At 41.5% G+C, this 228909-nt stretch overlaps 1 protein-coding gene and 1 long non-coding RNA gene across 2 annotated transcripts; both read right to left on the bottom strand.

The window, feature by feature from the left end:
• Window positions 1–23501: 23501 nt before the first annotated feature.
• On the bottom strand, window positions 23502–28590 carry LOC148145440 (uncharacterized). Its single transcript, XR_015761311.1, has 4 exons — window positions 28465–28590; window positions 25717–25839; window positions 24987–25085; window positions 23502–24037 (listed from the first exon to the last, which is right to left on the bottom strand). It is a non-coding gene; the product is annotated as an uncharacterized LOC148145440 (long non-coding RNA).
• A 4115-nt stretch (window positions 28591–32705) lies between these two features.
• Window positions 32706–146987, bottom strand: sppl3 (signal peptide peptidase 3). Its single transcript, XM_088000129.1, has 10 exons — window positions 146915–146987; window positions 129317–129405; window positions 106653–106772; window positions 101642–101720; window positions 89057–89169; window positions 61177–61283; window positions 53692–53855; window positions 44180–44367; window positions 42663–42772; window positions 32706–34321 (listed from the first exon to the last, which is right to left on the bottom strand). The coding sequence occupies exons 2-10, from the start codon at window positions 129393–129395 to the stop codon at window positions 34250–34252; spliced, it is 1032 nt and encodes a 343-aa protein (XP_087856255.1). The 5' UTR covers window positions 129396–129405; window positions 146915–146987; the 3' UTR covers window positions 32706–34249.
• Window positions 146988–228909: the final 81922 nt, after the last annotated feature.

Genomic DNA, 228909 nt, shown 5'->3' with positions numbered 1-228909 from the left:
AGATGCTTCCTTCCAAAGCCTCAAGCTCTGCCAATTCTTTAGACTATTTACAATGTGTTAAATAACAGGGTGATCTTACCAACAGAGTCTCTCTCTGGATTCGACCAAGCAGCAGCAAGTTGGTCAAACTAATTAAAAGCTTGATTAATCTGAGGTGGTAGCTGGGGAGCAGTGTAGCAGCCTGCTGGTCACTGTCCCTCAGCAGAGCCATGGGACCAGTGCTCTAGGCAGGATTACAGACCTGCCTGCGTTTAGCTGCAGCAGCAGGTGTGTGGTTATGCTGCTGAGCTCTACTATTTGCCCTTGGTTTATATAATTGTGAAAATATTTGTTCCCTCCAAGTTTTAATGTTTCTGCATGAGAGTGTTAAGCTTGTCCAACTCAGTGGCCACTTCAAATGAGTTGCAGAGGGTGGCTAGTGTCTGTTTCTCTTCAGTGGGATAGCAGCAGCAGTGTCCATTCCTGGCTCATGTGGAGATGCTGCTGGTGAAGAGGGAATGTGAACTGTGAGCTGAGCTCCCCAGGCGGTAGAAACACTGAATTTTAATGGACTCCGAGCTACCATTGTACACCTGTTATTTTGCAACAAGCCATCTGCTGCTCCCTCAGATGTGATTGGCAGAAATTCCACCCACTATTTAGCTCCGTGGTAACCATCCAAGTGCCCCAACGAAGGCTTGGACGTTGATGGATTTGAAGAGGATCGTGAGACGTGCTGAGCTGGACTGAATTTCTCACGTTGGGCAGAAATGGTGACCTGAGGGAGGATGTGATGGGGATGTTGGGCGGCGATGGGGGCAGATGTAGGGATGGGAGGAACATGACAGTGTCGGGGTGGGGTGAGTGTGGGGGTTTTGGGGTAAGTGACAGGATGAGGGGAGAATGTGAGGGTGGGGGTAATGGGGTAGTTTCACAATCTGAGGGGTGTGTGAGGGTGTGCGGGCGTTGGGACGACTGTAGAGGGGGAGTGAGAGGAGATGGGAAGAGTATGGGGGGGGAGAAAGAGTGTGAGGCAGTGGGGATGAGTGAGAATGTGTAGGGAGAGTGTGAGGCAGATACTTATCAGGGCCTGACCAATACAGCCCCTGGTGAGTGATAGTCTCCGGCAAGATGTTCAGTGAGGACCATCTCAATGTCAAGATCATCTCGTCTCATCAGGCAAACTTTCTGAGGAGGCACAGTGAAATACTCATCAGCAGTGGAGACTTTCTCACGGGGCCATGGACAGTTTCTCACTGGACACAGTTTGTCAGTGGGCCGTGGAGATTCTCATCATGCTGTGGAGATTCTCATCATGCCGTGGAGATTCTCACTGGGCTGTGGAGAGTTTCTCACTGGGCTGTGGAGAGTTTCTCACTGGGCTGTGGAGAGTTTCTCACTCCACCACATCAGGCAGCTCATTCCAGACTCGTACCACCCTCTGCGTGAAAAAGTTGCCCCTTCGGTTTCTTTTATATCTTTCCCCTCTCACCCTAAACCTATGCCCTCTAGTTCTGGACTCCCCGACCCCAGGGAAAAGACTTTGCCTATTTATCATATCCATGCCCCTCATAATTTTGTAAACCTCTATAAGGTCACCCCTCAGCCTCTGACGCTCCAGGGAAAACAGCCCTAGCCTGTTCAACCTCTCCCTGTAGTTCAGATCCTCCAACCCTGGCACCATCCTTGTAAATCTTTTCTGAACCCTGTCAAATTTCACAACATCTTTCTGATAGGAAGGAGACCAGAATTGCATGCAATATTCCAACAGTGGCCTAACCAATGTCCTGTACAGCCGCAACATGACCTCCTAACTCCTGTACTCAGTACTCTGACCAATAAAGGAAAGCATATCAAACGCCTGCTGCACGATCCTATCTACCTGCCACTCCACTTTTAAGGAGCTATGAACCTGCACTCCAAGGTCTCTTTGTTCAGCAACATTCCCTAGGACCTTATCATTAAGTGTATAAGTCCTGCTAAGATTTGTTTTCCCAAAATGCAACACCTCTCATTTATCTGAATTAAACTCCATCTGCCACTTCTCAGCCCATTGGCCCATCTGGTCCAGATCCTGTTGTAATCTGAGGTAACCCTCTTCGCTGTCCACTACACCTCCAATTTTGGTGTCATTTGCAAACTTACTAACTGTACCTCTTATGTTCACATCCAAATCATTTATGTAAATGACAACAAGTAGAGGACCCAGCACTGATCCTTGTGGCACTCCACTGGTCACAGGCCTCCAGTCTGAAAAACAACCCTCCACCACCACTCTCTATCTTCCATCTTTGAGCCAGTTCTGTATCCAAATGGCTAGTTCTCCCTGTATTCCATGAGATCTAACCTTGCTAATCAGCCTCCCATGGGGAACCAAGTTCCACACTGGGCAGTGGAGAGTTCCCGATTGATTTGCCATGCGCTGTGATCTAGTCAGACTCCACTGCGCAAACTAGCTGTAGGGAAAACTCAACAGAAACTTGAGTGGATTCTTGTCATATTCAGCTCACTGCTTGCTCCAAATGATCTTCATGATGGACATCAAGCACCAACATTTATGGTACACTTCATGGCAACTCACCATACCTGGTTATCAGCTTCCAACACATGCCAATCCATACGAACACTCATGGGCACATCTTCAATACACTTACACTACAGCTCTGCATTTCAGTGCCGCACCTAGGGCTGTTCTGACAATTATCACAGCTATACTGCAGCAAGGACGGTCTACACTGAGGGACACAGCCAAGGACTGGGTCAGGGAGACAGCGTATACTGAGGGACACGGCTCAGGGACTGGATCAGGGAGACGGCGTACACGGAGGGACACGGCTCAGGGACTGGATCAGGGTGACGGCGTACACGGAGGGACACGGCTCAGGGACTGGGTCAGGGAGACGGCGTACACTGAGGGACACGGCTCAGGGGCTGGGTCAGGGTGATGGCGTACACTGAGGGACACGGCTCAGGGACTGGGTCAGGGTGACGGCGTACACTGAGGGACACGGCTCAGGGACTGGGTCAGGGTGACGGTCTACACTGAGGGACACGGCTCAGGGACTGGGTCAGGGTGACGGCGTACACTGAGGGACACGGCTCAGGGACTGGGTCAGGGTGACGGCATACACTGAGGGACACGGCTCAGGGACTGGGTCAGGGTGACGGTCTACACTGAGGGACACGGCTCAGGGACTGGGTCAGGGAGACGGCGTGCACTGAGGGACACGGCTCAGGGACTGGGTCAGGGTGACGGCGTACACTGAGGGACACGGCTCAGGGACTGGGTCAGGGTATATCTCCAGGCTCTCCACCTGCTACCACGTCACCCACGTACTCTGAACCCAACTCCATGCCCGCAGCATCCTTGCATTGCATTGCCTTTCTGCGCATTACTCCTGCACCCAGAGATCCCAGGGTCATTCTGCCCTGCCATACTGTTGAACACAGACACAAAGCCATGATGTTTGTTACAATAGTCAGTGTGCCTCAGTCCCATCAGGGCCTGGCGGGGCTTCCCAGCACGGATCGAGCAGCCTGTCTGATCAGAGTCAAGATTCACTGCTCAGAGTTGAATGATAAACCCGTGCTCCACTCTGCCCTATTGTGGTTTGCTCCCCTGCTGGGTTGACGAAGACATGGCCATTATTGGAGATGAATAGCTGTCACAGTTGGTGCAGGGTGGGGAGGTGTTCTGGGCAAGTGAATGGGCAGCACAGAGGGCTAACAGGATGGTTGGGGTTGGGTATTGAGGTGGATAACAGCGAGCGAGAGAAGATGTTGCAGACAACAGTGAGAGCGAGAGAGCATTGGCCTTGGCAGGAGGTGGGTACAGCAGCAGGTTTTGAGGAGAAGATGGTGGCATTGCCAGTGGCAGAGTGGAGAAGGTCAATGACCGCCACTTTACAGGATTGGGCATTACTCCGGGAAGTTGAGCGTGGCACTGACCCAGGAGGCAGCTGCTAGTTCAGGGTGGTATTTTCTGCCTGTGGCCTCCTGTGCTGTCCCTGACTCTGCAGCACCTCAGCCGAGAGCAGTCATATCCAGGGCAAGTATCAGAAAGAATGCAGGACAACTGCCAGGGCTTACCCAGGGCTACGGCCTTTAAACTGACCCCAGGGCCGGGGGTGCCAGTCAGTTCCCGAATCTCTGAGTGGTCAGTTGTTTCTGGGGAAGTACACGGTTAGCTGGGGTGGAAATTGGACATCACAGGGGCTGAAACGTAAATAATTACGGCACTGCTTATTCTAAACTTTGACATAAAATAAATCATATGGAATAGACATATTAATATAATGATTTATATAGACGATGCCGTTCAGTAGATTACACTATGATGGCCACACATCTCCTCAAGCTACACCTTTCAGTTAAATCTCCAACATGACTCTTAATCAGGTTAGAATTACTGCTGCAGCACCTCCACCTGCAAGGTCAGAGGTCACACAACACCAGGTTTTAGTCCAACAGGATTATTTAAAATCACAAGCTTTTGGTGCTTCACCTAACGAAGGGGCAACACTCTGAAAACTTGTGATTTCAAATAAACCTGCTGGACTATAAACTGATGTCGTGTGATCTCTGACCTTGTCCACCCCAGTCCAACACCGGCACCTCCACACCATGGCTATCTGCAAAACCAGTCACTGTGGATGTTGGCCTTTGTTGGTGAGGCATATGGTACCCCACAATGGTCAAATAGTCCATGGACAACATAACTGTATCACAGTAGCATCGTCTTTGGGTAAGAAGGGCATGTAACTGGAGAGCTTTGAAGTGCCTGAATTAATTGGAAGGAGCAGAGTAGGAAATTGCTTTTGCTGTGATTAATTTGGGAAGAACTGTTTCTACTTTTGCCAAAACAGTTTAATTATTGCCGTCTGAATCCCTGGATGAGGTTTTTAATGTAACAACTTATACATGTCCCAGTGATATTTGGATTGCAGGTATTTCCATTGCAAGGCCTTTTGTTTGTGGATGTCCTTTTATGTAACTATACTTTCCTGTTGTTTATCATGGATGTTGCCTTTAGCTGGTTCCTCATGACACTCTCATTACATTAAAGAGAAATTCAGTCTGCAAGAGATTGCCACACTCTCCATTTTTTAATCATATAGTAATAGTGGCTTAGAGAGTTGAAATATGAGGAAATGTTGCATAAACTTGGCTGGTCTTACCTGAGTTTAAAGGATTAAAGAGTGATCAGATCAAGGAGCATGAAATGTTAGAAGAGTTAGATAGGCACAGAGAAGTTACTTTCCCTGGTGTGCAACAAGAATATATATACACTCCCTTCTCAGGAGCTTGGCCAATCAAAGCATTTATCAAACAATAAGTAGTGGAAAAGAGGAAATCTCATCCAATCTTGGTTGACATTTGCAGCTTTTGAGATTGAGACTGAAAGGTTTTTGTTAAGTGAACCTACCCTGAGATAGGTCACCTCGAAAATATGGCTAACTGAAGTTCAGGTACAGATCACTGATGATCTAACTGGTGAAGCAGGCATCAGCGTTAAATGGCTTAATCCTGCTCCTAATGTTCCTACATAATGCATCGTTTCGGGCACAGGCCCTTCTTCAGGAATGAGCAGAGAGTGTTCAGCAGGAGAAGATAAAAGGTAGGGAGGAGGGACTTGGAGGAGGGGCGTTGGAAATGTGATAGGTGGAAAGAGGTCAAGGTGAGGGTGATAGGTCGGAGTAGGATGGAGGCGGAGAGGTCAAGAAGAAGACTGCAGGTCAGGAAGGCGGTGCCGGGCTGGAGGGATTCGGCTGAGACAAGGTGGGGGGAGGGGGGATGAAGAAACTGGTGAAGTCCAAGTTCATCCCCTGTGGTTGGAGGGTTCCCAGTCGGAAGATAAGACGCTCCTCCTCCGACCGTCGCGTTGTTGTGGTTTGGCGGTGGATGAGTCCAATGACCTGCATATCCTCGGTGGAGTGGGAGGAGGAGTTGAAATGCTGTGCTACAGGGTGGTTGGGTTGGTTCGTCCGGGTGGCCCAGAGGTGCTCTCTGAATCGCTCCGCAAGTAGGCGGCCTGTCTCCCCAATATAGAGGAGGCCACACCGGCTGCAGCGGATGCAGTAGATGATGTGGGTGGAGGTGCAGGTTAATCTGTGGCGGATATGGAAGTTTCCTTTGGGGCCATGGAGAGAAGTGAGGGGGGAGGTGTGGGCGCAAGTGTTGCACCTCCTGCGGTTGCAAGGGAAGGTGCCGGGAGTGGAGGTTGGGTCGGTGGGGGGGGTGTGGATCTGACAAGGGAGTCGCGGAGGGAGTGGTCTCTACGGAAAGCTGATAGGGGAGGGGAGGGAAATATATCCTTGGTGCTGGGGTCTGTTTGGAGGTGGCGGAAGTGACGCCGGATGATGCGCTGTACATGGAGATTGGTGGGGTGGTAGGTGAGGACCAGTGGGGTTCTGTCCTGGTGGCGGTTGGAGGGACGGGGCTCAAGGGCGGAGGAGCGGGAAGTGGAGGAGATGCGGTGGAGGGCACCGTCGACCACGTCGGGGGGGAAATTGCGGTCCCACTCCACCGAGGATATGCAGGTCATTGGACTCATCCACCGCCAAACCACAACAACGCGACGGTCGGAGGAGGAGCGTCTTATCTTCCGACTGGGAACCCTCCAACCACAGGGGATGAACTTGGACTTCACCAGTTTCTTCATCCCCCCTCCCCCCACCTTGTCTCAGCCGAATCCCTCCAGCCCGGCACCGCCTTCCTGACCTGCAGTCTTCTTCTTGACCTCTCCGCCTCCATCCTACTCCGACCTATCACCCTCACCTTGACCTCTTTCCACCTATCACATTTCCAACGCCCCTCCTCCAAGTCCCTCCTCCCTACCTTTTATCTTCTCCTGCTGAACACTCTCTGCTCATTCCTGAAGAAGGGCCTGTGCCCGAAACGTCGAATCTCCTGTTCCCTGGATGCTGCCTGACCTGCTGTGCTGTTCCAGCAATAAAGTTTCAACTTTGATCTCCAGCATCTGCAGACCTCACTTTCTCCTCCTACATAATGCATCCACTGCTCCACAATAAAATTAACATTCACTAGCTCCCTGATTGCAGACCACATACAATCTCATTTGTAACCTTTTCTAACCTTGTAGTTGGAAGTTCCGTTTGTGGTAGCTGCGATACTTTTTAAAAGCAATTTATATATCTAATCATCCTCAACACTGGATAAGAATGTTCTGCTGGTTTGTTTTTCCCACCATTTAGGACAATGTCGTTCATTCGTTGTACTGTAAATTCCTGGCCTTGCTCCTTAGATTCTGTGATGTACATGGATGCTCTAAGATTAAAAACTCAGCAGGTCTTGACTTTATAATGATTTATAAAATCGTAGGGTGAATAAACAAGGTTTTTTTCCTGCGGTAGGGGAGTCCAGAACTAGAGGGCATAGGTTTAGGGTGAGAGAGGAAAGATATAAAAGGGACCTAAGGGGTAACTTTTTGACACAGAGGGTAGTACACGTATGGAATGAGCTGCCAGAGGAAGTGGTGGAGGCTGGTACAATTACAACATTTAAAAGGCATCTGGATGGATGTGAATAAGGAGGGTTTAGAGAGATATGGGCCAAGTGCTGGCAATAGGGACTAGATTAATTTAGGATATCTGGTCGGCATGGATGAGTTGGAGTGAAGGGTCTGTTTCTATGCTGTACAGTGCTATGACTCTATCTGTGGAGAGAGAAACACAGTCTTGTGTGACTTCTTTGGAACTGAAGACGAATCATACTGGATTCAAAGGTCAGTTTCTGGCTCTACAGATGCTGCCAGACCTGCTGAGTTTCTCCAGTAATTTCTGATCTTATTCCAGATCTTCAGCATTCACAGTGTTTTGCATTTATCTGGTTGCTCTGAGACCTTTATATCCAAAATCCCATAGTCTCTCTCAAGGTATAATCTCTGCTACTATCAAATTATTTCTCTCACAATGGGAATGCTCGCTGACACTGAAATTGTATCTTGCTGCATCGAAAATAGCTACTCCTCTCAATCAGCTGGCAGGAACGTCAAATCCAATAGAAACTCTCAAGAATTTGGAACAAACTTTCTCTTCTTGTACAAAGGAAACTATGAAGGAATGTAAATGATGGAATGAGGTGAGGAGCCAAGTAAGAAATTAGGAGTTGAATGATCAAAGTTAAACCATCCATCTATTTACAGTGAAGTGGTCTTTATCCTCGAGAATAGAACTCTGGTTAGCATAGTTTAGGAAGAAATTGCCAGCAGTACAGGCTGAGGAAAATGTTTCTTCCCAGTGAAAAATCATGGCCAAACTTCATAGTCATTGCAGAAAATATTACATGTATCTCCTGCCTTTCACAACCTGGGGATGTCCCAAGGTATTTTACACCGCAAATGTATTGAAGTGTTCACTCACAATAATGAAGTGCTTCGAGATGCTGGTCATGGCCCACATCAACTCCAGTTTCCCAGCCTGCCTCAATCCCCTACAATTTGCCTACCAGCATAACAGGTCCACACCGGATGCCATATTGCTGGCCCTGTATCCATCCCTGGAACACCTGGACAATAAGGACACCCACATCAGACTCCTGCTCATTGCCTACAGCTCCACCTACCACTCTAGTATTCCCCCCCCAAGATTGATCTCAAACTCTGTGAGCTTGGTTTCAGCTCCGCCCTCTGCATTAGGATCCTCAGCTTCCTGACCCACAGACATCAATCAGTGAAGATAGACAACAGCACCTTCTCCACAATAACACTCAACACTGGAGCCCCCAAGAATGTGTCCTCAGTCCTCTACTGTACTCCCTGTACACCCACGACTTTGTCGCCAATTTCTGAAAGAACACCCTCTGTAGGTTCACTGACAGCACCACCATAGTAGGACAGATATCTAACAATGACGAGTTCAAATACAGAAGGGAGATAGAGGGCTTGGTGATGTGGTGCAATGAGAACAACCTCACTCTCAATGTTAGCAAAACTAAAACAAAACTGATCATTGACTTCAGAAAGAAAAGGTGAGGACACGTTCCCATCTACATCAATGGAGCTGAGGTGGAGAGGGTGGATAGCGTCAAGTTCCTCGAAGTGACAATAACAGACAACCTTTCCTGGACTTGCGACAGTCAAGGCGGCGCAACAATGTCTCTTCTTCCTCAGGTAGCTCAGGAAGTTTGGTATGTCCATAAAGACCCTCACCAACTTCTACAGATGCACAATTGAGAGCATACGGTCCAGGTGCATAATGGCCTGGTCCGGTGACTGCTCTGTTCAGGACTGTAAGAAACTACAGAAGGTTATGTGCACAGCCTATGCCATCACAGGAGCCAACCTTCCATCCATGGACTCCATTCACATGGCTCATTGCTGCAGAAAAGCTGCCATCGTCAAAGACCCGTCTCACCCCGGTAATGCTCTCCTACAACCTCTTCTATCAGACAAGATACAGAAGCTTGAACACATGCACCAACAGGTTCAGGAAGAGCTTCTTCCCTGCTGTTACTATACTGATGAATGGACTCTCTAACTTCAAGTAATGCTGGTCTTGCTAATGTTGGTGTCACCTAAGCACGCCCTTTGCAATGTAACCCTCATGCCTCTGTCTAAGTCAATTTGATCTGTCTGTACAGCTCGTAAACAAAGCTTTTCACTTAATTTCAGTTGGAGAGGCTGCCTCCTGGGTGGAATATTAAACTGGATGCAACCTGCCCTCAGGTGGACAATAAAAATGTCAAGGTATTTTTCAAAGTAGAGCAGGGAAGGTATCCTTGGCCAACAGTATTTCCTCACACAACAGCACAAGAGCATTGTTGCATTTGATTATGTGGGAGCTTGCTGCCTGCAGAATTGGGGCAATGTTTCTGACAATTACAACAGTGGCTGTGCTTCAAAAGTGGCCATGAAGTGCTTTGGTATAGCCTTGTATGGTGGCTCAGTGGTTAGCACTACTGCCTCATAGCACCAGGGATCTGGGTTTGATTCCACCCTCAGGCGACAGACTTTGTAGAGTTTGCACATTCTCCATGTATCTGCGTGCGTTTTATCCCACAGATGTGCGGATTTGGCTGTGCTAAATTGCTCCATAGTGTCCAGGGAGGTGCAGGGTTAGAGGATATTGGGTTGGGCTTGGTTGGAATGTCTTTGGGAAAGTTGGTATGGGCCATATGGCCTGCTTCCACACTATAGGGATTCTATACGCAAGCTTCTCCATCCCGTCACACAGAACAAACCAACAGAATGCTGAAGAAACACAGGGGAGAGTCTCAGAGGGGTCTGAATGATGTAGCTATGGTAAGATTTGTGGCAGACCTATCCCTACACTGGGAGTAATTCACTGCCTCCTGGAACTATGTTCCACATGTTGGGGGCGTGATTCTCATGAGGAATGGTGAGTCATTGATTACTGGTCATTATTGCTTGTTAAATTGCTTGTACCTGTGTATCTCACCTCAGTAATATCATGTTTAACCACCCGCTGTGAGGGGACAGGATACTGAGAATGCTCATCATGGAAACCAGGGCACCTAGCAACATTGGCACACCATCTGTTCCAAAGGACTGCCATGTTAAATACTGGGCACCAACAGCTCAGGGCACAATGTATGGACGGGTATTAAAGGGATGCTTTTACTATTGGATCACTGAGTGATGGAAGATGTTGCAGGCATTAGTGAGAGTGATAGAAGCCTCAATGGGGTCGGTGCAGACTGGCTACAGTATCAGAGATGGAGTGAGTGTGAGGTATCAGATAGAAGAAGGTGGCATTGACTCTGACAGAGTGGAGATGGTCATTGACCCCCCTTCCTACAGTGCTGGGCATTCCTGCAGACCCGGGTTGCAACCCCAGACCAGGCTGGCATGGAGTGGCATCATGATCTGTTCTGCCAGTCCTGGGAGAGGATGATGTTCCTCCCTCTGTAGCACCCAGTCTCTCAGGCCCCCTGCCCACAAAATGGTTGCTAGTTTCCCTCTGTCCTGCCATGTTCAGGGGGAATGTCAGAGACCAGGCCGGGCAGCTGGGATTAATCCTGCTTGCCTCGGTCTACAGGCAGGCTTTAACAATGGCCAGGGATACTAGTCCATTCTGGAATATGCCTGTTTTCCCAGGAACGGTAAGAATTGAGTGAGGGGGACACCACTGGGACGGGGTGGATGGTTAATGAGGCAAGTTTGGTAGTGAGGATCTCACTACGCGTTGTAGCAAGAATCCGTTCAAAAAGTTCAATTAACTGACAGCCAAAAAAATGTAAGATTCAGTTCATTTCTCCCCTGGGCCCTGCAAGTGGGCATCAGAGTCGCCCTGCTTTTGCCACGGGACTATGCCTACATCAGGAAACTATAAGAATTCATTTTGTGTTTTAAACAGCAGTCGCAGCTTTAAACCCACAGAACTCAGCAGCTGCCGGTCCGCCCACGTGACCGGGAGATAGGAGACAGAGGACAGATAAAATCCACACTATACCAACACTACCCATGACTCATAGACCAAAACTCCGGAATTAATTAATATGGAAACCATCTCCTAATCACATCAAGAGACTGATATCAGACCAATACACACCAACACCCCAAGGGAACAAAGGGGGGTGCTAGGCTCCTGCCCTCAGAGAGAGAGACAAGCAGATAATACCCGGACCCGTTTTACATAAACCAATTAGCACCCTATTGTGCGTGCCCTGCAACTCTCCTGGGACGGCAGGAAACATTCTATTTGCACCTACTCCAGTGATGATGGGGAACTATCATCCCATTCATCCTCAAATTCCACACATCCTGACAACTAAAAGTATATAATATGGAGCTGTGCGCGGGAACAGCAGAGCAGCCGAGATTCGGACCTCGGTTGGTCTCCGCCAGCGTTACTGTAGCAATAAACGTTACCGATTGTTGAACCGCACTCTGGGCTCGGACTGATATCATTTCATCTGCGCTAACAATTGGGGGCTTCATCCTGGTTAACGACGGCTGCTGGATCCCTGCGACGACACTGGGTGAGTATCTTTACTCTTTTACTTCTCGTGTAAAAGTGTCCCAGTGCCCCGCAAGGGACTTCACTGCCGGCCGTTATCTGAACCTGTGAACAGAGTGAGTCCGGCAGTCGTGTAACGGTAGAGTACTCTTTAAAAGTGTGTGTGTGTGTGATCCTTCGCGGGTGGGCGATTGGGGTCGTGGAACACTAGTAAAAGTGTGCGTGATTATTATTATTGTCGTTTATTGTCAATGTGCTACTGTGACTGATGGACTATCCTTGGACTGACGACTTTAGGTACGAGACCCCGACAGATTGACCTTCCTGTTTAAAAACCGACCAAACAAGCCTTCCTGGTTGACCTCTGCAGTGGGAGTTAGGGGACCCCATTGTACGTTGAGCCCGGTTTTAGCGCCTTCCTTGCGTACGCGGTAGAGGCTGGGAGGTCTACGCACTACAAGAAGGGAAGTCCTCCAAACCAGCCCGAGACGCGGGGCCTTTGGGCCAACCGGCGGTTATATGCTCTGCCCATTGACCTCGCGGTCCTGAGGTATTGGCCTCTGCAGGATCAGGCGCGGTTAGGTCTGACTTCATGCCCCCCCCCCCCTTGCACTCGGGCCCCTGGTTCATGCCCAGTGTTTGTGGGGTACACACGGCCGCTGAACGTCAGGCGGTGAGAGAGAGACTCACGGAAACCCGGGGTTTCGCGCTCGGGAATCGACACGCACCCAGTCTGTTACTATCCCCCCCCTGCCCAGGTTGACCCGCGGGGCTAGGGTTCGACTTACAGGGAGTGGGCTCCCCGACTGGGAGATTAATAAGCCAGTGCCAGCAACATCCCCTAGCACGCCTGCTAGCTTTACTTTAAAGTAGCTTCTGTTAAGTTACACCCGCTGCGCCCCTACCATGGGTGGGAGCGCGGCCGAAGACCTAGATTGGGGGCCAGAGGGTTCCCTTACCTGTTTTATAGCCGACAAGAAGAAGAAACTTATTAAGGCTATGCTTCATTTCAATCCTGATGAGTGCAAGCCTAAAAGCTTCAACCTCATGTCTCTTTTTAGACATGTTTTAAGTTCAGTACTACCAAACAATTATTTTTACAAGGTGGTTACATTTTGGGGCTGTCAGTAAATTAGGGTAACATAGAGGCAGATTTGAATTTCACCGACAGCAAACTGGATTGTTAAGATTAAAGGTGTCCCTTAGTTGTTTTCGTGGGAAGGTATTCACACTTGTAGACAATGGTAGATTGTGTTAAAAGTGAATAGACTGTTAGTCTCCAAGTCTCAGGTATTGAGAATGCCAGACTATAATTTTTTTTTTGCTTTAAATTAGTTACTTGAGTCCAATAGTTGGAAACTAAAGGTTAGCTAATGAACATTTCTATCTGGCTGGATACAAGACATCCCAGAAGTTCACAAGTTAATCTGCCAGAATCGCAGAGGAAGCCAAATAGCAAAGTTAACAAGAACAAATTTCTATGTTTACCTTGTGGGAATGCAGATGGAACCTCATGCTCAAATTGGAAAGGCCAAATTTTTAAGGATTTAAAATGAGGCTGCAAGATTTGCTTAACTTGAGCTGGGGAGATAATGTCCAGGAATCTGCTGGAAAGGAAGACTATTAGCAAAAATATGACAGAACAATTAGAATTTGAGCATGAATTCCACATTGATTAGACCCAAATACTCCATACAATGAAGGTGATGAAGGGTGATTTAATTGGATCGTTTAAGATAACTAAAAGAGTTGAAAGGGCAGACAGAGAGAAACGATTTCCTCTGGCAGGAGAATCAAGAGCAAGACTGTGTAAAATTAAAGCCAGACAACAAAAGGATAATGTCAGGAATCATTTCTTCACACAAAGAGTAGAAGAAACCCTAACCTTTCACTTTGTAAAAAGCCTTGGACCCTGCAGGTCAATTCAAAATGTTTCGACTCAGACCAGGGCACGCACTTCACCGGACGCGCAATGAAACTGGCCTGCCGCCTCCTAGGCATCAGACAGCGCTTCCACGTCCCGTTCCATCCCCAGAGCTCCGGGATGGTCGAGTGCATGAACCGGACCCTCAAAGCTGCGATCGCACAGGCGATCGCCGAAACAGGGCAGGGCTGGGTTGACGTTCTGCCCTGCATACTGATGCGCTTAAGGACCACCCCAGGCCGCTCCACTGGCCTCACTCCCTTCGAGCTCATGATGGGGAGGGCCATGCGACTACCAGAGAACGTTATGGTCGGGGGGGGAAGACATGGCCCCACTGAGGGACAGGGTGACGTGCTATATCAGGCAGCTGGACACGCAGCTGCGGGCCCTTAGACAAGCTGCGCGTGACCAGCAGGACATTAGGGACCAGGCAAAACTGCAGCCGCATCTGCCCGCCCAACCCCTTCCTGGCGTTGGGGACAAAGTCCTGGTCAGGGCCGCCCCTGACCGGCCTGGCTTCGCCCCCCCGGTGGCTGGGACCGCACGAAATCATCCTCATCAGCGACATGTGTGCCTGTGTCGACATGAAGGGAAAGGGCAGGTGGAAACACTGGTCCCAGCTTAAACCCTACCCTTAAGCCCCGACCAGACAGATACTCTCTCCCCCTTTTGACTTGACTCTAACCGTCCCTCTTTCTCCTTACAGTGCAACAGGTGGACCGGTTCCAGGGAGACCTGCTCCTACACACACTAACCCTACACCCTTGGTAAGGGTGCCCCTCTCCCTCTCTTCCCACAGATCATGCTTCACCGGTGCACCACTCTCCTCCCTGCTCTCCTCTTCGCCCTACGACTAGTGCCTTCCTTCCCCGAAATATATGACAACTTCTACCGCTGCGGTGTTGCCTTCAACGCGTCCGACGCCATCTGTATTCCTGCAAGGGACATGCCTGATGTGATCGACGCGTTCTACAACGCCTGGCTGGAAGTTCTCCCGGGCGTACAGACACTGTTTATTCTGCACGTCGGAGCGCGACCCGCGGCCGACCTGCCTCTGGCGTGCTGAGGCGATGGACTTGTGGGGTTACATGTTCGGGACAATGTGTGCCATGCCAGAGGACCTCTCCTCTGCCCCGGCCTTTGATGCCTTTACTGTACGGGATCTGTCTATCTGCGGATATTATGAGCCTACTAATGCCGCGGTAGTCTCTTTGTATTTGTGCTTTCCACCCGCCCCAACCACACCGCCCCCGACCACGACTCCCGAGATATTGCCATGCCCCTCTCTGGGACTGGGGCCCACGGGGGGAACTGGTATTGTGGGATGAGGGAGAGGCCCTTTATGGCAACGTCCGACACGAGGTCATGCCTCTGCTGGTCAATATATCGGGCATCCGGGTACCGGACTATTGCACAGCACAGGTACACAACCTATACGTCATGATGGGGAAGGCTTTATAGAGAGGGCCATAGATGCCATGGGAGCAACCCACTACCGAAATGACATACATAACACGCACACACAACGACACAGACGGGACATAGTCAACGATGCTCTCACAGGACTCAACACGGGGACATCTGTAGTAAACTCCCTAGACATCCAGGGCCTTAACGAAAAGGTCGAGCAACTAAAAGGGGTAATGAGGGACCTGCTACAGAGGTCTCTCTCAAATCAGGCAGACCAGGCACGCCTGGGGGAAGAGGGAGCATACACCCAGCTCGACGGCATTGCAGTCCTGGAGACACACGCCCACACCATTAACCCCCTTATAGACCGGGCCATGCGTATGGCCTGTGGATGGTAGCCCAGATCCGGCATAATCTTGACCAGGTCCAAAGGGGGGAGGTGCCCGACTGGATCGACAGTGCCAAACTGGCCTCACTCGCAGGGTGCTCCGGGCCGCTCGACAACCGGACTCTGAAGGGTATGACCAGAGTATACCCAGTATGCGCGGCTTTGAGGTCAGTGAGGCGACAGGAGTCGGGATTGTCCTCCTGATCCCCGTGGTCACCCCAGATTCGGGGCCATTTCCCCTGTTTCACATTGAGAACATCGGAGTCATACGGGAAAACGCTTCCCTCAAATATCGATTAGCTCACCACACAGCCATATCTCGAAACGGCGCTGTGTACGGGGTGCCGCTTACAGGCTGCAAGCAGCGAGGGGCGATTACCATCAGCCCTCACCCCTTACGAAGGAGTGAAACAGCGGAATGCGGGTTCAACCGGACACAGGGCTGCACCCTTGAAATCGAACCCACGGGCCCCCACTTCACTAGGGTGGTGTATGGTGGTGGTGGGGGGGGGACGATATTGTGTCTCCACTCTTGAAACCTCATTTTGGTATAATGGACTGCAGTGCCCGATTCCCCAGCACGAGTTCTGCTTCGCCCCCAGGCGCCCAGTCACGGTTGGGCAAGCTCACAACTCAGAGGTCCGACGACGGAACCCCGAGTCCATACAAACTACTGATAAATTCAGGGACACCCTCAGGGAATATCAGGAGCCTGAATGTAAACATCCATCCCTGGATCCGAATCATCTCGCACACCATTGTAGGCATACAGTTACTGCTGGCTCTGGCCTGGCTCCTGCTGGCGTGTCATTCATGCCGCCAGCACAAGAAACGAAAGGCCAGGAAGACCATGCTCCACACCATCGACTCCTGGCGGGCGATCAGGCACCATGAGCTCACAGGGCTCACGTTAATGTGACCTTCTCCCGGGACTATCCAAAGGCCCCATGACTGCAGCATGACGGCCGGCGGAATGTACCGGGCGAGGAACTGACTTTTAAAATATCGGCATCGGGGGTGTGGACGTGTCCAACCCCTTGCCGAAAGGGGGGACTGCAAGCGGGCATCAGAGCCGCCCTGCTTTTGCCACGGGACTATGCCTACATCAGGAAACTATAAGAATTCATTTTGTGTTTTAAACAGCAGTCGCAGCTTTAAACCCACAGAACTCAGCAGCTGCCGGTCCGCCCACGTGACCGGGAGATAGGAGACAGAGGACAGATCAAATCCACACTAGACCAACACTACCCATGACTCATAGACCAAAACTCCGGAATTAATTAATATGGAAACCCATCTCCTAATCACATCAAGAGACTGATATCAGACCAATACACACCAACACCCCAAGGGAACAAAGGGGGGTGCTAGCCCCTGCCCTCACAGAGAGAGACAAGCAGATAATACTCGGACCCGTTTTACATAAATCAATTAGCACCCTATTGTGCGTGCCCTGCAACTCTCCTGGGACGGCAGGAAACATTCTATTTGCACCTACTCCAGTGATGATGGGGAACTATCATCCCATTCATCCTCAAATTCCATACATCCTGACAACTAAAAGTATATAATATGGAGCTGCGCGCGGGAACAGCAGAGCAGCCGAGATTCGGACCTCGGTTGGTCTCCGCCGGCGTTACTGTAGCAATAAACGTTACCGATTGTTGAACCGCACTCTGGGCTCGGACTGATATCATTTCATCCGCGCTAACATCCCACTGTGCCATTAATGGTAGATTAGTGAACAAGTTCTATAAATTCACATTGCTAACTCCCTTAACACCTCTGGTTAATGAAAATATGTCAATCTCAGATTTAAAATTTGTGGAGGAGAGCACAAACCTCCTGCCCCAACTCCCTTTTTGTGTGTCATAATGTCACTCCTGAAACGTTTGGCTTTCATATTTAGATTATGTCCCCGGCCCTGGATACTACAATCAGCAGAAACAGATTTTCTCTAATCATCCTCTCTGCTTCTGATAATATCATGGAAACTCCCCCTTAACTTTCAAAATACTGGGAACTACACCCCAAGTTTAAGTAATTGTTTATCACAAGAATTCTCCAGAGACCGGTGTCATTCTGGTGAACAATGCTGCAGCCTCCTGCAAAGCCAAGAAACCCTTCCTCAGACCTGCTGCCCAGAACTGTTCACGGTCCTCCAGATCTAACCTAATCAGAGCTTTCCAGAGCGGAACCATAACTTCTCCCCCATGGCATTCTCCAGTTCTCAAAATCACAAAGCCAGCAGGAAATGGCCTTTTGATCTCTTCCTGCGCTGGTTTGTGATATTTTAATTTCTGTACACTTAGTCTCCAAAACTCCTGCACTGTTTCCTGCTTTTCGCCGGGTGGATAGTACTTAACTCAATCCCCTTTCGGTCTGGGCTCTTGACCGTGTATTTTTCTACTATGAATCCATTTGCTTTTCCCAGTCTTTTAAGTTATCAATGCCTGTTTGTAATTCTACACCAAATCTACACTTTCTGCTTCATCATTGCAGTTGGAATAAATACAATGATTAGTTATAACTCAACACAGATGATTAGGTGACACCACTCATATTCCACCCATTAGACATCTCACCAATTATCCTTTACTCTGTGTTTCCAACTGAGTCAGTTGTATTGACCATCTCTCATGGGGAACATTCTCAAAGGGAGCTCCGTAAAAGCAGCTTCAGTAGACAGTCTCCTACGCATTGCTTTAGTCATCTCTTCAAAGGCTCACCCAAATGATCAGGCCCTAACCTTTACCAACCCAGGCTGGTCCTCTAACATCAACTAACAAGGCACTCAAGACTCTCAGGGATAGGTTGTTGTCTTTCGTTGGGCGACTGGAGTTGGAAGTCTTCCCAGAAAGACAGACTTGCCTCAGTCGATGTTGCCCCATCTGACTTTGTTTTCATCCTAAGAGCATGGGCATGGGGCAAACAGTTCAGAAGTGGTCTGAGGTATGACCAAGAACTAAGGCAGGCTGTTTAAACACCCCTCTGCAACTCTGTCCCAGTTGTTTACATAAATTGTAGACCCTGTCACCCTTGGCCCTCATTGTCCCTCCACAGTTCCTCCACAACTCTCACACTCCTCACTCCGTCCACATCTTCCTAACACCTATTCACACTCCCTCTCACAGCTCCCCAAACCTCCTCACTCCTCTGCTTATCTCCTCATACATCCTCATGCCTCCCCTCAAACCCCACTACATCCTCCAATACTCCCTCACCATCACTCACCCTCACTTACCCCATACCCCTCACTCCCCCCACCAGTCTCACTGTCCCTACCCCGAACTCCCCCTCCCCTCCCTACGTCTGCCCTCATTCCCACACACACCCCTCACAACCGCCACATCCCTCACCGCACGCACACCCTTCACTCCCTCCCACACACCCCTCACTTCCCCATACCCCTCACTCCCGCCACAATTCTTACTCCGTCCCCACACCTCTCACTCCCTCCCCACACCCCTCACACTCTCTCCCGCACCCCTCGCTCCTCCTCTCACTCCTCCACACCCCTAAAACCTCTCCACTTCTGCCCTCACTGCCTCCCCTACCTCTCACCCTCCACTCCCCCATCACATCCTTGCCACCTCATGCTCCCACTCATTCCTAATGGACCGTATACACTCATGTCAATTTAAAGCACTTCTAAGCCCATTCCCATATTCAAATTTTCAGGAGGAATTTGAAGGTTGCAAGAAACTCACCTCAAACACTGTCCAAAATACCTCAGAAAATCCAAGCACATGGGCACACAGTGGGAGTAAAGTTGCCCCTTTCAGTCGAGTTGAGAGATTTGGTGAATGTTTTGTTGCTGACAGACATTTAAAAAAAGTTCCTTGCTATTTTATGCCAGCTATCAGGAAACAAAATGAGTGTGGTTGGGAATTATGTGGCCTCTTGGTAACTGATATGGAAATAGAGTCATTGAGTCAGAGATGTACAGCATGGAAACAGACCCTTTGGTCCAACCCATCCATGCCGACCAGATATCCCAACCCAATCTAGTCCCACCACTTTAATGAAACTAAGAAAACAGAGGGCATGCTGAATAATTACTTTGCATCAGTGTTTACACAACAAGGAGAAATCCGCTGCTGGACGAAGGAAATTAACCAGAGACAGGGACTCACCAAAATTTACAGAAACAAAGCTACAGGAACAAAGAAATTATTGGAATTAAAGAGTGCCAAATTCCCACGGCCAGATGTTTTCTCGACTAAGGTTTTAAAACAAGCAGGTGAGAATATCGAAGATATTATAAAGCATTCATTTTCTAGACGCCTAGGAATCTAAATTGGTACAAGATGTCAGGCATGGACATTTCAAGGTGGAGGTAGGTGGGTTGCTGTTAATCAGGGGAATCAAAGATTATTGGGGTAGGTGGGAAAGTCAAATTTGGAACACAAACTGATTAGTTACACAGATGTACAGCACAGAAACAGACCCTTCAGTCCAACTTATCCATGCCGACCAGATATCCTAAACTAATCTAGTCCTGTTTGTCAGCACTTGACCCATATCCCTCTAAACCCTTCTTATTTATATACCCATCCAGGTGCCTGTTTAATGTCATAATTGTACTCCACCACCTCCTCTGGCCTTTCATTCCATACACACACTATGCTCTGCGTGAAAAAATAGCCCCATAGGTCCCTTTTAAATCTTTCCCCTCTCACCCTAAACCTATGCCCTCTAGTTTCTGATCCTACTTCTGCTAATGCATTGATTCTTATATATACACTTATACAGTTAAAAGTCAGGGCCTTGGGTAGTGTCATAGAACAGAGAGACTGAGGGGTTCAGGTACATAATTCTTTGAAGTTTACCACATATCCTCAACAGGACAGTTAATAAGGCATTTAGCACGCTTGCTTTCATTGCTCAGACCTTTAAGTACGGAGTGGGGAGGTCATGCTAAGGTTGTACAGGACCCTGGTGAGGCCTCTTCTGAAGTACTGTGTCCAGTTCTGGTCACCCTGTTATTGGAAGGATATTATTAAGCCTGGAGAGGATTCAGAAGAGATTTATCAGGATGTTGCTGGGATTGAGGGTTTGAGTTACAAGGATAGGCTCGGACTTTTTCCAATGGAGGGTAGGAGGTTGAGGGGTGACCTTATAGAGGTTTATAAAATCATGAGGGGTATAGATAAGATGAATTGCAGGTGTCTTTTCCCTAAGGTGGGGTATTTCAAGACTGGGGGAATATTTAAGGTGAGAGGAGAAAGATTTAAAAAAAAAGTCATGAGGGGTGATTTTTCTTTTACACAGAATAGCTTGTGTGGTGGAATGAGTGTCCAGAGGAAGCAGGTACAGTTAAAACATTTAAAAAACATTTTGATAAGTTCATGAGTAGGAAATGTTTGCAGGGATATGGACCAAGTGCAGGCAGATGGGACTAGTTTAGTTTGGGATTATGCTCAGCATGGACTGGTTTGAGCAAAGGGTCGGTTTCTGTGCTGTATGACTCTATGACTCTAGTTAGGGGAATCAAAGGTTATTGGGGTAGATAGGAAAGTGGAATGTGGAACACGAACTGATTAGCTACAATCTTGCTGAATGGTCTACCTCTTAATGCACATATTCAGAATGCAGAGAAATAATAACTTTAATAGAACAATGTGGTAGATATGTATGCATAAGACACAACTAGTGAATTCGAATCAGGATAAAACGGCCAGTCGCTCTGACAATCAAACCAGTTTGACAATTTAAAACAGACAGCTGCATTGCATTCCCATTGATCTGAGAGCCTGTGCCAGATCCTGCTGCACAAAGGGCAAATGGATTAAACATCGAATGGTGTTCACCAACAGTTATATAGCTGAGAGACTGAGGTCAGACAATGGGAGCTAGCTTTTTGACTGCCTCAGACTCATTGTTACTTTCAATCTTCCTTTCCCCCACCCCCCCACATTGTGTTTCCCTGCTCAATATTAATTCAGTCTTTTCCCTGTTCCCTTTTCTCATCTGGTTCTTGTTGCTTTTTCATCTTTTCTTCTCAATTTTGCATTTTGATATGACCTCATTCCTCTCCTGCCTCACTTTCCAATAACAGATGTCCTGCCAAGAAAGCAATGTTTAACATTATAAAATAAAATGATCACGATCAATCCAAAAACATCACTGAATTTTTCCAACTTTCAAACTGGAAACAAAATGTTTGCACTTCCTAGTCAGTTCCATTTGGGATCTAGGATTAGGATGAATTCCAGATGATTTTGGTTGATTTGTGAATACGGAACTCAAAGCAAGAGAACTGGAAATGTATAAGTGGGATTTGAAATGAAACTATTTGAATGTTTAAAAACACATTTGTATCAAAGGAAATGGAAAATCTGAAAATCTGTGGACAAGGGAAGGAATACCGGTGTTTATTTTGGTGAAACGGTGAAAATAGACATTTACAGATTTGTGAGGGGGGCCAAAAAGATTTTGTGTTTGTTTATTCACAGGAGGTGGGCAGCATTGATCATCTCCAATTGCTCTAGAGAAACTGGTCATGAGCAGCCTTCTTGAATCTCTGCAGTGTGTGGGGTGCAGGTATACCTGCAGCACTATTAGGGAGGGATTATTAACCAGGTTATTTACCCAGTGACAGTGAAAGAACAGTAATGTACTTCCAGGTACGAGGGTTTGTATCCTTTAGATAGTAACACCACTACTACTGCATGCGCAAGCAGGCTGCTTTGTCCTGGATGGTGTCAAGTTTCTTGTGTTGTTGGAGCTGCACTCATCCAGACAAGTGGGTGGTATTCCATCACATTCATGACTTGTACCTTATAGATGGTGAATAGGCTTTGGGGGAATCAGGGGGTGCATTACTCACTGCAGGATTCGTAGGCCCGAACCTACTGTTGTAGCCACAGTTTATCAAGGTATTTTCTAAGTGACCTGTTCAGAAATGTTAATTCACAACTCTGCAGGAGGAGGAACATTGACTGCAGAGGTTCAAGAGGGCAGCTTGCCATTGTGTTCTCAAGGGCAATTAGGGATGGACAACTGCTGTTTGCCCAGCCAACGATCTCCACATCTCACAAATTAATAAAACAAATGTGTGCATTATGTTCGGTCATCTCTGCGTTCCCTCCAACAAGTTTCCAAGTTGGATTCCAGAGAATGAAGCAGGCTTCCTCTGTGGTTCAGTTGCTTTGGCAATGAGTCATTGAACCAAAAAGACAAGAGTATGCTCACTTCATCTGCATTGCTAAGTCAGTGCTACTTAAATTTGAGGTGAGCAGGAACAAGAACCAACCAATGCACCTCCTTCACAAATCTTCACAGAGCCCTGCTGATGATGCACACGTTCAGACGTTGGATGAAGGCTGACAATGACAGTTGTCATTCTCATTCACTGTCTAGGAAAGTGTTTTCCAACTGTGGTTGGCAATCAGTTTCTTCACAAGATCTCCAACTTCCAACAATCCCACACATTCAGAGAGTCATAGAAATGTACAGCATGGAAACAGACCCTTCAGTCCAACCTGTCCATGCTGACCAGATATCCCAACCTGATCTAGTCCCACCTGCCAGCAACCGGCCCATATCCCTCCAAACTCTTCCTATTCATATACCCATCCAGATGCCTTTTAAATGTTGCAGTCGTACCAGCCTCCACCACTTCCTCTGGTAGCTCATTCCATATATGTACCACCCTCTGTGTGAAAAAGTTGCCCCTCAGGTCTCTTTTATATCTTTCCCCTCTCACCCTAAGCCCCCTAGTTCTGGACTCCCCAACCCTAGGGAAGAGACTTCATCTATTTATCCTATGTCTGCCCCTCATGATTTTCATTTACAATATTTATTTTCCACTAATAAACAGAACTTCCCAAAGGTATGAAAATAAAACTTATTTACTGTCACAGTGATATTGCCTGGTAGGGGATTGGTTGCAGCAGTGTTCGGGAGGTTAACCTTAGATTCTTGGAGGCTCTCAAGCATTCCTGATGAGAAATCCATCCGGTCTTGGCTCGCACATGGTTTGGCTGAGGGAGTGGAAAACAATGGAACAGTGGGGTGGGAATAGAACGATGATTCAGCAAAAGCAATTCAAAAAGTTTTAAGTTCTTATCTCAACTGCTAATCAAATAATTGCAATTGAGTTTTTTTTGCATTGAAATACATTTTTACACAATTGCATCACAAACCTTTCAGTTTGACTAAAAAAAAATGCCCTGCAGTCAAAATTCTCCACAGTCAGATGGGAGCTGGTGAATGGCTGTCTGTTGGCATAGCCACATTGCAGTCCACAAGCAAGATGGAGTCACATTTTAGACACCAGTGATGAACTTCTTGTTGTTTCATTATCTTCACATCCGTTCTCATCTTGGAAAGCCAGTCAAAAGAAGCATTAAGTCGCTGATTGCAGCAGGAAAACCCTTTTTGGAATTCTTTCTGAAAGCACCAGATGTCAGAAATTAACATCCATTTACAATCACTGGAGAGAGGCATGGCAATGCTAGACAATCTACTGGAATGAAACAATAGATAATGCTACCTAGTACGCAGATGGCACATTTACAGTAATTTTTTTCCCTTTTCACATAGCTCTGAGAATTCTTAGTCCATCAACAGTAAATGATATACTGCTGAATGAATAATCTGTTAAGAACTAACAATTGCTGTTCCTGTGGAGTTCTGTAGCCATTAAATGCAGGTTTCAGAATCTGAATATATTTTCAGTAGCACAGTCTAGGTCCATTCACCACAGTGAGGGAGTGGAAATGGCTGGTATCTGTGGAATTGCAGCATCCCAAAAAGAGTTGAGACTTCCAGGAGAGAAGAAAAACTTGAGAGTAAAATACAATTTTTAAACATTGTTAAAAGGTGAGTGGAAATCGAATTTTTATGTCTTGCCTGCATCAGAAACAGAATACAAGTAAAAGACTTAAAAAAGAGATGCCATTTTATACAGAACGAGAGGAGGATGCTAATTGATTGGGCCATTATAGGCACAGAGGTATCTCTCAAGCAAAACTATTTCTTGTGTCCTAACTTTGATACGTACAACTCTCCTATCTCTCTCTGCAATGTTTTAAGTTCTGTGCTACCAAATGTTTATTTAAAATACAGGTTAAAATGTTCTAAGTGTAGTTGTTGGCTTGCAAATGATACAAGTTATAACCAACAAAATCACCTTATGGACTCAACATTTAACACTATACAACTTCCAGTGAATTAACTGAAAAGCCTTTAGAGGGAAAGGGACTTGAGGTTTAAAAGAGGTTTTCATAAAATAACTTCAATACGTCTCTAATTATTATTGATCCATGTTAGAATATACAATATTTACTCACATAAGACCGTGGTTTATGCTTTAGTCAATGCAAAAGTGCTTACTGACCCAGGGTCTAATAATTCAACCAGGATCTTGGAAAACCTTGCTTGATTTTCAACTTGATTTTCATTATCCCAACAGTTCACCAGGCACAAGAATTACAGCCTAAAAATTTACAAAACGGTTTATAAGCACATGAAACAGAAGCAAACACACTTTGAAAAACCTAACAGGAACTAAAAACACATTCTTGGGTTCAGAAGATTCTCCCTTCTCTGTTCACTATAACTGGTACTCACGTTCCCTTCTGATCTATACCTCCCATCCCTAGATGTTTTACAATTGTACATATTTCAACTTGTATAATTGACACTGAATTGCAGCCTGTCTGAATGAAAATTTATTGCGAATAGTTACTTTGTGTTAATAGGAAAACACCTTTGTTCCTCTGTTGTGATTACTTCTTCAATGGATTTGATAGCTATAAACATGACACAATGCAATTAAACATAACTCCAAGGGATTCACCTAATTCTGAAGGTCTAGCAATAATCCAAATTCAATCCTATAAGGACCTTTAATTTATTCAGATATCATGCATCATCACTCACTTAATATGTAGGAAACATGATGATGATCTGACCTTTATAGCAATTTTTAATGTAGTTTGTCAGCTTTCTCTGACAATATTCAATTGCAGCAGTCAAGTAAAATAGGGTCAAAGTAGCATATAACTTGACCAGTGCTATTACGTGCAATTCAGTCTGCATTTTAAAGATATATATCTTGCACTCACCTGTAATGTCATTTAAAATAAAACAAATGAAGCATTCGGTAGAGTTGAATAGCGAAAGGTCAGACAATTTGGGAAGCAGTTAGCTGGTGTTCAGGACTTTCTTTGGTATCATCATTGACAAGTCTGTCGAGAGCAGTTTAAGTAAACAACTATGTAATAAGAGACAGATATAATATTTTTACTATTATATAAAGCTAGCACTTGCATGTAACAAAGATACAGAAATTGACAATTTGTATAACCAGCTTTTACTTGACCAATTATTTTAAAATGGCTGGGTATATGTTTTATACAATGTAGTTGATGGGATAACAGATTTAAAATCTGTCCTTTGAAAGTACAAGAAATAATAGCTTCTGAGAACACATTTCAGTTCCAAGATTATTTGACTAAATATGATACTGCTTTTGGGGGGTGGGATCTCATTTAGTTAATATGGACAAAGAATCAATCAGAAGCAATTGTTGCGACATTACCTTTCCTAGTCTTCAATCTTTTATGTAAGAACATTCAATTAAGATTTTATGTATTGTAACAAACATTTTCTATTGGAGTTAAATCCAGGATCAGGTGACTGAGTTCACACTGGGTGAACCTGGGTATTTCCCAACAGGAAGCCTGGATGATTCAGGACATACACAAGTTGCTAGAAACCAGGCGTGAGGCTTTCAGATCAGGAGACCCACTCAAATATAAGGAATCCAAGTATGACCATCGCAGAGCCATTAATACAGCCAAGGACCAATACCAAATGAGAGACCCGGACAGATACCCGGCAACTATGGCAAGAACTGAATAACATCACAGGTTCTAAAAAGAGACAGTGCAAGATAGCAGATGATGACACACCCCTCCCAGATTGTCTCAACACCTATGCTCTCTTTGAGCAGAATTTCGGCGGAGAGGTAATAATCCTGATGAACCTACCCCAACTGCATCAGAGGTCAGATCAGTTTTCCTTCATGTGAATCCAAGCAAAGGTATGGAACCAGATGGAGTACTAAGCCGTGCACTCAGAGCATGCACACATCAACTGGCAGAGGTCTTCTCGGACATCTTCAACCTCTCCCTGCAGCAGGCCACTGTCCCTACCTGTTTCAAGAGGCCAACATCATCCCTGTGCCTAAGGCAGCTCATGCAGCATGTCTCAATGACTACCACCCAGTGGCCCTAACTTCAGTGGTCATGAAGTGCTTTGAAAGGCTGGTCATGGCATTAATCAACTCCAGCCTCCCCCTACTCTTGCCCTACTTCAATTTACCTATCGGACCAACAGATCCATGTCTGATGCCTTATCACTTGCCCTTCACTCCTCCCTAGAACACCTTGACACCAAGAACAGCTACATATGAATTCTACTCATTGACTACAGTTCAGCCTTCAACACTATCATCCTCTCAAGACTGATTACTAAACTTAAGTGATCTCAGACTAAGCCCCACTCTCTACAACTGGATCCTCAGTTTCCTGACCCACAGGCCACAATCAGTGAAGATTGGGGACAATATTTCATCCTCACTAAAACTCAACACTGGAGCCGCCCTAGGGGTGCGTACTCAGCCCCCTTACTCACTGTATATCCATGACTGCATTGCCAAAAGCCAGACTAATGCCATTTACAAGTTTGCTGATGACAACACCATAGTCTGTTGAATCTCAGATGGTGACAAACTAAACTACAGACGAGGAGTGAAAGACCAGGAAAAATGGTGCACTGAGAACAACCTAGCTCTCAATGCCGGCAAAACCAAGGAACTCGTTATTGGCTTTCGATAGGATGTTACTCATGCCACCCTATACATTAACAGCATAGAGGTAGAAGAGTGGAGAGCGTCAAGTTCCAGGAAATGGTCATCCACAACAATCTTTCTTGGACTCTTCATGTTGACACATGGTTACAAAATCCCAACAATATCTTTTCTTCCTCAGGCTGCTGAGAAAATTTGGCATGACAGCGAATACCCTTGCCAACTTTTATAGGTGCGCCATCAAGAGCGTCTGTCTGGGTGTATCACTATCTGGTATGGCAACTGTACCTTTCAAGATCGGACACGGTTACAGAGAGTGGTGAACTCGGCCCGGACAATCACAAAGGCCAACCTCCCATCGATAGAATCCATCTACCAGTCCCACTGTCCAGCATTCTCAAAGGTCAATCCCAACCTGCCAATATTTTTCTAGAATCTCTACCATCGGGGAGAAGGTACAGAAACCTGAACACACACACACACCAGCCTGTTTCGAAACAGTTTCTACCCAACTATTGTTAGAATACTGAATGGACTCAAACTCTTAACACTCACCTATACCTATGTTTTTGCTGCTGCTTACCTATTATTTACTATGTCACTTAACTCTGTGATCTGCTCATATTGCTCACAAGACAAAGCTTTTCACTGTGCCTCACTGCACATGACAATAAATTCAATTCAATTCTGGATTTATTCTGCATAGTTATGCAGTTCTCGCCCGACAATCAACAGCAACAAGATATTTTTACCCCTAAGAAACATTCTTTGCATAATCACACTGGAGGTTTGCTTGAATACTTTCCTGCAGCTATCTTTGCATTGACTCAATAATCTCTTCTCAACAACATACCATTTGATCAGTAATGACCAGAAGTCTTTTTGGAGTTAGCCAGATGTAGAGAAACCATGATCATGGAAGCACTCCAATTTTAGGAATGGAAAATTGGAGAATTTTGTTTCTCGTTAATCAAATGTCAATATAGAACTTTTTTCTTACCTTTTCATAGCAACACAACAAGTAGGATCCCAAGTACATCACTTGATTTTTCTGGCAATCATTCTAAACGATCATAGAAGCTGCTGAAATAGTGACTAATTTAGATCATACCAACTAAGCAGGTCAATAAAGCACTTTATAATAAACAATAGTTGCTTAATGTTCTCTTAGGCTTTAAGTATTGACTGATAATTCACTATCCTGTCACAATGTTATTGTTCATTATCACCACTATATTCTATATTGTAAACATTTTATAAAACTGAACAAGTTTGAGCTTGATTAATTTTAATATTTATTAAGTGTCACATAGACATCTCAAACTTCCCACAATTTGGAAAAGGGATTTTTAACCTGATAAAGTTTCATAGAACAATAATTTAGGGTCAAGTTTAAAAAGGTGAGCACTAGGTTTTGAAAAACATACCACAGTAAGTCACGTGCTAATGGTCAGCCTGGGAGTCTGAAGCCATTGCTTATGGTAAAGCAACAATGTCCAAAGAAACCAAACTCCTAGTTCTATCAAAAGTCAACAGAGCAGCCTATGAAAAGTATATACCTGCCTGCTTTCAATTACTATTTGCGGTTTCTTTTCTGTAATGTATGCGAGAGGTATGGTATGAGAGATTATGTACACATGAGACAGAAATAACATGCAATTATCTGAAGCCTTTGATAATGTTCCAAGAACATGATTCAGCTAGTTTTGAGAAAAAAAAATTGGGATAAATATTTCGCAAGGATAATGTCCCTGCTCTTCAAAATAGTGCTGGGATATCTTTGACATCCACCTGAGAATAAACATGGCCTATTTAAAAGGCAGTGCTCGAATAGCATGACACTGCTCAATGCAGCATCAGCCTAGATTTAGTATTCAAGTCTTTAGGTGGAACTTGAATCATTAACTTCTAACTCAGAGGCAAGTGGAGTGGCTACACACAAGGTAAACAAGCATGGAATTAAAGTATGTAGACCTTTAAAGACAGGATCAGTTTAGCTGTGACATCCATCATTGCCAATGGTTTATCAACACTTCTACTTCACTAAAGGCAGATTCCCGAAACCTGGCGCACTGCACGAGGAATCATTGCCATCCTGAGAATAAAAACAGGAGGCATGAGATCAACAACAGCCAATGAGAAAATATCTTTAAAGTCAGACAGTAGTGGTGAAATGCTAAAGGTTGGGCTATTTTTTCCCCCCTAGATGATTGTTAATTTTAATAGTTTTCTAATTCATTTCAGTAGCACCCCTTACACACTTAATATTTCAGTTGTACAGCACTGCAAGTTTAATAAAAAGCATATACTGACAAACTAATTTTGGCATATTGATGGCATGGGTAATAGTCCTTTCAGATTGCTGTATAATGTTTCCTGTTCCTTTTTATTGAGTACTAGAAATTCAGAGCTGGCATACTAATTATTGAAAACAGGAATGAAGCTGAAACAGCATGGTAGATGACTGAGGTGCAGTGTTCTTCAATTCTTTGATTGCAGTATATTTACAGAGAGATTATATTTGGATTAGTTAAATAAAGGTGGCAGAGAACATCACTTAGAGTACTGCTGTTAAGAAATTTCTCCTATACCAGAAAATACAGTTCCTGAAAGTTTTTGTATTTTGCTAACTGAAAGCTATACGTGTTCAAAGACAACATTAGTTGTGTCTTTTTCAGAATGACCTTTTATGAAATAGGAAAAGGTTTATAACCTCCACGCCCAAGGAACCGAAGGCCCTCCACAGCTCTACGGTGTACTGATCGGGAATGAAACAAGAGGGGACCAAATCTAATGATTTCTAGTTTGTAGAGGTCATAATGAGGTTGCATAAGAATATAAATGGAAGAGTAGGCAAGATCATGGGAGTTAGAAAATAATGTGAGGAAATGTAAAGTTATCCACTTCAAGAGGAAGTAGCAGACAAAACAATATTTAGAACAGAATTGGAAATGTTGGTAATGAGAAGAACCTTGTACACTAATCATAAATTTGGCACAGGTACACCAACCACTTCAGAATACAAATGTCAGCGTTTGTTGCAGACGATTTGAATTCTAAGAGGGAGGATATTTTATTGCAGTTGAAAAGGGCTTTGGTGAGACCAAAGGTGCAAGTGTACCTGAGAGTGCAATTCTTCTCCTTACCCAAAGGGAGTACTGCGAAGGCTCAATGAACTGAATAGTAGAATGATAGTATCCCTGGCTCAGAAGTCTGGAAAGATGGGTTGGCTATTTCAGAGTGGTAGAGGAAATATTGCTTCATTCAAAAAAAAGCTATGAATCTTCAGAATTTTCTACACCAGAGAGACATGGATCCTCAACTGATGAATATATTCAAGTTGCAGACTGATAAATCTTTGGATATTAAGGTAATTAAGAAATTAGCAATTTGAGAATCTGGAATTAAGGTACAGCACATCAGTCATGATTAAACTAAACAACAGGACGAGTAGGCAGGGCACAGCTCCAAAACTCTGTCAAATATTAGTCTCAGGCTAGGTCATGTCTTGAAAAAAAACATTTCTTTATGACACTGGAGGTTTGATGAACAACCATGTTCACTCAGCTAGTCATCCCTTTCAGTGGGAGAATGGAAAAGATGTCAGATAACATTCGTTACTTCCAAACTATAATGTGATATTCTCTGCAGCAGTGTTTGGGAGTAAGGTAAGTGTTGTTTTAAGCTTTTGCTAGGAGTAAGGAAGTCAGAAATTACAGTATGTGGAGCATCAGGAAGTTAAGATTTAAAAGGTCTGAACAAAAGCACAAATCCTCCACACTCAGAGGTGGCAAATGCGGCTGGACTAGTTTAGAATGTCTGGTCGGCATGGATGAACTAAACCAAAGTGTCGGTTTCCATGCTATGCCTCTCTATGACTGAACGATCTGCTCTTCAACTTAAGCATTTTTAATTTATTTCTAACACATTTAAAGATGGACTGGTTGCATGGACTAAGTGCCGGAATGTTTGAAGTTAATAATATGCTTCATTAAGATTCAGATTGCCTTTGAAAAAAAATCACTAAAGTGCATTAAACCCTTTCCCACAAAAAAAACTGGACCAGGATTTTGAGATGCAGGGACAGGTCATTCTGCTATAACACACGGGTCATTACCACAACTTCGTTATAACACTATAACGAATTGGGGACACAGTTTCTAAAGCACAAAGTGTGCATTGGTTATAATGAGATTCCAACCCACTAGTTTAAACAGAGCTGCTATTACGCAATTTTCTTATAACACAGGATTGTTTGAGAATGGAGCTACTGCATTATAGCAGAACTGACTGGATTTTAGTGACATTTCCTATTTCAGTGAAACAGCAGTCCTGGCCCTCAAGTTAGTTTTGCTTCATGTGCCTTTCTCACTTCCTACATTTGCCCTTTAACCAAGTACATAGTCTCATTTAATCAGTACTTTCCTCTTTAACTCCAAGTAATCCTGATAAATATCTCAAGAAACTACACATAAAAGATAAGCTAAAACAGCTGAATTGTGTTTTGGCATGTCATAAATCATTGCCAGAGGGTGGTGATTTTGTGGAACTCATTGCCATGGAGACCAAATCATAGAGTTTTTTTAGGATTGAGATGGATAGGTTCTTGATTGGCAAGGGGAGCGAGGGTTACAGACAAAAGGCAAGAGAATGGGGTTGAGAAACTGGAGCACTCAATGGGTCTAATGGCATAATTCTGCTCATATGTCTATGGTATCATGCAGGGTTTGACTAAAAGCAGCGTCATATTTTGAGGGGGAGATATGGAGAAGGAGGAATGCTGCTAGAATTGTTCACAAATTGAAATTGCAAATGCTGGAAGTTTCTGCCTCAAAGTTCACACGCATGAACTCTCATCAAGTGGGTGAAACACTCATCAAGAGTGCACTTCTCAACAACCACTGCAAACTCAGATGTCTTTTATAATCTGCAGAAAAGTAACTGACAAAAATGTTTCTGCAGTGATTTAGCTTTTTAATCTAATGCAATTCTGCTATATTGAACATGTCAATAGTAACTTTTATGATCCATCGTTTTCAGCACAGTCAGGTTCGCAGGGTGAAATGTGTTCACATCATCATCATTCCTCCAGCTGATTCCCCACTGGTAGCACATCAACTCCACTTAATAATGCCACCCCAACAAAATCCTTTTTGAAGAATATTTGCAATAAACAAAGATAACCACTTCTCTTAAAAAAAAAAGTAACCTTGCAGAACACTGCAAAATAAACCACACAGGTGCACTTAAACTTTTGGTTTTATTTACAAAGGAATCTTGACTGCGCATGTTATATAGAGATGAAAGATATTGTTCATTTCCAGGGCCAGAAACACACACCTGATGTACAAGGATTGTACAGTAATCATTCAGTCCATCTGACTGATTTCAGCAAAGCCAGAATCTATAAAATGGCTTCATCAACTTGTCTAGTCTACGGCACGATAACATTACTGTTGTTTTCAAGAAAACAATACCATCTTTAAAAATAATAACCTGACACTCTGGGAGAACACGTTGGGGGCTGGGTCAGGGAGAAGTGGGCATGGAGGAAGAACTTGAAGCATTGTTTGTATTAATTCATTTTGGTTCCAGGCCTTGCACTCTATTCAGAAATCTCTAGGTCTGAAGACTACAATTGCCATCTTGATCGTACAATGATGACAGGAATTCTAGAGGCACACAAACCTTCAGTTTGGATTCACGTTCTATTGCATGTTAAATTGCTGCTCCCACAGCAGCCAAAGTCAATGCCTATCAGAAACAATTCTGCGAACCAAATACAAACCTAAGGTACAAAACAGATACTGCTTGTAAACTTGGACAAGATTACACTTATCAACATATGTAGAGCTAACAACGCACATTTGAACAAATGTATACAAAAAAAGAAATATTTACAAGGATACACCACTACAATCAAGAGGGTTTAGGTAACGAGTACCGCTATGATACATGCATTAGCTAAATTAATCAAACCAAAAAAAGAAACGGGGAAAACCATAAAAAGTTAACTTTTTTGCTACACCAATCTTAATTGTGCAAGATCAACTCGGGTCATGAACACAGGTACAAGTGCAAACTACAATTACGTTTCTAAAGTCACATATTATGGTATAAGAGCATCTTGGAAGAGGGAACAGTGGGTCTTATACTGAAGCAATATTTAATGCTATACATGCTAAAATTTACAACAGGCCACTCAAGTACACAACATGATTCATCTTGGCGTCTTAACCTTTCTGGATCATTGCAACAAAACATCAGGTGTAAAGTTAATTACAGCATAGATTTTACTGCATACTCAACTCGTGTCTGTGGGGGGAGGGGAGGAAGTATGAGTCACCGCACAGATAATTACTGAACTCAAGATATGTCGCTGCCTTGTCGTCTTCTTCAGGCTAAAGTTCAAGACAAACCAAACAGTCATTGACTTGGCGCTGGTCCCTTTAAACAGGCTTCTTCAAGTTGCGTCTTCTATATGGCAGCTCTATGTACAAGATTAGATTTGAGATCTTGTCATTAAAAAGGTGGGCTTCTTGTTCCTTTTTCATTTGTAATATACATGGTACGGCGTGAGTCTGTTGCTAATCCAAAGACTGCAGATGGGTTGGATTAATTGTACAGGGTCTGCATTCCATAAAAGGAAAAGGAAATTCCTCCACAACCATTTTTGTTAACACTTTAAGCACCAATCTTGCTTGATGAGAAGAATGAAACCACATGACACAAATCTTCTGGTGCCCACCGTACGTCATTCCTGCTCTTAGCTCCACTTCATGCCATCATACTTCCAGGAATCGAGAACTGTTTGCCTTGGAGTGGAATGGCTCTGACCACATACGCCGTAGATCACCCTGAGGAAACACACATACATGACAAGTGATAGTGACAACCCAAACAATCACTGGCATTTAAAAGATGTCCCAAGGCACTTGAGTGCTGGCAAACAAAATTTAACAGCAAACTTCACAAGCAAACACTGGTGAAAGATTGGTTTAAAGGATTATTTTACAAGGGAATTTCAAAATGAAACAACATCTCAACCCCATCAACAAAAACAAGCTTCCATACAACCTGTGCTCAAAAGAAACCAATAAATTCATAGCAGGTGCTTCTTAGAAATGGACATTAATGCATCTTATGTTGCCTTTATTAGATTACTTTACAGTGTGGAAACAGGCCCTTCGCCCTAACAAGTCCACACCGACCCGCCGAAGCGCAAACCACCCATACCCCTACATTTACCCCTTACCTAACACTACGGGCAATTTAGCATGGCCAATTCACCTGACCTGCACATCTTTGGACTGTGGGAGGAAACCGGAGCACCCGGAGGAAACCCACGCAGACACGGGGAGAATGTGCAAACTCCACAGTCGCCTGAGGCGGGAATTGAACCCGGGTTTCTGGCGCTGTGATGAAATGTTTCAAGAGTCATCCAGTAAAACAATCTGGATATCTGCCTATCTGAACACACAACAGTCTCACACTTGTGGGCATTTTAAGCTGCTTTTCTGCTTCATTAATATAGCTGACTGCATTATATCATACAAATAATCCTCACATCTTAGACCCTGACAGCGTGAAACTATGATTCTGCATCAGATTGGATTAAAGTAAAGACAAGGAATTTGTCTCACACATTTGATCTCTGTGACTACATTAACAGCAAACAGCGTGCATGCCCATTGATGGTATAGGACACAATACACAAGGATTGGCCTTTCATGCCCTCCAACCACAGTCCATTGCTGGTGCACTCTAACTCTCTCAAATCTAAGTTTCTTCTAATTTTCTATTTGGCTTTAAGATTTTTTTTTAAAGAAATAACTTGCACTGAAATCTGCTTTCAGAACATCCTAAAGGGTTCCACAAAATGTAAAGTTTAAAGTTCATTTGGACAGGACAACAGCAAAGAGGCAGATGACTGGGTAATCGGTTTCCATGGCTTTGGTTAAGAGACTCTCTCATCAGCCAGAATATACAGAGAAATTTTTCATAAAGTTTTCATAGTTGTACGAGATGACACAAACTCCTGATTTGATGTCTCATTAAAAGAGACAGCACCTGTCCTAATAATGTAGAATATATATTCAAAACTTGATTGAAATGTATCAGATCCTGAATGGCATTGGTTGACAAGGTGGAGAAAGTGAGGACTGCAGATGCTGGGGACCAGAGTTGAAAAATGTGGTGCTGGAAAAACACAGCAGGCCAGGCAGCATCCGAGGAACAGGAGAATCAACGTTTTGGACATAAGCCCTTCTTCAGGAATGAGGCTGGTGTGCCAAGCGGGCTGAGATAAAAGGTTGGTAGAGGAGCGCTGGGAATACGATAGGTGGAAGGAGGGGAGGGTGAGGGCGATAGGCCGGAGAGGGGGTGGGGGCGGAGAGGTCGGGAAGGAGATTGCAGGTCAAGAGGGCGGTGCTGAATCCAGGGATTGGGACTGAGATAAGATGGGGGAGGGGGGGAAAGAGGGGAAATGAGGAAGCTGGAGAAATCTACATTCATCCCGTGTGGTTGGAGGGTTCCTAGGCGGAAGATGAGGCGCTCTTCCTCAGGCGTCGTGTGGTCAGGGTCTGGTGATGGAGGCGGCCACAGACCTGCATGTCCTTGGCGGAGTGGGAGGGGGAGTTAAAGTGTTCGACCATGGGGCGGTTGGGTTGGTTGGTGTGGGTGTCCCAGAGGTGTTCCCTGAAACGTTCCACAAGTAGGCGGCCTGTCTCCCAATGTCTCCTCTACATTGGTTAAAGGGTGTTATTTTAAAATTTGGAGACACTTGAAGGATGTAAGTAGAAATTTTCTGAGGGTTGAGCAACTTTGTCTCTACCTCAAAAAACAGTGGAGGCGATGGAGTCACTGAATATGTTTGAAGTAGAGATGGATAGATACATGCTTGACAAGGGGATGAATGATTAGCAGAGTGGATGGGAACACAAGCAGATCAGCTATGAACCTACCGAATGGCAGAACAAGCTGCAGCGGTCAAATGGTCCAACTATTCTGCTCCTATTTTGTATAATCATATGACTCTGGAGTAAATTTGCCACATTCTGCAAAAACTAATTTTGAATTGATTTGATCTTTCTAGGACTCATGTACAAGTACTAATGTACAAGAATTCCCAGATATTTCTATGTAAAAACTTACCAGTGAAATACATTTGAAAGCACTTCTGTCACTTGGTTCACTGTCAATGCTGCTTCTCCAGTCCGACTGGATATCTTTGTACTTGGCACACTCTGTCTTCAGTCATTAAAAAGCCCTTTTTGGAGATGGGATGACTTCTGACTTGCCTTAATTTTTAAATTACTGATATGACTTCTGTATTGTAATCTGGTTACTAACATCTTTACTGAGGCAAAAATGTGCCAGAGAGCATAACTATTAAATACAAGGAGTCCCAATCATTAATCCACTGCATTCCAGAAAGAAAAAGGAGCTTAAAACATTCATGGCAAAACTATACTAATTATACTATTAAAAACAAATATTCTTCCATGCTGAACAGCAGTATAGCTTATAAAACATGTTAAACATTTGAAACAAACAAGGGCTAGATTTTCCTAACACATCAGAATGCGTGCTGACTAAAGTCTCCTTTTCCTAGTGTACAGGACTGCAGCTAACCCCATTTTTCACACACACCAAGGGTAATAAAATTAAAATGCACATGATGATTCTGATCACCTACAATTTCCCCTTTCTTACGCTGAAATCAATTCAATGAAATTTTAAAATTAAAATAGATTGCATATCACAGCATCATGCCAACAGAAATGACAGTTATGGGATGTTACCTGACAGCTGTAGGGCACAAACAGCACTAGTCTATTCTGAAAACGTAGCTGTCAATTATAATTCAGATTTACATTGCACATTTAATGTAATAAAACACTCCAAGGTGCTTCACGAATGTTCCAGTACAAACCCTGAAAGCAGACTCACAAGACAGATAGCCAAAAGCTTTGTCAAAGAGGTCTGTTATACGTTGCTACTTAAAAGGAGAGCGCAACTGGGATGCAGCAAGGTTCAGGGAGGGAATTTCAGAATTTCAATCCATACCAGAGGCAGCTAAATGTATAAATATGAACAGTGAGCAATTCAGACTGAGATGAAGAGTCCAGAATTAGAGAAGTACAAATATTCCTGAGAGGTGTTGCTGGAAGTAATTAGAGAGGGTCAGTGTCAAGGCTATAAAGGATTTTAATAAGTGTGGCAGAACTAATGGGAAAGCCAGAAATAAGGGTCCAAATGGCAGATTTCTGAAATTCGAATACAAGAAATTTCTAATCCCAAGGCAGCTTAGGAAACTTAACTAGCAGTAGGCGGTATGCCCTGTAATTTCTTTTGTTTAAATCAGCTACACGGACCTTCGAGGCTGGTGCTGGAAGAAACATGTAGAACTGGATGTCAATGACATGTTTGGCGTGCCAATGCTGATCACTATGTCTGCAACATGGGAGTGGCTGTGTACACATGCAGCTCACAGGGAATGCAAGGGGCAGGAATTGAAAACAATGACTGCAATCTTATCAAGATGTAATTGCAAGAAATTTCTGCTCGTCTAATGCTGGACATTGGATGTACAGTCAAATAGTTAGCAACAGTGAAGGAGCTGAGTGAGGCGGAGAGATAGAACTGGGTGTTAAGAATGCAACCCAGCTGGTGAAGGTGTTCCCATCCAGCTGGATTACAGGGGAGAGCTGTTGGGAAGATAATGGTAGCAGTCAATCTCGTCAAAAGCTGTGGTAGATTGAGAAAGAATGACAAAGAAATAGTTTACAGGGAGTGGGATTAAAATGGACAGCTCTGTTGAACATGGTTGAATAATCTTTCTGTGCTCCATTCTTCTATGAACATATCTTGGAATGCACATAACTTGCTAACAGTTTATAAAGCAGAGTCTGCATATTTAATCTCCACAGTATGTGTTAAATAGCACATACCTAACTGTGATCAACTGTGATTATGCTAAATAATTTAGTGGAGGAAATATGAGATTGCACAAGTAAAACAATGATCCAAATTTACTTACTAATAAAGTTGCTTAGCAGCTAAAGACAGGAAGGATGCTCCTTTTCATAAGGCAGTTATTTTTTTTATTAGCCTTTTAAAGTGTATTTAAATATTGGGATAAATCAATTGGAAAGCATATTCGTCCTGTGATGAGATATCGCAGCTACTTTTTCTTAAGTTATGGATGGAGATTAGATGCCCTTAACAGAACTTAAAGCTGTTGAGGAATTGTCTTGCCTTATATTGCATTGCTGGCAGTTCACTGGAGGTTTACTAGCCTGATATCTGAATCATGACAAGTATTGAACAGGCTGGAATGTTGCATCTGGAGTTTAGAATAATGAGAAGCTATTTGACTGAAATGTTCAAGTTCCTGAAAGGTCTTGACAAGGTCGATGTGGAAAGGTTGTTTTCCCCTGTGGGTCAGTCCAGAACTAGGGGGCAGAATTTTAAAATTAGGAGTCGTTCTTTTAGGACAGAAATTAGAACTTTTTTTCGGAGAGTTGTGCAATCTGAAAACTCTGCCTCAAAAAAAAACTGGGGAGGTGGAGGGGTTGTTAAATATTTTAAAGACAGAAGTGGACAGGCTCTAGTTTCCTTTGGAAGGGGAATTGAGTTTTCAGCAGTGGGTGGAATTTGAAATAGAAAAAGGTCAGCCATGATCTGACTGAATGGTGGAGTAGGCTCAAGGGACTGAATTGTCTACTTCTGCTCCCATTTTCTATGTTCACATAGTTAATCACTTTGAAGAAGATTTCACAGAATGCTCCAGTTATATAGAACATTGGTGAGACCACACCTGGAGTACTGCGCACAGTATTTATTTAAGGATGCAAGTGCATTGGAAGCAGTTCAGAGAAAGTTTGCAAGCCAAATATCTGGAATGGGGTCAGTTGACTAATGAGGCAAGATAGGACGGACTATGCTTTTATCCACTGGAGTTTAGAAAAGTAAGAGGTGATGATTGAAACACTAGTTCCTAAGGGATATAAAGGTTCGATGTGGAGAGGGTGTTTTGTTTTTGAGTGTCCAGGACTGGGTTCATCATGTGAAAATATGAGGTCACCCATTATAAAACAGAGATAGAACATAGAAAAATACAGCGCAGTACAGGCCCTTTGGCCCTCGATGTTGCGCCGATCCAAGCCCACCTAACCTACACTAGCCCACTATCCTCCATATGCCTATCCAATGCCCGTTTAAATGCCCATAAAGAGGGAGAGTCCACCACTGCTACTGGCAGGGCATTCCATGAACTCACGACTCGCTGAGTAAAGAATCTACCCCTAACATCTGTCCTATACCTACCACCCCTTAATTTAAAGCTATGCCCCCTCGTAATAGCTGACTCCATACGTGGAAAAAGGTTCTCATGGTCAACCCTATCTAAATCCCTAATCATCTTGTACACCTCTATCAAGTCACCCCTAAACCTTATTTTCTCCAATGAAAACAGCTCCAACTGCCTCAGCCTTTCCTCATACGATCTTCCTACCATACCAGGCAACATCCTGGTAAACCTCCTCTGCACCCGTTCCAGTGCCTCCACATCCTTCCTATAGTATGGCGACCAAAACTGCACACAATACTCCAGATGTGGCCGCACCAGAGTCTTATACAACTGCAACATGACCTCAGGGCTCCGGAGCTCAATTCCTCTACCAATAAAAGCCAGTACGCCATATGCCTTCTTCACCGCACTATTTACCTGGGTGGCAACTTTCAGAGATCTGTGTACATGGACACCAAGATCCCTCTGCTCATCCACACTACCAAGTCTCCGTCCATTAGCCCAGTACCCCATCATTTTGTTACTCTTACCAAAGTGAATCACCTCTCACTTACCTACATTGAACTCCATTTGCCACCTTTCTGCCTAACTCTGCAACTTGTCTATATCCTGCTGTAACCTGACACATCCTTCCTCACTGTCAAAAACTCCACCGACTTTCGTATCATCCGCAAACTTGCTCACCCAACCTTCTAGCCCCTCCTCCAGGTCATTTATAAAAATGACAAACAGCAATGGTCCCAAAACAGATCCTTGTGGAACACTGCTAGTAACTGCACTCCAAGATGAACCTTTACCATCAACTACTACCCTCTGTCTTCTTCCAGCCAGCCAATTCCTAATCCAAACCTCCAACTCACCCTCAATGCCATACCTCTGTATATTTTGCAGTAGCCTACCAAGGGGAACCTTATCAAACACCTTACTAAAATCCATATACACCACATCTACCGCTTTCCCCTCGTCCACCTCCTTAGTCACCTTCTCAAAGAATTCAATAAGGTTTGTGAGGCACGACCTGCCCTTCACAAAACCATGCTGACTATCCTTGATCACATTATTCCTATCCAGATGTTCATAAATCCTATCCCTTACAATTCTCTCTAAGACTTTGCCCACAACAGAAGTGAGACTCACTGGCCTATAGTTACTAAGGTTATCCCTACTCCCCTTCTTGAACAAGGGAACCACATTTGCTATCCTCCAGTCTTCTGGCACTATTCCTGTAGACAACGAGGACAAAAAAATCAAGGCCAATGGCTCTGCAATCTCCTCCCTTGCTTCCCAGAGAATCCAAGGATAAATGCTATCAGGCCCAGGGGACTTATCTATTTTCACCCTTTCCAGAATTTCCAACACCTCTTCCCTACATACCTCAAAGCCTCAAAGATGAGGAATAGGATTCTCTCACAGGAAGACGTGAGTTTTTGTCAATTGGAAGTGATGCTGCGGCTTTATACAAGTTTGGTTAGGCTGCTTTTAGAGCATTGCGTTCAATTCTGGTGGCCACATTACAGGAAGGATATGGAAGCTTTGGAGAGGATGCAGACGAGATTTACCAGGATGCTGCCTGGATTAGAGGGTATGATCTATAGAGGAGAGCTGGACAAACTAGGGTTGTTTTCTCTGGAGCGGTAGAGGAGAAACCTGATAGAAGTTTATAAAATTGAGAGAGGCATAGATAGGGTTGTCAGAATCTTTTTCCCCAGAGTTGAAATGTCTAAAACTAGAGGGCATGCATTTAAGGTGAGAGGGAAGACGTTCAAAGGAGAGGTAAAGGGCAATTTTATTTTTTTTAAACAAAGTGGTAGGTACCTGGAATGCACTGTCAAAAATAGTGGTGGAGGCAGATATGATATGGATATTTAAGGAGCCTGGAGATAAGCACACGAATAAGTGAGGAATGGAGGGATATGGACCATAGCAGGCAGAAGGGATTAGTTTAACTTGGCATCATGTTTGTCACAACATCATGGGTCGAAGTGCCCATTGTTGTGCTGCATTGTTCTATGTTCTTGCTCAAAAGGCATTGCAATCAGTGTCTTTGCATTATTTTATGGTAAACAGACAACTTCTTGGTAAGCAAAGGGGTGAAAAGTAATTGGGAGGTAAGCTAGACTATCATAGAAACTCTACAGTGTGGAAACAGGCATTCGGCTCATTGAGTCCTCACCGACCCTCCCAACAGCATCCCACTCAGACCAACCCCCCGCTCCCCTATCCCTGTAACCCTGCATTTCACATGGTTAATGCACCAAGCCAGCACATCCTTAGACACTATGGGACAATTTAGCATGACCAATCCACCTTTGAACAGTTGGAGGAAATTGGAGCATCCAGACGAAACCCACACGGACACGGGGGAAATGTGTAAACTTCACACAGACAATTGCCTGGAGTGAAATTAAACCCAGGTCCCTAGTGCTGTGAGGCAGCAGTGCTAACCACTGAGTCACCATGCTGCCCATATGGCGTGATCAGATCAGCCATTATATTATTGAACGGTACAGCAGGTTATAAGAGCCTAATAGCCTAGTCCTGCTCCCAATTTGCATGAACCAACTTGCTTTCTGCAGGAAAAGTCTTTATTTTGTTCTGCACTCCTTCCTGAACATAAGACTAAAGATTTCCCACATTTTCCCAAATATTTGGAATTTTGAGGTAAATTGGATTTCACTATATTTAAATTCTCAAGACCTGATTGGTTCACAGTTGTACAACATTAAATGGGAACACACAGCAGGCAAGTACTGACAATGCAAAGGAGCAATATCAGATGGAGTTGGATGAAGGCTGAGCAAAATCTATTGAGCATGCAGAGTGGAAAAGTAACCAAGATTAAACCACAGATTGTAGGTTTATTTAGGTTTTTACATTCTACTCACCTTTAAATAAGCCATGGTGAGCAGTGGTAGCAGCGTAAACGGAACGAGGTACAAGAGTGCAGGTTGAGCAGCCCGGTGAATTCTAGATGCTACAGTGGCTGTCAAAAGACCTAAATCAAGAGTCAGATTATCAGGAAACAAAAAGGACAATTTCTAAAATGGAAATATCACCATAGAAGATTTTATAATTTATTAAAAATGCATTTATACAGTTATAGTTCATTTCACAGTCCTGATGCATTCAGAAGAAAACTTTTAAAATCAGGAAAGCTTATGTTGCTGATTACAATTTTTACATTAATCAATTTATTGGCTTGAACATAACTGGCACAAAAAGTCTCTTAGTTATGCTTAATGACTCAAGTACTTAACTGTCTCAGTTTCTCTCTTGCTCACTGCTTCCACATCCAACTCACCTGTCTCTTCTGTTTGTTGCTTTCCCCTCACCTCACTTCTTGTTGACCCCTTGTACCATTCCTCTCCCAGTCCACCTGTACACTGCTTCACTTTCCAATTCACCCAGTCCCCATTTCCTTTTGGTTTGACTTTCCATGTGCAAAGGACAGAAGTGGCAAATGTGAGGGAAGCCACAGCAAGCAGTAGAGGAGGGGAGACAGGGAGCAGCATTTTGTTTTAAAAAAAATACTGGAGAATTTCAGTAACTACACTAAAACAAAAATAATCAGCAGTGTTTAGAGGAGGAATATCCTTAATTTACCAACCGTGCTACAAAGAAAATGGATTTTATATGGTGGACACTTGTATACTGCTGCATCATACTACTATTGAAGTAAGAATGCCCTTGGATAATTCTTTACAATTTCAAAACACTGCACTGCTATACAGCATGAATAACTTTTGCAAGTGCAGTCGCTGCTGCATTGGCATTGCAGCAACCATTTATATTCTGTGAAGTTCTACAGATGTTAATGAGATGGATGGGAGTATTGGTTGTGGTTAAAAACTCTGGACAGAACACCAGATCGACCAATACTCTTCCTCTTGTTAATGCTACATTCAGTAATGCAGTGATATCTGTTAGGGCACAGCTTGAAATCAGAGGGTAGTGACTCAAGAGGTACCGAAACCAAAAATCTCAATATGAAATTCCTTGAAGCAATTGATGCAGAGCAGCAAAACATCTTCGAGATTTCAGAGGTCAGCTATAACCAAGAAAATCAGAAAGAGGCAATGCAAGTCATGCTAACTGGTTTAAACAGTAAAAGGAATAGGTCGATTTCTAGACCTTAAAAACATCAAAGTATATGAGGAGGGAGCGTTATGGCATTATGATAGAGGATCAGCCTTATCATACTGATGGCCTACTCTTGATCTTATTTCCTACATTTCTACAGTTATCTAGTTAAATAATAAATTTAATACATAAATGAACATTTTAAATTTCAGTATTGTAAATATTGCAAATAACTCACATTGTTAGTTGGGATAAACTGCCTGTGCCACTGCGAATCAATTTTCAACAATATTCTTATTTCTACTGAATTGCTTCCACTTACCTACAAAGTAACCGATCAAGGTACAATGGAAGTATGACACCTTCTGCATACGACCAGGTATATTAGGTGGAATAGCCTCACTGTTAGAAACTTTCTTATAGTTATCATATCGAAGCACAAAGCACAACAGAAGTCCTGGCATGACAATGTCTCCAATTCCTAGCATTGAAAAGTGGGTGCCTGTGGAACTGCACAAAACAAAAAAAGGTAGACTGTGTTTAGTATCCTTCAATTTTTTTTTTTTTTTTTTACACAAAAGCTCCACTTTGCATTTCTAACTTACTTTGAAGATTATAAATATTAAAGCTGTGTGTTATTCTTAACGTTTTCTTCAAAAGCACCATTTTTGTAACCTCTGAAGCTGTACAAATTTGAATTAAATAGAATTGATTTTAGCACCAAAATACTGTAAACTAACCTGTCAAAGGCTTAACCAATATTATCCTACAGTAACTAATGCCTTAAATGCAACTCTGGTTTGTGTACAAAGCAGCAAAAATACCATGGTCTGATGAGAATGAATAGGAGCTACTTAAAATACATGTCACCATTCAGTTGAGTTTGATATTAGTAGAAACCCTACATTCACCAGGCCTCAAGATGATGCCAATTCATGTTCATCCATAAGTTGTGAAACAAATATCGGTGACTGAAGTAATGCTTAGACTTGCTAACATTTGGAATTATACCTTTAATCTGAAATTTTGGACAGACCAAAAATATGGCAAATTTGGAAATAAAATTCACTTTAACTAGATTTATTCTTTAAAAATGCCTTTAAACAATGCTGGAAGAGACAGTGAGTCAACAATCTCTAGTGATGGTCATTAGTTTCAAAATGAGGCAGAAGTTAGCATTTGTTGATAGAAATGCCTGCGAGAAACTAACCACATCAGATTGGTCAGATAATATTCCAAGATTTTTGTGAATATGTTTGCAATTGTTAGAGAAGCTAAAACAAGTTAGTGATTGCTGCAATCAAATCATAGAATGGTTACACAGCACGGGAAGAGATCCTTCTGTCTGTCCAGTCCATGTCAGTTGTTAAAATAGTTCTACTCATCCTTTCCCAACAATCCTACAAATCATTTTCCTTTTAAAGCCACCAGTGAAGCTGCCTCCATCACCCTTTCAGGATTCAAGATCACAACCAATTGCTGCATAGAACAAATCTTTTTCTTCATGCTACCTTAGATTCTTTCGCCAATCACTTCCAACGTGTGCACCCTATTTGTGAGGTAGCCTTGGGGGAGATGCTCCATCACCAGTCTACGCCACTCCATAAGACCTGGGGATTTTTCCAACATCCAATTCATTAAAATGTTCTTCCTCTCACAGTGGGTAAGAATGTTACACAGTCTCTTCCCATGTTCCACCAGAGGGGGCAAATTTGGCAACACCAGAAGAAATACCAGATCCACTTTAACTCTGATCTTGAGAATGTACTTCAGCTCCCTTACTATAGCACTCCAGTATGTCTGGATCTTACAACATGACTAATAGCAGTGTGTGTCTATACTAATGTTACATTTGGGACACCCTGATGACTCTCCTCTCTTGAACTTAGCTAGCTTCTCTGGTGCCATATGAGCCCGGTGTAAAATCTTCAATTGCATAATCCTGCGCTTTGTTACATATTGAAATTTTCTTTACATTTTCCCATATATCTTCCAATACAATATTCTCTCCTAGTTCCTGATTCCATGCCCTACAGAGTCCCTCCACTTCCCGTCTGTAAATGATAAAAAGTACTAACTGAAAGAGCGCCCGTACAGTGGAGCACTCTTTTCTTCACGTCTGACTTGTAAAACTGAGCCAGAAGCGTGGTCGTCTTCTGTGTATAATCCCTTATCTAAAAGTACCGGAAAAGGTCCCTATTAGACAATCCATACTTCTGACTTAGCTGGCTAAATGACATCAAGACCTTCCCCTCAAATAAATCCCCAAACAAGAGATCCCTTATTCTCCCATAACTTAAAGCCGGAGTCCATTGCCTCAGGTTTAAGTCCTTGGGCTCCCACCAACGGTGTAAATGGTGAGGTCTTAAGCCAAATGCCCTCGTCTTGCCTCATTACCCTCCAAGCTTTCACTGTATTTAAAATGATTGGACTCTTACACTGTTTGGTCACGGGTTTCATCTTATCCATGAATAATAGATTAACTGGGGGTCATCTTGACTGTTCCCGATGAAGGGCTTTTGCCCGAAACGTCGATTCCTTGGATGCTGCCTGACCTGCTGTGCTTTTCCAGCACCACTCTAATCTAAACTCTGCGAGTCAAGGCAAATCAACTCTGGTTACGGGGGGGGATTCAGTCACCCACATTTACTAACAAAGCGCATATCTGATATCTCTTCAAGTCCTAAAGGTCTTTAAGCCCCCCATCCCTCAATCGTTTTGTATGTCTCCAAAAGCCTCACATTATAAGGTGTGGCATCCAGATTTGGACACAATACACCACTGTAGTTAAACGGAGATTTTAAGTATTCATCATAACTGCTTTTGTACTCTATGTGTCTACATACAAAGGCCAAGAACTAATATTGTTCTTAAATTGCTTTTCAAAGTGCCCTACCATATTCAATAATTTGTGCAAACATACTCTAACATACCTCTCAAAAAGCCAAAAGAACTGCGGATGCTGGAAATCAGAAACAAAAATTGAATTTGCTGGAAAAACTCAGCAGGCCTAGTGGCATTCGTGTAGAGAAACTAGAGTTAATGTTTTAGGTCCAGTGATCTTTCTTCAGAAGGGAAGGTCTGTTCTGAAGAAGGGACATTGGACCTGAAATGTTAACTCTGGTTTCTCTATACGGATGCTACCAGACCTACTGAGTTTTTTCAGCAATTTCTGTTTTTGTTCTCAACATACCTCTGTTTTTATACCTTCTTCAGAACTCTATTCTTTGCCTTATGTTGCTGCTTCACTTTCTGGTCACCAAAATGAATCACATTCGCATATCTGATTGATCATTTCATTTTGAATTGTTTAAAAAAAGGCTCCCATCACCAAGGTTACATTGAGAAGCCAACAGTTGTTCAATTTATCCTTATATTCTTGCTTAGGAAAAGGGTAAAATACTTGTAACTCTCCAGACTCTGACACCTCCCCTGTACCTAAGAGAGACTGAAAGATTATGGCCAAGTACCCTGACATTTTTCACCTCTAAGTCCATATGGGATGCCTGTAGCTTCCTGAAGGAAGCAATGACTGACTTACTTTTAACTACAGCCAGAATTCCCAGCTGCATTTTTTTAAAATCAGGGTTTAGTCATCTACTTTATCAACCAGCTCATTTTAATGTAACATTGTTAGCACTGCTTCCTTGATAAAGCCACATGCAAGACTTTAGTACCTTAGTTTTACTTGTTGCATTCAAGTGTGGATCTTTATGGATCTTAATCAACTTCACCTCACCTCTTACTATGCATTCATTATTTATAAACGTACAACTGGATTCAGTATTAGCTGCTGTCCTATTCTCTTTGCCTATCTGAATTTCTTTTTAGTTCACCTCTGAACTTTTCATATTCTTCACTTTGGTAATTATTTGTACTATCAATCTTATCTCTTCTGTGTCCTATTTCTCTGCTTCATCATGGCTCTTTTCTTAGTCAGAGAGCTCAGGTGGCAAAGTACCTCAATTATACCCAAACCACCACCTCTTTAAAAGGCTGTGTATTTTTGAATTACATTTTTTCTCATCAATCTTTGATTGCAATTTCCCTAAACTAAATGCATCCTCAGCTCACTAAAACAGATAATTCTCCAATTAAGTATTATTATTCCATGTAGTCTATGTTTCTATACCTAACCTTCTGGATATTATCATGATTCCCAAATGTTGCCCAATAGACATTTGCACCGCTTGAAATATCCCCATTCTCTAGAACCAAATCTGGCAAAGGCTTCACCCTGGTCGGGCTGCAAATGTGCTTTTCAAGAAAGTTGTCCTAACCTCCTTTCCCTATGCTCTTTGCAATATTACTAATTCGAGTGTTTATTACAACCATTGAAGCCATCCAATAATTATTACTCTATTGTCCTTACACTTTAAAAAAAAATTATCTACAAAGTCACTACATGCAGTAATATTGGGCAGCTTTGACTATGATTTAAGTAGTTCTGTTTGAGATCCTATCAGAATATCCTCCCTCCCTGCCTCTCTCGCACTAACATGCTCCTTAATTATGGCCACCCACCTCTCCTTTCTAACCTTCCCAATCTTTCTTAACCACCTTGTATCCAGAAATATTTAATACCTAGTACTGCCATTTTAAAAACTAGATCTGTCAAGTCCACAAATTAATATTCCCCCTGTAGTTATTTACATCTGCAACTCATCACCTTTATTTACCACACTACTGGTGTTTATACACAAGCACTGTAAGGTTAGATCTGTCTTTTCAGTCTGATCCAATTTGCTGTGATTGCTGGGATATTATATTGAACAAAATTTTAATAGGCTTTCTTCAGCTTAGCAACATAATAACCAGCCAACAAATACTTATCCATCGGTGTTGTGGAGATAAATAAAATTCTGATCATCAGAGAGATTTGTGCTGCTTCATTCAATTCTGAGAAAGCCACCAATGTATTCTCTTGTGCATTCAATGCCCCGTCGGTTATTACCACATTGCGGCATTGGGAGGAGCATTACAAATCCACAGCACTGATATTACATTCAACAACTGCATCTAATTAGTGTCTGAAACATGGCAAAATGTTCCAATGTGTAATTAACTGGAACATTATCAAACACTGTGTTGCACAAGGAGAAAGTAGGACAGATCACCATAGGAAAGTTTTAAGAAGCATCTTTAGATTTGCTGGGAGGAAAGAAGGGAAGAGGGAAATGGAAAAGGTTCAACAGGAAATCCCAAGGCCAAGGGCTGCATGCATAGCTGCTAATGATGAACCAAAGTTCAGGGCAGAGGTACACAGACCAAAACTGGACTTCTGTAGTTGTTTGTTTGGGTGGGTGGGGGAGGAGGAGGAGTGGAGTTGGAAGATGGGAGTCCAACTTGGAGTGTGTTAAAACAGTCAAAGCCTAGAGTCAGCAAATGAGTTGAGGTAAGTGGAGTTGATGCTTCAGTGGAGGAGATGGGGAGTATTTATGATGACATAAACATGTAGCTCGATGTTTGTGCCTGGGTAAAATATGACTAAGGCATTGAAATGGTCTGGCTCAGCCTCAGACATTTCCCAGAGGCTCTGTTAATATATGCTTGAATGATTAGTTGCTTGCCTACTTCCAGAAGGAACAGCTATTTCAAACAGGAAAAATCTGTTAAAGGATGGCTATCACATAGATTCACAATAAGGTAAACAAAAGAATGCTGGGTCGCAATCCTTTATCAAGGTGATCCCAGGTGCTCAACCTCTGTTGCTCTAGAGGAATACCACTGACTTAGCAAATCAAAGTGCAGTTGCAGATGTGTCTGGATTATACGACATATCAAGAAAACCAAGGTTTCTGTCATCAGTTAACTAGAGCTCAGGGTCTCTCTTTCTCTCTGTAAGATGTGCCTAGATGTTGAATTTGCAGCTTGAATAACACCATCGCCAAAAGGTTGCTACAGTTCTTCAGATCTCAGCCTTCCAGAACAGAGATGACAAAGAGCATATTAAACCAGGCCAACCATGAAATATTCACTCACTCAAGTTATACAAAGAAATGCCCGATTACCACTACCATAATTCAGCAGTAAAGCTTAAACAAAATATTGAATTGCAAAGTAAAGCCTACTACTATATTCCATTCAGGTACAATTTATATTGCTGCAAAGAACTGGCAAACAATCTTCCCACAGCTCTCATTCATTTGTATAACTTCAATCCATATACAGAAAACAAATTCTGGCAACTTACTGAACTTACTTCTTCCTATCTTGGATTTTGTTTTCACCACTTGTCTAACTCTACACTTGTGATTCTTCTGACATTTTATGTGGGATACACAACTTCCAGTTTCGTCAGCTCAGAAGCTTCCTCTTCACGACTGGCATGTAATCCCTTGAAATCTCCATATTTCAGCAGGACAATTTGAGGGCTCTCAGCTTCTTTCTTGAACAGAAACTTGGATAGCACCCTACTGCCACCACCACCTTCTCTCGCTTGGCTAAGCTTGCTCTCACTGAATAATTTCTCCTTTAACACACCTCAATTGTCTCCATGGGCACCCACATGGGCCCTAGTTATATGCATTGCTTTGCAGGGTATATGGAACATTTCTTGCTCCAATCCTTCTTAGGATACTCTCTTACAAACCTTTCTTCAATACACTGATGACACATCATTGGTGCTGCTTCCTGCTTTCACCCAGAATTGGAAAACTTCAGCCTCCAATTTCCATCCTTCTTTCACCTGCAACTGAGCCATCTTTGAGTTTTCCCATCCCTTCCTTGACTTCTCAATTTCCATTTCTGGGGATAGGTTGTGCACCAGTATCCACTACAAATCTACTGACTCCCACAGTTTGGTTGCCAACATTTCCTTCCACCCGGCTTCCTTACAGGAACTTGACTCCATTTCTATTCTCCAAGTTCCTCAGTCTCCGCTGCTTCTATTCTGATTATGTTACCATAAGATGTAGGAGCAGGAGGAGGTCATTCAGTCCATCAAGTCTGCTCTACTATTCAACAAGATTATAGGATACTCTTCAACTCCACTTTCCTGCCTTTTCCTTACCTTGACCCTTGATTGGAAAGGTTGTTCCCCTTAAGGGAGAGTCTCGGGCAGAGGACATAATCTCAGAATAAAGGGTCACGCATTTAAGATGGAGAGGACCCTTGATTCCCTTCCAGATTAAAACATCCATTTATCTCAGCCTTAAATATACTTAACAATCCTGTCTCAAGAGCTCGCTGCAGTAAAGAATTCCACAAATTCACTACCCTCAGAAGAAATTCCACCTCCTCTCCATCTTAAATGCATGCCCCTTTATTCTGAGATTATGTCCTCTGCCCTAGACTCTCCCATAAGGGGAACAACCTTTCCAATCTACCTTGTTAAGTCCTCTAAAGAATATCGCTTGTTTCATTAAGGTTGTTTCTTAGCCATCTCAATTCCAATGACTATAGGCTCAACTTACTCAACCTCTCTTCATAAGACAGTCCCTCTGCACCTGGTGAACCTTCTGTGGACTGCCGAAGCCAATATATCTTTCCATCGATAAGGAACCAAAACCTGTTCACAGTATTCTAGCTGTGGTCTGACTACTGCCTTGCCCAGTTTTAGCAAAACATTCCATTTTTATACTCCATTTCCTTTAAAATAATGACCAAAGTTTCATTTGCCTTCCTTATACCCACTAAACTTGGATGCTACCTTTTCAGAATCACAGACGAGGACTCCAAATCCCTCCATTTAAATAGTATTCAGCTCCGCCATTCTTCCTACAAAAATGTTTTACCTCACCGTATCCCACTTTACATTTCATCTGTCAAGTTTTATCCACACACTGAATCTGTCTATAACCCTCTCAAAGACTGTGCGTCATCCTCAAGATTTTCCACATAATTGCATCATCTTCAAAACGTGGTTACAGTATATTCACTTTCCTCATTCAAGTGAGGAATATATGTTTAAATAATTGTGGCCCCAGCACGGATTCCTGTGGCCCTCCACTAGTTACAGGTTGCATTCCTGAAAATGCCCCCCTTACTCTAACTCCCTGCTTACTGTTAGCCAAACCTCTATTCATACTTGTATAGTACCTCCAACACAATGGGCTCTTATTAAACAGTGGTACCTTACCAAACATGCTAAAAATCCAAACACATTACATCCAGTATTTCCCCTTTATCTATCCTGCTTGTCATATTCTTAAAACATTAAAAAATGTATCAAGTATTACTGTCACTTCATGAATCCATGCGATTCTGTTTGATCATGTATTTCTAAATGCTATGCTATTACATCCTTAATAATAGATTCTAACATTTTCCCAATAACAGATGTCAACCTATTTGACCTATTCATTCATATCCTTTCTCTATTAAAGGAAAGTGTTAGAGTTATAGTTTTCCAATCATCCTGGGCTTTTCCAAAATCGAAGGAATCTTAGAAGATTATCAGTTCATCCAATGTCTCCAGAGATTCATTCAACAGAGCTGCTTATGACATGCTTTCCTTTTTCACCCATCACCAGAGTTGATAGGAACCTTAGCCATGTTGGATCCACATTTTGCCCTCAGCCTTTTCCCTTACTTCCAAAGTAGTGTTCTCCTTTGCCCTAGTTTTCCATTCTACAATCTCCACATTCAAAAGATCATTCTCCTACATTTTTTGATGTCAAACACATCATCGCCTTCCATCAGCAGTCTGCAGCGAGTGTCCCGTCTCCCTTCCTCTTTCCAATCCCCTCCTGTTACACCCTGGTCCACTCCTCCTTCATTCCCAACAGCACCTTCTTGGCACCCATCTATGCAATTACAGAAAGACATGCTCCTTTGCTTCATCTCCCTGCACTGTCCAAGGCCCCAAATACACATTCCAAATGAAGCAATGATTTACTTGTACTAGTCTACTATATTTCAATCTATTCCTCCATGTTCATTGGTCATAATGCAATCTCTACTAAAACGGAGACACCAAATGCTGACTGAATGACTGCTTTGTGAAACATCGGTGTTTGGAAAGCAGGAAGGATTCTGACCTTCCCACTGCTTGCCATTTCAATGCACCAGTTTGCTCTAAGACTAACATTTCTCTCACCTGCCTGTTGCAATACTCCCCCTGAAACTCAATACAAGCTTGTAGGAGAGAACTTTATTTTCCATTTGGGCACTTCACAGCCTTCAGGAATCAGCAATGAGTTCAGTAACTTCAGGCCATGAATTGTGGACTCCATCTTGATTCCCCCCATCCAAATACTCACCTATTATCTTAAATGTATGGGCTTGCTCTCTACAGAGCTTAAGTATTTGCTGCTTTAGCATCTACCATTAACGAGGAGAAAGTGAGGTCTGCAGATGCTGGAGATCAAAGTTGAAACTTTATTGCTGGAACAGCACAGCAGGTCAGGCAGCATCCAGGGAACAGAAGATTCGACGTTTCGGGCACAGGCCCTTCTTCAGGGCCTGTGCCCGAAACGTCGAATCTCCTGTTCCCTGGATGCTGCCTGACCTGCTGTGCTGTTCCAGCAATAAAGTTTCAACATCTACCATTAACATCTACTCAGCAGCTGTTTAATTCCCTATTCTATTAACATTCCTTTATCATTTGCTCTACTTTTTCCTCCACAAAAAAACACTTACCCAGCTCCTTTCAGTTTCAAAGAGGAGTCACATTGGACTTGAAACATTAATGTTGTTTCACTTCCCACAGCTGCTACTAGATGTATTGAATATCTGCAGCACATTTGGTTTTCTTTCAAATTTGTTGAAGACTGTTTAATATCACCAGAGGAAATAGGCAATGTGCACAGTGCATGTCAAGAATTCAGATTTCCTGAGAATATTCACATCAGGCCCAAGATATCAGATTATATGCTTTGCCATTACACTCACCTTGGAAACACCAATTTTCCAGGTAGTGAGAGGCGAGGAACATCCCGTCCAACATTAGGTCCCAAATGAAGTTTTCTTGATAACACATCTAAAGGATTGTCAGCAGGCTGAGTGGCCACTTTCACCATGACATTGCTGTTGAAGATGTAAGCAGAGAAGAATACCTGAAAGACAGAGGGAAAGAAGTGGGGTAGGGGCAGATATTGCATATTCATTGAGAGTTATTAAATCATAGGATGGCTACAGTGAATACAGAATCCATTTGAAGTCATAGATTCACACAGCAAGGAAACAGACCCTTTGGTCCAACCAGTCTTATCTATACCTCTAATTATTTTATAAACTTCTATTAGGTCTCCTCTCAAGCTCCTACACTCCAGTGGGGGAAAAAAAAAAAAGAGTCCCAATTTATTCAGCTTTTCTTTATAACTCTGACCTTCCACACCTGGCAACATCCTGATAAATCTCTTCTGAACCCTCTCCAGCTTGATAATTTCCTTCCTATAACTGGGCGACCAGAACTGGACATAGTATTCCAGAAGAGGCCTCACCAATGTCCTATAAGACATGACGTCCCAACTCTTATAAGAAAATGACTGAGAAGTTAAGGCAAGCGCGCCAAATGTCTTGTTAGCCATAATGTCTACATGTGACGCAAACTTATGTACCTGCACCCTTAGGTCTAGTATGTCCATGCCAGCTCTCTACAATATTTAGAAATTTCTTAATTGGTGGACCAGCATTTATTGTCAGTAGACCCAGAATGCTGTTAAGGGAGTCTGTTCCAGGACTTTAATACAGCAACACAAAGTATGGTGATATTTTTCCAAGTCAGGATTGTTTGCGGTTTGGTGGGGAAACGGCATCTGATGGTGTCCCCGTGAATTGGCTGCCTTTTTCATTTTAGATGGTAACGAACATGGATTTGGAAGGCACTTTCCAAGAAGCCTTCGTGAATTTTTGTAGTGCATCTTTTAGATGATACAAGTTGTCCAATTTCAAATAACTTCCCTTCCCATCACCCGATCCCCGTCCCATCCCAGCCCCTCCCTTCCATTCCTCCATCGACCCTTGCTGCTAGCCACCAACTGGATTCCATCGAGCAAACAGCTGCACCTCTACCTGTCTTCACCTAGCCTCACCTCACCAACCTGGACCTGCCACCCCCTTTATCTGCAGCTCTCCTTACAGCTGCCACCCTAGTCCTGAAGAAGAGTTAAACCCAAAACAATGACTTCCCCACCTCCTGATGCTGTGTGGCTTGCTGTGTTCTCTCAGCCTCTTGCCAGTCTACCTACACATTACTGCTGAGCATGGTTGATAGATGGGAGTTAATTTTGTGGATGCGGTGCCAATCAAATGAGCTGCTTTGTCTTGTATGGTGTCATGTTTGAGTGTTGTTGCAGCTGCACCTATCCAGGAATCTCAGATATACAGCACAAAAACAGACCCTTTGATCCAACTCATCCATGTTGGCAAGACATTCTAACTTAATCTAGTCCCATTTGCCAGCATTTGACCCATAGCCCTCTAAACCCTTCCTAATCATATATCCATCTAGATGCCTTTTCAATGTTGTAATTGTACCAGTCTCACTTCATATACCCACCACACTCTACATGAAAAAGTTTTTCCTTCGGTCCCTTTTCTGCCTTTTCCCTCTCACCTTCAATCTATGCCCTCTAATTTTATTCTGGGGAAAAGAGCTTGACTTTTCACCCTGTGTCCCTCATGATTTTATAAACTTCTACAAAGGTCACCCCTCAACCTCCAATGCTCCAGGGAAAATAGCCTCAGCCTATTCGGCCTCTCCCCATAGCTCAAACTCTCCAACCCTGGCAACCATGCACATAAATCTTTTCTGGACCCTTTCAAGTTTAACAACATCCTTCTGATAGGAAGGTGACCAGAATTGAATGCGGTATTCCAAAAGTGGCCTAACCAATGTCCTGTAAGCCACAACATGACCTCCCAACTCTGATAGTCAAAGCTCTAACCAATAAGGATAGATACTAAAAGCTTTCTTCACTATCATATCTACCTGACTCTGCACTTTCCAGGAACTATGAACCTGCACTCCAAGCTCTTTGTTCAGCAACACTCCCCTGCACCTTACCATTAAGTGTATAAGTCCTGCCCTAATTTGCTTTTCCAAAATGCAGCACCATGCATTTATCTAAATTAAATTTCATCTGCCACTTCTCAGCCCATTGGTCCAATTAATCAAGATCCTGCTGTACTCTTGAGGTAACCTTCTTCACTGTCCACTACACCTCCAATTTTGATGTCATCTGCAAACTTACTAACTAGATCTCTTACGCTCACATCCAAATCATTTATATAAATGATGAAAAGCAGTGGACCCAACACTGATCCTTGTGGCACACTACTGGTCACAGGCCTCCAGTCTGAAAAGGAGCCCTCCACCACCACCCTGTCTTCTACCTTTGAGCCAGTACTGTATCCAAATGGCTAGTTCTCCCTGTATTCCATGTGATCCAACCTTGCTAACTAGTCTACCATGAGGAACCTTGTTGAATGCCTACTGCAGTCCATATAGATCACACCCACAACGCTGCCCTCATCAATCCTCGTTGTTACTTTTTCAAAAACCTCAATCAAGTTAGTGAGATACGATTTCCCATGTACAAAGCCATGTTGACTATCCCTGCCTTTCCAAATACATATAAACCCTGTCCCTCAGGTTTCCCTCCACCAACTTGCCCACCACTGATGTCAGGCTCACTGGTCTATAGTTCCCTGGCTTGTCCTTAATACCTTTCTTAAATAGTTACACGTTAGCCAACCTCCAGCCTTCTGGCACCTCACCTGTGATCCAAATATCTCAGCAAGGGGCCTAGCAATCATTTCCCTAGCTACCCACAGAGTTCTAGGGCACATCTGCTCAGATCCTGGGGATTCATCCACCTTTATATGTTTCAAGACATCCAGCATACCACCTCTGTAAATGGACATGAAGATGTCACAATCTATTTCCCCACATTCAGTATCTTCTATGTATTTCTCCACAGTAAACACTGATGCAAAATACTTATTTAATATCTTGCCCATCTCCTGCGGTTCCACACATGGGCTGCCTTGCTGATCTCGGTGGACCCCTATTCTTTCCCTAGTTACCCTTTTGTCCTTAATGTATTATCTCATGTCCCCTTTGGCAAATAGGATTAAGGAAACCAAAAAGAGGTTTAATTAAATACATTAAGGAAAATGCTTTCAGGATATCTACGTATAGTAGATCTATAAGCTCTGCTTTACCCACAGTCTATGTTACTCCTTTAAAAAACCACAATAAATAAGTTAAAACAGGATTTCCTTCTGACAAAACCATGCTGACTCTTCCTGATTACCTCGGGCATTTCCAAAGTGTGCATCTATAATCTCTTTCTCACATCTTCCCCATGAAGTTGTTAAGCTAATCACCTATCGTTTCATGTTTTCTACCTCCTTTCCTTTTGAATAGAGGTGCTTTTTTTTTGGCTACTTCTCAGTCTGATGGAACCACTCCTGAGTCAGGAGAACTTTGGAAAAGATGCAGAAAGGACAGCACTTGATATCAATGCAGAATCTGATTAAGAGTAGCATCAAGGCACCTTAGCAAAATTTAGAATCAGTGAGAATCAGGAGAAAACTCTCTATAGAGATGTACAGCATGGAAACAGACCCTTCAGTCCAACTTGCCCATGCTGACCAGATATCCTAAATTAATCTTGTCCCGTTTGCCAGCATTTGGCCCACATTCCTCTAAACCTTTCCTTTTCACACACCTATGCAGATGCCTTTTAAATGTTGTAACCGTACCCAGTTCCACCTCTAGTGGTAGGAGTCACATTTAGCACAAAGGAAGATGGTTGGGCTTACTGGAGGTCAATCATCTTAGTCTCAGGCCATCAATGTAGAGCTACTCAGGTACTGTCCTGGGTTAACCATCTTCAGCAACAGTGGCATAGGAGTACCACCACCTGCAAGTTCCTCTTCAAACCATACACCATAACTAGATTGCTTTCCTTCACTTTCAGGGGTCAAAATCCTGGAAATTCCTTTCCAGCAGCATACTTACCTCCCAGGACTATAGTGGTTCAAAAAGACAGCTCATTATTAGTTTCTCAAAGGCAATCAGTGATGGCAATAAATGCTTGCCTAGCCAATGCCACCCACAGCTCAAGAAATTAGAAGCATCCTTTTTCACGTTTGTGTTAAATTTCAACTGTCATATGCCTGCCCATTCCACCAAGCTGTCTTAATTGAAGTCTATCACTATGCTTCACAAAGAACTAGCATTTCCAAGTTTTATGTCATCTTGAGCCAAAGTACTAACCACCAACGTATATCTTTCTTCAGCACAAGAATCTGCTTACCACGACTGTTTCTTGCCACTGACCCTTGTATTCCATTTGCTTCAAATAAACTGACATATCAATTACACAGTACTTTATTAAACATCATTGGAAGTCCATATAAATACTGTAAACACATTGCATTTATCAGTGTTCTTAGTTACCTTAAAGAACTCAATCAAGTTAGTCGAGTCCAATTTGCTTTTAACACATGACAATGTACTTTTAATACACTTCTGTAAATGACTTAACTGTATCTTAGAATCTTGCTTTTAAAGCATTCCTAACCAAGTTCTTCTGAAGAAGGGCTTATGCCCGAAACGTCCATTCTCCTGCTCCTTTGATGCTGCCTGACCTGCTGCGCTTTTCCAGTAACACATTTTTAAGCTGCAGATTGCAGAATACAATTTTGCTAATGTTGATGGCCACAGCGCCTCATGGATGCCCAGTTTAGTTTGAAGTCTGTTCCATTTAGCATGGTGATGTGCCACACAAGGGGAAGGTTATTTGTAATTTGACGGTGGGATTTCATCTCCACTAGGACCGTGCGGCGATCTCACTTACTGATGCTGTGATGGACAGTTGCATTTGCAACTGGTAGATTGGTAAGGATGAGCTCAACTATGTTTTTCCCTCTTGTTGGTTCCTTCACCACCTGCTGCAGACCCAGATTGGTAGCTATGTCTTTTAGAACCCCACCAGCTTGATCAGCAGCACTGCTGCCGAGCCACTTTCCGTGGTGGATATTGAAATCCCCCACCCACAGTACACTTTGTGTCTGTGTCATCCTCATGCTTCCTCCGAATGCTGTACTGATTCACCAGCCATGGGAGGACGGTATGTGGTAATCAACGGTAGGTTTCCTTGCCAGTGTTTAACCTAAAGCCATGAAACGTCGTGAGGTCCAGAAATAATGTTGAGAATTTCAAGGGCATTTCCCTTCCAACTGTACCGTCACCTCTGCTGGGTCTGTCCTGCCAATGGGACAGGACATATCCAGGCTCGCTGGAGGTCATGTAAGGTATGGCTGTTGCTTGACTAGTCTGTAAGACAGCTCCCACATGTTAGTAAGTCTTCACAGGGTTGACAGGTCTGTTTCTGCCATGCTCTTTTTCAGTGCCTAGCATAATGCCAGGTGATCAGTCTGTTTCTGGTTTTTTTGAGACTTTGTAATGATTGGTACAATTGAATGGCTTGCTAGGCAATTACAGAGGGCATAGTGGTTGTCTGGAGTCACATAATGGCCAGATCAGGTGGGGATGGTAGATTTATTTCCTTTAAGGACATTAGTGAATCAGATGGATAGTCCCAACAATGGTCATCATTAGACTCTAAATTCCAGATCTTCATTCCCCCCCCATCCCCCATTATTGAATTCAATTCCACCATCTGCTGTTTTAGTAATAAACCAGTCATTTGCTGTTGACTCAAGAAACAAAGCTGATTTGCTCTTAACACTGAAGCTGAAACAGTTTGGGACCTGTATAATTGGTTAAATTTAACCAGATTGGTGACAAAGTTTGTCATGACCAGTGGAGGAGTGGGATTAGAAAAAAAAACAGTGCATCCCTTCTACTTCAGTCATAACAACATGCTGCTGAATAATAATGAAGCAAAAGTAGAAGCAGATGGTTGGGTTGGTTAGTCAAGCTGTTGTATCAATCATGTGTCCAAATGTGACTCCATCAATAATGCAGAAGTTAGAAGGGAAATGGACAGTTTAGATCCAACTGCAAATCTAACAAACTACCCAAGGGGCAGTGAAGGAGGACAATGTATGGTGAATTCAAAATGGAACAAGAGAGCACTTTGGCAAAGTGGCTAACAAAAATGGGATATGGAGTGGTTATACACAAATTATTAAATTCGAAGATCGACCTGATACATTAATAGTAGCTAGTCTACTATATTAAGAAAATATAATTAAAATGGTAAATATTTTATTCAAAAATTTTTCAAAGTTTCTTTAAAACTACTGGACCACAGTAGTTGTAAATGCTTATAAATTATACTCATTACATAAGCTAATGTATAGATCAAGAATGTCATTAGATACAAAAATATAAAAGAGGTAATTAATTATTATAAACACTACTTGGCATCACATCTCAGCAATCTCACGAGGGCTCAGATGGCGAATTTATTATGCCTAGTTGCCACAGATGATGCAATATGTAAAACAGGGTCATTATTAAGTAAACAATTTAAGTCAAGATGAAAGGGACAACATCAAAAAGACATTTTGTCCAAACTCAAATACTGACTTCTGTTTGAGTCATTAAGTTGGCCAATAAAATCGCTCAATTAGTTATCAAGTTAACTGAATAGTGGGGTATTAAATTGAACAATTCAAGACAGAATTTAGCTTGATCTGGGATTTACTTTGCTGAGGGGAAATCCTCAGCATTTAGGGTTTACATTCAGCAACCCAGAAGAAAGTCTGGTTATGTGTGTCAGGTGAGAACAAGATTATTCTGGACACCAATAACCCTTCAGATGACTGGCACTGTTTCAAGGCTCATGGATGGGTATTGATTGATGTATCGACTTTGCATGTAATTGTGACCCAACATGACTCACCACCTCCAGGAGACACAGGGTAGGGCAGTGAATCAGGGAAAACATTTATAAAAATAAATTACTAATCGAAGTCTCCCAAATTCATACATCATATCAAGGACATCTCCAATTATTTACTGACACACATGAGGTCACTGTATTTTCATGAAACATTGAAGATTTTACATGAACTAAATGCAATGCACCTTCATCATGCAAAATTAAAAAAAAGGTAAAAAGTTCACTGAATGAGTTTATATAGTACAGCCCACATATGTGCAGATTCAGTTTCTACAGTTTCAGTTATCTGTGGTTTACCATAGCCTGAAAATATTACATGGCACACTCCAGAAGTAATTCTAGGGGGGCTGCCAGGAAGGTAAATTTCCCACTTAAATGATAGGGTTTGCTAATATCCGCATTAGGTCTTCGAACATATTACCTGTGGATATTTATTTTGGGGGGTGGGGGGGGTGGGAAAAGAGTGTGGACCTGTAATTATGTAGTTAATAACAAAGCTACATTAAAAAACAAAAAGCTATTAGAGGGGCGATGCTCCATTGCAACTTACCCAGAAGACATCATAAATGAGGAGTCCAGAAAGCAGCAAGCAGGAAACTTTAAGACTTGGCAATCGTACGAAAGCAATCATGGCCACACAGAGGCCCATTGCCAGAGCTATAATGGAACACAAGCAATATATTAGCAAACTGCAAAACTGGAACAGAGATTGCTGATTTACAACACTAAGCACGGAATTCAAGACACTAAAATATTATTCATGTAATGCACAAAAAGATTGAAACCAGCTATATTACTTTCAGCAATTTCCACAATTTAATGATTTATTGGAAAGACAGGTACTACTAGAAAGACAGGTACTACTAGAAAGACAGGTACTACTAGAAAGACAGGTACTACTAGAAAGACAAGTACTAGTTTGAGGCCAGTTGCTTTTCCTTTAGGGGAGGATGTGTAATTTTCATCAAGTGTCAGCAAAGCTATTGAAGTCACTGGCACAATTTAAGCAGACTATCTAGTTTTAGCTGGAACTGTCAATCATTGCAAGCAGTTTTCATTGACAAAGTCTTATTTCACCAATTTTGTTTAGATTATAATGCTGGATTATAATATAATAATATTCTAACTACTGGCCAGGATAGCATTAAGAAGAGTACCATGGATCCTTTTACATTCACTGAACATGCACTCTGATATCCCAAATAATATCGCCAGCTGTGTAATACTCGCTCAGTCCTGTCTAAGAATGTCACCCTAGATCATATAGTCAAGTCATAGAGAAGACCTTGAATAAAATAGGACTCAGACTCTTTTACAACCAAAAACTATGACGTTTCTTCTTTGCCCTGATCAAGATAAAAACATAACTGATGAATAATACTGCAATAAACATATATTATCCATTAGAAGCAATATGGACAAACACCAGAAAGGAACAGCACATAGAAAATGAAAGGAAGTGTGTTAAACAAGTCTTAGAAATGAAGTTGGTCATGGTAACATGTAAATGGTGAGCATAAAGGTGATCAAGAAAAAGTGAACACTCGGAATGTCACCAGACAAGTGGAACCCAGAATAATTAACGATGGTGGAGTAAACAATGGTGTCAAAATACACCTAAACACACTTCATCCTCGGGTCAGAGATATTTTGTTTTTCATTGTCCAGAATTCCCTATATTTAGAAAAGGTCCCTTTAGATTGGAAGGCAGCAAATGCAACTCCTTTACTCAAACAAGGAGGGGAATCGGGAAACCATAGGCCATTTAGCTTAACATCTAACAGAAAATATTAAAAGTCATCAACAACAATGTTGCAGCAAGGCACTTTGAAACATTCAAGGTAATTAGGCTCAGCCAGCATGCTATTTTGAAAGGGAAATCATGTTTAATCAATTTGAAATAATGTGTTTTGGGTAAAGGGAACTGTACTATATTTGGATTTCTAGAAGGCATCTGATAAAGTGCCTTGTCAAAGGTTACTGCAGAAAATAAAGACTCAAAGTTTAGAGTGAAACATATCAAAATGAATAGATGACTGGCTAAGTAATAAGAGACAGAAAGTAAGCACAAATGGGTCACTTTCTGATTGACAAGTTGGCAAAGTGTGGTGTGTCACAGGAATTTGTGCGAGAATTTATAATGACTTGGATCTTGAGATCTAAGGTATGGTTCTAAATTTGTTGATGACAAAGTGGCAAAGTAAGCTGTAAAGACGAAAAGAGGAGGTTACAAAGGAATATAGAAAGGCTAAGTGAGTGAGCAAAAAATCTGGATTATGGAATATAAAATGGAAAAATGTGAAGTTACCCATTTTGGCAGGAAGAATTTAAAAAAAAGCACATTGGCTAAATGGCGAAAGAAATTGCAAATCTCTGGGATACAGAGGGATCTTTTCACTCGTAATGAAGTACAAAAGGTTAGAACACAAGTAATCAGGAAAGCTAGCAGAATGGTACTTTTTATTATGAGGGATTTTAATTAAAAAATAGGAAGGTTATGCTCCTGTATCGGTGAGACCTCATTTGAAGTACTGTGCACAGTATTAGTCTCCACAGTTACAGGATGGAAATCAATTGAAATCAATTCTGAGATGGTATTTTAGATGAATACCTGGAATGAGTAAGTTGTCAGACGAGGGAAGAATCGACAAGGTAGGCTTGTAGTCACTGGAGTTGAGAGGTGCTGACTTGATTGAAACATACAAGTTGAAACTTTATTGCTGGAACAGCACAGCAGGTCAGGCAGCATCCAGGGAACAGGAGATTCGACGTTTCGGGCACAGGCCCTTCTTCAGGAAGGGCCTGTGCCCGAAACGTCGAATCTCCTGTTCCCTGGATGCAGCCTGACCTGCTGTGCTGTTCCAGCAATAAAGTTTCAATTTTGATCTCCAGCATCTGCAGACCTCACTTTCTCCTGAAACATACAAGATCCTGAACTGCTTGACAAGGTGGATGTAAGAGGTTTCCTTTTCCATGGGTAAAGTCAGAAAACGTAAAACTCATCTTAAAAGTGAAAAGCTTAAAAGTTTTGCTCCGGTGACCTAGTAAGGACTATACTGCATACGTGACTGGGTGGAGGGTTACTGATACTGCGCAAGTGCAGAAAGTCAAATTTAAAATGCCCTTCTTGCTGTTGGCATGAGACTACTACTCCAACGTCAGTCTTAATCACTTCCCCTTTTAGTCAACTAGTGTTATGTAGAAGATGTGACCACTGAATTGGTTTCCAAATGCATGTCTGGTACCCACCTCTTGAATGGTGGGACAGACTCAAGAGCCCAAATGATCTAATCTGCCTCCAAATTTGTTCATTCAGATGTACTTAAGAATTCATTCTATAATTCTGGTCAGTTCACATTAATGGAAAAGATCCAGAGAGCAAAGCAACCATTTCAAGTACAATGAGGAAAGCTCTACAGTGCAGAAATAGCTTCAGGGGTTGCAGAATCAGGTCGATTAAAACATTTTTCAGAGACTGAGACTCAAAGCTAAGATATAACTTCAGGATAACAAAGGTCATCTAACTTAATAAATTTAAGTTACTGGTTCATACTATCAAGCTAAATGCTTCCCAGTTCAGCAGGTTTTCTTACCCCAAGTTTTGAAAACACAGGAATGGACTAATTAATGACAAACTAACTCAAGTGTCAGAAATGTACGCATTTATTTTGTGGAATTTCTGGAATGAGACCGTAGATGGAAAGCTTCACATGTTGATAATTTAGCATTTTTGCACAACTTTTATGAACAGACGTAAATGTTGAGGACTGGGGCAATAGATGTCAGAAGGACACAGGCAGACTGGTGAAATTGAGAAAGTATGCTGATAATATGAAGTGATGTATTTTGCAAAGAGGAATGAGGAGGAAGTACAAGCAAAATGCAGAGACCCAAGGGTATATATACATACATTTCTGGAAGTGGCAGAAGAAAGGAAGAAAGAAAGCCCTATAAAGAGGGGTATGGAGTACAAAAGCAGAGGGATAGCAAGGCTTTTAAAATGTGCAGAGGAGAGTCATGAGAATGATCAGTGAAGTAACTCATCCCTGGGAAGAGAAAATAAACTGGGACTATTTCCTGAAGAACAGAAAAAGGGAAAGAGATATAAGTGAGGCAAAATACTTAATTTTGGTAAGGATACAAAATGAGAAATTATCTCCACAGGAAGGACAAGTAGAAGATGTAGAACCGGGGAGCAATTAAAAGGGAGGCTATTTCTAAACATAAGTTATGATCTGAAATGCACTGTCTGAAATGGTTGAAAGGAATTCAACACCAACTTTCTGATAATTGAATAGGTTTTTGAATAGATAATTGAAAAAAGAAGTGAGACACAACTTGGACAGATCTTTCAACAATTTCAATGATTTCAATAGCTCTTTCATAGTGCTACCAAATATACTGGGCCTGAAAAACCTTCGGTGCTACATGATTCTAATGACTTAAAAATCTAGATACTGTCATTTTCTACTGGAGGAATTTTACATACAACACTTAAATCATTTCATGTCTTTTCAACGTTTTCACAAATTTGAAATAGTTGAAATCTAGACAGTCACAAATTATAATGCTATGCGTATTCATTCTGAGAAAATAATCTGTGCCACATGTAAGAGGAGCAACAGTAATCAATTTTTAAATGAAACTATGTTAATTCAAATGTTCTAACCACTTCATCAAGATAATGCAAAGATTTCTTTCCTCATATTCCCTCAAGTAATTAAAAATTCTCATTTCACAACTCAAAGCAGAAAGGTAATTAAGAACACAAGTGCCAGCTGGTCAGCCATTAGAGTTCTAGTTTCCCAAAGAACTGCTGGTCCTGTCGGTCAGTAAAAGATCACCCATCAAAACAACATTGTTTGCTGTCATCACAGTACCTTGCTTAAGTGACAATTTTTGCTGATCGAGTCTAGGAAATGCTATTTAACAAGGAGAGCAATGTAATCAATATGGCCCTTAGAAGTATACAGAATCTGTCAATGAATACCGTTGTGTAGAATTTGGGTTAATGGCACACCTTAACCCTGATTTCCCTACGGCCAATTATAGAAACCCAAGTGACAGAAAACTACCTCAGCACATCACAGTGCTGTTCTGGACCCACTGGTGACAACCAAAAATCAGAACAACTACATTTCAAAATGAGGCAAGGGTATGTCTAAATTGCACCATGTCAACGTAGTCCAAATTGTTTGGGCGATTTGATTGTATATTTTAGTTTCCACTCTTAATAAAAAGCATGTTCTTTAAAACTTTTTGTTTTTCCTTGACCTCCTATTTCCTAATCTGTCAGGCATCCATGTTTTAATTTCTTCCCTCTAGAGTATCTGGCCCATTACAATGCTATAAAGATATTAATTGTTTCTTCCACACAAGCAGAATCATCAACTTCCCATGTCATTGGTATTAGCATAGAGATGTACAGCATGGAAAGAGACCCTTCAGTCCAACCTGTCCATGCTGACCAGATATTCCAACCCAATCTAGTCCCACATGCCAGCACCTGGCCCATATCCTCCAAAATCCTTCCTATTCATATAACCATCCAAATGCCTATTAAATGTTGCAATTGTACCAGCCTCCACCACATCCTCTGGCATCTCATTCCATACACGTACCACTCTCTGCGTGAAAAAGTTGCCCCTTAGGTCTCTTCTATATCTTTCCCCTCTCACCCTAAACCTATGCCCTCTAGTTCTGGACTCCCCGACCCCAGGGAAAAGACTTTGTCTATTTATCCTATCAATGCCCCTCATAATTTTGTAAACGTCTATAAGGTCACCCATCAGCCTCCAACGCTCCAGGGAAAACAGCCCCAGCCTGTTCCCCCTCTCCCTATAGCTCAAATCCTCCAACCCCGGCAACATCCTGTAAATCTTTACTGAACCCTTTCAAGTTTCACAACATCTTTCCGCTAGGAAGGAGACCAGAATTGCACGCAATATTCCAACAGTGGCCTAACCAAGGTCCTGTACAGCCGCAACATGACCTCCTAACTCCTGTACTCAGTACTCTGACCAAGAAAGGAAAGCATACCAAACGCCTTCTTCCCTATCCTATCTACCTGCGACTCCACTTTCAAGGATCTATGAACCTGCTCTCCAAGGTCTTTTTGTTCAGCAACACTCCCTAGGACCTTACCATTAAGTGTACAAGTCCTGCTAAGATTTGCTTTCCCAAAATGCAGCACCTCACATTTACCTGAATTAAACTCCATCTGCCACTTCTCAGCCCATTGGCCCATCTGGTCCAGAGTCTGTTGTAATCTGAGGTAACCCTCTTCGCTGTCCACTACACCTCCAATTTTGGTGTCATTTGCAAACTTACTAACTGTACCTCTTATGCTCATATCCAAATCATTTATGTAAATGGCAAAACATAGAGGTACCAGCACCGATTCTTGTGGCACTCCACTGCTCACAGGCCTCCAGTCTGAAAACCACCATCACCCTGTCTCTTCTACCTTTGAGCTGGTTCTGTATCCAAATGGCTAGTTCTCCCTGTATTCCATGAGATCTAACCTTGCTAATTAGTCTCCCATGGGGAACCTTGTCGAACGCCTTACTGAAGTCCATACAGAGCTGAAAATGTGTTGCTGGAAAAGCGCAGCAGGTCAGGGAGCATCCAGGGAACAGGAGAATCGACGTTTCGGGCATAAGCCCTTCTTCAGGAAGGGCTTCCCATTCCTGAAGAAGGGCTTATGCCCGAAACGTCGATTCTCCTGTTCCCTGCATGCTGCCTGACCTGCTGCGCTTTTCCAGCAACACATTTTCAGCTCTGATCTCCAGCATCTGCAGACCTCACTTTCTCCTCAACGAAGTCCATACAGATACCATCTACTGCTCTGCCCTCATCAATCTTCTTTGTTACTTCTTCAAAAAACTCAATCAAGTTTGAGACATGATTTCCCACGCACAAAGCCATGTTGACACACGCAAAGCCATGTTGACTATCCCTAATCAGTCCTTGCCTTTCCAAATACATGAACATCCTGTCCCTCAGGATTCCCTCCAACAACTTGCCCACCACTGAGGTCAGGCTCACCCATCTATAGTTCCCTGGCTTGTCTTTACCACCCTTCTTCAACAGTGGCACCACGTTTGCCAACCTCCAGTCTTGCAGCACCTCACCTGTGACTATCGATGATACAAAAATCTCAGCAAGAGGCCCAGCAATCACTTCTCTAGCTTCTTACAGAGTTCTCGGGTACACCTGATCAGGTCCTGGGGATTTATCCACCTTTAACCGTTTCAAGACATCCAGCACTTCCTCCTCTGTAATGTGGACATCTTGCAAGATGTCACCATCTATTTCCCTACAGTCTATATCTTCCATATCCTTTTCCATAGTAAATACTGATACTAAATGAATATTTTGTATCTCCCCCATTTTCTGTGGCTTCACACAAAGGCCGCCTTGCTGATCTTTGAGGGGCCCTATTCTCTCCCTAGTTACCCTTTTGTCCTTAATATATGTTTGTAAAAACCCTTCGGATTCTCCTTAATTCTATTTGCCAAAGCTATCTCATGTTCCCTTTCTGCCCTCCTGATTCCCCTCAAGTATACTCCTACTTCCTTTATACTTTTCTAAGGATTCACTCGATCTATCCGGTCTATACCTGACATATGCTTTCTTCTTTTTCTGAACCAAACCCTCAATTTCTTTAGTCATCCAGCATTCCCTATACCTACCAGCCTTTCCTTTCACCCTGACAGGAATATACTTTCTCTGGATTCTTGTTATCTCATTTCTGAAGGCTTCCCATTTTCCAGCCGTCCCTTTACCTGCGAACATCTGCCTCCAATTAGCTTTCTTGCCTAATACCGTCATAATTGGCCTTTCTCCAATTTAGAAATTCAACTTTTAGATCTGGTCTATCCTCTTCCATCACTATTTTAAAATGAATAGAATTATGGTCACTGGCCCCAAAGTGCTCCCCCACTGACGCCTCAGTCACCCGCCCTGCCTTATTTCCCAAGAGGAGGTCAAGTTTTGCACCTTCTCTAGTAGGTACATCCACATACTGAATCAGAAACTTTTCTTGTACGCACTTAACTTCCTCTCCATCTAAACCTTTAACACTTTGGCAGTCCCAGTTGATGTTTGGAAAGTTAAAATCCCCTACCATAACTACCCTATTATTCTTACAGATAGCTGAGATCTCCTTACAAGTTTGTTTCTCAACTTCTCTCTGACTATTAGGGGGTCTATAATACAATCCCAATAAGGTTATCATCCCTTTCTTATTTCTCAGTTCCAGCCAAATAACATCCCCGGATGTATTCCGGGAATATCCTCCCTCAGCACAGCTGTAATGCTATTCCTTATCAAAAATGCCACTCCCCCTCCTTTCTATAGCATTTGTATCCTGGAACATTAAGCTGCCAGCCCTGCCCATCCCTGAGCCATGTTTCTGTAATTGCTATGATATCCCAGTCCCATGTTCCTAACCATGCCCTGAGTTCATCTGCCTTCCCTGTTAGGCCCCTTGCATTGAAATAAATGCTGTTTAATTTATTAATCCTACCGAGTCTCTGCCTGCCCTGTTTGACTCACTTCTGTTCTCAACTGTACCAGTCTCAGATTGATCTCTTTCCTCACTATCTCCCTGGCCTCAACCCCCCCACCTTACTAGTTTAAATCCCCCCAAGCAGTCCTAGCAAATCTCCCTGCCAGTATATTAGTCCCCTTCCAATTTAGGTGCAATCCTTTCTTCTTGTACAGGTCACTTCTACCCCAAAAGAGATTCCAATGATCCAAAAATGTGAATCCTTCTCCCATACCCCAGCTTCTCAGCCATTCATTCATCTGCTCTGTCCTCCTATTCCTGCCCTCACTAGCTCGTAGCACGGGGAAGTAATCCAGATATTACTACCCTTGAGGATCTCCTTTTTAAATTTCTGCCTAACTCTCTGTAATCTCTCTTCAGAAACTCAACTTTTTCTCTTCTAGATCGTTGGTTCCAATGTGGACAATGACCTCTTGCTGGCCCCTCTCCCCCGTGAGAACATTCTGCACCCTCTCAGAGACATCCTTGATCCTGGCACCAGGGAAACAACACACCATTCTGCTTTTTCTCTCCTGGCCACAGAAACATCTGACTGTACCTCTGACTACAGAATCCCCTAACACAATTGATCTATTGGAAGCCGACGTACCCCTCATTGCATTAGAGACAGTTAATGGCTGTTCATGCAACGTTCCCCTGAGAATCCATCACCCCCCCACATTTTCCAAAACAGTATACCTGTTTGAAATGGGTATATCCACAAAAGACTCCTGCTCTAGGTGCCTACCTCTCTTACCCTTCCTGGAGTTAACCCATCTATATGACTGTATCTGAGACTCTTTCCCACGCCCCCCCCCCCCCACCCCTTCCTATAACTGCCATCCACCACATACTGTTGATGTTGCAAATTCCTCATCGCTTCTTTCTGTCTCTCCAACCAATCCACTCGATCTGATAAGATTCGCATCAAACAGCATTTATGGCAGATATAACCCGCATGTAACCCTTAAACTCTCTTTAAACTCCCACATCTGACAAGAAGTACATCTCACTGCAAAGGCCATTTTTGCTCCTTCACAATCTACAGACTCAGAAAATAACACCATCTTATTCCTCTCCAAACACTGCCCCAGGTTAAATTAATAGCTATGGCTTATATTTTAAGTTTAAATCAAGAGACGTATCTCCAAAAACATATAATCAAGAAAGAACCCACTGTACTCACTAATATAGCCTCTCTCTCGGACAGACTTGAACTTCGCCCAAACCGGTTCCTCAGAGATTAGTTGCGAAATTCACTGTTTGTTAATTTTCCCAGATGTACTCCGATGTCCAGCGATACATGAATTCAAAAACAGCAAAAGCAGTAACTGTGCAGGTTCTCTCTCTCTCTATCTCCTGCACTGTCCTCACCATGTGCTTCCTTTGTCTGTTCTTCTCCCTTTTAAAACTGCTGTTGTTTTGACTTTTTTTTTTCCAAAAGTTCCAAAACAATGCAATAGCATATAAAACAGTAATTGCTGCTCCTGGAATTTGAGGAAATCACCTCCAGCACCTAAAATACCTAAAAAAAGAGCAGCTCTTCCATCCAGAAATTTTTCCCGTCCTCCATCCTAGAGATTATCCTTGTAGTCTACTTTCACCCACTCGCATCACTCACCTAAGCTACTGAATTCCACCAATGGATCAACCATTGCAAGTCAGCAATTTTCTGCAAAATATTGCCTTTAAAATAAAAGGTCTGATGGTCCAGGCTTTGACTGAAATGTGGTCCACTGATTATAACATCTTGCTCCTTATTAAAGCTCCCTTTTCTGTTATTCCTCAGACATCTTTGCAGCAGGCTCTTCACTTCTACATTAAGATCCCGGTTGCTGCCCATGGGCATTTTTCAGAGATATCCTCTCCTTTTTTTCTTCCTCAGCATGATGACTCCTGATCCTCACTTCCATTTCACTTGCTCTCTCCTCAGAATTGAGTTTTTTTTCTTAGCTCAAGCACCCACTCTGCCATTTACACTTTCCTGTCCATTTAACGGACATCCATTTAATGATCATACCAATTTTTGCAGTCCCTGTACTTCAACTCCACGTATCTGTAACAAGGGCGTCTCCAGAAACTGTTTTAAACTTCTCACATTTCCTCATCAAACCCATTTGTTTCTGTGCCTTTTTGAATACATCTGTTCCTCAATTCATATACACTGCACACAAACTCCAAATGCAAATTTTAGCCATGATGGCAATATGGAGCCAACACTACAAATTCAGAAAAGAAACTTTGCTGCAGATGTTGGAAATGCCCAACTGATCTGGCATCATCTGTCAAGAACAGAGTTAACATTTCAGGTCAAAGATCTTTCATCTGAATCCAGAATGAGTCTTGGTTTATCCAGCACTTTTATTTTTATTCCACACAAATACAGGCCAACTGAGTAAGATTCTCCTGTCCTCTACTCCCAAGTGAGTACAAACAAGGCAGCACCGCTATCCATTGCTCCTTCCTACAGCAACAGCGCAACCACTATTATAGAGGCTGAACCAGTTTACATCCTTGATGTCTTATGAGAGTCTGAGATCAGCTTTCAAGACCATAACTCCTCCACCTTCATGATTGCTTATTTTTAGCTCAGCCCCTGGCAAAACCCTCATCCATGCTTTTGTTATCTTTAGTCTTGACTGTTCCAATGCTCTCCTCATGGACTGCTTACCTTGCACTCTTTTGTAATAAAAAACTCATGCGGATTTTTACTGCCCATGTCCTAACTTACGGCCACGTCCAATCACTCGACACCTTATGCTCATAGACATACATTAATGCCTAGTTAAGCAATGCCTCCAAGTTTAACGTTTTCATCCTAGTCATCAAGCTTCTCTTTCACCTTGACCTTTCTATTTTTGTAACATCCTCCAATATACTAAGTTAGGAAGACAAATGAAATGTTGGCTTTATTGCATAAGGGGAATACAGAATAAAAGTCAAGTCTAGCTATATCTCTACAGGAGATATTTTGATGATATTATGCAGATAGATTTATTTTAAAATATTTAAATTGACCATCGTTCAGTATCTGTCAAAACAACTGCCAATTCCACATTGTGAATACCTATGGCCATGAACCCATCTCTTAAATGGAACTCTCACAAAACACAAAGATACTCTTGGTAGTACACAGAATTCTTTCCTGTCAAAGAATTACAAACTGTGACATCCACAATGCCTCAAAAAAAATAGGTTTACCACAGTACATACATAATGACTAGTTATAATAGATATGAATATGACAGGAACAATGAGGAGATGCAACACCTTCATATTGGCTTCTTGTGGCACTGTGGTAGTTATAGTCAGTCATGGAGATGTACAGCACGGAAACAGACCCGTCAGTCCAACTCGTCCATGCCAACCAGATACCCTAACCTAATCTAGCCCCACTTGCCAGCGATTGACCCATATCCCTCTAAACCCTTCCTATTCATACACCCATCCAGATGCCTTTTAAATGTTGTAATTGTATCAGCCTCCACTACTTCCTCTGGTGGTTCATTCCACACATGCATCACTCTATATGAAAAAGTTGCTCTTTGTTCCCTTTTAAATTTTTCCCCCCTCACCCTAAACCTATGCCCTCTCGCTCTGGACTCCCCCACCCCAGGGAAGAGATCTTGTCTCTTTATCCATGCCCCTCATGACTTTGTAAACCTCTATAGCCTCCGACGCTCCAGCCTCGTCCTGTAGCTCAAATTCTCCAACCCTGGCAACATCCTTGTAAATCATTCAAATTTCACAACTCTTTCAAGTTTCACAACATTCTTCCTGTAGGAGGGAGAGCAGAATTGTATGTAACATTCCAAAAGTGGCCTAACCAATGTCCTGTACAGCAACATGACCTCCCAGTCCCTACGCCTGGATCAGAAGGCCTGGGTTAGAGAGCCAATTACTCCAGAGGTGTATTGTAACATCTTTGAACAGGTTGATTAGAAAAATAGGTTTAAACAAAGAGTACAATTCTAAAAAGAGTGCAGGGACAAAAACACTTGGGTGTATATGTGTAAATCTTTGCAGATGGCAGGGGAGATTAAGAAAGCGATTTAAAAAAGGTGTATAGGTCCGTGAACTTTATAATTTGAAGCACTGAGCATAAAAGCAAAGATGTTCGAATGAGCCTTTATAAAATACTGGTTTGGGCTCAACTAGTGTGTTGTGTTTAATTTGGACACTGCACTAGAGGCTAGGTGTGATGGCAAAAGATGATTTCAGGAATGGTTTCAGGAATAAGGAACTTGAAGTAGCTGGATAAATTAGAGCAATAGGGTTCATCTTCAAAGATGTGAAGGTTAAAAGGATATTTGCAGTAAGTTGCCAAATCATGAGGGAAATGAACTATTACTATTGGTGTAAGGGGAACCAGAGGATAAAGATATGAAGTGATTGGCAAACAGCAATGAGCAACAGGAGAAACCTTTTTTTATGCAACTTAGAATGACCTAGAATGCACTGCCTGAGAGACAGATGGAGGCAAATTCATTCATGGCTTTCAAAGGAGCACTGGATAAGCAGCTATAGGGGAAAAAAAATTACACAGCTAACCGGAAAGGGCTGCCAAGTACGACTAACTCTTAAAGAAAGCACAGAAACGACAGGCCAAATGACCTCCTCCTGTAACCATGATTCTTTAATCAACTGCAAAGAGATTAATTTGTTAACTTGCCAGGCTTTAAATCTCAATTCTTTGAAGTCAGGCAATATGCCACCCAAGTACAATACAGAAGGATGGCATTGAATAACAAAACAGCAATTCAAAGGGCTTAAGGTGATGCTTAAACACTGGAAGTTTCTTCATCACAAATTAACAACCTTTAAAACAGATTCAGAGAGACATCACTTGATTGAGATAGAGGCCAAGCGAATATATCAAAGAATTTGATGTGAAGGGTAGAGGTGCTGGAAATAAGATTAACTGCAAAAAGTGTGGGGCTGTTCCACTGAAGAGTGGGGAGTTGGTGTTACTTCCTTTTTTTTGCCCTAACCTCTATCATTTGATTTCCAATTTTGTAGAAGGAACAGGTAAATCAGTAGCTTCTATTATTAGACAAATAGTTATCAGTGTTCTATTGTTTTATCAGCAGATATTTTCTAATCAACCTGTTCAGAGATGCTATGACACACCTCTGGAGCAAGTTGGGTGGCTCAGTGTTAGCATTGTTGCCTCACAGCGCCAGGGATCCAGGTTCAATTCCAGCCTCGGGCATCTGTCTGCGGAGTTTACACATTCTCCGTGTTTGCGTGGGTTTCCTCCAGGTGCTCTGGTTTGCTACCACAGTCCAAAGATGTGCAGGTGAGGTGGATTGGCCAAGATAAATTTCTCTCAGTGTTCAGGGTTGTGTAGGCTTGGGATATGCGGAGTTACAGTTACAATTATAGGGTAGGAGGGTGGGTCTGGTGGGATGCTATTTGGAGAGTCGGTCTCGATTCGATGGACTGAATAACCTACTTCCACATTGTAAGGATTCTACGATTCTATGAACCTGGCTCAGAAGGTAGGGACACTACCACACCACTTTGCCACTCGACTCCAATATTGCAAAGTAGTTATTTTCTATTCAACCTGCTCAGAGAGAGATGTTATTATACGCTTCTGGAACAATTTAGACGTGCATCTGAACCTCCTGGTTCACAGGTAGGGGTACAATCAATGTGCCACATGACCTCAGAACTGTGGCAGCGTTGACACCTTTCAGGTGGTGTAGGTGATGTGTTACAAATGTAGAATGCAGGATCTTCTGGATGCCAGTGTGATCTAGGTCAAACGGTCTGCAAGAACTTTTGACTCAGTTACTTAGCAGGTGGCTAAGCTGCAGCCCATCAGGGAGAGGGAATTTACCCAGACACCTTATTCAATGCGGTGCTCACACCCCTTGGATTAAGAAAATCTGTCAATGATCGAAGTCAGGAGGATGTGGTTGCAAGTGGGACAGGTTTAGGTATTCAAAGCGCAGGAACTTCAGCCTTTGAAGCTACCTAACAGGTTTGCTCAGATGCTTAAACTGAGATTAAGGACTGTAGCGCAGATGAGTTAACTAGCCATGGCCAGAAAAGAAAAACGAGAGACTGTGCTAGTGCAAAGGTTTGGGAATCTGGAGAGGAACTTGCAGTAAGGGGAAGATTCGATGGTACCAACATCGACCTGTGACCAATGACATAAGTAGAACTCGGGAAGGGCATAGGTTGCAACAGGTTGAAAGTGGCTAATGGAATGCTATCCTCTTACAAGAGGATTTCAGCGGAAAAAAAAAGGAGTTATGTTTCAATTCTAGTGTTTTAGTGGGTTTTAGTGGGTTATTATCCTTCCATAATAATCCTTATTTATGGAAGGATATAAATGCATTAGGAGACAGCTGAGAAGCGGTTTTGCTAGACTGACATTCTGTTTGAGTGGGATTTCTTAACCAGAAAGACTGGACAAGCCGGGTTTGTTTCCACTGGAGCTTAGAAGAGTGAGGAGTGATTTAATTGAATTGTGTAAGAGGCTGAATGGTCTTGACAAGACAGATGTGGAAAGGATGTTTACTCTTATGGATGATTCCAGAACTATGGACCACAAAATTAGGGCTGATTACTTCAGGATAGAGAAGAGGGGAATTTTTTTCTGAGGCAGATGGGGCTTTGGAACTTTCTGGCTCAGAAGATAGAAGTGGGACCATTAACTATTTTTAAGGTGGTGATAGAAAAATTGTTTACAAAGAGAATAAAAGGTTACCAATGCTAGACGAGAACATTAAATTTGAAACAAACAGATCAGCCTGATCTTGCTTAACATAACAGTATGAATGAAGGGCCAAATACCCTCCCTTCTATGCTTGTGTGTTCTCATGTATTTTCATAAACGAGACTTACTCCACACAATCATTCTTATATTGTTGGCAATCTTAGCTGGAACCTTTTAAACCCAGAGATATATAGAAGATTAATACTGAAAGACGATTATTTAGATACTCCTGCTGGCTATTTTAAAGATTCTGAAGACAGACAGCCAATGATCAAGTTAATATTATCGTAAATGACTGCAATGTTAATGGTAATGTTTTACACGTATGTTAAGAACAATGCTTAAAATATTGCACACTGATATTAACATAGTCTCCACAGTGTACATATTTCAAAACTGAAATCAAATATTGACAGTTTTTAGTGAAATTTAGAGGAATGCTAAATTAATTTCTTTAATTTTTCTGCTACATTTTATTTTAAGCTTTGATGTTTCCATTCTAGCTGTGACGTCTAACCACTCTCCACAAATAACCAATTTAGTCATCCACATTAAACAACATAACGTACACTCTATTTGCAAATACACACATATTTGAGCTTCAAATCTGGCTCCTGTACTGAACTTACAAAATCAAAACATTCTACATTCTTTTTTAAAAGAAAACTTCTCAAAACAATGAAAGTCACTTTTGAATAAGCTGTTGACATTTGATCTTTCTGCTCTCTGCCACTTGTACTATTATTAAATTCAGTTGTGAGTCTAATAAAAACAAATATAGAAGTTGATGCAAAAACTCAACGGGTCTGAGCGTGTTCGATTTCTCTTCACAGTTAAAGTTTCGGGTCTGGTGACCCGTCCTCAGAACTCTAACAGACTTTTCTGAAGCTGCTGTTTAATTTACATATAGCATAATGAAATACCATATACTATAAAGTGAAATTAAAATTCCAATTGTAAATCATCACAGAAATTAGAGATTTTTCATCAGGTGTTGAATCAGCAGAATCAGAAAGGTGACTACAATGTTTGATTCTGGTAAAGCTGCCATTGTCTGATCAGAGACACGACTGAATACGGTTTAACCTGAGAGTCACCACACCTCAGGTGAGGGAAGAGGTTGAGGAGGAAAGTCCTACATGGTAAATCTTCAGCTGGTTTGGGAATTGAACCTATGCTGTTGACATCACACTGCATCATAAACCAACCATCCAGCAACTATCACAAGAGAATTTAGCCATTGATACAATAATTATACACCAAAAAGTAATACTTAAATTCCTCACAAATCTTTAGTATGGCAAGAGGTTAGGGGAACATCAGGGGAACAGGAGAACACAATTTATTTCACTTGCGAATAATAAATCAGGTATTGGTAACTAACAAAAGCCAGTGAAGTATGCATCACTAAAAATGGCACAATAAGCGATTGCAAGGATGCAGAGATTGGAGAAAAGAAAATCAGTCAACCTTTCACTGTGGCTAATTTGCAACTAATATTTTCACAATATAGAATAGAGCATTGCCATTCTGGCCAACTTTGTTCCGAGTTATTAACAGGTACAAGATGGAAAAGATGCCCACAAACTGAAGTCCCAACCAACTGGATAATAGTGGGAAGATTCTAGAGGAAGGTAATGTGGTCAATGACTTTAAACAGCTCGAGACAACAAGGTGGGATAATTTACCTCTCTAACAGTTAAATTGGATGGCATCTATGACTTTGATAAGAGCTATTTCATTCTGCAGCAAGGGTGGAAAGCTGAATAGAAGGATTTAAATAGAAAGTCTCAAGAAAGATGGGCATGGATTTAGAAAATGAGAATAGGTTTAAGCAGTTCAGACAGAAAAGCCAAGTGTGAAACAGGGACAGTGGGGTCAAGAGGTTGTTTTTGCAAGAGGGTGAAAGAGAAGGGGGTCAGTGACCATAGAAAGGAAATTAACTGGTCAGAGGTTCAGCACCAAGTGAACTGGTGGTGGTTTTTGAGTGTAAAATGTGCTCAGAAAGGGCATGTATGAATTAGGAAACTAGAGAGATGAGTTCAGGAATGGACTGCTTTAGTGTCAGTCTGGTCAAGTGGACGAATGAAAGGAACAAAGTGGCAGAAGCAGCTCTCCATACGTTCTCATCTTCATGGCAAAGTCCATGAGCTTCTTGCAATTGTTGCGGAGGAGAGTGTGTAGGAAACACGAGGGGGCTTAAGAAGATGATATGAAGTCGAAACAAAAAGACGGAGCAATCAGTTTTGCATTTCAGGATGCTCCTACAATAGTGAGCAGCTTCATAAAACAAAAGCAGGATCCAACAGATCTCTATATGATCCAGCCAGACTTGGCAGTGACTGACTAAATCAGCTGTCCCAAGTCTGTTCAAGGTTGCATCTCTTGGGCTCAAGGGAGGACAAGTGTATGCAATGATTTAAATGAGGGCTGTGGACAGGAAGGGCATGGGTGACCAAATTAGCAGCTGCAGAAATGCTATGGTGAACAAATGCTCAAAGACTAGACAGTGGATTTTTTTTCCCCAGTGGCAGATGCAGAAGGAAGTGAAATCAGTGGAGGGAGGCAGATGTGGGTGCAGAAAGATACAAAGTGATCAAAGATGGCCATGACAGATTAAACAGCTCTTACTGCTGTTGCATTTTGTAAATTTCAAGCACAGAAATGAAGGCAACTTGAATTTTAATCAGGTATGTGATTAGAACAAACTACAAATATAGCAGTATTTCATGTCAGACGCACAACATCTCGAGGCTGAACCTTCATTGGATTTTAATTCAACAGTGTCTTATAGGGTTAAGCATACCAATGCAAGAACCCTCTGACTATCTGCAACCTGTATTTAAAAAATAAGCAAGCCTATTTTTTAAAGTAGCTATAAGGACTCAAGATATTAAGGATTTGTGTCATTAAAATGACATGATGCAACGTTGCACCAACTATACTTAGAGTCTGGGAAGAATTTGCACTTGAGTAGAATACAAAACTAATTAAGTCTGAGAAGAAGCAAAAAGACTTTTCTTATGTTTGCAGTCTTCTCTTTCTGGAATGGATGGGTATTGCACACAGCCATCAGAGGTGATCGGGGGCTCTTAAAGTAGAGCCTTATGGAGTAAGGTGGATCTTTTTCCTCACCTTTTGCTTCTAATATATCCAGGAGAAAGTGAGGACTGCAGATGCTGGAGATCAGAGTCAAAAAGTGTGGTGCCGGAAAAGCACAGCTGATCAGGTAGCAGGAGAGCAGGTGATCAAGGAGGAGAGTCGACATTTCAAGCACAAGCACTTCATCAGGAATGTCACATATATATTCATCAGTGGATTTCTGAACTGCACACGTCACTTCACATTGATCAATTTGATTAGGATAGTCAAATTTCAAAAGCAGCTAGCATATTTATTTAACCGAGTGAAACCTCTGAAATGTGAAATAGCTTCCTTTTATATTAAACCGGTATAATTTGCAAACAATTTTCTCAGCCCGTTCTAACCTGAAAACACAATGCACACTTCAATCAAATTTATACCAAGAGTTATTTTGGAACTGTCAAAATCCACCACTTGTGCAACATTCCTGAAGGGCTTATGCCCATAATTCTTGACTCTCCTGCTCCTTCTCGGATGCTGCCTGACCTGCTGTACTTTCCCAGCAGCACATTTTTCTACTCTGATCTCCAGCATCTGCAGACCTCACTTTCTCTGAGCACTATATGTATACAAATCATTTAAGTTTTTAACTGGTAAAAGATCCTTCACTTTCTTTGTAAAGTCTATAAGAAACCAGACTACTATCCAACATACTGCCATCTGCATAGCCAATTAAGTTTTATTTTAAATCTACTGCATATCAGATTTCATCAGATCGGATGAAGGCTTTGCTTCTGAATCTGAAGATCAAGTTAATTTACTGTTTTAAATAAAGAGGCCTTTCAACAAATACAGGGCTTACAAATCTAAGCAAAATGTTTCAATCAGTAACTGTCTTGCAATACCAAAGTGCTAAAGGTATTTTTTTAAAAATCTGTTTTATTCTATGGGTAATGATATACTGGGCATCAAGTTGAGATACATGAAATACATGGCAAGGTAAGTGAAGGTGACAATGCAGGATTACCTTCCACTATAAAAATAAATGCAATGATAAATTTATAAATGTCAAGTTTAATTTTTTTTCAAGTGTCTGAATTAAAGTCTTTTTTTACTGATTTAAAGATTGATATAGGCTTTCTGGCTAGCAAAGGATCACTTACATCAGTCAAAGGCTGCTAGCAATAATTATATGCAAGGCTTTGAATTTAGTGATTAATCCTCATTCTGAAAAAAAATTATGATCTCTGTACTAACCTCACAGCATAAAATAAAGAATACAATTCTTAATACAAGGAGTCATCTTTAATCAAACACTTGAAGAACCGAAAGCTTGTGATTTCAAATAAACCTGTTGGACAACAACCTGGTATTGTGAACTTCTGATTCAAATGACAAAAAGGTAATTACTAAATTCATCAACATAATAGATTAATTGATCCCTCACTACCTGTGGATCCAGGTACTCACGAGGTACCCCATCTGGCAAATGCAGGAAGTATATTCCCAATGAACAGCAGTTCAGAACCGGGGAGTCACAGCTTAAGGATGGGGGTAGACCATTTAGGATGAAGAAGAGGAGCGATTTCTTCACCCAGAGAGTGGTGAGCTTCTGGAACTTCGCAATAGAAGGCAGATGAGGCTAAATATTGAAAGTTTTCAAGGGGTTTGACAGAGTAGAGTTACAGAGTCAGAGATGTACAGCACGGACACAGACCCTTTGGTCTAACTCATCCATGCCGACCCTGAATTAATCTAGTCTCATTGGCCAGCAATTGGCGCATATCCCCCCAAACCCTTCCTATTCATATAGTCATCCAGATACCTTTTAAATGCTGTAATCGTACCAACCTCCACCACATCCTCTGGCAGCTCATTCCATACACGCATCACCCTCTGCGTGAAAAAGTTGTCCCTTACGTCCCTTTTAAATCTCTCCCCCTCACCCTAAACCGATGCACTTTAACTCTAGACACACCCCACCCCAGGGAAAAGACCTTGCTTATTTACGCTATCCATGCCCCTCATGATTTTATAAACCGCAATAAGGTCACCCCTCAGCCTCCAACGCTTTAGGGAAATCCACAACCTATTCAGCCTCTCCCTGTAGCTCAAATCCTCCAACCCTGGCAACATCCTTGTCAATCTTTTCTGAATCCTTTCAAGTTTCACAACTTCTTTCCTGTAGGAGGAAGACCAGAATTGCATATAACATTCCAAAAGTGACCTAAGCAATGTCCTGTACAGCTGCAAATGACCTCTCAACTCATATACTCAATACTCTGACCAATAAAGGAAAGCATACCAAACACCTTCTTCACTATCCTATCTACCTGCAACTCCACTTTCAAGGAACTATGAACCTGCACTCCAAGGTCTCCTTGGTCAGCAACACTCTCCAGAACCTTACCATTAAAGTCCTGTCCTGATTTGAGTTTTTAAAATGAAGCACCTCACATTTATCTTAATTAAACTCTATCTACCACTCCTTTGCCTAAGATCAAGATCCTGTTTAACTGAGGTAGCCTTCTTTGCTGTCCAGTACACCTCCAAATTTGGCATCATCTGCAAACCTATGAATTGTACTTTCTATTTTCAAATCCAAATCATTTACGTAAAATGACAGAAAGCAGTGGAGCCAGCACCAATCCTTGTGGCACACCACTGGTCATAGGCCTCCAATCTGAAAAGAAACCCTCCACAACCATCCTGTCTTCTATCTTTGGGCCAGTTCTGTACCCAAAAGATTAGTTCTCCCTGTATTCCAATGGGATCTAACCTTGCTAACCAATCTACCCTGAAGAACCTTGTCGAATGCCTGATTGAAGTTCCTATCGACCACGTCCATTGCTCTGCCCTCAACAATCATCTTTGTTACTTCAAAACAAATTCAGTCAAGTTTGAGAGACATGATTTCCCATGCACAAAGCCATGTTGACTATCCATAATCAGTCCTTACTATTCCAAACACATGTAAATCCTGTACCTCAGGTCTCTCCCCAACAATTTGCCCACCAACGATGTCAGGCTCACTGGTCTATAGTTCCCTGGCTTTTCCTTACCATCTTTCTTAAATCGTGGCACCACGTTAGCCAACCTCCAGTCTTCTGGCACCTTACCTGTGACTATCAATGTCACAAATATCTCAGCAAGAGACCTTGCAATCACTTCTCTAGCTACCCCCAGAGTTCCAGGGTACACCTGATCAGATCCGGGGGATTTATCCCACCTTTATCTGTCCAGCACCTAAGTCATCCAAGCACCTCCTCCTCTGTAATATGGACATTTTTCAACATGTCACCATTAACTTCCATGTTCTTCTCTATAGTAAACACTGATGCTAAATACTTGTTTAGTATCTCCCCCATCTCCTGGGTTCTCATACATTAAAATCAGCAAGGCAGCCAGAGGGGCCCTATTCTCTCCCTAGCTACCCTTTGGTCCTTAATATATTTGTAAAATCCCTTGGGATTCTTCTTAAATTATTTGCCAAAGCTATCTCAGGACCCCTTTTTGCCCACCTGATTTCCCTCTTAAGTACAGTCCGACTGCCTTAATATTCTAAGGATTCATTCAATCTCTGCTGTTTAAACCTTACATATTCTTCCTTTTTACTTGACTGAAACCTCAATTTCTCCTATCATTCAGCATTCCCTACATCTACCAGAGTGAAAGGAAAGGCTAACAAGAACATACTGTCTCTGGATTCTTGTTATCTCATTTTTGAAGGCTTCCCATTTTCCATGCGTCCCTTTACCTACAAACATCTGCCCCTATCAACCCTTCTGCCTCATACTGTCAAAATTAGCCTTCCTTCAATTTATAACTTCAACTTTTAGATTCTGAATATTCTTTTCCATCACTATTTTAAAACTAATAGAATCACTTTGCTGGCCCCAAAGTGCTAACACCTCAGTCACTTCCTCTGCCTTATTTCCCAAGAGGTGGTCAAGTTTTGCACGGTCTCATGTAGGTACATCCACATACTGAATCAGAACATTTTCTTGTACACACTTAACTAATTCCTCTCCATCTAAACCCTTAACACTATAGCAATCCCAGTCTATGTTTGGAAGGTTAAAATCCTCCACCATTAACATCCTATCAGTCTTACAGATAATAGGAGGTCTCCATATAAACTTGTTTCACAATTTCCCACTGACAATTGGGGTGTCTATAGTACAATCCCAATAAGGTTATCATCCCTTTCTTGATTCTCAGTTTCACCCAAGTAACTTGCTTGAACCTACTTCCATGAATATCTTAAGTACAGTCGTAACGTTATCCCTTAACCAACCAATGCTCCCATTCCCCCTCCACCAAACCACCACCACACCCTACCCCCCCACCCCTAACACAGGTCACTTTTAAACCAGGAGAGATTCCAATGATCCAAAAATGTAAACCTTTCTCCTCGTAACACTCCTTAGCCGTGTATTCATCTGCTTTATCCTCCTATTCCCACCCTCACTAGTTCATTACATTGGGTGTAATCCAGATATTATTATCCTCAAGGACCTCCTTTTCAAATTCCTGCTTAACTTTCTATATTGTCCCTTCAGAATCTCATTTCTTTCCCTCCCCAAGTTGTTATTCCAATGTGTAAAATGACCTCCTGCTGGTCCCTCTCCCCTTGGAGAATATTCTGCATTTTCTCAGAGATACCCTTGATCCTAATATCAGGGAGGCAGCCATTCTGATTTCTCGCTGTCAGCCACAGAAATGTCTGATCTTAGGACTTATGGGATCAAAGGGTATGGGGAGAAAGCAGGAACAGAGTAACGAGTTGAATGATGAGCCATGATCATACTGAATGGTTGAGCTGGCTTGAAGGTCCAAGTGCCTATTCCTGCTCTTATTTTCTCTTTATGTTTGTTTAGACTTGTCCAAGGTGCTTCACAGTAGACTGGTAAGTTACGTTGTAGCAGTATCTGCGCTGTGGTATCCATGGCTAGTCCATGCCTCTATGCCCTCGTGTATGTCAAGGATTTGGTGCACAGCTCTTAAAATTGATGACATCAATCCAGTTTTATGGTCCAAATGAATCACGTCTTGGTGTGGTTTATGCTGATTACATGTGTGCAAGTTGTTATTCTTGTTGGTTTACCCCAAAGAGACAATTATTGCCTTGTATTCAACCGTTAATTCAAATTTTCATCAGCAAAGTAAACAAGAGTTACAATTAACTATGACAATAGAATTAACATGGAAGACTATTAGCAGTAAAAAATGAGGTAGACAGTAGCAGAATTCAGGATGATGAAATGGGCAGACAAATCATTAGAATTAATAGAAAAGAGTCAATGAAGTGAGATACTTTGATAGAAATAATGAGTAGAGCCGACATAAACTAAATATTTTTTAAACTAAGATTTTTTAAGGGTCAGGAATAAGCAGAGAGACCAAGTGTAAGAGTGTGGTGCTGGAAAAGCACAGCCGGTCAAGCAGCATCCAGAGCAGAAGAGTTGACATTTCCGGCATAAGCCCTTCATCAGGATGTGCTTTTCCAGCACCAAACTCTGACCTCCAGCATCTGCAATCCTCACTTTCTCCTAGACCTAAGTACACAAGTCTTTGAAGGTGGTGGGACAAGTTGTAAAAGCTGTTAAAAAAAAGCATTTGGGATCCTTGCCTATGTTAACAAAGGCATTGTGCACAAAAGTAAATAATTATGCTGACCCTTTGTAAATCACTGGTTAAGCCTGAATTGGAGTTGAGTGGCCAATTTTAGGCACCACACCGAAGGATCTCCAGGTTTTGGGGAAAAAAAAGTTCAGAATGGCACAAAAAATTTCAAGAGCAATGAGAAGATGGTAATGTTCTTCCAATTACAGGGAAATTGGAGATATTGTGGACAGTGAAGGTTACCTCAGAGTACAACTGGATCTTGGTCAGATGGGCCAATGGCTGAGGAATGGCAGATGGAGTTTAATTTAGATAAATGTAAAGTACTGCATTTTGAAGTGTCAATTCAGGACAGGACTTATACACTTGGAGATAGTCTGGACACCTAATGATAAATGGGGAGCGTTGCTGAACAAAGAGACCTTAAAGTGCAGGTTCATAGCTCGTCAAAAGTTGCGTTCCAGTTCGACAGGACAATGAAGGTGTTGTTTGCCTTTATTGGTCGGAGCATGGAGTATAGGAACTGGGAGGTCATGTTGCAGAAGTAAAGGACATTGGTTACGACACTTTTGGAACGCTGCATTCAATTCTGGTCTCCCTGCTAAAGAAAGGATTTGTGAAACTTGAAAGATTCAGAAAAGATTTATGTGTATTTGCCAGGGTTGGAGGATTTGAGCTATAGGGAGAGGCTGAATAGGCTGGGGCTATTTTCTTTGGAGTGTCAGAGGCTGATGGGTGACCTTATAGAAGTTTATAAAATCATGAGGGGCATGGATAGGGTAAATAGACAAGGTCTTCTCCATCCCCTGAGGTGGGGGAGTCCAGAAGAGGGCATAGCTTTAAGGTGAGAGGGGAAAGATATAAAAGGGACTTAAGGGGCAACAGAGGGTGGCACATGTTTGTTTTATTCAATTTCTCTAGACTATTTTGCAGTAAAACTATAAAGGTTGTTTGAAATGAACAGCATTAAATTTAATTAATCACTCCACATTATTTACTGAGTGATGATTAGCAGATATTAGACTAAAAGTTAGGTTGTTGATTAAAAGTACATCCTGCAGAGAATATTTTCCAATAACCCACGTCTCTACACAAAGAATGAAAACCAAATAGTCATAGAACTGTACAGCACAGAGAGAGACCCTTTCGCCCAAATCATCCATGTCAACCAGATGTCCTGAACCAATCTAGTCCCATTTGCCAACACTTAGCCCATATCCCTCTGAATCCTTTCTATTCATATACTCATCCAGATGCTGTTTAAATATTGTAATTCTACCAGCCTCCTTCACTTCTGGCAGTTCATTCTAAACACATGTGTGGAAAAGCTGCCCCTTATGTCCCTTTTAAATCTTTACCCTCTCACCTTAAACCTATGCCCTCTAGTTTTGGACTCCCCTACCTTGGGGAAAAGGCCTTGGCTATTTACTCTATCCATATCCCTATTTTAAACCTCTACAAAGGTCATCTCTCAGCCTTTAAACACTCCAGCCTATTCAGCCTCTCCCTATAGCTCAAGTCCTCAACCCTGGCAACATGCTTGCAAATCTTTTCTGAAGCCTTTCAAGTTTCACAACATCATTCCTACAGGCAGGGAGACCAGAATTGTACTCAATATTCCAAAAGTGGCCTAACCGATGTCCTGTACAGCCACAACATGACCTCCCACTTTTACATTAAATGTACTGATCTATAAAGGCAAGCCTACTGAATGGCTTCTTCACAATCCTACCTACCTGCGAATCCACTTTCAAAAACTATGAACCTGCACCCTAAGATCTTTGTTCGGTAACACTGCCCAGGACTTTATCATTATGTGTAAAAGGTAAAATGTACCTAACCTTCATGCAAAAGCAAGTTAGAAGGTAATGGACTGCACATAAAATTCTGTCCAAATTTTGAAATTATAAATTGTCTTCACATTGATACAATGCTATGATGAAATCTATGGTAGTTTAGGAAGCAAAACAATGGAGTTGGGTGCAGAATGAGGATTTCTTTGAAGCAAGTGTAGGGTAGGGGAATGCGTCGGGTGGGTTACTCTTAGAAGGTTACTCTTAGAAGGTCCATGTGGACTTGTTTGGCCAATCAGCTTGTTTCCATATTGTAGGTAATCTAATCTAATCAAAAAGTGGAGAAACACAAACTCAAGAGGTCATCTCTGTGGGAGAATGTAATTATAGCGCACGTTTACACTCAATGGTTGGGATAGGCAAAAACTGACATAATAGTGAAAAAAAAATGTTTTAAACACACTAGTGATGGTCTGATCTTACTAAACTCAAAACAACATTGTTTTTTCTTAGCCACTGACTTGATATTTTTTTATTATTTCATCTAAAGTAGACTTGTAAATATCAAGTCTTTTTGCATGATTCCAGTAACATTCTGTTTGCAACATATGTTTTTGCAACTTATGGTTTTATTCCATGTCTGCACTTATTAAAACATAAATCTATGCCTGCCACATGTTTTGCGTAAAGTTACAGTAATGTTACTCAAACTTAAAACTCAGCATAACATCACTAACAACATTACCAACTTATTACTCACGGGGGACACTACAACGATTTATTTTTAAAAAATCAAAGCCTAGAAATGGAGTTAGGATTAGCTTTAAGCAACAATTTATTTTTATAATCCATTTCATTTATCTGCCACTACAAGAAACCTCAAAAATTTTAGACCAGTGCTGTTGTAATTTCAAGCATTGATAATCTGCCTGACATTACTCAACCAATCTAATATATCCAATTGAACAGGTGACATGTTACCTCGACAACCAGGTAGAATCCTAGCCCCGTAGTAACTGTTCTAACTCCTTCAGACTAGCTCAAGTAATTTCCAAATGTGCCAGAGAGTTAACTTGATTTCAAACCTACATCAAAATACTTGTCACCCAGGGACATCTAGATCCATGCCCCTTCTCTGACCTGTGCCATTAGGAACTGTAAACGCAGGATACCCACATACCAAGAGTTCTTTACAATTGATATGGTAAGTAGCACAACTTACACTAACTTGTACGACTGCACTGCCACTATCCTCCCCAATTAATGGATGCATCCATGTTGGCATTTCCAATTAGAATTGTGGACAAAGATTCAGCAGCATCGAGCTAGACTTTCAACACAAGTACAGGAAATTGGTGAGGCCTCTTTTGGAATACTGCATCAAGTTCTGGCCACCCAGTTATAGGGAGAATATTAAGCTGGAGTGTGTTCAGAAGAGATTTACCAGGATGTTGCAAGGTTTGAGTTATAAAGAAAGGCTGAACAGGCTGGGACTTTTTTTCCACTGGGACATAGGAGGTTGAGGGGCAATCTGATAGAAGCTAATAAAATAATGAGGAGTATAGATAGAGTTAATGGTTGTTGCCTTTTCCCTAGAATGTGTGATTTCAAGACTAGGGAGCACATTTTTAAGGTGAGAGGACAGAGACTTAATTTTTACATGGAGGGTGGTACACAGTGTCATAGAGATGTACAGCATGGAAACAGACCCTTTGGTCCAACCCGTCTATGCCGACCAGATATGGATGAACTTCCTGAGAAAGTGGTGGATGTGGGTACAATTACAACGTTTAAAACATACTTGGATAGATATATGAATAGGAAAGGTTTGGAAGGATATAGTCCAGGAGCAAACAGATGGAACTAATTTAGCTTGGGATTATGTTCGGCATGGACTGGTTGGACAGAAGGGTCTGTTTCCGTGCTGTATGACGGCATTTTGACAATCATGGTAGCCAAGAGCTCTGGATGTTAAAAGCACATTTTTATATGTAGCTTCTGGATAATACTTCCCAGTCAGTTTAGCAATAAGTTTCAGAGTTTTTTTAAAATGAAAAACTGTCTTCAACTTAATGGAAATAGCTTAAGGCACTGCAATTTCTTATATCAAAGGCTAATGTTAAATATGAAAGTTACTGGCACCAACGTCCTCATAAGAGAAACTCGACAGTAAAAAACACTCAGATTACAACCATTCCTTCTCATAGCTGAACAAGACAAAACCAAGATGGCATTTATAAACTGGAGCTAAACTGCACCCAATAATCATTTAGTTATCACAGGCTGACAGCATACTCATGTCACCTATCTTCAGGAGAAGCTCCTGCGCTCATTTTACACTACAATGCGTAATAGGAAGCAAACTGAGTTTCAGTTCTTTATCAGCAGGAATTTCCTCCACATAGCCGTCCTCTTCCCCTTTTGAAACCCTTACTGAATTTCATGAAACTGCACATCACATTAACAATTTTCACAACATCATTGGCAAGTGTCTGACGCAGTCAAATCTTTACCACAGCACGGAGAAATATTTTGATGATCAGCACAGCTGGGTGTCATTGACAATTTCATGAAACAGAAACAGCATACTGAGGAAACAGCGCAAGTCTCAAAATGGTGGCATTCACCCACAGATTGCTTCACTTACCATCCATCAGTAGCCAATGCCCTGTCAATACCCAGATAAGCACAAGCATTACTGAAAGGGAAAATGACAGTAGTTCAGCAGCAGTGAATCGTCCACAGCAGCCAAATGAAATTCTGAAACAAAAATAGAATAGGAATTTACCGTTAGTTTTTACATCAAACAAATAGAAGAGTCAAACAGATCATATTGTCCCCAATACCACTGGGAGCTGACACCAAATGCTATTGCTGCAAATTGATTATGGAATTGCAATCTTGCTCCAAAGTAGTAGAATGAAGACTATTTTTACTATAATCCATGAATGATTCACTTGAAAGCACTAAATCAAAGCGTCCTCACCTATTCATAGTTACCAACACATTTGCAAAAGACTTTCTCCAGCTGTTGCACTTATGAGGTTTTGCCCACAATAATTTCCCATGCAAGTATTTTTAATGCATTAATGGGATGTGGGCATCACTGGCTAGACCTCTACTTATTACCTATCCCTAGATGTCCTTGAGAAGGTAATGGTGAATAACTGCAGTTCATCTGGTGTAAGTACACCCAAAATACGGTTAGGGAGGCTGGTCCAAGTCAGAATAGTGAGTGGCTTGAAGGATAACTTGCAGGTGATGTTCTCATTGTATTTGCTACCCACGTCCTTCTAGTTGGCAGTGATCGTGGGCTTGGAAAGTGCAAACAAGGTGCTTTGGTGAATTTCATTTTGTAGATGGTGCTCTTGAATGCTTCTGTTCATTGGTGGTGGAGGGAGTGAATAATTGTGAACATGGTAATAATCATGCGGGTTGTTTTAGTCTGTATGGTATCAAATGTGTTCAGTGCTACTGCAACTGTAGTCATTCAGCCAAGTGCACGGTATTCTATTACATTCCGGATACGTGCCTTGATTAAAAGGCAAGGCACTCGCTTTAGGGCTCCTCACTTCTGACCTGCCCTTAAAGCCACAGAATTTATATGGCTCACCCAATCAGCTTTTGGTCAATGGAAAACCATACTGACCACCCCGCCCCCCTCTCTCTCGTTGGTGTCACACTTGCTCAAATGCAGCCTTGATGTTAAGGACCCTCACTCACTTATCTCTAGATTTTAGCCCCTTTGTCCATCTTTGAACCAAGGCTGTGATGAAGTCAGGAACTGTTTGGCTCGAGCGGAATGCTGCTTGATAGCTTTTTTGTTTCCCTCTTCAATCACTTTATTGATGATCAACACTAGAGGGTGATAATTGGCTGGGTGGGATTTGTCTTTATGTTGTGTATAGGATATACCTGGACAGTTTTTCACATTGTCAGGTAAATACCATTGACGTATCTGTATAGGAACAGTTTGGCTAGGGAAGTAACAGGTTCTTGTTATCAGGACCAATGCCTTGGCAATATCCAGTGCCTTCAGCTGATTTGCTTGACATCACATCGAGTGAAGTAAACTGGCTGAAGACTGGCACCTGTAATGATAGAGACCTCTGGAGGAGGCTGAGATAGATCATCGAATTGGCATCGATTGTTGAAAATTCTTCAACCTCATCTTTTGCACTAATGTACTGAGCTCTCTTGTCATGGAGGATGGGGATATTTGTGCAGTCTTAGTCTCCAGCGAATTGTTTAATTGCCCACCAACATTAACAATTGGATTGATCAGATCTGCCCACCTGTGATCTGATCAGTTTGCTGTGGAATCACTTAGCCTTGTCTATCACTTGCTGCTTGTGCTGTGATGCGTACAAATAATTGTGTGATGGAACTTTACCAGGCTGAAACTTAATTTTTAGTTATGCCTGTTTTTGCTCCTGGTATACCTTAATGCTCACTTCGGAGGAACAGGGCTGATCTTCTGGTGCGATTTTAATGGTGGAATGGAGGATATGACCAACCACTGGCTCTGGGCCAGAGCCAATGTTGAGGAACCCAAGGCAACTCCTGCTCAGTAAACCAGTGTACACCACCTCTGCTGGATCCACCTTGCCTGCGGGACAAGAAATGAGATGGAGCTGTCTGGGACATTGTTGGTAAGGCACGATTCTGTGAATATAGCCATGCCAGGTGTTGCTCAATTATTCAGTGATCACCTAATTTTGGCACTCGTCTCCGGATGTTAGGAAAGATGCTTTGAAGATGTGCCATTGTTGTTTCCGGTGCCTACCTCAGTGCCAGATGATCTGCCCAGTGTCATTCCTGTTTTGAAACATCTTAAGCAGTATAATACAACTGAGTTGCTTGCTAGACTGTTTCAGAGGGCAACTATAGGTTCATAGTGCTTTGGGCCTGGAGTCAGATGTAAGCTAGACCAGGTAAGGTCTGCAGATTACCCTCCTTAATGGAGGTTAGTGAACTAGTCTTGTTCTTGCAACAACTAATTGTTTCATCATTACACGTCTAATTTCAGAATTTCAATTTACAATTTCAGCCTCCACTGTTTCCCATGGTAAGATTTGAAGCCAAGTCCCCAGGGCATTACCGGAGTCTCTGGATTACAAGATCAGCAGTAATACATTGCCTCCACCTAAATCTTAAAATATTCTCAAAAATCCACAACAAATAGTTTAAATTAAACACAGTCTAAACAGTGTAATATTTAGGCAATGCTGTCTCACGACTGGCACCTTTTATTGTTTGGATACTAATATCGCCTATCAGTTGCAGCGATATTAATGATCTCAAAGTACTATTACGAGGATATGGGATTTGCTCCATTTCATGGTCCCTATTTTGCCCTCAGGCAACATTAGTAAAAGTTAGGTTAACTAGTTAACCATCTTGTTTTTGAGATGAGGAGACATTTCTTCATCCAGAGTAATGAACCTGTGAACTTTGCTACCACAAAAAGCAGTCAAGGGCAAACCACTATTATTCGAAAGAGTTAGATATAGCACTTGGAGCTAAAGAGATCAAAGAATATGGTGAAAAGCAGGCCGAGTTGGATGATCAGGCATCAACATAATGAACGGCAGAGCAGGCTGAAAAGGAGTGAATGGTCTTCTCCTGCTCCTAGTGTCTACATTTCTAGGTTTCCTTCCTATTTATGCGAGATTTTTGTGAAATCTGGCTATTGCACTTGCTTGCAAAACAGTGGCCGTACTCAAAGGTATCTTATGGCTGGAATACTATTTAGGATATTTACAAGGAGGCATTACAGAAATGGGGGCTTGTGGGTGGCACGGTGGCTCAGGGGGTTAGCACTGGTCGACAAACAGGAGGCTGGAGGAACACAGCAAGGCAGACAGCATCAGGATGTAGAGAAGTCAACGCTGAGTAAGTCAGCACTGTTGCATCACAGCGACAGGCACCAGGGCTTTATTCCTGCCTATGCAAATGTATCAGACTTGCAATTCTCCCACATCTGTGTGGGTTTCCACTGGATACTTCGCTTTCCTCCCAGATATGCAGGCTAGATGGATTAGCAATGGATCGCTGTGTTAGAGGGATAGCTTGGAGGGTTGGGTCTGGTAGGATGCAATTGGCCTCCTACCAAACGGCCTCTTCCGGCACTATGAAATACATGCAGCTTCTAACTTGAAAATTCTTTACTTTCTCACTTGTGTCCCACGTAGAGGAGGAGTTATGCAGCACATAAAAATATTTTTTTTCCTTCATGGTGATCTATTCCACTAAAGCAAGCATTAAAATAATGAAAATATTGGTAACACTAATTTCTTTCTTCTTCTACGTGAAGCAATTACTCGTCACAGGCGTAGAAAACAGCAGTGGTTTTCCACAACCGAAATCATTTAAGATGCAGTCATCTTTTTCAATTGTTGGCACTACTGCCAATGGGGCCAATACAACGTATGTCAAATTTCATTCAGCTTATCTGTCTCATGGCCCAACACTCCCACCTTGGCAAAATATAATAAAATAGAGAAACAATTAAATTTCAAGTTAACAGACACCATTAGGAATTTCACTCTGACTATGAATCGCACACATTGCACAATTATTGGCCAGATTAACATGGAACATGAGATACATTGGCATTCAGACAAGACCGCAGGTAATTTAACAGAGAGGATAGGAAGTCTGCCCTCTACAAGGGGTCCTTACTTTATCAGGAATCTTGAGTGAAGAGTGTTGCACAGGGCGGTTCCATGCAAGAAGACCTTAAGTACATTCACTGAGTGCAGGCCACATACAGCTTTTCAGCCTAGCGGAAACTGTGTTTCACTTTTATGTTGAATGTTTTCATTTGTAGCCACAATTTATTTCCTTAAAAGCAGTGTTTTAAATTTTGGGTTATTCTTCAGCCTCACAGTCCTAACGTGAAGACCACTTGCATGGGACAAGGGAGAGTGAGGGAACCAGAAGATCTTACGAGTCTGCACCAGGGCCTGGCCATAGTCCAGACTCATCTGCCCTTCTTGCATGATTTTAATCCACTTTCTGATGTCCATTACCACTCCAAATAGTGATATTTGGATACATTTCTGTTCTATAAATTTCCATTGACCATTTGATTTCAAATTTTGTTAGTGGCAAGCTGGGGGCTGAGTAACTTGCTGAAGCTGTGTTTGAAAGAGTAGAAAGTCTACTTGGTTGTTTAACAGTAGTGCACATTGAATGAGTGACCAAAGCAAATTACTGTTGTGTAAATAGTTGCATACATAACATATTTCACAAGGAGGAGAGATTCAAATTGAAACCAGAGTGAAGTGAATTATTGAGGAGTCTGGATAGCAGGAAGAATGCTACAACTGGTCCAAGGAACTGGAGCAAGTGATAGAGGCAACAGCACAATTCTTCACTTGTCAATAACTTGTGCTGAATCTACTGCATCATTGAAGAGGCATGGTGGGGTGTGAGGGAGAAAGAAATCAGTCCACTGAAGTGGGGTGAGTGGCTCCACAAAAGTGGTGGGTGGGTGGCGGGGGGGGGGGTTGCTGAGAGAGCAGTTGGTGGAGGCAGCAGCACCACAGGAGAGCTAAGTGTGGATGGGGAGGAATAGCTCCTTGAAAGGGAGGGGGTGCATGCAGGGGTGGTACTGTGTCACTTTATGGAAAGGGGCAGGGCATAGCAGTTTGGGATCATGGAAAGGGCAGGAGGTTTGTCATTCCTCTGAGGAATAAAATACTACAGCAAAATGACATGAAGATTCTATGATTGGGGCCAGCTCCGAATTGAGACGAACTTTCGAACTGGCCTACCTCTACAATTCCCCACCTTTTTGCATCAATATTTCTTCTGGGGCCAGTGAGCCTGATTTCATTCACCCCTCCACCACATTTCCCTGGAAGAGAAACAGGGATGACATCGATGGAAGTATCCACTAAAATGAAGAGACTTCCTGATTTGAGTTTCCCTCTATGGCACAAACCTAGCTATCATTACCAAAACCTGTTGGCAACTTGTCAAAAATTTTGGAGACTGGACATCACACATAGAAGTGCATCATGGCAGAAATAAAAACCAAATGAAATGACAAAACATTATCAAATGGTGCAGAGGAGATCATGAAGAGCTTTTACTAATTGCAGTAGTAAGGTTGCATGCATTATTGAGGAATTCAATTCAGGAAGTTCAGTTTTATTCCTGTTTGCTCTTAGTTGGTAAACTGGCCTTCATATACTTGGACTTATTCTTAAACATCATCTAAAAAGAAATCATGAAATCACACAGTCTGTGATCAACCATTTTAATATTATACATCTAATAGGGAACATAATCAAATGTAACTTAATACTTTGAGGCAATTAGAGATGAAAGACGCATGGTTACTAAGTTTGCAGACAACACTAAAATTGGTGGCATAATAGACAGTAAAGTAGATTTTCTAAAATTACAAAGGGATCTTGATTAAATGGGTCAATGGGCTGAAAAATGACAGATGAAGTTCAATCTGGATAAATACAAGGAATTGCATTTTGGTACAACAAACAAGGGTAGGACTTAGAGAATTAATCATGGGGCCTTGTTGTAGAACAATAGAGGACTTCGGGGTGCAGGTACAAAATTCTTTCAGGTTTGGATCACATATAGACAGGATATTTAAAAGGCATTTAGCACGCTTGCTTCCAGTGCTCAGTCCTTTGAGTATTGGGTTGGGAAGTCATGTTGAGGTCGTATAGGACATTGGTGAGGCCTCTTCTGGAATACGGTGTCCAGTTCTGTTTATCCAGTTATAGAGAGATTATTATTAAGCTGGAGAGGGTGCAGAAGAGATTTACCAGGACATTGTCTGGTATGGAAGATTGGAGTTAAAATGAAAGGCTGGGTAGGCTGGGACATTTTTTCATTGGAGCGTAGAAGGTTGAGAGGTGACCTAATAGAAGTTTAGAAAATTATGAGGGGTATAGATAGTTAATGGCTGTTGTCTTTTCTCTAGGATGGGGGATGTCAAGACGAGGGAGCATATTTTTAAGTCGAGAGCATGTTGCTGGAAAAGCACAGCAGGTCAGGCAACATCAGAGGAGCAGGAAAAATCGACGTTTCGGGCCAGAGCCCTTCATCAGGAAATATCCCGATGAAGGGCTTTGGCGCAAAATGTCGACTCTCCTGCTCCTCGGATGCTGCCTGACCTGCTGTGCTTTTCCAGCAACACACTCTCGAGTCTGATCTCTAGCTTCTGCAGACCTCATTTTCTCCTGGCATATTTTTAAGGTAAAACGAGAGGCATTTTAAAAAAAACATGAGGGGAAAATCTTTTACACAGAGTGGTTTGTGGGTGGAATGAACTTCCTGCGAAAGTGGTGGATGTGGGTTCAATAACAATGTTTAAAAGACACATGGATGAAAACATGAATAGGTTTGGAGGGATATGGGCCAGGAGCAGGCAAGGGGGACTGGTTTAGTTTGGAATTATATTCTGTATGGATGGTTGGCCTGAAGGTTCTGTTTCCACGCTGTATGACTCTATGAAGACTGTAAGACACGAGCAAAAGTCAGCTGTTTTGCCCAGAGAGTCTGCCTCATGATTTAATTAGACATGGTTGATCTGATCATCATGAATTCCATTTTCCTGCCTTATTCTCATAACCTTCAATTCCCTTAAAATTGATTAAAAATGTCCATCTCAGCTTCGACAGCCCTCTGTAGTAAAGACGCCCACAGACTTACTCCCTTCAGGGAAAATATGGTTGCAACAATGTCTGCTCTCATTCTCCTAAAATTCAATAAATACAGACCCAACCTACTCAACATTTATTCATAAGGAAATCCCTCCATATCCAAGATCAACCTCGTGAAACTCCACTGGGCTACCTGCAAAGCCAGCATACATATCCTTAGATCAGTGGACCAAAATAGTTTACAGTATTCACCTGTGGTCTGAGCAGTGCCTTATATAGTTTTAGCAAGGCTTCCTTTTTTTTTTAATACTTTATTCCCTTTGAAACACAAGCCAACATTCTATTTGACTTTCCAATTACCTGAAGATGTATGCTAGCATTTTGTGCTTCATTTTTGAGGTCCCCTAAATCCATCTGTGCTGCAGCTTTTTGCAGTTTTTCCCTACTTATAAGACTAAGAACTTCTATTCTTCCTGCCAGATTACAGAACTATGTTTTTTCACATTATATTCCATCTAATAACTTTGGCTCACGCACTTGTCTACATTCCTCCTCCCCCCCCCCCCCCCCCCGTAGGCTCATCTTCACCACATGCCTTCCCAACTATTTTTGTATCATCTACAAAATTGGCAATATTACATTGACCTCTACCATCCAAATCATTAATGCTATAATGAATAACTGTGCCTCCAGCACAGATCCCTTGGGGACTTCACTCATTACATACTGCAATATTGAAAAATCCCTCTTTATCCCAATTTTCTGCCAATTTGTTTTTTTATTCATTTAGTGGGATGTGGGCATCACTGGCTGGCCAATATTTATTGCCCATACCTGGGTCCCCTTGAGAAGGTGGTGGTGAGCTGCCTTCTTGAACTGCTGCAGTCCACCTGCTGTGGGTTGATCCACAATGCCATTCGGGAGGGAATTGCAGATGTATGCTAGCATATTTCACCTGACCAGCAACAGGTGAAATATTTCCATGTGAGCCAATTAGCTAATTCTCTAATTCTTCTAATATACCACTTCTAGCGCGGAGGGCTCTTATTTTATTAAGTAGCCCAATTTGGGGTACATTATGAAACACCTTTTTAAAATGCAAATACACTACATCCACTGGCTCCCTTTTTATCTATTCAGCATTCCTTGAGGAGGTAACAGACAATGAATTTATCAGACATGACTTCTCGTTCTCTTTGCCTGATCATACTTAGCATTTCTAAATGATCTGCTATTACAACCTTCATAACAAACTCACCATTTTCCCAATGACAGACGTTAAGCTAACTGACCTGTAGTTATCTTCTAGAATTTTGTCCCCCTCCCTTTTTGAATAAAGGTGTTAATCAGCTGTTTTCTCAATCTGCTGTGACTTTTCCCAAGATCTAAGGATTACATCAGTGCATTCGCTACCTCTGCAGCTGCTTCCTTTATACCTTAAGGAAGCAACCCATCAGGTCTAGGGGGCTTCTCAGTCTTTAGCCCCACGAGTTTCCCGAGTAGTTTTTCTCCAGTGACAGCTCACATATTTATTTCATGTTGTACACTCCACCCACTTAATATATTTGAAATGCTACTAATGCCGACTACTGTGAAAGATGAGTGAAGTTGTTATTCAACTCTTATACCGCTTCCAGACTGCCCATTATCGTTTACACAGCTTCATCCTATAAGGCACTTATGTTTACTATTGTGTCTCTCTTGCTTTTAATCTTTAAAGCAGCTCATATTGTCTGTTTTTATGTTACTTGCTAGGTTGCCCTCTGTCCCTTTTTTCCTCCATTATTTTTTCTCCATCTTCTATTGACATTTTTAAAAACTTGCCCAAATCTTTGGTTTTACCATTGATTTTTGTCATATTGTATATTTATTCATTCAATTTAATACTATCCATAATTAATCTGGTTAACCCTGGTAAGTTTATGCCTTTCCTGGAATCCTTCTTCCTCACTGGGATATTTGCTGATTGTAATTAACTAATTTCTCAATATCTGAGATTGTTCATCAACTGTCCTTCCTAATGAACTCTCTCTTTCAGTCCACTTCGGCCAACTCTGTTACCAAATTATCTTCAACAATATTCAATAATAGGAAATCTGAAATAAAAACAAAATGCTGGAAATGGTCACTACATTTGGCAGCAGCTGTGGGGAAATGGTAGTTGCACTCTTCATTTATACTGCCAGGCCTGCTGAGTATTTCCAGTATGTACTTGGTTATTACTTTAGGCTGGACGACTTCTGGCAGTGAGCAATTATGTTTAAAATACTTTGTGAGATTCCATGAGACTTGCTGGGGTTTTGGGAACTGTGCTCCATGATTACATCAGCTTATAATTATACCCATACTTTTACTGCAGCTTCACAGGCCAAATTCTATTTTTATTACATGAAGTTAAGAATTTATCTTAACTGGTGTTTAATTAGTGGACAGAGGCAGAAGGCTTAATGATTGCCCATTGTGTATGAAAACCACTAATCACTGACCTAATCACTAATTTAAGAACAAAAGCAGTCTTATAAGTTAATACAATACAAATAATTATGACATCATGCATCAGAATTTCACCTGGCATATTACGGTAATAAAATTTACCATTGCGGTGCTCTGAGGCATTAAATTCACTCCTCAAAGCAAAGTCTATAATTTCATCTATCAATTTTCTCTCTCCTGTACCTCATTACACTCTCCCTCACCAGCTGAGTTTCTCTCCTTCCAATGACGTATTTTTCTCCCAGATTCCATATTCTTTTCAGCGTTCTTATTTAGGTTTTTATTGCTCCTCCACTCATGCTGCACTTCACTCAACCTCATTTTCGGCAGTATCTACACTGCTGCATTAGGCAGACAAAGGCACTCTGGAGGGAGGGTGAAGCAGCCAAACAGTTGTGGACTCAGAAGAGGTGAAAATCAACAGCCGAAGTTATGCACACAGACTGGCGGAGATTCTTCATCACCAAAGCACTGTCTGGTCACAAAGGTTTGCAATTTTTGTTTAGATGAGGAAACAGGATTTAATAATAAAAACATAATACTTTGGGCCTTGAATTTGCTCTCTTGAAGTCTCTTATGAATATAGAGCTACCATGCCCACAAATACACTTCCCCATTGTGAAGCCAAATAGAACACAGTAAACTATGCAATACATCCACAAATACAAATGCATTTCTATGCCAATATGGCACAAACTACTTTTTTCTTTTTAAAGCAACTCTGATCATGCACCAAAATTACTTAAAGAAATAATTTTTTTTTTAAATTAAGGAATGGTTGTCCAAAAGCCTTTCTAGCAATTTATGATTTAGGCACACAAATATTATTTTTAAAAAGTGTAATGATACTGTGCCTTTTGCAACTCCAGGACACTCCAAAATTCTCATCCAACCACAGACAAGTATAGTAAACAATTTCTTTACAGCAACTATGAACAAAAAGGAGAGAGAAATAAATAGGAGAAAGTGAGGTCTGCAGATGCTGGAGATCAAAGTTGAAACTTTATTGCTGGAACAGCACAGCAGGTCAGGCAGCATCCAGGGAACAGGAGATTCGACATTTCGGGCACAGGCCCTTCTTCAGGAATGCCTTCCTGAAGAAGGGCCTGTGCCCGAAACGTCGAATCTCCTGTTCCCTGGAGAGAAATAAATAGTCGAGGGCATGAGGGAAGATGATCTCATTTTCTATATTTACTTTATACAGATCACATATCCCAACCAAACGAGTTATTTACAAACTAGGAGAAATGAAACCGTATTGTTTAGTATCAGCCCTTCCCATAGTAGCAGCATTCCCAGTTTGTTCAAAAGGCTGTGGGTTTACAAAGCTTTATGCCATAAATTAGCCTGATATTTCAGTGCAGTAAAGCTGCCATCTTTCACTTAAGGTTTTGAGAGGGTAAATGAGACTCTTGATTTAAGTGCAGATAAAATATTCCATGCATTATTTGATTTACAGCAGGATGACTCTCTCCAGTTCACCGGTCAAACAACATTCCTCAACAAACACCAAAAGCCACTTATGTTATTGCTACTTAAAGGCATTTCTTGTGTTCAAATTAGCTGCCATTTTTAAAAATTAAAACATTTTAATAAATTTTCCATAGTGATTAGGAAATATTTTGAGATGAGGTTGTGAAAGTTACTGAATAAATACAATTTCTATTTTTCTTGCTTTATTTATTTACCAGTAAATAAAGGTTTTGTGGAATGGCCAAAAGATTAATAAAGGCTTTAAATTAAGAGAAACAATCCTATGAAAATGTAGCTAACTGTGCAAGGGTGAAGTAGCAGGTTATGAGGATGTGAGGAGCAGCTTTGGAAGGCAAGAGGGTGGGGAGAGAGAGGACACTGTGGGAGGAAGCGCAACACACACACACACAGTCAAGATACTTTCTCATCAACATGTTCAGAGATGTTACATCTCTGGAACAGCTGTGACTTGAATCCAGGTCTTCTGGCCCAGAGGGATACTACCATTGCACCACAAGAGCCCTGACAAAGTGAATTGAGACTTCTGCAAATCCATTCCACAATGTTTGTAATGGAGCTAGACCTAGGGCCTTCATCATTCTTAAATTAATGTCCCCTTTTGTCCACAGTGCTGAGCGACCTCAAAGAAAAGACATTCTAGAACTTCACCAGCTCCATCTATACCCAGCAATGATCTTACTAAATATTAAATAAGTACCTGCATCTGTACATTTAACAATCCATCTTGCTGTGCATCACAGCTTTACAAACTGTAGGGGACAAAAGTCAAATATGAAAAACATGGAGGCATTGGAGACAGAGATTTTTTAGGAATCCAACACTGAGAACATTGTTAAGACAATATTCAAACTGGCGGCTTTATAATAGGTTTTAGGGATTTGATAGGATAGATGTGTGGAAGATGCACCAACCTGGGGAGAGATATATAAAATTAAACCAGTATTTCCAAATTCAAGCAAAACATTTCAACCTGAACAATAGCAAGAACCATGCTGTCGAAGCCTTGCATTAATCAGGGCTGAATCACAATAATGCCAAAACTCAAAGAGAACAACAATTTACACTGCATGAATTTGAGTTCATGCAATCCACACTAATCTTTATCACTGTTTACACAACAGGAGCATATTTGATCTTTTTTATACTGTTGTATACAGGATTGCTGTGTGCAAACTGGCTACCACGTTTCCTAAATTAAAACAGTGGTCACAATTCAAAAGTTCACCATTGGCTGATGTTTTATGACAGAGAGGTTGTAAAAGGTGCTACACAAATGCAGAAGTTCTCATCTTTATTGACTCACTGGTAATTAAAGATTCTGTAGAGTTGCTGAGTGCAAATTTGTCAATTTTAAATTAACTCCAGCGCTGGGATCTTTGATAAGTTCACACAACTAACCATTCAGAAAATAAGCAGATTTAAACAGTACACATGAAATATACCTTTGCAGTAAACTATAAATGCTACTTAAGGCAAGCAAGCAGAAGACTTAATTCTTTCCTTATGGAGAAAAAGGCAAAATAATCAATGAGAGTCAACAAAATAAAAAGCACAACCATTCTCAAAATTCACTGTGAATATAGCACATTGAATTATAAACTTACTTGTTCTGAGGTGAACAGGGTCTTGTTAAATACTGGCACATTGGAAGCAGCAGAAAGGCAAATGCTATTGTTGCAAGAACTGAAAGAAAAAAAATCTGGTGAGTTCCAGCTAGCATCTCATCTACAGAGAAGGGGTAAAAGTACAAACACAAGAGACCAAACACTTAATTAGTTCAGTTAGCATACTGAATTTATTACAGAATGGCCTTCATTCAAAAGGATTATCTACAGAGTTATAATGTTGATGACAAAAGCAAATATTACTTGAGTTGAAATGGAAAGCTGATACCTATATTTTCTTGTATCTATAAAGGAATCTTCTACAAAAGAATTAGTCATATCCATGCTGTGGTTTCCATATTCACTTGTAGAAAATGCCTTAGCACATAACAAGAAAAATTATCTGCCTCCTGAGGGGAAGAACCATTTTTAAACAAGTTAATGTTTTAATAATTCCAACACACAACTAAAAAAAATAGTATTTCTGTCCGTTTGTGGAATCCGGATTGTGCTGGCTAGGCAGGTACTTATTGCACGCGAAGTGGCAGTGAGCAGCCTTCTTGATCCATTGTCGTCCTTGGGCGTACATACCTCTGCAAAGCTATTAGGGAGGGAATTCAAGGTTTTGACCCAATAATTGTAAAGGAACACTGATCCAATTCCAAGTCAGATGGTACACGATCAGGAGGAGAGCTTCAACGTGGTGGTGCTCCCATGCTTTACGTTGTTTGTCCTTCCTTTGAAAGATGCTAGCAAAGAGGCCTGGTGAGTTGCTTTTGTGTATGTTGCAGGTGATGCACAATGCTGTCACTGTGTGAATGTGGAGGTGAAAAGGATGCTAAAAAAAAGCACGATGGTTTGTCCTGGATGATGTCAACTTCTTGTTGGAGCTGCACCAATCCAGGCAAGTGAACAGTACATCATTACAGGTGATGAGTGCACTGTCAATGGCGGATGGGGATCAAGAAGTCAAGAGTTACACGGTGCAGAATTCCTAGCCTGGCTTCTGATCTTCTTTTATAGCCACAGTAGCTTTATGGATTGTCCAGTTCAGTTTCTAGTCAATAGTGATCTCCAGACGTTGACAATGGGGGATTCAATGTTGGTAAGCCATTGATCCTCAATGGGAGGTGGTCAGATTCTCTCTTTATTAGATGGTCATTACCTGAAGTTTGTGTGGTGAGAATGTTACTGCTATCAGCTCAAGCCTGGACGCTGTGCAGTGTTCTTGCATTTGGACATGGCTGCTTCAGTTCTCAGAGTGGCGAACAATGCTGAATACAGCACAAATATCAGCAAACTTCATAACCTGACTTTATGATGGAGGAAGGTCATTGATGAATTAGCTGAAGATGGCTGGCGCAACATGTAGCAATTCAGTTTTTATCATTCATCCACTACTTCCCCATAAGCCTTGCAAATATTTTTCCCTTAAATATTTAACTAATTCCTTTTAGAAAATCAAGACCAAATCAACTCCTGCATTGATATCATACTGGCACCATCTTGTGTGTTCAGTATGGTTCTTCTGATACCCACTGACTCCCAATTTTGCTAGGGCTACATACATAGTCAAATGCTGCCTTGATGTCGCTTCACTTCTGGAGTTCAATGTTTCAACCAATGTTTTCTCAATGTTTCAACCAAAAGCTGTTATGAGGTCAGGACTTGAGCATTGGATCCTTGTGGAACCCAAATTGCAAAATGACCAACAATCAAAAAATGGAAAGACAGAGGATTGAGAAAATTTAAAACCCAATTTAAAAGTGTCCAAAAATAAGGAGTAGAAAATAAATGTTATGCTGGCCTTCAAAATGAGAGGATATGAGCAATGATATCTTGATGCAATTACATAAGGCCTTTTTGAGACATCTGGAACATGTGCAGTTTTGGTTTCCTTATCCAAAGATGTCCCTGCTACAGTGGGAGTGCAGCAAAGTTTACCAGACTAACTCCTGGGGTGGCAGGTCTGACATACAAGGAGAGGTTGAATTGGTTACAGAGGAGTGAGGGGGTGAACTCAAAGAAACCTATAAAATTCTAGCAAGAATAGATTAGATTCCCTACAGTATGGAAACAGGCCCTTTGGCCCAACAAGTCCACACTGATCCTCCAAAGAGTAACCCACCCAGACCTATTCCTCTTCCCCATGTTTACCTCTGACTAATACACCTAACACGATGGGCAATTTAATGTGGCCAATTCACCTGCACATCTTTGGATTGTGGGAGGAAACCAGAGCACCCAGAAGAAATCTACACAGACACGGGGAAAATGTGCAAATGCCACAGAGACAGTCGCCTGAGGTTGGAATCAAACCTGGGTCCCTGGCACAGTGAGGCGCAGTGCTAACCACTGAGCCACTGTGCTGCCCTTACGAATGAAGGATGCTTTCAATGGTAGGGAAATCACAGACTAAGAATACAGGATAAACCTGTTGGACTGAAAAGAAGAGAAATTTCTTCACACAGAAAGCAGGCGCAACCAAATTTATGATTTCAAGATGAATCGGATGTACCAGTTAGTGTGAAAGGGATCAATGGATATGGGGAAAAGCAGGAACAGGCTATTGATAAGTGATGAAGCACACTTGAGATGCTGAATGACCTGCTCTTATTTTCTATGTTTCTATGAGTTCCAAAGGGATCAGTGCAGGAGCTACAATTACTACAATATATATTAATGACTTGGTATGAGGGAAAGTGGATCTACTATCACCAAGTTGGTGGATGACAAATGCAGGAAGGCAAGCAGTGAGGATGACAAAGGAATATAGACAGGTTACGTAAATTGGCAAAAACTTGGTAGATGCAACGCAATGTGGAAAAGTGCAAGGCTATTAAAATCTGGCAGAAAGCTGCAGCATTGGAGATTTGGAGGTCCTTGTGCAAGAACCACAGAAAGCTGGTACAAGTCAGTTCTTCTATAACACGATAGTTGTATTCTTGTGTAACCCCATGTTATAGAAAAATCATGCTTTAGAAACAGCACCTTAAAAGTGTTGGTGCTGTAATTGCGTTACAATCAACACGTCTTAAAAGTTTGTGCGCTGCAGAAACAGTGCCCCCAATTTGTCAATCATGTTACAGTGAATCTGTATTGACAAAATGCATTTATAACAGAATGATCTGTATGCAAGGGACGGCAAATGAAATGTTGACCTTTATTTCAAAGGGAACGGAGTATATTAAAAAAAGGGCAAGCCTTGCTAAAACAATACAAGGCACTTGCTAGACCACAGCTGAAATGCAGTGAACAGCCTTGATCCCCTTATCGAAAGAAAGATATACTGACATTGGAGGCAACCCTGAAGAAGTTCACCAGGTTGATGCTGGGTATGGAAGGATTTTTTCTTTAAACAAAGTTTGAGTAGGCTGGTCCTGCACTCATTGATGCTGAGTTTGTTTTTCTTTGTGGGAGTGTCTAGGACCAGAGGTAAGAGGGTGCCCAGTTAGGAGAGAGAGGAGAAATAAACTTCATGCAGAAGGTAGTGAATTCCTTACTGCAGGAGGCCATTGATAGTGATACTGGTCATTAAGAAACATTCAAAGTGGAGACTGATATCTAATCAAAAAGGGATTCAAAGGTTACACTCAAAAAGGCAGGAAAGTGGAGTTGAGGATTCTCAGGTGAGTCCTAATCTTATTGAATGGAGCAGACCTAACTGAACCAAAATGGTCTCCTTCTGCACCTCTGTCTTAATATCTTATGAACAGGTTATTGCTGCCTAAGTCCTACTTCATAACATTGTCAACAATCTCTTCCAACACTCTATTAATGATGACAGAGAGTAAACTGACAGGGCAGTAATTGGCCAGGTTGCATTTGTCCTGCTTTTTCAGCACAAGACACAACTGGGCAATTTTTGCATTGTTGGGTAGGTGTCAGTGTTATAGCTGTACTGAAACAGCTTAACTAGTGGTGTGTCAAATTCTGGAGCACAAGTCTTCATTAATGATGTCGGAGTGTTGTTGGGGCCCATAGATGTTACAACATCCAGTGTCTTCAGCTGTTTCCAACGTTAGATGGAGTAATTCAGTTTGCCTGAACACTAACATCTGAGAAATTAGGAACCTTAGCAGGAGGCTAAGGAGCAGAGGTGGAGTGGATCTACACTCGACTCTTCTGGTTCAGGATGGGTGCAAATGTTTCATCCCGGTCTTTTGCACAGATGTGCTAGGCTCCCTGATCAGCAAGGGAATATTTGTGGAGCCTTTATTCCTTCCTTAGTAGTTTAACTGTTCACCAACATTCACAATTGAACGTGACAGGAGCTTAGGTCAGATCTGTTGGTACTAAGTCCATTTAGCCTTGTACATCGCATGCTGCTTGCACTGTTTCCATGCAAATAGTACTATGTTGTAGGTTCATCAGCATGATACCTCATTCTTAGGTACACCTTTGCTGCTTTTAGTATACCTTTTTGCACTCTGCATTGAACAATGGTTGGCTTCTCCAAGCTGGATGGTAATGATAGAGTGGGGGTATGCCTAGCCATTAGGGTACATTCAATATAATTCTGATGGTCTACAGTGTTTCATATATATCCAGCTATGACTTGCTAGAAGTGTTTGAAATCTCTGTTAGTAATGCTCTTCGGATGGTCAGTGCAGACCTGATGGATCGAATGGCTTCTTTCTGCACTGTAGAAATTCTAATGACAAGTCATCGCTGTCCTCCTTTATCACTTTTCTTGAAAACCATCTTTTTGGCCAAGCTGTTGGCCATCTCCCCAATTACTTATTCCTTTGAGTTAACATCTAACCTTTCTTTTAAAAAGTTTTTTCTTTTTTATACAATTTTTGAAGGCTATAAATAGAGAAGTTATTTCGTGAATTAATTACACTCAAATCTCTAATACAGGCCACAAGTGGTTTTACCAGAATCCAATATTTTCTGTAGTTAGTTAGGATGTTTAACACCACGTGACTTGCCAAATGTTGTTCAGTTAATAAATATGAAAAACGCTTTAACAATATTCACATTCCTCAAACACTATTCTGAATCATACCTGCAGTGCATATTGTAAAGACTACTTGAACGGAATCGAAGAAGAAGAACATCACTAGGAGAGATACTGATGCCCCTACTGGAAGGAACAAGGCTTGTGTAGAATCTATGGTCTGGATACCTAGAAAATAAATTAATCATAGTTCGTTAAGAGTTTGCAATAAACTTACTTTGACAAATTACATTACATTCATGTGGTTCATGAGTACAAGATCAATGCCAAAAAGTAATTCCAACACACGCATCTGAAGCTCAGGCAACCTCTATAGTATTTTTGATGAAATTATTTTTTACTGCTTTACTTTACAGAGAAGGGTGGTTATTAAGAGGGGAAAGTGACTGCAGAATGAGGCAAGTAGGGGGATTGAGAAGATACAAGCAGAGATTCAAGATTTTTGCAGTCTATACGGACGACAGGAGGGGCTGTAGAGAGAATAAGCACACTGACTGTGCACTATGACACTATGACTATTCAAGTAGGGATTGTTAACAGGAATGCAGTAGTCTGATACAGTATCCTGATTCCTGAAGAAGGGCTTATGCCCAAAACATTGATTCTCCTGCTCCTTGGATGCTGCCTGAGCTGCTGCGCTTTTCCAGCAACACATTTTTCAATTCTGATACAGTATTATCAAGGGGATAAACACAGTTCTCGGTGGTCCAGAGTATCAATGTCATCTGCCGGTTTGGGACAACTACTCTGGAGAGAATCATGCAGGAGGAGAAGCAAGGATCCAGATTTTGTGGTACATCTGGATACCAATGACACAGACAAGTCCAGGAAAGGTGTTATATTTAGGGATTATGAGCAGTTAGGGGCAAAATTAAAAGGCTTAACCTCAAAGGGAGATCTCTGGATTACTTGAGCCACAGAAAAATTGACACTGGATAAATAAATGTCTGCGTGGCAGAAGGATTGGAGTAGCAGAAGTGAGTTTTAATTCATGAGACACTAGCAGCAGAGCTGGGGAAGTCGGAGCTGTACTATTTAAACAGTTTTCACCTTAACCATGCTGGACCAGTGTTCCAATGAGTTGTACAACTAAAGGCTACAGAGAGCGAAGGGAACAGATTATCTGACAGTTGATGTGGTAAATAAAAGGTGGGGGGTGGGGGATAGGAAAAACAATGTAACAATTTTACTCATCTTAACCAGAGTGGTTAAGGAAGTGCGTGTGCAAACTTAGCACATGAGCAGATAAGGTCAGAAATGGCAAAAGGATAAAAAGACAATTATAAGGTTCTATATCTAAACGTTTGTAGTATTCATAAATAAAAAGGATGAATTGTTAACAAAACATATACGACCTGACTGCTATCACAGAGATATGGCAGCAGGGTGACTGAGGTTATGACCCAAATATTTAAGATTTTGACATTTTGAAAAGATAGGAAGCTAAAAGGTGGTAGGGGTAGCACTGTTAATTAGCTTGAAAAGGACAAGATGTAAAATGAGTTTGGGTAGAAAGGTCACTTGGGGGAATATGCTATAGACTCCCTGACGTAGTTACACTCAGGACAAAGTTCACAGGAAGAGTCAGATGTAGGATATAGGAAGTTACCTCAATAATTATGTGTGACTTTAATCTGATTGGTAAAAGTAACTAGAAAATAAGATGACATGTTGTATTCAAGATTTGAAACTAGATAGTCCTGGTGTATGGGATTAAACTCATCATAAAGAACCCTCTTGGTAGCATCAAAACATGACAGAATTTTACATTTTGTTTGAAGAGTACAAGTGTGGGTCTCAGACTAGATTCTTAAACTCAAATAAAAGGTAATTATAAATATGTAAAGACAGAGCTAGCTAGTAAACTCAAACTAGGTTAAAAAGGTAGAATAGATGCAGGAGGAGATATCCAATAACAAAAACATTATCCCATTGAGAAAGAAAGAATTTCTCAAGGATGCATTATCCACAGTTAAGCAAGCAAGCTAAGGTTGTATTAAATTGAAAGACACTGTACACACCTGTTAAAAATCACAACTCCAGGTTATAGTCCAACAGGTTTATTTGGAAGTACTAACTTTCAGAGTTACCTGATGAAGCAGCAGTACTTTGTAAGTTAGCACTTCCAAATAAACCTGTTGGATTTTTACCTAGTGTTGAGTGATTTTTTAAACTTTGTCCACCCCAGCACCTCCACATCAAATCTGCAAAGATTTGTCATTTTTAAAGAAAGTTGAAGAAAGCAAGGGCTGAAAGGTGGCTAGCTAATAACGTAAAAACTGACCGTTTTAAACAAATTAGGGAAATAGGAAAAGAACGAAAACTAGTCCTGGACCCTTACTTAGCAATATTGTTGGATCCACAGAAGATGTCTGATAAGGTGCCACAAAGATTGATACACGAGAAAAGCCAAATGACAATTGTTTCCAGCAACGTTTGCCAAAACCAAGGACAAAATTACATGACACCAGGTTGCAGTGCAACAGGTTTATTTGAAATTATAAGCTATTGCCGTATAGCCCATTCATCAGGTGAAGTGAGAGGGAAGCGCACAGAACACAGAATTTATGGGCAGGGAGACCAGAAGATCATACAAATGGTGTGAGTGAAGTGACGATAAGTCTCTGCAGGTGACCAAGGATGTTAGGTGGTGTGAGTAAAGTGTCCAAAGCTAAATAACCACCAAAGGGATGACCGATAATCCAATTAAATAAGGCAGAGAGATAATTAAAACAAAACAAAAACAAAGTGGTGCTGGAGTTAAACCAAATGACCGAAATAACATGGAATACAAACAGGTCTGGCAGCATCTGTGAAGAAAAGCTAGAGGAAGGGTCACCACACCTGAAAGGTTAACTCTGATTTTTCTTTATAGATGTTGCCAGACCTATTGGGCTCCCCCAACAACCCCTACCATAGCTCCTGATTTACAGCATCCGCTGTTCTTTCAGTTTTTCTTTGACTGGAATATAACAACTTTTTTTGGGGGAGATGGGAGCTCAGCAGGTCTGGTGGCATCTGTGAAGATAAATCAGAGTTAATGCTTCGGATCTGCTGCCCTTTTCTCTGGTTTTTCTTCACAGATACTGCCAGACTTGCTGAGCTTTTCCCGCAGCTTCTGTTTTCATTCCACATTATTCCAGTCATTTGATTTGTCTCCAGCATCACCTTATTTTTAATTTTTTGTAATTATCTCTCTGCCTCATTTAATTGGATTATAGATTATCCATTTGGTCATTATTTAGCTTTTGACACTTTACTCACACCATCTAACATCTGTGGTCACCTGCAGAGACATATTATTCAACACACCACTCGTATGGTCCTTTGATCTCTCTGCCCAAACATTGTGTTCCGTGTGCTTCCCTCTCACCTCACCCGATGAAGGAGGAGTGCTCTTGTGTTGGGGTCACACACACTTGTGTTGGGGTCACACACACAAAAGAAGTTGCATCAAGACACTATTCAAAAGGGTCACAAAACACTGCAGTACACCAGAACTGCAAAAAGAGGAAGAAGAACACCTATACAATATATTAGCCAAAAACGGATATCCCCACAATTTCATCAACAGATGCCTAAGGGAAAGACAACGGAATGAGGACATGCCGCAACCCAAAGGACTAGCCACGCTACCATACATAAAGAGCATTTCCGAACTGACAGCCAGACTACTGCGACCAGTAGGACTAAAAACAGCACACAAACCAACAGCCACTCTCGGACAACAACTCACCAGGACGAAGGACCCGATATCCAGCATGAGCAAAACCAATGTAGTGTACAAACTCCCATGCAACGACTGCACAAAACACTACATAGGACAAACAGGAAGACAGCTAATGATCCGCATCCATGAACACCAACTAGCCACAAAACGACACGACCAGCTATCCTTAGTAGCCACACACTCAGATGACAAGCAACATGAGTTCGACTGGGACAACACTACTTTTATCGGACAAGTCAAACAGAGAACAGCCAGGGAATTCCTAGAGGCATTGCACTCATCCATTGATTCAATCAACAAGCACATCGATCTGGACCCAATATACCGGCCACTGCAACGGACAGCTGGAACTGACAACCGGAAGCGGCAGATACAAATCACTATAAATGCCAGAGGAAAGATCACAGAAGCGCTTCACAGGAGGCTCCCAAGCACTGAGGATGTCACCTAGACAGGGGACGAAACGTCTGCAACACAAATTCCCAGCTCAGCGAACAGAACCACAACAATAATTGTCAATCATTGGAATTGGAAGGCTGTGAGCATTAAAGGAATTGTTCCTCAGCATGATTCATCTTTACAGCATGATGAGACACTTATTCAATTGAATCAAAATTCCAGAAATCTCATAATTGGGTTAATTTGAGAATTAAAATTTATGCATTAACTACAGAAGGGACTGTTAAGATGCAATCTTATCAGCAGCCCAAGAATTCGACAATGGCCAAATAAACATGTAGGCCGAGCAGGAAGACTTATTTTCAAAACAATTTTCTCAACCTGAAAATGTATAATTCCATTTGGAAGTTTACTTTTTCAGTTGTTTCCAACCCACTCGCAAATACATGTGTCTTCCTACAGGAAGCTAAACCTATTTAAAGCAAACGATATAATGCAGAATAAATTCTTACAACCATGTGACCACATCACAAAACTTCGCTTTTCACAAAAATTGAGACTGCTAACTTCCGTGAGTGTTTGCTGTGGTGGAAGATACAGCTTTATCTCATGACAGGCAAAATTTGAACAAAACTTGAAAACAAAAATTAAGGGTTTATCGAGTCATCTGACATCAGAATTGCATAAAATGTCTGCACTCTCAGCTGAGTTTCACACAAATTCAACATTGTAAGTGATACACCAATATCAAAACTTCCAGGCTGATATATTTTTAATCCAAGTAGATATTCTGAATTGATTCCAAGACAAAACATAACTGAGTGCAGTACTTACAGTGTGGAAACAGGCCCCTCGGCCCAACAAGTCCACACTGACCCGCCGAAGCGCAACCCACTCAGACCCATTCCCTTATGTTTATCCCTTCAACTAACACTACGGGCAATTTAGCTTGGCCAATTCACCTAACCTGCACATTTTTGGATTGTGGGAGGAAACCGGAGCACCTGGAGGAAACCCACGCAGACACGGGGAGAATGTGCAAACTTCACACAGTCAGTCGCCTGAGGCGGGAATTGAACCAGAGTCTCTGGCATTGTGAAGCAGCAGTGCTAACCACTGTACCACCGTTCCACCCTATCTCATATATAATCTCATAGTATGTGGTAACTGCACACTTCAATTTCAATACAATACTATCTTCCCCGTGATCTCTCTTGCTTTCAGATTCTTAAAGTTCGAGCAGTTTAAACTATTCCTAATCTCAATATGTAACCAAGCACTTTCTATTCAGCTTCTTGGAATTTCAAGTCATCCCTAAGCAGTCTTCAGTCAAAAATAGACTTATCAAGCAATGTCACTTTGCAAAAATCTCAACTTCAGTAAACCCATAAAACAGGTCAGGTTTAATCCAGTCCACCTGTGGAATGACAGTTGTCTAAATAGATATTGCAACATTTTTCTGGAATATTTAAAGATACTGTATGTACCAAGTGGAACTGCACTTGGGAGACATTGGAATTCCATGTAACTGCAAGTTAAGAAACTGGAAACATAGCAACAGGAAGTTGGAGGAGAGAAATTATAGCAGAAAAGAAAAGACAGGATTGGAGGATTGTGACGTTTTGAGGCAGGGAGACAAATGGATGGCACAGGAAGTGGGGAACAGCACAATAAGTATGGAATGAGGAAACAATTGGCAAGGATAAGGATTACATAGAAGAGTCGGGATGCAGATTACATAAAAGGGATGAACGGAATGAATACGGAATAAAAGGGACAGCATAGGAAGATTGGAACTACAGAGAGTGGGGATTATCAAAGTACTGTTGCAATAGCTAGCCAGCGTTGTAGTCACCTCAAATCAGCTACCGCAAATAGAAAGTAGATAGGCAGGAGGCTAGAAGAACACAGCAAGCCAGGCAGCATCAGAAAGTGGAGAAGTCAATGTTCCAGTATAACCCTTCTTCAGGAATGGAGGTGGGGGTAGAGGGGGCTGCAGATAAAGAGAGTGGGGGTGGGGGAAGAGAAAGAGAAGGGTTGGGTGGGAAGAGGGCCCATCATTTACCTTACCTCACCATCCCACCCCTTCCCCACCCAAACCTGCTTCCCACCCACCCTTTATCTGCAGCGCCCACTACCCCCACCCCCATTCCTGAAGAAGGGTTATATCAGAAATGTTGACTTCTCTCCCTTCTAATGCTGCCTGGCTTGTTGTTTCTTCCAGCCTCCTGCTGGTCTACTTTGGATTTCAGCACCTGCAGTTTTTTTTTGTTTCTAACAGCAGTTAGAAAGACACACTTTGCTTTGTTGCTTTTTGCTATTGAAACCTGGATAAATCCACATCACTCGCTCGTATATACAGACAGTCCCAGGTTTCACAGTCGATTTGTACACAAGTTAGAATATAGTGAATATAAAATATAAAATAGCCACGTGCAAGTACAGGAAATATCGGCATGTTGGATCTTTAAACTTACACCCCTGTGTGAGATCAGGTTCAGAATTATGAACATTTCTAAGTTGAACTTTTAAAAGTCAGGGACCTCTGTCAAAGCTTCCTAAAAGCTGGGAGGACTCCTTATCAAGTCAAGCACGCTAGTTGCATGGGTGTCAGAAATATTTTAAGCCAATAAACGTCAAGCCTCAACAGTGCACCTGTGATTTTCCAAGTTACAATCTGTTCTGCAATTGACTGTTGACCACTTTTTACTTTATTTTCGTCCAGGACTTCACCTTAAATAAAACTGAAGAATTTCCACAAAGCCAACTTTAGTGCCACAACCAAGTTGCAACTGTGGGTTTTAATTCTCCCCAACAGATCCTGACATATGCGCTTGCGAAGACATTCAGTGAAGTGTTACAGTCATTTAATCTTAAACAGAAGGTGAGAAAACCCGCAGGGGAAAGAAAAAAAAACTGAACTGGTTTCTAGCCCATCATGAAAAAATATTTAACTAATGAAACCTTTGGAGACTAATGTTTAAAGCTGTTCAATTTAAATGTGAAACAAAGATAGAACAAGTCTAAGTGTTGAGAAGTTGGATTTTAGGAAGAATGCCCTGAAAGAATTAAATGCTGTGTGAAGGAATTAAATGTTAGAATTGCTTGAAGGACAAGAAGGATAGTTTATCTCCAAAACAAACAGAACAATTCCCAAGTCAACTTTAACAACATAAATTCTCCCAAATTCAGACAAAAAAAGTAAATAGAAAAAGAAGGCATTAAATGAAGAGGGTAGAGATGTTAGAAGAGATTGAGACACAAAGGGGTTCAGGGAATACATTTCCACAGGGAGTAGCCACACAGAAGGTGCACCCACCAATGCTGTGTGAAGGAAGAAGATGATGTACAAGAAACTGGAATCAAAAGAATTACAAGAATGTGGAAACAGGAATTTTAAAACTGGACAAGGATGTATGGTTGGAAAATAAAACATGAAAATATAAAGGTCAAAAAAGGATAGACAATACTGAATGACCGTAAGAGGGCAAATAAAATTAATCATCACAAAGAATAGCAGGATAAGAAAAAGTATCAAGAAGAGTGATGACAAAATACGGACGAGATGCCAAGAGAGGACATGGGAGGATAATATGAAGGGTAACAATGCAACATTCTTTAAATTATTAACTAAAGAAAGGTGAGGTGAGATGCTGGACAATTAGGCAACAATGCTTGCACAATCTCTGCAGGTTTCCCTTAAACATCTAACACCATGCAACCTTTCAAGATCACAAAATTGAAAAACCTTGATGTCAATTTTACTCTCCTTCTTTGGATCAGTGATTTACTTCACAGTAAGACCCAAGAGGTGTTAATTGCCAATTATCAACTACTGGATCACCTCAGGGCTGTGTAATTTGACCTTTGCTTTTCATCCTTTACACAAATGATTGTCAAGACTTCACCTGACGAAGGGGCAGCGCTTTCAAAGCTTGTGATTTCAAATAAACCCGTTGACCTATAATCTGGTGTCGAGATTTCTGACCTTGTTTACCCCAGTCCAACACTGGCAGCTCCATGTGACAGAGCGCAACAACATAATTCTAAAATTTGCTGATGATATAGTACTTGTGGTTCGCATCACAAATAATAAAGTAAACCACAGGAGCACAGAGAAGGTTGTAAAATAGTACAATAACAATTCCTTTCAACTGAACAAATAAAAAGATAGAATAACTAGTTATAGACTTTAGGGAAAAAAAATGACAGTTAATGATACTACTCCTACAAAGATACAAGATGTCAGCACAAAGTAGTGATATGTTGAACTGGGGGGGAACAAGTTACAGGTGTGGTTTTTAAGAGACATACATAATTATGCTACATCACAAAATTAAATCCTGTAGAAAAAAATCCCAATATCATGAAAATTTTCTACACAGGTAGAGGAGAGATAAGGTGTAGAAAGCACGGTTTTGAGTGGGAGATCATGCCTCACAAACTTGTTAGAGTTCTTTTGATGAAGTGACCAAGAAGGTTGACAAAGGCAGGGCCGTAGACATAGTCTATATGGATTTCAGTAAGATGTTGGATAAGGTTCCACATGGTAGGCTGCTCTGGAAGGTTAGATCGCAGAACATCCAGGGTGAGCTGACAAACTGGTTAAGCAATTGGTAAGGATGGAGGAGGGTAATAGTGGAAGGATGCTTGTTAGATTGGAAGCCTGTGACTAATGGGAGTGTGTCAGGGGTCGGTGCTGGGGCCCATTATTATTCATTATCCATATCAATGATTTGAATGAGAATGCTCAAGGCACAATTAGCAAGTTTGCAGATGACATTAAAATAGGCAGTATTTTAGACAGTGAGGAAGGTTATCAAAAATTGCAGCAGGACCTCGATCAGCTGGGGAAGTGGGCCAAGAAATGGCAAAGGGAGTTGGAGACAGGAATGGTTGTTACATCTTCCAGGGTTTAGTTGTTTCAGTAAGAATAGGGAAGGTGGCAAAAGAGGGGTAGGTGTGGCATTATTAATCAAGGCTGCTAGTACAGTGGCAGAAAGGATATTTGAGGACACATCTACTGAGGCAGTATGGGCTAAGGTTAGAAACAGGAAAGGAGAGCTCACCTTGTTGGGAATTTTCTATAGGCCTCCGAATAGTTCTAGAGATGTAGAGGAAAGGATAGCAAAGATGATTCTGGATAGGAGCGATAGTGACGGGGTAGTTATGGGGGACATAATCTTTCCAAATATTGACTGGAAATACTATAGTTCGAGTACTTTAGATGGGTCAGTTTTGGTCCAATGTGGAGTTTGGAGGGTTTCCTGACACAATATGTAGACAGGCCAACAAGAGGGAGAGGCCACATTGCATTTGATATTGGGTAATGAACCAGGCGAGGTGTTAGATTTGGAGGTAGGTGAGCACTTTGGTGACAGTGACCACAATTCGGTTATGTTTACTTTAGGGATGGGAAGGGATAAGTATGTAGTGCAGGGCGAGAGTTATATATAGCTGGGGAAAAGGCAATTATGATACGATTAGGCAAGATTTAGGATGCATAGGATGGACACGATTGAAAAGTGGAACTTATTCAAGGAACAGCTACTACATGTCTTTGATATGTATGTACCTGTCAGGCAGGGAGGAAGTAGTCAAGTGAGGGAGCGGTGATTTACTAAAGAAGTTGAATCGCATAGCAAGAGGAAGGTGGTGGCTTATGTAAGGATGAAAGAAGACAGAGGGTGGTGATTGATGGGAGATGTTCATCAAGGAGCTCAGTTACTCGTGGCATACTGCAAAGATCTGTTTTGGGTCCACTGCTGTTATTAATTGTTATAAATGACTTGGATGAGGGTGTAGATGTTTGGGTTAGTATATTTGCAGATGACACTAAAGGTGATGGAGTTGTGGATAGTGCCAAAGGGTGTTGCAGGTTACAGAGGAACATAGATAAGCTGCAGAGCTGGGCTGAGAGGTGACAAATGGAGTTTAATGTGGAAAAGTGTGAGGTGATTCACTTTGGAAGGAGCAACAGGAACACAGACTATTGGGTTAATGCTAAGAGTCTTGGTAGTGTAGATAAGCAGTGAGATCTCAGTGTCCATGTGCATAGATCCCTGAAAGTTGCTACCCAGGTTGATAGGGTTGTTAAGGCAGCATATGGTTTATGGCTTTTATAGGTGGAGGGATTGAGTTTTGGTGCCATGAGGTCATGTTACAGCTGTACAAAATTCTGGTTTGGTTACACTTGGGAGTATTGCATGCAGTTCTGGTCACCACATCACAGGAAGAAAGTGGAAGCTTTGGAAGGGTTCAGAGGAGATTTACTAGGAAGTTGCCTGGTGTGGAGGGAAGATCTTATGAAGAGAGGTGGAGGGACTTGAGGCTGTTTTCATTAGAGAGAAGAAAGTTGAAAGGTGACTTAATTGAGACATATAAGATAATCAGAGGGTTAGATAGGGTGGACAGTGAGAAACATTTTCCTTGGATGGTGATGGCCAGCACAAGGGAGCATGGCTTTAAATTGAAGAGTTATAGATATATGACAGATTTCTTTACTCAAAGTAGTAGGAGAGAGGAATGCCCTGCCTGCAACAGTAGTAGACTCGCCAACTTTAAGGGCATTCAAATGGTCATTGAATAAACAGTTGGATGAAAATGGAATAGTTTAGGTTGGATGGGTTTTAGATTGGATTCACAGGTCGGCACAGCATCAAGGGCCAATAGACCTGTAGCACAGTAATGTTCTAAGAGTTTGACATAGATAAGTGCGAGGTCTTGCATTTTGGAAAGACAAATCAAGGTAGGAGTTTCATACTGAACGGTAGGGCCTTACGGCGTGTTGTGGAACAGAGGGATTTTAGAGTTCAGGTTCACAGTTCTCTGAAAGTGGAGTCACAGGTAAATAGGGCAGTAAAGACAGCTTATGGCAGACTGGCCTTCATCAGTCAGGGCACTGAGTACAAAAGTAGGAAAGTTATGTTGTAATTATATAGGACACTGGTGAGGCCATACTTGGGAGTATTGTGTTCAGTTTTGATCATCTTGCTATAGGAAGGATGTTATTAAACTGGAGAATACAGAAGAAATTTACAAGGATGTTGCCTGGATTCAATGGTCTGAGTTATAGAGAGGTTGGACAAGCTAGGACATTTTTCTTTAGAGCGTTGGAGACTCAGGGGGACCTTACAGAAGTGTATAAGATCATGAATGGTGAATGTACTCAGTCTTTTCCCAGGGCTGGGGTATCAAGGACGAGAGGGCATCAGTTTAAGGTGAAAGGGGAAAAAATAAATGGGAACCTGAGGGGGCAACTGTTTTATACAGAGGGTGATATGCATGCGGAATGAGCTGTCAGAGGAAGTGGTTGAGGCGGATACATTAACAACATTTAAAAGTCAAAAAGGCATTTGGACAAATAAATAGATAGGAAAGGATTAGAAGGATATGGGTCAAGTTCAGGGAAATGGAGTTGGCATAGACAGATATGTTGGTTGGCACGGACCACTTTGGGCCAAATGACCAGTCTGCGTGTTGTAGGACTCCATGATTCTGTGAGAGAGCTTAATTCATTTTGGTTGTCTTGCTTGGTATTGCAGTCTTGAGAGAGAGAGGGCACAGAGATGAGTGAACTAAACCGGATGGGTGTTATTTGATAGCAGGTGTTTCTTGAAGAACTCTGCTCTCAAGGAAGTTTGATTAAAGTAGAGAGTGTCACAAACAATGAGAATCACCCTTGTCTCAATATTACTGTTGGATTTGTTTCGGGAAGAGATTGCAATCCTTTAGCTGCAGGACAAATTAATTCGAGAACTGTTTATGCCCTTCTCAACAAAAATTTTTAATGCATTGAAATAGCTTATAATAAATTTTAATTAAAAGCGCACCTCTGCAATAGATTAATTTTCATCAGTCACTGATATGCAATTTTCTTAAAAAATGAGCAAGCGATAGAGTCTGAGATATACAGCATGGAAACAGACCCTTCAGTCCAATTTGTCCATGCTGACCAGACACCCTAAGTTAACCTAGTCCAATTTGCCAGCATTTGGCCTATATCCCTCCAAACTCTTGCTATTTATGTACCCATCCAGATGCCTTGTAAATGTTGTAATTGTACCAGCTGCCACCACTTCCTCTGGCAGCTCATTCCATACACAAACCACCCTCTGTGAGAAAAAAAATTACCTGTTAGGTCCCTTTTAAGTCTTTCCACTCTCACCTTAAACATATATCCTCTAATTTTGGACTCCAAACCCCAGGAAAAAAGACCTTGTCTATTTACTCTATCCATGACCCTCATGATTTTATAAACCTCAATAAGGTCACCCCTTAGCCTCCGACACTCCAGAGAAAATAGCCCCAGCCTATTCAGTCTTTCCCTGTAGCTCAAATCCTCCAACCCTGCCAACATCCTTGCATATCTTTTCTGAACCCTTTCAAGTTTCACATCGTTCCGAGATGAGGGTGACCAGAATTCCACAATTCCAATCGCAGTATTCCAATAATAGCCTAACCAATGTCCTCTATAGCCATAACATGACCTCAATGCACTGACCAAAAAAGGCAAGCATAGCAAATGCCTTCTTTACTATCATCTACCTGGGACTTCACTTTCAAGGAACTATGAACCTGTACTCCAAGGTCTCTTTGTTCAGCAACCTTCCCCAGGACCTTAGCATTAAGAGTATAGGTCCTGCCTCGATTTGTCTTTCCAAAGTGCATCCACAATGAATTCCAAATCAGGAATAAAGTGAAATTTAAGAATAGATGAAAGAATGGTGCTTGAGGATTACTTGTGCTTATTTTAAAATCACTAGATTTTAAGGAAAGCACCCAGTGTAAATATAACAACAGCAAGAAATGAAACAAGAGTCAGCCATATGGTCCAATGAGCCTTCTCCATCCTTCAATAAGATCATGCATTTCGTTGACCTCAATTTCACTATCCTACCAATCTCCATATCCTTGAATTCCCTAAAGAGCCCAAAGCACTACTGATGGGTGTCTTGGATCTACTCAATGATCGAATATCCAGTGACCTCTAGGATAGAGAATTCCAACAGTGACAACCTTCTGACTGAAAGAGTGTTTCCTCATCCTAACTCCAAGTGGTCAACCCCTTGTCTTTAAGCTTTGTTGCCACTGACTCCAACCAGAGGAAGTAGCTTGTCAGCACCTACGCCATAACCCCCTCAGAATCTTATATTTTCATTAAACTCACATCTCATTCATTTAAATTTCAGTGCAGTCCATTTTAAGTCTTTTGCTAGATGAATGCCATTTAGTTCAAGGACTCAATGTCGAAAAGTGGGGCACTGGAAAAAAACAGCAGGTCAGGCAGCATCAGAGGAGCAAGACAATCGATGCTTCGGGCATAGGTCCTTCATCAGAGAGGTGCGTGTGCATGTGCATGCTCATTTTTGAGAGATAAAATAGGAGAATGGGGGTGGGACTGGGGGGAAAGTAGCTGGGAAGGCGATAGTTAGATATAGGTTGCGGGGGCGGGGGGGGGCTGATGGTGATAGGTCAGAGGTGAGGGTAGACTGGAAGGGAGGCGGACAGGTAGGGCAGGTTAAGAGGGCAGTGCAGAGTTGGAGGTTTGGAGCTGGGATGAGGTAGGGGAGGAGAAGTGAGGAAACTGGTGAAATCAATGTTGATGCCATGTGGCTGGAGGGTCCCAAGGTGGAAGATGAGACGTTCTTCCTACAGGCATCGGCTGGGTTGGATTTAACTGAAGAGGCAGCCCAGGACTTGACCTGCTGTGCTTTTCCAGTGCCACACTTTTCAACTTTGATCTCCAGCATCTGCAGTCCTCACTTTCTTCTGTCAAGGAATCAATCGAGTGAATCTGCATTGGTCTCCCTCTAAAACAAAGTCTACCGTTCAAAAGGGACAGACTAAAACCATAAACAGCATTACAAATGTGATTTCACCAAATCTGGACACAATTTCAGCAAGCCTGCCCTACACTTGTAATCCAGTTCACAAACAATAAAGGCCACTGTAGCATTTGTTTTCTGAATTGCATGCTGTACCCGCATATTAACTCCTCTGTTGAGAACAAGAATGTCAATTCCTCTCCATACCATAGTTTTTCACTATTTAATATTGTTCTGCTTTTCTAGTTCTCTTACTAGTGAATAATCTCACATTATCCTCCAGATTAAGCCCTTGTAGGAAGTGCAGTCCCAGCATGGCTAAGCACTTTAAAAACTGCATTGCTTACCTTTTAACTTTGTTCTTAAGGTTTTGCACCCAAGGTGGTGCCATGTCACAGGACATAAAAGAACTTTTCACTGTACTCCTTTTGTACTTGAGTACATGTGACAATAAAAGTCTAAATCTAAATGTCACCTTCTTGCCAACTCACTTTATCTATCCCCTTTTCCAGATTCCATATTGTACTTTCCCACCCAAGCTTTATACAGCCAACAAATATGGATTTGTTACATAAAGACTGAAAGACCTGCAGATGATGTAAATCAGAACAAAAAAAACTCAGAGTTAATGTCTTGAGTATGGTGACCTTTCCAAGAAAGTTCTAGGAACGGTCCTGGATCCGAAATGTTAACTCTGATTTCTCTTCATAGATGCTACCAGACTTTTGAGCTTTTCCAGCAATTTCTGTTGTTGTGGATTTATCATGTGGTCATCTCATCCAAGTCATTAAAATATATCGTAAAGAGCTGGGATGCCAGCACTGATTCCATGGCACTGAACTAGTAATAGTCTGAATATGACCCATTCATTTCGACTCTTTTTGCACCATCTGAGTGAATCTGCTACCTCGCCCTTCCGTCTTCCCCAATAAATTGCTGTCAAGACCAGGGTTTATTGCTGGCCTATAAGGCACTATATTGAACGCCTATTGAAAATCCAAACATACTATGTGTTGGCCCTAGAACCAAAAGGCATGACAACTTTTAGCCTCATTAAATTTTCTCCAATAAAACTTTACTAAAATCACACTGACGAGACCTTTGAATCCTTTTCAACTCCAGTTTTTGCCTCTTTTACCAAGAAGACTATGCATAAAGTATCTGTTCAAAGATTGTGCCATTTCCTTAAAACCCATTTCAGCTTCTGATGGAACCACATTTACTTTCATGATTCTGTTTCTTATAACAAACTTGTAGAAGCCCCTCCAATGCGTTTCAACATTTCACGTCAGTTTACTTTCATATTCCATTTGCTTCTTAGTTTCTGGTATCCTCTCAATTCATAAGCTTCTCCGGTCCTTGGTAATATCATATGCCTTAGCTTTTAATTTAATTATACATTAAATCTCAGTTTGCCAAGGACAGATCACTTTTCCCATCAAGTTATTACCTTCAATGGAATACATATAATCTCTTGCTTGGAAGCAAGTACATAAGAACGGGAGATACAGGAGGAGAATTAGGCAATTTGGCCTGTCGGGTCTGCTTTGTCACTCAATCATGGCTGATTTGTTTCTCAACCCCCATTCTCCTTCATTCTCTCCATAACCCTGGATTTCCTTACCAATCAAGGACCTGTCTCTGTCTTAAATACACTCAATGACTTGGCCTCCAAAACCCTCTGTGGCAATGTGTTCCACTGATTAACTACCCTCTGGATGGTGTCTTCCACTGTGAAAACCAATCAAAGTAACTATTCCGTTTCTCCGTCATTTCATGTCCCAATTACGACTTCTCCAGCTTCATTTTCCGTGTCCAATGTCAACTCTTGCCACTCTCTTACCTTTTAGGAATATTAAAAAGGTCTCTTACAATCATCTTTCATATAACTACCTCGTTTACACATATTTAATTCACCCCCCCCAACCCCACCCACTAACATTGCTTTTTAAATTATTCTCTGGTGGTTTTTAAAGGTTTCCAGTCCACTGCCTTCCCCCCCACCTTCACCACATTGTATGCTTTTTCTTTTGCTTTTCTGCTGCCCCGCACTCCTTGGTCAGCCATGGTTGCCTTACCCTCTCCTTAGCATGCTGCTTCTTCCTTGGGGTGCATTTCTGCTATGCTTCCTGAATGATCCCCAGAAATCCATGCCATTGCTGCTCCATGTTTCCTCCTAGGCTCCCTTTCCAATCAATTCTGGCCAGTTTCTCCCATATCTTTGTCAATGCCTTTACTCAACTGTAATACCATTACATCTGATTTCATTTTCTTCCTCTCAAACTTCAGGGTGAATTCTAGCATTTTCTGGATTCTGCCTCCGAGAGGCGCCTTCATCTTAGCTCCCCAATCAAGTCTGCCTCATTACACACACACTTCAAAACTTCCTGTTACCCTGGTGGAATCAACCACAAGCTGCTCCATAAAACCATCTTGTAGATATCCCACAATCCCTTTTCTTGAGATTCACTACCAAACTGATTTTTCCAGTCCACCTGCATATTGAAGTCCCCCATGATTATTGTGACAGTGTCTTTCTGACATTTTTTCTATCTCCTAATTTAATTTTCTTCCCCACATCCTGACCACTGTCAGAGACCTGAACACAACTCCTATCAGGTTTAATTCTATTTCCCCCTTTACAGTTCCCCAACACTACCAAAACAGATTCTACACGTTCCAACTTTTGCTTCTTCCTATCAATTTAATTTCATTTCTTAACAAACAAGGTAACCTCACCCCCCTGCCAGCCCTTTAGATAGGGAAAGTATTCTGGATATTCAGTCCACAGCCCTGATCTCCTTGCAGTCATGTCTCTGACACCCAAAAGATCGTACTTGCCAATTTCAATCTGCTCCACCAGTTTATTTACCTTATTTACTATCCAGTACACTAATTACAGCACTCTCAGCTCCGCATTGACTGCCCCAAGCCCAACTTCACCACCCCCAACACCATTCCCTCATAGCTGCCCCTTACCTGCTCTGCCTGAAGCTAGATTCCTGACTTTTCATACTCTGTTTTATTAATTGTTCTGGAAATTTTAATAACCTCTGCTGAGTCCTTCGCACTTTTAACCTTTTCCTTAATTTTCCATGTAACTGAATCACACAGCTCGAGTGCAACTAGCAACTTTGTTCCAAGTTTCTTTTGCATTATATGCGCTTTTAGAAATTTACTAATTTATTTTTAATGGTGTTCAACAAGGCAGGTTAAACGCTCAATATCAAACAGGATAGCAAAAATAGTTGGGCAATGGCGTAAATCAAAAGAGACAAGGAAACCTTTTTTGTTAAACAGGCAGAATATAGTAGAGTCATTCTGCATTCCAGATCCCATAAACTCATGAACTGCAGAACAAACTTTGCCACAGCTAGTATAAACATGAATTCTGCCAATTAGCCTGCAGCTATAACTGCTTAAACAAGACCTACATGAGAGATAGTTCCTTACATGCATTTATAATTACGTTTGGTTGCAGGGACTTTTCTATAAGCCACTTTTTAAATTCATGGATGGACAATTCATTTCAAGTTGGATCCCTATACTTAGACTTGGAAGACAAGCAAAAGACAAATGACAGCTTTCTTTTGCTGCACTTGTCTCAAAGTTGTTAACCGTGGACTATAATGTTTAATACTACCCACAATTGTAAGATCTCAATTGAAAGTATATCCCTGTCAGGGTGAAAGGGAAGGCTGGTAGGTGTAGGGACTGCTGGATGACTAAAGAAATTGAGGGTTTGGTTAAGAAAAAGAAGGAAGCATATGTCAAGTATAGACAGGATAGATTGAGTGAATCCTTAGAAGAGTATAAAGGCAATAGAAGTATACTTAAGAGGGGAATCAGGAGGTAAAAAGGGGACATGAGATAGCTTTGGCAAATAGAATTAAGGAGAATCCAAAAGGTTTTTACAAATATATTAAGGACAAAAGGGTAACTAGGGAGAGAATAGGGCCCTCAAAGATCAGCAAGGTGGCCTTTGTGTGGAGCCATAGAAAATGGGGGAGATACTAAATGAATATTTTGCATCAGTATTTACTGTGGAAAAGGATATGGAAGATATACACTGTGGGGAAATAGATGGTGACATCTTGCAAAATGTCCAGATTACAAAGGAGGAAGTGCTGGATGTCTTGAAATGGTTAAAGGTGGATAAATCCCCAGGACTTGATCAGGTATACCAGAGAACTCTGTGGGAAGCGAGAGAAGTGATTGCTGGGCCTCTTGCTGAGATTTTTGTATCATTGATAATCACAGGTGAGGTGTCAGAAGACTGGAGATTGGCAAACGTGGTGCCACTGTTTAAAAAGGGTGGTAAAGACAAGCCAGGGAACTATAGACCGGCGAGCCTGACCTCAGTGGTGGGCAAGTTGTTGGAAGGAATCCTGAGGGACAGGTTGTACATGTATTTGGAAAGGCAAGGATTGATTAGGGATAGTCAACATGGCTTTGTGCGTGGGAAATCATGTCTCAAACTTGATTGAGTTTTTTGAAGAAGTGACAAAGAAGATTGATGAGGGCAGAGCAGTAGATGGGATCTATCTGGACTTCAGTAAGGTGTTCGACAAGGTTCCCCATGGGAGACTGATTAGCAAGGTTAGATCACATGGAATACAGGGAGAACTAGCCATTTGGATACAGAACTGGCTCAAAGGTAGAAGACAGAGGGTGGTGATGGAGGGTTTTTTTTTCCCAGTCTGGAGGCCTGTGACCAGTGTAGTGCCACAAGGATCAGTGCTGGGTCCACTACTTTTTGTCATTTACATAACTTTCAAAAGTTGATAGGGGCAGATGTTTGTAGGTAAAGGGATGGCTGGAAAATGGGAAGCCTTCAGAAATGAGATAATGAGAATCCAGAGACAGTATATTCCTGTTATGGTTAACAGAAAGGCTGGTAGGTATAGGGAATACTGGATGACTAAAGAAATTGAGGGTTTGGTTAAGAAAAAGAAGGAAGTATATGTCAGGTATAGACAGAATAGATTGAGTGAATCCTTAGAAGAGTATAAGGGCAGTAGGTGTATACTTGAGAGAGAAATCAGGGCAGTAAAAAGGGGACAGCTTTGGCAAATGGAGTTAAGGAGAATCCAAAGGGTTTTTACAAATATACTAAGGACAAAAGGGTAACTAGGGACAGACTAGGGCTCCTCAAAGATCAGCAAGGCAGCCTTTGTGTGGAGCCACAGGAAGTGGGGGAGATACTAAACAAGTATTTTACATCAGTGGTCACTGTGGAAAAAGACATGGAAGATATAGAATAGAGGGAAATAGTTGGTGACATCTTGAAAAATGCCCATATTACACAGGAGGAAGAGCTGGATATCTTGAAACACACAAAAGTGGATAAATCCCCAGGATCTGATCAGGTGCACCCTGGAACTCGGCAGGAAGTTGGGAAGGGATTGCTGGGCCCCTTGTAGTGATACCTGTATCATCACCAGTCATAGGCGAGGTGCCTGAAGACTGGAGGTTGGCAAACATGGTGCCACTATTTAAGAAACATTGTAAGGACAAGCCAGTGTTGGGCAAGTTGTTGGAGGGAATCCAGAGGGACAGGATGTACATGTATTTGGAAAGGCAAGGACTGATTAGGGATAATCAACGTGGCTTTGTGCATGAGAAACCATGTCTCACTAACTTGATTGGGTTTTCTGAAAAAAAAACAAAGAGGATTGATGAGGACAGAGAGGTGGACTTGATTTATATGGACTTCAGTAAGACGTTTGACAAGGTTCCCCTTGGGAGACTGGTTAGCAAGGTTAGATCTCATAGAATACAGGGAGAACTAGCCACAAGGATCGGTGCTGGGTCCACTACTTTTCATCATTTACTTAAATTATTTGGATGTGAGCATAAGAGGTATAGTTAGCAAGTTTGCTGATGACCAAAACTGGAGGAGGTCACCTCAGATTACAATGGGATCTTGACCAGATGGGCCAATGGGCTGAGAAGTGGCAGATGGAGTTTAATTTAGATAAATGTGAGGTGCTGCATTTTGGGAAAGCAAATCTTAGCAGGACTTATACACTTAATGGTAAGGTCCTAGGGAGTGTTGCTGAACAAAGAGACCTTGGAGTGCAGGTTCACAGCACCTTGAAAGTAGAGTCTCGGGTAGATACAATAGTGAAGGAGGCATTTGATATACTTTCCTTTATTGGTCAGAGTATTGAATACAGGAGTTGGGAGGTCATGTTGCAGCTGTACAGGAATCGGTTAGGCCACTATTGGAATATTGCGTGCAATTCTCGTCTCCTTCCTATCAGAAAGATGCTGTGAAACTTGAAAGGCTCAGAAAAGATTTACAAGGATGTTGCCAGGGTTGGGGGATTTGAGCTATAAGGAAAGGTTGAATAGGGTGGGGCTGTTTTTCCTGGAGGCAGAGGGGTGACCTTATAGATATTTATAAAATCATGAGGGGCATGGATAGGATATATAGACAAAGTCTCTTCCCTGGGTGGGGGAGTACAGAACTAGAGGGCAAAGGTTTAGGGTGAGAGGGGAAAAGTATAAAAGAGACCTAAGGGACGGTTTCATGCAGAAGGTGATACATGTATGGAATGAGCTGCCAGAGGAAGTGGCGGTGGCTGGTACAATTGCAACATTTAAAAGGCATCTGGATGGGTTTATGAATAGGAAAGGTTTGGAGGGATATGGGCCGGGTGCTGGCAGGTGGGACTAGATTGGGTTGGGATATCTGGTTGGCATGGACAGGTTGGACCGAAGGGTCTGTTTTCGTGCTGTACATCTCTATAACTGTATAACGAAGACATTGAGTTTTAAAATACTCTGCTAGAAATCTGACCAAACCAGCCAAGCTTCACAGCGAATTACAAACTGCTAGAAATCATTGTTAAGGAATGGATTTGCATTAAACTGGTTATAACTGGCAATAAGCAACAGACACCAGAACTGCAGGAACAGCCAGAAACAAAAGAAAATCTATAGAAACCTATTATTATGCTAAATAAAAGGACACTGATGACTCCCCTACTTACTCAAAGGCATCTTGATAGTTCTGACAATAGAAGACCAAAACTCAAAAATAAATTACCATGAATGCTGGAAATCTGAAATAAAACACAGAGTGCTGGAAAACTCAGCAGGTCTGGCAGCATCTGTAGATTGAGAGTGTGTTCATGGATTAACAGCATGTCTCACTGTGTGCCAATAGGTAGCTATCACATGATCAAAACTCCTCCTCATGAAACCACTGATTATAAACTTGTTTATTATTGAAGGGAATAACATTAGGTGGTGTGCAGAATGTCACAACAGGATCACTTCCTCAGCAATCTTTTTTAATCTCCGATCCATCCTATCTCTGCTAGAAGTTGGAATACTTCAAAGGTAGAAAATTTAAAAATAAAAAAGGAACTTCATCCATGGTAGCACCAACTCTGAAAAAGATTGCACTTGACGAACAACTCCAGAAGAACAGCCAGCCTAAAATCGTCACAACAACTGGACTTCAAGACCACTATTTTGGAATTCTAATTTATGTAGTTTATGGACTTTAACTTTTTTCCCCAATTCCACCTTCCAATTCGTTCTGTTCACTTGCATGCTACTGTACTTCTACGAGTCACAGGAGGTGTTTCACCTTTTGATAGATTTAAAGTTTTAACTGTGTGATTATAATGGAATTTTTTGTGCTAAAGTCAAGAGATCAAGCTAACTTGTTTTTTCATGGCTTCACATATGAAGTACATAGTGACTGAGAAATTAATTACATCTTAAAAATTCCATTATAATCAACTTCAAGAGTGAAAGAAAACAATTTATTAATTCCTCATTTATTGGATAATCATCAGATATGAGGAAAAATCTTCTGTTTTCCACTTGGAATTCTCATTTCCAAATCCAGGGATTTTTAAAAATTAATACATTTTCCATGATCCTCTTCCATCTTCCCTCTATGGCTTCCCCTTTCGCTCTTGCTTTTTTTAAAAAATGGAAATGTAGTCCTCTCCTACCCCTCTCCAATCCACATGTTAACCCACTCATCAGACAAGGGTCACTGCCTACCTGACCCTAACTAATTTGTGCTCATTTAAGAGCTTTCACTGAAGGAGCTTTCACTGATTTTTGAGGAGAATTACCTTGCTAAAGTTCTCGTACCTGGTTTTAATTCTAAGAGTCTGTACTCAATGGTCAAATGTAAGCTGTAACATTCCAAAAGACATCTTGAAAATAACGTTATCAAATTCTCTATTCCCTAATTAATCTCAACAGTAAGATTTTAAAATACAATTAACAAGTTAATTTCACTACATTAATTAAAATTTTGTGATGAGTATGAAAATCAAGTAATCTATGGGTTGGAATATAGTGCACACTGTTATAACACGCATAAACAACTTTTAATCCAATGCACTGCTTTATTATAGCAATCCATACCTCAATTTGTACTGTGCCTGAAATCTAAACTCAATACTACAAGAATCTATGTATTAAGCATCTTCATCTATGCAACTAGCACAAAGTCCACTGAATGACTTTTTTTAAAAAAAAGTATTTAGGGATTGGTTCCCAACCATCAGAAAATTAGCCAGTATTGTAATACATTATGCACTTTCCAAATAACTGAACTGTCATCTACCAAAATTATAGTTATGATTGGGATGTACTAAAAAGGATACCAACGTTAAACACAATCGCAACAATACACTTATGATATGCTCCACAAGGTTCTGTACATGACCAGCAATGACGAAATAAAATGAGATTATGCTCGAGTCTTGTTTTCTACTTACTATTGTTGGCATTGTTTGCATTGAAAGTACCAGATGAAGCATTCACATCTTTATCTTTATCCTGGTTTTCAAAATCCATATTCAGAGACCTTTTAGATGGGGTGGGGTGGGGTGGAGAGAAATGAAAAATTTGTTAGATTACACTGTTCAAACAAACAGTTGTCACATTTTATCTGGGAAAAACACATCAATTAAGGTCCACTGTTCCACAAAGTCATCACAAAATGCCAAAGTGTATAAAATAAGAATGAAATCACAAAATCTGACTGATTAACTTCAAGATAAAAGTAATTCACACCAGGTATTGTCAGTGACAAAAATGTAACTACTAACAGAGGCAAAGCAAGGATTTCTAGTCTATTACTATGCAATTTAAACTATACCCCTTCAAAAACTTCAAACGTGTGAACACTCAAATCATAATTAAGACAGACAAAAGACAAATGGTTTAACACAGACACTATGATTGGAGACAAAAAAAAGGACAGGTAAACAAAAGTCCAAAGATCAGAAGTCCAGACCACAAAATGGAAAGTTATTTTCTCACAGTAGTTTTGATTTTGATAAAAATGGCATACTGTTATCTAACAGGTGCCCAGTTGCTCTTTGACGCAATGGGTGATCAGATGGGCCGATGTCTTTTGTTAGAATATTTTCTTTGTATTGTCTTTTCCTGAAGGATGGGCAGCGGTGCGGGCGGGGGGGGGGGGGGGGGGGAGCAGTCAGAGACAAAGCTGAATGGTTTCCGATTGTGGGCTCTGGAAATTTTACTCTGTTACGGTTGTGGCACATACAGCCTATTAACACCCTGCAACCCACCCTACAACCGGTCATCCAGCAGAATCGCCTCAACACATTCTTGGTACAGTTCGGTCTCAAATTCTCCATCTCAACACTTCAGAAAGCATAATTGTATCATAACTCAAAAAATATGCAGTACTTGGTTTTCAAGCTGCAAATTCTCCTGCTATTCCAGTTGTAGCAATCCAATTTCCATTATAGTCCCAAACAAAAAATACGATTTCTTACACAGTACAAATCTGTGGCCTAAACCTACATGATATAGTAGCATATGTTCTGTGAGAGAAGTAAAAATTTAAACTTTTATATCTTAAAAGCATAACCTGCTGAAAATCTTTCCAAGGTTTGTGGAAACGTAAGTATGATAATAGCATTAAGCTCCACCACTGCCATTCTGTGCTTACTTTTTTAGAATATATAAAAATATACACCAATACAGAATGTTACTCTTAGAAATAGAGATTTTGTTATAGTGCTTGCAACCCTGGAGTTCTGTTCACACACCAATGAAAGCCTTTTTATCATGTCCTTCTAACAGTTGAGAAGTTGGACTCTAGACAAGCCCATCCCATTAAATACACTGCATTGCATGACTTTGGGCTTTGCTTTCTCAAAAACAGGTTGGTGGACAACACTCGCTAAGCTGTGTGAAGCAATTCCAACGTTCCACATGTGCTGATTGTGGCACAGGCCTCAGTTTCAGGAGGTCACTCAGAGGCCTCCAATGAGAAAATTAAAGGAAGACTGGGGGTGGATTTGTGTGGCAACATGGCATCTTATTCCAATATTTACCTGCTACATGCCAGAGCACCTTTCCTTCAGCATTATTATACATAATACAGGGTCTGAGGTTTCCTATCTCTTCCATCCTCCGAGTTAAGAGTCAAGTCACATTGCTGTGGCATCTCATCTAAGCAAGACTAGGTAAGGATGGCAGATTTACTTCCTAAAGTACATTAGTTATGATAATTGTCAGTGTCACATGGTCACCATTAAGCTAGCCTTTAATTTCAGATTTTTATTGAATTCAACTTTCACTGCTGATTCAAACCTATGTATTCAGAGTACTTAGTCTCAGGGTCCTCCCATTACTAGTCCAGTCATATGACCACATTCCCCAAAAAATTATATTATATCAAATTACATTCAGGAGATTCTGTGAAATGAAGGATTGAAATTTACTTAGTTGTGATTTCCACAAATTAACTTAATGTTAACTTTGTCAGACAGCAATTTAAGCTCAGGAATCTGCCATGATCTGTTTAGAGTTGCGTTATTTTGTGCACGAGCTAGTCATGAAGTGCACCCAATGAGCACTGATAGTATACTAGAACTAGGAATTAACCTAGTCCAAAACCCTCTCCCATGTTACACACAGGCAAGAAATTAGATTAGAATGCATTGTGGTAATACACAACAATATCAATGATGCTGTGAAACTAACCATTTGTACGCATGGTGGTGATGTAAAATATTGATTGCATAATTAATTCCTGCAAACACCACCACCACCCACCACCCCCAAACCATACTGACTCTCTCGACTCGTGTAGCTCAAACTACAGAACTATTAAAAAAAAAGGCCAAAAAACACTTTTCTATTTACAGAAGTCTTGTTCAAAGCACCATCCAAAATCACTTCTTTTCAACTACGACCTTCACATCTCAGCTAGATTAGATTACTTACAGTGTGGAAACAGGCCCTTCGGCCCAACAAGTTCACACTGACCCGCCAAAGCGCAACCCACCCATACCCCTACATTTACCCCTTACCTATCACTACAGGCAATTTAGCATGGCCAATTCACCTGACCTGCACATCTTTGGACTGTGGGAGGAAACCGGAGCACCCGGAGGAAACCCACGCAGACACGGGGAGAATGTGCAAACTCCACACAGTCAGTCACCTGAGGCGGGAATTGAACCCGGGTCTCCGGCACTGTGAGGCAGCAGTGCTAACCACTGTGCCACCCCTACCAGCCACCTACAGCATCTCAAGTAGATAGGCTGGGGGCTAGAAGATCACAGCAAGCCAGGTGGCATCAGGAGGTGGAGAAGTCGACATGTAGGGTGCGATCCTTCTTCAGGACTGGGGATGAGTGTAGGGGGAGCTGCAGATAAATGAGGTGGCGGGGACAGGGTGGTGAAGTGGGGACAGGTGAAACCTACAGGATCTCTGCATTACTGTACAGCAGACAATTCAAGGTCATACCAAACACATTGTAAATGGTGATGCTTTGTCACATTCATAAACAAGGCTAGTTGGTTGTTATGCAATAGTATGGCTTTCCGGTTTCAGAGTCTGCCACAGACACTGACGTATATCCAGTCTATCAGGACAGTAATTTTGATGAATAAATTCAGGCAGAAGTTTATCACTATTTGATTCATTCATGGGATGGCAGCATTGTTGGCAAGGCCAGCATTTGTTGCTTATCCCAAATTATCCTAGAACATGGTGGTGAATCCTCTTTTTGATCACTTGCAGTCTACATTGGCGAGCTACAACTATTAGTGTTGTTAGAAAGTGTATTCCAGGACACTGATTAAGCAGCAGCGAAGGAATGACACATCATTTAAATTTCAAGCTTCCAGCTGCCTCCCATTTCAACACACCACTGTGTTCCCTGCCAACATTTATGTCTCAAGCCTACTGGAGTGCTCCAGCAATGCTCAACACAAGCTGGAAGAAAAGCGTCTCATTTTCCGCTTGGGGATCCTGCAGTCTTCAGACTCAATATCGAATTCAAAGATTTTAGGGCCTGAGCACTTCCTTCCAAGTCCTTTACCCACTCCCACATCCCAGACTTTTCATGGCATAAGCTGCTTTCAGCACAGCCAACCCATTTTTACCAACTTATGATTCTTGACTTAGCATTACCTCGCCCTCTGATTGCCTGTATCTCTGTCCTTCTGGGCCCTATCACTTACTCTTTTACCACCAACACTCCCATTCTCCTCCACAACCTTCAGCTTCTGCGCCATATTTTCCTAACTGTCATCAGTGACAGAGTCACTCTAGCCAAAAACGTCAACTCTGTTTTGTCTCCACAGATATGCCAGAACTGCTGAGTTTCTCTAGCAATTTGTTTTTTTTTTGTTTTCATCAGAATCAGTTTTTACTATGATACTACAAAATTATATGAATCATTGCAGTTTAGTGAATAAAATTTTGGAAAAGTAATTCAAGGCCGCATCTTGGTATCTTTAGATTTGCATGTACAAACCATGACGTCGAGTTTCATGGAAAATTTAGCAATAAATACTCCTTGGCGTGTCCATTCGAAAAACTTGGATAAATTTCACACAGGTAAGAACCAATAAAAAGTTGAGATCGCAAACTGCAAAATATCCTTACAAAGCTATACCTGAGTAACAACTTCATGATAATATTTATGGAGTGTTAAGGCTCACAGTACCACAAGGCCAAGAATTATGAATTGATAAGATGATTCAAAAGTGGATTGGCAAAGGTTCCACTTGTTTTTAAATCCTGAAGAATAGGAAGAAAGACCAAGGAAGTCGCTAACATCAAGAGTTTTGCAGTCTTAAAAAAAGACCAGAACAGGTGGCTGCATTATTGTCTAATAAATTTCATTTCTACCTATACGTGGATAATTAGGCAGGGCTGCATGTACACCTATAAAACGTTTCCACAGTTTTTCAATAGACTGAAACGACACTGCTTACTTACAGGCCCTTTTAGATAAAGGTCAGTGTGATGTATGTCCGCCATTGATTGTTAGTATTTGCAATGGCTGTAGGCCAAAAATAGAACCTCCTAATAACTGGAAGACTTATTTTTGGCAAGTCAGTACATATTCTACTCTGAGAAAGTTAGGACTGCAGATGTTGGAGATCAGTGAAGATTAGAATGGTGCTGAAAAAGCACAGCAGGTCAGGCAGCATCCGAGAAGCAGGAAAATCAACGTTTTGGGCAAGAGCCCTTCATCAGGAATGATCTGCTCAAAACGTCGATCTTCCTGCTCCTCGGATGTTGCCTGGCCTGCTGTGCTTTTCCAGCACCACACTAATCTTGACATATTCTACTCTGCCAATCCTAGCAATTCTTAGCAGCTTTACAGTCTTAAAAAACTAAGCTTTTAAAACAAAAGCTACAAAGAAACTACTTTAAAACAGCCTTGTGGAAATGCTCAGAATTTTGAGCACCCATTAGTTCAATTATCTAAGGGTACTCAAAAATCAGATTTTTTTCCCTCTTGCAAATCTTTCATTTAGTATCTATTTAGGTTCCATTAGGTCAAAAATTGTATTAATTTCATGGTAACAGCTTCCATGCACATGATCTTTTTCGTAACTAAATCCTATAAGCAGTAGAGAATTTCAGTCCATTGATCTGGCTACAGCAAAGGAACATCATACTTTAACCATAAACCAGCTGACAGCATAAATAAGTACCAATGACTGATCACCAACAATACATTAAGTACACGGAAATTCGCACCTATTTTTCGGTTGTTCAGATCCTCCTTAAAACGTAAATGTTTTTGCTGTAATACCTTCTTGCATAATTCAGCACCCATTTTACTTGGTAACAGCTTGGAATATGTTAACTCCATTAAAAGGAGCTATAGAAATGAAAATAGTTGTCTTTCATGTCTTTATCATTGGCTTACCTAATTGGCTTTTAAAGAACCTGATTGAAACAAAGATTTCTCAGTCATCGAACTTTCACAACCACTCAATGCCTTGAAAGTACCTAACAGCAAATTAAGTACTTCTTCAGTATAGTGCCTGCTTTCATTTAAGAAATGCAGCAGCCAATTTGCAACATAAATATGACATCTGCCAGATAGTCTGTTTTTAGGAAAATAATGCAATGCTGGAAAAAACCCATCACTTAAATCCTTAAAAACAGCACATACATTCAGCAGACAAGGGAAGTTTAAAGATAGGAAAATTTATTTTAACACTGAGATCTTCCGAACCACAACTTTCAAATAAATAACATGAAACAATTTATAATAAATCACAGAATGAATCCAAGATCAGAGGGAGTCTTCACCCTTTGCACCCACTAAATGACAGCAACAGATCAACTATTCTCTTTGTTCTATCTAGTTGAAGTCAGTCCAACTTGCTTTTTAAAATGAAAAGTAGCTGTCCGTGAAACTACTCAGTTTAAACACTTGTGCCAGTTTACTCATCCAACACCCATATAAAAAAATTCCAATTAACACTATCTGGCATGTATTTGCATGGCAGAACCTTGGAATCAGTGAGGAAAATATAAATGAACCTTAAACAACCTGGAAAAGCCACTCCAAGGAATAGTATGAATGGGGATTCATCAGACTACTAACAACTGGAAACATTTCCAAAATGCAGCACAAGCATAAGATGTAGTAGAAAATCTTTGAGCCTAGTGTGTCTGCTTCACCATTCAATGTCATGGTTGATCTGATAATCCTCAACTGCACTTTCTTACCGTATACCCAGAATCCTCAACCTCTTTACGGATTAAAAATCAGTACATCTCAGTGTTGCATATATTTAGCAACCCAGTCTTATAGCCCTCTAACGTAAACAAATTCCAAAGATTCACTACCCTCATAGCAGATAAGGAGGAATCTCTCCTAACTATGTAGCCCCTTACTCTTGAGATTATATCCATTGATCAGAGACTTCCTCTCAAGGAAATGCGAACCCTTAACTTCAATCCTGACAAGACCCAAACAATCAATCTTATGTGTTTCAATAAGGTCACCTCTCATTTTTCAAAACTCTAGTGAGTACAAGGCCAACCCATGCAATCTGTCCTTATAAGATAATCCCTCCATACCCAGGATCAACTGAGTGTACCCTCTTGGAAGGATCACTAATGCCAACACATTTTTCTTTAGATAAAGGGATCAAAACTGTTCGCAATATTCCAGTTATGGTCTAACTAGTGCTTTGTATAGTTTAGCAAGACTTTGTTTTAGTACTCTATTGCTTTGAAATAAAGGCCAATCTAGTTTGCCTTCCCTTTTACTTGCTGAAATTGCAAGCTACTTGAGATTTATACTCAAGGACCTCAAATCCCTCTGTGCTGCAGTGTGGTGCAGTCTTTGTTCATTTAAATAATATGTAGCCCCTCTATTCTTTCTGCCAGAGTTCACATTTCCCCACATATTTCAACTGCCAAGTCTTTGCTCATTTACCTAATCTGTTGTCTGCCCTCCTCACCCACTTGCCTTCATACATTTTTTTTGTGTCATTGCAAAGTGTTGTCGGAGTTGCTTCATGCAAAGTACCAAAATACATTGTAAATAATTGCGGCCTCAACACCAATTCACACTGCATTCCACTGGTTACATGTTCCATCAAGAATTTCGCTTGTCCCAATTCTGCTTATCTAATAGGAAACAAAACTTCCCCCCATGTTAATATATTACCCTCCAACAACTTAGACGCATTAAGCAGCCAAATGTGTGATACTTTATCAAATACCTTCTGGAAATTCAAAAATATTACATCCCCTGGCTCCGCTTTATCTATCCTATTTGTTACTGCCTCTCAGAATTTCAATAAATTTCTCAGGCATGATTTTGTTTTGATGACTTTGCATGATTTTTTATATTTCTAAATGCTTTGCTGTTATACCCTTTACAATGAAATCAAACGGTTTCCCCTTACGACAAATGTTAAGCTAACATAGTTAAGCCCATAATTGTCTTTTTTTTTCCTGTCTCGGTTCAAATAACTGTGTTACACCATCAGCTTTCCAATCCTCTGGGACTTCTCCAGAACCTAAGGCTTAATGAAAGATTACTAATAATGCATCTAACACCTCTGTAGCTACTCCCTTTAATATTCCAAAATGCAATCCATCAGGTCCAGGCAATATGAGGCTTTAGCCCCTTTGGTTTCCCTTGAACTTTTTAATCTAGTAATAGCTATTGCATTTATTACTTCTCATCCTAATCCCCTTTTGCACCTCAACTATTTAGTGCATTTGGTATTCTCAGTTAGTTTCTTAACATTATTTCCTGAGCTTCATTCTCCAAGGAGCCTCTCCCTTCCTCTTAAAATATCTAAAGAAGTGCTTTCTCATTATTTTGATATTACTTGCTAGTTTACCACAAAGTTTATTTTCTCAATTTTTATTAATTTTTGTTCATCTTTTTAAAGCTTTCCCAATCCTCTGGTTTACCACTAATCTTCAAAGTTTTACTTTCAATTTAATACTATCTTGGTTAGCCATGTTTGGTCTATCCTCTTCCTCACTGGATTGCATCTTTGTTATTTTCGTAAACAAAGGGGAATCATGAAGACAAAAGAATGAAATGATCAGCCAAAAAAGAGCAAATGCATTTGCCCAAATTGTCTTTTGTGGATAACTCTCTCCTTTCCTACATCCACTGAATTCAATGGAATTAGAAGTATTCAAATGTGAGCAGAATTCAAACAAAGGGATGGAAATGAAATAAGAAAATCATTTATTAAAGACTGAAATTAAAAGATTTCATGGGGAAGTGATGGCCTAGTGATATTACTGCTAGGTTATTAATCAGGAACTCAGCTAACGTTCTGGGGACCCTGGTTTGAATCCCGCCACAGTAGAGTGGTATTTGAATTTAGTTAAACAAATCTAGAATTAAGAATCTATTGATGACTATGAAACCATTGATTGTGGGAAAATCATATCCCGTTCACTAATATCCTCAGGCAAGAAAATCTGCCAATCGCACCTGGTCAGACCCATATCAATGTGGTTGAGTCTCAACTGCTCTCTCAACAGTTGTACCAATCACTACAAAGTCTCAAAGAAAAGAAACCGGATGGATCACTTGGCAGAGACCTTGGCACTGGAAACAACTGGTAGAAGCAGCCCTTTCGACCCTGAAAACTCCTCCTTATTGACATCTGGGGGCCAGTGCCAAATTTGCGAGAACTGTCTCACAGACTAGTCAAGCAACAGCCTGACATAGCCATACTCACCAAATCATACCTTACAACATCCTAGTCACCATCATGCCCATCCCTGGAATTGCCATCTCACCAGAACAAAGGTAGTGACACCACAGTGGTATGAAGCTGCCTTGGCAGTCCACACCATTGACTCGGGACCCAGTGAATCATAGAATCCCTGCAGTGTGAAAGCAGGCCACCCAGCCCATCAAGTCCACACTGAGCTTTCCACCTACACCTACTCCCCTCCCCTATCCCAATAATCCTGCATTCCCCATGGGTAACCTACACAGCCCTGGACACCATGGGGCTATTTAGCATGGCCATTCCACCTAACCAGCATATCTTTGGACAGTGGGAGAAAACCCATGCAGACACTGGGAGAATGTGTGGAGTTGCACAGTCGCCTGAAGCTGGAATTGAACTCAGGCGGCTGGCACTGTGAGGCAGCAGTGCTAACCACTGAGCTACCGACTCACGGCTTCAGATTAAATGTGGGCAACGAAACCTCCTGCTGATGACCATATATCATCCTCCCTTGGCTGATAAATCGGTACTCCTGTGTTAAGCAAAACTTGGAGGAAGCATTGAGGATGACAAGAGCACAAAGTGTATTCTGGGTCAGGGATTTGCATGTCCACCACCAAGAGTGGCTCAACAGCAGTACTACTGGTCAAACTGATCGGGTTCTAAAGAACACAGCCACTAGTTTAGGTTTGCAGCAGACGGTGAGGGAACCAAGGAGGAAAACATACTTGACCTCATCGTTACCAATCTACCAGCTGCAGATGCATCTATCCATGACAGTTTCAGGAAGAGCAGCCAGCACATAGTTGTTGGAGACAAAGTCCCACTTTCACATTGAGAATAATCTCCATTGTGCTGTGTGGCACCATGCTAAATGGAACAGACTTTGAACAGATCTAACAGCTTAGAACTAAGCACCCATGAAATATTATGGACCACCAAGAGTAGCAGACCTATACTCCAGCTCAATCCGTAACCTCATGGCCCAGCAAATTCCTCACTCAACCATTAGTATCAATCCAGGGGATCAACTCTGGTTCAATGGAGAGTGCAGGAGGGCATGCAAAGAGCAGTACCAAGCATACCTGAAAACGACATGTCAATCAGGTGAAGCTACTAAACAGGAATACTTGCACGCCAAACAGCATAAGCAGCAAGTGATAGACCGAGCTAAGTGATCCCCAAACTAACGGATCAGATCTAACTCTGCAGTCCTGCTACATCCAATCGTTAAATGGTTCATTGGAGGCAGCAGTTCCACAAATACCCCCATCCTCAATGATGGAAGAGCCCAGGATGTCAGTGCAAAAGATAAAGCAGAAGCATTCACAACCACCTTCAGTCAGACGTACTAATTGGATGAACCATCTCGGCCACCTCCAGTGGTCCCCGAATACTAGTCTTCAGCCAATTCGATTCACTCCACATGATATCAAGAAATGGTTGAAGGTATTGGATACTTCAAAGCCAGGGCCCTGACAGCATTCCAGGAATAGTGGTGAAGACTGGTGCTCAGCCAAGTTGTTCCAGTACACTTACAACACTGTCATGTACCTGACAATGCTTAAAGATTATCCAGGTATGCTCTGTACATAAAAAGCAGGACAAATCCAACCCAGCCAATTACTGCCCTAGTCTACTCTCAATCATCAATAAAGTGATGGAGGGGGGGGGATCCAAGAAAGCAGCAACCTAGGAGGGACTGTGTTGCGGGGCTCCCCGCCACAACATCAGCTAGACAGCACTAGAACCGGTCCCATCCATGTTACTGTGTAAAAGAGCTACAGAACCTGAAAATCTCACTTACCTTTGTTTTTGCTATGGGAGAATGCCGAAAAAAGGAGGAAGTTCGCCCGGGGCCATGGCTCAATCCACCGAGGCGGTGGGCTTGCTTACTCACCAGGCCTTGGTTGAGGAGCTCGCCAAATCTTGCGAGGTCCTGGGGAAGCAAACTGAAGGGGAAAAAAAATTCGAGGAAAAGCTGGCCCCTATCTCCGCTATGCTGCAAAAAAATTAACAGCAACTGGAGAACCTGTGAAAAAGAACTGATGAGCTCAAACGCTGGGTCACAGGGGTGGAAGCAGAAGCTGATTCTTCCAAGAGTCAGACTGAAGCCCTGGAAATTACAGGTCCGTGGTGTGCTACATCTGGTGAATGACCTTGAGAACAAGGTCGTGTTATTGGTTTGTTGGAGGGGACGGAAGATGAGTGGCCAGTAGAATTCTTTGAGAAGTGGTTCCCAGAATTCCTTAGTTTTGAGGCTGTAAAAGGAAGGATAAAGATCAAGAGAGGCCACCAGGTCACAGCATGGAGGCCAGGAATGGACCAGTGTCCTCGCCATGTCCTGGTATGGTTCCATCATTATAAAGACAAATAGAGTGTCATGAAAGCTTCCAGAGCCCAAGGGAAGGATCAGTGGGCATTGGTGTGAGAAGGCTCCAGGGTCACATTTTTTCAAGACTTTTCAGCAACGGTGTTCTGGAAAAGGAAGTCCTACAACTGCAACAAGAAGAGATTGAGAGAGCTTGGATCCAGTACTCTGAAGATATCCAGCGGTGCTTCAGATTAATCATAATGGAACTGTACATTTATTTGACCCACCAGAGAAAGTGAGAAACTTTGTGGACATGTTGACTTAATCCGAACGATCGAATAAGTACAAATAACAGTCATTTGGGTTTGTCCTTCTTCAGAGGGGACTTGATGGAGTCTCTTTTTGTTGGTGATAAGTTGCATTAAATGATGCTTGGGATGGATAGAGTACTTAGCTTTAATTTCTAAGTTATACCAAAGAATGGGTGTCATATTTACTTTTAACTTATTTGTGTATATTACTAATCTTACTTTTTTTTGCTACTTTACCCTGGGTTTGTGGTGTGACCCTAGCTAGTAGGTGTTAAGAGGATGGTTGGAATGGTTAATACTGTTTTGGAATGTGTAGGTGACCCCTTTGAATAGGAGGTACGTTCCTCCAATCAGAGCCTAAAGGTGCTTTTTTGCTTTTCTGTTTTTGGTGTACATTGTATTTGTAAGTTTTGTAGGTTTGTTGATTGTAGCTGTTTAGTTTATGTCGTTTGTGTTTTGTGGACTTTCTTGCACCGAAGCTCGGCAATTCACAGTTCAAGTTCTTCCTCTCTGGAGTCAAAATGATGCGATAGAAGGTTATGGCTAAGGATGTGTTAAAGTGGTGTACCTGGAACATTAAGGGGGGGGGGGGGGGGGGGGGGAGGGTCACCTGCCATTTAAGAGGAAGAAGGTACTCTCCAGTCTTAAAAGAGAGAAGGTGGATGATGACTTATTGCAAGAAGCATACCTCAATGATACAGAGCATTTGAAACTGCAACAGAATGGTATGACTCGGTTTATGTCTCACCTTCCAATACTAGGAGTAGGGGTTGGATATACTTGTTAGGAAGAATCTCCCATTTAAGTTATAAGTGAATATTAAAGACACACCCGGGAGATTTGTAATCCTTAAAGCTTGATAAATGGGGAAAATACAGGATCTTAAATGTTTATTGCCCCCCCAGCCCACCCCCTTAAGATCTTGATCGACGCACTTTCTAAACTGGTTAACCTCGCATCTCAACATATCATGAGGGGGATTTTAATTATCTAATAGATCCTACAACAGACAGTTCTACTGAATTCAGGGCTTTTTTTAGACATTAATTCAGACTCGGCCAGTAATCCATCCATTCTCTGGGAAACTGCTAAAGCATTTGTTTGGGAGTTATTTTCTATTCTGCCAGTAAGAAACAGCAGAAGGGTGAGCAGCAACACTCGCTTGAAACATGTCTGAAGGCAGCTGAAATGACAGACTTTGATAGGCCCTCGCTGACTAAACTGCAGAGGATCACAGCGCTTCGGTCCACACTGAGCTCCATGCTCATACAGACAGCCTACATTTACAAATCAAAGGTTGTTTGAGCATGGGCATAAGCTGGGCAAGTACTTAGCATATCTGACAAGATGAAGGAGTGCTCCCCAAGCCATTAACTTGATCAGGGAAGACACTGGAAATTTAACCCATGGATTCTAAAAGGGTTAACGCAGCAAATCAGAAATTTTATTCTGAACTACACCAGTTTGAAAGTTGTGAGGATGGGCAGGATGGGATGGAGTTTTTTGTTAAGAATTTGGACCTCCCGGGAGTGACCGCTCCTTAAATACCCCACTATCAGTGCAAGAGGTGCAGAAGGCTGTGAGGCAGCTTCAGAATGGGAAGGCGCGTCGTCCTGATGGACTTCCCACTGAGTTTTATAAGGAATTTATAAATATACTGTCAGGATCGATGCTTAGTATGTTTAACGATTCACATAGTCGTGGCCTCCTCCCACCATCTTTAAGAGAGGCAAACATTTCACTTATCCTTGAAAACGGGAGGACCTGAGAGAACTGTGCTTCCTATAGGCCTATCTCACTTCTGAATGTCGATTTCAAAATCCTAAGACTCTTGCACTAAGACTAAACACTGTGTTACCCTCCATCATTAAGGAGGATCACACGGGTTTTATAAAAGGTCGCAGATCCTTGAATAATATCAGGAGGTTACTTAATATGATCCAAGCATGTGACCGAGTCAAGTGGCCATACCTTTTTTATACTTTAAAGTGTTGTTTTATACTTTAAAGGGGTCTTTATCAGGTGGGTAAAAAGGTTTTGTATAGTGACCCTCTTGCCTCAGTTCTCACCGATGGTGTGTGGTCAAGCAATATCCTTAGGGGCTGTTGACAGGGCTGTCCCTTATCACCACTGCAATTTACATTGTATTGCCCCCACCAGTCGTTCAATCACCAAACGGATCCCAACATATCTGCTCCAGGAGTGGAGACAAACTCACATAAGATTGCATTGTATGCAGATGACATTCTTGTCTTTTTAATCAAACCCAATAGTTTCGGTGCCTCATCTGATACAATACATTAATTTGTTTGGCAGCTTTTCAGGTTACAGGATGAACTTTGTGAAATCAGAGGCCTGGGGGTCTCCTGAAAATACCTGGCCCTGAGGACGAATCTCGATTTCCCTTTAAATGGTCACCGGAGGGCTTTCTCTACTTAGGTATATTCATTACTCCCGTCTTTGATCAGCTAATTAAACCAATTTGGCCCATTTATTCGACAAAATCAAACAAGACCGTCAAAGATGGGAGGCGCTTCCAATCTCTTGGTTAGGTCGGACAGCCCTCATTAAAAATGAACATTCTCCCCCGCCTGATGTATCCTACGTGAATGCTACCTCTATGCTAAGCAAACATTTAGAAGACTGAACGGCTGGTTCAGTTCCTTTATCTGGTATCACAAGCGATCCCTTATTAAACTGACTAAACTGCAGCTACTCCACAGACTAGGAGGAGTGCACGTCTCAGATATCAAAAACTATCAGTTCAGATATCAAAAACTATCAGTTAAGGCCATTGCTATCTTATGTGAATGACTGGGCCCAGGGGAATCCTCACTCACTACGGGTGGACACTGAAGCGTCTCAGGCAAGATGCCCCTGATGAGATTGCTGTTCTTGGACAAAATAAGGACAGTTAAGGAATACTGCCATAGCCCAATAGTTATTAATACTGTTAAACCATGGAGGGCAATGTGTCAGAGTGAGGGCAATATCGCCAAAACATCTTATTTTTAAAAAACACCCATAATTGGTATGCCGCGTTTTCAGCCAGGGATGATGGACTCAGGTTTAAACTATGGGCAGCTGGGGGTGTGTCTTGCCTGGGTGACTTATTTGAGGGGGATACAGTGCTGTCTTTTGACCAGTTGGCTCAGAATTAAGAGTTGCCCAGTAGGAACCTCTTTAGTTTTCTCCAAATTAGAAATTTCGTCCAAAAATAAAGACCACATTTCTAACGGATTCTTATAGATCTGACACGGAGAAGTGGGTGCAGAGTGCTTAGAACATACTTTCTGTCAGCAATGTCTATCACCTATTGGGAGAACACATCTCTTTGGTCAGACGAGTCCGAACAGCTCTATAAAGTATGGAAGAGAGAACTTGACGTTGAGATCTCCTCTTAAGTATGGGAAGATATCTGGGAAATTGCCAGGAGGATCTCCATTTGTAACAGGACCCATGCCTAGCAATTGAAGATTCTCCAGAGGGTCCACTTGGCTCCAGAGCGCCTTCAAAATTTAAAACGAAAGCATCTCCAATGTGTCCTAAATGTGGTACGCTCACATAGTCTCTGGTCCTGCCACAGGCTACAGGCATACTGGAGAGCTGTGGTAGGTGAAATAGAGGGGATCTTGGGGATAGAGGTGGAGATGGACCTAGTATCTCTTCTTCTTGGCCTGGATAATCTACTTCCATTAGACCAGTACAAAACAAAAATCTTTTCAGTATCCTCACTTTTTGCGCAAGAACATTCTATTAGGGTGGGTGTTTGGAAAAACCCTGACTCTGTCGGGATGGCATAAGCTAGTCATGGAACACATCTCTTTGGGCTTTCTTACAAGTATGGTGCACCATAAAACTGAATTTTTACAGCCCATTTTGGACTACTTGGGTACAGATTTGTCTGCCATACTAATAAGGGCCTTTACATAGCCATGACAATTCTGCTTAATGAATCTGGTATCCAGACAGACGGAACTACAAACACATGAATATGTATACATTTATGCTCTCTACGGTCAAGGGCTTTTACTTAGTTTCTTTGAGCTGTATTATTATTATTATTATTACTACTGTCATGATTCAATAGTTAGTTATTAGCTATTAGTTATTATTTATGTTATTAGTGGGTTTCTTTGTATTGTTTTGAACGGTTTTGTTTTGTATTTGTTGGAATAGCCAAAAAATTTCTTTTTCCAATAAAAATACATTTTTAAAAAAGTGATGGAAGGTATCATCGATAGTGCTATTGAGCAGCACCTGCTCAGCGATGCCCAGTTGCTGACCTCAATACATCCTTGGTTCAAATTCACGCTTGGACAAAAGAGCTGAATTCAAGGTAAGGTGAGAATAACCGCCTTTGACATTAAGGCCACATTAGACCAAGGCATCAAGAAGCCTCAGCAAAACTGCAAGGAGAAAGTGAGGTCTGCAGATGTTGGAGATCAGAGCTGAAAATGTGTTGCTGGTAAAGCACAGCAGGTCAGGCAGCATCCAAGGAACAGGAGAATCGACATTTCGGGCATAAGCCCTTCGTTTTCCTGACGAAGGGCTTATGCCCGAAACGTAGATTCTCCTGTTCCTTGGATGCTGCCTGACCTGCTGTGCTTTACCAGCAACACATTTTCAGCTCAGCAAAACTGCAATCAATGAGAACCAGGGGATAAACTCTCCGCTGGTGTCATATCTGGCACATACAAAGAATGTTGTGATAGCTGGAGGTCAGTCATCTCAGCTTCAGGAGATCTCTACAGGAGTTCCTCAGGGCAGTGTCCTAGGCTGAACCATCTTCAGCTGCTTCGTCCAATGATCTTCCCTCCATTATAAGGTCAGAAATGGTGACATTCAATGGTTGCACACTGTTCAGCACTATTCACAACTTCTGAGATACTGAAGCAGTCCATGTTCAAATGCAACAAGATCTGGGCAATATCCAGGTTTGGACCGACAAGTAGCAAATAACATTTATGCCACACAAATGTCAGACTATAATCGTCACCAACAAAAGACAACTTAAGCATCAACTCTTGACATTCAAATGGTGTTACCATCACTGAATCCCCCACTATCAATCTCCAGAAATTCAACTGGACTCATCACTTAAGCATAGTGGCTAAAGAGCAGGTCAGAGGCTTGGAATACTGCAGTGGATAACTGACACCCCGACTCCGCAAAACCTATCCATCATCTACATGGTAAATGGCACAAGTCAGGTGTGTGATGGAATACTCCCCACTTGTCTGGATGGATGCAACTCCAACAACACTGAAAACGCTTGGCACCATTGAGGACAAAGCAACTACTTGATAGGTATAACATCCACAAGCATCCACTCCTTCACTCCCTCCACTACCAATGCTCAATACTGATTGCTGCGACCATCTACACACTGCAGAAATTCACTAAGGATCCTCAGTCCTTCTGAACTCATAACTATTTCCATCTAGAAGGACAAGGGCAGCAGATACATGGGAACACCCACACCACCTTCAAGCTCTCCTCCAAGCCACCCACCATCCTCTCTTGGAAATAGATTGCTATTCCTTCACTGTTGCTGGAATTCCTTCCTAATGGCATTATGGGTCAATCCACAGCAAGTAGACTGCTGCAGTTCAAGGCAGCAGCCCATCAGCACCTTCTCAAAGGCAACTAGAAACGAGGAATAGATGCTTGCCAGGTAGCAATGCCCACACCCCACAAAATTAATAATAAAAATAGTAGCAAAGAGGTTTTGATCGCCCTCAATGAAACTTCAAGTGCTCTCTTACTTTCCCTTCCACTTCATCCACTTTAGATTTCCATTAGTTATTTCCTGTTTGAATAATTTTATACCGTTATGAAGAATACAAGCAAATCTGGCCTGAATTACTCTCCAGTTTACATATGTCTTTGTGTAAGAGATGTTTGCTTATCCTGGAAACAATATCTTCTTCCTTAAAATCACCAAATGGTGGCTGCATTTGCAATCCTTTTTTTGAGGCCTCGAAACAGTGGACTGAGAAGAGGCAGGAATCACTGACCTCCCAGGTTCTTGGGGCTCTTTTCTCTGCCAGCTGACATTCCACTTCTCACATCTTACAATTCCCCTCCAAACACAAATTTCGATAAGTCATGATCATCATGTTTTATCTTACAGCTGTCTATGTCAATGATCTTCATCCACAATACACAGTTACCAAATAATTCCTACATTAAATACATCTCTGGTACCAAAGTATATAATGCACATACCTGAAGCTTCCATAGACAATAAGTAGAATGGAGATGAGGAAGGTAGAAACTTGACTGGAATCCACAAGGGAATAGGCCCTACAGGAAGAAATGGAAACATTTTGATCAATATACATGGAGAGAGACTGCATCTTTAAGATGATTTTTCAAAATATTCAGCAATCATCGACTTAGCTTTCATGTATAAGTTTCTCCACGTACTAGGTTCCAGGTCCAATTTCTAGTTAGTGCACTGTTAGTTAATGGGCAGCAATCAGAGTAAAATAGTGCAGATACTGACCAGCAATCTTACTGACGTTTGTTGAAAATGCAACTTTTTTTTTTAATGGGGAGTAGGTCTGCACAACGATGTGGCCAAATCAAACAGCTCAGAGATTTATGGCCAAAGGCGGGCCTGAGTAATACAATAACTGACGCTGGGGTCAGCCCTGGTTCAGTGGCAGCAGACTCACCTCTAAGATGAATTCAAGCCCCACTCAGTATATTGCAGCACACATTCTAGGTTTACCAACGTGCAGTAAACTGGGCTCATCCTCTCTCAAGTGAATGCAAAAGATGCCAGGTGAGTTCTCTGGCTGTTCTGACCAACATTAATACCTCAAACATCATGACTAAAAACAGACTAGTAATTTCTCTCACTGTTTTTTGCAAGTCCTCTCTGTTGTGAAAATTGAATGTCATATCATATTTCAATATTTAAAAAAAATCACTATATTTCATAAGTACCATACCAGCTGTGAAACAATTGCATTTTATATACACAACTGTGTCAGAAAAACTTTTAATCTTTTAAAACACATCCAGAGCCTCAACCTAAGCTACAAATCTTTACAAAGCTCACTAATAATAAAAGTAAAGACAATACTGTAAACTTGACTAAATGACCAGCCTGGGAATTGTACAAGTCATTCAAATGAAAACGTGAACTTGCATTTATATAGTAATCTTTAACAAAGTCAAACATCCAATGATATTGCATTGAAGTGTTATCAAACAAATTTAGGACAAAACCAAATAAGCAGCTTTTAGGACAAGTGACCCAAAGCCTGGTCAAAAATGCAATTTTTAAGAAGTGCCCTAAAAAAGCAGAGAGAAGGGTAGAGATGCCAACAGGGCACAAGATTAAAAGGACAGAATGCCAGGGTTTAGAGTCCAGTTAAGAAAATGGCACAGCAACGAATGGAGGAATAAAGTGTGGGATGCATCAAGAGGATCTCTGGGGACTACAGAGCGATAAGGATTGTAGAGCTGGAGATAAGAGACGAAAACAAAGTTAGAATTTTTTTAAAATTGAGCAAATGTTTGAAACAGAATGCATGTGAACAAACCGCACGGTTGACTGATGAACAGGATTTGGTGAGAATTTGGGCAATTAACTTGAAGTTTTGAAAAAAAACATATGCTTTTTCTAAAATTTGTTTAAAACAAGTATTGGCCAATTGCCTTAAAAGAAAAGACACTTATGCTTCTCAAATGCCTTTTAATGCCCTCCCATTCTGAGGGCACTGATTTCTGTCAGTGGTATGTTTCTTTAGCTAACACCAACAGATAATTTTGATTTACAAGTATTTCTATTGATACCTTTAGATCAAACATAAGGGATTACAGACTATTTAAATCACTGAAAGCAATACAGTTGAGGAAAGGTTGCTCTCTTCCAGTGACTGTGTGGAGAATGATTAGTAACAGGAACCCAAACTCCATAGCCAAGGTCAAGTGAAAAATCCCAACTACAGACATAATCATTCTCAGTGATGGAAAAAGTTGCTCATTTTAATTTAAACCAGTGTACCACTAAAGCTACTTTGCCAAAGTCAAAGGATTAAATTTACTTGAATCGGGATCAGAGATGAAGTTCTAGTAATTTATTCTAAAGGTTTAAAACAGGCAATTCGTAGGTTTCCAGAGCCTGCAACTTGGTAAGGGTGCCATGATTTGGAGGTGCCGGTGTTGGACTGGGGTGTATGAGGTTAGAAATCACACAACACCAGGTTACAGTCCAACAGGTTTATTTGGAAGCACTAGCTTTTTCGGAGTGCTGCTCCTTCATCAGGTGATTGAACCTGGTGTTGTGTGTTTTCAAACCTTGGTAAGGGTGGCTATCAAAACTACTTATATCCTAATATCTGCACTGCAATTGTTGATAAGGGATGCTGTTGCACTTTAAGATTTGGCTGTTGCTTTATTGGATAGATTATTCCAAATGTTTTGTTGGTCACCATTAAGTTAACAATGATCACAAATGAAAGTATTCTTCTTTTCAAGCTTTGGTTTCCCCTTACTCTTTAATTATTGATTTCAAACCATAAGAGTCACAGATGGATTAGACTACTTGGCCTCACAATGCCCGTCCATTATTCAATAAGATCACGACTGAGCTAATTACTCTACATCTTTCATTCCCTTACTTATGAAAAGGCAGTGTGGTCTCTTGAAAAGAAAAGTCTCCTCACTTTCACCTTCAAGGTATTACCAATTATTTGATGACAAAGGGCCTCAAGTTCTAGGTTGTCTATTAAAATCATATAGTAGAAGCCTTTTAGCCCATCAAGCCTGGATTGTCAAAACTATGTTAAATCTACACCAGTCACACTTTCCCACACTAGAGCCATAGTTTGAATGTTAAGACATTTTTAAAAAATACTTGGATGAACATTAGAAATGTTGTGAAGTTACCTGCCTCAACTACCCCCGCCCCAGGCACTGCATTCCAGATTCCCACAACCCTCGCAGTTAAGAACCTTTTCTTCAAAACCCTCTCAACCTCCTGCCTTCCACCTTGAAAGTGTGTCCCTTTGCACCCCTTCAACTAAGAACTGCTTTTTAATCTGCCCTGTTCATACCCTTCACAATTGCATACATTTTTATCAAGTCTCCCTTGATCTTGCCTGCTACAAAGAAAACTCAACATCAAGTTATCCAACATCACTTCGGAGCTAAAATGCTCCAGTCCAGGCAATATTCTGGTGAATCTACTCTGCAGCCTACCCATACAATCACATCCTATCTATAGTGCAGTGATCAGAAGTGCATGCAGTACTCCAGTTGTAGCCTAAGCAAAGTCCTCTACAGCTCCAAAATAACCCCACAGCTCTTATAATCAATGCCTCAACTGATAAAGGCAAGTGCCCAGTATGCTTTAAATATCCTACTAATCCCCTGTAGGGATTTGTGGACAAGCACCTCAAAACCTGTTTGCTTCTCCAAGCTTCCTAATGTCCTCTCATTCATTGAGCACAGGTTGGCCCAAGCAGCAGAATATGGTTCAAAGGGATAATTGCATGTGGCCAAGACACATGAAAGACGGGAAAAGTGGATTTGAAATTTACTGGAGACGAGATCATCCAATCACAGGCCATTTCTCACCTCCATTTGCCAATGGAAGCTTAACAAGCAAATCAACAACAACTATGGAACAGAATCGGCCTATTTGGAGCAGCAGCATAGAGCGAGAGGGTGAAAAAGATGCTTACTTTCCTTAATCTTCAGCCACACCCCCCAGCCTCCTCTGCAGGCTCGGTTCCTTAAAAAGGTGCACGAGATGACAGCACAGTTCGGAGAAGCCAATATGCACCTGCTTGACCGACGAGGTGATGCAGCCAAGTGTTAAACAACCCAGAGACAGGAAGTGAACCCTCACAGCTATCTCAAAGTCAGTAAAATTTTCAAACCTCACTGGTCCAGGGGAGAGGGGGAGCAGGTCAGAATGTAAATCTGTAAAGGTGCCTGTGTGAGAGGGACTGAGTAAGTGAGGAAGGGAATGAGAGAACCTGGATGGCTGTCTATACAGGAGTGAGCCTGTGAGGGAGTGGGCACGAGAGACAGGGAGGTGCACTCTGGGACTTTCCTAACTACCTGCCCGTCACTCTCTGCTGGATGACGGTCACCCATTCAGTGTCTGACTGAAGTTTTTAAGCTGCAGGATGACCATGTCTAAAAAGGAAACTATCCACACAAGTTTCAGTCTCATGGATGCACTGCAGTGTCTCCAGCCAACACAAGCTCCAAAACCTACCGTTCAAGCTGATCAAATCAGCGTCACTTACTCCATATCTGGTTATCCAGGCTGTTAGGGGCAAAGATTCCCCACTTATTGCAGGTGATGAAACGTACAGTACAGAGCCTCCCTGCCATACCTAGAGTCAGAGATGTACAGCATGGAACCAGACCCTTCGGTCCAACCCGTCCATGCTGACCAGATATCCCAACCCAATCTAGTCCCACCTGTCAGCACCCAGCCCATATCCATCCAAACCCTTCCTATTCATATACCCATCCAAATGCCTCTGAAATGTTGCAATTGTAGCAGCCCTCCATCACTTCCTCTGGCAGCTCATCCCATACACATACCACCCTCTGCGTGAAAACATTGCCCCTTAGGTCTCTTTTATATCTTTCCCCTCTCACCCTAAACCCATGCCCTCTAGTTCACCGACCCAGAGTAAATACTTCACCTATTTACCCTATCCATGCCCCTCATAATTTTGTAAACCTCTATAAAATCACCCCTCAGCCTCCGACGATGCAGGAAAAACCGCCCCAGCCTGTTCAGCCTCTCCCTGTAGTTCAGATCCTCCAACCCTGGCAACATCCTTTCAAGTTTCACAACATCTTTCCGATAGGAAGGAGACCAGAACTGAACGCAATATTCCAATAGTGGCCTAACCAATGTCCTGTACAGCTGCAACATGACCTCCCAACTCCTGTACTCAATACTCTGACCAATAAAAGAAAGCATACCAAACACCTTCTTCACGATCCTGTCCACCTGCGACTCCTTTCAAGGAGCTATGAACCTGCACTCCAAGGTCTCTTTGTTCAGCAACACTCCCTAGGACCTTACCATTAAGTGTATACGTCCTGCTAAGATTTGCTTTCCCAAAATGCAGCACCTTGTATTTATCTGAATTAAACTCCATCTGCCACTTCTGAGCCCATTGGCCTATCTGGTCCAGATCCTGTTGTAATTTGAGGTAACCCTCTTCACTGTCCACTACACCTCCAATTTTGGTGTCATCTGCAAACTTACTAACTGTACCTCTTATGCTTGCATCCAAATCATTTATGTAAATGACAAAATGTAGAGGACCCAGCACCGATCCTTGTGGCACTCCACTGGTCACAGGCCTCCAGTCTGAAAAACAACCCTCCACCATCACCCTCTGTCTTCTACCTTCCAGCCAGTTCTGTATCCAAATGGCTAGTTCTCCCTGTATTCCGTGAGATCTAACCTTGCTAATCAGTCTCCCATGGGGAACGTCGAATGCCTTACTGAAGTCCATTTGTTCAAATCTACTGCTCTGCCCTCATCAATCCTCTGTTTCTTTCTCAAAAAACCCAACCAAGTTTGTGAGACATGATTTCCCACGCACAAAGCCATGTTGACTATCCCTAATCAGTCCTTGCCTTTCCGAATACATGTACATCCTGTCCCTCAGGATTCCATCCAACAACTTGCCCACCACCGTCAGGCTCACTGGTCTACAGTTCCCTGTCTTGTCCTTACCACCTTTCTTAAACAGTGGCACCATGTTAGCCAACCTCCAGTCTTCCAGCACCTCACCTGTGACTATTGATGATACAAATATCTCAGCAAGAGGTCCAGCAATCACTTCCCTAGCTTCTCACAGAGTTCTATGGTACACCTGATCAAGTCCTGGGAATTTATCCACCTTTATGCGTTTCAAGACATCCTGCACTTCCTCCTCTGTAATATGGACCTTTTGCAAGATGTCACCTTCTATTTCCCCACAGTCTATATCTTCCGTATCCTTTTCCACAGTAACTACGGATGCAAAATACAACTAGACTTAAGTCTTAAACTTATTTCCCTTACATTAACTTGACACTCCTTCACTTACTGTGCTTTGGTTACATACATTACTTTATTATATTGGTACTGACTTTCACTTATTTCTGGTGCTTCAAAATACACTTTTCTAAGTCATAACAATTTACAGATAGCTCCTAACATCAGTTTTCTTTTAAATCCACTAATCAACTTAAAGATTTTCTGTGATGTCACTTTTTTCACCCAAACAAGAACAGATTACAAGTCATTCTTCCCTACTGCTTAGCTACAATGCCTTTTACGGGACACACTGCCTGGACTGCAGTGCTGATTAAAGGACATCCTTTGCAGATTTTTATCCCACAAGAAGAAACATCCTTTCCACGTGCATGCTGTTAAAACTCCTCACAATCAAGTTGCCTCTCGCTCTAAAGTTCTGTGGTCTAAGCCCAACCTTCATTAAAATCAGGTATTAATCTAGTAAATGCTCACCATCTTGTTGTGGGGGGCAGGGTACAATGGTCTGTGAACTGGATGAACAAACAAGAACCCTGCATTTTTATGCCACATTGCAAATATATTGTCTATTATTTGTTGTGCATAATCTAAATTTTATAATGGAAAAATATCATTATGCATTGTTTACAGAACAGGAACAGGCTACATGGTCCAACAGCTCCAAGTTAGTGTTCATGTTCCACAGAATTCTGTTCCTGGCCGCCTTCTAATCCAATCAACATGTCTTTGAATTCATTTGTCTCTTTTCTTTTTAATGTATTCAAGCTGGTCACATCAACTATATTTTGTATGGATTTGGTCTCCTCAATCAAGGAAGGATATACTTGCTTTGAAAGCAGTACAGAAAGGTTTACTAGGTTGACTCCTGAAATGAACAGATTTAAATGAGAAAAAGTTAAGTTAGATCTATACACACTGGAGCTTAGAAGAGCGAGGTTCTCTCGTTAAAGCACAAAATTCCGAGAGACTTGACAGAGTCGATATTTCATTTTGTGTGGGAATCTAGAACGAGGCAGCATGGTTTAAAGTAACAGTCTCCCATTTAAAATGAAGACGATAGGGAATTTCTGTTCTCAGAGGGACATTTTTTTGGAATTCTTTCCCAAAAGTAACATTGGAGACTAGATGATTGAATATGTTCAATGCACAGAGTTGGACAGATTTTTGATTGACAAGGGACTCAATGGCACACACGCACAACGAAAGCGGCATTCAGGTCACAATCCAAATCACAATTTTATTAAATGACAAATCAGGCTCAATGGGATGCACGGTCTTCTACTACACCCAATTCTTCTGATGTGGTGTTTCATGTTCTAATAACTCTCTGGGTAAAGAAAATTGTCTCCATTCAATTTACTGAAGACTTTCATTTATGACGTACAGTACTGATGCCTCTTGCAAGTGGAACTAAATGTATTCACTCCAATGCTTTTCCTTACTGTGGCACCATTTCAAGTTTTTAAACGTTGTCGTAACTGTTGGTGAGAACTAAGACAGAGCAGGGGAAAGGGCGAAGACTTGAAAGAGCTGGAGTTTTGTAAGGGGAGATGGATGTCTAACTCCAAGCTACCAATGATGTCTCAAGCTTAGAAACAAAATCTAAACTCACTACTCCATGTTGGGAGGTCCTAATTTATACCAGTAAACCCCAAGTTTATCAAACTTATTTTTTCTTGACTGAGTCCCAGTTTGTACAAACCCTTCCTATTTGCATCACCAACATTTGCACCAAGCCCTGTAGGTTCATAGCTACGTGGCAATTGGAATGTGCCATGCAGGGACCAATGGGCCATAAACATACAATCCCTTTACAATGTACCTGTGTACAGCTGTGCTGATCTTAAAAGGAATGCGGAGTGCAATAAATATTGTTCTGGTAAATTTATTCTGTACTTCACATGGAGTCAAGGAGTCATACAGCATGGAAACAGACCCTTTGTTCCGACTCGTCCATGCAGGCCAAAATCCTAAACTAAGCTAGTTCCACCTGCCTGCTCTGGGCCCATATCTCTTCAAACATTTCTTATTCACGTACTTATCCAAATGTCTTTTAAACATTGTAACTGTGCCCACATCTAACACTTCCTCAGGAAGTTCATTCCACGCACAAACCAAAGTGTAAAAAAAAAATTGTCCCTCATGTCTATTTTAAATCTTTCTCTTCTCACCTTAAAAATATGCCGCCTAGTATTGCCGTCCTTGGGCTTCACATTGTTTTTATAATAACATGGAGATTAGGTATGGTCACTCAAAATATGGTGTAACCAGTGTTTTATAAATGTTCAATATAACTTGTCCATTTTTAATTCTATCCCTCTAGAAAGAAATTCAAGTGCTTTTTTATTTAAGAAAAGCAAGACTGGCCGAATGAACCTAGGCCGCTATTAAATACTTCTCTATCTGTAGTAATAGATGCGTCTGCTCCTCTACCCCAGTCGGACACTTACTTTCCAAGTATTATGGTTTCCTTACATGTTGATAGATTATCAACTCACATTTATGTTTTCTTTCTACTTTAAATTACAAACCTGTACTGTAACTTTTTTTGTATTCTGTCGCAGTCCTCCGCTGTATTAATCTTTTTTCAAATTCATCACGGAATGTGGGAGTCTCTGACAGAGGGCAGTTAAGAGTCAACCACATTGCTGAGTCTGAAATCACATGTAGGCCAGACCAGATAAGGTGGTCAGACTTTGTTCCTTTAAGTGACATTAGTGAGCCAGATGGGATCTTCCCAACAATGGTTCCACATTATCATAGACCAACTGAAAGATGATCCAAGACCCCAAAACATTAGTTGAGTTCTGGATTAGTAGTCCAGTGATAATACCACTAGGCCATTGTCTGCCTTGATGCCTTCAACACACTGAAATTATAGTTTTGAATCTCAAGTCCAAATCATTTATCTAAAACAGTAGACTACATTCAACCATTCAGCATTCAACCACGTGGAATAAATGCCAGTGTTCAGATCCTCCTCTTGTACATCCAAAAGGCAAGCTCACCATCCAAAAGATGAAATTGAAAAATAAGGCAAAATTGGAAAAGGTCTATTAGCGGCACCAATTAAAATTTATTCCTAGCAGTTACCACCATTATAACACATGCGTTTTTTGTAGCAATAGAGACTTTTACTGCAAATGAAATACTCCTCATTCGTATACAAGATGACCATGAAAAATCCATCCAAGCTCTGCACAGATGCAGCATTGTTTGCTTGATTGACCATATTACATATGGTCCTTAAGTTGAAGTACAAGCTTCATCTTTCAAAGGAACTTGAAGCAAGCATTCACTGGAATCAAAATCTAAGTGGTGCAAGTGAGCAACTGAGTTCACCACAGATGTAATTAATACTAGCATTGTTTTGAGAAGGAACCAAAATACAAGGAGGATCATTCGTACACTTTCAGGAAGGGTTTAAAACATTCTGATCCCAATGTTGAAATGCTTTAACCAAGTCAGAAGTGGTATTTGGGCCAGAACTCAATTTAATGAGTTAGCAAATAAATGTTACTTTGTTTTTTCATTCATTCATTGATGTGGGCATCACTGGCTGGCCAGCATTTGTTGCCCATCCCTCATTGCCCCTGATAAGGTGGTGTGGTAAGGTGTCTTCTGAACTGCTACAGTCCAATGAACTGCAGGTAATCCCATAAAGCCCTTAAGGGAAGAATTCCATTCCACTGCTTAAACTATTTTTCATGTTGTACTCAAGCCAGGATCAGAGAATTAAGTTCAAAGTCCCACACTAGAGACTTTAACACAAAACCTAAGCCGAAGATCCAGGGAGTTGGACTGAAAGGTCTGCGTCCATGCATTCCTGCACTTACTTCCTATGTTCCTATAGCACTATAGTGGAATATTAAAAGTACTGTACCAGTTGGAAATGTTGTCACATGTTAAATACTGACACCCCTTTTTTTTCATTCAGACATAATAGAGCTCAGGGCAAAGGTTTGAAGAAATGTGGGAGCGTTCTTGGTTTCCTGGCCAACATTTCTCTCTCAAACAGCATTGAGCTGGTCATTATCTATTTTATTTGTTAGAAAATGCTGTGTGCAAGTTGGCTGCTGCACTTTCTACAAAAACACACTTTAAAAACACAATTTGAGGGCCTTTGTGCTATAATGATAGTTCCCTTAACCTCCAACCCAGGAGGACTGGGTTCAAGTTCCACCTGCTCAAGAGGTTCATAATCACATTTCTAACCAGACTGATTATTTTTAAAAAAGTCAAAAGCAATTATGGAAAATGTAATTGGCTGTGAAATGTATCCAAGTGGTCCCTTTAGTGTCAGGCTAGGTCTTGTGTTAAAGTCTCTTAACATGGGACTTGAACTCTCAATTTTGGTCGTCATTTGAGTAAATGAAATCATATGAAGCACTCTATACGTTTGCTTCTGTGAAAATTATGACTGGCTGTTACTGGGTAGATTCCATTGTCTTTGAAATCACTGAACAGGTGTTCATGCTATTTTATCTACTGGCTGCAGCTCCTTTCCTCATTCCTCTCAATCTGTTGTGCTAAATAAGCAACATCTCTCTCTCACACACACACGTGCACACGATGTGGAGGAGCCGGTGTTGGGCTGGGATGGACAAAGTTAAAAATTTCACAACACCAGGTTCCGTCCAACAGATTTATTTGTACATATTAGCTTTCAGAGCGCCATCAAATTGTGTGTCTTATGATCCTGCTCCACAGCTACCTGAAGGAGCAATGCTCTGAAAGGTAGTGCTTCCAAATAACCCCGTTCAACTATAAACTAGTGTTGCGTGATTTTTAACTGCACATATCTAAGTTATTTTTGGATAAAAAGGCAAACTATTCTCCCAGTTTCCTTTTAATCTGTTCTGTCAATGATTATTAACCAAATGAGTGAACTAGAGAGCAAATACTTAAATATATTCACATCTGTGCTGCAACGACATTTCAATCTATATCGACTTTGCAAGATGATTTATTCCAACTCTGCAATACATAGGAACTTGGCTAGTTTTAAAAAAGGAAGACTTGATTAGGAATCTTTTAACACAAAAGATGCACTTAAAATCTAGTTCAGCACTTACAACGTCGTCAGTAACAACTACCAATTGAAACAGTTCTTTCCACTTAAATTCTAACCTAGTGAGTCATTATGAGCAAACATGCTTGTATTTAATGGGTCTATTGTGTTACATAATCCTTTTACAACATGGCTCCATTTAATACAGTTCTCATCAAATGCTCAGCTAAGCCACTTCTATGTTGACAAGAGTTTTATTTTAGATTTCAAAAGACTGGCACCTCTGACCTCATATTTAAGCCAAAAAGTTCTCTCCCTTGGTTAAAAGATTAAAACAAAATGGTCTACAGCTCTGCCAGAATCCAAAAATCAATCAATCAATAGCTGTCATTCATATAACTTTATCATCATAAAGCACCCAAGGTGGTTCACAGAAATGATTATAAAAAATTATATAGTACTTCCACAACAATGAGATATCTACGAATTTTATAGACAAAGAAAGTGCTACTAAAGTTTAGTCATGGCTGCAATGTAGGAAACATAGCAATTCATGATGTGCACAGCAAACTCCCACAAATAACAGTGTGATAATGGCCAGGTAATTTGTTTTTTTCTGATTCCGAGGAATAAATACCTGCCTCAACACCAAGGATAGCTCGTCTGGCCAACTTCAGCATAACACTAAGCCTTTAAATCCACTTGAGCAGGCAAATGGTGATTCAGTTTAAAATTTCACCCAAGGGATGATACCTCTGATAGCTCACAACTCATTCAATATTGCATTACAGCGACAGCCTTGATTTTTATGCCCAAGTCTTGGAGTGAGACCTGAACCCACAATATATGAGAGATTTGAGACAACGGCTATAAATGAGCCTTGGTTGCTACAATGAAACAAATGGCAATGAGCAACACAGAGATATTAGGACAGATTACTAATAGCTTGCTCACATGAGATTTTAAGCAGTATCTTAAAAGGTAAAAGGAGAGTGAGAAAGAGCAAGACGGAAGGAGGGAGGATGCATTTAGTTGCAGAAATTTGGAGTAAGGGCTGAGACAGCTGAGGGCTGGTGAATGCATATTTTAAAAATGGCTTCATGATTCACCAGGTATTAGGTAAACTACAAAAATCTTGAGACTCGCTCAAAAGCAAAATACTGCTGAAATTGGAGATAAAAAGCTTCAACTCAAGGTCCCTATTATTGCAACACGGTGATAAGTCTAATAAAAAAGGAATGTTAACCACAGATTTACTTTTTAAGCATGCATTCATGGGACGTGAATGTTATTGGCAAAGTTAGCTTTTATTTCCAGACTCTAAAAGCCCTGAAGACGATGGTGGTGACCACTGCAGGCCATTTAAAATATGTGCACCAATATAACTGATAGGTAGGAAGTTCCAGGATTTTGACACAGTGTGGTGATGATATTTTTCATGCTGGGATGAGGAGTAACTTGGAAGGGAACATGAAATGACTCCTACATATCAATTGTTCTTCACAGATGGATCGGTTGTGGGCTTAGAAGGTGAAGCCGCCTTGGTGACTGCATTTTGGAGAGAGTATACAATGTAGATATAATTAGCTGGTGATGGATACCAACCAAGTGGGCTTCTTTGTTGATGGGAGAGGTTCTAGACTTTATGAACAGCTTCAATTATGGGATGTTCAAGAACAATGTTGTAAACTTATTGTAGATTGTATTACTGTTGGAACTTGTAAAGTATGGTGTTTATTCTCCTCAAACTTTGTGGGTCTCACCTTCTGTAAAAACAATATCTTTTTATTTTTTGTATTTTGATTGTGTACTGAAATGGGAAGTATTATTTTAAAACTGAGGCATGTTCTTCATGGTAACACCTCATCCAGTCAGTTTGTGAACCAACGAACAACTGTTTCATGTTATTTAAGTTGTTGTTCTCTTGAAGCTGTTGCTATTCCAAATCTGTCCAAATTAGTGCAAGAGGTAAACTTTGAAGACATAAGACTGCTTTTGCTCTTTGTAAAAAAAAAATACAACTTCATCCTGCAGAAATTAAAGCATGTTTCATTTTGCCAACTGTTCAGAAAAATACAATGAGTTGCAATTGCAAACTCTCATTGCTGTAAAAAATACTGAACATACTGGAAAATCTGAAATAAAAACAGAAAACACAGTAAATACTCAGTAGGTAAGGCAACATCTGCGGAGAGATGATGAAAGATCACAGACTTTAAAACTTTTAACTATTTGTCTCCCCAATTAAAACTTCAAATGTTCACATCAAGAACCTTTCATCACCTCCCCACAGATGCTGCTTGACCTGTTGAATCTGTTTCAACTTGATTACATTCTTCAATTTCAAAAAAAGCTCTAGATATTTGAACCGATAAACAATCTATCCTTAGTTCCAACTTTCAAACTTACAGGATAACAAAGCCTGTACCTGTACTGTCAGGAATTAAAACCCCTGGTATTTCTCACGTTAATCCACAACATCATGTTAATCCTTAAAATAATGTTTTACTCCTTCTATGATTAATTCGTTCTTGGATTTACTGACTAGTTACCTTAACAATCAACCTGAAGCAAACAGGTATCTTTGCACGATATAGCCCTCAGCAGAGCTCCAAATGCCCATGAAATTACACAAGAGAAAAAGGGAAATTTTAAAATATCTTAACTAATTACTCAATCAGGTATTCATGGCACTCAAAATAGTATTTGTGCACACAAGTAGAATCAATTAAGTGATAAGAAAGGACCCATGGGCATTTTCAACAAATTTAACCCACAAGTAAGTTCCAAAATTTTCAAAATATCCAAAATTCAAGATTCTGCCATATCAATTAACAGGTGCAGTCAAACGTGTGGTGCTGGCAAAGCACAGTCGGTCAGGCAGCATCCAAGGAGCAGGATGCTGCCTGACCAACCATGCTTTTCCAGCGCCACACTTTTTGACTTATCACCAGCATCTGCAGTCCTCACTTTCTCCCAATTACAGAAGCATCCTAGTTAGACTGCCTCTTTGCCCGTGCACCATTACCCTTTTTATCATTTCACCTTTCTCACTCCACAGATCTTCCCTTTGTTTCTTCTCCCCTTTCACCTAACATGGACTAATTTCCAACTTTTACCAGTTCTGATGAAAGATCATTAATCCGAAACATGATAGCTTGTTACACTCCACCGATGCCAATCTTGTTGAATACTTCCACTATCTCCAGTTTTTAAATCAATGCCAATGAGTCCACACTGACCGCAATTTATCAACAGAACAAAGTAACATCCCCATTGGCACCTCTACAATCAAACATCCGATAAACAGGCATTGTTAAATTTCACATTCTGAATGATGAGCGGCATCCAAGAGACTAATGCCTTTGTAGATTCAACACTTTCAGTTGAACAAGGAAAAATAATGACAAAAGAATTTTAACAGGGAGTAGCCATTTTGCCCATCACACTGCTCGCTTAGAGTGATGCCCTATTCCTGAGTTTTTCCCAATCTCAGATGGAGAAAAATATTCTAATGCCTAAAAATGATGAAAGACTGTCAGAAACCATCTTTGGAAATTAAATATTATAGCTTTAAAATTCCCATAGTATACATGCTTTATCTTCTGCATGAAAACTGCATGAATGCTCATCTAGTGCATCCCTGTCAGTAGCCCAGATTTCTGATCTACCACTAATTAAATGTCAATTATACACAGTAATTAGCTACAAAATTAAATTGGTGCAGCTGACTGAAATGGATAATACAAAACTGCCTAATTGTATATGGTGTTAATATTTTCTCAATAATTCTTCTGTTTAATTCATCTTGGCTGGTATATTGCATTTTTCAATAATTTCCCATTTAAATGGTCAGTGCCAAAGATGATGCACACTTAATAGATTGATAGCAGCCTTCTCATTAGCCTTAGTTATAATGGACTTACCAATCGGTTCTACTTGGAACTTTTTACTTGCAAATATTATGAAAAAGTTTAAAATAACTGCAAACAGAAACTGCAAAGAGAAATGATAGATGACAATTCAGCTCCTCCAATTTTTCAGCAAAACCAGGCACTACAAAAGACACCTGAATGTCAGGTATGACATTTGTAGTCGCCCACCACAAATCTAAAGCTTCAATAGCTTAAACGGAGTTTTCCACAAAAACAATAGTTTAAGAACATTTAGCATCAGGTCTTTTCTCGCATTACAATTGTGACAGCAACTGATTTTTAAAAAAATATAGTTCTCTATAATGGTTGCTTATAATGAGTCAGATGGCCTGCTGGCAGACTTGGCACAAAATTCTCTCTTGTGCCACTGGTCACTTATTAGTGGTTTTGCTGGTTGACAAGGGAGAGTACTTGGCAATAATGGCAGAAGATAAATGAAACCCAGCTAGTGAGTAGTGCAAGTAGTTAACTTACTTAGAAATTCCTTTCACAGTTTAACCCTTTCTCTTCTGACTCCCATGGAATTAAATTTTTCAAAAGACAGTCCAATTTCAGGCAAACAAAATAAACCAGAAAAAAATCAATTAAATGATATCATTTTTCTCAGATATTCAAAGGAAGTCCTTTTGAGAAAGACATAACATAGAAAATAGGAAGAGGGCAACATACTGTTCTGTCATTCAGGAAGACTGTGCTTGATATTCTACCAAAACTGAACTTTCAACAACCCCACCCCCCAACCTCTATTTGCCATATTTCTTGACTTCCTGAGAGCCCAAAAATCCTTCTCTGCCTAAATGACTGACACTTTACCCCACAGTAAGGCCTATGTTCAGATTCTCCAGCCAGGATAAGTAATCACTCAGTGTCCATCCTCCTAAGCGCCTTCACAATATTGTTTCAATGAGACCATCTCTTATTTATTCTCACTACAAGGACTGTTGACTCCAAAATGAAGGAAAAAACAAATATACAAAAGAATCCTGATCAACTTCAGAAAAGATCTAGGCTACTGGACAATGCAGAAGGACAGGTGGGCACACTGTTCACAGAAAGTAACAGCACTGGATGTGGGAGCAATAATTTTTTTTAAAATCCTGGAATGTATAGCAAAGAGGAATAGAACAGAACATTCCAGTTAAAGTAATTGAGTCTTAAGGTACCAATACAATCACACTTGGAGCACAATGCACAATTCTGGTTACTGTACTCTAAACATATTAAACATGGCAAGAGTACAAAAAACTTAACCTGATACCTTAAGGCATTGAAGCTATTGACAAAGTGTAAAGTTTGCTAATGTTTACATTTGATGAAAAACAAGATCATATGGAAATTTTCTTGACTGATTCAGGTTTCCTAAAAGAAATATAGAAACTGAACTCCCATAATATACAAAATTATTACAACGCTAGAACTATTTTCATGCAAGACGTTTCAGGAATAAGGATGATGAACTACGAGCATGGGTTAGTACTTGAAGCTGTAATCTTGCCGCCATTATGAAGGCTTGGATATCACAGGGGCAGGAATGGGTGTTGGATGTTCTGGAGTTGAGATATTTTAAAAAGAAAAAAAGGGAGGAAGGTAAAAGAGGTGGAGGCGTCACATTGCTAATCAGGGATAGTATTACAGCTGTAGAAAGGGAGGTTGTCAAGGAGGATCTACTGAGTCAGTATGCGTGGAAGTCAGAAATAGGAAAGGAGCACTCACCTTATTGGGAGTTTTCTATACAGACCCCACCCCCACCCCATAGCAACAGAGACATGGAGGAGCAGATTGGGAGCAGATTTTGGAAAGGTGCAGAAGTAACAGGGTTGTCGTCATGGGTGACTTCAACTTCACTAGTATTTATTGGAACCTTAGTGCAAATAGTTGCGATGGAACAGATTTTATCAGGTGGGTTCCTGACTCGTTATGTAGATAGGCCAACTGGAGGGGAAGCCATATTGGATTTGGTGTTTGGCAACAAACCAAATCAGTGTCAGATCTCTCTGTGGGAGAGCATTTCAGAGAGTGATCACAACTCCCTGACCTTTACCATACTCATGGAGAGGGATAGGAGCAGACAGTATGGGAAATTTAAATTAAATAATGGGGAGGGGGAGTTGCAATGCTATTGGGCAGGAACTGTGGAGCATAAACTGGGAACAGATCTTCTCAGGGAAATGCATGACAGAAGTGTGAAGGTTGTTTGGGGAGCACTACTTTGAGTGCTGGGTATGTTTGCCCCACTGAGGCAAGGAAGGGATTGTAGGGGGAAGTATAATGTTAAAAGATTAAATTGTACTCTCTCTCTGGAAATTAGTGTAATATTAAAGGGTTAAACTTTGGGTGGGGACGAAAACCGTGAAAGAATACAGATGACTATCTGCTGTAATTTACACTTCATTTAGACATTACTCCCCTGCTATTGTCAAGTTAAACTATCAATCAATCAATAAAGCTTGTACAAGCTTTAATACACTTTAACTGTTTTCTATGTTCACAGAGAGCTTTTTGCCACAATCCTATAAGCTCTGCAAGGTGCGTTAAAAGGTTCCTCCAGAAAGCCTGCACTGTACTATGTTTAATACATTTGGTTGTTTGTTTACAGAAGTTGGTGTGTTGCAGTTGCATTAAGTGTGTAAAAACCTCAGGAAAAAAGAACGTAACAGAAGGAGCCTTGGATGACAAAAGATGTGGAACATCTAGTCAAGAGGAACGAAGAAAGCTTACTTGAGATTAAGGAAGCAAAGATCAGACAGGGCTCCAGACGGTTACAAGGTAGCCAGAAAGGAACTGAAGAATGGACTTAGAGCTAGAAGCATGAAAAAGCCTTAGCTGGTTGGATTAAGGGAAAACCCCAAGTCGTTCTACACTTGAGGAACAAGAGGATGGCAGACTGAGGGTAGGACCAGTGATAGTGAAGGGAACTTGTGCCTGGAATCAGATGTATGGGAGATCCTTAATGAATACTTTGCTTCAGTATTCACTAGTGAGAGGGGCCTTGTCATTTGTGAGGGCAGCGTGAAAGAGGCCGATATACACAAACAGGTTGACGTTGAGGAAGATGTGCTGGAAATTTTGAAAAACACGAGGACAGATAAGTCCCCTGGGCCAGACAGGATATACCCAAAGTTACTACGGAAAACGAGGGAAGAGGTTGATGCATCTTTGGCGGTGGTCTTTACATCCTTACTGTTCACTTGAGTAGTGCAAGATGATTGGAGGGTGGCAAATGTTATTCCCTTATTCATTCAAGAAAGGGAATAGGGATAACCCTAGGAATTACAGATTGGTAGTTTCTGAAAGACAGGATTTATTATTTGGAAAAGCATATAGTTTGATTAGAGATAGTCAGCATAGCTTTGAGGGGGACAGGTCATGCCTCACAAGCCTTACTGAATTCTGAGGATGAGACAAAACACATTGATGAAGGTAGAGCAGTGGATGTGGCGTATATGGATTTTAGCAAGGCATTTGATAAGGTTCTTCATGGTACGCTCATTCAGAAACTGAGGAGGCTTGGCAAACAGGGAAATCTAGCTGTCTGGATACAGAACTACCTGGCCCATAGAAAACAGAGGGTGGTAGCAGATGAAAAGTATTGAGCCTGGAGCTTGGTGACCAGTGGTGTCCCACAAGGATCTGGTATTGGACCTCTGCTCTTTGTGACTTTTTTAAATGACTTGGATGAGGACATGGAAGGATAGATTAGTAAGTTTGTCGATGACACAAAGGTTGGTGGAGTTGTGGATAGTGTGGAGGGCTGTTGTAGCTCGTAACGGAACATTGACAGGGTGCAGAGCTGGGCTGACAAGTAACAGACGGAGATCAACCTGGAAAAGTATGAAATGATTCATTTTGGAAGGTCAAATTTGAATGCAGGTTACAGGATTAAAGGCAGGATTCTTGGCAGTGTGGAGGAACAGAGGGATCTTGGGGTCCACGTCCATAGATCGATCAAAGATGCCACCCAAGTTGACAGGGTTGTAGAGAAGGCACACGACGTGTTGGCTTTCAATGGCAGGGGGATTGAGTTCAAGAGCTACGAGGTTATGCTGCAGCTCTAGAAAGCCCTGGTTAGACCGGTTGGAATATTGTGTCCAGTTCTCATCGCCTCATTATAGGAAGAATATGGAAGCTTTAGAGAGGGTGCAGAGGAGATTTACCCTCCAGTCCAGGCAGCATCCTGGTATGTCTTATGAAAGTTGAGAGAGCTAGGGCTTTTCTCATTGGAGCAAAGAAGGATGAGAGTTGACTTGACAGGTGTACAAAATGAGGACAGGCACAGTTAGAGTGGATAGTCAATGACCTTTTTACCAGGGCAGAAATGGCTATCACAAGTAGGTATAATTTTACAGCGATTAGAGGAAGGTATAGGGGAGATATCAGAAGTAGATTCTTTACAGAGTGGTGGGTGTGTAGAATGCACTGACAGCAGTGATAGTAGAGTCAGATATATTAGGGTCATTTAAGCGACTCTTGAATAGGCACATGGATGATAGTAAAATGAAGGGTGGGTAGGTTAGTTTGATCTTAGAGTAAGATAAAAGGTCAGCACAACATCGAGGGCTATAGGGCCTGTACTTTGCTGTTCTATGTTCAACTAAGCTTAAACCTACTAAATTACTAAAACCTAAACTGCTGAATATAGGTTGGTGAACAAGTGGAACAGGCTATTAAAAGGTTGAGCTATGGAGGGCAGGGGGGAGCTTAGAGGATAATTAACAATGAAACCTTTACCATGGTTGTGGGTCTGTTTGCCAAACTGGGAAGTTGACTTGCAGACGTTTTGTCGAGGTGACATCTTCACTGCTTTGGAGTTTCCTGTGAAGCGCTGCCGCACTGTGCCTTCTGGAATTTATTTGATTCAGTTTCTGCTTTTTCCAGTTGCCAGTTCCGGTAGTTCATTGTAGTGGCTGGTATATTAGGTCCAGGTCTGTGTTTGTTGATCAAGTCTGTGGATGAGTGCCATGGCTTCTAGAAATTCTCTGGCTATCCTCTCTTTAGCTTGTCCTATGACTGCTGAAAATGTGTTGCTGGAAAAGCGCAGCAGGTCAGGCAGCATCCAGGGAACAGGAGAATCGACGTTTCGGGCATAAGCCCTTCTTCAGGAACAAACCAAATCAGTGTCCTGAAGAAGGGCTTATGCCCGAAACGTCGATTCTCCTGTTCCCTGGATGCTGCCTGACCTGCTGCGCTTTTCCAGCAACACATTTTCAGCTCTGATCTCCAGCATCTGCAGACCTCACTTTCTCCTCTTTGTCCTATGACTGTTGTGTTGTTCCAGTCGAATTTGTGGTCCTTGTCATCACGGGAGATAGCTGGTCGTGGCTAGTTGCTGTTTGTGGATGCAGATTGCTAGTTGTCTGCCTATTTGTCTTATATAATATATTGTGCAGGCTTTACATGGAATCTTGTAAGTTACATTAGTCTTGCACAAGATGGATACTGGGTCTTTTGTTCTGGTGAATTGTTGTCTGAGTGTGGCAGTTGGTTTATGGGCTGTCATGAATATGAGTTGTTAAAGAAGTCTGGCTGTTAGTTCAGAAATGTGTTTTATATAAAAGGTAGCATGATTAGGTCATGACATATCCTCATGTGTTTTTTGTCTGATAGGCATCTGCTGAAGAAGTTGAGGGTGAAGACTGTAGAGGTGTTCTTCACCTTTTCACACGTCAGGAGTGTTACATTGTTCAAAAGGGCTAAAAAACAGGGTCCTAATGCATCTTTTCGTTTGTGTTCAGGTGGTTGTTGTTATAGTTCAGGATCTTCTGTATACTTTTGTGACGCATTCACCGTTCTGTGTTCTTTATACCATTACATTCAGGAATGGGAGTTGATTGCTGGCTTCCTCCTGTCTCGTAAATCCGATCCCTCTGAGCATGGTGTTGATAATCCAGAGTGTGTTCTCAATTTCAGTTCTCTTATTAATTACAGAAGTGTCAACCACATATCTGATTTGTGGGAGGGCTACTTATTCCAGTCTTAGTGTCACTGCTTCTGTTAGGAACCCGGAGATGGGTGAGCCATTAGGTGTCCCACTTAACCAAAACAAAAATTCCAGAAGAGACAGTACAGCATTTCAGAGGAGTCTCCAAAGCACTGAAAATGTCACCTAGACAATGAATGAAACAAATCAACTTCCCAGCTTGGCGAACATATCCACAACCATGGCAACCAGCACCTAAGCTACAAATCTTTATACAAACCTTGAAGATTAAAAACTTTTTTCATGTACATGTCTGGCTATTTTGCTCTTTATACAACACATTTAAGCGTGAAGGGATAATTTTACTTCTAGGTTTGCAGACCATGACAATACTTCAATATCTTTCCAAAGGTCCCAATGATAACTAGAAATTGAAATGGCTGCCATTTGTGCTACCATTTCACAACCTTTGCCAGAACATGGGTATCCAACAAACTCACACTCCCTTAAACAGAATAGCAAGTACTACAGTAGTACAACTGCCCTTTGGACACTCAAGTCAGACGATAAACCAATGCTCCACTACTTTGTCGGTATTTAAAGTTTCTGTCACTGTTACATCCTCAGTGTCTCAGATATTTATGTCTAACCAGGTAAGAGTTCCCAAGTTTGATAAAAGACAGTGCACACCAATATGAACATGTTACATTTCACTTTTCTCACCATCAAGCTCATGGACAATTGATAATGGGAAAAGTTACTTGTTGCCTTTACTACATGCAAATCAATCCAGACGTTAGGCACAGATTGGTATAGCCAAGCCTGGAAGATCACTACACTGGAATTCAACCAGCTAAAAACTAAGAGTTGCTGTTGGCCATCTAGCCAGGTCAACCCACCAAATGGAGAATTGGTCTGCAAGATTCTCGATGTTGCATCAAGTGCAAGCAAATAAATGTTTTTTTTAAACGATTGGTTCAACTGTGTGTTGTTTAAGAAAACAATACTAAGCCATTGCAGTCCATGTAGTGTATTGTACCCCGCTGTTATGTTAAAAACAGAGTGTTCCATGGTTTTGATATTAGAGACAATAAAGGAAGAGCAAGATTTAGACAGTATGCAAATTGGAATAGAACTTTCCTGGAGACAAGTTCCTATATACTTGCTGACCTTGTCCTTGTAAATAGTACAGGTTGTGTTTTTGAAAGATGTTGTTGAATGAGTTTCAGCAAGTTATACGTTCAGGTGCACAGCATGGAAACAGACCCTTCGGTCCAACTCGTCCATGCCAAACTCGACCCGATATCCCAACCTAATCTAATCCCATTTGTTAACACTTGGCCCATATCCCTCTAGACCCTTCCCATTCATATACCCATCCAGATGCCTTTTAAAATGTTGTAATTGTACTAGCCTCCACCACTTCCTCTGGCAGCTCATTCGATACACGTACCACCCTCTGCGTGAAAAGGTTACCCCTTAGGTCCCTTTTAAATTTTTTCTCTCACACCCTAAACCTATGCCCTCTAATTCTGGACTTCCCCACCACAGAGAAAAGACCTTATACTATTTACCCTATCCATGCCCCTCATGATTTTATAAACCTCTAGAAAGTCACCCCTCAGCCTCCGATGCTCCAGCAAAAACAGCTCCAGCCTATTCAGCCTCTCCCTGTAGCTTAAACCCTCCAGCCCTGCCAACATCCTTGTAAATCTTTTCTGAATCATTTCAAGTTTCACAACATCCTTCTGAGAGGAGGGAGATCAGAACTGCACACAATATTCCAAAAGTGGCCTAACCAATGTCCTGTACAGCTGCAACATGACCTCCCAACACTTATACTCAGTGCTCTGTCCAATAAAGAAAAGCATACCAAACACCACCTTCACTATCCTGTCAATCTGCGACTGCACTTATGAGGAACTATGAACCTGCACTCCAAGCTCTCTTTGTTCAGCAGCACTCCCCACGACCTTACCATTAGTGTATAACTCCTACTCTGATTTGTCTTTCAGAAATGCAGCACCTCGCATTTATCTAAATTAAATTCCATCTGACACTTGTCAGCCATCTGATCAAGATCCTGTTGTACTTCTTCGCTCTCCACTACACCACCAATTTTGGTGTCATTTGCAAACTTACCAATTATACCTCCTATGTTCACATCCAAATAATTTTTATAAATGAAGAAAAACAAAGGACCCAGCACCGATCCTTGTGGCACCCCACTGGTCACAGGCCTCCAGTCTGAAAGGCAATCCTCCACCACCACCCTCTGTCTTCTACCTTCAAGCCACTTCTGTATCCAAACAGCTAGTTGTCCCTATACTCCATGAGATCTAACCTTGCTAACCAGTCTGAGAGGAACCTTGTCAAACACTTTACTGAAGTCCATATAAATCAGATCCACCATTCTGCCCTCATCAATCCTCTTCGTTACTTCTTCAAAAAAAATTCAATGAGGTTTGAGAGACATGATTTCCCACACAGAAAACAATGCTGACCATACCTAATCAGTCCTTGCCTTTCCAGTTGCTGCAATGCAGTGCTGCACTATTAGTCCACACTAAATAGTGATCATAAAAAGTGTGACTATTTAAGCAAGTGAATGGGTATCAGTGAAATGGGCTGGATTATCCTGGATAGAGTCAAGCTTGCTGAAGCTGCACCCATTTAAGTAACTGGACAGTATTCCATGACATTCTTCATTTGTGCCTTATTGATAAACAGGCTACAGGCACTCAGAATTACCTGCTGCATAAATCCTATCCTCTGACGTGGTCTTTGTGATGATACGATGACTAAGTGTATTTTGTCCTAGTCTTCTTTAAATGACATGCTGAGTAATGTGCTCAAAGTCAATAAAGTAAACATCTTGTGAGGTCGTGGGTTTATTTAAAAAAAGTTGGAACAATAAAAGCAGCCTGAATGGGTGGGGTCAAGGTCCCACAGAACCAGGATTTTTAGTTTTATCTTTCAGCAGTTGCTGGGGTCTTGATGTTGGATGCGGAAGCTCTTATTCCTCTCTGTTACAATTAAAAGTCAGGGTCCTCTTCTTGCTGCTAGAATTGCATGTGAGATAATCTATTTTACTGATTTTTCCTTTGTCAAGAGTGCGTTTATGAGATGTTACTATATTGGAACAGTTAATTTGTTAAATGTTTTGATAGAGTTAAAGTTAATTCTTTTCTTTTCTATGTATTTCAACTGTATTGTCAAAATAAAGTGTGCTTTGCTTAAAGTCAAGTAGTTTAACCAACTGAATAGCATCTAGAACACAACGCCTTACACTTACCTTTAAAATGAGTAGTGAGGGTCTAGGCTATCTTCGTAATATCTTTTGAGGGGGGGTCTGTTTCATAACATCTTGTAGCCCCAGTACTAATAAGATTTGTTCAGTTAAGTTTCTGGTCATTGGGATGTCATCGTTGAGAGATTCAATGATGATGATATTGCAGAAATGGTTGAATTTTATCTTGGAGATAGTCATTGACAGGTACTTGGTTGATTTACATATTACTTTCCACTTATCAGCACAAGCATCAAGGTTCATGGTAATATTGGCATGGACCAATTCAACAACTAAGGAATTGTGAATAGTACTGAACACCCCAAACAAATGTCTCAAATTTTGACTTCTCTATACTGATCCCCATAGTCTGAAATATTCACTTTTAAAGAGAGCAGTCCTTTATTTCATTCAAAAAACAATAATTATTCGTTTGCATTGTCAATTGCAGAAGTACCAGTAATAACCTCAAATGCTCTGTCTTATTTGAGGGTAAACAAGCCTAAAATGCTTTTTCTGACAATTTAATGAATCAGTATCATTCCTTTATCTTGAGGGTTTTGTTCAATCATGGGCTTGGTGCTGTTGACTAAGCTATCAGTCCTAACGTAAGAAATCAACCATATTACTGTGTCTAGCATTACATTTAGACCAGTTAAGGATAGCAGATCTCCTCCTTGAAAGGATCATTGGTTATGATAATTGACAGTAGTAATTTATATGGTCACCATTTTTTGGTTGTTAATGCCAGATTGTTATTGAATTCAATTTTATCACTCAAACCATGTCCTCACAGCATTAGCCTTAGAGCTCTCTACTTCTAGTCCAGTAACCTTACCACATCCCCAAAAGTTCATATCAAATTAAGTTCAGAGAATTCTGAGAATTGCAGGATTAACCATTAACTACTCATAATTTTCATAAGTTAGTTTACGGTCAATATCGTCAGACAGCAACTTAAGCTCAGAAATCTGCCATAATCTGCTTCAAGTTGCATCAGTCTGTGCACAGGCTGGTCAGAGCCCACCTCACGAACACTGATAATGGTAATAGAACTGGAAGTTAACCTAATCCAAACCCTCCCAATTATAGACAGAGACAGACAGTGTGAGAGAGAAAAACAGGGAGAGGGTGAGAAGGCTGGTGGGGTGGGGGGGGGGGGGTGGGGTGGGGGGGGGGGGGGGGGGGGGGGGGGGGAGAGAAGCAGCGAGAGGGCACGCGGGAGCGGGACACAGCAGGAGCGGGTTCCAGAATGTTGACCCAGTGGCACTGAAGGAACAATGATATATTCCCAAGTCAAGATGACAAGTGGTTTGGGAGGAACTTGCAGGTGATGGTGGTCCCAAGTATCTACTTCCCTTGTCCTTCTCGGTGGAAGTGATCGTGGGTTTGGAAGGTACAAAGGATCTTTGATGAATTTCTGCAGCACATCTAGTACACACTGCTGCTACTGAGCGCCATTGATGGAGGGAGTGGATGCAGTTGTGGTGTCAATCAAGAAATTGTCCTTGTCCTAGACATTGTCAACTTTGAGCGTTGTTAGAGCTGCACTCATTCAGGCAAGTGGGGAAATTTTAATCATACTGACTTGTACCTTGTAGATGCTGGATAGGCTTTGGGGAATCAGGTGGTGGGTTACTCGTACAGTATTCCTAACCTTTAACCTACTCTTGTAACCACAGTATTTCTATGGTGTGTTCAGTTGTGCCATGAATGCTATTTGCCACATGTCAACCCAAGCCTGGATACTATCCAGATCTTGTTGCATTTGATAATGGGGTGGCTCATTATTGGAGGAGTCACAAATGGTGCTGAACATTGTGCAATCATCGACGAACATCTCCACTTCTGACCTTATGGAGAGAAGGTTATTGAAGCAGCTGAAGACAGGTGGACCTAGGAAACTATCCTAAGGAACTCCTCCAGAGACATCAGTTGGGGGGTGACAATGCGGGAGCAATTTGGGACCAGAAGCCATAATTTATTAATTTTAAAATAGTTATGGAAGGGGACAAAACTGGCCCACAGGTTCAAGTTCGAATTTGGGGCAAGGTGAATTTTGATAGAATTATAGACTGGAGCTCGCAGGGGTTGGTTGTAGTAGTTTGTTTGTAGACAACTGGAACTCCAGCAAGTGGTAAGCCTTTAAAAGTGAGACAGCTAGAGTTCAAGGTCTATATATCCCTTGGGGGTGAAGGGCAAAAGTAGGGAACGCTGGATAACAAGGCATATTGAGGCTTTGATCAGAAAAAAGTGAGGCCTGGCTCGGGTATAGGCAGCTGGGATCAAAGGAACCCCAGGCAGTATATAGGGAATGCAGGAGTTTACTGAAGGAGGAAATCAGGAGGGCAAAAAGGGGGCACAAGATAGCCTGGGCTGAGAAGATTAGGATGAATCCAAAAAGGTTCTCTAAATATATTAAAAGGAAAAAGAATAACTGGAGACAGAATAGGACCCTTCAAGGACCAAACTGTATGTGTAGAACTGCTGTAGATGGGTGAGGTTCTCAATGAATATTTTTCCTATGTTTACCATGGAGAAAGACAAGACGACTTGGGGAAGTTAGTGGCAATATCATGGGGACAGTCCGTATCACAGTAGAGGTGGTGTTGGATGTATTAGAATGTATGAAGGTGGATAGATCTCCTGGTCCTGACAAATATATCCAAGAACACTGCAAACAGTCTAGAGAAGAAATTGCAGGGGGCCCTGGCTGATATTTTTGCATCATCATTAGCAATGGGTGATGTCCTGGAAGACTGGAGGGTAGCAAATGTTGTGCCATTATTCTCAAGGGCTGCAAAGAAAAGCCCGGGAACTATAGACCAGTAAGTTTAACATCTGTGGTAGGTAAGTTATTTGAAAAGATTCTGATGGATAAGAGGTACATGCATTTGGAAAGACAGGATTTGATTAGGAGTGGTCAGCATGGCTTTGTGTATGGGACATCATGCTTGACAGATTTGTTACAGCTCTTTACTGAAGCGACCAGAAAGGTGGACGAAGGCAGGGACATAATTGACATGGACTTCAGTAATGCCTTGGATAAGGTTTCACAGGGTAGGGTGCTCTGGAAGGTTAGAATGCACGGAATCCAGGACGAGCTGGAAAATTGGTTACAGAATTGGCTTGATGGTAGTATGCAGTGGGTAATAGTAGATGCTTGTCGTACTGGAGGCCTGTGACTAGTGGCGTGCCTCAGGGAATTACAGCAGAACCTTGATCAACTGGGGAAGTGGGCTGAGAAATTACAAATGGAGGTTAATAAAGATCAGTGTGAGGCCTTGCAATTTGTGAAGTCAAATCAAGCTAGAACTTTCATGGCGAATGGTAGGGTCTTAAGGAGTATAGTGGAACAGAAGGTTCTTGCAGCTCAGGTACAGGGTTCTCTGAAAGTGGAGTTACAGGTAGACAGGGCAGTGAAGGCAGCTTTTGGCACACTGGACTTCATCAGTCAGGGCATTGAGTATAGAAGTTGGGAAGTCATGTTGCAGTTACACATGACATTGTTGAGGCCACACTTGGGAGTACTGCCTTTAGTTTAGGTCACTTTGTTATAGGAAGTTATTAAACTGGAGAGAATACAGAAGAAATTTACGAGGATGTTGCCTGGACTCAATGGTCTGAGTTATAGGGAGACTGAGGGGGGACCTTATAGAGGGATATAATATCATGCGAGGTTTGGACAGGGTGAATGGACTCAGTCTTTTTCCCAGGGTTAGGGAATTGAGGACGAGAGGGCATCAGAGTCAGAGATGTACAGCATGGAAACAGTCCCTTCTATCCAATCCGTCCATGCCGACCAGATATCCCAACCCAATCTAGAAGAGAAAGAATAAAACTGAACCCGAAGGACAATTTTTTTTAAACTGAGGGTGGTACACATGGTGAATGAGCTGCCAGTGGAATTGGTTGAGGTGGGTACATTAACAACATTTAAAAGGCATTTGGACAAATACATGAATAGTAAGTCATTTGAAGAATATGGGTCAAGTGCAGGGAAATGGGGTTCATGTGGATGGACATTTTGGTTGGCATGGACCAGTTTGGGCCAAAGGGCCTGACTCCGTGCGGTAGGACTCTATGACTCTATGTCGTGGAGCTGAGATGACTAACCTCCAAAAACCACAATCAACTTTTTATGTGTCAGGTATAACTGCAACCAGTGGAAATTTTGCCCCAGTTGCCACTAATTCCAGTTTTGCGAAGACTCTTTGACATCACACTCAGTCAAATGCAACATTGATGTCAAGGGCTGTCATTTTCCCCTCACCTCTGGAATTCAGTGCTTTTGTCCAGGTTTGAACTAAGGCTGGAATGAAATCTGGAGCGGAATGGTCCTGGTGGAAACCAAACTGGGCGTTAGTAAGCAGATTATTGCTGAGCAGGTGCTGCTTGATAGTACTGTTGATGCCACCTTCCATCACTTTACTGATGATTGACAATAGATTGATGGGGTGGTCATTGGCTGGGTTGGATTTAATCTGTTGTGTGTACAGGTGCCAATGTTGTAAATGTACTGGATGTGTTTGGCATGTGGAGGAGCACATATATCATGAAAAATGCGAAAATACTTTTTGTTTACACACCAAATGGTTCGGTTGTGGAATGCACTGCCGAGAAATCATTTGGAGGCTGTTTAATTGAGGCATTCAAGAGGGCACTGGATGATTTAAATGGCAACAATGAGGGGAGTTACAGGGAAAAGGCAGGAGATTAGGACTAAATTAAAATGCTGAGAGATAGTGCCAAATGGACTCTTCGCAGAATAATAATTCTGTGGTTCAGTTTGCCTTCCTATTTATAGAAGGACATACTTGTTATACAGCAAAGGTATAGATTGTTTTCTGGGATCAAAGAGTTGTCATGTGATGAGAAGAGGAATATATTCTGTGAAGTTAAGAAAAAAGAAGAGGTTTAACTGAGTTGACACAGACTGCCCAGTCAGGGAAAACAATCTAGAATGAGGAAGCAATCTTCGCCAGATTTCAAACTGCATGATAAAAGAATTTGAACTTTTCCAGATGGTGATGTTAACTAAGCCTCAAAATTTTGCGGTTATTTTACAAACTGCACAATCATTCATGACAAAAATGAAGCAAATTTTTGAAAAGAGATTTTCAACCTCCCTTTCATTAGAACCCTAGCAACAATCTGGTTTAGATGGAGTCTTCCTGAGTAGTACAGTTGCTTCTTCTCCCAGTATGACTGCCAGGGTCCCTGTCCTACACCATACCTTCAATGCGCCCTTCCCAAGAAATTGGTTCAGATTTTCAAATACTGGACAAAAAAAACTTTATAATATTTATTGCTTTACACAAACCAAGGGAAAAGATCAGATCAACTTCAGAAATGTTGCTTCAGGTATTACAGCTAAAACCTTTAGACAAAAAAGATGTAATGAATGTGTACTTTTGTAAGATGTCATGCTTTAAATGGCGTCAACAAATTCAAGGTAAAACTGAATTGTAGAAAGGTACATACGCAAGATCTCCCACTGGATCTACCCAGGTTTAAGCATGTAATGACCTATTTTCCATGGAGACTGGAACCCAGGCCAAGCCCTACTGAAACCCAAATGCTAACTTTCACACCTGGACACAATGAAAGGAGCAGCTGGCTTTTCCTCAAGCAGACTTAGAGACTCTCTGGTGTATTGATTCAGAGACTGTGGGGAGACTCCAGGGAACAGAGAGACAGACGCAGGAAAACAATAAAACAGAAGTGGAAAAATGCCTGTTTTCTGATGAACACCAGGAAGAATTCTGCTGAAAGTTCATTCTCTAACTGAAGGGCTGGGATGACTAGAGATTTAAAAGACATGGGAAGAGTTGTCCTGACATATCTGACAGGAGTCGATTGAGTGTGCCTTGCTGCATTAAGTTATATAGTGTCATGCAGCACGGAAACAGACCCTTCAGTCCAACCAATCCATGCTAACGTAATCCCAAACTAAACTAGTCCCACCTGCCTGCACTTGGCCCATATCCCTCCAAACATTTCCTAATCATGAACTTATCCAAACTTTTTAACTGTCACCGCATCCACCACTTCCTCTGGAAATTCATTCCTCACACGAAAAGTTGTAAAAAAAAAAGAAACTGCTTCAAGTCTTTTTAAAATCTTCCTCTTCTCACCTTAAAAATATGCTCCCTAGTCTTCAAATGCCCCACTCTAGGGAAAAGACACCTGCCATTCACCTCATCTATACTCATTATTTTATAAACCTCTAAGGTCTCTGAACCTCCTACAGTCCAGCGAAACTAGCCACAGCCTATCCAGCCTCTTATTATGATAATAAATATTATTATTAATAATAATAATATTCTTCCTATAACAGGGCAACCAGGACTGAACAGAGCACTCCAGAAGAGGCCTCAATGTTCTGCACAGCCTCAACATAATGTCCCAACTCCTACATTCAAAAATCTGAGCAATGAAGGGAAGCACGCTAGATGCCTTGTTAACCAACTTATAAGTGATGCAAACTTCACCAAATTATGTACCTGAACCCCTAGGTCTCTCTGTTCTGCAACACTGCCCATGGCCTTACTTTTAATTGTCTAAGGTAAAAACAATGACTGCAGATGCTGGAAACTGCCTGTATTCCTGATGAAGGGCTTTTGCCCGAAACGTCAATTTTCCTGCTCCTTGGATGCTGCCTGAACTGCTGTGCTTTTCCAGCACCATTTTAATTGTCTAAGTCTTGCCTTTGTTTTTCCAAATGGCAATAAGTTGGTCTGGTTATTCTCAGAAATCCAATTCCACGGACAATGGAATTCATGGCTCTGCAAAACAGAGAGAAGCGAGCCTGTTGGAAAACTAGAGTACCCTTAGACTGGTTGCTGCAAGCACTACAATCCTGCAGCAAGTGTCGCATAATAGTGTGGCAAAAGGTTTTTTGAATATATTAGGAACTTAAAGATAGGGAGCTATGGTGAGAAGAGAGAGAGATATTCTTGGTAGTTTATAATGTATTAGCTTCCTAATGAGGAACAGTTTGTCACTGCTGATCTTACCTTACAAGGCTTAAAAGCAGACATTTTGTCATAAGTTTGAGCCTGTCATTCAGAATTCAAATTTAAAGAAATCAGTTGAGAGGGATCATAATAAGCAAAGTAAATTAAATAAGAAAGAAATAAAATTATTTGGACAGAAGCACAATTTGGATTTACCTACCAAATAAATAAATCCTTAAATGCATTAAAAGGGAACAAACTAAACAAACTGCATGAACAAAGTTAACTTGGAAAAAATGTTATAGAAGCCATTACTAAGAAATGGCTAAAAGATAGATAAAACATGGAAAAAAATAAACAAGATCATTTGATCTACTGGGAAGATAGACTAGATGGTACAGCGCAGTGGAGTCTTAGTGATTATGGAGAAAAACACTGATGAGAGGATACAAAAGATAGGCTGACAGCAGAGGCTTTATGGATAGAACTTAGATACGGTAAAGCATTTAAAAAATATAGGGGGAGTATTACTTAGTAGCAGTTAAGTTGCAAATTATATAAATAATGTTTGGACAAGCATAGCAAAAAAAAAAAAGATGGCTTCCATACAAATTAGCATCAATGATGGACAAGTCAAAAATGTAGTGAATTTCCTGTGCATGCCCAAAGCAACTTTCATCACCGTAACCACACTCATAAGCCTCTTTAGCACACTCTCTTTAATGTCTTCATATCCTGACTAAAGTGCAGCACCCAGAATTGGATGAAGTATTCCTAGTGAGGTTAAACTAGTGTCTTCTAAAAATTCAATATCCTTGTACTTTATGATCCTATAAGAAAAGCTTGGAATACTGTATGCTTTACCAAGTGTTCTCTCAACCTCTCCTGTGACCTTTAATGACCAATGCACACATATGCCAAATTCTCTCTATTCCTGAAACTCCTTTAGAGTTTTCTCCCTTATTTTCTCTCCATGCTCTTCTCACCAAAAATATATCACCTCAAACTTCCTTGCATTGAACTTCATTTGCCATCTATTCACCACTCCACCAACTTGTCCCTTTTGAAATTCTACACTATCCTCCCATTACCCACAGATTACAATGCTTCTAAGTTTCAGGTCATTCACCAATTTTGAAATTATGCTGTACGGTCAAAGGTCGAGATAATAAAAATCTGAAAAAGCAAGGGTTTCCCTAGGGAACACTACTACAAACCTTCCCTCAACTTGTAAAACATGCATTAACCATTCTTCTGTTTCCTGTTGTACATCCAAGTTTTAGATTTTTTTTAGATTACTTGCAGTGTGGAAACAGGCCCTTCGGCCCAACAAGTCCACACCGACCCGCCGAAGCGCAACCCACCCAGCCCCAATCCCCTACATTCACCCCTTCATCTAACACTACGGGCAATTTAGCATGACCAATTCACCTAACCTGCACATTTTTGGACTGTTGGAGGAAACCGGAGCACCCAGAGGAAACCCACGCAGACACTGGGAGAATGTGCAAACTCCACACAGACAGTCGCCAGAGGTGGGAACTGAACCCGGGTCTTTGGCGCTGAGACAGCTATGCTAACCACTATGCCACTGTGCCACTCACATTCTGTATCCATGTTGATTTTAACCCATTTATTCCATGAGCTCTAACTTTTCTCCAATGACTGTTGTAGAAGTCTGCTTCAAATACTTTCTGGAAGTCTACACACATCATTCCAACAGAATGGTAGTGATCAACACTGTTACTTCATCCAAAAACTTTAGAAAGTTAGTTAAACATAATTTTTGTTTTGCCCTGAATTAATGTTTCTACAAGTTTCTCAACCACGGAAATTAAACAGATTCAAATGTAGTTGTTGGCTTATTGTTGAATGCTTTTTGAACAAGAGTGTACTATTTGCAATTCTCCAGTCCCCTGCACCACCTCCATCTTAAGAGTGAAATATTATTGCCATTGCCTTTGCAATTTCCAGTCTCACTTTCTTCAGTGTCTCTGCATGCATTTATTCCAGCCCCAATACCTTGTCAACTTTAAATACTGACAGCCTATCCAATGGTGGAAAAGGCTTAACTGGCCAAAAGGCTTACTCCTGTTTTTATTTATTATCTTATGACATTGGTCAATATGGAATCATTCCAATGACTAAACGTCCTCCTCTTTTACCATGGCCTGAGTAGCATCTTCTTTCCTGGTAAAGACAGGTGCAAAGTAGTTGTTCAATACTTTACCCATGCCCTCTGCCTCCACATAGAAATTGTATTCTTTGGTCCCTATTCAGCCCAACTCCTCCTATTTATATACATATAAAACGTGAATTCCAGAGTCTTCTACATTGTCAGCCAGTCTCCTTTCATAACCTCCTCTTTTTGCTTTTATTTAGTTCTTCACTAACTCTCTGAACCCTCAATATTTGACTTGGCTTTCAATTAGATTTTAAGTTGACATATCATAAGCCACACTTTTGCTTCTCCAATTTCCACCTCTTTTGTCATCAAACAAGCTCTATATTTGTTTACCCTAACTTCTAAATCAACAATTGACATTGTTAGAAAAGTCAATTCACCTAACATCCAAAAGTTAGTGGATCCAAATATGAATTTTTGCCAAGAACTAATCAGTTCTCCCTATCCACCTCAAGTACCAAGTTTCATTGAAATCTGTCAGTTTGAGATATCCCTTGATACATTAAGCATGGGTATGGGTCGAAGGCAGGGCTATGATGTTGAGCCACATTATTGTATCGAATGGCAGAGCAGGCTTGAGGGATTGAATGGCCTACTCCTGGTGCTATGTTCCTATATTGTTTACAGACAAACAGGAGGGACATGCATAATCAGATTGGAGTAAATTCTGAGTACTTGTGAAGTAATTTTGTCAAACTTCAGAAAGCAGTTTATTTGGAAATAGGACGTCCCAAAAACAGCCCAGCTGGAACTTCAGTGTCATATTTTGGTTAAGTTGTCAAATCGAAGCCTGGTCTGCCCTCTCAGGTAACTTTAAAGATCCCATAATATTACATGAAAAGCAAGGATGGTCTTCCAGTGTCCTGGTCAACTTTTAACTCAAAAAACGCATCGCAAACATATCTGATCATTGCTGTTTATGATGCCTTGTTGTGTTCAAATGTTTCAATAGTGGCTACAATTATAATGTTTCAATGACTGAAAAACACTATGGGATGTCCAGCAGTCGTGAAAGGTAACAAATAAACAAAGTTCTTTTCTCTTTCTTCAAGGATGACAATGCCAAAAGGAGTTTCAAATTCCAGTATACTTTATTTCAACTCATCTCTTGCATTCTTTCAGCATTCCAAATACAGAAAACTGGTACAAACTTCACTGCTAAATTAACAATGTACTGAAGACCATCATGATATTGAATATTGCAAAAGTCAAGTTTTAGAAAAATCACAAGACAACAATTCCTTTAACCTCATGTACATTTTGTAAACTGGAACCACTAACAGCAGTTCAGAAGACAAATCACTTTAGGGGACATTTTACTAAACAGCATCCCTATGGTATCAAAATTATTTTTCTTGAAAGTAGAAAGAAAAAATTCAAAGAATGAACAAATGTCAGTACAATAATATCACTTACTAGGTCATGGTATCTAATTTTTTCCCTACGACATTATGAATTAACAGAAAAAACAAATTAAACATTACTTTGATTAAAACAGACCATAAAACAGTTGCGTTGTAAACAACTGACTGCCACTCAAAGTTAAATTTAAACATCTCCACATTTCACATTCTTTTCAGCCTAAGAATATTCTGAAAGCACCAGATGTCTGAGAAGGGCATTTCCAACAGACAACACAAAATAAATATAGTTTAGTTTCAAATAAATCAGCAATCCTAGCTTATAAGTGCATAGACCAAAAATTCTACACATCAGGTGTATCATCATAATTCTAACTGTTTTAATACTCATGTTTCTGAAATCCTATTAAATCACTGAAATTTTGTTCTGAGAAAAAGGCCTAGTACAGAGAACACGTCGTGCAAGGATTTGTTTTATTTTTAAAAATTGAGCAGTAGACATACCAAGAATAAACGCCTTTACCAGCTTTTGCAGCACCCCTCTTTAAGCCACTTCATAAAATATTGGCTTTGCTTTGTGCACATATGGAAATCTGCTGAAAGATTTGGTGTTGCAGCTTTAGCTTTGAAAATGACCTATGCATGATTACCACAGGAATGCTTTTGGCAACAGCTGTAAAGAGGAAATTCTGCTTCAACGATAGTCTGGCTATTGCCCAATAAGCTAGCTTGCTGGAACTGGATAAAACTGCTAGCTACCTCAAAATTAGTTCCATTACAGAATAAAACACGTGGGTCATTAAAAGGATCTAATTTAAGGACAGAATCTAATCTACAAATGTGTAAATACCTATCACAAAGTTACTGGATGTACTAGTTCTGAAACAGAACATTAACATTACAAACTTTAGATTTTTGTGGCAAACAGCAGGAGAACTCATGTTGTTCTATAAGCTATATTAACACTGTTGAGGTAAATTAAGATCAAAATAAAATTCACGATGGCATAATATCCCTTTAAAAAGAACCCACAGCCAACTCTTTATAAACTCAGTTATGCCAAATGTACAAATCCTTAAAGCTTAGAGTCTATATTCATATAAAAGTGTCCCTGCACCATACTTTATTTTCCACAAATATCACCCAACACAATAATTTAAGTTTTGGGATCAACTGCAAAAAAAATCTGTGCTCACTGCTGACCTCAAAGTAAGGTCCCTGAAAAGGCTTAGTGATCTCTGTGGTGTGTTTTGCCTCTTTCAGGATCCTGAATCTGCCAAAGGAATCCTTTACATACAAGCAGTAATGTAATTAAACAGGTAAACGGTCGGTCAGTCAATCTGTGGCGATGCTGCTCCTTTAACCAGATTAGGTTGTCCTTGGTTTTCTTTTCCAGAGGATCGTAAACATTTAGATTCTGACGTGTCTGGTTTGGATGTGTTTTAGGGCCCATTTGATGATAGCTCACAGATACTGTCTCAGGGAAAACACTTTCGAGTTTTAAAAAAAATTTGTCCAAGGGGGGGGGGGGGGGGGGGGGGGGCAGTTTTCCCAGCTCAGCTTTTCTCTGGGTTTTTTTTTGGTTTTAGCAGTCTGCCTGTTCAGAGCTGCTGGTCAGTTTAAGCTGGGGAATCCAAAGAATCAGCGACATTGGAAAAGTGGTGCCATGCTAAGTCTCTCTGCCGGCTCTCTCGTGTAGGACCTTGTGTTTGATTTTACCTTTATTGCCAAGGGGATGTTTATGGGAACAGTTGCAGGCATTTGGAACAGCATCATTAAGTTGAGATCGTCTGTTGGGTTTTTGGATAGGTTGTTATTCGGTATTCTGTTCTCTTTTGTTTGCATTTCATTCAGTACTCTTTAAACAAAAAAGAATTTATTTACAACAGAGGAGTTTTGACCAGCTGCATCACTTCTGAACTATCCACCCATACCTGTTTAAAACAACTAGAAAATTTAGGGTCTGGGTCTGGGTTTCCTTTTTGAAATGTTTTGAGGGGTCTGGCCTGGTCCATAACAAATCACACTGAAGTACTGACAGAAAACTATTCCCAATAGTGAAATAAATAGTCCAAATAAGATAGATATAGGTGGAATGTCATTTTTTAAAAATTGACATTCTGCAAATAAGTTTTTTTTTAAACAAAGGACCAATGGAGGATATTTTAAAGTATGAAGTTATTACACAATTAAAAGCTAAATTACATCACATTCAACAAGTTATAATTTTTTTTCCAAAAGGGATGTTTCCTTAGAGAGAGATTAACAGCAAGTGCAAGTTCACATCAATTCATAGCTTGCTTGTTAATTGTAATGAAGTTGGGGAGCATTCTTCAACAACCACATACTCTGAAGCAACACAGAATCAATACCAACAATAATATTTTTTGTATCATTGTACTATTCTAGTGTTAGTTTTGCTGTCATCATTATCAAACTGAAAGTAAAGCCAATAAACTAAACTGAAATTTCAGTCAGATCTTGACAATTTTGTAGCAAGTGGGGTTCAGGTATAAATCTGAGCAAAAAAGTTAACCACTAAAAGAAATAATAAATAGGACTCCTTGATTTTCAAAGGTATTTTTAAAACCAAAAGTAGCATGAAGATGAAAAATAAATTGTCATATGTTGCAATACAACTAATAGAGACCATGGAACTGAAGAGTTCGCCACATCAGTTGACATAATGCTCTAAATATAATTTAGTTTATGTCAAATGCTCCTATAAATGATACAACTTAGTATAAAATAGTAAGGACACCTCAAACTTTTGGGTTTTTTTCCTGAAGGTCCCAGGGATAGCACATCCAGCAAGCACAGTTGAAAGATATTCCTAAGGGAATGCAAACCTAATTAAGGCCAGATATGTCTTTTTTTTCTAAAAGATATATTTTAGCACAAACCTACAAGTTAGAAAGTAAATGACGCCTCTGGCAATAGCTTAATGTCATCTGGAAAGTACAGGACTCTGTAGTTCTTTTCAGGAAACATCAGGTTTGAGCAAATTCTGTGCATTTAGGTCCAGACTGCACTCAACCAGAGAGAATGTGAAAAGAATTGGAAATAGGTCTGGGAAATATCTTAAAAATAAAACCAATAACATATGTATGGTCAGAAGTAAATACATATCATCCTATTGACCAAATGCAGTTCCAAGTCTTGGCAACTGCACCTTTCAAGTATAAGCAAGGAAATACAAATGAATGAATTACTGAGACACCAAGCATGGTGCCAGATATACCATTCGAATTACAAAAGCCAGGTTACCACAATAGTGGAAATGCAACTGCATATTGCTCAAAACCAGATACATATTACCAAATAGACTCTTAAAAAGCACCTGCAGCTTACAGTTTCTGTGCATGCCACAAATATACAAACTGGAATCGGTGTCTAACTTAATTGCAAAATCAGGTTAAATTGTTCTGTTATTCATCAAGTTCTGGGGCTTCAAACCAAACCTACTGATTCCTTTAAACAGGATTGGATATTGCGCATAATTCTCTTAACAAAACTTCTAGAATTCCAAGTAACCAATGCCAAGGCTAAGCAAATTGAAAGACAAATAGAACAATGCATAAACCCCTACAGGAAGACTTCTGTTATATTATGTTCAATAGAACATCAAGCTGTCAGCTAGCGAAATACATTTGAAATACTGCTGCAAAGTGGGAAACATGGCAGTCAATTTACATGCAGCGAGAGAGGTAGTTCTTCTATAATGCGATGGTTGCATTCTTGTGCCACCCTGTGTTATAGAAAAATTGCCCTTTAGAAACAGCGCTTAAAGTGTTGGTGATGTGATCACATTACAACCAATGCACATTTTAAAAGTTTGCACTTCAGAAATAATGCCCACAGTTCATCAGCTGCATTATAGTGAATCTGCATCAACAAAATGCACGTTACAGCAGATCGAGCTGTATCCCATAAAACAGGGTTAACATAAAGTGACCAGATTACGTCACTGTGCTGCTGCAGGATAAATATTGGCCAGAAAATCTGAACTTCAAAATTATGCCATTGAACTTTTAAATCCATCTGAAAAAGACGACAGATCTAAGCTGAAACATGGCATCTTTTGATAGGCCAGCACTCATTTAGTACACCAGACTACATGCTCAAGTTCCTGGACCGCACAACTTCAACTATCCAAGTAACCCAAAGGGAAGAGAGCACAGCAAAATAAACTCCCCACGAAGCTCAGGTACAATTGCACCGCAAAAGTAAAAATCACTTCAAAAAGATGCAGAACTTTGGAAGTTCAACCGGTCAGTTTCTGAAGTATAACTGAAGTATAAGTATAGCAAGCAATTAAAATCAACATCAGTCAAGGAGAACAGAAGAGAAACTGATGTATAATTTGAAAATACAGTCAATACATTTGAAATCAACATGATTCAATTAGGAACAAAGACCAGAAATTGCTGGAAAGTTCAGCAGGTCAAGCAGCATCTGTGAAATCAGAGTTAACGTTTCAAGTCCGATGACGCTTCCTCAGAGTTCGGAAGAATGGTGACCGGACCCAAATGTTAACTCTGATATCTCTTCACAGACATTGCCAGACCAACCAAGCTTTTCCAGCAATTTAGGGTTTTTGTTTGATTTACAGTAACTACAGTTCTTTTGGCTTTGATTCAGTTCGGGATGGGCATTAAGTGCTTGCATATCCAGCAGTCCACATCCTGTGAAAGAAACGTTTTTGAAAATGAACAAACTTGAAGAAAAAGACTGATATGTGAGAAGTAAAACAGCAGCATTAAGAAAAATACAAGTACTTTAATAAAAAGTACATCACCCCTCAATAGAAGACTGCAATTCACCATTTATCATAATAAATAAATTAAGACACGAACTAATAACAAAACGTTGATTCAAAATGACATGAGCTCTCAAAACCCTTCAGTAAGCAAAGTTCAGTAAGAGATAGAGTTTGCTCACAATAGATACATTGTGCCATCAAGTTGATTTGCCCGGTTTGTTGAGAAAGTGAGGTCTGCAGATGCTGGAGATCAGAGCTGAAAATGTGTTTAGATTAGATTAGATTACATTACAGTGTGGAAACAGGCCCTTCGGCCCAACAAGTCCACACCGACCCGCCGAAGCGCAACCCACCCATACCCCTACATTTACCCCTTATTACCTAACACTACGGGCAATTTAGCATGGCCAATTCACCTGACCTGCACATCTTTGGACTGTGGGAGGAAACCGGAGCACCCGGAGGAAACCCACGCAGACATGGGGAGAATGTGCAAACTCCACACAGTCAGTCGCCTGAATCGGGAATTGAACCCGGGTCTCTGGCGCTGAGGCAGCAGTGCTAACCACTGTGCCACCGTGCCGCGTGTTGCTGGAAAAGCGCAGCAGGTCAGGCAGCATCCAGGGAACAGGAGAATCGACATTTCGGGCATAAGCCCTTCTTCAGGAATGTTGCCCATACCACAGTAAGTGCACTATCAAAGTTTTTTAAAAATCTCCTCCCCAAGTTGGATACTTGAAAACTAACAGCAAATACAACATGCCCAGATTTAAAAATGAACTCCAAAACTTCAAACTTTATCACAAACAGATTTTCCATAAGATCTAGCAATTAGCAACTCACTACAGTTAGTTAGTGCACAAAGCCAGTTTCCCTTTATACATGACTACATGTGCACAAGGAACAAAAGCAAGCTACTTGACCCTTCGAGTCTGCTCTGCTATTCAATAAGGTCATGGCTGCTTGGATTTTAACTTCAACTCTACATTCTTGCACTTCCCCAATAATCTTTTACCCCCTGGTAATCAGGAATTTAAACACCTCTTCCCTAAAAATGTTTAGGAATCCTGTAGCCACTGCTTTGTGAGCAAGGGAATTCCAAAGACTCTCAACCCTCAGAAAAGAAGGTTGTTCATCTGTTTTAAATGGGCAACCTTTAAACAAGACCCTATAAATTACTAATACTAAATAATATGGGTGAGGAATTAAAGTACCACCACAAGAGAAGTAGCATTCAACAAATTAATGGGGCTAAAGATAGATAAGTTCCCTGGCCCTGATGGATTACATCCCAAGATCCTAAAAATAGCAGCTTGCATAGACAGAAGATTTCATGGAAAAATATTGGAATCAACTAAGAAATAACAGAATATTTGGAAAACTGTCATCTAGTCAAGCAGAATCAGCATGGCTTCACGAAAGGAAATCTTTTTAGCAAGTGGGGATAAGCGGTTCTTTTTCAGGTTGGCAACCTGTGACCAATGGGTTTCCATAAGGATTCATTGCTGGGACTGCAACTGTTTACAATACGTGTTAATAACTTGGAAGGAGGCAATGAATATACTGTAGTCAAGGTGTGCAGACAACACAAATAAATGGAAAGACAAGTTGCAAGAGAATTACACTTTACACAGATATTGATAGATTAAGTAAATAGGCAAAACATTGGCAAATGGAATATCATGTGGGAAAATGTGAAGTTGTTCATTTTGGAAGGAACAACAAAAGAAGAGCATTATTTAAAATGGAGAAAAACTGCAGAACGTACCAACACAAAATGCCCATTTAAAACAGATGTGCATGAAACAAAAGCTAACACAGGTAGAGCACATAATGAGGAAGGCCAATGAAATACTGAATCGAGAATCCTGATGAAGAACTTATGCCCGAAACTTCGATTCTCCTGCTCCTTGGGTGCTGCCTGTCCTGCTGTGCTTTTCCAGCACTATACTCTCGACTAGGACACAGACCTCTCTGCATCTCAGAACTCTGCAACCTCTCACTTTTTAGACAATATGTTTTTCCCACTCTTTCTGCCAAAATGTAAACTTTTACGTTTTCGCACATTGCACTCAATTTGCCAAATCTTCACCCACTCACTATCCTTTTGTAGGCTCATGTCTTCTTCACAACTCACTTTCCTACCAATCTCTGAGCCATCAGAAAATTTAGTTACCAAACCTTCATTCTCTTCATTAGAAAATTTCCATAAATGATTTGAAGTATTGAGGCCCTAGCACTGATCCCTGTGGCACACCACTCGTAACATCCTACCAGCCTGAGAAAGACGGACTTATTCCTACCTTTGGTCCTGGCAGCATCAGTTTTCAATGTCAATAGGTTACTCCTACACTACTCCGTGGGCGGCATGGTTGTTCAGTGGTTCGCACTGCTGACTCACGGCACCAGGGACTAGAGTTCAATTCCAACCTCGGGCGACTGTCTGTGTGGAGTTTGCACATTCTCCCCGCGTCCTCCAGATGCTCCGGTTTTCTCCCAAAGGTGTGCAGGTTAGGTGAATTGGTCATTCTATAGTGCCCATAGTGTTTGGTGCATTTATCAGGGGGAAATAGGATAGGGGAATAGGTCACTCTTTGGAGGTTTGGTGTGGACTTGTTAGGCCAAATGGACTGTTTCCATACTGTAGGGAATCTAATCTAATCTACACCATGAGCTTTTATTTTCCACAATAATTTTAACATGGCACCTCATCAATTGCCTTGCGGAAATCTAAGCACGATACATCCACTATTTCCCCTTCAACTACAGCACAATTTATAGCGTCATAGCGATGTACAGCACAGATTCCAACAAAATTAGTCAAACACGATTTTCCTTTGACAAAACCATACAGACTCTGCCCAATTATCTTCAACTTATTAAAGTTGCCGTTATAATGTCTTTAATAATAGCTTCTAACATTTTTCCCATGACAAATGTTAAGTTAACTAGCCTGTGGCTTCCTGCTTTCCACCTCTCTCCCTCCTTGAATAAAATGGAGTTACATTAGCTTTGTTCCTATCTCAAAGATCCTTCTCTGAACCTAATGGGTTTTGGAAAATTAAAACCAACGCATTGACTATTTCACTGGCTTCTTCCTTTAAGACCCTAGGATGCAATTCATCATTCATCCTGGGACCTGACAACTATTTGTATTATACTGCAAAAATACAGACTATCAGAAACTGCTTACTTCAAATTCCCACACCTTCATTTCTGAATTCATTTGATTTTCGACTACTTATCTTCAAATACCATTGATTTGTTGTTTCTACATGCTGTAAACAAGAATCCAACTATTTATAATTGTACTTGCTCATCAGCAATACTTGTGATATTTTCAATCACAACAGCACAGCATTCCAAAACCAGAAGGATATACTGATTGTAGAGTCAACACTTTGATTTATGCTTGCAATTCATGCAAACAGTTGCCTGAAAACACCCAGTAGATAGAAAAAAGGAAGTAATCTGGATTCCCTTGCTCTGCATCTTTGTCTTCTTTAAAACTTCCAAATGTGCATTAAGACTTTTTCAGAGCACTGGTGGATGTCAGCTATAATTCAATTTCATCAGAGACAGAAGGATCTGCAATCAGGCCATCACACCATAGATTTAAGCACTCATTTTAGACTGACAATTCAATGTAATACGGAGTAATGAAATGTTGTACACTATCAAGCATTGTTTCTAATGACGCAATAAACCAAATCTGTACTCTCAGGTGAATGCAAAACAGTATACCATGTCATTACTTTCAGGGAGAAAGTATAAGAGGGAGTACACTTCATTGGTTGTAAAGCTCTTTAAGTCCTTCAATTATAAAAATTATTTTATTTGTTTATATATTTGCCAGTTCTTTCTTTCAGTGTCAGACAGCATGGAAACAAACCCTTTGGTTCAACCAATATATGCCTAACAGTCCCAAACTAAACTAGTCCCACCTGCCTGCTGCTCGCCCATATCCCTTCAAACATTGCCTAATCATGTAATTATCCAAATGTTTCTAAATCATCATAACTGTGCCCACATCCATCGCTTCCTCAAGAAGTTCATTCCACGTGATCCACCCAATGTAAAAAAATTTGTCCCTTGTCTTTTTTAAAATCTCTCTCACCTTAAAAATGTGCCCCTTAGTCTAGAAATCCCCCACCGTAGGGAAAAGACTCCAACAATTAACCCTATCTATACCACTCATGATTTATAAACTCAGGTCACCTCTCAACCTCTCTGCTCCAGTGGAAAAAGTCCCTGTCTATCCACTCTTTCCCTATAACTCAAACTTTCCATACCTGGCAACATTCCAGTAAATCTCTTCTGAACCCTTACTAGCTTAATATCCTACCTATAACTGGGCGATCAGAACATGTGATTTCCGGTGACATATTTCACTGATTGATTGATTTAGTTATTGAGTAAATCACTGCTGACACTGGGATTTGCACTGAAAACAAATGCTGGAGATCACAGATCAGGCAGCATCCATGAAGAGAAAGAAAGCTAACACTGATGCCAACTGATCTCAAAACAGTTCATATGTAAGTGGTTGGAGGAGGGTTAACATTCAGGCTAAATATTCCCCCTCAAATTCTACTTTCCCTCTCCCACACCGATACTTCTCCGTTTTCTTTTCCTCATCTATCTCGCTCCTTCATCCCTTCTGCTCTCTACACTAGCCCATCTCTCAGTTCTCCCTCCTCTCACTCATTTTGCCTTCCTGTGCTCTTTTAACTTCAAGAAAATAATCCATGGGGCACTGCACTCCCAAAATTCACAGATCTAAAAGAGAACTCCTTTTCACAAAGAAAGGAACCTCGCCAGGGAAATGAATGACCACAAACAGCAAAACTGCTTCAGTAATTTACTGAAAATGCAGTACAATCACAGTTCTGTATAAAGGCAGGGCCAGCACCCATGAGGTGACAATCTATTGCAGGAACCTCAATAAGTACCATCAGACCAGCTTCATAAGGCCAACAGATGTAGGAACAGATGGAAGCCATTCAGCCCATCATGTGTGCCCCTCCATTCAATCAGATCATGGCTGATCTGATGACCCTTAACTCTGCTTTCCTGCTTTAATTTCCATCACCCCCCACACACAAACCCTAATCCCTCAACTGCTTAAAGTTCTGTTTCTCTCAGCCTTGAATATACTTAATGATACAGTCTCAACAGCCTTCTGTGGTAAAGAATTGGGGAGCACCCTGGAGCCAAAGGCTTGTGATTCTCAATTTCTTAACTACACAGCCAGAGCTCAGGTTCTTTCCCACCATTCGCCTAAAGGAAGCCAGAGACCGTTCCAGCTCACCTCCCACTCAGTGTTTGACAGCAGTTGTTTGGACAGGCTGCTTCTGACTAGCCAATGGGAGTTGGTGAAGCTGGTCCAGTACCTGCAGACCTACTTGGCCCTAACTGGCATGGGGTGGCTATCAGAACTGCATCTGGTCACAAAATGTCCCTGAACAACTGTTTCAAGGTGGTGTCCAGAGGGGAGGGCACCCCTCCCTAGCACTAGACCCCTTCTGTCCTCCTGTGAAATCCTATGGCTGATAGAGGTAGAGTCACAGTCATACAGAACAGAAACAGCCCCTCCAATCCAACTCATCCATGCTGACCAAGCCCCACTTCTGAAGTGAAAGCAGAAAGCCTCCTTTACCCAGAGCCAGCTTGCAGCACCACCACTAAAAAGCAGAGAGAAAGCATAAATGTGTATTTTTGAGATTTACAAGTTGAAATGAGTGAAACATCACAGGGGAGAGTGCAAGATCTCAACTATGTACACTTTATGAAAATGATTTGAAGCGATAGAAGGTATAGTTGCCACAATTGCCGATAACTCAAATGTAGGTAAATCAGATTGTGAGCAGGCCACAAGAGAGGCTACAGAAATATATAAATGGGTTAAGTGAATGGGCAAAGATACAGCAAAATGGAATATAATGATGGAAATTGCCAAATTGTCGATTTTGGCAGGCAGCATAAAAAAAGCAGCACATAATTTAAATGGTGAGAGAGACTGCAGAGCTCAGAGATGCAGAGAGACTGTGTTTTAGTACCTGAACTGCAAAAGGTTAGTTGTATGCTTGCTAATTATTTGCTGCACTGCAACATCATTCATCGCAAGGGGAGCAGAATACAAACCTTAGGAAAGTTATAGATTAGAACAGAATTGTAAAATCCCTACAGTGTGGAAGCAGGCCATTAGCCCACTGAGTCTACGCTAATCCTCCAAAGCACATTCCATCCAGGTCCACCCACCTACTGACCCTATCCCTGTATCCCAGCATTTCCCATGGTTAATCCACTTAGCCACTCTAGGAGTTGGGAGGTGATGTTACGGCTGTATAAGACATTGGTTAGGCCACTTTTGAAATAGTGTACACAATTCTGGTCTTCCTGCTACAGAAAGGAGGTTGTAAAACTTGAAAATGGTTCAGAAAAGATTTACAAAGATGATACCAGGGTTCAAGGATTTGAGCTGCAGTGAGAGGCTGAATAGGCTGGGGATGTTTTCCCTGGAACATCGGACTCGGAGGGGTGACCTTAAAAAGGGTTTATAAAATCATGAGGGGCATGGTTAGGGTAAATAGATAAAGGTCTTTTCCCTGGGTTGGGGGAGTCCAGAACTAGAGGACATAGGATTAGGGCGAGAGGGGAAAGATTTCAAAGGGATCCAAGGGGCAAATTTTTCATGCAAAGGATGGTGCGTGTAAGGAATGGAAGTGGTGAAGGCTGGTACAATTACAACATTTAAAAGGCATCTGGATGGGTACATGAATAGAAAGGGTTTGGAGAGATATGGGTCAATTGCTGCCAAATTGGACTAGATAAATTTAAGATATCTGGTTAGCATGGACAAGTTGGACTGAAGAGTCTACTTCCGTGCTGTATATCGCTATGACTTTAAGTATTACTAATCAATAAGGCATCATCCCCATCCCCACCCCCATGAAGCTGGGGCTGGGGGACTTCAGAAATGGCATTCCCACTTCTGAGTTTATGACAGAGGGAAGGTCACTATTGATGCAGCTGAAGATAGTACTGTATTGTCCTTGATCCAACTAAGAAACTCTTGCACAGATGTCCTGGAGTGACAGTATTGACTTCCAGCAACCACAGCCACCTTCCTTCATGCTTGATATAAATTCAACCTATACAGAGATCTTCCCATCGATTCACTTTTTTCAAAGTCGCCTTGATGTGAAGGGCAAACACAGTCATCTCCCCCTAGAGTCAGCTCTACTTCGGATAAGGTTGTAATGAGGTCAGGAGCGGAGTGTCCCCAAAAACACAACCAAACCAAGTGTCAAAAGCAGGTTGTGCATCTGCTACTTGATCACGCTACCACAACCCACCTTCAGTCACCTTACTGATGACCAAGGAGACTAACGGACAAGTGTAAGCAGCAGGAATTGCCTTTTTTTTGTATACAAGACAAAGTGGGAAAATTTTCCACATTGTCAGGTAGATTGCGGTATTGAAGCTGTACTGGAATAGCTTGGCTATAGCCACAGCTAGTTCTGGACCGGAAATCTCCATTACTATTGCCGGAATGCTGTCAAGGCCCATAGACTTTACAATATGCTCTTAGATGCCAGCCCAAAACTACTTTTGTGGTAATAAGTTTCTTCTAAACTTTCTTTCGCCCCTCTTTGAATGCTTCCCACTAACTTACCTTCAAATAGCCTTTATCAGGCTCAGTTTTACAAAATCTCAACAACAGTGCTCATCAGTCTCTAGAGAATTCAGTATTTTAAATGAACCATGCTTGAACAGCAGAATACTTTGGATGGCAGAGATAATTTTTACATCCATTGTATACCAGAGCGAGTGTTAGAGGAGCACAATGTAACTGCTTACTTGGAAATTAACTTTGGGCTAAAGGGACTAATCAAATATTAGCTCCATTTCGATCTAAATATTTCCCTTAATCTGTATTCTTTTTCTGATGGGACAGTGCTTTGTCTGGTCCCGGAAATATTGCAAATTTACACGAATGTGGGAAACAAAAGTCTACAACAGGGCAAGTAAAGAGACTCGTCCAAAGTTATAGAGACTTTATACAATTTGGCTGAGATTGAAACATTAACTTCTGTCTGACCTTGTTAAAGAACTCGAGCTTGCTGAGAGATGAGGAGTGGGCGTGAACATTTCAAGATAGTCTGAGACATAATTGAACTCAGTAGCTTCACTGTAGATTTCATTCTGAATTTAAAAGAAAAGCTGTTTTTATTTTATAGCACACCAGTAATTTTTGTTTTCCAAGGCCCAGGCCTTGAATCTAGCAAGTTCATACTGGGGGACCCACAGTCTTCAGACACAAATGATTGGCACTTCTCTTCATTTAATCAAGCAACAAGTCATGCAGTTTCTGCATGTGGATATGCTGAACATCTTAAAAACCTTCAAGACATCTGCCATATCTTACGTGGGTTACTACTAATCACTCCTCCCTTTCTGGACGTCATCAAGGAATGTCACGACTTAAAGTTTTTCTGTGAATAAACACGGGCCATTTTTGAACAGATGACACAACCAAAGGGAGATGGGTGACCTAGTGGTTTGGTCACTAGATTAATAATGTCCTGGGAGGTAAGCTCAAATCCCAGCAAACCAGCTGGTGAAATTTAAATTTGATGAATAGAATCTGCAATTTAAATCCGCTTTCAGTAACAGTGAACATAAAACTATCTATTGTCACAAACCCACATGGCTTACTACTATCCTTTACAAAAATCTACAGACCTTACCTTGTTTGACCAACGCAACTTCACATCTACAACAAGCCACTCGACTCGAGAACAATGAGGATGGGCAAATTGGCATTGCCAATGATGTCCACATCCCATTAAAAGAGTAATTTGGAAAAAAAAAGTCAAGTCCTTTCCTGCCTAAATTGAAGTAAGCTATAAACATTTATATGCCATATCTTTGGACAGACCATAAAGCCCACTGAACTGAAAACCTAATTTAAAGTCAAATATAACACCGAAAAAAAGCTGATTTTTTTTTAAATTGCAAAAAACTGTCTTTAAGCACACCAATGCTTGATAATAGAAATACAAAAAAGGCAACAGGAGCTGCGAAAAAGGTGCTGTCAAAGTTAGTCCTAAAAATAGAAGTAACAAGTTACAATCATGGAAGGACTTGTCTACAAAAGAGATGACTGCTCACTCAACCAACTGCTTCAAACAACAAAATTCTCAAGTGCCCTCAATTGCTTGTTCCTTAAGCATGACTGGATTTTTAACCTGAATCAAAGTAGACTTGTAATTAGCGAAGAATTAAGAAGGAGTGGTTTTGTAAAGCAATTTAAACAGTACCTAATGAAGTGTTCCAAAAATGAGAATGAGGATAGGGGCTGCCACAGATATTTGTTCATGCAATACAATAATTCTGCACATCTATTCAAGAATATGGTGCCTGCAGTGATCTTTGAACGTAGAAATAGGAATAGTGTAACCTGACAAATTGTGCACAATCTGATATTCAACATTACCTCCTTCCCAGTATTCTTAGAATCAGGAGAAGCAAAATATCTGCGTATACCCAAACCCTACCCAATCAATGACTAAGAAAAGCATCTTTCAGTGTCATCACATTCTCATTAATTTCCTGCTCAGAATGGAATTGAAGTAACTGCATGAGTGAAACCAGCAAGTTGCTGATACCACTTTAGCGCCATAAGCATGTAAGATGAAACTGAATAGAAATTTAATAAAAACAGCAAATAAACATAGTTACTAAAACTACACCAATGATTACATTCTTCATTGTCTTTTCCTTGTGGTGAAGTTCATTTGTGGTCATTTTCTGCCTTCAATATAAAATTAACACCCTAAACTGAATAGGATGCTTTCAGAGACAGAACTATAAGTTCACCAGCAATCTTAATAAAACAGTTATTAAAATACTACAGATCATTACTATCAGGAAAAAATAAATCCTTTATTTATAACTGCTCAATTTTACTAAAAATATGTAGGTCAGCAAGTGACATGACGGGCAAGAGGAATTTGATGTGGGTTAGAAAAGCAGAGTTTTGGACACGCTCAAGTTTATGGAGGATAGGAAACAGTGGGCTGGCCACAAAGGACATTGAACATTTATCAGAATTCACCGATCTGAAATTCCTAATGAAGGGTGTTTGCCCAAAACATCGATTTTCCTGCTCCTCAGATGCTGCCTGGCCTGCTGTGCTTTTCCAGCAACACACTCTCAACTCTGATCTCCAGCATCTGCAGTCCTCACTTTCATCTTGTCAAGTCAGCAGCTCAGCTTGAACATTGCACTTCAGCCAGAGGCATAGATTGAATCAATCAGTCATAGAGATGTACTGCAGGGAAACAGACCCTTCAGTCCAACTTGTCTATGCCAACCAGATGTCCCAATCCAATCTAGTCCCACCTGCCAGCACCTGGCCCATATCCCTCCAAACCCTTCCTATTCAGAAACCCATCCAGATGCCTTTTAAATGTTGCAATTGTACCAGCCTCCACCACTTCCTCTGGAGTTCATTCCATACACTTACACCTGTGCGTGAACAGGTTGCCCCTCGGGTCTCTTTTTATATCTTTCCCCTCTCACCCTAAACCTATCCATTCCAGTTCCCCACCCCAAGGAAGACACTTTGTCTATTTATCCTATCCATGCCCCTTATGATTTTATAAACCTCTAAGGTCACCCCTCAGCCTCTGAAGCTCCAGGGAAAACAGCCCCAGCCGATTAAACCTTTCCCTATAGTTGAAAACCTCCAACCCTGGCAACATCCTTGTAAATCCTTCCTATAGGAAGGAGACCAGATTTGCACGGAGTAGCAGTGGGAATGGAAGACAATGGCTTTGATCTTTCCAATGTATCACTAGATAAAACTGCAACTTGATCCAGATCTGAATGTTGGGTAAGTAATTAGATAGCATAGAGGCACGGAAAGGTTCAAGAGCAACAGCAGTAGGGATGGTGCTGGGTTTGATCAGCATGCATGCAGAACTTGACATCATTTTTTTTTTACAGTCATTATTGTAAACAGCAAACAACAGCATATGGATTCAGATGAACTATTGCAGGACATTCTTTAACAATGACCAGAAAGGCAACAATGGGCCCCAACAAGGCCAATGTTACACCATTTAGCTACGGTTTGTGTATTGCACAATTTCTGGCTGGAACAGAACTAGTTTAAAATAAAACTTCAAATTGTTGCACCATATACGCAAACTAAAATAGAACTTCAAATATGTTGGAAAGCATACACATTCCTGTTCGGAAATCTGAGAAGGGGTTTCCATTCTGGTTTGATAGGAATCCTCAAAATCTCAGGATCTATTATAATCTATAGATTCTGCCATATGCAAGGCATGTGGAATTTGTAAGACTGAGTAAATGAGTTACTGGGAGGTTTGTACACTCTTTCAACACCTCAAACTCATCTCTGCACGCTCCTGACAAAGCATCTCAATGTATTGTGTGTCTCTCCAAATGAACCTTCATTGTTCTAATCAATCACAAGCCAAGGTTTCAAAGACTTGGTAAGTATATTTTCTCTCTTCAGGGATGCCTTGAGGACATCCCTTAAATATGTGTTGTCTTCTTGGGAGATTCCGATGATGCGCAAATTTAAAATATAGACTAAAAGCAAATTACTGCAGATGCTGGAATCTGAAACCAAAAGAGAAAATGCTGGAAAATCTCAGCAAGTCTGGCAGCATCTGTAAGAAGAGAAAAGAGCTGATGTCGAGTCTAACTGACCCTTTGTCAAAGCTAAGGGAGAAATAGGGAGGTATTTATACTAGGCTGAGAGAAGGGGAGTCATGGCTCCAGAAGCAAAGGTAGCAATATAAAAAGGTGATAATGACAGTGCATAGAGAAGAAGATTAGGAGCTGTGAATGACCAAGGATGAAGCCAGTGCTATGTGACAAAATATGTGGGGGATGGGGGGGGATGGTGAAGCAGAGGCAAAATGGAAAACAGGGGAGAAGGGTAGCAAAGGGGGAAGAGGAGAGGAAAAAGGTGATGAGAGAGTGGGGCGCGAGAGAAAGAGAGACAAATCAAGAAATAAGAGGTACAGAACAGTGAAAAAAAAGGATAAGTAAAATAAATGAAATAAAATTACGGAGCAGAATGAAAACAGAGAGGTCGAGATGGGATAATGATCTGATGTTGTTGAATTCAATGTTGAGACCGGCAGGCTGTAACGTGCCTAGGCGGAAGTGAAGATGCTGTTTCTCCTGTTTGCGTTGAGCTTCACTGGAACATTGCAGCAGGCCAAGGACCCTGAAGTACTGCTCTTCGCTCCGACAGGATTTTCATTTGTGTCTCTCCCCCTGTCCACCTTCACTGCTTTCTTTTTCTCTGTGTTAGGCAAGGTGTTTACTAAAGACTCGCTCCTTGGCCTGCTGCAATGTTCCAGTGAAGCTCAACGCAAACAGGAGGAACAGCATCTCATCTTCCGCCTAGGCACGTTACAGCCTGCCGGTCTCAACATTGAATTCAACAACATCAGATCATTATCCCATCTCGACCCCTCTGGTTTTCATTCTGCTCTGTAAATTTCATTTCATTTATTTATTTTTTTAATATTTTTTTTCACTGTTCTGTAACTCTTATTTCTTGATTTGTCTCTTTCTCTCTCTCCCCACTCTCTCATTACCTTTTTTCCTCTCCTCTTCCCCCTTTGCTACCCTTCTCCCCTGTTTTCCATTTTGCCTCTGCTTCACCCCCCATCCCCCACATAGTTTGTCACATAGCACTGGCTTCAGCCTTGGTGATTCACAGCTCCTAATCTCTCTATGCACTATTATCACCTCTTTATTGCTACCTTTGCTTCTGGAGCCATGACTCACCTTCTCTCAGCCTAGTATAAATACCTCCCTATTTCTCAACAAAGGGTCAGTTAGAGTTGAAACATCAGCTCTTTTCTCTCCTTACAGCTGCTCAACCTGCTGAGATTTTCCATATTTTCTCTTCTGGTTTAGAAAAGAGTAGTTGTTTCAGGAATTTGGTGTCAAGACATAAGAATAACATGCCTGGTTTTGGTCAATGGAGCAGGTTTTGGGTAATTAGCACCTTGATTTGGGAGAGGACATAGGTAAAAACAATGACTGCAAATGCTGGAAACCGTTTGTTTGGCCGAACTGGTCCTCACCCTTAACAATTTCTCCTTTGAGTCCTCCCACTTCCTCCAGACCAAAGGGGTAGCCATGGGCACACGTATGGGCCCCAGCTATGCCTGTTTCTTTGATGGCTACGTAGAGCAGTTGATCTTCCGTAATTACACCGGCACCACTCCCCACCTCTTCCTCCGCTACATTGATTACTGCATTGGCGCCACCTCGTGCTCCCGCGAGGAGGTTGAGCAATTCATCAACTTCACCAACACATTCCACCCTGACCTTAAATTTACCTGGACCATCTCTGACACCTCCCTCCCCTTCCTGGACCTCTCCATCTCCATTAATGACGACCGACTTGACACTGACATTTTTTACAAACCCACTGACTCCCACAGCTACCCGAATTACACCTCTTCCCACCCTACCTCTTGCAAAAATGCCATCCCGCATTTCCAATTCCTCCGCCTCCGCCGGATCTGCTCCCAGGAGGACCAGTTCCACCACAGAACACACCAGATGGCCTCCTTCTTTAGAGACCGCTATTTCCCTTCCCACGTGGTTAAAGTTGCCCTCCAACGCATCTCATCTACATCCCGCACCTCCGCCCTCAGACCCCACCCCTCCAACCGTAACAAGGACAGAACGCCCCTGGTGCTCACCTTCCACCCTACCAACCTTCGCATAAACCAAATCATCCGCCGACATTTCCGCCACCTCCAAACAGACCCCACTACCAGGGATATAATTTCCCTCCCCACCCCTTTCCGCCTTCCGCAAAGACCGTTTCCTCCATGACTACCTGGTCAGGTTCAGGCCCCCCCTCCCCCACAACCCACCCTCCCATCCTGGCACTTTCCCCTGCCACCGCAGGAACTGTAAAACCTGCGCCCACACCTCCTCCCTCACCTCTATCCAAGGCCCTAAAGGAGCCTTCCACATCCACTAATATCATTTATTGTATCCGTTGCTCCCGATGCGGTCTCCTCTACATTGGGGAGACTGGGCGCCTCCTAGCAGAGCGCTTTAGGGAACATCTCCGGGACACCCGCACTAATCAACCACACCGCCCCGTGGCCCAACATTTCAACTCCCCCTCCCACTCTGCCAAGGACATGGAGGTCCTGGGCCTCCTCCACCGCCGCTCCCTCACCACCAGACGCCTGGAGGAAGAACGCCTCATCTTCCGCCTCGGAACACTTCAACCCCAGGGCATCAATGTGGACTTCAACAGTTTCCTCATTTCCCCTTCCCCCACCTCACCCTTGTTCTAAACTTCCAGCTCAGCACTGTCCCCCTGACTTGTCCGGACTAGTCCTATCTGCCTATCTCCTTTTCCACCTATCCACCCCACCCTCTCCTCCCTGACCTATCACCTTCATCCCCTCCCCCACTCACCCATTGTACTCTATGCTACTTTCTCCCCACCCCCACCCTCCTCTAGCTTATCTCTCCACGCTCCAGGCTCACTGCCTTTATTCCTGAAGGGCATTTGCCCAAAACGTCGATTTCAAAGCTCCTTGGATGCTACCTGAACTGCTGTGCTCTTCCAGCACCACTAATCCAGAATTGGGAGAGGACATAGCTGTTGGACCATCATTCTGATCACCAGATTTGGAGAATAAAGTGGAAGCACTATTGATAGTGCTTCTTCAGCTCCTTGAGGTGCCTGCTGTTAAAAACTGTCTCAATTCCTAAAGCTTATAGGAGCATGCACACATGAATACTACACACAACTTTGGGGGATTTATAAATTTCCTGCTTTTATTCTTTGCCAGCCTATTTCCTTCCTTCATTTAATATGATTTGAGGAACTCAAACAGCTCTCTAAAAACAAAACTGTTAAAACGATCAGGGAGTTTGAAGAAAGTCATGCTTCAATTGAAAATAAATAATTTTCAACCAATTCAGGAATTATGTGGATCTTTGCAGACAAATAGTTAATAGGAACATTAAATAAATCATTGATGCACAAATAAAAGGAAGTTCAAATGGTTTTCCTTAAATTTAAAACAAATATCATAACTGGATTTTCTCCCATTATAACACAACATTGATGTCCCTGAAGTCTAAGTTGTCATTAGCTTATAATGGAAATAAGGTAATAAAAATGTTCACAGTTCCTCAGAGGAATGACTGCTGACATACACAAAATAAATAATTGCTTTTATGGCAGCATCTCCTGTCTGAGCTTCAAGTAGTCTTGGGCTCCAGAAGGAAACAAGGTAAAATTCACATCAACTTGTAGAGATTATGATCCGTCACTGAAGAACTGCAAATAAAGTAATATTTAAAAATCATAATTCAGTTTTGAATCCACAGTGCTGTGACACACCTTTGCACTGATTCTAATAAGTAAAAATACCTTTCACATCAGCTTCACTCTCCATAGCTACTTCACAAGATTGTAATCAAACCAAAAAGCTTATACAGGGTCAAAGGAGATGACAAATGGACTGCTGACCAATAACTTAAAACCTATCTTTAAGATCTGGAGATGCCGGTGTTGGACTGGGGTGTACAAAGTGTTGTGTGGTTTTAAGATCGGTCTCAAAAAGGGGAGCTTTGTGGAAGGATCCCTGAGCTTTAGGGATACAGGACTGAAGATACAGTGGTGAATAATGCAGCATGTATAAAAGGACAGAATTGAAGGAATAAAAATATAGTTCCCAAGTTGCTGCTGTTACATAATAGGATAACAGAGGCACGGAGCCATTTGGGCAAACCATTTGAGGTAAATGCTGTGACCCAGACATGACTTCGAACACAGTACGTAAAAGTATTACTCTACTTGAATTTTTTTTTTTAAAAAACGATTGAGAAAGAGATAAACATGCTGCCCTTACCCTTCTAGATGATAGCAGCTGTAATTTTACAAGATGCTGTCCAAGAAGCCATGGTGAATTTCTGCAGTGCATCATTTAGATGATACTCGCTGCTGTCTGTGCATTCATGGGGAAGGGAATGAATGTTCAGGGATGTGGTGCTAATCATGTAGGGCGCTTTGTCCTAGATGACATTGTGCTGGAGTGTTATTGGACCTGCACTCATACAGGCAAGTGGGGAGCATTCGATCAAACTTCTCAAAAGCGTGTGCGTGTCAACAGAAGTTATACAACTAGCTTTGAACATCATGAATTCACTGCTTGAACATGTGGTAGGACAGAGGCAATAGCAACTTTCAGAAAAGTAGTTGGATTAACATACAGGGGTTCAAAATAGGAAAAAGTGTGACCAAATGAATAGTTCCTTCAAGGAAAGAATGTAGGTACACATGATCAGATAGTCCCTTCTCTACTGCGTAACAACTTGCAATTTGGTTGAACATGGAGGGAAACTCCAATGGGAGCGCTTAAGCTAGATAATCCAAAAAGACTCAAGTCCTGACCAGTTACACAAGCATATACCCTTAGTTTAGATGTAAGCATATAATCTCAACTGACAATTCAGTGCAACTCTGAGCAGATGTTTCACTGCCAAAACTACTGTTCGTTAATCAGGATTATTAAACTGCCCCTCTCAGATAAAAACCATCTCAGTAGGAAATGATTTCTCCACTTCCATTGCCAGTGCCTACACATCAAAATCACTTATCTAGGTCATTAATTTGTCATTTAAGAGACCGTGCTGTGCAAAAGGTACTGATTGCATTTTCCTTTAAAAACACCGAACTGACTTTCAAATATCTCACATCAAATTGCAAGTTCCTTCTGTACTGCATTTAACAACACATAGGAGGGTCAGCTAGAGAAAGATCTGCTCTTTTCTTGATCAGATCCGCTTCACAGCCTCAGCTCCATTGTTGAAACAGTTAGTATTTCTGATTCCCACAGCTATGTTTACCCACAGAAATGGACTAACAATTCAAAAGCAGGGATTGCGTCTCATACATTTGCTGTATCTACAGAAAATAGTTCCCCATTTAAACCAACTTTACCAAAAAAGGACATAGTTCAAAGAACCTAGGGTGGCAACATGGTGGCAGTGGTTAGCACTGCTGCCTCAGCACCAGGGAGCCTGTTTTGATTCCAGCCTGGTGCAACTGTCTGTGTGGGGTTTGTATGTTCTCCCTGTATCTGCATGACTTCCTCTGGGGGCTCCAGCTCCCCCCCACTCCCACAGTCCAAAGATGTTCATGTTAGGTAGACTGGCTATGCTTAAAAATGCATCCAAGGAGCTTCGAAATCAACGTTTCGGACAAAAGCCCTTCATCAGGAATAAAGGATTCTTGTAGAGAGAGGAGGAAAACTTCTTCAAGGCAGGCGTCCTTGCAAGAGGATTCGCAGTAGGGTTAAAATCAACGAGGTAAAAACAATGACAGCAGATGCTGGAAACCAGATTCTGGATTAGTGGTGCTGGAAGAGCACAGCAGTTCAGGCAGCATCCAAGGAGCTACAAGAATCCTTTATTCCTGATGAAGGGCTTTTGCCCGAAACGTCGATTTCGAAGCTCTTTGGATGCTGCCTGAACTGCTGTGCTCTTCCAGTACCACTAATCCAGAATCTGGTTTCCAGCATCTGCAGTCATTGTATTTACCATGCTTAAAAATTGTCCCACAGTGCCCAAGAATGGGCAGGTTAGGTGGATTTGCTATGATAAAAGCCCTATGCAGGGTTACAAAGATGGGTAAGGGTGTGGATTTGGGTGGGATGCTCTTCAGAAGGTGGGTACAGACATTATGGGCTGAAAGAATCACAGCGCAGAAAATGGCCTATGATTCATGGTGTTTTTAAGCCATTTAACACCAAAAAGAGCTTGCCAGTTTATGGTGACAGAATGCTCCAACTTCACAATGAGGCTGCAGGATCTGCATGTTTGCAATTAATTCAGGTAGAACATACTCCATCAGGTACACACGACTGTACTAATGTGCTATGGTCTAGTCATTGTAAATGTGTGCTCATTAGTTAATTTTGTGGTCAGTAAAATATTGTATTAAGAGACCATGCAGCTCTTTTTTATTTTAAAAAAAAGCATTAACTCAGTTCATTTAAAACTATTCCTGTAAATCAAGAAAAATACAATGAAAGATTAGATTTTGATTAGATTAGATTACTTATAGTGTGGAAACAGGCCCTTCGGCCCAACAAGTCCACACCGACCTGCCGAAGCGTAACCCACCCATTCCCCTACATTTACATTTTCCTAACACTACGGGCAATTTAGCATGGCCAATTCATCTGACGTGCACATCTTTGGACTGTGGGAGGAAACTGGAGTACCCGGAGGAAACCCACGCAGACACGGGGAGAATGTGCAAACTCCACACAGTCAGTCGCCTGTGTCGGGAATTGAACCCGGGTCTCTGGCGCCAGAGAAAGGCCTTCTCTGAACAAACAAGAACATAGTAACTGCGCAGAGTTGAAAAATGTGGTGCTGGGAAAACACAGTAGGCCAGGCAGCATCAGAGGAGCAGGAGAATCGACGTTTCAGGCATAAGCCCTTCTTCAGGAGAAGGGCTTTTGCCCGAAACGTCGATTCTCCTGCTCCTCGGATGCTGCCTGGCCTACTGTGTTTTTCCAGCACCACATTTTTCAATTCTGGTACTCCAGCATCTACAGTCCTCACTTTCTCATAGTAACTGCACATGATGCCTTAATGCAATATTGACATAGGCCTGTTACTTTGCATAAAACACCAATGAGAATTTGAAATCCATACATGACTAACTACTTGCCTTAGTTAAGCAGTTTACATAATAGTTGAAGTTATGAATAGTAAACTTGAAGTTATGAATAGTAAACTTGAAGTTAGGACTGATAGTTCACCATTTTTTGGGGGAGGAAGCGAAGACAAAGATATTTGAAAAGAAAATGGCAGCCAAGCAAAAGTTACTATGCTGAAGAGATTCACATTTTATTGATCACCTTTAAAAAGTGATTTTTGAGAAGATTTATAGCTCAGATTGAGGTTTTGGATGTTGGTTTCCTGGCTGAGCTGGAAGGTTCATTTCCAGACATTTTGTTACCCTACTAGGAAACATCTTCAATGGGCCTCAAGCGAAGCAATGCTGAAAATTCCGGCTTTCGATTTATATGTTTGGGCTTCTTTGGGTTGTTGATGTCATTTTCTGTGGTGATGTTATTTCCTGTGGTGAAGTCACTTCCTGTTCTTTTTCTCAGGGGGTAGTAGATGGGGTCTAACTCGATGTGTTTGTTGATAGAGTTCCAGTTGGAATGCCATGCTTCTCAGAATTCTCTTGCATGTCTTTGTTTGGCTTGTCCTCGGATGGCTGTGTTGTCCTCCCTCATCCATATGTGAGGATACGAGCGAGAAAGGGTCATGTCTTTTTGTGGCTAGTTGATGCTCGTTGTTTGTATTAAGGTCTATCGAGTTAATTAGCTGCTGTTTTAGTGTGTCGGTGGGTTTGTGGGCTACCATGATGCCAAGGGGTCTGAGTAGTTGGCAGTAATTTCTGAAATGTCTGATGTAGGAGAGAGTGGCTAGGGTTTCTGGATGTGTTTTTTCTGCTCGTTTGGGTTTGTTGCTGAGAAATCAGCGGACTGTGTTCAATGGGTACCCATTCTTTTTGAATACACGGTATAGGTGATTTTCCTCTGCTCTGCGTAGTTCCTCTGTGCTGCAGTGTGTGCTGGCTCGTTGAAATAATGTTCTGATGCAGCTTAGTTTGTGGGTAGCGGGGTGGTTGCTTCTGCATGTGTTGTTTTCCTGTAGACGCTGGTTTGAAGTTCTCCATTGGCTGTTCACTCTATTGTGACATCTAGGAATGGCATTTTGTTGTTGTTTTCCTCCTCTTTAGTGAATTTCATGCCTTGGCATCATGGTAACCCACTAACACACTAAAAACAGCAGCTAATGAACTCGATAACCCTAATACAGACAACGAGCAAAACTAATGTCATTTACAAAATACTGTGCAAGGACTGTAACAAACACTACATTGGACAAACAGGCAGAAAACTAGCCACTCGGATACATGAACATCAACTAGCCACAAGAAGACATGACCCTTTCTTGCTAGTATCCTCACATATGGAGAAGGGGGGACACCACTTCAACTGGGACGACACATCCATCCTAGGACAAGCCAAACAAAGACACACACTAGAATTTCTAGAAGAATTACATTCCAAACGGAACTCCATCAACAAACACATCGATGTAAACCCCATCTACCACCCCTTGAGAAAAAGAACAGGAAGTGACTTCACAGGAAATATCACCACCACCGGAAATGACATCTCCAACCCAAAGAAACCCAAACATAAGTCGAAAGCAGGAATTTTCAGCATTGCTTCGCCTGAGGCCCACTGAAGATGTTACCTCGCAGGGTAACAAAATCTCTGGAAATGAACCTTCCAGTTCAGCAAGAAAACCGACATCCAAACCTTTAAAAAAGTATAAGTTCATATCATTTAACAGATAACATTAAACGCAAATATCAGGTAATCAAACAAATTTAATAAAAGGTAATGCCTACATGCTAACATAATTATTAAGAAGTTATTCTCAAATTATGGCCAGCACTGGTTGTGTTCCATTTATTTCTTATCCTCAAGTTGTCCTGAAAATGGATATATGCTTGCCTTTACAACCAAATGGTTTGCTACGCCACTCCAGAGGCCAGCAATTCTTTAGACCCTTGTCACAGGACATGGATGAAACATGCAACAATCTAATTAACAGATATCCACATGCATTCAATTACATTTACAATTAATCATGGTAGAATTAGCACTCAAAACACCTGGGTAGACAACCTGGAAGCAGTTATGTTGCTAAAAAGTAGTGATCCAGTGGCTTGGGTTAACCATCTGGAGATAGAAGTTCAAATCCTATGATACCAATTCATCATGAATTTAAATCAAACACAATTTGGAATAAAAAGCTGGTACAAGTGATGACCATGAAAGTATATGGTTGTGCCAATGCCTTTTAGCATGGAAAATGGCATCCTTAACTGAATTTTAATAAAATATAAATGCTTATAGTACAAATAATAATTTGGTTAAAAAAACACAGATGTGAGACTCACCAGTAAAGCAAAGATTTATCATTTATTCCGAGCTGCAGAATTGCTTTTTTAAAAACAACTATTTTCAGGATAATTAAGAGTCAACCATAGCACTCTGACTTGAATTACAAAGGTCATACCAAGTGAACCAGGTGTATCCCTTCAATAAAGTTGTTTTAAGGTACCTGAATATTCATCGTGAAAAGAATAACTTTATTTCAGCCTTTTATAGAATTTGATTTAAATGCCCTAGCTGTCATGGTGGGGCTTGAATTATTTCCTCCAAATCACCATGCTTAACTTTACTAAGTTTTTACTTATGGAAAGAACCATAAGCAATTTTGCTCTTGGGAGACAAGCACCACTAACAAAGCCAGTATTACTGCCCATCACCAACTGCTCCCAAGAAAGCAATGACACTTTCTCGAACTACTGTGGTTTTGGTATACTTGCAGCCTTGGGAAGGAGTGCCGGACAACAGTAAACTTCTGAGTGGTGTTGAAGCTGCACACGTAGAAGCAAATTAAGAGTATTCCATAATACTCCTGATATGTGCCTGGTTGATGGAGTTGAGGCTTTGGGAGACAGGTAGGGAGTTACTCACTATAGAATTTCCAAACTGTGATCTGCTCTTGTAGCCACAATATTTGACTTGGTCCTGCTCAGCATCTGAAGTGAAAATATTTAACTGAAGGAAAGCCAATTTCAGTGAAATTGAAACAAAAGATTGCCAGCCAAAACTGCAACAGAATTGTCTTGAACTAAGAGACGCTGGGCACAAAGTACATTTCCATAACAAAGGAAGATGTTGCAACCAAAGTCAAAATTCCTTCAGTAACAAAAAAAAGTGCAAGATGAAGTAAACAAAAGGGTGCTGATCTCCAATATCAGATTTAGAATACTAATTCTGTCTTACTTTCATTTGTATGTTCAGAGGTGAAGTGAAAAAGGAAATGAGAGTCAGAGTATTTGTGAAGAGACTGGTAGCTAACAAAAAGGAATCTAAAAGTCTTCTATATGCATATAAATAGTAAAAGGAATAGTAGACAAAGGGTGGGGCTGATCAGGGACCAAAATACTATTTTGCATTTGTCGTTACTATGGAAAAGGGTGTTGCCAAAATTACAAAGATAGTTGATTGACTGGATGATACAATAATTACCAAAATTTGAGCATTCAGGGCATAACTTCAAAATCTGCAGCTGATACAAAACTCCGAAGTCCTACCAGGAGATGAATGATAGACTTCAAGATGACAAAGGGATGAATTTTTGGAGTTGTGGCAGATTAAATTTAAGGCAGAGAGATGTAAAATTATACAACTTAGTAGGAAGAACAAGGAAAAGCAAAGTAAAATAATGGCTACAATTCTAAAGAGCATATGGGAACACTGAAACCCAGTGTATATATTCACAAATTTTAGAAAGTGGCAATGCAGATTGCTAAATTGCTTAAAACGTCTTGTGAGGTGCAGGACTTTATATATGGAGATAGAGTCAGCCTCAATTGCAGCATTGTATTCAATTCGAGGCACTGCCCAACAGGAAGTACGTAAAGGTGCAGGGAAGATTTAAGAAAATATAGTATATACTCAGGTAAAAGGTGAACACTTTAGATTTAAGGTTAAATTTATGAGGTTGGATATTACATGGATGTGACTTTTAATGGGCTAAAATTCATGCTATAGTCCAAAATTCTGCATCATTAGCAGAAACCCAATTGATCTCAAAACAAATAAAGGAAAATAGCGAATTAAAGTAATTATTAGATAATGACAATAGAAACAAAAATTAGTAAGCTTTTAGTTATACACACAAAATGAAAAATAAGTATAACACAGCTTTAAAATACAATTACATGATACACCTTAAATTAAACCAACATTGTTTTTCTCCTTTTTGGTTCACAGTTCGATTCTCCGGCATGTTGAGAGCAATAGGTGTTTCATCTATGCTTCCAATGCACAACTTGTAGCCTCCTTCTGCTGATTTCTCATTACAGACTGGTGAAACTGCAATACCTTATCTTCTAGTTCAGCAGACAGCCTTTTGTGCAATCTTAGTTCTCTGCCAAAGTACTAAGTCATGCCTTCTCATGAACCTGGCACACCACCCATCCAGCACATGCCTTAAAACCAGAAAATCCATCCTTCTTCGATTCTTTACATGCATGGATTTGGGTGGCCTCACAACTAACACATTTTTCATTCTGACAATTTTCAAGTACCCACTTGAGAATTTTTTTTTCTCCAACTGTGGCCACTTGCTAGGTTGACCGCTGTTGGCATACTTTCATTTTGGCATTGTCTGAAGTTGGTTTGATATCTTTCTATTTCAAAAAAGGAAAGGAAAAGCCAGGGAACTATAGACCAGTGAGCCTGACACCAGTGGTGGGCAAGTTTCTGAGGGACAGGATGTACATGCATTTGGAAAGGCAAGGACTGATTAGGGATAGTCACGATGGCTTTGTGCCTGGGAAATCGTGTCTCACAAACTTGATTGAGTATTTTGAAGAAGTAACAAAGAGGATGGATGATGGCAGAGTGGTAGACGTGATCAGTCAGGCGTTCGACAAGGTTCCTCATGGTAGACTGCTTAGTAAGATTTATCTCATGGAACACAGGGAGAACTAGCCATTTGGATACAGAACTGGCTTAAAGGCAGAAGACAGAGGGTAGTGGTAGAGGGTTGTTTTGCAGACTGGAGGCCTGTGACCACTGGTGTGCCACAAAGATTGGTGCTGGGTCCACTGTTTTTCATCATTTATATAAAGAATTTGGATGTGAACATAAGAGGATGTAAACTATGCATAAATGGAAAAGCACTGGGGAAGATTGATGTACAGAGAGATCTGGGTGTTCAGGCCTACTGTTCCCTGAAGGTGGCAACGCAGGTCAATAAGGTATACAACATGCTTTCCTTCATCAGATGGGGTACTGAGTACAAAAGTTGGCAAGTTGTATAAGACTTTGGTTCGGCCACATTTGGAATATTGCATTTAGTTCTGGTTGCCACATTACCAAAAGGATATGGGCGTTTTGTAGAGGGTGCAGAGAAGGTTCACCAGGATGTTGCCTGGTATGGAGGGCACTAGCTATGAACAGAGGTTGAGTAGATTAGGATTACTTTCATTAGAAAGATGGAGGTTGAGGGGGGACCTGATTGAGATTTACAAAAATGAGATGTATAGACAGGGTGGAAAGCAAGAAGCTTTGCCCCCCCCGGAGGATTCAATTACTAGGGGTCACTATTTCAAAGTGAGAGGGGAAAATTTTAAGGGAGATATGCGTGGAAAGTTCTTTATGCAGAGAGTGGTGGATGTTTGGAACATTTTGCCAGCAGAGGTGGTAGAGGCAGGCAAGATAGCGTCATTTAAGATGTATCTGGAAGGATACATGAATGGACAGGGAGCAGAAGAATACAGATGCTTAGAAAATAGGCAACAGGTTTTGATTGGCTTGGAGGGCCAAAGGGCCTGTTCCTGTGCAGTAACTTTCTTTGTTCTTTGTATAGATTAGATTCTCTACAGTGTGGAAGCAGGCCCTTCGACCCAACAAGTCCACATCGACCCTCTGAAGAGTAACCCACCCAGACTCATTTCCCTACATTTCCCCCTGCACCTAACACTATGGGCAATTTAGCATGGCCAATTCACCTAACCTGCACATCTTTGGATTGTGGGAGGAAACTGGAGCACCCAGAAGAAACCCACAGACACGGGGAGAATGTGCAAACTCCACACAGGCAGTTGCCAGATGCTGGAATCGAACCCAGGTCCCTGGCGCTGAGGCAGCAGTGTTAGCCACTGAGCCACTGTGCTGCCCCCAAATGCAGATGACACCAAAATTGGAGGTGTAGTGGACAACGAAGATGATTACCTCAGATACAATGGGATTTTGGGCCAATATGCTGAGGTGCGGCAGTTGGAGTTTACTTTAGATAAATGTGAGGTGCTGCATTTTGGAAAAACAAATCTGCACGGGACCTATAAACTTAATGGTAAGGTCCTGGGGAATGTTGCTGAACAAAGAGACCTTGGAGTGCAGATTCATAATTCCTTGAAAGTGGAGTCACAGATATATAGGATTGTGAAAGCAGCATTTACTATACTTTCCTTTATTGGACAGAGCATGGAGTCTAGTTGGGAGGCCATGTTAGAACATAGAACAATACAGCACAGAACAGGCCCTTCGGCCCACGATGTTGTGCCGAACTTCTAACCTAGATTAAGTACCCATCCATGTACCTATCCAAATGCCGCTTAAAGGTCGCCAATGATTCCGACTCTACCACTCCCACGGGCAGCGCATTCCATGCCCCCACCACTCTCTGGGTAAAGAACCCACCCCTGACATCTCCCCTATACCTTCCACCCTTCACCTTAAATTTATGTCCCCTTGTAACACACTGTTGTACCCGGGGAAAAAGTTTCTGACTGTCTACTCTATCTATTCCTCTGATCATCTTATAAACCTCTATCAAGTCACCCCTCATCCTTCGCCGTTCCAACGAGAAAAGGCCGAGAACTCTCAACCTATCCTCGTACGACTTCCTCTCCATTCCAGGCAACATCCTGGTAAATCTTCTCTGCACCCTCTCCAAAGCTTCCACATCTTTCCTAAAGTGAGGCGACCAGAACTGCACACAGTACTCCAACTGTGGCCTAACCAAAGTCCTGTACAGCTGCAACATCACTTCACGACTCTTGAATTCAATCCCTCTGCTAATGAACGATAATACTCCATAGGCCTTCTTACAAACTCTATCCATCTGAGTGGCAACCTTCAAAGATCTATGTACATAGACCCCAAGATCCCTCTGTTCCTCCACCTGACTAAGAACCCTACCATTAACCCTGTATTCCGCATTCTTATTTGTATTTCCAAAATGGACAACCTCACACTTGGCAGGGTTGAACTCCATCTGCCACTCCTCAGCCCAGCTCTGCATCATATCTAAGTCCCTCGGCAGCCGACAACAGCCCTCCTCACTGTCCACAACTCCACCTATCTTCGTATCATCTGCAAATTTACTGACCCACCCTTCGACTCCCTCATCTAAGTCATTAATAAAAATTACAAACAGCAGAGGACCCAGAACTGATCCCTGCGGAACACCACTTGTAACTGGGCTCCAGGCTGAATATTTACCATCTACCACCACTCTCTGCCTTCGACCAGTTAGCCAGTTCTCTATCCAATTGGCCAAATTTCCCTCTATCCCATGCCTCCTGACTTTCCGCATAAGCCTACCATGGGGAACCTTATCAAATGCCTTACTAAAATCCATGTACACTACATCCACTGCTCTACCCTCATCCACATGCTTGGTCACCTCCTCGAAGAATTCAATAAGACTTGTAAGGCAAGACCTACCCTTCACAAATCCGTGCTGGCTGTCCCTAATCAAGCAGTGTCTTTCCAGATACTCATAAATCCTATCCCTCAGTACCCTTTCCATTACTTTGCCTACCACAGAAGTAAGACTAACTGGCCTGTAATTCCCAGGGTTATCCCTATTCCCTTTTTTGAACAGGGGCACAACATTCGCTACTCTCCAGTCCCCTGGTACCACCCCCGTTGCCAGTGAAGACGAGAAGATCATTGCCAGCGGTACTGCAATTTCCTCTCTTGCTTCCCACATAATCCTAGGATATATCCCGTCAGGCCCGGGGGACTTGTCTATCCTCAAGTTGTTCAAAATGTCCAACACATCTTCCTTCCGAACAGGTATCTCTTCTAGCTTACCAGTCCATTTCACACTCTCCTCTTCTACAATACGGTCCCTCTCGTTCGTAAATACTGAAGAGAAGTACTTGTTCAAGACCTCTCCTATCTCTTCCGACTCAATACACAGTCTCCCACTACTGTCCTTGATCGGACCTACCCTCGTTCTCGTCATTCTCAGGTTTCTCACATACGCATAAAATGCCTTGGGGTTATCCTTGATCCTATCCGCCAACGATTTTTCATGCCCTCTCTTAGCTCTCCTAATCCCTTTCTTCAGGTCCCTTCTGGCTATCCTGTATCCCTCCACTGCTCTGTCTGAATCCTGTTTCCTCAACCTTATGTAAGCCCCCTTCTTCCTCTTTACCAGACATTCAACCTCTCTCGTCAACCAAGGCTCCCTCACACGACCATTTCTTTCCTGCCTGATAGGTACATACATATCATGGATACGTCGTATCTGCTCTTTGAAAAAGTTCCACATTTCCACCACATCCTTCCCTGACAGCCTATGCTCCCAACGTATGCTCCTCAAATCCTGCCTTACAGCATCGTAATTTCCCTTCCCCCAATTATAAAATCTACCTTGTTGTGCGCACCTATCTCTCGCCATAACCAAGGTGAAAGTCACAGAATTGTGGTCACCATCACCAAAATGTTCACCCACTAACAAGCCCATCACTTGTCCCGGTTCATTACCGAGTACCAAATCCAATATGTCCTCCCCTCTGGTTGGACAATCTACATACTGCGTTAGAAAAGCTTCCTGGACACACTGCACAAACACCGCCCCATCCAATCTACTTGATCTAAAGAGCTTCCAATCAATATTTGGGAAGTTGAAGTCGCCCATGACTACGACCCTGTGGCTTCTGCACCTTTCCAAAATCGGTTTCCCAATCTGTTTCTCCACATCTCTGCTGCTATTGGGGGGCCTATAGTAAACACCCAACAAGGTGACTGCACCTTTCCTATTTCTGACTTCAGCCCATACTACCTCCAAAGGCAGATCCCCCTCAAACTTCCTTTCTGCAACCATTTCTAATTAGCAATGCCACCCCCCCCTCCTTTTTTCCCACCCTCCCTAATCTTACTGAAACACCTGTAACCAGGAACCTCCAACAGCCATTCCTGTCCCACATCTATTTCCGTGATGGCCACAACATCGTAGTCCCAGGTACCGATCCACGCCTTAAGTTCACCCACCTTATTTCTGATACTCCTTGCGTTGAAGTATACGCACTTGAGCCCATCTCTGTGTCGCAAGTAGTCCCTGTCAGTGCTACCTTCTCCACAGCCTCCCTACAGTCTTGGGCATCCTGACACACAGCTAGCTTACTTGCTGGACTACAAGTCCGGATCCCATCCCCCTGCCAAATTAGTTTAAACCCCCCCGAAGAGTGCTAGCAAACCTACCCCCCAGGATATTGGTGCCCTTCTGGTTCAGGTGCAACCCGTCCTGTTTGTACAGGTCCCACCTTCCCCAGAATGAAGTCCAATTGTCCAAATATCTGAAGCCCTCCCTCCTACACCAGCCTTGCAGCCACGTGTTCAACTGCACTCTCTCCCTATTCTTTGCCTCACTGTCACGTGGCACCGGCAACAACCCAGAGATGACGACTCTGTCTGTCCTAGCTTTTAGCTTCCAGCCTAACTCCTTGAGCTCTTGAATGACCTCCCCACCCCTCTTCCTACCTATATCGTTGGTGCCAATGTGCACCACGACTTCTGGCTGCACACCCTCCCCCTTAAGGATTCTGAAGACACGGTCTGAGACGTCTCGGACCCTAGCACCCGGGAGGCTACAAACCATCCGTGAGTCTCGCCCATGTCCACAGAACCGCCTGTCCGTCCCTCTAACTAGAGAGTCCCCTATAACTAGCGCTCTCCTCCTCTCCCCCTTTCCCTTCTGAGTCTCAGAGCCACAGACCCCTTCACTGCAGCTTACACCTGCAACGCTGTCCCCCCCAACAGTTTCCAAAGCTGTATACTTATTTTTTAGGGGAACGACCACAGGGGAACCCTGCACTGCCTGCTTCTTCCCCTTCCCACCTCTAACTGTTACCCAGCTACCTCTGTTCTCCGGCGTAACTATGTCCCTGTAGCTTCTATCAATCACCCTCTCAGCCTCTCGAATAATCCTCAGTTCATCCAACTCCAGTTCCAGTTCCCCAACTCGTTCGGTGAGGATCAGGATCTGACTGCATTTCCTGCAGACGAAGTCGGCAGGAGTATCGGTGGTCACCCCTACCTCAAACATCCTGCAGGAGGAACATTCCACCGCCTGCGCTGCCATGACTGTACACTTTCTCCAAAAACAAGAATGTTGCGGCTGTACAGGACACTAGTTAGGCCACTGTTGGAATATTGCGTGCAATTCCGGACTCCCTGCTTTCGGAGAGATGTTGTAAAACCTGAAAAGGTTCAGAAAAGATTCACAAGGATGTAGGCACGATTGGAGGGTTTGAGCTATAGGGAGAGGCTGAATAGGCTGGGGCTGTTTTTCCTGGAACATCGGACTCTGAGGGGTGACCTTAAAAAAGGTTTATAAAATCATGAGGGGCATGAATCATGTAAATAGACAAGATATTTTTCCTGGGGTGGGGAGTCCAGAACCAGAGGGTATGGGTTTAGGGTGGGAGGGGTAAGATGTAAAAGAGACCTAAGGGGCATCTTTTTCACGCAGAGGGTAGTACATGTATAGAATGAGCTGCCAGACGAAGTGGTGGAGGCTGGTACAATTACAACATTTAAAAGGCATCTGGACAGGTATATGAACAGCAGAAGGGTTTAGAGGCCATGTTGGCAAATGGAACTTTATTAGGTTAGGATTATCAGGTCAGCATGGACGAGTTGGACCGATTGAGATGCACAGCACAGAAACAGAACAATGACTCTAGTCTCTCAAGTTTCTCCAGGGTTACAGGGACAAGGAATACAATTATGTGAACAATGGTGACATGAGAAAATATTGTTTTTCTTAAATGCAGTATTAGTATCTGGAATGCATTGCCCAAAAATGGAGGCAGATCAATTATGGCTTTCAAAACAAAACGGAGTTAGAAGAGATTAGAGATAGTCAGCATGGCTTTCTGCATGGAAATCACGACTCACAAACTTGATCGAGTTTTTCGAAGTAACAAAGAGGATTGATGAGGGCAGAGCGGTAGATGTGATCTAGATGGACTTCAGTAAGGCGTTTGACAAGGTTCCCCATGGGAGACTGGTCAGCAAGGTTAGATCTCATGTAATACTGGGAGAACTAGCATTTGAATTCAGAACTGGCTCAAAGGTAGAAGACAGGTGGTGGTGGTGTTGGAAGGTTGCTTTTCATTCTGGTGGCCTGTGACCAGTGGTATGCCACATGGATTGGTGGTGGGTCCACTGCTTATCATCATTTATATAAATGATTTGGATGTAAACAAGAAGTAAACATAGTAATTTTGCAGATGACACCAAAATTGGAGACATAGTGGACAGCAAAGAAGGTTACCTCTGATTACAACAGGGTCTTATCAGATGGGCCAATGGGCTGAGGAGTGGCAGATGGAGTTTAATTTAGATAAATGTGAGGTGCTGCATTTTAGAAGAGCAAATCAGAACAGGACTTATACACTTAATGACAAGGTCCTGGGGAGTGTTGCTGAACAAAGGGACCTTGGAGTGCAGGTTCATAGCTCCTTGGAAGTAGAGTCGCAAGTAGATAGGATAGTGAAGGCAGCATTTGGCATGCTTTCCTTTATTGGTCACTGCATTAAGTATAGGATTTAGGAGGTCATGTTGCGGTGTACAGGAAATCGGTTAGACCACTTCTGGAATATTGCATGCAATTCTGGTCTCCTTCCTATCGGAAGCATATTGTGAAATTTGAAAGGGTTCAGAAAAGATTTAAAAAGCAGGTTGCCAAGGTTGGAGGATTTGAGCTATGAGGAAAGATTGAATAGGGTGTGGTTGTTTTTCCTGGAGCATCAGAGGCTGAGGGGTGACGTTAGAGAGGTTTATAAAATCATGAGTGGCATGGATAGAGTAAAAAGACAAGGTTCTTTCCCGGGGGGAGGGGGAAAGAAGAGAGGAGGAGGAGGAGGAGTCCAGAACTAGAGGGCATAGGTTTCGAGTGAGAGGGCAAAGACATAAAAAGGGACCTAAGGGGCAACTTTTTCACACAGAGGATGGTGCATGCATGGAATGAGCTACCAGAGGAAGGGGTGGACACTGGTACAATTACAGCATTTAAAAGGCATCTGGATGGCTATATAAATAAGAGTTTAGAGGGATATCAGCCAAGTGCTGGCAAATGGGACTACATTAGGTTAGGATAGCTGGTTGATATGGGCAAGTTGGACCAAAGGGTCTGTTTCCATGCTGTACATCTCTATGAATCTAAAAGAGAACAAAACAAGTTAGGTGACACAGAAAAGAGTGAGTCAGGTTAGAGGAGCTATGGTGGTCTTACAGTCAACACAGACACAGAGCGTGAATAGCCTCCTTCTATGCTAAAGCCTTTCCATAGTTCTTTAATTAGTTCAGGCCTCTGGATTAATCATCCCGTAACATAAACACAACGAACACCAATCAAGATAATCCTAACTGTTTTCATATATCAGTCCTGCCACAAAGTAATAAATCTGGTGAAAAGTTTGCTATATGCCCTCTGTAGCCAGAAAATCCTTCCTCAGATAAGGAGACCAGAAATGCACACAATATTCCAGGTATGATTGCACCAAGACCCTGTACAAATGCAGCAAGATATCCCTGCTCCAATATTTGAATAGTTTGCTGTGAAGATCAACATACAACTTGTCTTCTTCATGCCTGCTGCATCTGGATGCTTATTTTCAGTGAGTAATGTGCAAGGATCCCCAGGTCTCTCTGCATTTGCTACCAAAGTAGATAACCTCACACTTTTCCATATTACAATTCATCTGCCAAATATTTACCTACTCACTCAACTCGTCCAAATCACACCGAAGCACCTTTGGCATCCTCTCAGTTCACCCTCACACCCAGCTAGGTGTTATCGTCAAACTCAGATATTACATTTAGTTGCCTTATCTAAATCATTAAAATAATAATGTGAATAGATAGGGTCCAAACACTGATTCCTGCAGTACCTGATTAGCCTCCTGCTATCACTCTGAAAATAACTGTCTGCCAGCTAGGTCTCTATCCATTAGAGTGCACTACACCAATCCCAAATATTTTAATTATACATGTTAATCATATGGGACTTTATCAAATCACACCAACTACCCTCATTAACACTACTAGTTACATCTTCAAAAAACAAGAATTCCAGTAGATTTGTCAAACAGAACTTCTCTTTTTGTAAATCCATGAAGACCTGGTCTGATCCTGGCACTGTTTCCCAAGTGCTCTGCTACTAAATCTTTTATAGTTAATTAGCATTTTCCCTTCTTCTGACATCAGTCTAACTGGTCTATAATTTAGTTTCCCTCCTCTTTTGTTTTTTTATTTAAATATTAAATATAGTATGGTTACATTAGCCACCCTTCAATCCATAGAAATTGTTCCCAAATCTATAGAATCTTGAAAGATGACCAATGCATCCATTATTTCTAGGGGCACTTTAAGTACTCTGGGATTATTTAAAAATCTGCAAAGCATTTATTTGATACATCTTTTATGTAAAAACATTAATAACAGGTAGGGATTACACCATTCTTGTAAAGAGGTGGCACAGTGAGGTGGCTTGTTCAGTATTGGCTCCAATATTTAAACAATTCATCATCCTTTTTGATATAATTATTGGGCCCTGGGGACTTATCAGTTTTTAATCCCATCAATTTCCCCAACTCTATTTCCATATAAATACAGATTTATTTCAGTTCAACCCTCTCACAAGACCCTGTACTCACCAGCATTTCTGGTATGTTATTTGTGCCCTCTTTTGTGAGGGCAAAACCAAAATACATGTTTAATTGCTCTGCCATCTGTTTCCCATTATAACTCCACCGGTTTGATCGGAAGGGACCCACATTGCTTTTGGTCTTCTCTAATCATTTTCTCTTTACATAGCTACTGAAGCTTTTAAAATCACTTTTTATATTCCCTCTTTCTCCCCGCCCCCACCAAAAACAAACTTTTGTTCTCCATCTTCAGGTCTGCTGCTTTTTGGCAACCTTTGTATACCTTCCTTGGATCTAACACTACCACCTCAAATTTCCTTCATTAGACATGGTAGGGCTACTTTTCCAGTTTTATTTCGCGTCAGACAGGAATGAAATATTGATACAGTTGCTCCATGTACTTGAAATATTTGCCATTGCCTATCCAGCATTATCCCTTTACGTAACATTTCCTAATTTATGATAGCCAGCTTCCTCTAGGTCAGTTTATTTCATTTAGATTCAGAATCCTAATCTCTGCATCAGCTACGTCACTCTCCATTTTAATGAAGAATTCTCTCATATTATGGAGGAGGAAGTGAGGACTGCCCTGAAGGGCTTTTGCCTGAAATGTCGATTCTCCTGCTGCTCGCAAGCTGCCTGACCAGCTGTGCTTTTCCAGCACCACACTCTCTGACTCTTCTCTCATATTATGGTCACTCTTCCTTAGGGACCTCACGCAGTTAGATTGCCAATTTTTCCTTTCTCATTACACAATACCTAGTTTAGGATGACCTGTTCTGCAGTTGGTCTCTCAACATTAGAGTTATAGAGATGTACAGCATGGAAACAGACTATTCGATCCATCCCATCCATGCCGACCAGATATCCTAACCCTATTTAGAACCACCTGCCAGCACCGGCCCATCTCGCTCCAAACCTTTCCTATTCATATGCCCATCCAAATGCCTCTTAAATGTTGCAATTGTACCAGCCTCCACCACATCCTCTGGCGGCTCATTCCATACACATTCCACCCTCTATGTGAAAGGGTGCCACTTAGGTCTCTTTGAAATCTTGCCCCTGTCACCCTAAACCTATGCCCTCTAGTTCTGGACTTCCCCACCACAGGGAAGAAACTTTGTCTATTTATTCTATCCATGCCCCTCATGATTTTGTAAACCTCTATAAGGTCACCCTTCAGCCTCCGATACTCCAGGGAAAACAGCCCTAGCCTATTCAACATCGCCCTGTAGCACAAATCCTCCAACCCTGGCAACATCCTTGTAAATCTTTTCTGAACCCTTTCAAGTTTCACAACATCTTTCCAATAGGAAGGAGACCAGAATTGCATGTAATATGTCCTGTACAGCCACAACATGACCTCAATTCCTGTACTCAATACTCTGACCAATAAAGGAAAAGCATACCAAACACCTTCTTCACTATCCTGTCTACCCGTGACTCCACTTTCAAGGAGCTATGAACCTGCACTCCAAGGTCTCTTTGTTCAGCAACACTCCCTTGGACCTTACCATTAAGTGTACAAGTCCTGCTAAGATTTGCTTTCCCAAAATGCAGCATCTCACATTTATCTAAATTTAACTCCATCTGCCACTCCTCAGCCCATTGGCCCATCTAATCCTGTTGTAATCGGAGGTAACCTTCTTCGCTGTCCACTACACCTCCAATTTTGGTGTCATCTGCAAACTTACTAACTCTACCTATTATGTTCATATGCAAATCATTTATATACATGAAATGTAGTGGACCCAGCACCATTCCTTGAGGCACTCCACTGTTCACAGGCCTCCAGTCTGAAAAACAACCCTCCACTACCACCTTCTGTCTTCTACCTTTGGGCCAGTCCTGTATCCAAATGGCAGTTCTCCCTGTATTCTGTGAGATCTAACCTTGCTAATCAGTCTCCCATGGGGAACCTTGTCGAACACCTTACTGAAGTCCAAAGAGATCACATCTACCGCTCTGCCCTCATCAATCATCTTTGTTACTGCTTCAAAAAACTCAATCAAGTTTGTGAGACATGATTTCCCATGCACAAAGCCATGTTGACTATCCCTAATCAGTCCTTGCCTTTCCAAATACATGTACATCCTGTCCCTCAGGATTCCCTCCAACAACTTGCCCACCACCGACATCAGGCTCATATTGATCCATAAAACCATGTCATACACATTCCAGGAATTAATCAGCTATAGCACAGTTACTAATTCGATTTGCTCAATCTATATGCAGATTAAATTTGCCTGTAATTACAGCTGTACCTTTATGGCTTGTATCTTTAAATTTCTTGATAAAGTCTTTCCCACCATTAACACTACAGTTTGGGAGCCCATATCCTTCCTCGCTATTGTGTTAATATCCTCTTTAAAATCAACAATGCCATCCCAACACACCACACCCCCCCCCCCCCCCCCGAACCTTTTCACTTGCCCTTTCTAAAAACTGATAAGCCCTAGGTATTCAGGTCCCATCCCCACAGCCAAGTCTCTGTAATTCTAACAACCCGTTACCAACTTACACCTATGTGCATGACTAACTCATTCACCTTATTGCAAATGCTCGTTCTTAGTCACATTCACATTTTACACTGGCTCTATTTGAAGCTCCTATAATGCATTAAGTTTTTCATTTCAACTATAGTTGAATGTTGATACTGGATATTTCAGAAAGGAAAACCAAATCATCCAGGGTAACACTCCTGTCTCCTCGGAGATAGCGAGGACTGCACATGCTGGAGATCAGAGTCAAAAAGTGTGACGCCGGAAAAACACAGCTGATCAGGCAGCACCTGAGGAGCAGGAGAGTCGACATTTCAGGCATAAGCCCTTTATCCCACATTCTTGATGAAGGGTTTTAGCCCAAAACGTCAACTCTCCTGCTCCTCCAATGCTGCCTGATCTGCTGTGCTTTTGCAGCGCCACACTTTTTGATTCCGGTCTCCTGACAGGTAGTTTTAGAATACTGAAAGCTGGTCCTGTGCAACTTATCTTGTCAGCTAGAATGGAATGGTAAAAAGAAAGAGGAAGAAATTTAAGGAGAAGACAAAGTCAAAGCTAGCCTACATGCTAGTGGCTTTTTGTGTTAAGAATACCTTTTTTTGAAAGCGAAAGGAATTTTACTCTAAGTAGGTCCACCATGTAACCTAAATCAATTATCAGGGTATATAAATACATATAGGTGGCAGACAAATTCAGACACCGAAATCGAAAGATCACAAGATAACTGGATCAGTAAGTTCAAGAGAACAAAGAACATTACAGCACAGGAACAGACCCTTCGGCCCTCCAATCCTATGTCCCACATTTTGACCTTCACATACAGGATCCCTATGCCTCTAATCCTTTTCTATTCATGTATTTGTCCAGGTGCTTCTTAAATGCTGCTATTGTGTCTGCTTCCACCATCTCCTCTAGCAACACATTCCAGGCACTCACCATCCTTTGAGTGAAAAACTTGCCTCACATCTCTTGTAAATGTCACCCCTCGCACCTTGAATCCATGTCACCTAGTAATTGACCCTTCCACCCTGGGGAAAAGCCACATACTTTCCACTCTACCCATGCCATTCACAATCTTATAAACTTCTATTAGGTCACCCCTCTGCTTCCCGCATTCCAATGTAAACTAACCCAATCTATCCAACCTTTTTTCAAAGCTAAAATCCACTATGCCAGGCAACATCCTAGTAAAGCTTTTTTGTACCTTCTCCATAGCATCCACATCCTTCTATTAGTGTGTGCTACCAGACCAGAACTGTACACAATATTCCAAGCGTGGCCTAACTATCTATAAAGCTGCAGTATAATTTGTCTATCCTTATACTCAATGCCCCTTCCAATAAAGGAAAGTATGTCATAGGCCTTTTTTTTTTTAAATTTAAAAAAACCTGGGTTGCCACCTTTAGAGACGTGGACTGCACACCCAGATCTCTCTGCATATCAATACTCTTAGAGTTCTGCCATTCACTGTATAATTTGCACCTGTACCTGACCTTCCAAAATGCATCACCTGGATTAAACTCCATCTGCCATTTTTCTGTCTATGCCTCCAACTGATCTACATCCCACTGTATCCTCTGACAATCCTCCTCACTACCCGCAACTCCAATCTTTGTATTGTGCGCAAGCATACTAATTAAACAGCTACATTTTCGTAAATCACGAACAGTAGGAGTCTCAGCACCAATCCCTGTGGAACACCACTAGTCACAGCCCTCCATTCCGAAAAGCGTCCTTCCATTGCTCTGTCAACTAAGACGAAGCCAGTTCTGTATCCATATTGCTAGCTCACCCCTGATACCATGTGACTGCATTTTTGTATCAGGCTGCACTGAGGTCACCCTTTCTTAGCTTCATCTAAAATGATCCATATCGTTTAACGTTACAAAAGGTTTTTCATTTCCACACCTTCTTAAAATCCACCTCTTGAATTCATCACACTGTGCCAAGAAATCCAAGTTTCTGTCCTAAACTCAATGAAGTGAATCTGTTCTTCTTGCTATAAATTGGCGAATTCCTGTTCAGTTGTGTCTACCTTTTCTGTAGAAATAGATGTGTGTTTATAATGCCTATTTCAACATTGAGAAGTCTTACTTTCTCCAATCTGTCCATGAGCCAGATTTGCTTCATTGTTCTTCCAATGCTTAAAGCAAGGCACCACAAATGAATAAAACAAAGTCTAGGTACCTTATGAATAACTTCAGCATTTATCATCTCACGAAGTCTGTTGTTCTCCTGGACAATTCAACATTCATTTGGTGTGAGTTGGTTGCTGCTCATGAAATGTTCAGCAGATTTGTGAATATTCCTCTTATTTCCTTTCAACAACTCCACCCTTAGTCCATGAATACTGTTGAAATGGCTTTGTGACATCTGTTTTCCTACCTGCATGCAGCACTTCATTGCTGTTGGCACTAAAATGTAATCTACTACATACTTTGTTCAAATAATTTTAAGAGTTGATTCGCCACTTGAATATATTCTCTCTTAGCTGGTTAATATGTGCAACAAGTCTCAGAATTCAAACCATTAGACAAATTAGAGTCAATAGTTATTACTGGAATAACCTACACCTCAGTCTCTATTACCAGTTTGCTTTCTTCCACTGTTCCTCCATTTTCTTATCATTTTTAAAAACTTTGAGAATTGTCATAATTAAATTGGACTTTCATGCAAACCTCTCACTGACTCTGAAAGTCTACATACTATATCACACCACCTATCACACAGGAATTTACATCCCAGATGTGATTGGAAGTAAACCAATCCATCATGTTCATACACGTTGCTTTTATTTTACTTGGTATTTTAAATAGAATTTTCATGTTACCCATTTCAGTCTTACTTTCCTTTTTGAAAGTGGGCAGTTGAAGTTTTCTGCAAACTGCCACTACTTTCCTCGTGTCTAGTGACCTTAAAGATCAGTAATGGGTCTCAAAACCTCTTAGCCTCTCAATTTGTAATAGATACATAATCAATTCTTGGGGAACTTCTGAATTTTAAAACCTTCCGAGCAGAGTTCTACCGAATTCATATCCAAGAAATTAATTATGTTTAAGCTCCTGCTACAAAGGGTTTCCTGCAGTTACATTGTCGTCCTTCTACAACCATGGATTTACGCAAGCTTTGACTTTGTTTTCTGAGCACTTTTTGACATCTTTCTGATCACAATACAATATTAATCCAGGTGTTCACCCAATGCTTAATTACTTCAGCTTCATCCAATTACAACAGAACATTACAGAAATACCAAGCAGCTTGTTTGCTCATACAATATCAATAATAGAAATTTAAATTATAATGATAAGATAAAAGAAGGACCTTAACTTAGGACATGATAATGATCTCTATCTACTGAAATGGTGACACTTCCTAAAGCATACAAACAGCACAATCGAACAGTATTTGACAAGCATGTCATAGAGTCAGAGATGTACAGCATGGAAACAGACCCTTCGGTCCAACCTGTCCATGCCGACCAGATATCCCAACGAAATCTAGTCCCACCTGCCAGTATCTGGCCCATGTACCTCCAAACCCTTCCTATTCATATACCCATCCAAATGCCTCTTAAATGTTGCAATTGTACCTGCCTCCACCACTTCCTCTGGCAGCACATTCTATAGACGTACCACCCTCTTGCCCCTTAAGTCTCTTTTATATCTTTATTCTCTCACCCCAAACCTATGCCCTCTAGTTCTGGACTCCCCGACCCCAGGGAAAAGACTTTGTCTATTTATCCTATCCATGCCCCTCATAATTTTGTAAACATCTATAAGGTCACCCCTCAGTCTCCGATGCTCCAGGGAAAACAGCCCCAGCCTGTTCAGCCTCTCCTTGTAGCTCAGACCCTCCAACTCTGGCAACATCCTTGTAAATCTTTTCTGAAACCTTTCAAGTTTCACAACATCTTTCTGATAGGAAGGAGACCAGAATTGCATGCAATATTCCAACAGCGGCCTAACCAATGTCCTGTTTAGTCGCAACATGACATCCCAACTCCTGTACTCAATACTCTCACCAATAAAGGAAAGCAGATCAAACGCCTCCTTCACTATCCTATCTACCTGCGACTCCACTTTCAAGGAGCTATGAACCTGCACTCCAAGGTCTCTTTGCTCAGCAACACTCCCTAGGACCTTACCATTAAGTGTACAAGTCCTGATAAGATTTGCTTTTCCAAAATGCAGCACCTCGCATTTATCTGAATTAAACTCCATCTGCCACTCCTCAGCCCATTGGCCCATCTGGTCCAGATCCTGGTGTAATCGGAGGTAATCCTCTTTGCTGTCCACACCTCCAATTTTGGTATCATCTGCAAACTTACTAACTGTACCTCTTATGCTCATATCCAAATCATTTATGTAAATGACAAAAAGTAGAAGTCCCAGCACCGATCCTTGAGGCACTCCACTGGTCACAGGCCTCCAGTCTGAAAAGCAACCCTTCACCACCACCCTCTGTCTTCTACCTTTGAGCCAGTTCTGTATCCAAATGGCTAGTTCTCTCTCTATTCCATGAGATCTAACCTTGCTAATCAGCTTGTGTTTTCTTTGACTGTCATACTTCAAATCAGAATTCTATTTTAAAACAAAATCAATTGATAAAATAGAAACTATTTAATACTGTATTGAAGAATTAAATTTGCAAAGACATCCACGTTCAAGTGCAGCACCTCAGGAAAATTTAGTAGTCATTGCTACATTTAGTCTGGTGAGCACAAATGATTTAAATTCTCTATTGTTGATGGTAGGATAATGGAACACAGTTATATTTGGTAGGTAACAGTTCTGGAAATAGGGGACCATGATGTAGCAAATCAAAATACTGATGCACATCAAATGAAGCAGTAATCCAATTTAAGGGTTCAAATCCTAGAAACAACAAAATCTATCATTTCAGGCACAGACAGCAGGCTGAATAACTTCCTGCGTTATAACTATTCTATGATTTATCTCATCTGTCAGTAGCACTTTTGTTTTATTATATACAGCACGGAAACAGACCCTTCAGTCCAACTCATCCATACCAGCCAGATATCCTAAAGTAATATCATCCCATTTGCCAGCACTTGGCCCATATCCTGCCAAAACCCTTCTGCTGTTCATATACCCATCCAGATGCCTTTTAAATTGTGTAATTGTACCAGCCTCCACCACTTCTGGCAGCTCATTCCACACTCGCACCTCCCTTAGGTGAAAAAAAGTTGCCCCTTGGGTCTCTTAAATCTTTCCCCTCTCACCTTAAACCTATGCCCTCTAGTTCTGGACTCCCCCAACCCAGGGAAAAGACCCATTTACCTTATCCACGTCCCTCATGATTTTTTAAACCTCTACAAAGGTCATCTCTCAGCCTCCAATGCTCCAGGGAAAACAGCCCTAGCCTATTCAGCCTCTCCCTATAGCTCAAACTCTCCAACCCTGCCAAAATCTTTGTAAATCTTTTCTGAACCCTTTCAAGTTTCACAACATCCCTCCAATAGCAGGGAGGCCAGAACTGCACACAACATTCCAAAAGTGGCCTAACCAATGTCCTGTACACTGCAACATGACCTCCCAACTCTTATACTCAATGCTCTGACCAATAAAGGAAAGCATACCAAACACCTTCTTCACTATCTTATCTACCTGCGACTCCACTTTCAAGGAACTATGAACCTGTACTAGAAGGTCTCTTTACTCAGCAACACTCCTCAGGAACTTACTATTAATGTATAAACCCTGTTCCGATTTGCCTTTCCAAAATGCAGAACCTCTCATTTTAAACTCCATCTACAATTCCTCGGCCCATTTAATCAAGATCCTCTTATACTCTGAAGTAACTTTCTTCACTATCCACTACATCTCCAATTTTCATGTAATCTGCAAACTCACCAACTATACCTCACCCAAATCATTTATATAAATGAAGCAGTGGACCCACTGATCCTTGCGGCATACTGGTCACAAACCTCTAGTTTGAAAAGCAATCCTTCGCGGCCATCCTATCTTCTACCTTCAAGCCAGTTCTGTATCCAAATGACTAGCTTAGCTATGTATGACTTCGGTCATTGATGCAGGTACCATGGTGAGGCGACTTATCAAACTTTTCACCATATCTTTCATGTAAAAGTACACATGGAAAACATTTCTATTCTGTTCACCATACTCCTCGAAAGCACTTTACACCCAATGAAGTACTTCAAGTTTGTGACTGAACAGCTTTTAAAAAATTCTAAAATTATAAAAATTATAATTATAGCACATACACATTGCTATTTTTCTTTTAATTAAAATAGTACGAGAAGTGACAGGACTTCAACCAATATCAATTCTTTTCGTTGGTGAATTACAAAGGAATTCAACAGCATCCGTATACACGACAGAAAAATACACAAAGCAAATACTAGCAAGTTTACCAACACATCACTAGGAATGTGATCTATGGAGGCAATAGAGCAGAAACAGACACAAACTTGACCAGCCCTCTCCTTTTGTGAAATTCCTTTTTCAGTTTCTCCTTAACTCAGTTGGCATTTCTGTTTCTCAGTTTGGGTGCCATAAGTCAATATGGCATTGCAATTAGTGACTCTCCCTCCTCTGGTCTAACAAGATTTCTGCTCAATAATCTTAACTTGATCAGCAACTGAAAATGCCTGCGGACAATAGGAAATTAGTTGCATGGTCCAAAATGTCAGCTACAGAATAGATTCCATTAATCCACTTTAACAGTGGATCCAATTCCAGGTGCAGTCCTCCAAACTCCCTAGAAACATTTTCACTAATGTAGTTCAAGGACAAAAAAAACTGCTGAAATTGCACGACTTTTGAGCATAATTTTTCTTGGAGTTGCCTCACGAAAAACAAATCAGAATACATTTCCCTAGTCATTCTGCACTAAGTTGGGATGGTGCTCAGAGACGTTTCCAATGATAAAAGTGGAATGGTAATTAAATTCAACTATTTTCATAGATTAGAAAAGGGTTCCACAATGGTTTAAATTGTTACATGTGCAAATCGGTTGTGCATTAATCATAGTACAAATCACACTTATGAAAAATGTTTCAATATATCCCAAGAAAATCTCCATGTGGCACCAGGAGTACCAGCACATTTAGTCTTGACAGTCTGTTACATAATATGCCAATAGGTGGTATAACTTGAGCAAAGATTGCAAAACACCCACTGTGCAGTTCACATTGCACGAATACCCATGCTTTAGCAAATGTGACATTGCCTCTGTGTATAGGGAGGAGAAAGTGAGGACTGCAGATTCTGGAGATCAAAGTTGAGAATGTGGTGCTGGAAAAGCACAGATCAGACAGCATCCGAGGAGCAGGAGAATCGACGTTTCAGGAATCCTGATGAAGGGCTTATGCCTGAAACGTTGATACTCCTGCTCCACAGAAGCTGCCTGACCTGCTGTGCTTTTCCAGTACTACACCTCCATGTATATACACATATCTGTGGGCAAGTGCAATCAAACAATAACAAAAATGCCTTTATCCTTACGACAAGAATCAGTCAAAGAAACTTTGTTATCCACACACTTGTACAGTTCCCTTCAGTCGAAGTAAATGTGAACCCTGCCAGTTAACAAATCAGCTC

The sequence above is a fragment of the Chiloscyllium plagiosum genome, unplaced genomic scaffold (assembly GCF_037043375.1).
Source record: "Chiloscyllium plagiosum isolate Xiang-an unplaced genomic scaffold, Cpla_swu_hap1 HiC_scaffold_24, whole genome shotgun sequence".
In the NCBI taxonomy this organism is placed as follows: Eukaryota; Metazoa; Chordata; class Chondrichthyes; order Orectolobiformes; family Hemiscylliidae; genus Chiloscyllium; species Chiloscyllium plagiosum.
Note: the sequence above shows the minus strand (reverse complement) of the source record. Positions and strands in the feature narration are given on the sequence as shown.

Excerpts from the sequence above, each read along its gene's own strand:
- sppl3 (XM_088000129.1), bottom strand. The coding sequence starts at position 129,395 with ATGGATTTTGAAAACCAGGATAAAGATAAAGATGTGAATGCTTCATCT. Across the intron at positions 101,721-106,652 it reads CTTTACAATATGCACTGCAG|TTCTTGCAACAATAGCATTT; the intron begins GTATGATTCAGA and ends TTTTTCTTTCAG. Across the intron at positions 44,368-53,691 it reads GGAAAATTGGTGTTTCCAAG|TTCCACAGGCACCCACTTTT; the intron begins GTGAGTGTAATG and ends TGTTTTGTGCAG.